The sequence below is a fragment of the Tachyglossus aculeatus genome, chromosome 8, assembly GCF_015852505.1.
Source record: "Tachyglossus aculeatus isolate mTacAcu1 chromosome 8, mTacAcu1.pri, whole genome shotgun sequence".
In the NCBI taxonomy this organism is placed as follows: Eukaryota; Metazoa; Chordata; class Mammalia; order Monotremata; family Tachyglossidae; genus Tachyglossus; species Tachyglossus aculeatus.
Genome location: NC_052073.1, coordinates 31,673,455 through 31,917,247, shown reverse-complemented (window position 1 = coordinate 31,917,247; position 243,793 = coordinate 31,673,455). Strand labels below are relative to the sequence as shown.

General features: G+C 47.6%; 3 protein-coding genes and 1 non-coding gene across 5 annotated transcripts; 3 read left to right on the top strand and 1 right to left on the bottom strand.

Annotated features, from left to right (window-relative positions):
- Positions 1-799: 799 nt before the first annotated feature.
- TMOD2 (tropomodulin 2) lies at positions 800-49,797 on the bottom strand. The gene is made up of 10 exons (XM_038750501.1): positions 49,719-49,797; positions 34,831-35,040; positions 31,920-32,076; positions 26,370-26,492; positions 19,499-19,585; positions 15,994-16,124; positions 13,401-13,508; positions 8,518-8,661; positions 6,436-6,580; positions 800-2,051 (listed from the first exon to the last, which is right to left on the bottom strand). The coding sequence occupies exons 2-10, from the start codon at positions 34,954-34,956 to the stop codon at positions 2,017-2,019; spliced, it is 1,056 nt and encodes a 351-aa protein (XP_038606429.1). The 5' UTR covers positions 34,957-35,040; positions 49,719-49,797; the 3' UTR covers positions 800-2,016.
- Positions 19,512-151,673, top strand: TMOD3 (tropomodulin 3). Of its 2 annotated transcripts, none has more exons than XM_038750500.1 (10): positions 19,512-19,661; positions 98,751-98,926; positions 99,334-99,490; positions 129,709-129,831; positions 131,032-131,121; positions 132,941-133,071; positions 134,637-134,744; positions 135,428-135,571; positions 138,701-138,845; positions 147,852-151,673. In XM_038750500.1, exons 2-10 carry the CDS (start codon positions 98,801-98,803, stop codon positions 147,881-147,883), a joined length of 1,056 nt encoding a protein of 351 aa, XP_038606428.1. In that variant the 5' UTR covers positions 19,512-19,661; positions 98,751-98,800; the 3' UTR covers positions 147,884-151,673. The 2 variants fall into 2 exon arrangements, with proteins under 2 accessions (XP_038606428.1, XP_038606427.1); XM_038750499.1 differs by lacking the exon at positions 19,512-19,661 and adding an exon at positions 76,403-76,455.
- Positions 55,218-55,350, top strand: LOC119931975. The gene has a single exon (XR_005452266.1). It is a non-coding gene; the product is annotated as a small nucleolar RNA SNORA7 (small nucleolar RNA).
- A 6,499-nt stretch (positions 151,674-158,172) lies between the features above and the next one.
- On the top strand, positions 158,173-201,045 carry LEO1 (LEO1 homolog, Paf1/RNA polymerase II complex component). Its single transcript, XM_038750600.1, has 12 exons — positions 158,173-158,247; positions 162,073-162,843; positions 165,352-165,456; positions 169,825-169,919; positions 173,983-174,128; positions 176,328-176,412; positions 176,728-176,822; positions 182,959-183,093; positions 184,360-184,495; positions 187,775-187,961; positions 188,994-189,091; positions 200,854-201,045. The coding sequence occupies exons 1-12, from the start codon at positions 158,190-158,192 to the stop codon at positions 200,956-200,958; spliced, it is 2,016 nt and encodes a 671-aa protein (XP_038606528.1). The 5' UTR covers positions 158,173-158,189; the 3' UTR covers positions 200,959-201,045.
- Positions 201,046-243,793: the final 42,748 nt, after the last annotated feature.

Sequence of the window (243,793 nt, the reverse complement as noted above, 5' to 3'; positions counted from 1 at the left end):
AAGACACGGCTCCAAGTTTCCATCCTCTGGCCCTCAGAGAGGCCCGTCCCCACCCAGGGGAGGGAAGCAATGCAGTCAGAGGGATCCAAGGAGAATCGAGGGCCCGGGGTGTCCCCTGGGGTGCGGCCAGCTGGCTCTGCTCCTACGATGACCTGCCAGAGGTTACGTGGCCACAGTTGCCTCGGAGTCACCAACGGTAATAACAATGAAGAATTACGGCATTTGTTAAGCGCTTCTTTTGTGTCAGGCACTGCACTAAGCGCCGGACTTGATAAGCGTGTACTAGAACGGAGAAAGTTAACGATTTCAGGTGGCCCCACGAGGCACGTCGATTTGAAGTTAACCGGCCCGATTTTCCCCCTTAGCATTGGGAGGGAGCAGACTTTGCCTCTGTTCTCTCCGCAGCCGTCAGCAGCCTCCATCACTCCGACGAGGCCGTGAGCTCGTCGTGGGCAGGCAACCCGTCTACCGACCCTGTTGCGTGGTACTCTCCCAAGCGCTCAGTACGGTGCTCTGCCCCCCAGTTAGCGCTCGGTAGAAACCAGTGACTGATGGATCGACTGAAGCATTCCTCGGCCCAGCCGCCGCCGTGGCGCGACCCTGCCGGGGTCTGGGGAGGGGGTTCCCCCAAGAGACCCAGAGTCCGCAGGGGGCTCCTCCCACATCACCCTCTCACCCTCTCTGAGCACGGAGGCTCCCAGGGTGGGGATGGAGGCCACTGGCTTCTCCCGCCGCAGGGAGAGAGGCAGGCCGAAAGTCACCCTGCGAAAGCACCTCTCTGAGTAACCACCCGGGTTCATTCATTCAGTCATATTTATTGAGCACTCACCGTGTGCAAAACACTAAGCGCTTGGGAAAGTACACTATTACAACAAACAGACACATTCTCTGCCCACAACGAGCTCACAGTCTAGAGACAGGTCCCTCCCCTTAACATCTTTTAATAGTCTGCACCACGTAAAAGAAACTTATGGAACAGCGGGCTAAACGCCATTTACTCTTAACCTACCTCCTCTGTTCCGGCGTGCTTGCTTTCATTTAGAACTGCCCTTCCCGGCGGAAGGTTTCACGATTCTTCAAGCCAAAGATCCCACGGATCGTTCTGACCGTTGGAGACATATAAGTGACTATAAATTACCCAAAAGTGAAGCATGCAGTTCAGAGATCAGCTGGTTTGCCCCAGGAGTTAATTTCAACACGATGCGTTGCTTCAGCAGCTTACGTTCCTTAAGGGCAAAAAAACCCCCCAAAAACTAAAAAACCCAAAACCTAAGCACAGTGCCTGAAAATGTTAAATGAGCCTCATAAGCAGTCCCTCGACCACTCCAAGAGGGGGAGAGATAACTTGTGTCGGGCAAGTAGAAAAAAGGCAGCCGGCCGCACCCGTTTAATCCATTTCTCTCTCCTGACTGCTCAGAATGGTCTATAGAAGGGTAAACGTTTTCTACCGGGTCACCGGGCCGGCTTAAGAAGAAGAGATTTGGCAACATCGTACGGTTCTAACCATCCCGAAGAATGTTATCGAAAAACCAAGCGTCGGCGGGATGGGATTGAAGCCAGCTCCCTACCTCGAAAGCAGGTAGAACCAGAGAGGCTTTGACAACTGTCACGGTTAAAATCGGCGGCGTTTCCCCCGTCGCGGTAAGGACGGACTGCCGCAGCGGGGGAAGACGCAAAGGAACTCAAAACACTAAACGACGAAAGCTCACGAGGCTGCCGCTCCAGGGCGCGAAGGGCCCCCGGCCTCTGGGCTTGGGGGACGTCCCTGGGATCCCAGTGCACTTTTGGGTGGGTGTGGGGGTGCGGGTGGATGTGTCTGTGACGGGCACTGCCCAAGATGAGGTGGTGGCACTGGAAAGAAAACGGAAAGGAGGAGTCGCGGAGGCAGAAAGCGGGAGAGGAGGGCGACGAACGGGCTCGACGCCCTCGGCTCAGGCGGCATCCGACGTCTTCCCTCAGAGGCTTGAGGCGGGCCCCCCAAAACGGCTGCCTGAAACGGGGCTCCGGCGCTCCGGCCTAGCGCCGATCCCCTTCCACTCGCTTCTTGCGCACTAGACCAGAAAGAAACAGAGTTCGACGGGCGTCCCGGCCAGAGGGAAACAGAGTCAGCCGGGAGTCTTGTACCGGGGGCCCCCCAGAAGTCTCCGGAGAGACTCCCAGCCCCCAAAGCGCTCTCGGGCGTGGACTCTGTGGTGGGGATGCTGTCACAGAGGCTCCCAGGCCGCTGAGCCCCTCCAGCCTTCCTACTCAGAGAAGCAGCGTGGCTCAGTGGAAAAAGCCCGGGCTTTGGAGTCAGAGGTCATGGGTTCAAATCCCAGCCCCACCGCTTGTCAACTGTGTGACTTTGGGCAAGTCACCTAACTTCTCTGGGCCTCGGTTCCCTCATCTGTAAAATGGGGATGAAGATTGTGAGCCCCACGTGGGACAACCTGATCACCTTGTAAATTCCCCAGCGCTTAGAACAGTGCTCTGCACATAGTAAGCGCTTAATAAATGCCATTATTATTATTATTATTATTATTATTATTACTCGACTGCATTCTCCCGTGCTCTGCACATAGGAAGCGCTCAATACATCCCAGTTCGCGCTCCCAATTGAGCCCGTGAAAAGAGCGCCATATGAAGTAGTTTCCCCTAGTTCATTAATTCATTCATTCATTCAATCGTATTTACTGAGCACTTACTGCGTGCAGAGCACTGTACTACTACTACTAATAATGATGATGGCATTTATTAAGCGCTTACTATGTGCCAAGCACTGTTCTAAGCGCTGGGGAGGTTGACAAGGTGATCAGGTTGTCCCACGGAGGGCTCACAGTCTTCATCCCCATTTTCCAGATGAGGTAACTGAGGCCCAGAGAAGTTAAGTGACTTGCCCAAAGTCACACAGCTGATAAGTGGTGGAGCTGTGATTTGAACCCATGACCTCTGACTCCAGAGCCCGGGCTCTTTCCAATCAATCAATCAATCAATCAATCGTATTTATTGAGCGCTTACTGTGTGCAGAGCACTGTACTAAGCGCTTGGGAAGTACAAGTTGGCAACATAGAGAGACGGTCCATACCCAACAACGGGCTCACAGTCCAGTTGATAATAGACAGTGCGTTAAATGTGTTCCGGAGAGCCGAGGACAGGGACCAAAATAACGTACGTGAATAATAATAATAATGGTATTTGTTAAGCACTCACTATGTCCCAGCCACTGTACTAAGCGCTGAGGTAGATACAAGCAAATCAGGTTGGACGCAGTCCGTGTCCCACATGGGGTTCGCAGTCTTAATCCCCATTTTACAGATGAAGTAACTGAGGCACAGAGAAGTGAAGTGACTTGCCCGAGGTGACACAACAGACGGGTGATGGGGCCGGGATTGGAACCCAGGTCTTTCGGACTCCCGTGCCCCTGCCCTATCCACTGGGCCGCACTGCTTCTCCGGGGTGAAATGGAAAACCAGTATCAAGCACGTGGATTGAAGTCACGTGAAAAAATAGCAAGGTAAACTTGGACCAATAAGGCAAGATTTTGAATTATAATAATAATAATGGCATTTGTTAAGCGCTTACTATGGGCAAAGCACTGTTCTTGTATTCAACTTGTACTTCCCAAGTGCTTAGTACAGTGCTCTGCACACAGTAAGTGCTCAATAAATACGATTGATTGATTGATTGATTAGTAATAATAATAATGATGGTATTCGTTAAGCGCTTACTAGGTGCCAAGCACTGTTCTAAGCGCCGGGGTAGATTCAAGGTAATCAGGTTGTCCCGGGTGGGGCTCGCAGTCTCCATCCCCATTTTACAGATGAGGTAACTGAGGCCCAGAGAAGTGAAGTGACTTGTCCAAAGTCACATAGCTGACAGGTTCCGGAGCCGGGATTAGAACCCATGACCTCTGACTCCCAAGCCCGGGCTCTTCCATGCTGCTTCTCATACTGAGCTTGGCCCATAGTAACCACGGGCCAAGGATAGTAACCATATTATGGTTACTATCCAACCATAATAACCACGATACTGCAAGTATCATTATTATTATTACTGTTGGTATTATTATTATTATTATTATTATTATTATTATTATTATTATTAAGGATGTTTGGACAAAATACTAAATACACTGCTGTGAAAACAGAGGTGCTCAATAAATACCATTGATACCAGCAGCATGGAAAGCAGCGTGGCCTAGTGGAAAGAACCTGATCCTGGGAATCAGAGGACCTGGGTTTTAATTCCAGCTCTCCCACTTACCTGCTGTGTGACCTTGGGCAAGCCACCTAACTTCTCTGGGCCTCAGTTCCCTCATCGGCAAAATGGGGATTCAGTACCTTGTTCTCCCTCCTACTTAGAATGGAAGCCCCATGCGGGACCTGATGATCTTGTACCTAACGGCTATGAGAAGCAGCGTGGCTCAGTGGAAAGAGCGCGGGCTTTGGAGTCCGAGGTCATGGGTTCAAATTCCGGCTCCGCCAATTGCCAGCTGTGTGACTTTGGGCAAGTCACTTCACTTCTCTGGGCCTCAGTTTCCTCATCCGGAAAATGGGGATTAAGACTGTCAAGCCCCCCCGTGGGACAACCGGATCACTTTGTAACCTCCCCAGCGCTTAGAACAGTGCTTTGCACATAGTAAGTGCTTAATACATGCCATCATTATTATTACAGTGCTTGGCATATAGTAAGTGCTTCACAATTATTATTAATATTCTTGCTGTTATCGTTATTATTACAACCACAGAGAAGCAGCATGGCCTAGTGAAAAGAGCATGGGCATGAGAGTCGGAAGACCTGGGTTCTAGTCCCAGCTCCACCCCTCCTCTACTGTGTGAACTTGGGCAGGTCACTTAACTTCTCTTGCCTCAGTTACCTCATCTGTAAAATGGGGATTAAGATTGTGAGCCTCTTGTGGGACAGGGATGGTGTCCAACCTCATTAGGTGTCCAGCATTCTTCTAGACTGTGATCCCACTGTTGGGTAGGGACCGTCTCTATATGTTGCCAACTTGTACTTCCCAAGCGCTTAGTACAGTGCTCTGCACACAGTAAGCGCTCATTAAATACGATTGAATGAATTAGCTTGTATCTACCTCAGTACTTAGAACAGTGCCTGGCGCCTAGTAAGTGCTTTCTAGACTGTGAGCCCGTTGTTGGGTAGGGACCGTCTCTTTTGCCGATTTGTACTTCCCAAGCACTTAGTACAGTGCTCTGCACCCAATAAGCACTCAATAAATACGATTGAATGAATGAATGAATGAATAAAATATATTGAAAGAGATGAACATTTTCCCAATCCCAGTTGGATGCTGCATTGAGCCTTCAGGATGACAGGGACTGAGACAAACCTGGTACTCCCACAAAGGGCTTCTAAGGAAGCACTTTTAAAAAAATCATATTAAGCACTCACTGTGTGCCTAATAAATACAGCGTGAGAAGCAGCGTGGCTCAACGGAAAGAGCCCGGGCTTTGGAGTCAGAGGTCATGGGTTCAAATCCCGGCTCCGCCAAGTGTCAGCTGTGTGACTATGGGCAAGCCACTTCACTTCTCTGGGCCTCAGTTCCTCATCTGTAAAATGGGGATAATAATAATATTAATAATGATGGTATTTGTTAAACGCTTCCTATGTGCAAAGCACTGTTCTAAGCACTGGGGAGGTTACAAGGTGATCAGGTTGTCCCACGTGGGGCTCACCATCTTCCATTTTCCAGATGAGGGAACTGAGGCCCAGAGAAGTGAAGTGACTTGCCCAAAGTCACACAGCTGACAGTTGGCGGAGCCAGGATTTGAACCCATGACCTCCGACTCCAAAGCCCGGGCTCTTTCCACTGAGCCACGCTGCTTTTGTGAGCCCCCCGTGGGACAACCTGATCACCTTGTAACCTCCCCAGCGCTTAGAACAGTGCTTTGCACATAGTAAGCGCTTAATAAATGCCATCATCATTATTATTATGTGCCAGGCACTGAACTAAGCACTGGGGTGGATACAAGCAGATTGGGTTGGACACAGTCCCTTTCCCAGGTGGGGCTCAATTCCCATTTTACAGATGGGGTAACTGAGGCCCAGAGAAGTAAAGCGACTTTTAGACTGTGAGCCCACTGTTGCCAACTTGTACTTCCCAAGCGCTTAGTCCAGTGCTCTGCACACAGTAAGCGCTCAATAAATGCGACTGATTGATTGATTGATTGATTGACTGGCCGAAGGTCACACAGCAGACAAGCGGTGGAGCCGGAATGAGAACCCATGACCTCCCGGCTCCCGTGCCCGTGCTCTAAACGCCGTTAAGAAATAATAATAATTAAAAAACGCTACGTGTCCATGACGCCCAATGCGGTGATCTGTGTCATCTAGAATATTCCAGGGACATATTTGGGAGCATCCCCGCCAACACCGTGCCCTTCCTCCGCCCCGGGCAGCGAGTGCCGCAATTCCAGGGGGTTGAGAGGGCCTTACCTAGATCGTTGTTCTTCGTGATGGCAGCCGCCACCCTGGTGCGTGGCCCCTGTTTGGTAAACTGGTATCCGAACTTGAGGATCATCGAGTTTTCCTCCAGCATCTGGGCAATTTCCATTTCTACCGCCGTTCCCAACTGCTGCCTCTGGTCGGTCACGCACACAGATACATACGTGAACAGACATACGCGTACGCACGCACGCCCACACAGACATTCACACCGAGAAGGAAGGGGAAACGGTTACTTGGAAGGGAGACGGGACGACGACTGCGATAATAATAATAATGATGGCATTTATTAAGCGCTTACTACGTGCAAAGCACTGTTCTAAGCGCTGGGGAGGTTACAAGGTGATCAGGTTGGCCCACGGGGACAGTCTGAATCCCCATTTTACAGATGAGGGAACTGAGGCCCGGAGAAGTGAAGGGACTTGCCCAAAGTCACACAGCTGACAGGTGGCGGGGCCGGGATTTGAACCCATGACCTCTGACTCCAAAGCCCGGGCTCTTTCCACTGAGCCACGCTGCTTCTCTAGTGACTAGGGCTGAGGCTGGGGAACTGCTCTCATAGGGGAAGCAGCGTGGCTCAGCGGAAAGAGCCCGGGCTTTGGAGTCAGAGGTCATGGGTTCAAATCCCAGCTCCGCCACGTCAGCTGTGTGACTTTGGGCAAGTCACTTCTCTGGGTGACTTCTCTGGGCCTCAGTTCCCTCATCTGTAAAATGGGGATGAAGACTGAGCCCGCTGAGGGACAACCTGATCACCTTGTAAACTCCCCAGCGCTTAGACCAGTGCTTTGCACATAGTCTCTATATGTTGCCAACCTGTACTTCCCAAGCGCTTAGTACAGTGCTCTGCACACAGTAAGCGCTCAATAAATACGATTGATGATGATGATAGTAAGCGCTTAATAAACGCCGTCGTTATTATCCTGCTGCGCCACCTCCGACTCCCCCAATCGCAGATTCCTCGGTTGCTGCCAAGGTGAAGTGCCGTTGAGCAGAGCGGCGCCAGGCAGAGCGGTCCCCTCCGTCCTCCTTGACCGAAAACGAGGCCCGCGATGAAGGAAACAAAACTCCAGGCCGAAGCCCGCTTCCGTCCCTCCTCCAAAGACCCTCTCCTCCCATTTCTCTTTGGAACCGCTCTCGGGCCGGAGGGCCCAGGCCTGAGAGGATGGTTGATGGCGGTTGGGATGAAGAGCAGTTCACGCTCTGATCTTCCTCCGCCGTAAAAGACGGTGAGGCCCGGTGGAAAGATCGAGGAACGGGAGTCAGGAGAACCTGCCGTCACCCACTCTTCGAACTTGAGCCCCGGATCTGATCTGATTATTTGAGAGCAAGCGCTTGGAGGCTCCACAATTCCTCGCTGGATTCTTTCCCCCTTTGGGTCCCAGGAATGGTTGGCCGGGATGGAAAACTTAAGGAGGATGGAAGATCTGAAAACTGCCGCCGGGAATTTTCCCTCTCATTTTGAAAGAGTCAGGAAGATTCAGGGCGTGGGTCAGAGGGCGGCAGATAGTCGATGTCACCTACGTTCCCTGCTCCCGGAGCCGTCCTGCCCTGAATTCATTCAGTCGTATTTACTGAGTGCTTACTGTGTGCAGAGCACTGTACTGAGCGCTTGGGATCCCAAATCCCCGTGCTGCTTCCCAGACAAGGCTTTCGGTGTCCCTCAATCCCTTCTCACGTCCCCCTTTCCCTACTGAGGGGAAGCAGCGTGGCTCAGTGGGAAGAGCCCGGGCTTGAGGCTGTGGGTTCAAATCCCGGCTCTGCCACATGTTAGCTGTGTGACCTTGGGCAAGTCACTTCACTTCTCTAGGCCTCAGTTCCCTCATCTGGAAAATTGGGATGAAGACCGTGAGCCCCACGTGGGGCAACCTGATTATCTCGTATCTACCCCAGTGCTTGGCACATAGTAAGCGCTTAACAAATACCAACATGATTATTATTACCGAATGGAGCCGCCCTGCACACAACGGAGCGACGCTGGGGCCCTTCGGCGGCTCCGCTTCCTCTGGGGTGCCTCCTCATCGTCTGCCTCCGCGGGGGCTACGGGGGAGGGACGGGACCGCTCTCGGCTCTTACCTGGTTATCGATCTTGATCTCAGTCAGCGTCTCGTTCTCTTTCAGGGCATTGATCAGGGCCAGGATCCCGGCTCCGGTGATGAAATTGGATTCCAGGTTCAGACTTTTCAGCGTCTTGTTTACTTTCAGCGTGTCCGCAAAAGCCTAAAGGTGCCAGGACAGCGGTCAAGGAGGGTCTCTGAAGCCTCCTGCGGGGCGGCAGCAGTGGAGCCGCCTGGGAAATGCTACGGATGGTTTCTGTCCCGGAGAACGTCAGGGGTGGAAGCATCGTTTTCCATCCCCACCCCTACCAACCACCCCCAAGGAGGTATGGGGGCGACGGGTGATAGTGGGTGGGGAGGGATGACGGGGCCCACCATTCTCGCCTTTTAAAGATCTCCGAGGATGGGAATAATAATAATAATGGCATTTATTAAGCGCTTACTATGTGCAAAGCACTGTTCTAAGCGCTGGGAACCCTGCAAACTCTTCTGGTAGGTCTTCCTTGCTCCCAGAAAGCTAGGAAACCAGCTGATGGTGGATTGTCCTCCCGCACAAATGACAGTTACATCCCCACAAACACACATACACGGAGAATCCATGCTTATGTTCCACTAAATCCTTTCTTGAACCATAATCGGTCAGTTAATAGTATTTATTGAGCCCTTACTCTGTGCAGAGCATTGGGATAGTATAGTGTAACAGTTGCTAGACACGTTCCCTGACCACAGTGAGCTTACAAATCCTCCTGGGTCTCTGCCCCCACCACAGACCCCCTGGCAGCCTTATATCCCTATGTTTGTACTCAGTTGCCTCTCCTACCTGTCATTTATTTTAGCCCCTATCTCTCCTGCTAGATTGTAAGCTCTTTGAAAGCAGGGCTTGCACCTACTTCCTCCCTTGAACTCTCCTAAGCGCTCGGTACAGTTCTCTGCACAGACCAAGTGCTCCGTAGATACTACTGATTGATGTGCTCTCATCCATCTCTGTTGGCTTGGCACATTTCACGCCTTAAAAGGCTCAGTCCAGGAAAATAACCTTTACTCCGAGACAGGTTAAAGGGGGAAATCAAAGGGGTCCGTGGGGAATCGAATCGCGAAAATGGATGGATACTAAGGGAATGGAGAGAACGGACAGGAACAGGATGTGCTGGTAGGAGAGTGGAAAATTCAACAACCACAGGAAATGGAAAAAGATAACTACCCTTGCTGGGAATTTATGGGGAATAAGCCAAGGGAAAAAACGGGGAAGGAAAGGACTCGTTCGAGAAAGGCATGGAGGAGAGATATTCAGGATTTCATGGAGCGGGGGAAATGTAGAGGGGGAGGAATGAGAGACAGGAGTGCTGGAGAGGAAGAAGGTATGAGGGAGAGAGAGAGAGAATGAGTTGGACTTTTTTTTTGATGGCACGTATTAAGCGCTTACTATGTGCAAAGCACTGTTCTAAGCGCTGGACTTGCAACTTCCCAAGCGCTTAGTATGGTGCTCTGTACACAGTAAGTGTTCAATAAATACGATTGAATGAATATACACATACAATAAGTGTGAGTAAGTTTCTTCAATAAGAAAGACCAACAATGAGACCAACAGAAGAGGATAATAGAAAAAAGCAACAAGGGGCAACTATTCACCCGTAGGCCTCCCAGGGTTAGGCACTTTTCTGCCAGGGGAGAAGACCACACTCCCCTCAGTAGCCCCGAGCAGGAATATACAAGCATCCCTTAATTTCAGGTGCCCCGGCCCCAGGGAGGCTTTAGGTTTCCTTTTGGCATCTGCTGGGGGATCCTATCCCGGGAGCGCACGCTGAGCAGCTGGATTCAAACCCGGGATCCAGCCAGGGTCCGAGAAGCGGAGAGGCCGGCCGCCCGTCCTCCCCCAATTCCGGTGCCTCGGGTCTGCTGGAAGCCCAAATGGTCGGGTGCTGATAAGCAGGAAGGAACGAGAATGGGAACGTCACACCAGCTCACTGGACCCGTCCCGGGGGGGAAAGAGTCCAGCGGGGGCCCCAGGAGACAGCTTAGGAAGGCTTAGGACATAGGAGGGGGAAAACAAGGAAGAGGCGAGGCCCAAGGCGGAACAGGGAGAATGGGAAGAGGTACTCATGAAGCTGAAGGGATCAGAAAGATGTATAGAGGAAGGAGGGGAAGGAACAGGACTGGGAGGAGGAGGAGGATTCCAGGACAGCAGACTCAGCCCCACTCTTATTACTCAACTTTACTTGTACATATTTACTATTTATTTTGTTAATGATGTGCATCTAGCTTTAATTCTATTTGTTCTGACGATTTTGACACCTGTCTCCATGTTTTGTTTCGTTGTCTGTCTCCCCCTTCTAGACTGTGAGCCCGTTGTTGGGTAGGGACCATCCCTATATGTTGCTGACTTGGACTTCCCAAGCGCACAGTACAGTGCTCTGCACCCAGTAAGCGCTCAATAAATACGATTGAATGAATGAACGACCCCACAAAGCCCTACTGAGAGCTCACCCCCTCCAAGGGGCCTTCCCAGACTGAGCCCCCTTTTTCCTCTCCTCCTCCCCATTCCCCCCACCCTACCGCCTTCCCCTCCCCACAGCACTTGTATATTATTTATACAGATTTATTACTCTATTTTACTTGTACATATTTACTATTCTATTTATTTTGTTAATGCTGTGCATCTAGCTTTACTTCTATTTAGTCTGATGACTTGCCACGTGTCCACATGCTTTGTTTTGTTGTCTGTCTCCCGCTTCTAGACTGTGAGCCCATTGTTGGGTAGGGACCGTCTCTATATGTTGCCGACTTGTACTTCCCAAGAGCATAGTACAGTGCTCTGCACCCAGTAAGCGCTCAATAAATATGATTGAATGAATGAACGACCCCACAAAGCCCTGCTGAGAGCTCACCTCCTCCAAGAGGCCTTCCCAGACTGAGCCCCCTTTTTTCTCTCCTCCTCCTCATTCCCCCCACCCTACCACTTTCCCCTCCCACAGCACTTGTATATTATTTGTACAGATTTATTACTCTATTTTACTTGTACATATTTACTATTCTATTTATTTTTTTAATGATGTGCATTTAGCTTTAATTCTATTTGTTCTGATGACTCGACACCTGTCCACATGTTTTGTTTTGTTGTCTGTCTCCCCCGTCTAGACTGTGAGCCCATTGCTGAGTACGGAAGCAGCGTGGCTCAGTGGAAAGAGCCCGGACTTTGGAGTCAGAGGTCATGGGTTCAAATCCCGGCTCCACCAATTGTCAGCTGTGTGACTTTGGGCAAGTCACTTCACTTCTCTGTGCCTCAGTTACCTCATCTGTAAAATGGGGATTAAGATTTTGAGCCCCCCGTGGGACAACCTGATCACCTTGTAAGCACCCCAGTGCTTAGAACAGTGCTTTGCACATAGTAAGCGCTTAACAAATGCCATCATTATTATTATTATTACCTCAACTGTAAAATGGGGATGAAGACTGTGAGCACCCCTGTGGGACAACCTCATTACCTTGTAACCTCCCCAGCACTTAGAACAGTGCTTTCCACATAGTAATCGCTTAATAAATGTCATTATTATTATTATTATTATTATTAGGGACCGTCTCTATATGTTGCCAACTTGTACTTCCCAAGTGCCTAGTACAGTGCTGTGCACACAGTCAGCGCTCAATAAATACGATTGAAGGAACGAATGAATCTGGGTGGTGCGAGGTGTCCAGCTGCCCAGCTGTTTTTCGACAATGGAGAAGAGAGTTGACAGACACGAGGGTTGAGGGAAGTGGGCAGGGGAGATGGGGGGAGAGAGGCTGGGGAAGGGGAAGTAACATTCATTCATTCATTCATTCAATCGTATTTCCTGAGCGCTTACTGTGTGCAGAGCACTGTACTAAGTGCTTGGGAAGTTGGCAACATATAGAGACGGTTCCCACCCAACAGCGGGCTCACAGTCTAGAAGGGGGAGACAGACGACAAGACAAAACGTATTAACAAAATCAAATAAATAGAACAAATATGTACAAATTAAATAAATAAATAAATAGAGTAATAAATACGTACAAACATATATACATACAGGAGGGGAGGAGACATGTTTCACGCTATCAGCACACGCTCCCTCCCCACCAATCCTTGCTTCTATTCCACTACGACCCTCTACCAGCCTACTCACCGCTGTTCTCTCATTCACTCATTCATTCATTGTCGTATTTGTTGAGCGCTTACTGTGTGCAGAGCACTGTACTAAGCGCTTGGGAAGTTGGCAACATACAGAGATGGTCCCTATGGGTCTTGCCTTCAATCTTTTGCCTCCGCCCTGGAACTCTCTCCCTCCTGTCTTGAAAATCCTCTCCTCCTGTTCCCGACAGACCACCGCTCTCCCCACCTTCGGCCCTACTGGAATCCCATCCCTTCCAGGAAGTTTTCCCTCCCTAATTTCTCCTCGCCTCATTTTTTTCCCTCCCTACTGTGTCATCCCCAAACCCCCCCACAGCGCAGCACGTACGTTTCCTCGGTTTCTTCCCTTACCCGTAATTTATTTTAACGTCCGTCTTCCCCTACTAGATTGTCAGCTCCTTGAAGGCGGGGGTCATGTCTAGTCACTCTGTTGTACTCTCCCAAGCACTCAGTCCAGGGCTCAGCCCAGAGGAAGCGCTCAGTAAATAGTATTCATTCATTCAGTCGTAGTTATTGAGCGCTTACTGTGTGCAGAGCACTGTGCTGAGCGCTTGGGAAGTGCAGGTCGGCAACATATAGAGACGGTCCCTTCCCAGCAACGGGCTCACAGTCTAGAAGGGGGAGACGGACGACAAAACGAAACACGGAGACAGATGTCAAGTCGTCGGAATGAAACAGGAGCGATGGATTGCTTGGTGAAGTGTTGGTTTGCTCGGAGGGGGAGGCCCAGGGGTGTTCCCTGGAATTGTACTCACCATGGCTACAGGGTCGTTGCTGCGCGTAGCGGCCAGGCTGAACTTGGTCACGTAGGTGTTCGTCTCCAGGGCCTTGGCAAACTCCTTCAGGGTGGGGATGGGGATGTTCTAAGTGGGCAGAGGCAGAGAGCATTTCCTGGCATTTCCACGGGCCATGGCGACGAGGCCCGCCCCCGTGGCGTAGGAGGAAAGGTTAAAGGAATGGGGGTTATTGAGCCTGGAGAAGAGAAGTCTGAGGGACGACTGAAAAACCGTTTTCCGATCATCCTAAAAAGAGGATGGAGGTGGCAGCCAACTGTTCCTCAACTTTGCTGCGGTCAGAGCGAGAGGAAACGGGCTGTTTGGGTTCCATGGAAGGAGGTATTTCCTGAAGGGATGGGGGCGGGTGGGGATGTTGTTGAGCGTTGGACAGATTATGATGTGAGAAGTAAGGTAGCCTAGAGGATTTTAGACTGTGAGCCCAATGTTGGGTAGGGACTGTCTCTATATGTTGCCAATTTGTACTTCCCAAGCGCTTAGTACAGTGCTCTGCACATAGTAAGCGCTCAATAAATATGATTGATTGAAAGAGCACAGGCCTGGGAATCAGAGGACCCGGCTTCTAATATCAGCTCTGCCACTTTTCTGCTGTGTAGCCTTGGGCAAATCACTTCTCCGTGCCTCAGTTCCCTCATCTGTAAAACAGGGACTAAGACGGTGAGCCCTACATAGGGCTTAGAACAGTGCTTTGCACATAGTAAGCGCTTAACAAATGCCATCATTATTATTATTACATAGGACAGGGACTGTGTCCAGCCTGGTTAATTTGTATCTACCCCAGCGCTTGGTACAGTACATAGCGCTTAAAAAATACCATAAAAAATTTTCAAAAATTTCCAAATCCTTGTGGGATAGAGATTGTGTTCAAGGTGCTTATCTTGTACAATAATAATAATGATGGTATTTGTAAGCGCTTACTATGTGCCAAGCACTGTTCTAAGTGCTGGGGAGGTTACAAAGTGATCAGGTTGTCCCACGGGGGGGCTCACAGTTTTCATCCCCATTTTACAGATGATGGTATTTGTTAAGCATCTGCTGTATCTCAAACACTGTTGTAAGCACTGGGGGAGATACAAGGTAATCAGGTTGTCTCACGTGGGGCTCACAGCCTTAATCCCCATTTTACAGAGAAGGTAACTGAGGCCCAGAGAAGTGAAGTGACTTGCCCAGAGTCACACAGCTGACAGTTGGCGGAGCCGGGATTTGAACCCATGACCTCTGACTCCAAAGCCCAGGCTCTTTCCACTGAGCCACGCTGCTTCTCTACCCTGGTGCTTAGTACAGTGCTTGTCACACGGTAGGCATTTTTACCGAGAGAGGTTGTGGAACCGCTTTTTGGAGGCCTTTAAAATCCAGGCAGCCCGACTATCTTTCCAAGGCCGAGGGTGTTGGGCCAGACCATCCAGACCACAGGCCTGGGAGTTAAAAGGACCTGGGTTCCAATCCCCGCCCTGCCCCTTGTCTCCTGTGAGACCTTGAGCAAGTCGCTTCACTTCTCTGTGCCTCAGTTAGCTCATCTGTAAAATGGGGACTAAGACTGTGAGCCCCAGGTGAGGCAGGGACCGTGTCCAGCCTGATTACCATGTATCTGCCCCAGCACTTAGTACAGTGCCTGGCACATAGTAAGCGCTAAACAAATACTTAGGGGAAGCAGCGTGGCTCAGTGGAAAGAGCCCGGGCTTGGGAGTCAGAGGTCGTGGGTTCTGATCCCGGCGCCGCCGCTTCTCAGCTGTGTGACTTTGGGCAAGTCATTTCACTTCTCTGTGCCTCAGTTCCCTCATCTGCAAAATGGGGATTAAGATTGTGAGCCCCATGTGGGACAACCTTGATTACCTTGTATCCCCCAGCACTTAGAACAGTGCTTGGCACATAGTAAGCGCTTAACAAATACCAACATGAATGAATGAAATACCACAATTATTATTGTTATTATTATTATTATTATCCAGCCCTGCGGCAGGCTGTGTCTGACATGGGCCATGATGGGGGCACGTAGGGGGGCACAGTTCATTCATTCATTTTCATTCAATCGTATTTATTGAGCGCTTACTGTGTGCCGAGCACTGTACTAAGCGCTTGGGAAGTCCAAGCTGGCAACGTATAGAGACGGTGCCACAGTGGGCTCTCTGAAGTGGCCCGAGGTGGAGGCAGGGTGACCCCTACTTCCAGGGGTCCCGGCTTCGGCTAGGGCAAGCCCAGCAGGGCCCCGGGAGCCCGATGGACACTCTGCGCCCACCCCAACGCCGATCTGGAAAACGAGGCGAATCTGGCCACTTCCTCTGCTTAAATTGCTGCCTCGCTCGGGGCCGGTTCTCAGGGGGCTGAGATCACAGGGTGAACAGGGGCCAGAGCGGCAGAGGAGCAAAAAAAAGGAGGAGGGAGAGGAGGAGGAGAAGGAAGAAGAGGGAGGAGGAGAAGGAAGAAGAGGGAGGAGGAGGAGGAAAAGGAGGAGGATCAGAGGCAAAGGCTGTGCAGAAGACCCAGGAGAAAGTGAAGAGAGCCAAGCAGGGGAAGCAGACGGCCCAGTTCCGTGGTCTCCAGCCCCGGTCGCTACCTTGATATTGTTGAGGTTGATTTCCACGAGGCTGGGGTCATTAGCTTTCGTCTGCTGCAAACTGGCCTCCACGTTTGTGGGGTTGGGGGGCTCCTCAAAAACCGGCTTCACCTTCTCCCCCTTGACCACATCTGAAACACAGAGGCCGTTTACAAGCAAGCCGGGTGCCCTCGTCCCCACTGACCAGCCCGCTGACCACCCCCCACCCCAAGGCCCGACTCAGGGCTGAGATCCCCGTCCCCCTGGTCGTCGTTTGTCCCAGCTGTGGGCAGGCCTCCTTCTAGGACAGCTCGGAACCAGAAGAAAAGGCGACCCTCCCACCCCCAGAGCCTTTTGTCCTGCTCTTAATGCGGACAAAAGGGTGGCTTGTGATGCTTTCGGTCGCCCACTCGCTGGAGACGAGCAGAGATCCCACCATTTCCTCGATGGTGGCCTCTTGCGTGGCTTTCCTGCAGAGGAAGACGAGAGCCCTTAAAGGGCAGGGGCCGTCTCCTGGCTGGAAAATCCTCATTAATCTTCCCCAGAGCGAAGCTCTGCATCCACCAGGCTTTCAGTAGTCACTGATGATGATGATGATGATAGTGATGATGATAATGAAGATGGTGATGATGATGGGACTTTTAGGCCCTTGATAACATCCTGTCACCTGGCAGACAGCAGGCGATTTAAGGAGGCGGGTTCAGCGAAAGTCAGGAGGGATTCTTTTTGCAATAAACTGTGCCGCTTTGGTTTCAATTCCTCCCTTCGCGAGCACTAGCTGTAAACAGGCGCGAGAAGCAGTGTGGTCCAATGGATGGCATTTATTAAGTGCTTACTATGTGCAAAGCACTGTTCTAAGTGCTGGGGAGGTTACAAGGTGATCAGGTTGTCCCACAGGGGGGCTCACAGTCTTAATCCCCATTTTACAGATAAAGGAACTGAGGCACAGAGAAGTGAAGTGACTTAACTTTGAACCCACGACCTCTGACTCCTCTTTCCACTGAGCCACACTGCTTCTCTGTCTCTCCCCTTGTCCCTCACTTTCCTCATCTTTAAAATGGGATTTAAAGACCTGTTCTCCCTCCCCCTTAGACACCAAACCGTGCAAGAGCAGGCACTCTATCTGATCTGACTGTAGTATATAATAATAATAATAATAATAATATTTGTGGTATTTGTTAAGCGCTCACTACATGCCAGGCACTGTACTAAGAACTGGGGAGGATACAAGCAAATCGGGTTGGAATCTGTCCCTGTCCGGTGTGGAGCTCACAGTCTCAATCCCCATTTTACAGATAAGGGGAACTGAGGCCCAGAGAAGTGAAGTGACTTGCCCAAAGTCACACAGCTGACAATTGGCGGAGCTGGGATTTGAACCCATGACCTCTGACTCCAAAGCCCGGGCTCTTTCCACTGACCCACACCGCTTCTCTGTCTCTCCCTTTGTCCCTCACTTTCCTCACCTTTAAAATGGGATTTAAAGACCTGTTCTCCCCCTCTCTTAGACACCAAACCCCACAAGAACAGGCACTCTATCGGGTCTGATTGTAGTATATAATAATAATAATATTTGTGGTATTTGTTAAGCGCTTACTACGTGCCAGGCACTGTAGTAAGAACTGGGGAGGATACAAGCAAATTGGGTTGGACTCTGTCCCTGTCCCGTATGGAGCTCACAGTCTCAATCCCCATTTTACTGATAAGGGAACTGAGGCCCAGAGAAGTGAAGTGACTTATCCAAAGTCACACAGCTGACAATTGGCGGAGCCGGGATTTGAACCCATGGCCTCTGACTCCAAAGTCTGGGCTCTTTCCACTGAGCCACACTGCTTCTCTGTCTCTCCCTTTGTCCCTCACTTTCCTCACCTTTAAAATGGGATTTAAAGACCTGTTCTCCCTCCCCCATAGTCACCAAATCCCACAAGAACAGGCACTCTATCTGATCTGATTGTAGTATATAATAATAATAATAATATTTGTGGTATTTGTTAAGCGCTTACTATGTGCCAGGCACTGTACTAAGAACTGGGGAGGATGCAAGCAGTGTGAGAAGCGTGAGAAGCAGCGTGGCTCAGTGGAAAGAGTATGGGCTTTAGAGTCAGAGGTCATGGGTTCAAATCCCGGCTCCACCAATTGTCAGCTGTGTGACTTGGGGCAAGTCACTTCACTTCTCTGGGCCTCAGTTCCCTCATCTGGAAGATGGGGATGAAGAATGTGAGCCCCCCGTGGGACAACCTGATCACCTTGTAACCTCCCCAGCGCTTAGAACAGTGCTTTGCACATAGTAAGCGCTTAACAAATGCCATTATTATTATTATTATTATTATTATTACAAGCAATGTGTGACTTGGGGCAAGTCACTTAACTTCTCTGGGCCTCAGTTACCTCATCTGGGAAATGGGGATTAAGACTGTGAGCCCCCCGTGGGACAACCTGATCACCTTGTAACCTCCCCAGTGCTTAGAACAATGCTTTGCACATAGTAAGCACTTAACAAATGCCATTATTATTATTATTATTACAAGCAATGTGTGACTTGGGGCAAGTCACTTAACTTCTCTGGGCCTCAGTTCCCTCATCTGGAAAATGGGGATGAAGACTGTGAGCCCCCCGTGGGACAACCTGATCACCTTGTAACCTCCCCAGCACTTAGAACAGTGCTTTGCCCATAGTAAGCGCTTAACAAATGCCATTATTATTATTATTATTATTATTACAAGCAATGTGTGACTTGGGGCAAGTCACTTAACTTCTCTGGGCCTCAGTTACCTCATCTGGGAAATGGGGATTAAGACTGTGAGCCCCCCGTGGGACAACCTGATCACCTTGTAACCTCCCTAGTGCTTAGAACAATGCTTTGCACATAGTAAGCGCTTAACAAATGCCATTATTATTATTATTATTACAAGCAATGTGTGACTTGGGGCAAGTCACTTAACTTCTCTGGGCCTCAGTTCCCTCATCTGGAAAATGGGGATGAAGACTGTGAGCCCCCCGTGGGACAACCTGATCACCTTGTAACCTCCCCAGTGCTTAGAACAATGCTTTGCACATAGTAAGCACTTAACAAATGCCATTATTATTATTATTATTATTACAAGCAATGTGTGACTTGGGGAAAGTCACTTAACTTCTCTGGGCCTCAGTTCCCTCATCTGGAAAATGGGGATTAAGACTCTTAATCCCCATCCCCGTGGGACAACCTGATCACCTCGTAACCTCCCCAGCGCTTAGAACAGTGCTTTGCACATAGTAAGCGCTTAACAAATGCCATCATTATTATTATAAGCAAATCGGGTTGGACTCAGTCCCTCTCCTGTGTGGAGCTCACAGTCTCAATCCCCATTTCGCCGATGAGGTAACAGAAGCCCAGAGAAGTGAAGTGACTTGCCCAAGAGCGGACAAGTGGCAGTGCTGAGTTCACCGTAATTACACCTTAAAAAGCCATAATTATCACTATTATTACCATTATTAGTACTGTTAATGAAAGGAATAAGAATATAAAGAATTGACCACAATCACTTACTTCTCACAGTAATCTTGCCCCCCGTCTTGCTGACTTCTTCCTCGTCGAACCGGGGGTTGTTGACTAAATTGTGCACTCCGAGGACAGCTGAGGACGCAGAGGACACAGGACACATCAGTGGGACGAGCGGAAAGGAAACTCAGCGAAGGGAGAAAAGTGGCAGGTCAGTTGCTCCGAGGAAAATCCTCTTTACGCGTATTTCTGCCTCAAGGTCTCTGGCTCCCACCAAAATCTGCCGTCTCTTAAGTGTTCACCGGGAAGGATTTCTGAAAGTTTCATCCCCAGGAGAACGGCGGGAGCAGACATTTGTCTCCCTGGCTCTGCCAGTGGGATTTTCCATGTCCGTGCGGGGTCAGAGGCCCGAACTCGGGCCTGGCTGCTTCCCCGAGAGCCAGTCAGAGCTCTGGGCAGAGGGCCATATCCTTTTCTCAACCGGACACTGGTTTTAAGGCTCTGTGTGACAGGCGTCCAAAAATCCTCCTTCTAATCCAGGCCAACCAGCGATGGATTCCCTTAAAGCCCTTAAAGTTGACCAAACTAGTGAAGGTGGAACACTAAGACGGCCGTTGTGTGACTATTCGATTTATTTCTGAAGTTAATTTTTATAACAGAACAGCACAGGAATCATTACCGTCACCGAGTCCTCTAGCATTAATTGTAGAATCGGTCTTTAGACCTTGTGCTTTGGCTAGAATCCAGCTGGTAAATCGGGGAATATTCTTTGGATAGTGTACATCTATCGGGATAGAACGCGATGCGACGTTGGAAGAAATTGTTGTGCATATTCACATGGCAACCATCAAACGTGGGTTTTCCTTAACGAGGGATTCATCAAGAACACAACCCCTGTGTTTTATAAGAACTAGACATATGACATTACTGTTCATACGTGTAGACCCTTGCGTATGCTATGTAATGTACAGTCATTCATTCAACCGTATTTATTGAGCGCTTACTCCCATTTCCTCCACCTGTAATTTATTTCAAGTCTTGTCCTCCCCTCTAGACTGTAAGCTCATAGTGGGCAGAGATTTTGTCTACCAGCTCTATGATACTGTACTCTCCCAAGTAAACCCTTAGTAAAGTGCTCTGCCCATGGTATTTAATGGGTTCAAATCCCGGCTCTGCCACCTGTCTGCTGTGTGACCTTGGGCAAGTCACTTAACTTCTCAGAGCCTCAGTTCCCTCATCCGTAAAATGGGGATGAAGACCGTGAGCCCCCGGTGGGACAACCTGATCACCTTGTATCCCCCCAGCGCTTAGAACAGTGCTTCCCGCATAGTAAGCGCTTAACAAATACCAACATTATTATTATTATTATTATTATTATTATTTACTGAGCGCCTACTACGTGCAGAGCACTGTCCTAAGTGCTAATAATAATGAGCCCATGGGGGGCTCACAGTCTTAATCCCCATTTTACAGGTGAGGGAACTGAGGTACAGAGAAGTGAAGTGACTTGCCCAGAGTCACCCAGCTGACAACTGGCGGAGTGGGGATTTGAACCCATGACCTCTGACTCCAAAGCCCGGGCTCTTTCCACTGAGCCACGCAAAGTACTGGTACAATAGAGTTGGTAGACACATTCCCTGCCCACAATGAGCTTACAGTCTAGAGGGGGAGACAGAGATTAATATAAATAAATAAACTCATCTACACCCTTGATTGCTTATGGTAACGTGTTACTCTACATACTGCCATCCAACTACTGCCCCATCCCCTTACCCCCGTTTCTATCGAAACACCTCGAACAAGTTGAATAAATCTACCATTTTCACTTCCTCTCCTCCAACTCCCTTTTTGAACCTCTATAATTCAGTTTCTGGGCCTTTTGTCCAACTCCCTTCTCGAACCTCTATAATTCAGTTTCTGGGCCTTTCGTTCCATCAAGACCACACTGGTCACCAGTGAACTTCTTGCAAACCCAAAGGACTCCACCCTGTCCTAATTCTTCCTTGACGGCTTAAATGCCTTTGACACCTCTCTCCCAGCTATCTTTGGTTTTACCGACCTGGTTCTCTCCTAGTTAATAATAATAATGATGGTATTTGTTAAGTGCTTACTATGTGCCAAGCACTGTTCCGAGCCCTGGGAGCGATACAAGGTAATCAGGTTGTCCCACGTGGGGCTCACAGTCTTAACCCCGATTTTACAGAGGAGGTAACCGAGGCACAGAGAAGACAAGCGGCTTGCCCAAGGTCACACAGCGGACAAGTGGAGGAGTGGGGATTAGAACCCACCACCTCTGACTCCCAAGTCCGTGCTCTTTCCACTAAGAACGAAGGGTAATGAATGTAGAATGTTCTTGGGAGGGCAAATAGTAATAATAATGATGATGATGGCATTTGTTAAGCACTTACTATGTGCAAAGCACTGTTCTAAGCGCTGGGGGGGAAACAAGGTGATCAGGTTCTCCCGCGGGGCGCTCACAGTCTTCATCCCCATTTTACAGATGAGGTAACTGAGGCTCAAAGAAGCAAGGTCTCACTCCCCACTAGACTGTAAGCTCCTTGAGGCCATTCATTCATCCATTCAATCATATTTATTGAGCGCTTACTGTGTGCAGAGCACTGTACTAAGCGTGTGGGAAGTACAAATCGGCAACGTATAGAGACAGTCCCCACCCAACAACGGGCTCACAGGGACCATGTCTACCAACTCTAGTGTATTGGACTCTCCCAAGCAGTTAGTACAGTGCTCTGCACACGGTAACTACTCGGTATTGACTGATTAATCTTGTGGTCAAACCTTCTCTGTCTTTTATACCAGTTCTTCCAGTTCTAACCGATTCTATACCAGTTCTAACTGTGGGTGTCCCTCAGAGCTCCGTCCCGGAGCTTGACACTCACTTTACCCCAAAATCTACAGGTTCCGACCTGAGATGTTCCGGGAAGGGGATGAGATGGGATGAGCCCTTCCCCACAGCACCTGTATATATGTACATATGTTTGTACGTATTTATTACTCTATTTATTTATTTATTTAACTTGTACATGTCTATTGTATTTATTTTATTTTGTTAATATGTTTGGTTTTGTTCTCTGTCTCCCCCTTCTAGACTGTGAGCTGTATATATGTATATCACCTGTATATATGTATGTACATATTTATTACTCTATTTATTTATTTTACCTGTACATATCTATTCTATTTATTTTATTTTGTTAATATGTTTGGTTTTGTTCTCTGTCTCCCCCTTCTAGACTGTGAGCTGTATATATGTATATCACCTGTATATATGTATGTACATATTTATTACTCTATTTATTTTACCTGTGCATATCTATTCTATTTATTTTATTTTGTTAATATGTTTGGTTTTGTTCTCTGTCTCCCCCTTCTAGACTGTGAGCTGTATATATGTATATCACCTGTATATATGTATGTACATATTTATTAGTCTATTTATTTATTTTACCTGTACATATCTATTCTATTTATTTTATTGTGTTAGTATGTTTGGTTTTGTTCTCTGTCTCCCCCTTTTAGACTGTGAGCCCACTGTTGGGTAGGGACTGTCTCTAGATGTTGCCAACTTGGACTTCCCAAGCGCTTAGTACAGTGCTCTGCACACAGTAAGTGCTCAATAAATACGATTGATTGATTGATTGATTTACCCTCATTTTCTGGCGGAGATAATCTGCTTTCGGTTTCGACTATCAAATCTACGTGGATGACTCCCAAATCCAACTTCTTACTACTTCCCCAATCTTGCTTTTCCTTTTGCCTCGAGGTCATCTCCACATGGATGCCCTCTTCACTCCTTATGCTCTAAAACCGAACTCATCTTCCCTCTTAAATCCTCTCTTCAGCCTAACTTAACAATAGTAATAATAATAATAATAATAATAATAATAATAATAATAATGGCATTTATTGAGCACTTACTATGTGCAAAGTACTGCTGTAAGCGCTGGGGAGGTTACTCTTCTAGACTGTGAACCCGCTGTTGGGTAGGGACCGTCTCTATATGTTGCCAACTTGGACTTCCCAAGCGCTTAGTACAGTGCTCTGCACACAGTAAGTGCTCAATAAATACGATCGAATGAATATACACATATACATATACAGTGTGAATAAGTATCTTCTAGACTGTGAACCCGCTCTTCTAGACTGGGAACCCGCTGTTGGGTAGGGACCGTCTCTATATGTTGCCAACTTGGACTTCCCAAGTGCTTAGTACGGTGCTCTGCACACAGGAAGCGCTCAATAAATACGATTGAATGAATATACACATATACATATACAATAAGTGTGAATAAGTGTCTTCTAGACTGTGAACCCACTGCTCTAGACTGTGAACCCGCTGTTGGGTTGGGACCGTCTCTATATGTTGCCAACTTGGACTTCCCAAGTGCTTAGTACAGTGCTCTGCACACAGTAAGCGCTCAATAAATACGATTGAATGAATATACACATGTACATATACAATAAGTGTGAATAAGTGTCTTCTAGACTGTGAACCTGCTCTTCTAGACTGTGAACCTGCTGTTGGGTAGGGACCGTCTCTATATGTTGCCAACATGTACTTCCCAAACGCTTAGTCCAGTGCTCTGCACACAGTAAGCGCTCAATAAATATGACTGAATGAATGAATGAATACGAGATGATCAGGTTGTCCCACGGGGGGCTCCCATTCTTAATCCCCATTTTACAGACGAGGTAACTGAGGCCCAGAGAAGTTAAGTGACTTGCCTAAAGTCACACAGCTAATTGGCAGAGCTGGGATTTGAACCCATGACTTCTGACTCCAAAGCCCGGCCTCTTTCCACTGAGCCACGCTGCTTCTCCCATCGGTGTGGATAATAATACCAACCTCCACATCTCTGAAGCCCACAAGTGTGGCGTCATCCCTGTCTCCCCACTCGCCTTCAAATCTCAGGTTCAGTCTGTCGCTACATTTTTCCGGTTTTCCTCCACATTCCCTGGATCTGTCTCTTTCTTTCCATCCAAACAGCCACCAGGCTGGTTCGGGCCCTTTCACATCCGAGCTTATCCATCTCTTCCCCGCTTCAGCCTGGATCACTTGTCTGAAATGCCATTCTGCTCACGTAGAGAAGCCGCGGCGTAGCTTAGCGGATGGAGCCCGGCCCCGGGAGTCAGGAGGTCGTGGGTTCTAAACCCGGCTCCGCCGCTTTTCTGCCGTGTGACCGTGGGCAAGTCACTTCATTCATTCATTCAATCGTATTGAGCGCTTACTGTGTGCAGAGCACTGTACTAAGCCCTTGGAAAATACAATTCGGCAACAGATAGAGACAATCCCTACCCAACAACGGGCTCTTCTTTGTGCCTCAGTTACCTCATCTTCCCAAGTGCTTAGTACAGTGCTCTGCACATAGTAAGCGCTCAATAAATACGATTGATGATGATGATGATCTGTAAAATGGGGACTGAGACAGTGAGCCCCACACGGGACAGGGACTGTGGTCCAACCCCATTTGCTTGAATCCACCCCAGCGCTTAGTACAGTGCCTGGCACACAGTAAGCACTTAACAAATACCTTAATAATACTAATTATCGTCGAAAACCTTTATTGGTTACCCATTCCTCTCTACTTCAAGCCGCAATTCCGACCCATTAGCTTCAAGGCACTCCATCAAGCACTTTCCCTTCTCATCTGCCACTTTCTCACATACCCCTCAACTCATACTCTTCGTTCCTGTCAAAATTAACCCGTTGGCTAGGCCCCATTCTCATCTCTCCTGCCGCCAAACTCCGGCTCACGCCCTTCTCCTCCCTCCCTCTTCGAATCCACCAGGCCTCAGCTCTCTCCATCTTCCAAGTCCCTCTGAAATCACATTTCTTCCAGGAGCCTTCTCCAGTTAATTTTCCTTCCTCCCAAGTTCTATCTCCCTTCCTCCCCCTGAGACTCTGGTATCAGTTGCGCATGTCTGCACCTGAGGCACTTCGGTAGAGAATGACTTCCACACTCTACTATTTAATAATAATAATAACGATGATGGTGTTTGTTAAGCGCTTACTATGTGCGCAGCACTCTTCTATGAGCTGGGGGGGATACAAGGTGGTCAGGTTGTCCCACGTGGGGCTAACAGTCTTCATCCCCATTTTATGAGGATGGCATTTGTTAAGTGCTTACTATGTGCCAAGCACTGTTCTAAGCGCTGGGGGAGATACAAGGTAATTAGGTTGTCCCACGTGGGGCTCACAGTCTTAATCCCCCTTTTACAGATGAGGTAACTGAGGCCCAGATGAGGGAACTGAGGCCCAGAGAAGTGAAGTGACTTGCCCAAAGTCACACAGCTGACAATTGGCGGAGCCGGGATTTGAACCCATGACCTCTGACTCCAAAGCTCGGGCTCTTTCCACTGAGCCCCATTTATCCTTTATCTTCTTCTGCCTGTAATTTATTTGTGTGCATCTCCCCTGCTATACGGGAAGGTCCTTGAGGACCAAGATCGTGCCTTCTCGTCTACTGTACTCTTCCAAGTACTTAGTACAGTCTTCGGTGCTTATTACAGTGCTCAGCGCTCGGTAAGTTCTTAAGAAATATGACTGATTAATAGTGTTAACTCGTTAAAGGACTTCTGAAAGACGTGTGGAAACAAGGTCGATACACGCATCAAGGTGTTTTGGAAACAGTGTAGCCTAAAGGGTAGGACAAGGGAATGGCAAGGCCCTGGGTTCAAATCCCGGCTGTGCCACGTGTCTGCTGGTTGGCCTTGAGCAAATCACTTACCTTCTCTGTGCCACAGTGCCTCATCTGTAAAATGAGGATTAATACTACTGTAGCCCCTGTGAGACATGGACTGTGTCCAACCCGATTAGCTTGTGTCTACCCCAGTGCCTGGCACGTAGTAAGCGCTTTACGAATACCGTGGGCAAAAAAAAAAAAAAGGACAGATTGCCGACCTGCCAGATCGTAGAGTTCGGTATCGGAGGCGCTAGCCAAAGCTTCTTCCAGTTCTGGATCGAGAGTCACTTTCTCCTCCGTGTGAGTTTCTGCGGGCTTCTCTTTGGGGATAAAGACTTTTCCTGTAAAAGAAAAGAAGCCGTAAGGACGGGTACTGCCCTCGAAGGAGAGGGAAGCAGTAGAGGATGCAGTCTGCAACCCAGTCCTCAAGTCACTACGACCGCAGTTGCCAACCCGCCGTGTCCCCAAATGCCGAGCCCCATATCCTCAATCGTATTTATCATCAATCATATTTATTGAGCGCTTACTATGTGCAGAGCACTGTACTAAGCGCTTGGGAAGTACAAATTGGCAACATCCTCAACTGCTAACCCTGTCCACCTGTCAAGCCCCCCGTCCCTAGCTCTGCTGATGGGTGGGCGGTCAGGAGGACACAGTCCCCGACAGCCGCAAGCCCTGGCTAATGACAGCAACACCTAAGAAAGGATCTGTATATATGTCGGGATTCAAACCCATAACCTCTGACTCCCAAGCCCGGGCTCTTTCCACTGAGCCACAGTGGGTTTTTTTTTTTTTCATTTGTTTGCCTGTTTTATTTTGTTGTCTGTCTCCCCCTTCTAGACTGTGAGCCCTCTGTTGGGTAGAGACCGTCTCTGAATGTTGCCGATTTGTACTTCCCAAGCGCTTAGTACAGTGCTCTGCACACAGTAAGCGCTCAATAAATGCGATTGAATGAATGAATGAATATGTATATATGTTTGTACATATTTATTACTCTATTTATTTTACTTGTACATATCTGTTCTATTTATTTTATTTTGTTAGTATGTTTGGTTTTGTTCTCTGTCTCCCCCTTTTAGACTGTGAGCCCACTGTTGGGTAGGGACTGTCTCCATATGCTGCCAACTTGTACTTCCCAAGCACTTAGTACAGTGCTCTGCACACAGTAAGCGCTCAATAAATACGATTGATTGATTGATTGGTTGATCTTCGCCTCAGTATTGCACCCCAGAGCTTCACAGCAACTGCCAAAGCTAGTAACACGGCTTCCACCCCTAAGAGAGAAGCGGCATGGACAAAACACAGGCCTGGTAATGGTAATGATGATGATGATGGCATTTGTTAAGTGCTTACTATGTGCAAAGCACTGTTCTAAGCGCCAGGGAGGATACAAGATGATCAGGTCCCCCCTTCTAGACTGTGAGCCCGCTGTTGGGCAGGGACTGTCTCTATATGTTGCCAACTTGGACTTCCCAAGCACTTAGTACAGTGCTCTGCACACAGTAAGCGCTCAATAAATATGATTGAATGAATGAATGAATCAGGTTGTCCCACGTGCGGCTCACAGTCTTAATGCCCATTTTCCAGATGATGGAACCGAGGCCCAGAGAAGTGAAGTGACTTGCCCAAAGTCACACAGCTGACAAGCGGCGGAGCCGGGATTTGAACCCACGAACTCTGACTCCGAAGCCCGGGCTCCAAATCAATGGTCAGGAGTTTATGCTTGAGGCAGAATAATGCAGCTGGGCCACCCACAAATCTCAGAGAGATTAAAAACAAAGAAAAACATTTTTTAAAGGATGAGTTCCTTCTTTATACTGGGCAGCACAGAGTAAGTTATTATTTTATTTTATTTTATTTATTTTACTTGTACATATTTATTCTATCTATTTTATTCTGTTAATATGTTTTGTTTTGTTCTCTGTCTCCCCCTTCTAGACTGTGAGCCCACTGTTGGGTAGGGACCGTCTCTATATGTTGCCAACTTGTACTTCCCAAGCGCTTAGTACAGTGCTCTGCACACAGTAAGCGCTCAATAAATACGACTGAATGAATGAATGAATAAATACGACAATGAATGACTGAATGAGTCCCACCACTACCCACATTTACAGTCATTCTCCATCACAGGCTTGTCACCCAGCTACAGAGAGTGACATTCTGCCTGTCTGTCCCAGCCACCCCTAATAATAATAATAATAATAATAGTAGTGGTATTTGTTAAGCGCTTACTATGTGCCAATAAATACGATTGAATGAATGACTGAATCCCCGTTTTACGGATAACAGGCACAGAGGAGTGGAGTGATTTGCCCAAGGTCGCACAGCAGACAAGTGGCGGAGGCGGGATTAGAACTCATGACCTTCTGACTCCCTAGGCCCCTGCTCTAACCACTAGGCCATGCTGCTTCTCTGAGGGAGAAACTCAGGCGCACACTCCAGTGCACACACGTGTCCAGTCCAACGTGCACGCACATGTGTACTCACTCACGCATCCGTGCCCCCTCCAAAAGCCCTACCCGCCTTCCCTCCCTGCAGAAGTCATCATCATCATCATCAATCGTATTTATTGAGCGCTTACTATGTGCAGAGCACTGTACTAAGCGCTTGGGAAGTACAAATTGGCAACATATAGAGACAGTCCCTACCCAACAGTGGGCTCACAGTCTAAAAGGGGGAGACAGAGAACAAAACCAAACATACTAACAAAATAAAATAAAATAAATAGAATAGATATGTACAAATAAAATAAGTCCTTCCTGATTCCTGCTCTTCCAGCCCAAACTCCACGGGGATGGAGAGGCTGGGGGTTGTGGGGCTCACGGTCTTAATCCCCATCTTACAGATGAGGGAACTGAGGCGAAGTCAATCAATCAATCAATCAATCGTATTGAGCGCTTACTGTGTGCAGAGCACTGTACTAAGCACTTGGGAAGTACAAGTTGGCAACATATAGAGACAGTCCCTACCCAACAGTGGGCTCACAGTCTAAAAGGGGGAGACAGAGAACAAAACCAAACATACTAACAAAATAAAATAGAATAGATATGTACAAGTAAAATAAATAAATAGAGTAATAAATATGTACAAGCATATATACAGGTGCTGTGGCGAAGGGAAGGAGGTAAGATGGAGGGGATGGAGAGGGGGACGAGGGGGAGAGGAAGGAAGGGGCTCAGTCTGGGGTGACTTGCCCAAAGTCACACAGCTCGACAACTGGCGAAGCCGGGATTCGAACCCATGCCCACTGACTCCAAAGCCCGGGCTCCTTCCACTGAGCCACGCTGCTTCTCCGGATCCAAAGGGCCCTGCTGCCATGGGGCCCTGGAAGCCAGCCCCTGTAAGAGTGATGCTCAATCACTTCACCGGGCGTCGCTGATTTAAGAGTGACGCTCAATCACTTCATCCGGCGTCGCGGACATAATCCACCCGGCGGCTCGCCAGGCCCGCAGGGCCCACAGGGGACGATGCCAGCCTGTGAGCGTGCCAGCCAGCCCGGTGCTTTGGGCTGCGGTAAATGCCATAATGAAAACGCCCCGGGAGACTCATCCCCAGAGGAAGCTGAGCTTCTTCATTACAGTAGAATCTGTCGGGCAGGGACCGTCTCTATGTGTTTCCAACTGGTACTTCCCAAGCGCTTGGTACAGTGCTCGGCACACCGTAAGCGCTCAATAAATACGACTGAATGAATCTGTGAGATCCAAGTGACCCCTCAGGCCTAAGGCAATTCCTCGGTGGCGGCTCAGGGGGAGGCTGATCCCCTGCAGCCCGTGGATGGGGCAAGGTTGAGGCATTCACTGACCCCTGAAGGCAATCTTCTGACCCTCCTGAGGGAGCTGTGTCTGGCAGATGCAGGCCCTAGTCTGGATAATAATAATAATAATAATAATAACATTTATTAATAATAATAATACTAATAATGGTATTTGTTAAGCGCTTACTATGTGCAAAGCACTGTTACAAGGTGATCAGGTGAGCCCCTGGGCGGCTCACAGTTTTAATCCCCATCTTCATTCATTCATTCATTCAATCGTATTTATTGAGCGCTTACTGCGTGCAGGGCACTGGACTAAGCGCCTGGGAAGCACAAGTCGGCAACAGAGAGACGGTCCCTACCCAACAGTTCCAGTTGTTGGAACTGAGGCTCAGAGAAGTGAAGTGACTTTCCCAAAGTCACACAGCTGACAGTTGGTGGAGCCGGGATTTGAACCCATGACCTCTGAATCCAAAGCCCGGGCTCTTTCCACCAAGCCATGCTGCTTCTCCAGCCTGTCTGTCATTCATTCAGTCATATTTATTGAATACTTACTGTGTGCAGAGCACTGCACTAAGCACTTGGGAAGTACAAGTTGGCAATTTATTAAGCACTTACTATGTGCAAAGCACTGTTCTAAGCGCTGAGAAGGTTACAGAGTGATCGGGTTGTCCCACAGGGGGCTCACAGTCTTAATCCCCATTTTACAGATGAGGAAACTGAGGCCCAGAGAAGTGGAGTGACTTGCCCAAGGTCACACAGCTGACAATTGGCAGAGCCGGGATATGAACCCATGACCTCTGACGCCAAAGCCTGTGCTCTTTCCACTGAGCCACACTGCTTCTCTACTATGATTACAAGCCCCTGGCATCTGGTAAGGGCTTCGTAAATCAGCGTGGCTCTGTGAAAAAGAGCCTGGGCTTTGGAGTCAGAGGTCATGGGTTCAAATCCCAGCTCCACCCATTGTCAGCTGTGTGGCTTTGGGCCAGTCACTTCACTTCTCTGGGCCTCAGTTCCCTCATCTGTAAAATGGGGGGTGAAGACTGTGAGCCCCCGTGGGACAACCTGATCACCTTGTAACCTCCCCAGCACTTAGAACAGTGCTTTGCACATAGTAAACGCTTAATAAATGTTATTATTATTATTATTATTATTATTATTAAATCCTGTAGCTAAGTACTGAACCGGGGGGACTCCCCCGGTTCTCAGTACATCCCCAGCGCTTAGAACAGTGCTTTGCACATAGTAAGCACTTAATAAACACCATTATTATTATTATTATTGTCCTGTAGCTAACTACTGAACCATGGGGGACTCCCCCGGTTCCCAGTACATCCCCAGCACTTAGAACAGTGCTTTGCACATAGTAAGCACTTAATAAACACCATTATTAGTATTATTATTATTACATCCTGTAGCTAACTACTGAACCATGGGGGACTCCCCCGGTTCTCAGTACATCCCCAGCGCTTAGAACACTGCTTTGCACATATAGTAAGCGCTTAATAAACACTATTATTATTATTATTAAATCCTGTAGCTAGCTACTGAACCATGGGGAACTCCCCCGGTTCCCAGTACAGCCCCAGCGCTTAGAACAGTGCTTTGCACAAAGTAAGCACTTAATAAACACCATTATTATTATTATTATTATTGTCCTGTAGCTAACTACTGAACCATGGGGGACTCCCCCGGTTCTCAGTACATCCCCAGCATTTAGAAAGGTGCTTTGCACATAGTAAGCGCTTAATAAACACTATTATTATTATTATTATTAAATCCGGTAGCTAACTACTGAACCATGGGGGACTCCCCCGGTTCTCAGTACATCCCCAGCACTTAGAACAGTGCTTTGCACATAGTAAGCGCTTAATAAACACTGTCATTATTATTATTAAGTCCGGTAGCTAACTACTGAACCATGGGGGACTCCCCCAGTTCTCAGTACAGTGCTCTGCGTTCGGGAGGTGCTCAGTAGATACCACGGATTGATCCGGAGGCCCCCTTCCCTTACCTTTCTTCTCCCCGGTGAAGGGGACGACGTCTTCCCTGTCCCGGTGCTCCAGCGCTTCCTTCTCCAGGTACGAGAGGAGATGCTCCCGGTCGAAAGGGCCCGTGGCCGCCTTACAAGTCTGGTCCTTCTGCCGGAAGCCTGCCGGGAGGAGGGCACTCTGCCCACGAGCGGGGCCGGACAGGGTCAGTTGGTGGGGAGGAGGAGGGCATGGGCCTCCCCCTCACCTCGGCCCGGAGGGCCCGGGAGAACGCAAGACTTCATCTGACGCGTCTCTCTGATAAGGAGTTGGGGAAGGGATGTGACTGTGCCTTAGTGGCTTCCGTCCCCTGTCCTCTAGCACCTGGAAGAGGTGGTCCCCATCAACTGGGCCAAAGAGCTGACGGTCAGCTTCAGCTAATAAGAGTCTCTTGAATATGTATAGCCCTTTTCATTTGTCCAAAGCACTTTCCCATCGATTATCTTTTACCCCACAACATCCCTGTGGGGTAAGAGAAACTGGGCCAAAGAACCCTTATTCCTCCTCCTCTTCCTGCTGATGGTCAAGTACAGCTAATAACAGTCTCTTGAATATGTATAGCCCTTTTTATTTGTCCAAAGCACTTTCCCGTCGATTATCTTTTACCCCCCAACATCCCTGTGGGGTAAGAGAAACTGGGCCAAAGAACCCTTATTCCTCCTCCTCTTCCTGCTGACGGTCAGGTACAGCTAATAACAGTCTCTTGAATATGTATAGCCCTTTTCATTTGTCCAAAGCACTATCCCATCGATTATCTTACTTTTACCCCCCAACATCCCTGTGGGGTAAGATAAACTGGGCCAAAGAACCCTTATTCCTCCTCCTCTTTTTGCCGACGGTCAGGTACACTTAATAAAAGTCTCTTGAATATGTCAATAGCCCTTTTTATTTGTCCAAAGCACTTTCCCGTCAATTATCTTACTTTTACCCCCCAAAATCCCTGTGGGGTAAGATAAACTGGGCCAAAGAACCCTTATTCCTCCTCCTCTTCCTGCTGACGGTCAGGTACAGCTAATTACGGTCTCTTGAATATGTATAGCCCTCTTATTTGTCCAAAGCACTTTCCCGTCGATTATCTTACTTTTACCCCACAACATCCCTGTGGGGTAAGAAGTTCCAAGTTCCCCGTTTTACAGATGAGGAAACTGAGGCCCAGGGAGGTTAAGGGACATGCCTGAGATCACTCAGCAGGCCCAGGGTAGAGCTAGGAACTAGAACTCCCTAGCCTCTTCTAGACTGTGAGCCCGTTGTTGGGTAGGGACCGTCTCTATATGTTGCCAACTTGGACTTCCCAAGCGCTTAGTACAGTGCTCTGCACACAGTAAGCGCTCAATAAATATGATTGAATGAATGAATACATAAGAATGAATGAATGAACTCCCAGCCCCCAACTTTGACCTTTTTCCATGAGACCAAACTCTCTCCCATACGGATATTGGCAAGGAGGTATAACAATAATAATAATAATGGCATTTATTAAGCGCTTACTATGTGCAAAGCACTGTTCTAAGCGCTGGGGAGGATACAAGGTGATCAGGTTGTCTCACGGGGGGCTCACAGTCTTCATCCCCATTTTACAGATGAGGGAACTGAGGCCCAGAGAAGTGAAGTGACTTGCCCAAAGTCACACAGCTGACAAGCGGCAGAGCCGGGATTAGAACCTGTGACCTCTGGCCCCCAAGCCTGGGCTCTTTCCACTGAGCCACGCTGCTTCTCTTGTATAGAGGAGATATATATGTATAGCCCTTTTATTTGTCCAAAGCACTTTCCTGTTGATTATCTTACTTTTAATAGTAATAATGATGGCATTTATTAAGCGCTTACTACGTGCAAAGCACTATTCTAAGTGCTGAGGAGGTTACAAGGTGACCCCACAACATCCCTGTGGGATAAGAAGTACCAGTTTCCCCATTTTACAGATGAGGAAACTGAGGCCCAGGGAGGTTAAGTGACATGCCTGAGATCACTCAGCAGGCCAGGGGTAGAGCTAGGACTAAAACTACCAGCCCCCAACTTCGTGCTGTTTCCATGAGACCAAACCCTGTCCCGTACAGATTCTCTCCCATGCCCGTGAGAAGCAGCGTGGCTCAGTGGAAAGAGCCCGGGCTTTGGAGTCAGAGGTCATGGGTTCAAATCCCGGCTCCGCCAATTGTCAGCTGTGTGACTTGGGCAAGTCACTTCACTTCTCTGGGCCTCAGTTCCCTCATCTGGAAAATGAGGATGAAGACTGTGAGCCCCCCGTGGGACAACCTGATCACCTTGTAACCTCCCCAGCGCTTAGAACAGTGCTTTGCCCATAGCAAGCGCTTAATAAATGCCATCATTAGTATTATTATTATACGGATATTGGCAAGGAGGTGAAAGTGGATGGGAATCACTAGTGAGAGAAACTCCCTTTCCCGCCCCGTGTTAAAAACAACAGACCTCCTGTCTCTTCCTCTGAGACGCAACTTGCAGGATGAAGCAGGGACGAGACAGAGGTCAGAATGGGGTTAGGATGGAGGGGGGGCTGGGCCAACTTGTACTTCCCAAGCGCTTAGTACAGTGCTCTGCACACAGTAAGCGCTCAGTAAATACCATTGATTGAATTAATGAATGAATGAATGAACCCCCAGGAGGCCCTCATCTGGCTGCAGAGGGCTCCTGGGAGGGATTGGCTAAAGCGTCCCCCGCTTCACCTCCCCCTTTCACCCCAGAGCTCCCCAGGGTTGCAGAGCAGAGTTGGGAGTCCACCTTGCCCCCCGTGCAAGACCGCGGGGCCAGGCTGAGACTCAACCGACGACAGCACCCTTGCCACCGGGCCCAGAGAGGGCGAACGGCTTTCCCGCCGTCACACAGGCAGCGGAGGAACCGGGAGTCGCGATGCTCGGCCAGCGGGCCCCGACGGCCACCCACCTTAGGGTCCAGGTCGTCGAGCACATTCTCCAGCTGCTTCAGTTCCTCTTCCGAGAGTTTGCCCAGGAGTTCATCTTCATCGAGGTTCTTGTACTTCTCCCGCTCTTTCTGGAAGGGCAAGGCCATGGCTCCTTCAGCGCCGGGCTCCCGCTGGGCTTCCGGGACCCCGGTCGGACATCCCCAGGGGCAGCGCTCTGGGGGATCCCACTCCTGCCGTGAGAAGGAAAAATCAGAGCCCCACCTTGGGTCGATTGGCAGAGTGGCCGGGCCCTTCTCCAGGGGTCGGGGGTGGTGATGTTTTCTTATTTTGTAATGGCATTTATTAAGCGATTCATTCAGTCATTCATTCAATCGTATTTATTGAGCGCTTACTGTGTGCTCTGCACACAGTAAGCGCTCAATAAGTACGATTGATTGATTGACTAAGCACTTGGCAAGTACAAGTTGGCAACCTATAGAGACGGTCCCTACCCAACAGCGGGTTCACAGTCTAGAAGGGGGAGACAGACAACAAAACAAAACATATTAACAAAATAAAGTAAATAGAATAAGTATGTATAGAATAAATATGTACAAGTAAAATAGAGTAATAAATATGTACAAACATATATACAGGTATATATAGACTCACACACACACACACACATATATATATACATATATATTCATTCATTCAATCGTATTTATTGAGCGCTTACTGTGTGCAGACCACTGAACTAAGCTCTTGGGAAGTCCAAGTCGGCAACATATAGAGACGGTCCCTACCCAACAGTGGGCTCACAGTCTAGAAGGGGGAGACAGACAACAAAACATATTAACAAAATAAAATAAATAGAATAAATACGTACAAGTAAAATAGAGTAATAAATATGTCCAAACATATATGCAGGTATATATAGAGGATGGGGCGATGGAGAAGGGGAAGGGGGATAAAAGAGGGGAAGGTGGGAATGGAGGTGGGGGAAGGGGGAAGAAAGGGGTGGGATTGGAGGGGAGGGGGCAGGGGGATGAAAGAAGGGAGGGGGAGGGCAGGGATGCAGGGGGATAATAATAATAATGATGGTATTTGATTCATTCAATCATCTATTGAGCGCTTACTGTGTGCAGAGCACTGTACTAAGCGCTTGAGAAGTACAAGTTGGCAACATATAGAGACGGTCCCTACCCAACAGCGGGCTCACAGTCTAGAAGATGTGCAAAGCACTGTTCTAAGCGCCGGGGAGGTTGCAGGTCGATCATGTTGTCCCACGGGGGGCTCACAGTCTTCGTCCCCATTTCACAGATGAGGTAACTGGGGCCCAGAGAAGTAAAGCGACTTGCCCAAAGTCACACAGCTGACAGTTGGCAGAGCCGGGATTTGAACCCCTGACCTCTGACTCCAAAGCCTGGGCTCTTTCCACTGAGCCACGCTGCTCCTCTAATGTTAAGAGTGTGATACACCGGGATGTCGAGAGTGTGATCAATCAATCAATCGTATTTATTGAGCGCTTACTGTGTGCAGAGCACTGTACTAAGCGCTTGGGAAGTACAAGTTGGCAACATATCGAGATGGTCCCTACCCAACAGTGGGCTCACAGTCTAGAAGATACACGGGGAAAGGGAAAGGAGAGGCCGCCGAGTCTGGGGGACCGCTGGGACTACTAGGATCGGCATTCGACTGGCCCAAGGCGATCCCACAGAGGGAGATGGCCTCCTGGTCCAGAGGGCTCCAATCTGACCATGGGAGGTAAGTGGGCCCGGGTGAGGCCGAGGAAATGAAAAGGCGGCTGGGCTACAAAGTGCCCATCAACCGCGGGATCCCTCACCCTGCCCTTCCCATTCCTTCGGCCGGAGAAAGGGGATCTAGATGAAGTCCCTACTTCTCTCTTTGTTATTCCTTTATCCGCGTGGGTTTGCTCTTCCGATGGCCATACTCTTCATCCGTTCGTCAGTCCTCCTTCCCCATTCCCGTGTAAGAGGGCAGGGGTCTCATTGTACGTATTTCTTTCTCTATTTATTATTTATTTTACTCGTACATATCTATTCTATTTTATTTTGTTAATATGCTTGGTTTTGTTCTCCGTCTCCCCCTTCTAGACTGTGAGCCCACTGTTGGGTAGGGACCGTCTCTATATGTTGCCAACTTGGACGTCCCAAGCGCTTAGTACAGTGCTCCGCACACAGTAAGCGCTCAATAAATCCGATTGATTGATTGATTGAAACATTGCCCTTAAGTGCTCATTCAGGCCTCTGCGTACAATGAGCGCTCAGTTAGTGCTCTGCATCGATACTAGGGATGTGGAAATGGTCTCCCAAAGCCTGTCGCAGAGAAGCAGCATGGCTCAGTGGAAAGAGTCTGGGCTTTGGAGTAAGAGGTCATGGGTTCGAATCCTCGCTCCGCCGATTGTCAGCCGTGTGACTTTGGGCAACTCACTTCACTTCTCTGTGCCTCAGTTCCCTCATCTGTAAAATGGGGATTAAGACTGTGAGCCCCACGTGGGACAACCTGATCACCTTGTAACCTCCCCAGTGCTTAGAACAGTGCTTTGTACATAGTAAGCGCTTAATAAATGCCATTATTATTATTAGGAACATGTTTATCAGTGCTGTATACTGATAGAACAGTTCTTTGCATTCATTCATTCATTCAATCGTATTTATTGAGCGCTTACTGTGTGCAGAGCACTGGACTAAGCGCTTGGGAAGTACAAGTCGGCAACATATAGAGACGGTCCCTCCCCAACAGCGGGCTCACAGTCTAGAAGGGGGAGACAGAGAACAAAACAAAACGTATTAACAGAATAAAATAAATAGAATAAATATGTACAAGTAAAATAAATAGAGTAATAAATACGTACAAACATATATACATATATATATATATGCATATATTTGCACATAGTAAGCGCTTAACAAATACCATCATCATTATTATCATTACTCCCAAGTGCTTTGGGCAAGTCACTTGACTTCTCTGGGCCTCAGTTACCTCATCTGTAGGGTGAGGATTGGGACCGTGAGCCCCATGTGGGAGCCCATTGGTGGGTAGGGACCGTCTCTATATGTTGCCGATTTGTACTTCCCAAGTGCTTAGTACAGTGCTCTGCACACAGTAAGCGCTCAACAAATACGACTGAATGAATGAATGTGCTTGGTATTCATTCAGTCGTATTTATTAAGCGCTTACTGTGTGCAGAGCACTGTACTAAGCGCTTGACTGTACAACACGCTTAACAGTGCTCTGTACCCAGAACAATAACTATGAGTGATTGATTGATTGGAAATTGGATGGTTGGATAGTGAGAGTGAAGTCACCATCAGTCTGGTCCTGTCTCAATCAATCAATCAATAAATCGTACTTATTGAGCGCTTACTGTGTGCAGAGAACTGTACTAAGCGCTTGGGAAGTACAAGTTGGCAACCAATGCAACCATCTTCTACACCTTGTAGTCCAGAATGACACGGCTGAGGGAGAGTCACTAGCCAAAGGAGCCACATCTCCTTTAGGAGCCCTCCCTGATTAGTATCTCATTCATTCATTCAGTGCTATTTATTGAGCGCTTACCATGTGTACCGTCATCTTTCCACCCCTGGTCCCCCACTTCTGCCATTTCAGCATTTCCACTTCACTGAAGCTCTGGGGCATCACTCATTCATCATTCAGTCGTATTTATTGAGCGCTGACTGTGTGCAGAGCGCTGTACTAAGCGCTTGGGAAGTACAAGTCGGCAACATATAGAGACGTTCCCTACCCAACAACGGGCTCACGGTCTAGAAGGGGGGAGACGGTCGACAAAACATGTGGACAGGTGTCAAGTCACCAGAATAAATCAAAATTAAGCTAGACACACATCATTAGCAAAATTAATAGAATAGTAGATATGTACAAGTAAAATAAATAGAGAAATAAATCCGTACAAACATATATACAGGCGCTGTGGGGAGGGGAAGGAGGTAGGGTGGGGGGAATGGGGAGGAGGAGAGGAAATTGTATTTAATTTTTTACCTCATTGCTTTCCCCTACCTACAAATCGTTTTAACGTCTGTCTTCCCCGGTAGAGTGGAAGCTCCTCAAGGGCAGGGAGCCTGTCTACTAATTCTGTTGGACTCTCCCAAGAGCTTTGTACGAAGTAAGCGCTAATCAGTGCTACTGATTGACCCTTGGCTTTACAGAGGCACTTCTTATAATAATAATAATAATAATAATAATAAAGATGGTATTTATTAAGCGCTTACTATGTGCCAAGCACTGTTCTAAGCACTGGGGTAGATACGATTTATTTATTTCTTTTATTTGTACATATTTATTCTATTTATTTTATTTTGTTAATATGTTTTGTCTTGTCTTACCTCCTTCCCTTCCCCACAGCACCTGTATATACGTATATATGTTTATACATATTTATTACTCTATTTATTTATTTTACTTGTACATATCTATTCTATTTATTTTATTTTGTTAATATGTTTGGTTTTGTTCTCTGTCTCCGCCTTCTAGACTGTGAGCCCACTGTTGGGTAGGGACTGTCTCTATATGTTGCCAACTTGTACTTCCCAAGTGCTTAGTACAGTGCTCTGCACACAGTAAGCGCTCAATAAATACAATTGAATGAATGAATGAATGCAAAGCACTGTTCTAAGCGAGTACAGTATACAGCACTGATAAACATGTTCCTAATAATAATAATAATAATGGCATTTATTGCCAACTTATACTTTCCAAGTGCTTAGTACAGTGCTCTGCACACAGTAAGCGCTCAATAAATACGATTGATTGATGGATTGATTGTTGCCTGTCTCTCAATCAATCAATCAATCGTATTTATTGAGCGCATACTATGTGCAGAGCACTGTACTAAGCGCTTGGGAAGTACAAATTGGCAACACATAGAGACAGTCCCTACCCAACAGTGGGCTCACAGTCTAAAAGGGGGAGACAGAGAACAGAACCAAACATACCAACAAAATAAAATAAATAGGATAGAAATGTACAAGTAAAATAAATAAATAAATAAATAAATAGAGTAATAAATATGTACAACCATAATAAATCTATGGTTTATTACAACCATACCATGTCTCTCCCTTCTAGATTGTGAGCCCGCTGTTGGGTAGGGACCGTCTCTATATGTTGCCAACTTGGACTTCCCAAGCGCTTAGTACAGTGCTCTGCACACAGTAAGCGGTCAGTAAATACGATTGAATGAATGAATGAGGTAATCAGGTTGACCCACGTGAGGCTCAGCCTTCATTCCCATTTTACAGATGAGGTAACTGAGGCACAGAGAAGTTACATGGCTTGCCCAAGGTCACACAGCAGACAAGTGGTGGAGCCGGGATTAGAACCCAGCTCCTTTTGAGTCCCAGACTCTATCCAAGCCTGGGCTCTTGCGTGGACCAAGCCACGCTGCTTCAAACTGCCTGAAACGTTTGTTCCAGAAGAACCTTTTTTTTTTTTTAACCTTTAATTTTTGAGAAGCAGCGTGGCTCAGTGGACAGAGCCCGGGCTTTGGAGTCAGAGGTCATGGGTTCGAATCCCGACTCTGCCACATGGCTGCTGGGTGGCCTTGGGCAAGTCACTTAACTTCTCTGCGCCTCAGTTACCTCATCTGTAAAATGGGGATTAAGACTGTGAGCCCCACGTGGGACAATTTGATCACCATGTATCCCCCCCAGCGCTTAGAACAGTGCTCTGCACATAGTAAGCGCTTAACAAATGCCATCAAAAAAAAAAAACCTTCCCATTCCTCATGGCTGAACATTCCCAGGCAGTTGGAGGCTGAGCTTCCCTGTGCCTATAAAGCATTTCTTTTATCCCCACTCCGCTTTGGCTCACCCTTTACCTCCTGATGTCATCTATTCTCTGCTCCCACTCTGTCCCGCGTAGTCATCGATATTTACTGAGCAACTCCTGAGAGTATAGGCTTGTATTAAGCTCTTGGGATAGTGCCACGGAAGCCAGACCACATTCCCTGTCCTCAAGGAGCTTGCGATCGAGTCATGGGCCAACAGCATCACTTCCGTGCTGGAGAAATGGATTGGATCCAAATACGATTGAAATACGATTGAAATCCCAGAGTTGTCTGATGCCCCACAGGACTGGCCATGTGGCAATAATAATAATGATAATAAAAATTAATTATATGTTTTAATATATAATATATTATATAACAATATTATATAATATATGTAGTATAATATGTATTATATATTATATATAATAGTATTATATATTGCTATAGTATATGATATTATAATATAATAATATTATATATCATATGATTATACAGGATATATTATATAAAACATATAATATATCCTGTATAATCATATGATATATAATTATTATATATTATGTATAATATATGTATATGTAATATGTATATATATTATATGTATATAATAATAATAATAAAAATGGCATTTATTAAGCACTTACTATGTGCAAAGCACTGTTCTAAGCGCTGGGGGGATACAAGGTGATCAGGTTGTCCCACGGGGGACTCACAGTCAACCCCCATTTTACAGATGAGGTAACTGAGGCCCAGAGAAGTTAAGTGACTTGCGCAAGGTCACACAGCTGACAATTGGCAGAGCTGGGATTTGAACCCACGACCACTGACTCCAAAGCCTGGGCTCTTTCCACTGAGCCACGCTGCTTCAATATAATAAATGTATATGTATGTAGTATATATAATATATCATATATAATTATATAATATATAATATTATTATATTATGATAATAATTAATAATAGGAGGCCTTCCCAGACTGAGCCCCCTCCTTCCTCTCCCCCTCCCTCCCTCCCCACAGCACCTGTATATATGTATATGTTTGTATGTATTTATTACTCTATTTCTTTATTTTATTTGTACATATTTATTCTATTTATTGTATTTTGTTAATATGTTTTGGTTTGTTGTCTGTCTCCCCCTTCTATTCATCCATTCATTCAATCGCATTTATTGAGCGCTTACTGTGTGCAGAGCACTGTTCTAAGCGCTTGGGAAGTACAAGACTGGACTGTGAGCCCGCTGTTGGGGAGGGACCGTCTCTATATGTTGCCAACTTGTACTTCCCAAGCGCTTAGTACAGTGCTCTGCACACAGTAAGCACTCAATAAATATGATTGAGTGATGATTGATTAGCTTGTATCTACCTCAGCACTTAGTGCCTGGTGCCTAGTAAGTGCTTTCTAGACTGTGAGCCCGTTGTTGGGTAGGGACTGTCTCTGTTGCTGATTTGTACTTCCCAAGCGCTTAGTAATAATAATGATGGCATTTATTACGCACTATGTGCAAAGCACTGTTCTAAGCGCTGGACAGTGCTCTGCACACAGTAAGCGCTCAATAAATACGACTGAATGAATGAATGCGATTGAATGAATGAACGAAAACTTGTAGGTGACACCGGTGAATTCGTACAAGAAGTTGATGATGGATGGGCTGATGGATAAGTGTGGGGCTCCGGTCAACACATGATCTGTTGATATTCAGTTCGATCTGGTTTTAGGGGCCCACAGTCTGTTCGCCAGCCTCCCAGGGGCCGTCCCGGACTTCTTGAGTCAGTTATCTGGCTCTCTGACGATTATGGCCGGATCAGCCACCGCTATTCAGCCACAACCCTCAGCCCAGCCTATGAAGAGCCAGAGTCGCGGATGGGATCTCCCTGGTGTAGGGTGGTACATAACTTGAGAATTCCTCAGCCTTATTATCAGTCCTAAACACTGCACTGTCTGTTCCCAGAGAATTATAATTGTGTGCATGACTGTCTGTGTGTGTGTGTGTGCGCGCCCGCATGCCTCCGAAGTGGGACCACTCTGGATAGGACTTCTTGGATGACTGGCTCCGGGACTTGGGAGCGTCTCCCAAAGGTCTGGAAGCACTTCCCAACACCAGCTCCCATGTCCGTTGTGAGGTCTGCAACTTCGCTGGATTCACCAAGGCTGCCTCTACAGCCCCGTCCTGCCTTTCTCCTTTGGCAGCGAGGAAAGGATCGGACAGAGCATCTCTGACTCGGGCACAATCAGTCAACCCGCGGTGGTTCCGGTTGAACGTTCGTTCATTTAGTTGTATTTATTGAGTGCTTACTGTGGGCAGAGCACTGTGCTAAGCGCTTGGGAAGTACAAGTTGGCAACATACAGAGACGGTCCCTACCCAATATTGAGCACTTACTCAATCAATCAATCAATCGTATTTATTGAGCGCTTACCGTGTGCAGAGCACTGTACTAAGCGCGTGGGAAGTACAAGTTGGCAACATACAGAGACGGTCCCTACCCAACAGTGGGCTCACAGTCTAGAAGGCTTACTGTGTGCAGAGCACTGTACTAAGCACTTAGGAAGTACAAGTTGGCAACATATAGAGACGGTCCCTACCCAACAGTGGGCTCACAGTCTAGAAGGCTTACTGTGTGCAGAGCACTGTACTAAGCGCTTGGAAAGTACAATTCAGCAACAAATAAAGCCAATCTCTACCCACCAACGGGCTCACAGTCTAGAAGGGAGGAGACAGACAGCCAAACAAACCAAACCTCTCAGGGCATCATCGCTTCCAGAATCCGGGCCTTCCAGAGTCCGGAAGCTGTTCCTCTCACTTATCTGATGCTTGACGGGTGGCAAAAAGTAACGCTTCTGGTACCCAGGGGCGGCCTAAAGCCACGGTGGGATTCTGGGACCCAGTGAAAATGGATTTGAAAACTGCCCACCCACCTTACCCAACTGTCTCGTCATCATTCATTCATTCAATTGTATTTATTGAGCGCTTACTGTGTGCAGAGCACTGTACTAAGCGCTTGGGAAGCACAAGTTGGCAACATATAGAGATGGTCGTCATCCTCCCTCTCTACACCCCTACCCCTGGAGGTCTCCCCCAAGCCCCTGGTATCGTGTGCCGCATGCAGTGGAGGCTCAATATCTGATGATGAGGAGGAGGAGGAGGACAATGACAGTGGTTTAGGAAAGGGTCACTCGCTCAGAAGCTGGGGAAACTTTTAATCAATGAAGTCAAACCATCAGTGGCAGCAAGTTATCCCTCTGCTTACGGAATTGGAATCAATCCATTAACCGTGGATTTATTTACTCATTTGTGTCTATTCTTTTGCTTTTTATTCTGGAATAGTCATCGATTCCACTGACGTCTGTCCGCCTTGCCCGTTGGGTTGGAAGCCTCATGATGATTAGGGGGGTCTTGTCTTTTTCGTCTTTTGGGTACTCCCCGAGTCCTTCGTAATAATAATAATAATAATGATAGCATTTATTAAGCGCTTACTATGTGCAAAGCACTGTTCTAAGCACTGGGGTGGTTACAAGGTGATCAGGTTGTCCCAGTCTTAATCCCCATTTTACAGATGAGGTAACTGAGGCGCAGAGAAGTGAAGTGACTTGCCCAAAGTCATACAGCTGACAGTTGGTGGAGCTGGGATTTGAACCCATGACCGCCGACTCCAAAGCCCGGGCTCTTTCCAGTGAGCCACGCTGCTTCTCCACTGTGCTTGGCACTCAAGTCTCCTGGCTGGTCTTGCTGTGGATTTGATCGTTTTGTGCCTGTTATACATTGTACCTTACCTGTTCGCTCCCTCACTCAATCGTATTTATTGAGCTCTTACTGTGTGCAGAGCACTGTACTAAGCGCTTGGGAAGTACAAGTCGGCAACATACAGAGACGGTCCCTACCCAATAATGGGCTCACAGTCTAGAAGGGGGAGACAGACAACAAAACAGTTTGGGGGAGAGGAGACGAGGGATGATTTTACCCCCGGGGTAAAGCCCATTTTGCGGTGGGGGCTATGGGAGGGAGAATCGAGGTCCTTGTTATCCTACTGAGGCGGAATAAAATAGCCTAGAAGCAACAGCAGCCAATGCCCATAGAAGCAGAATGGCCTAGTGGGAGTCAGAAGGTCATGGGTTCTAATCCCGGCTCCACCACTTGTCTGCTGTGTGACCTCGGGCAGGTCACTTCACTTCTACCTCATCCGTAAAATGGGGATCAAAACCGTGAGCCCCACGTGGGACGTGAATCGTGTCCAACCCGATTTGCTTGCATCCACCCCAGTGCTTACTACAGTACCTGGCACGTAGAAAGCGCTTAACAAATACCACTATTATTATTATTACCATTATTATCCCGAGTGCTAAGGCTGCTTACGAAGCACAGCCCTGTCTTTGCTGGGTTGTTCCTGGGGGGGTTAAGGAACGCCGCTTCCGGCAGGGTTGGGTTTCCCTGGGGTCAAGGGATGGAAAAAATGTACCGGCACGAGAGGAGCCAGAATCCTCAAGGCCACAACTCTGCCACACAGCAGGATCGTGCTGTCGCCACCCGACTGGCCCCGTTATTTCCAAATGACTGGATCCAGGCCGGTCCCACACCTCCATAGGGAGTGGGATGGAGAGTAAAAGCCAGCCCCGCACAGAAACCACAACAGCATATTCCCTGACAGACACGCTGCGGCCCGGATCGCGAATCAACCTCCCTGTGTACCGCGCAGGTGGCTGGCCTCGACCTTTCTCCACCCCCTCAATTCCTGTTGAAACAGACCCCATCCCGAACGGAGCGCAGAAACCACTGAACAGAATTCCAGGTTTTGTGCAATGACTCAACCCTGAATCAGAGCATTACAAATCCTGATAAAACCAAATAATCCAATGAAGTCATGATTCTGTGATCCAATACTGGTTTGTTTTTTTTTTTTGTTCACTTTACGGTATTACTGAGAAGCAGCGTGGCTTAGTGGAAAGAGCCCGTCATGGGTTCTGGTCCCTGCTCCGTTACTTATCAGCTGTGTGACTTGGGGCGAGTCACTTCGCTTCTCTGTGCCTCGGTTACCTCATCTGTAAAATGGGGAGTAAGACTGTGAGCCCCACGTGGAACAACCTGATTACCTTGTAATTACCCCAGTGCTTATAACGCTTAACAAATAGACTTCTAGAGTGAGCCCGCTGTTGGGGAGGGACCGTCTCTATATGTTGCCAACCTGTACTTCCCAAGTGCTTAGTAGAGTGCTCTGCACACAGTAAGCGCTCAACAAATGCGATTGAATGAATGAATGAACGAACAAATACCATTATTATTATTTGTTAAGCACCTACTGTGTGCCAAGCACTGTTCTAAGCTCTGATACAAGTTAATCAGCCTCTGTTCCACGTGGGGCAGACTGTAAGCTCGTTGTGGGCAGGGAATGTGCCTGTTTATGGTGGTATTGTACTCTCCCAAGTGCTTATTACAATGCTCTGCACATGATACACACACAATAAATACGATTGAAAGGTGAATTGAATGAATGAATGAATGGGGCTCACAATCTAAGCAATTCTGGACCTTCTAAGGACAAGCTAAGCCGGTAATGGGGATGGACAAGTGCAGAGGGCATTTGGGCATTTGCCCAAAGGTTTTGGGGCAAGCCACAGTTTGGGCACTTTTCTAGAGGGCAGCGAGAAGCTGCCGTAACACACACCACAGAGATGTCGTGTAGGGTCTCAGCGACCCCCCCCAGAAGTCCCACCCATGGAAGCCCGTCCCCTTGGCTGGCAACCTCGGTGGCTCATGGCGGCGGGAGGGAGGAGGAGAGTCCAACCGGACAGGTGATGAACGTCTCCTTGGCCAAGATGTAGGAAAAAGTGAATGTGGGGAATCCTCTAAGAGACTGGCAGACTGGCCCTGGCTTCGGGAGTCGGGTGGGGGGGCCTGGGAGTACGACCAGCAGAGCGGGGTGAGTCCCAGGGTGGGTCCCAGTGGGGGGGGTCAAATCCAGATTGATGCGTGTCCAGGATAGTCCAAAGGGTCCCGGGTCAGCCTAGAAAGGCCAAGGAAACAAGTGACTCGTCTGCTGTGTGGCCTTGGGCAAGTCACTTTACTTCTCTGTGCCTCAGTTACCTCATCTGTAAAAGGGGGATGAAGACTGTGAGCCCTGTGTGGGACAGGGACTGTGCCCGACAGATTTGCTTGTATCCACCCCAGCACTTAGTACGGTGCCTGGCACATAGTAAACGCTTAACAAATACCATTATTATTATTATTATTATCTGGTCCAGGGAAATATCTGCCGGCTTGCGTCCTCTCCAGGAGGGGCTCAGAGGGTCTCCAAGCTCAACAGACACACGCCAGCTACGGGAGAAGAGGAGAAGAATTTCTCCTGCACTTCTATATCTCCTTCCTCCCCCGTCGTACGCCACGCAGAGATAGCAGGCTCTGTCCAGGGCAAGGGGGAGTTGTGTGCACTGTGTCACCTGCAGAAGGAGAAAGTGTTTTGCTCAGCCACTCTGCTTGGCCTTCCTCTCCCCTTTCCTCATGGCCTTGGTGGGGAGTCCTCAGGTCAGTCTTCCCCTCCCTCTTCTTCGGGGTTTTAGAAAGAGCCTCACCCCAGCATCCCTGCTCGGCCCTACTTTCCCCCTTCCACATGGCCAGGGAGGGAGCCTCACCTCAGCCTCATTCTCCTCTTCCTCATCCTCTCCCTATTCAGTTCTACTCTTCTCCTCCATCATGCTCTTAAAGGGGACCTCGTTTCGGGCCTACTCTTCCCCTTTCTCAGGCTCACGGAGGGAGCCTCCGTGCTCACTCCCTGCCCAGCCTCGGTCTCTCCTTTCCTCAAAGCCACGGAGGGAGCCTCACCCTAGTCTCTGCTCAGCCTCTCTCCTTTCCTCCTGGCCCTGGAGGGAGCTTCGCTCCGGCCTTCCCGCTCAGTCTTACTCTCCCCCTCCCTCACACTCACAGAGGGAACCTCCACCCCCAGCTATCCTGTTCAGCCTTACCCTTCTCCTTCCTCGTGGTCTCGGAGGGGACATCATCCCAGCATCCCTGCTCACCCCCTTACTTACAGCCTCGCTCCAGTCTCCCAGCCACTTCCAGGTCTCCCTCATCCTCCTCTCCTTCCCTCTCCCCTGTCTGCACGTTTCTCAGGTGACTATGGGCAGAGGGTAGCAGGAATCGCCACACAGCCCCCACCTCCCATTTCCCGGCTTTCGGGCCTTCTAGTCTTCCATTCCAGTGGTTCTCAAATGTGCTCATCCCACGTATTCCCACCGCAGGGTTCATTCATTCATTCATTCAATCATATTTCTTGAGCGCTTACTGTGTGCAGAGCACTGTACTAAGCGCTTGGGAAGTACAAGTTGGCAACATGTAGAGACGGTCCCTACCCAACAGTGGGCTCACAGTCGGTCACTAAACCAACCAAAGAAACCAGGCGGAGAATTCAGCTGCGGGAGCCAGTACCGCACCAGCAGCTGTGGGCTCCAAGGGGCCCAGAAGGCTATAGCTGCGACCCCCTCCGTCATAATTTACAACGAATGGTCAAACTCACTCCAGTGCTCCATGATCTAGGGAGAAGGCGTCGGTTAGCAGGCCTGGCCCCGGCCCACGAGGAACTCCAAACACAAAGGCATGGGAGAATGGGGAGAGGGAGGATGGAGAAAGGCGGTGGGGAGAGGTGACAGGGAGGAAAAACTCCAACTCTTGGAGATTGGGGGACCCCCATTTTGAAAGACGCCGGTCTGGTGATGCTGCTTTGGAGTGGGAGTCCTCTAGGGCAGCCCCGTCCTTGCCCAATCCCCCTCCATCCTAAAGGGCTTAGTGGCCTGAGAGTCAGAGGATGTGGGTTCTAATCCCGGCCCCACCATTTGTCAGCTGTGTGACCTTGGGCCAGTCTCTTCACTTCTCTGTGCCTCCGTTCCCTCATCTGTCAATTGGGGGTGAAGACTGTGGCCCTGGGCAAGTTGCTTCACTTCTCTGGGCCTCCGTTCCCTCATCTGTCAAGTGGGGGTGAAGACGGTAGCCCTGGGCAAGTCGCTTCACTTCTCTGGGCCTCCGTTCCCTCATCTGTCAAGTGGGGGTGAAGACGGTAGCCCTGGGCAAGTCGCTTCACTTCTCTGGGCCTCCGTTCCCTCATCTGTCAAGTGGGGGTGAAGACGGTAGCCCTGGGCAAGTCGCTTCACTTCTCTGGGCCTCCGTTCCCTCATCTGTCAAATGGGGATGAAGACTGTGGCCCTGGGCCAGTCGCTTCACTTCTCTGGGCCTCATCTGTCAAATGGGGATGAAGACTGTGGCCTTAGGCAAGTCGCTTCACTTCTCTGGGCCTCTGTTCCCTCATCTGTCAAATGGGGGTGAAGACTGTGGCCTTGGGCAAGTCGCTTCACTTCTCTGTGCCTCTGTTCCCTCATCTGTCAAATGGGGATGAAGATGGTGGCCTTGGGCAAGTTGCTTCACTTCTCTGTGCCTCTGTTCCCTCATCTGTCAAATGGGGATGAAGATGGTGGCCCTGGGCCAGTCGCTTCACTTGTCTGTGCCTCTGTTACCTCATCTGTCAAATGGGGATGAAGACCTGTGGCCTTGGGCCAGTCGCTTCACTTCTCTGTGCCTCATCTGTCAAATGGGATGAAGACGGTGGCCTTGGGCAAGTCGCTTCACTTGTCTGTGCCTCCGTTCCCTCATCTGTCAAATGGGGATGAAGACGGTGGCCCTGGGCCGGTCGCTTCACTTCCCTGGGCCTCCTCCGTTCCCTCACCTGTCCAATGGGGCTGAAGAGAGTGGGAGCCCCACGGGGGCCAACCTGATGACCGTGGCCCCTAGTATGCGGTTCAGGAACGCCACCATGATCAGGATTGTCGGGCCGGGGCTGCGGCCTGTCTGCGGGGCGCCTGTTGGGGGTGGGCCCTATGCCCGGGGCTCCCAAACCCCCAACCCCGTGGCTGGGGGCTTGGCCCCGCATCGGGGACCGTCCCCCGCACCCGGCCCGCTCCAGCCAGCCAGCCTCCCGCCCGACCTGGTCCATCGGCCGGGCCCGGAGCATCCCCCCCCACCCCCGCAGACCCGCGCAGACCACCGCCCCACCCGGCCGGACCATCCTCCCCCCCCCTCGCCCAGCCCTGCCGGGGGGTCTGCGGGGGGTCTGCGGGGGGTCTGCGGTCAGCCTTACCCGCAGCTCCGGCCCCCGGCGGGCCGGTCCTCGGCTGGCTGTCAGTCCCTCCGGCCGGCCCGCCCGCCCTCCCTCCGTCCGTCCGTCCGTCCGGCCCGAGAGGGAGGGGATGGGGCGGGGGCGGGGAGAGAGGGAGGGGAGGGACCACACGGGGAGGGGCAGAGAGATGGGGGAGCGCGGAGCGAGGAGGGGGGAGAGAGCTGGGGAGGACGGAGCAGGGAGAGAGGAGGGGGAGAGCAGGGGGAAGGGGAGAGGGGGAGGAGGGAGCAGAGAGGGAGGGGAGAGAGATGGGGGAAGAGGGAGCAGAGAGAGAGAGGGGAGAGATGGGGGAGCAGGGAGGGGGAGGAGGGAGCAGGGAGGGAGGGGGAAAGAAGGGGGAGGAGGGAGCAGGGAGGGAGGGGAGAGAAGGGGGAAGAGGGAGCAGAGAGAGAGGGGAGAGATGGAGCAGGGAGAGGGAGGAGGGAGCAGGGAGGGAGGGGAGAGAAGGGGGAGGAGGGAGCAGGGAGGGAGGGGGAGAGAGGGAGGGGAGAACAGGGGGAAGGGGAGGGGGAGCAGAGAGGGAGGGGAGAGAAGGGGGAAGAGGGAGCAGAGGGAGGGGGAGAGAGATGGGGGAGCAGGGAGAGGAGGGGGAGAGAGGGAGGAGGGAGCACAGAGGGAGGGGGAGAGATGGGGGAGCACAGAGGGAGGAGGGGGCAGAGAGGGAGGGGAGGGGGAAAAAGGGAGGGGGAGGAGGGAGGGAGGGGGGAGAGCAGGGGGGAGGGGGAGAGAGAGGAGAGGAGGGAGCAGAGGGAGAGGGGAGGGGGAGAGAGATGGAGCAGAGGGATGACAGTGGAGGGAGGGGGAGCAGGGAGGAAGGGGGAGAGAGATGGGGAGCAAGGAGGAAGGGGAGAAGCAGTGGGGGGAGAGGATGGGGGAAGAGGGGAGAACAGGGAGGAAGGGGAGGGGGAGAGAAATGGGGGGGGCCGGGGGGGAAGGGGAAGCAGGGAGGGGAAGAGAGGAGAGGGCAGGGGGGCAGGAGGAGGACGGGGAGGAGGAGGCCGCCCAACAGGGAACAGCCCCAGCCCGGGGCAGAGGGAGCAGCCTGGAGGTGCCAGGAGCCTTTTCAGGGGGCAGAGCGGTGGGCACTGCGGCCCTCGGGCTTCCGCCCCGGCTCCAACCTCACCCCAACCGGGCCCAGCTGGCCTGACGCAGTCACCCCTTCGGGGCTCCGCTGGCAGCACAACCACAGGCACCCCAATGCCGCCCCCCCCCACCCCCCGACACACAGGTACCCCAGACCCCGCTTTCCTGCCCGTGTCCACAAACCCCCCCACCCACAGAAATTTCTCACCCCAAGAAGGTGCAGGGCCTAGGATGGTCAGAAGTCCAAAGATGAGCAGAACATTTCTCTTTGGCTCCGTGGCAGCTGGGTGAGAAAGCCCCCTCAGCCCCTTCAGATGCCTCCTGGGTGAAACTGCCCCTTTCCGATGGATAATCAATCAATCAATCAATCGTATTTATTGAGCACTTACCTTGTGCAGAACACTACTGAGTGTTTGAGAGAGTACAATAATAGTGGAGGGTTTTTGTTTGTTTTTTAAATGATATTTGTTAAGCACTTAGTATGTGCCTGGCAATGTATTAAGCGCTGTGGTAGAAATAACAATCAGGCTGGACACAGTCCCTGTCCCATATAGGGCTCCCATTTTATAGATGAGGTCACTGAGGCACAGAGAAGTTAAGTGATTTGCCCAAGGTCACACAGCAGACAAGTGGCAGAGCTGGGATTAGAACCGAGCTCCTTTTCATTCATTCATTCATTCATTCAATCGTATTTATTGAGCGCTTACTGTGTGCAGAGCACTGTACTGAGCGCTTGGGAAGTACAAGTTGGCAACATATAGAGACGGTCCCTACCCAGCAGCGGGCTCACAGTCTAGAAGGGGGAGACAGACAACAAAACAAAATATATTAACAAAATAAAATAAATATTTTTTTTTTTATTTGACTCTCAGACACTATCCACTAGGCCATGCTGCTTCTTGAGTTGGTAGACACATTCTCTGCCCACACTGGGCTTACGGGCCAGTTGGAAGGGCCGACTCAACCAGACGGAGGCTGAGAAACCCAGGTGGCTTTCCTAAAAGGCCATAATCTTTTAGACTGTGAGCCCACTGTTGGGTAGGGACTGTCTCTATATGTTGCCAATTTGTACTTCCCAAGCGCTTAGTACAGTGCTCTGCACATAGTAAGCGCTCAATAAATACGATTGATGATGATGATAATCCTCCCAACGTTTCCCCTCCCCTCTGAACCCCTGGTCTTCTTTTCTTGACCTGAAAGAGATCAATTCCCAGCTCCCTGTGATGAGGGAAGCATCCCAGCTCTGCTACAGGGCCTTGGGAGCACTTTCCTGGGGAAATGTTCTGTCCATCTTCCCAGAGGAAGAGGGGACACAGACTCTGGTCTTCCAACTGTCCAACCTTCCTAGAACTTAAAACAAGAGTCCACTAGCTCTGCCTGGGCTAGAGCTATGGCCAACACCCAACACAGATGTTTTGATATCAAAAATCAAACTCATGTGGTCAACGGTTGAGAAATGAAAGCTCTGATTTCCAGTCAATTTTTGGCCCTAATCCCTAACCTCATGTTCGGATATCAAAAATCAAACTCACGTGGTCAGCGGTTGAGAAATGAAAGCTCTGATTTCCAGTCAATTTTTGGCCCCAATCCCTAACCTTATCCCCAACCCTGACCCCAATCCTAACCTTTAATGCGATATTTCAGTCACTGAAGTTGTTGAAGGGTTAACTCTAACTTTTGGAAATACGGAGGACTGAAACTTAGCAGTTTGGTTTCAGGAGATTTACTATCCCCGTTTTTTAATTTATATATTTATTATGGAGCCATGAAGGGTGGCAGGGAAAGCGAGGAAATTTCCCTCGAAAGAACCATTGCCTCTAGTTTTTAAAATGGCAAGATTTCAAAATTGCACCAAGACTGTGGATGCTGTTAGTTATTTATAATACAAATGAAACGCTTTATTCTTCAGAATTAATACACCTGCTGATTTGATCTCATCAGATTTCTCTCATCTGTAAAATGGAGCAAAACTACTGATTTTTCTTCCCACTGAGATTGTGAGCCCTGGGTGGAATAGTAACCGCACTTGATCTGACTTGTCCTATTTCTGTGCCAATGCTTAGCACATAAATCAATCAATCAATCGTATTTATTGAGCGCTTACTGTGTGCAGAGCACTGTACCAAGCGCTTGAGAAGTACAAGTTGGCAACGTATAAAGACGGTCCATGCTTAATGAATACTATCATTATCATTATTATGATTCATGTGTGCCTCATGTTTTCCTTTAAAGCAGAAATTAATCTGTGTGAAGCAAATGTCTTAGGGTAAAAGTGATGATCCTATTACTTTTCTTCTAAAATGGTTTTAAATTAGTATAGAGGGGAGCGCTTTCAAACATAACATTCTTTTATGCACAGTACTTTTTTCAGCATTTGATAACGCTTCCCCTTTCTCATTTAGCTCTCAAATTCCCTCCATTTTCTGCTCTTCCAATGAACTAAAAACCATTCTGACATTAACACGGTTAAGACCGTGCAGCGAATTAATACCCACCAAAGTGGTTTTTCTTTTGGAAATGCAAAATTATGAGGAATCCTCCTGAGATTACATACTCATTTCACCTGAGCTGCTCTGTTTTTGTGAACGGTGGTCATCTTCCCTCCCTGAAATCTTGAGTTACACTTCAGTTGGCAGTTAAGCTTCCCAAGTACTCAGTACAGTGCTCTGCACACTGTAAGCGCTCAATAAATACGATTGATTGAATGAATGAATGAAGGTCACACCTTCTCCATGAAGCCTTCCCTGATTAGGCCCTGGTTTCCCCGGCTTGCTCGCCTTCCTGAGTTTACGCACTTGGATCTGGGACCTGTGGACATTCGATGCTCACCCCACCTCCACCCCCACAGTATCTGTGTACGTATCTTTAAATAATAAATTACAGATGATTTATTCATATTAATGCCTGTCTTCCCCTCTAGACTGCAAGCGCATTGTGGGCAGGGAACATTTCTGCTAATTCTGTGGTAGTAAGCTCTCCCGAGAGCTTAGTAAAGTGCACCGCACGTAATAAGCACTCAATAAATACCATCGATTGATTGAGAGGTAGCCTGCTGGGGCATGGCTAATGATACTCTTTTTGGGGAAAAAACATCTTGGTGATGAAACTAGAGGGGAAGTCTAGTTAAAAGAATGCAGGGTGGTAAGTCAGGAGGCCTGTGTTCTTGTTCTCACTCTGCCCCTTACCTGCTGGGTGATTTTAACCGGGAGCCTCTTAGTATAGTGCCTGACACATAGTAAGCACTTAACAAATACCACAATTATTATTATTACCATTTTCTCATCTCTAAAATGGGAATAATAATTCCCGTCTCCTCTTCCTCTCTCTCTCCCTCATAAGAATGTTATGGGTATAAAATAACATGTGAAAGTATTTAGGAAAAATAAAAGTTTTATACAGATAGAAAAATTATTAAAGTACTAACCCATAATGATTGGAGACCATCCCATCACTCATAACCTGATGTGCTATATATTTTAGGAGAACCTACTTGAATGGTGAGTAAACTGTATTTCAGTTGTGCAGGTACATATAATGCATTGAGTTCCACCTCTTCTTTCACATCTATGAGATTTTATTTGGTTCACTGATTTTGCTTGTACTGAGTCTTTAGGTGACTCCTAAAGGCGGTGATGAAATGATCGAAATGGTGACTTCATTGTTCATTTCCAATGGGAATATCATACATTTTCCTAGTATTGTGAGCATTTTCTACATGGGTACCCCAGTCATGCCGTTCTGTTCTTACTCTCTAAGGGGAGTAAGCGCATTTATTCTCATCATATATCAATTATTTTCAGACTTTTATATTCATTCATTCATTCAGTGGTATTTATTGAGTGCTTACTGTGTGCAGAGCACTGTACTAAGCACTTGGGAAGTACAAGTTGAAGCCATGGGACAGAATGAGTTCTCCAAGGGAGTTGATGGAGAATAGAAAGTGAAAGGACTGAAGCTTGAGGGACACATATATGGCTAGTGAAAGGCCTAGGTGGCTATTAGATGATGCTTGCCCCAGTCATGCCATTCTGTTCTTACTCTCTAAGGGGAGTAAGTGCATTTATTCTCATCAAACATCAATTATTTTCAGACTTTTATATTCATTCATTCAATCGTATTTATTGAGCGCTTACTGTGTGCAGAGCACTGTACTAAGCACTTGGGAAGTACAAGTTGAAGCCATGGGACAGAATGAGTTCTCCAAGGGAGTTGATGGAGAATAGAAAGTGAAAGGACTGAAGCTCGAGGGACACATATATGGCTAGTAAAAGGCCTAGGTGGCTATTAGATGATGCTTGCTGTTTTTCCTGATTTTACTACACTATAGGCTATTAATCTGCCTTTGCTAAAAAATTAAACCTACCCTAAAATTCAGGTCACCTCTCAGGGTCACACCTGGAGAGTTTCCAGTACTCTACCAGTCTATGGGAGGGAGAGTCAGGCAGAGGCATATCCATTCCATTCCTAGCTTGGCCAGTGGCTAGCGAGTGGAAGGCCATCTGCCACAAAAGTCAAATCTCTCCTGTGCCGGGCAGCAGCGGAATGGGAGAGAGCCAAGGGCGGAGACTCAGGTTTACCGCGCGGAAGGAGGCAGTTGTAAACCAACTTCATATTTTTACGAAGAAAACTCTACGGATGCACTACCAGAACGGTTGCAGATGGAGGTGGGGCGTTTGGGGAGAGAGGTGTCCGTGGCGTCACTATGGGTCGGTCACGTCTCGACAGCATAAGACGACGACGACAACGAAATTCGGGTGCCAGGCTAGGGAGAAGTAGGTTCCTTCTAATTAGCATGCAGGGAGCCTGAATTGAGTTTCCTATATGATTTATTTTTCCCCTTGGAAAAACTTTTGGGGTATGGATTTGACAAGTGGGTCTAATGGCGTGAGTGTGTGTGTGTGTGAGAAGCAGTGTGGCTTAGTGGAAAGAGCCCGGGGTTGGGAGTCAGAGGTCTTGGGTTCTAATGCCGGCTCCGCCACTTATCAGCTGTGTGACTTTGGGCAAGTCGCTTCACTTCTCTGTGCCCCAGTTACCTCATCTGTAAAATGGGGATTAATTCTGTGAGCCCCATGTGGGACAACCTGATTACCTTTTATCTACTCCAGCACTTAGAACAGCGCTTGGCACATAGTAACAAATACCATTATTATTATTATTTGTGTGAGGGAGAGGGAGATGGAAAGGGACATGAGAGAGAGAGAGAGAGAGAGAGAGAGAGAGAGAGAGAGAGAGACTGCAGTTTTCTCTCTTTGGATAATGGCAGTTACCAGGTATTCAACGCCTAGAGTTTACAGGAGCCAAATAAGTTGAGGATATAAATATTATTTCCTATTCCCCCCCACCCCCCTTTTTATTCACTAAGTGTTTTCTGCCTGGATTAAATGAGATAGTAGATGTGATGTTGATTTGGGGCAAACAATTGAAAGGCTTCTTGGAGCTACAAAGTGTTGGTCAAGATGAGCTGGGTCAAATAGCTAATACACAAAGTGAAATTGAAGTGTCAATTTCAACTTCTTAGGTGGAGTTTTTCCTCCCAGTCCACGGGCTAGGGCCCAATTAAAGGGTTGGGGGATGTAGGGGAAACCTTCCTGGCTCCCTTAGTAGGGGGTTCTCACTCTAAGAACACAAGTGGGGTCAGCATGCGGCCAAGCTTTCTAGTCGAGGGGGAGTGGGGCACCTCTGGTACCCCAAATTGAGCCAGCTCTCACTGGGACTGGAGAATGGGGTAAGGAGACAGCCCACAATCAATCAATCAATCAGTCGTATTTATTGAGCGCTTACTGTGTGCAGAGCACTGTACTAAGCGCTTGGGAAGTCCAAGTTGGCAACATATAGAGACAGTCCCTACCCAACAGTGGGCTCACAGTCTAAAAGGGGGAGACAGAGAACAAAACCAACAGGCAGCAGGGGGTTTCCGTAAGTGATCCTGCTAGGACTCCAGTGCTGGGGAACACTTCCACTAGGCTCCGGGGATTTCCCAGGAACATTCCCACCCCCAGCAGCCTCCTCTCAATTCCCCCAGCGGGGTCATTCATTCATTCAATCAATCGTATTTATTGAGCGCTAACTGTGTGCAGAGCACTGTACTAAGCACTTGGAAAGTACAGTTCCGCAACAGATAAAGGCAATCCCTACCCAACAACAGGCTCACAGTCTAGAAGGGGGAGACAGCCAACGAAACAAAACAAGTAGACAGGCATCAATACCATCAAAATGGATAAATAATAATAATAATGATGGTATGTGTTAAGCGCTTCCTATGTGCAAAGCACTGTTCTAAGCGCTGGGGAGGTTACAAGGTGATCAGGTTGTCCCACGGGACGCTCACAGTTTTAATCCCCATTTTACAGAGGAGGGAACTGAGGCACAGAGAAGTGACTTGCCCAGAGTCACACAGCTGACAGGTGGCGGAGCCGTGATTTGAGCCCATGACCTCTGACTCCAAAGCCCGTGCGCTTTCCACTGCGCCACGCTGCTTCTCATAGGATTCTAAATAAAATTATAGAGATAATACACATCATTAATAAAATAAATAGAGTAGTAACTATGTACAAATATACACAAGTGCTGTGGGGAGGGGAAGGGGGTAGAGCAGAGGGAGGGACTAGGGGTGATGGGGAGGAAGAGCAGAGGAAAAGCCGGGGGAGGCCCTGCCTATTCTTCTCCTCTACACGGGGAAACCTGGTTAAATATGAGGTCTCAGCAGTCCGCCAGAACTCCACTCCTCTCCCAGCCCATTTGGCCAGGAACCTGCATCAGAAAGACCCCACATCCTCGATATTCTCCTCCCACTTCACATCCCATAGCCATTTTAAAACCTCTTCCAATAAGGAAAAATCCCACCTCGACTACTACGTCAGACTCCTTGCTAGCCTCTTGTCTCTCCCAACTCCGTTTCATTCTTCACTAGGACAAAAAAAAATGTTCATTCGCCATCTCCCTACCCCTCAAGAACTTCCAGAGGTCGTCCGTCTACCTCCACATCAAAGACAATTTCCTTACCATCCATTTTAAAACATTTAATCGGCTCACCCCCTGATTTACCTCCCTGCTTTCCTTCTTACAACCCAGCCCACACTTCGCTCCTCTCGTACCAATCCACTTTCTTAACCTCAAGTTCATATATCTCACCAACTCTTTGCCCACAGCCTGCCCCTGGCCTGAAACTTCCTCCCCCTTCATATCCAATCAATCAATCAATCGTATTTATTTATCCAACAGAACTTCAAAGCTTTATTAAAATCACATCTCCTCCAAAACGCTTCCTCACCTTTTCCCTCTCCCTTCCGCTGTGCCTGTGCACTTATAGCATTACCCTTTAAGCACTTGATATTCACCCCACGCTCAATCCCACAGCACTTAGGTACACAGCCATGATTTATTTTAATGTCCGTCATCTCTCCGTTTGCAAATCACTTACTGAGCACTTGGAAGAGTAGACCAGAAGTAAGACGCGGCCCTGCCCCTCAAGGGGTTTACAGTCTGGAGGGAGAGCCAGCCATAAAATATTTACAAATTATGGAAGCAAAGCCTTACTGAAGGCCCCCTTCTAGACTGTGAGCCCACTGTTGGGTAGGGACCGTCTCTACATGTTGCCAACTTCCCAAATGCTTAGTACAGTGCTCTGCACACAGTAAGCGCTCAATAAATACGACTGAATGAATGAATCTCCTCCAAGAGGCCTTCCCTGACTCACTCCTCTTTTCCTTTTTTCTGCATCTGCTCCCTTTATTCATCCCCCCTCCCAGCCCCACAGCACTTATGTACATATCTGTAATTTATTTATATTTACGTCGGTCTCCCCCTCTAGGCTGTAAGCTTGGTATGAGCAGACAATGTGCCCGTTACAGTGTTATATGTTACTCTCCCAAGTGCCTAGTAGTAATAATAATAATAATGATAACATTTATTAAGCGCTTACTATATGCAAAACACTGTTCTAAGCGCTGGGGAGGTTACAAGATGATCAGGTTGTCCCACAAGGGGCTCACATTTTTAATCCCCATTTTACAGATCAATCAATCAATCAATCAATCAATTGTATTTATTGAGCGCTTAATGTGTGCAGAGCACTGTACTAAGTGCTTGGGAAGTACAAGTTGGCAACATATAGAGACAGTCCCTACCCAACAGTGGGCTCACAGTCTAAAAGGGGGAGACAGAGAACAAAACCAAACATACTAACAAAATAAAATAAATAGAGTAGATATGTACAAGTAAAATAGAGTAATAAATATGTACAAACATATATACATATATACAGGTGCTGTGGGGAAGGGAAGGAGGTAAGATGAGGGGAATGGAGAGAGCTGTAAGCTTGTTATGAGCAGACAATGTGCCCGTTACAGTGTTATATGTTACTCTCCCACTGCCTAGTAGTAATAATAATAATAATAATGATAGCATTTATTAAGCGCTTACTATATGCAAAACACTGTTCTAAGCGCTGGGGAGGTTACAAGGTGATCAGGTTGTCCTACGGGGGGCTCACAGTCTTCATCCCCATTTTACAGATGAGGTAACTGAGGTCCAGAGAAGTTAAGTACGGTGCTCTGCACACAGTAAGCGCTCAAAAAATACAACTGACTGATGGAGGAGATAGTAGCACAAGTACTGCAAGATGAAATGGCCGAATAAATAATTGAATGTACAAATGAATTTAGGTCAGTGCTGAGGAGGAATATAAATGCATTAAGTGCTAAGGGAGGCTGTTGGCTTGGCACGAGTTGGGATATTGGGAATTAATTGGAGAAGGTTTCTGAGAAGCCGGGACAGGGACTGTGGCCAAATTGATGAGCTTGTATCTACCCCGAGGCTTAGAACAGTGTCTGATACGTAGTAAGCACTTTATCACATGGTGTAGTGGATAGAGCCCAGGGCTGGGAGTCAGAAGGTCATGGGTTCTAATCCCGGCTCCGCCACTTGCCTGCTGTGTGACCTTGGGCAAGTCAATTCTCGGGCAAGTCAACTGAGCACCCCGTGGGACAACCTGATCATCATCATCATCATCATCGATCGTATTTATTGAGCGCTTACTATGTGCAGAGCACTGTACTAAGCGCTTGGGAAGAACAAATTGGTAACAGAGACAGTCCCTACCCGACAGTGGGTTCACAGTCTAAAAGGGGGAGACAGAGAACAAAACCAAACATACTAACAAAATAAAATAGAATAGATATGTACAAATAAAATAAATAAATAAATAAATAGAGCAATGATCACCTTGTAACCTCCCCAGCACTTACAACAGTGCTTTGCACACAGTAGGCGCTTAATAAATGCTATAAAAAGAAATTCTCTGTGCCTCGGTTACCTCATCTGTGAAATGGGGATTGAGACTGTGAACCCAATTTGCTTGGCTCCACCCCAGCGCTTAGTACAGTGCCTGGCACACAGTAAGCGTTTAACAAATACCACAATTATTATTACTACTAAAGAGCAGGTAGCCGTAGGCAACCGCTTGAAAAACTACACACATTTAGGGCTGTGGTGAGGAAATACACAGCCAAACCCAAAGAATTTTATTCGTTAGACTTTATTCTCCGATTAAGGAGTCAAGAGTGTGAATCCCCCTAAATTGTTTATGCTGGGGAGGGGGCTGCCGGACCCCTTGCAGGGGTCAGGTTTGGGGCCAGAAGACTTTCAGTGGGCACCCGCCGATCCCCTCAAGCTGAATTTAGTAGCACCCCAGGTCTGCGGGGGAATTCCCACGGCGAGGCAGATCAGCGCGGACTTCCATGTTGCCAACTTGTACTTCCCAAGCGCTTGGTACAGTGCTCCGCACACAGTAAGCGCTCAATAAATACGATTGATTGATTGCCCTGTTTCTCGGTTTCAGAAATGGGTAGGGGCAGGCCTAGCTCTGTTGCTGTGGGAGCTGGGAGAACGGGAATCCCTCCTTCTGGAGCCTCCTAGGTGCTGGGAAAGGTGGGGAAAGGGGTCCGGTGTGGCCCGGATCCTCATTATCCCCTCCAGGAATTGGATTCCTCGCTGACATGGGTGAGGGATGCACACCCCTGGCCCATCTCACACAGGGAAGCAGTGTGGCCCAGTGGGAAGAGCACAGGTCCGCGAGTCAGGAGACCTGGGTTCATTCATTCAATCGTATTTATTGAGCGCTTACTGTGTGCGGAGCACTGTACTAAGCGCTTGGGAAGTGCAAGTTGGTAACAGTGGGCTCACAGTCTAGAAGGGGGAGCAGAGAACAAAACAAAACATATTAACAAAATAAAATAAATAGAATAAACGTGTACAAGTAAAATAAATAGAGTAATAAATACACACAAACATATATACATATATACAGGTGCTATGGGGAGGGGAAGGAGGTAAGGCAGGGGGGATGGAGACAGGGAGGAGGGGGAGAGGAAGGAGGAGGCTCAGTCTGGGAAGCCCTCCTGGAGGAGGTAGTTCGCACGGTGCTCAACAAATACCATTAGAAGAACATCCCTTTCAGTCTTGGCCCTGCCACTTGCCTGGGGCGACCTTGGGCAAGTCACTTAACTTCTCCGTGTCTCAGTTCCCTCATCAATCAATCCGTTAATGGTATTTAAAGAGCACGTCCCGTATGCCGAGTACTATAATAATAATAATGATGGCATTTATTAAGCGCTTACTATGTGCAAAGCACCGTTCTAAGCGCTAAGTACTTGGGAGGGTATAATAAAACAGTTGGTAGACATGTTCCCTGCCCGGAACTATTTATTACAGCAATAGGTTCAGGCTCCGGAACAGATTAAACACTGTTTTCTGAATGGTATGTTTGCTTTTCATGCAGTGAAGTTCTTTTGTCACCATAGGACATCTGCATGCAAACTACTTTTTCATAATTTCCACACGAATGCATCATAATGTCAGGCTGGCACGTGGGACCAAACTAGGAACACTAGGGTAACCATCACCCAGCTTAAAATCTAGAGCTGATCTCCAAAATAGAGATTAAATACCTGTACTAAGTGCTTAGTACAGTGCCCTGCACACAGTAAGCGCTCAATAAATATGATCGATTGATTGATTGATTGTCCTTCCTCCTCCTTAGACCGTGAGCCCCATGTGAGACGGGGACTGTATCCAACCAGATTAACTTATAGTCATTCATTTAATCGTATTTATTGAGCGCTTACTGTGTGCAGAGCACTGTACTAAGCGCTTGGGAAGTACAAGTCGGCAACATATATATCTACCCCAGCGTGCAGAACGGTGCCTGACCCGCAGTGAACACTTAAAAGCAATAATAATAATGTTAAATACCTTTTCTCCCTCCTGCTTGGACTGAGAACTCCATGCGGGAGAGGGAATCTGTCTAACATTCATTCAGTCATATTTATTGAGCGCTTACTGTGTGCAGAGCACTGTACTAAGCGCTTGGGAAGTACAAGTCGGCAACATATATATCTACCCCAGCGTGCAGAACGGTGCCTGACCCGCAGTGAACACTTAACAAAAGCAATAATAATAATGTTAAATACCTTTCCTCCCTCCTGCTTGGACTGAGAACTCCATGCGGGAGAGGGAATCTAACATTCATTCAGTCGTATTTATTGAGCGCTTACTGTGTGCAGAGCACTGTACTAAGCGCTTAGCTATCCTGTATCTGCCCCAGTGGTTAGCAGTGCTTGATAAACCCTTAAACAAATATAATTATAGTGATTATATACTCGTGATTACTCATATCATTATACCGATCATTGTTATTATCGTCATCATTATTATTGAGAAGCAGCGTGGCTCAGTGGAAAGAGCACGGGCTTGGGAGCCAGAGGTCATGGGTTCTAATGCCGCCTCCACCACTTGTCAACTGTGTGACTTTGGGTAAGGCACTTCACTTCTCTGTGGTCATGGGTTCTAATCCCGCCTCTGCCACTTGTCAGCTGTGTGACTTTGGGCAAGTCACTTCACTTCTCTGAGCCTCAGTTCCCTCCTCTGTAAAATGGGGATTAAGATTGTGAGCCCCTCGTGGGACAACCTGATCACCTCGTAACCTCCCCAGCGCTTAGAACAGTGCTTTGCACATAGTAAGCGCTTAATAAATACCATCATTATTATTATTATTATTATTATTATCCCACCTCTGCCACTTGTCAGCTGTGTGACTTTGGGTAAGGCACTTCACTTCTCTGTGCCTCAGTTCCCTCCTCTGTAAAATGGGGATTAAGATTGTGAGCCTCTCGTGGGACAACCTGATCACCTCCTAACCTCCCCAGCGCTTAGAACAGTGCTTTGCACATAGTAAGAGCTTAATAAATGCCATCATTATTATTATTTTTATTATCCCGCCTCCGCCACTTGTCAGCTGTGTGACTTTGGGCAAGGCACTTCACTTCTCTGAGCCTCAGTTCCCTCCTCTGTGAAATGGGAATTAAGACTATGAGCCCCACAGGGGAAAACCTCATTACCTTGTATCCCCCGCAGCACTTAGAACAGGGCTTGGCACATTGTAAGTGCTTAACAAATACCGTAATTATTATTACTGTTGTTATTATCATTATTATTTGTTAAGCCCTCCTATGTATCAAGCGCCGTTCTAAGAGCTGGGATAGATACAAGCTAATCTGGCGGGACACAGTCCCTGTCGCACATGGGGCTCACAGTCTTAATCCCGTTTTACAGCTGAGGCACCTGAAGCCCAGAGAAGGTATGTGATTTGCCCAAGGTCACACAGCAGACAATAATAATAGCAATAATAATGTTGACATTTGTTAAGCACTTACTTGCTGTGCACTGTTCTAAGCCCTGTGGCGAATACAGGGTGATCAGGTTGTCCCACGTGGGGCTCACAGTCTTCATCCCCATTTTCCAGATGGCACAGAGAAGTTGAGTGACTTGCCCAAAGCCACACAGGCGACGGCGGAGCCAGGATTTGAACCCGTGACCTCTGACTCCGGGCTCTTTCCACTGAGCCACGCTGCTTCCCTCGGCGTCAGAGCCAGGAGTAGAACCCAGATCTCCTGGCTCCCAGCTCTGCGCTCTTTCCTGAGCTACATTGGGCCGAGCTCCTCGAAGAAGCCTTCTCTAGCTAAACGCTCATCGTCCTCATAATAATGGTATTTCTTAAGCGCTTACTATGTGCCAGGCACTGTACTAAGCGCCGGGGTGCATACAGCGCCTGTCCCCCTGCGGCTTGCAGTCTCATTCCCCATTTTACAGTTGAGGGAACTGAGGCACAGAGAAGTGAAGTGCTTTGCCCAAGGTCACAGAGCAGACATGTGGCGGAGGCAGGATTAGAACCCACGACCTAGCCACTGCACCACGCTGCTTCTGCATGGCTCTTTCGTCTCCCCGCCCTATTCTCCCTCCCCTTCTGCATCGCCTTGGTACTTGGGTCTGTACCCCGTAAGCACTTTGATATTCACCCCACTCACATTCCTTCGATCGTATTTATTGAGCGCTTACTGTGTGCAGAGCACTGTACTAAGCACTTGTCACACATGTCCCTCCTCAACCCTCCCCATCCCCCCGCCTTACCTCCTTCCCCTCCCCACAGCACCTGTATATATGTATATAAGTTTATACGCATTTATTACTCTATTTATTTATTTTATTAGTACATATTTATTCTATTTATTTTATTTTGTTAATATGTTCTGTTTTGTTCTCTGTCTCCCCCTTCTAGACTGTGAGCCCACCGTTGGGTAGGGACTGTCTCTATATGTTGCCAATTTGTACTTCCCAAGCGCTTAGTACAGTGCTCTGCACATAGTAAGCGCTCAATAAATACGATTGATGATGATATTCACCCCACTCACATTCCTTCGATAGTATTTATTGAGCGCTTACTGTGTGCAGAGCACTGTACCAAGCACTTGTCATGCCTGTCCTTCCTTCCGCTCCCCCCAACCCCCCCGCCTTACCTCCTTCCCCTCCCCACAGCACCTGTATATCTGTATATAAGTTTATACGCATTTATTACTCTATTTATTTTATTAGTACATATTTATTCTATTTATTTTATTTTGTTAATATGTTTTGTTGTGTTGTCTGTCTCCCCCTTCTAGACTGTAAGCCCACTGTTGGATAGGGACCATCTCTATATGTTGCCAACTTTTGTACTTCCCAAGCGCTTAGTACAGTGCTCTGCACACAGTAAGCGCTCAATAAATACGATTGAATGAATGAATTCCTCCAATCATATTTATTGATTGCTTACTGTGTGCAGAGCACTGTACTAAGCACTTGTCACGCCTGTCCTTCCTTCCGCTCCCCCCAACCCCCCCGCCTTACCTCCTTCCCCTCCCCACAGCACCTGTATATATGTATATATGTTTATGCGCATATATTACTCTATTCATTTATTTTATTAGTACATATTTATTCTATTTATTTTATTTTGTTAATATGTTCTGTTTTGTGCTCTATCTCCCCCTTCTAGACTGTGAGCCCGCTGTTGGGTAGGGACCGTCTCTATATGTTGCCAACTTGGACTTCCCAAGCGCTTAGTACAGTGTTCTGCACACAGTAAGCGCTCAATAAATACGATTGAATGAATGAATGAATGAATGAGTGAATGTCCATATCCTTATACCCTGCTGCAGCCCCTATCTGTAATTTATTTCAATTTCTATCTCCCCCAGTGGATTGCAAACTCCTGGAGGGCAGGGATGTCAACCAACTCTGTTGTACTCTCCCACTCAGTACAGTGCTGTGCATATAGTAAGTACTTAATTCATTCATTCATTCATTCAATCGTATTTATTGAGCGCTTACTGTGTGCAGAGCACTGTACTGAGCGCTTGGGAAGTACAAGTTGGCAACATATAGAGACGGTCCCTACCCAACAGTGGGCTCACGGTCTAGAAGGGGGAGACAGACAACAAAACAAAACATATTAACAAAAAAAAATATGTAGTGACACGGATTGATTACTAGGCTCCTTTTATTGCTCTGCATGGTTGCCTCAGTTACCTCATCTGTAAAATGGGGATTTGATACTGTGAGCCCCACGTAGGGCATGGACTGTGTCCAGCCTGATTAGCAGGTATCTACCCCAGCGCTTCGTACAGGGCCTGGGACGTAATTGGCGCTTAAAAAATGCCATTAAAAGAAACAGAAGAGCTGCCAGGGTCAAAAGAGGCTCCGGGGCATTCATTCAACTGTATTTATTGAGCGCTTACTGGGTGCAGAGCACTGTACTAAGCACTTGGGAAGTACAAGCAACGTATAGAGACAATCCCTACCCGACAATGGGCTCTCAGTCTTGAAGTGGGGGGGAGACAGACAACAAAACACAACGTGTGGACAGGTGGCAAATCATCAGAATAAATAGAAGTAAAGCTCGATGCCCAGCATTAATAAAATAAATAGAATAGTAAATATATCCAAGTAAAATAGAGTAATAAATCTGTCCAAACATATATACAGGTGCCGTGGGGAGGGGAAGGAGGTGGGGAGGGATGGGGAGAGGAAAGAGGGGGCTCAGTCTGGGAAGGCCTCCTGGAGGAGGGGAGCTCTCAAGTAGGGCTTTGAAGGGGGCAGGAAAAGGGAAGGAAAAATTGGCTCCTGCTCTGAACCAGATTTCAATTCAAGGTGTGAAAGGCAACCAACTCACAGGCGTAGCAGCCACAGGCAAAGACCAAAAAATATCCATTCAGTCGTACTTATTGAGCGCTTACTGTGCGCAGAGCACTGTACTAAGCGCTTCATCCACACAAGTACAGAACAGAGAACTAGTAATAACTAGTACACCCCTTCGCAATGGGCGGGGGGAACCTTCCCTGGGTGGGCTGCTTATTGCCCTCTCCCCCCACCCGCCTCGGTGATGGGCCGGGGGGAACCGTGGCTTTTAAGTAGATTCTGGTGGCCCTTACCTTGAAGCCCTGGGCAGTCTTCGTAATGATCATTTTGGTATTTCTGAAGAACCTATGTCCAAAACACTGTGCTAGATACAATATATCTAGATATATTATATCTATAGATATCTATTATATCTATTATATATTATATATTATTATATATTATTATATATTATATATAATCTTTTAATATATTATATCAATCATAATATACAATATATAATTATATAATATGCTAATACATTATGTCATATAGAATATATGATATAATATACAATATATTATTATATTATTATAATATACAATATATAATATGATATAATATATAATATATTATTATATTATTATAATATAATATATAATATAGTAATATATTGTGTCATGTATAATATATTATATAATATATAATATATTATGTTATAATGTATTATTATATTATTATAATGTATTGTAATATGATATATAATATAATAATATATCATGTCATGTATAATATATGATATAATATATTATATATTGTATTATAGTATATTATTATAGTATATATTATATATAGATATATTATATCTATAGATATATATCTACAATGTATCTAGGCTAGATACAATACTGGCAGATCACTCATTCATTCATTCAATCATATTTATTGAGCGCTTACTGTGTGCAGAGCGCTGTACTAAGCGCTTGGGAAGTACAAGTTGGCACCATATAGAGACGGTCCCTACCCAACAGTGGGCTCACAGTCTAGAAGGGACACAGGCCATCACGCAGAGGGCTCACAGTCTAAGGGGGAGGAAGAAGAGGTATTTAATCCCCATTCTATTCATTCATTCAATCGTATTTATTGAGCGCTTACTGTGTGCAGAGCACTGTACTAAGCGCTTGGGAAGTACAAGTTGGCAACATCTAGAGACAGTCCCTACCCAACAGTGGGCTCACAGTCTAGAAGGGACACAGTCCATCACACAGAGGGCTCACAGTCTAAGGGGGAGGAAGAAGATTTATTTAATCCCCATTTTATTCATTCATTCAATCGTACTTATTGAGTGCTTACTGTGTGCACAGCACTGTACTAAGCTCTTGGGAAGTACAAGTTGGCAACACAATAGAGACGGTCCCTACCCAACAGAGGGCTCACAGTCTAGAACGGGGAGACAGACAACAAAACAAAACATATAGACCAAAGAAAATAAATAGAATAAACATGTACAAGTAAAATAAATAAATAAATAGAGTAATAAATAAATAAAAGGCTGGGACGAGCCCTTAGTTAGAAGTGGAATCCCTCCTAGAATCTGTAAACTGCCAGGGTCCCATGGGAGTAACTGAAATTAGGCACCTCAAACAATAATATGACATTAGATAGAGCTTCCCTTCCTTCCCTCCATGCCAAATTTTATTATTATTATTATTATTATTATTATTATTATTAATAATAATAATAATAATAATAATAGTATTTGTTAGGCACTTACTATGCTCCAGATACTGTTTTTTTTTTAAAGGTATTTGTTAAGCGCTTACTATGTGCCGGGCACTGTGCTAAGCGCTGGGTAGATGCAAGGTTGGACACAGTCCATGACCCACATGGGGTTCACATTCTTAAGCCCCATTTTCCAGAGGAGGTAACTGAGGCACAGAGAAGCGAAGTGACTTGCCCAAGGTCACGCAGCAGACGGGCGGTGGAGCTGGGATTAGAACCCGGGTCCTTCCGCCTCCCAGCCCGCGCTCTATCCACTAAGCGCTGGGGTAGATACGAGGTAATCGGGAGATGAGCACAGAGAAATGAAGTGATTTACCAGAGGTCACGCCGCAGGAAAGCGGCAATCGTGGCTCAGTGGAAAGAGCCCGGGCTTTGGAGTCAGAGGTCATGGGTTCGAATCCTGGCTCCGCCACTTGTCAGCTGTGGGACCTTGGGCAAGCCACTTAACTTCTCTGTGCCTCAGTTCCCTCATCTGCAAAATGGGAATTAAGACTGTGAGCCCCACGTGGGACAGCCTGATCCCCTTGTATCCCCCCCAGCGCTTAGAACAGTGCTTTGCACATAGTAAGCGCTTAACAAACACCATAATCATCATCAAGCTGGGATTAGAACCCGGCTTTCCTGATTCCCAGACCACCCGTCCCCCTTCTCCAGCTCGAAAGAGGCTCTGGGTTCAAGCATTCTGGGTTGGTGACGCTCCTGGGGACCTGAGTCATCATCATCATCAATCGGATTTATTGAGCGCTTACTATGTGCAGAGCACTGTACTAAGCGCTTGGGAAGTACAAATTGGCAACATATAGAGACAGTCCCTACCCAACAGCGGGCTAGAATATTAAGGATGGAGACGGGGATGTACGGGGGAGGAAAGCGAAAGAACATCGGGTGCTCCCACCATTGGCTTTTTGTTTAGAAAGACACATTCACGGAGCATTCAGTGGTTTCCTCCACACGCGCAGGATCATCCAGAACTTGACCTGTTCAGTATTCACCTCGCTGAAGTAAATTTAGAAATATACCTCGTGACTCCTCACCGTACCTCGTTCTCGCCTGTCCCGCCATCGACCCCCGGCCCACGTCATTCCCCAGGCCTGGAATGCCCTCCCTCTGCCCATCCGCCAAGCTCGCTCTCTTCCTCCCTTCAAGGCCCTACTGAGAGCTCACCTCCTCCAGGAGGCCTTCCCAGACTGAGCCCCTTCCTTCCTCTCCCCCTCGTCCCCCTCTCCATCCCCCCATCTTACCTCCTTCCCTTCCCCACAGCACCTGTATATATGTTTGTACATATTTATTACTCTATTTATTTTACTTGCACATAGCTATTCTATTTATTTTATTTTGCTAATATGTTTGGTTTGTTCTCCGTCTCCCCCTTTTAGACTGTGAGCCCACTGTTGGGTAGGGACTGTCTCTATGTGTTGCCAACTTGTACTTCCCAAGCGCTTAGTACAGTGCTCTGCACACAGTAAGCGCTCAATAAATACGATTGATGTTGATGATGACTCCGAAACAGGCAGCCACCCAAAGTCCGCACACTGATTCTTCTCTCTCCATGCCTGTGAATCCTTCGTATGGTAGCAAGAAAGTGGAAGATTCATGTGACCCGGTCTTTGCTAGGCCAATGGATCCTATTCTGGTTGTGCCTGTGGCTGGCAAACATGGGGAAGTATTCAATCAGCTAGCCCCCTCCTACCTTATAAGCACTTAAAACACGCAATCACCCTGCCCCTTCCTATAATAATGATGGTATTTGTTAAGCGCTTACTATGTGCCAAGCACTTCGATGTTACCTCCCTGATTTTCTACTACAAATCCAGTCCGCACATTTCGCTCCTCTAACTCTAACTCCATCTCATCCTCTCCTCATCCACGTCCTCCCTCCGGCCTGGCCTCTCGCCTTCACCATGGTCCACTCCTGGTTTGGCTTCTTCTGCGGCTTCTCGGCCCAGGTCCGGGCAGGGGGGTGGGGGGAGGCCCTGCCCCCCGTTGCTTTTTTAAATGGTATTTTTAAATAATTATAATGGCATTTAATAAGCGCTTCCTATGTGCAAAGCACTGCTCTAAGCGCCGGGGAGGTTACAGGGTGATCAGGTTGTCCCACGGGGGGCTCACAGTCTTCACCCCCATTTTCCAGCTGAGGTCACTGAGGCCCAGAGAAGTGAAGTGACTTGCCCAAGGTCACACAGCTAAGTGTGTGATTGAGACTGAGTCCAGACTGAACCCCCTGCTTCCTCTCCCCCCGCCTTACCTCCTTCCCCTCCCCACACCCCCTGTGTATATGTATATATGTTTGTACGGATTTACTGCTCTATTTATGTATTTATTTTACTTGTACATATCTATTCTATTTATTTTATTTTGTTAATTTGCTTGGTTTTGATCTCTGTCTCCCCCTTCTAGACTGTGAGCCCACTGCTGGGTAGGGACCGTCTCTAAGTGTTGCCAACTTGTACTTCCCAAGCGCTTAGTACAGTGCTCTGCACACAGTAAGCGCTCAATAAATACGATTGATTGATTGATTATTTTATTTGTACATATTTATTCTATTTTGTTAATATGTTTTGTTTTGTTCTCCGTCTCCCCCTTCTAGACTGTGAGCCCACTGCTGGGTAGGGACCGTCTCTAAGTGTTGCCAACTCGTACTTCCCAAGCGCTTAGTACAGTGCTCTGCACACAGTAAGTGCTCAATAAACACGATTGAATGAATGAATGAATGGTAATCCCTCCTCCTTCCTGTATGACAGATGATGATGGTATTTGTTAAGCGCTTACTATGTGCAAAGCACTGTTTTAAGTGCTGGGGAGGCTACAAGGTGATCAGGTTGTCTCATGGGGGGGCTCACAGTTTAAATCCCCATTTTACAGATGAGGTAACTGAGGCACAGAGAAGTTAAGTAACTCTCCCCTCCTTTTAAGCCCTAATAAAATTACATCTCCCCCAAGAGACCTTCCCTGACTAAGCCCTCATTTCCCCTATTCCCTCTCCCTTCTGTCAACCATCCGCTTGGATCTGGGGAAAGAGCACGGGCTCTGGAGTTAGACGTTACGGGTTCAAATCCCAGCTCCGCCAGTTGTCGGCTGTGTGACTTTGGGCAAGTCGCTTAACTTCTCTGGGCCTCAGTTCCCTCATCTGTCAAATGGGGATGAAGACTGTGAGCCCCCCGGGGGACAACCTGATCACCTTGTAACCTCCCCAGCGCTTAGAACAGTGCTTTGCACATAGTAAGCACTTAATAAATGCCATTATTATTAGTATTCTTATTATCTGTATGCCCGACAGCGCTTACGTACATATCCGTAATTTCTTCAAATGCCCGTCTCCCCCTCTAGACTGTAGGCGCCTTGTGGGCAGGGAATGTGTCTACCAACTGTTATATTGTAATCAATCATATTTATTGAGCGCTGTGTGCAGCGCACTGTACTAAGCGCTTGGGAAGTGCAAGTTGGCAACACAAACTTTCCCAAGGGCTTAGTACAGTGCTCTGCACACAGTAAACACTCAAGTAATATCACGGATTGATTGAAGACCACACAATGTGCCATTCCCTCGTTTGCCCATTTGATCATTGCACTTCAGGAGAAGCAAGACTGGCAGAGCTGAGAGAAAGCAAAGAACGCTTTCTTAAGACACTAGTATTATAATCATTTCCTCTACGCATTTTCTCAGTCTTCAAAGGAGACTCCCTACTCATTGTGGTTACATTAATAATTCACTTCTCTCCTCCAGAAGTCTGTTGTCCTTCTCTGCTCACTCTCCAAGAAAGGGAGGAATGCATTAGCAAGTGGGAATAATCCCCAGAGCACCCCCGGATTGCCTCTATCTTGATGTCTCCACTGTCAAAGTGATATATTAATCTGCACTTGTGGAAAAATCACCCTAACAATAATAATAATGGCATTTATTAGGCACTTACTATGTGCAAAGCACTGTTCTAAGCACGGGGAGGTTACAAGGTGATCAGATTGTCCCACGAGGGGCTCACAGTCTTAATCCCCATTTTCCAGATGAGGGAACTGAGGCCCAGAGAAGTGAAGTGACTTGCCCAGAGTCACACAGCTGACAGTTGGCGGAGCCGGGATGTGAACCCATGAACTCTGACTCCAAAGCCCGGGCTCTTTCCACTGAGCCACGCTGCTTCTCTGCCATGAGGTATGAAGCCAGCCAGGACACAGAGAGAAGGGGAAAATGAGGATAATCTGACTTGAATTAGAATCATTTGGGTTGACAGTCAGATCACTTCTCCTTTCAACTTAGGCCAGAAATGAAAAAGACAACAACAAAGAAACAGACCCTTATTTCTTCGTCTTCTGAGGCTTATCCACTGCAACGAGCCCGGCCTGTCCCTCCGTTTCCCTCTTCCCTTCTCTCCCTCCGGCCCGACCCGACCCAGGCGAAGGCAGGAGCGGGGGGGGGGGGGTCTCCGCCAATTGTCAGCTGCGTGACTTTGGGCAAGTCACTTAACTTCTCTGTGCCTCAGTTACCTCATCTGTAAAATGGGGATTAAGGCCGTGAGCCCCTCGTGGGACAATCTGATCACCTGATCTCCACCGCAGGTCTCCGGGCTCCAGAAAAACTCGAAAAGCCTACCGCTGCTGAGGGGGGTCACTGGGCCGTGGTTGTGACTGTGAACTCTGAACTGCTAGGAGCTGGAAATTCTGCTCCTCCTGAAATGTATTTTGTCTTCCTGTTGTCTCAGTGTTTTCAAACAGGCTCACATCTCCCCCATCTTAAAAAAAAACCAACAAACCCTCCCTTGACCCCATGGCTCCCGCCAGTTATCACCCCATCTCCCTCCTACCATTCTTCTCCAAACTCCTTGAGGGAGTCATCTACACCTTCTGTCTCAAATTCCTCTCCTTGACCCCTTCCAATCTGGCTTCCGTCCCCTTCACTCCACAGAAACCGTCCTCTCAAAGGTCGCCGGTGACCTCCTTCTTGCCAAATCCAACGGCCTCTACTCCGTCCTAATCCCCCTCCACCTCTCAGTCGCCTTGGACCCCGTCGACCACTCCCTTCTCCCGGAAACGTCATCCAACCTCGGCTTCACTGACAAAGGACGACGTTGGTTTGAAAAGACCTCCAATCATCATCATCATCAATCGTATTTATTGAGCGCTTACTATGTGCAGAGTCCAATCGGATCTTCCTGCACTGTGGGCGCATCAGAGCCTTCTTATCGAGGTTTTGCTTGCTCCCTAGAGCCCTGCCCTCAAAACCAAAAGTGAGTGAAAAGCCCCTGTCCCCAGCACTTTCCTCCTGGGGTCTTGCCCGTCTTGGGCCCTCCCGTCCAGAGCCGCCATGGCCTGGACGCTCTGTGAGGCCGTCCGCTTGGCTCCCTGAGTTACAGGGTACATTTCCCGGGAACGCAGTCCCAAAAATATCCCATCTGAAAGGCCTCATCTCTCCCTAATGTGGGCATCTGGTGAGAGACTGGAGGCGGGGTGAGTCACGCGGTTCCACCTGCCCCCTCCAAATAATAATAATGGTATTTGTTAAGCACATACTATGTGCCAAGCACCGATCTAAGCGCTGGGTTAGATACAAGGTAAGCAGGTTGTCCCACATGGGGCTTACAGTCTTAATCCCCATTTTCCAGATGAGGGAACTGAGGCCCAGAGAAGTGACCCTTTTAGACTGTGAGCCCACTGTTGGGTAGGGACTGTCTCTATATGTTGCCAACTTGTACTTCCCAAGCGCTTAGTACAGTGCTCTTCACGCAGTAAGCGCTCAATAAATACGATTGATTGATTGAAGTGACTTGCCCAAAGTCACACAGCTGACAACCCTCAGCAGCTGCCTCCCTGCCTCCTCGCTCTCTCTGTCTCTGGCTGTCTCTCTCTCTCTCTCTCTCCTTCCTTCTTCCCTCTGCAGCCCCAAACTTGGCGGCTGCTCTCCCTTCCCCCTTCCTCTTCTCTCACCCCTCTCTTCCCACTTTCTTCTCGTCCACTGGGCCCTCCCTCTTCTCCCTCTCTCTTTCCTCCCTCCTCCTGTCCCCTGGTCCCGTCCCCTCTCTCCTCTCCCTCCCTTTCTCTCCCCTCCCTTCCTCCCTCTCCCCCTCCCTTTCTCTCTCCTCCCTTCCTCCCTCTCCCCCTTTTCTCTCTCCCTCCTCCCTTTCTCTCCTCCCTTCCTCCCTCTCCCCCTCCCTTTCTCTCTCCTCCCTTCCTCCCTCTCCCTCCTCCCTTTCTCTCTCCTCCCTTCCTCCCTCTCCCCCTCCCTTTCTCTCTCCTCCCTCTCCCCCTCCCTTTCTCTCTCCTCCCTTCCTCCCTCTCCCCCTCCCTTTCTCTCTCTTCCCTTCCTCCTACTCCCCCTCCCTTTCTCTCTCTTCCCTTCCTCCTACTCCCCCTCCCTTTCTCTCTCTTCCCTTCCTCCTACTCCCCCTCCCTTTCTCTCTCTCCCCCTCCTTCTCCTCTTCCTCCCTCCCCCTCCCTTTCTCTCCTACCTTCCTCCTTCTCCTGTCTCCCTCTTTCTCTCTCCTCCCTTCCTCCTTCTCCCTCCCTTTCTTCCTCTCCTCTCTCCCTCCCTTTCTCTCCTTCCTACCTCCTTCTCCCTCCCTCTCTCCTCCCTTCCTCCTTCTCCCTCCCTTTCTTCCTCTCCTCTCTCCCTCCCTTTCTCTCTCCTCCCTTCCTTCCTTTCTCTCCTCCCTTCCTTCCTTTCTCTCCTCCCTTCCTCCTTCTCCTCTCCCCCTCCCTTCCTCCTTCTCCCTCTCCTCCCTCTTCCCTCCCTCCTTCCCCTTTTCTCCTCCCTTCCTCCTTCTCCTCCCCTTTCTCTCTTTTCCCTCCTTCCCCTTCTCTCCTCCCTTCCTCCTTCTCCTCCCCTTTCTCTCTTTTCCCTCCTTCCCCTTCTCTCCTCCCTTCCTCCTTCTCCTCCCCTTTCTCTCTTTTCCCTCCTTCCCCTTCTCTCCTCCCTTCCTCCTTCTCCTCTCCCCCTCCTTCTCCCTCTCCTCCCTCCTTCCCTTTCTCTCCTCCCTTCCTCCTTCTCCTCCCCTTTCTCTCTTTTCCCTCCTTCCCTCTCTCCTCCCTTCCTCCTTGTCCCTCCCCCCTCTCTCTCCTCCCTCCTCTAGTCCCCTGGGCCCGGTCTCCCTCTGCCCCGCCCCGTCCCCCGGGACCGCCCCCTCTCCTCTTTCCCTCCCTTCCTCATTCATTCATTCAATCGTATTTATTGAGCGCTTACTGGGTGCACTCTACTGAGCGCTTGGAGAATACAAGTCGGCAACCTATAGAGACGGTCCCTACCCAGCAACGGGCTCCCAGTCTAGAAGGGGGAGACAGACAACAGAACAAAACAAGTCTCCCCTCCTGCCTCTCTCCCCTTCCTGTGAGCCCCCCATGGGACAACCTGGTCACCTTGTATGCACAGTCTTCAAGACTGTGTGAGCCCGCTGTTGGGTAGGGACCGTCTCTGTATGTTGCCAACTTGTACTTGCCAAGCGCTTAGTACAGTGCTCTGCACACAGTGAGCACTCAATAAAACCGATTGAATGAATGTAGACCGTTTCTATATGTTGCCAACTTGTCCTTCCCAAGCGCTTAGTACAGTGCTCTGCACACAGTAAGCGCTCAATAAATACGATTGAGTGAATGTAGAACAGTGGTTTGCACATAGTATGCGCTTAACAAATGCCATCATTATTATTATTCTCTATGCCTCAGTGACCTCGTCTGGAAAATGGGGATTAAGGCTGTGAGCCCCACATGGGACAAACCTGATCACCTTGTATTCCCCCCCCCCCCCCCCCCCCAGCGCTTAGAACAGTGCTTGGCACATAGTAAGCGCTTAACAGATGCCATCATTATTATTCCTCCTTCTGTGGTCCCGTAGGCCCGCCCTCGGCACTACAAGTCCCAGGCTGCCCCGCGCGGCGTCGCGCCTGCGCAGAGCGCGTGAGGGAGGCCGGGTGGCGCATGCGCAGAACGCGTGGGGGAAGCCGGGTGGCGCCTGCGCAGAGCGCGTGGGGGAGGCCGGGTGGCGCCTGCGCAGAGCGCGTGGGGGAGGCCGGGTGGCGCCTGCGCAGAGCGCGTGGGGGAGGCCGGGTGGCGCCTGCGCAGAGCGCGTGGGGGAGGCCGGGTGGCGCCTGCGCAGAGAGCGTAGGGGAGGCCGGGTGGCGCCTGCGCAGGGAACGTCGGGGAGGCCGGGTGGCGCCTGCGCAGAGAGCGTGGAGGAGACCGGGTGGCGCCTGCGCAGGGAGCGTCGGGGAGGCCGGGTGGCGCCTGCGCGGGGAACGTCGGGGCGTCCGGGGCGCTCCGAAGTGGCGGTTGGGCCGCCTCAGCGAGGCTGGGCAGGACCGGACCAGATTGGACCGGATCGGACCGGATCGGACCGACACCAACCCGGCGGCAAAGGCGGCGGGTAAGCGGGGGCCTCCCCCCTTCTCCCCCCATTCTCCTCCCCGCAGCACTCGTGTATAGTTCTACATATTTTTTACTCTATTTTATTTATACAGACTTACTCTATTTAGATATTAATGATGCGTATGTAGCCCTAATTCTATTTCTTCTGATAGTCTCGACGCCCGTCCGTCTCCCCCTTCTAGGCTGTGAGCCCCTTGTTGGGTCATAACGATGGCATTTGTTAAGAATAATGGTGGCGTTTAGTAAGCGCTTACTATGTGCAAAGCACCGCTCTAAGCACCAGGGAGGTCACAAGGTGATCAGGTGGTCTCCCCCTTTTAGACTGTGAGCCCACTGTTGGGTAGGGACCGTCTCTGTATGTTGCCAACTTGGACTTCCCCAGCGCTTAGTACAGTGCTCTGCACACAGTAAGCGCTCAATGAGTACAATTGATGATGATGATGATGATGATCAGGTTGTCCCACGTGAGGCTCACAGTCTTCATCCCCATTTTACAGATGAGGTAACTGAAGTCCAGAGAAGTGAAGTGACTTGCCCAAAGTCACACAGCCGACAATTGGCGGAGCCGGGATTTGAACCCATGACCTCAGACTCCAAAGCCCGGGCTCTTTCCACTGAGCCACGCTGTTAAGCGCTTACTCTGTGCAAAGCCCTGTTCTAAGTGCTGGGGAGGTCACAAGGTGATCAGGTTGTCCCACGGAGGGGCTCACAGTCTTCATCCCCATTTTACAGATGAGGGAACTGAGGCCCAGGGAAGTGAAGTGACTTGCCCAAAGTCACACAGCCGACAATTGGCTGGGCCGGGATTTGAACCCATGACCTCTGACCCCAAAGCCCTTGCTTTTTCCACTGAGCCACACTGCTTCTCTGCAGCACTCGTGTATAGTTCTACATATTTATTACTCTATTTTACTTATACAGACTTGCTCCATTTACTTATTAATGATATGTGTGTGTAGCCCTAATTCTATTTATTCTTATAGTCTCGACGCCCGTCTACTTGTTTCGTTATATCGTCTGTCTCCCGTTCTAGACTGTTGAGCCCCTTGTTGGGTCATAACGATGGCATTTGTTAAGAATAATGATGGCGTTTAGTAAGGGTGTACTATGTGCTTGCATCCCCCCCAGCGCTTAGAACAGTGCTTCGCATATGGTAAGTGCTTAACAAATGCCATCATTATTATTATTACAAGGTGATCAGGTTGTCCCTCGGGTGGGGGTGGGGGGGGGGGGGCTCACAGTCTTCATCCCCATTTTCCAGATGAGGGAACTGAGGCCCAGAGAAGTGAAGTGACTTGCCCAAAGTCACACAGCCGACAATTGGCGGAGTCGGGATTTGAACCCACGACCTCAGACTCCAAAGCCCGGGCTCTTTCCACTGAGCCACGCTGTTAAGCGCTTACTATGTGCAAAGCACTGTTCTAAGCACCAGGGAGGTCAAAAGGTGATCAGGTTGTCCCACGGGGGGCTCACAGTCTTAATCTCCATTTTCCAGGTGAGGGAACTGAGGCCCAGAGAAGTGAAGTGACTTGCCCAAAGTCACACAGCCGACAATTGGCGGAGCCGGGATTTGAACCCATGACCTCAGACCCCAAAGCCCGGGCTCTTTCCACTGAGCCACGCTGTTAAGCGCTTACTATGTGCCAAGCACTGTTCTAAGCACCAGGGAGGTCACAAGGTGATCAGATTGTCCCGGGGGGGGTGGGGGGGGGCTCACAGTCTTCATCCCCGTTTTACAGATGAGGCAACTGAGGTCCAGAGAAGTGAAGTGACTTACCCAAAGTCACACAGCTGACAATTGGCGGAGCCAGGATTTGAACCCATGACCTCAGACTCCAAAGCCCGGGCTCTTTCCACTGAGCCACGCTGTTAAGCGCTTACTATGTGCAAAGCACTGTTCTAAGCACCAGAGAGGTCACAAGGTGATCAGGTTGTCCCACAGGGGGGCTCACAGTCTTCATCCCCATTTTCCAGATGAGCTAACTGAGGTCCAGAGAAGTGAAGTGACTTGCCCAAAGTCACACAGCCGACAATTGGCGGGGCCGGGATTTGAACCCCTGACCTCTGACCCCAAAGCCCTTGCTTTTTCCACTGAGCCACACTGCTACTCTGCAGCACTCGTGTATAGTTCTACATATTTATTACTCTATTTTATTTATACGGACTTACTCCATTTACTTATTAATGATGCGTATGTAGCCCTAATTCTATTTCTTCTGATAGTCTCGACGCCCGTCCGTCTCCCCCTTCTAGACTGTGAGCCCCTTGTTGGGTCATAACGATGGCATTTGTTAAGAATAATGATGGCGTTTAGTAAGCGCTTACTATGTGCAAAGCACTGCTCTAAGCGTTACCTTGCATCCTCCCAGCACTTAGAACAGTGCTTCGCACATAGTAAGCGCTTACTAAATGCCATCATTATTATTATTACAAGGTGACCAGGTTGTCCCACGGGGGGCTCACAGTCTTCATCCCCATTTTTCAGATGAGGGAACTGAGGCCCAGAGAAGTGAAGTGACTTGTCCAAAGTCACACAGCCGACAATTGGTGGAGCCGGGATTTGAACCCATGATCTCTGACTCCAAAGCCCAGGCTTTTTCCACTGAACCACACTGTTAAGCACTTCCTATGTACAAAGCACTGTTCTAAGCGCTGGGGAGGATGCAGGGTGATCAGGTTGTCCCACGGGGGGCTCTCAGTCTTCATCCCCATTTTACAGGTGAGGGAACTGAGGCACAGAGAAGTCAAGTGACTTGCACAAATATGTTTTATTTTGTTGTCTGTCTCCCCTTTCTAGACTGAGCCCGTTGTTGGGTAGGGACCGTCTCTAGATGTTGCCAACTTGTACTGCCCAAGCGTTTAGTACAGTGCTCTGCACACAGTAAGCGCTCAATAAATACGATTGAATTAATGAATGAATGAATGACAGTTGGCAGAGTGGAATTTGAACCCATGACCTCAGACTCCAGAGCCCGGGCTCTTTCCACTGAGTCACGCTGTTAAGCGCTTACTATGTGCAAAGCATTGTTCTAAGTGCGAGGGTTGTTACAAGGTGATCAGGTTGTCCCACGGGGGGCTCACAGTCTTCATCCCCATTTGACAGATGAGGGAACTGAGGCTCCGAGAAGTGAAGTGATTTGCCCAAGGTCACACAGCAGGCATGTGGCGGAGTCTGGATTCGAACCCATGACCTCTGACTCCAAAGCCCAGGCTCTTTCCAGGGGCCATCTCTATATAGTGCCGATTTGTAAATAATAATAATAATCAATCAATCAATCGTATTTATTGAGCACTTACTGTGTGCAGAGCACTGTACTAAGCGCTTGGGAAGTACAAGTTGGCAACATATAATAATAATAATGATGGTATTTGTTAAGCGCTTACTATGTGCAAAGCACTGTTCTAAGCACTGGGGAGATACAAGGCGATCAGGTTGTCCCACGTGGGGCTCCAATCTTAATCCCCATTTTCCAGATGAGGGAACTGAGGCCCAGTGAAGTGATGTGCCCAAAGTCACACAGCTGACAATTGGCGGAGCTGGGATTTGAACCCCTGACCTCTGACTCCAAAGCCCGGGCTCTTTCCACTGAGCCACGCTGCTTCTGTACTCTCCCAAGCGCTTACTATAGTGTTCTGCACACAGTAAGCGCTCAATAAGTATGATTGAATGAAGGAATGAAAGAGTCGGGCCCAGGCCCAGCGTTGTTTCCCGGCACGCCAGGAAACAGGGCAGGCCAGGCCCGGGGGCATTCATTCATTCAATCGTATTTATTGAGCGCTTACTGTGTGCAGAGCACTGTACTAAGCGCTTGGGACGTACAGGTTGGCAACATAGAGACGGTCCCTGCCCACCAATGGGGGCACCGGCCGGGGCCCACCAGCGCAAGGAAAAATGCAGACTTTTCCACCCGCGACGCCCTTTTCCCACCGTTTTTCGAGTCCCCTTCCAGAAGGCCCTCCCAAGCGCTTAGTACAGTGCTCCGCACACAGGTAGCGCTCAATAAATACAATTGAATGAATGAATGAATAAGGGTCCCGGCAGGTCCAGCATTGCACCCTGAAATGTGGCAGGTCGTTGGGCTGGCTAGAAGCAAGCCTGGCATATCATCATCATCATCATCAATCGTATTTATTGAGCGCTTACTGTGTGCAGAGCACTGTACTAAGCGCTTGGGAAGTACAAGTTGGCAACATATAGAGACAGTCCCTACCCAGCAGTGGGCATATGGCCCGGCTCCCCGCTAATAATAGTAATAATAATAATAATAATGGTGGTATTTTTTAAGAGCTTGCTATGTGAGAAGCACCGTGGCTCAGTGGAAAGTGCCCGGGCTTTGGAGTCAGAGGTCATGGGTTCTAATCCCGGCTCCACCAGTTGTCAGCTGTGTGACTTTGGGCAAGTCACTTCACTCTCTGGGCCGCAGTGACCTCATCCGTAAAATGGGGATGAAGACTGTGAGCCCCCTGAGGGACAACCTGATCACCTTGTGACCTCCCCAGCGCTTAGAACAGTGCTTGGCACATAGTAAGCGCTTAATAAATGCCATCGTTATTATTATTACGTGCCAAGCACTGTTCTAAGCGCTGGCGTAGATACAAGGGAATCGGGTTGGACACAGTCCCCGCCCCACACGGGGCTCACATTTTAAAATCCCCATTTTACAGATTCATTCATTCGAACGTATTTGGTGAGCGTCTACTGTGTGCGGAGCACTGTGCTGAGCGCTTGGGAAGTACAAGTCGGCAACATTTAGAGACGGTCCCTACCCAACAGTGGGCTCACGGTCTACAGATGAGGTAACAGAGGCACAGAGAAGTTAAGTGACTCACCCAAGGTCATACAGCAGACAAGTAGTACTAGTGGAGCCGGGATTAGAACCCACGACCCCTGATTCCCAAGCCCATGCTGTTGACATTAAGCCATAATAATTATGGCATTAAGCGCTTACTATGTGCCAAGCACTGTTCTAAGCCATGGGGTAGATACAGGGTAATCAGGTTGTCTCACGTGGGGCTCACACTTTTAATCCCCATTTTACGGATGAGGGAACTGAGGCCCAGAGAAGTGAAGTGACTTGCCCAAAGTCACACAGCAGACAAGTGGCGGGGCCAGGATTAGAACCCGCAACCTCTGATTCCCAAGTCTGTGCTCTTTGGAGAAGCAGCGTGGCTCAGTGGAAAGAGCAGGGGCTTTGGAACCAGAGGTCTTGGGTTCAGATCCCGGCTCCGCCAATTGTCAGCTGTGTGACTTTGGGCAAATCACTTCACTTCTCTGGGCCTCAGTTCCCTCATCTGTAAAATGGGGATTAAGACTGTGAGCCCCCCGTGAGACAACCTGATCACCTTGTAACCTTCCCAGTGCTTAGAACAGTGCTTTGCACGTAGTAAGCACTTAACAAATGCCATCATTATTATTATTATTATTAAATCCCGGCTCCGCCAATTGTCAGCTGTGTGACTTTGGGCAAATCACTTCACTTCTCTGGGCCTCAGTTCCCTCATCTGTAAAATGGGGATTAAGACTGTGAGCCCCCCGTGAGACAACCTGATCACCTTGTATCCTCCCCAGCGCTTAGAATAGCGCTTTGCATATAGTAAGCGCGTAATAAATGCCGCCATCATCATCATCACTAAGCCACGTTGCTGCCCCTAGACTGTAAACTCGCTATGGACAGGAAATATGTTCATTAATAATAACAATAACGATAGCATTTATTAATTATTAATTATTAATTAATTAATTATTGATTGATTGGTTTATTAATTATTTATTGTTATATTGTACTCTCCCAAGCACTTAATACAGTGCTCTGCACACAGTAAGCACTCAGTAAATACGATTGAGTGATTTCACACTCGCTTTCAGCGTAAATTCCCCGCTCTCAGTTGGGAAGATCAGTGTGACTCGAGAGGGCCGTCTATTTGTAGTGAGGATTGTGGGTTTTTTTCCCCTCCCAAAAGTCAGCATGTTTTCTTCTTTTCTGTCACTATCTTACTGGCATTATCTTCTACAAGCGCTTAGTACAGTGCTCTGCACACAGTAAGCGCTCAGTAAATACGATTGATTGATAAAGTCTTCATAGGTTAGCATCGCCAAGGCATTCAAACTGGAAGGTGAGGCAGAATGCATTACAATTCTTAGGCCTGTAGATGGAACGGCTGCCATTTCATTTCACCCACCGCCTCAATTAATAATAATAATATTTGTTAAACACTGTCAGGCACTGCACTAAGCTCTGGGGTGGATGCAAGCAGATTGGGTTGGACAAAGCCCCTGTCCCACATGGGGCTTACAGACTCAATCCCCATTTTACAGATGAGGCAATGGAGGTCCAATTAATAATAATAATAAGATATTTGTTAAGCACTGTCAGGCACTGTACTAAGCTCTGGGGTGGATGCAAGCAAACTGGGTTGGACAAAGCCCCTGTTCCACATGGGGCTTACAGTCTCAATCCCCATTTTGCAGATGAGGCAACAGAGGTCCAATCAATAATAATAATAATAAGATATATGTTAAGCACTGTCAGGCACTGTACTAAGTTCTGGGGTGGATGCAAGCAAATTGGGTTGGACAAAGCCCCTGTCCCACATGGGGCTTACAGTCTCAATCCCCATTTTACAGATGAGGCAACGGAGGTCCAGTTAATAATAATAATAAGATATTTGTTAAGCACTGTCACGCACTGCACTAAGCTCTGGGGTGGATGCAAGCAAATTGAGTTGGACAAAGCCCCTGTCCCACATGGGGTTTACAGTCTCAATCCCCATTTTACAGATGAGGCAATGGAGGTCCAATTAATAATAATAATAATAAGATATATGTTAAGCACTGTCAGGCACTGTACTAAGTTCTGGGGTGGATGCAAGCAGATTGGGTTGGACAAGCCCCTGTCCCACATGGGGCTTACAGTCACAATCCCCATTTTACAGATGAGGCAACGGAGGTCCAGAGAAGTGAAGTGACTTGGCCAAGGTCACACAGCAGACGAGTGGCAGTGTCAGGATTAGAACCCAGGTCCTTAGGACTCCAGACCCGTGCCCTATGTTGCCTCCCCTGATTTCTCTGAGTCTGAAGCTACAGCTGATTCCTGGGAAGGGAAATCACTTCTCTCTAAACAAGATACTGTTTGTGAAGATCAGCCGAAGAGTGAATGAAACTTATTTCCTGCTGCAGAACTTGTCGGGCCGAAAATTTTGTGCGGTCACTGCCGGCTCCCGGGAATGTGGAGGCCTGTTCTGGTTCCCCCCCCCTTCTTCCTCTCCTGGAAGAGGGACCGGCGGGAGGATGCGTATGCATTCTCCATTTATGCATGTATGGTGGCATTCGTTGTTAGCAGTTTGTGGATTTCACTGCTGCTCAGGTGTCGGCGCGGTCCCCTGGGCTGTCTTGCACCAAAATGCACAACGATAGACAGATCCAGACTAAGCTCATAGGACCCACGGGGTAAACCGAGTACATGCGTGACTCCGATGCATCTTAATCGTAGTGGTGTTTGCTTAGGATGCGCTAAGCAGAGAAGCAGCGTGGCTCAGTGGAAAGAGCCCGGGCTTTGGAGTCAGAGGCCGTGGGTTCAAATCCCGGCTCCGCCAATTGTCAGCTGTGTGACTCTGGGTGTTTGCTTAGGATGCGCTAAGCAGAGAAGCAGCGTGGCTCAGTGGAAGGAGCCCGGGCTTTGGAGTCAGAGGTCATGGGTTCAAGTCCCGATTGTCGGCTGTGTGACTTTGGGCAAGTCGTTTGACTTCTCTGTGCCCCAGTTACCTCATCTGCAAAATGGGGGTTAAGACTGTGAGCCCTCCGTGGGACAACCTGATCACCTTGTAACCTCCCCACGCTTAGAACAGTGCTTTGCACATAGTAAGCGCTTAATAAATGCCATTATTGTTATTATTATTAAGCACTGGGGTAGATCCAACATCATCAGGTCAGACCCACTCTATTCCACACGGATCTAAGCAAAGTTTTCATCTCCAGTCACAACAATCCAAGCTTCTTTCAGACTGCAAGCACTTTGGCCCCCAAGCGCTACCGGTCCCTCCACGCCGTCCTTCTCGCCTCTACCGCTTGCCATCTAGGATCTTTCCCCTCCCTCTCTCCTGTTTTCTTCCCAGCCACGCCATTGTTTTTAATGTACAGCTTTTGATCCCAGCCCCAATCGGGTGCTACCCGGCTCCCGTCCAAAGCATTCACAAAGAAAACCTTCAGAATTATGCTGACGGTAATAGCGAACCATTGTCTCTGACAGTCAGTGGGTTAGTAGCGTCAGAAGGATCGGCACCTGGGTGTTTTTCTTGGCAAAAGATCCACTGGGGTGGTCGGTAGCGACTTTAAACGGTAGCATTTCGATCCCGCGGACCCCAGGGATATGGTTTACAAATCCAGATTTGGGCAAGGGAGTCACAGATGAATTCTAGCACTGCCTGCCACCGAGGAGGACGCTGCCGGCGTGGTCAGTCGTATTTCTTGAGCACCTACTGTTGTCAGAGCACCGTACTTAGTGCTTGGGAGAGTACAGTTTAGCAGTTAACAGGCGCTGTTTTTCTAGCCCCGCACACCTGCTCCTGGCTTTTATTTTGCGGACGTAATATTCACAGACCACATGCGCTGACTCGTGAGTACCAATGAGCAGGAAAATACGGTCCAGGCAATTATCCTGGACTGGAATGTACAGTTAGAACAGAGTTCAAGCCATCTTCCACACTGGGTTTGAGCAAAAAGTAGGATTCTGTGCGAGTCGAGGCTAATGAGGAGGTGTCAGCCGGGTTGCTTCACTCAGCCCTTCAGCGACACGCCCTGGGATTGGACCGAACCAATAATTGCAACCCCTAATGAGTAAGGTTCTTTTTCTGGCCTAGCCGTCTCCTTTGCACTTAGATAAATCCAGCCATCCACTTCCTCATAGATGCCTCCACCCTTACATCACACTTCTGCACCCTCCTACATGTGCAGACCTGCAGAGATCCATCCATTTTTGCCCTCTTCCCTCTGCAAACGCTACCACATTCCCCCCCCGGATCCCTATGTGTATTAACCTGATTAAGAATGTGCTGTGGAGATAAACCTTTGCAAGGGATTCTTAGTCTCCTTTATTTGGGAGGGCCGGTGGCTCATGATAGCAATCATTTTGGTATTTGTTAAGCACTTGGTGTGTGCTAAATACTACACTAAGCTCTGGAGTAGAGACCACCAGACCAGGCACAGTCTCTGTCCCATTCTGGGCTCTCAGGCTAGAGGGAGGGAGACCAGGAATTCATTTAAATTCTGTTTCCTCCTCTGTATAAGGGGGATTAAATGCCCGTTCAATCCCCATTCTACAGAGGAGGAAACAGAAGTGAAATGACTCACCCAGGGTCACCCAGCAGACAAGTGGGTGAGGCTGGGTTTGGAACCCAAGTCTGCTGACACCCAGGCCTGTGCTTTTTCCAGTAGGCCTAACCTGCTTTTCTGGAGCTGAGCTTTAGCGAGGGGCACACGGTGCTGGGTTTGATAACCGGGATCATTTCTAAGGGGGGAATCCACCCTGCTTGGAGCCCCACAAAATGTCGAAAGATTGTTGCGTACAGGAAGAGATTCAGCTGAGTGGATTTGGTGGAGATTTATGCTTCCCTTACCCCCAACCTAGTCCTCCAGAGTCCGGGGCTGGCTCATTCTACTAAAACGTTAACATGTGCCGGCCTCTCTTCCATACATTACTCACTTTGTATGTGTAAATATGTAGGCTTGTCGTTAAAACAGCTGCAGGCAGTTTCCTTAGGGAACCTATCGAGTGCACAGTGCACGTCATATCCCGTGAGCAGGATGTAAATGGAAAAGGAGAGGGGGGGAGAAGTGAGTGGTTCCAGCTGTAAAATTACAATGAAAAAACTCTTGTTTTTTCTTCTCTGGTTTTGTTATTAGAGCTCTGATAAAGAATCCCTGAGGGATAGCCTATTCTTAGTGTGCATGCAATGTGACAGCAAAGGAGTTCTTTAAATATATGGAATAGAATTGCAGCAGATTTCACACAGTCACCTTTGACCCCAGCGAAGTATGCCTGCCAAATAAACTTTCTTCTCCGTGTAGCAATAAACCAGCATATATTAGCTAATGTGAATGATCGTCTGGGACTTCCCTTTTTCCCCTCCTCCTCTCTTTCCCCACTCCTTGTTTCCTTCCCGATTTTGTCATGCTAATTTTCCCATCTCTTCCTCTCCTCTCCATCCATTGCTGTGATCACAAATCTTGCCTTGTATCGCCAAAGGAAGGATGTTTGTGGGGTTGTGAGTCCCAAAGAATTTTTGCCACATTCCCTTCAAAAGGCTGAATGCCAGTTTAAGAAATGAAGCGGCTGGAGATTGTGTTGAGCGGGTCGTGATATAGGCTGGTGCCCCGAAACTTGCAAACTCCCGTGTCATGGACTTACTCTGGTCTCATCAATGGCTCCAGTTAGGCCTTGTAACTTCTAGAACTGCCCGCCCCTCCATATACACCAGACCACCTCTCTCCCCATCTTCAAGGCCTTGTTAAAATCACATCTCCTCCAAGAGGCTTTCCCCTTGTTAAGCCCTCTTTTCCCTAACTCCCTATCCCTTCTGCCTCACCTTTGCCCCTTGGATCTGTCTCCTTTAAGCACTTGATATCCACCCCACCCTCAACCCCACAGAACTTACTAACATATCCGTAATTCGTGTATATTAATGTCTGTCTGCCCCTCCAGACGGGTGGGTAAGGAACGTGTCTCCCAACTCTGTTGTGTTGTACTCCCTCAAGCGCTTAGTACAGTGCCCTGCACACAGTAATCGCTAAATCAGTACCACTGGTTGATTCTAGACCAGTTCTTTCAACATGTTCCGTCCTGACCCGCGTACCGTTGCTTCAGCTGGATGCCAGCGTCATTCCAGGATGTGGATAGACCGTAAGCTCTTTGGAGCAGGGATGGTGTCTAGTAACCCTCTTGTATTCTCCCAGGTGCATTCGGTAAGCACTCATTTATTCATTCATTCATTCATTCATTCAATTGTATTTATTGAGCGCTTTCTGTGTGCAGAGCACTGCACTAAGCTCTTGGGAAGTACAAGTCGGCAGCATATAGAGACGGGCCCTACCCAACAGCGGGCTCACAGTCTAGAAGGGGGAGACAGACAGCAAAATAAAACATGTAGACAGGTGTCAAAACTGTCAGAATAAATATAATTATAGCTATATACACATCATTAATAAAATAAATAGGGTAGTACATATGTACAAATAAAATGGAGTAATAAATATGTACAAATATATACAAGTCCTGGGGAAGGGCGGGGGGGCGATATCTTTGTTTCCCTTTTTTGTATTTTAATATCTGTCTCTCCCTCTAGACTGTAAGTTTCTTGCAGTCCACTCATTCAATTCATTCATTCAATCGTATTGAGCACTTACTGTGTGCAGAGCACTGTACTAAGCGCTTGGGAAGTACAAGTCGGCAACATATAGAGACTGTCCCTACCCGACAACGGGCTCACCGTCTCGAAGGGGGAGACAGACAACATAACAAAACATATTAGCAGGGATCATGTCTACCAGTTCTATTCTATTTATTGTATACAGAGCACTGTACTGAGTGCTTAGGAGAGTACAGTACATCCTGGGCAGCAAGCCGTGGACTTAATTCTCTCCTCCGAGAATACTGGGAATAGTTAGAGGATTGAGTGCGCAGTGCTTGGCAAGGGAGCTGTCTAGAGCTTGATAGGTGAGGGACGGGTGCGGCCATGGGAGCGGAGGAATATTCTGCAAAATGAATAATCCGCTCCGAGATAGATCCCAGATGTTTACCGATGTTTATGAGAAGCAGCGTGACTCAGTGGAAAGAGCCCGGGCTTTGGAGCCAGAGGTCATGGGTTCAAATCGCGGCTCCGCCACTTGTCAGCTGTGTGACTTGGGGCCAGTCACTGCACTTCACGGGGCCTCGGTTCCCTCATTTGTAAAGTGGGGATCAAGACTGAGCCCCCCCCCCCCCCCCCCCCCCCCCGTGGGACAACCTTGTAACCTCCCCAGTGCTTAGAACAGTGCTTTGCACATAGTAAGCGCTCAGTAAATACAATTGAATGAGTGAATGAATGAATTTGGAGGTGCAGGGATTGGTGCCAACTCTGGGGATGAGGAGGCAGGAGGAAACGGTGAATTGAGGGCCGTTGCACTCCTGAACTTGGGGGCACAACTCAAGCTGTGCACACAGTAAGCGCTCAATAAATACGATTGATGATGAAGCCCCCACATCCTTTAGAGCAGGAAGGGCGGTGCTCTGGAGAGCTGCTGTTTGGCCCCTGCCCAGCAGGTCCTAGATTTCCCCACCAGTCCTTGTGACCAGATAAAGTCCCTAGATTGAAAAAGCTTTGTGGGCAGGGATTATCTCATATTGTTCTTTCCAAAGAGTTTAGTACAGTGCTTTGCATATAGTAAGCACTCAATAAGTACCATCGATTAACTGATTCATTGGATCTGTTGCAGTTGGAGAAGGGCTTGGGTAGGGTTTTTTGGTTTGTTTTTTTCTTTGCCTCTGCTTTGGTGTCAACTCACATTTGGTGGATTCAGTGGTAAACTTCGGGCAGTTAGTGATATTTAGTGAGTGCTTATGTGCAGAGTGTTATACTAAGCGCTTGGGAAAGTACAGTATCAAATCGGTGATATTTAATCAACACTTACTGGGCGCTTAGTGCTGTGTACTAAGCAGTTGGGGGAGTACAGTGCATTAGAATTGGTGGACAAGATCCCTGCCCACAAGGGGCTTACAGTCTAGAGGGAGAGGCAGATATTAAATTACAGATAGGAGAAATGGGAGAGTATAATATGTGCATAAATGATACGGGGATGAAGGTGGAGTGAATATCAAGTGATTCAAGAGGTACCGATCCACCTGCCCAGGTAAAGCAGAGGGGAGCCGAACAGGGGGAATGAGGGAAGGGAAGGTCACTTGGAGGAGGGCCAAGGGGTTGGCGATGAGCTCGGTTTGCGGTGAGTAGGTTGGCGTTAGGAGAGCGAAATGTGCCGGCTGCGTTATAGTAGATCGGTGAGGTAAAGTGTGGGAGGAAAGATGATGGAGTACTATAAAACTGATGGTAAGGAGTTTTGGTGTGATGAGGTCCAAAGATTTGATAGACATGACTCCTGCCCTTAAGGACCTTTCGATCTAATAGGGGAGAAAGACATTGAAATTCATTTAATCGTATTTATTGAGTGTTTACTGTGTGCAGAGCACTGTAAAGTAGAATTCGGCAACAGTTAGAGACAATCCCTACACAACAAGGGCTCACAGTCTAGATAAATTACAGATAGGAGAGGCTATGTTCATAAGTGCTGTGGGGAAAGAGACAGGCAAAGTTTTGAGCTCAAATTCTCATAGCTTTTCTCTCAAATGCAAATAATAATTTAAACAGGCAGAGATTCGGGGCCAAAGTGCAGACAAAATGGGGAAGGATCTCCACCCCCACAGGGCTGTGGCTCAGCAGAAGACTTTTGGGTATCGCCCACTGCAGATGAGGCAGATTTGGGTGTGGCCGTCCCGCCGGAAAGAATTGATAGCAAGAGGCACAGCCGAAACCACCCCATCACTTTTTTTAGTTTTAGGCAGTTTTAGACTGTGAGCCCACTGTTGGGTAGGGACTGTCTCTTTATGTTGCCAACTTGTACTTCCCAAGCGCTTAGTACTCTGCACACAGTAAGCGCTCAATAAATACGATTGATGATGATGATCACTGCAGATAGCAATGCCCAACATCTGTTTTTGGTTTGCAGAATGCGTTAGGGTCGCCAGACACATGTAAATCTTTTTATTCTCTCTTGCTGCCGTAGATAAAAAAAAAAAACTCACCATCAGAGACACAGGTCAAGCTTGGGACTTGAGAACTCACTTCTTAACATTCAAAACTCACTTTCGTCTGGAACCGAAATCTGCAGTGAGCCATTGTGTAATTAAATTCCCTCGATGGACGTTTTTTCCACCTCCTTTTCCATTCCGTGATTGCAGATTTGCCCCAGCCTCATGGCAGCCTCACCCCACTAAGTGAGCTTTGCCCATTGTTCACACGCTCTCACAACAGTCCGGGTGGCCTTGTTTTAATGTTAATGTTTTATGCCTGTCCTTTAAATTTTTAAGTACATGTTTGCTTCCCCACAGCGTGATTTCTCTTAGACCTAGTTCAGTTATTTTAGGCCCTGCGCTCCAAGAACAGTGCTTATTTCTTGGCTGATGAGGAGAATTCTTGCGAGAGGTGGAGTAAGAACCATTGTAGTACTTCATTATGGAAAAAGTCTCCGATTAGACCCCTGGAGGGATTTGGAATGGTTTCGGAGTTTTGATTGATGGTGGAAGATTGAAAAAGTCTCCATATAAACCACCCTTCTCCCATTTAAATTTGTCTGGAGTGTGATTGGTGGAAAACTCTTAAAAGCTGTGGCAAGAGTTTTGTGAATCTACAAGCCTCAAAGTTGTTTATTTGTATAATATCACTTATTTTAAAGTCTTTGTGTGTTCCACAAGCTTTAGAAAAACTTTAATCAATCAAACATTCAGTGGTATTTATTGAGCACTTACTATAATAATAATAATAATGATGATATTTGTTAAGCACTTACTATGTGCAAAGCACTGTTCTAAGCACTGGGGAGGTTACAAGGTGATCAGGTTGTCCCACAGGGGGCTCACAGTTTTAATCCCCATTTTACAGATGAGGGAACTGAGACCCAGAGAAGTTGTGACTTGCCCAAAGTCAGACAGCTGACGGTGGAGCCGGGATTTGAACCCATGACCTCTGACTCCAAAGCCCGGGCTCTTTCCACTGAGCCACGCTGCTTCTGTACTAAGCATTTGAGACAATACAAAACAGAGTCGGCAGACACATTCCCTGACCACAACGAACTTTACAACTTCCCTTTCCTCCCTTGTTCCTAAGAAAAATCAAGGCCAGGAAAGAACATTGACGAATAAATAAAGGACCGTTTCCGTAAAGTGCAAGAGAGGCCTTGTACATTTTCACTGATAAGAGCAGCCGTGATAAAAATGTATCTCTCTCTCAGTCAGCCAGTGCATGTTATCTTAGACTGTGCAGTCTCTACTCTGCAGATTTTAAAGTTAAGATGCTCTTTTGCATTTCTGATTTATTGACTTTTCACATTTCACCTACCCACCCTTGTTGCCCTGGTTTCTGGATGTTAGAACACGTACACCAGAGGGTTGCCAGATTAGATTAGGTCATCGGATGTTAACTCTCACAACTCAGTGAAGAAAGGCTGTCAGCTCCCTCGCCACATCCCATATAATTCCGTCTGCCTTGACCCTATTTTGTAGTTATAATGTACATCAGTCGGTGGGATTTGAGCACTTACTGTGTGCAGAGCACTGTACTAAGTTCTTGGGTGCGTAAAACAGAGTTCGTAGAAGCAATCCCTGCCTTTAGGGAATTTGTTTTCTCACCAAAATTCAGTCAGCCCAGTTCACGTGATCTAGGTACTTCTCACCTCCCTGTCAAATCTTCTAAGCCCCATTTCTGGACCTTTCCTTCCCCCTGGACTTTTTTGAGATGGATTAATCTTATTTTACAGCCAGTCAGTTACCACTGAATGCAGAGCACTGTACTGAAACGCCGAGGCAGTGACTAAGAAACTGCGGGCCCTATCTTTGAGGGATGTAGAGTGTAATGTTTGGGCTGATTACCTGCATCAGTTCTTTAGCAGCAACTGAGGCCTTATCCTTATGTAAGAGGAGGTCGATGTACAGAGCCAGGAAACAGGTGAGGAGGGGTGGTGGAAACCACCTGAAATTAGTAGTTGACTATTTGCTGGATTTTTTTTTGTGCCCATCAGATCCATGGTGCCTGAAGAGATTGTGAAGATGATAGAGCAGAAAAGAGAAACTGGCTTGGAAAATGGAGACTCTCAGATACAAGAGCGAGTCCGGAGAGAGGGATGAAGCTGGGATGTAATGGCTAGAGAGAGGCCAAGCTGCTAGCTTTTGTTAAAACTTTGGCAAAACTAACTATCTTCTAGAACCTAGCTCCCACATCCTGTGGGTGTGACTCTAGCAGGAAGCAGCGTTTTAAAAAAAAAGTAAATGAGAGTGTTCTCAGAAGCTTTTTTTTTCCCCCTCTGAAAGTACATTCTCTGGCACTTGAGTAATTCTGACTCAATACACCAGTCTCTCTCTCTCTAATACCCACGGAGAGGGCTTTAATACCTTATGAAAGCTCATTTTTTAGAGAATTTGGCATCTGTCAGGTGTGGTTTCCATGGGTTTAAAGGGATACATCATCCGTTTCCTAGGCAATAGATAGCTGTCAGTCATACTTATTGAGTGCTTACTGTGTGATTAGTAGCACTGTACTAATCGCTGGGAGAGTGCAGCATAGTAGTGTTGGTACGCACGTTCCCAAGGCGCTTACAGTCCCAGATGAGAAAATCTGGCAGCATGAGAAACCACACATACAGGAGCCCCACTCTTTTGTATCCAAATACAGAGGCCCCCAGCCACAACCGCACACTTCTTTGCTATGTTAAAAACGTTTTTCCCTCCCCAAACGTTTCCTCAGGTTTTGCCAACTTTTCTTTGTGTGTGTACACACAAAGTGGTTCAGGGGTGAAATCAGCAATTTGGAGATTTTTCCCTGAAGGGCTACTGTTCAGAAATAGTCAACAACCAAGTGCAACTCTCCCACCGAACGATCATTCGGTCCCATCACTGAAAACTTCCAAAAGAAGCCTTTTGAAGTGTCATTGAAATATAAGCAGAATAATGAATAATCAGGATCAACCCAGCTCTTACAAGCAGGAAGCCGTTTGACCGCTGTTTCATTAGCCGCAAAAATGTTTTCCTTTAAGACGCTGGACTTCATGAACTATTTAACAACTTGAAATTAAATAGGGCTGGAAAGTCAGGTTTTTCTTCTGACCTTCCCCCTCGCCTAGGATATGTGAAGGTTGGTTTATGTCCCTTTTTTAGTCAGTTTATAAATGCATTCTCAGTTACCCCTGTTGGGAATTACCCATGCGCTCCCTGCCCACTCCCCGGGCAGCGGGGGCATTTGCGCCTGGTTTTCTGAAGCGGGCTCCCAGATTTCTGTAAAGACTTTCCAGCGAAGGATGAAAAGATACAAAAATGGTGGCTTTCTGACCAGTTCGCTCTCTGAAACACGTCCTGTCCCAATCCTGATGCCCTTTAAAGCCTCTGCCCCTTTTTGTCTCCCTACTCAAAATCCAAAATTGGGAACTCAGGCTTCAAGGAAGTTTTCCCCCTTCCCGCCACCCTCCCCCACCCAGACTGGCACCCTCCCAGCCCAGCCAAACTCGGAAGCCCTTTTTTTTCCTGACCAGAGCCGTTCTGGGAGGGACTTCAGTCCCTGCCTCTGGGCCAACAACCTTCTCCTTTCCAACAACCTTTCCTTCTCCCAACAACCCAGTTTACCGGATTTTGGAGAGCTGGCTGCTGCCTCGGGTCAGCTGGATTCTGGGCCATTGCTCTTAACCGCTTTCCATGTTCTAGGAGCTCAGTAAGTGGTGGTGGAAGGGGATGGTGACGTCCCTGGACGTCCTCTGGGTTGCAGACTGGGGGGCTCCTAGCCGGTGGGCTCCCAGGGAGCCTGGAGGGCAACTGAGGCAGTCCTGAAACTGGGCTGGCATGCCGAGGAGTTGGTCGGAGGAGCTGCCGTTTTTTATTATTCATGCCAATTCTCCCCTCCCTTGGCACCAGAGTGAGGAGTTTAGTGTACGTTAGTGTACTCGAAACTTTAGGAGCGGTAAGGTTAGGTGCCAGAATGAAACTTGGAGTTCAGACCTTATTTACCCTGCAGGGGAAAATGGCTTAAAGTGGTTTTAAGGGCGGAACGCTTTATTATCGGGAAATTAGTGAACAATAATAATAGTTTTTAGTAGGGGCTTACTATATAATAATAATACGAAGTAATGATGGTGGCTGTTAAGCGCTTACTATGTGCCAAGCCCTGTTCTAAGTGCTGCGGGGGGGATACAAGGTCATCAGGTTGTCCCACGTGGGGCTCACAGTCTTAATCCCCATTTTCCGGATGAGGGAACTGAGGCACACAGAAGTTAAGTGGCTTGCCCGAAGTCACACGGCTGACAGATGGCAGAGTCGGGATTAGAACCCATCACCTCCGACTCCCAAGCCCGTGATCTTTCCACTGAGCCACGCTGCTTCTCTATATGCCAAGCTCCGTGCTTTGTAAGCGCGGGGTAGATATAAAATAATCAGATTAGAAACAGTCCCTGTCCCACAGCGTGGCTCAGTGGATAGCTGGCTTCTAACGCCAGCTCCGTCGCATGTCTGCTATGTGACCTTGGGCCAGTCACTTCTCTTCCCTGTGCCTCAGTTACCTCATCTATAAAATGGGGATAAGAGTGTGAGCCCCATGTAGGAGAGGGACTGTTTCCAACCTGATTAACTTGTAACTGCTGCAGTGCTTAGAACAGTGCTTGGCACATAGTAAGCCCCTAGCAAGTACCTTCGTTATTATCAAGAGGGAGAACTTGCACAAACATCACATTTCCCTTGTAGGTCCTCTGGAAAGCCTCTTTAGGGAAACTTCAGAGATGGAGGTGACAGGACAGTTGAGTTCCAGGAGGGGACTTCAGGAGAAAAAAGGAAAAAGCAAATGAGGGAGGAAGAAAACACCCTGTTTCTATCCAACTAGCCGCTAGTTTTCTTCCTCCTCCCAAATTCCCACCTCTAGCTGTGTCTCTCTCCAGTCAGTCGTCAGGGATGATGATGGCATTTATTAAGTGCTTACTATGTGCAAAGCACTGTTCTAAGCGCTGGGGAGGTTTGCAAGGTTGTGTCACGGAGGGCTCACAGTCTTAATCCCCATTTTCCAGATGAGGTAACGGAGGCCCAGAGAAGTGAAGTGACTTGCCCAAAGTCACACGGCTGACAGTCGGCGGAGCCGGGATTTGAACCCCTGACCTCTGACTCCAAAGCCCGGGCTCTTTCCACGGAGCCACGCTGCTTCCGGTATCTTCTCCGTCACTTTGGCCGTGCCACAACTCCCGTAGTGCTTCTCAGTGGCTGTAGTTGCACTGAAGATTGGGACTGAAACCATCTTACTCCTCTTGTTTCTCCCTCTTCCCCTGCCCATTCTCTCCACTCTTCTCAGGGAACTTTACTCAACAACGAATGCTATTTATTGAGTGCTTACCCTGTGCAGAGCACTGTACTCCACATGCCCTTCTTCCAATCAGTAATGGGACTGGGGCCTGCAGGGCTCCAGCTTATTCCCTGTTGATCGCTCCTCCCTCCTATTCCTCCTTGGATCTCTTGACGGAGAAAGGGACCAGAAAACGGGCCGGCTCCCACCCCTTGATGCTACAGGTCTTACCTTCGTTTTCTGATATTAACTGCTGCCACTGGTGACCGCTTCTGGCCTCTGTGCTGTTGCTGGGTGGTGATTTTCAATTCAGAGTTGAGTGTTTGGAAGAATCAGTGGGTATTGTAGGATATGGGGCCTATGAGGAAGAAATCCTGTCGATCCCACCTTCACAGCGTCGCTAAAATCCGCCCTTTTCTCTCCATCCAAACTGCTACCACGTTAATACAGTCACTCATCTTATCCCGCCTGGATAACTGCATCAGCTTGCTTGCTGATCTCTCAGCCTCCTGTGTCTTCCCCACTCCAGGCCATACTTCATTCTGCTGTCCGGATCATTCTTGTACAAAAAACATTCAGGACATATCACCCTGCTCCTCAAAAAAATGGGGAGAAGGGGAACATGAAATTGCAGTAGGACAGATCAGCCTGATTCCTGGATTCCTCCACCCCCGGCTCTCTCCATCCTAATCCTCGTCGACTTCTCAGCTGCCTTCGAAAGTCGACCGTTCCCTTATCTTGGAAACATTATCCAGCCTCGACTTTACTGACCCTGTCCTCTCCTGGTCCTCCTCCTGTCTCTCTGACCGCTCATTCTCAGTCTCTTTCACAGACTCCTCCTCTACCTTCCACTGCCTAACTTTGTGTCCCCCTCAAGGTTCAGTTCTAGGTCCCCCCCCCCCCCTTTTTTTTAATGGTATTTATTAAGAGCTTACTATGTGCAAAGCACTGTTCTACTCTTTTCTCCATCTTAACCCACTCCTTTGGAGAATTCATTCATTTGCGTGGTTTCAGCTATCACCTCTATGTGGATGATTCCCAAATCCCTGTTATCTCCCCTTCTCTGCAGTCTCCCATTTTCTCCTGCCATGAAGGCCTCTCTACTTGGCTGTCCCGTCGACACCTCAAACTTAACATGTCTAAAAAACAACTCCTTACCTTCCCACCGATACCTTATCCTTCCCCTGACTTTGCCATCACTGTAGACGGCACCACCATCCTTCCTGTCTCATAAGCCTGTAACTTTGGTGTTACCCTTGACTCTTCTCTCACGATCAATCCTCATGTTCAATCTGTCACTAAATCCTGTCGATTTAACCTTCACAACATGATTCAAATCCACCCTTCACTCTCCATCCAAACTCCTACCACCGAGCGCTTACCTTATCCTGCCTTGATTGCCGTATCGGCCTCGTCGCCGACCTCCCTGCCTCTTGTCTCTCTCCACTCCAGTCCATAATTCACTCTGTCGTCCCGATCATTTTTCCACAGAAACGTTCAGTCCATGCAGTGGTTGCCCGACCGCCTTCGTCTCAAACAGAAATCTTATTTCATTCATTCAATCGTATTTATTGAGTGCTTACTGTGTGCAGAGCACTGTACTAAAGCGCTTGATTTGAAAGCACATCTCCTCCAAGAGACCTTCCCTGACTGAACCCAATTTTCGTTTTCTTCCACTCCCTTCTGTGTTGCCCTGACTTCTTTATTCATCCCCCCTCTCTCCCAGGGACGGGGTGAGCATTTTGATAAAATGTGAGGGGGTGGAAAGTTGATAATGAAAACAAAAAGCCAAATTAATTTTTTTTCCCCGTACTTAGTATTTACACAGAAGTTGAAAACTGCAAGTACATGTTGGAATTGCAAGGGAATCCTCCCAGTATATTCAGCAATAGAACAAATATGCTTATCTGTAATTTTATTTATTTCCATTCATGTCCGTCTTTCCCCCTAGACTGTAAGCTCGGCATGGGCAGGGAATGTGTCTGTTATAGTGTACTCTCCAAAGGGTTTAGTACAGTGCGCTGTGCCCAGTAAGCGCTCAGTAAATACGATCGACTGACTTCAATTTCTGAATGCGTTTTGTGAGGTCAACCGATGGCTAATGCAGGAGGAAAGCTGTTTTTAGCCCACACACGCCACTGCAAGCCTCCAAGCATTCCCCGTAGCTAACGTTGGAACTCTCTGTGGGCCTTAGCAGACAGTCAGTGGTATTTGCTGTGTACAGATCACTAACCAAGCGCTTGGGAGGATACAGTACAACAGAGCTGGCAGATAAGATCCTACCCACAAGGAGCTTACGGTCTTGAAGGGGAGACGGATGTTAATATAAATAAATAAATGACCGATACGCACGGAAGGGTTGTGGGGCTGAGGATGGGGTGTTATTTAAGTAAAGAGTACAGATCCAAGTACAGCACCAGGGGGGAAGGTTACCCACAAACCGTGATCTTCATCACAACCTTTGCTGTCCGTAGCCACCAACAGCGTGCCTCAGAAAACTTGCCTCAGTTGAGAAGCAGCGTGGTTTAGTGGCTGGGAGTCAGAGGACGTGGGTTTTAATCCCGGCTCCGTCACTTGTCTGCTGTGTGACCTTGAGCAAGCCACTTACCTTCTCTGTGCCTCAGTTACATCATCTGGAAAATGGGGATGAAGACCGTGAACCTCATGTGGGGCAGGGTGATTATATCTACCCCGGCATTGAGAGTGCTTGGCACATAGTAAGTGCCTAACAAATACCATAATTATTATTACTATTATTATTATTATTAAAACTTCTCTCATCATCATCATCATCAATCGTATTTATTGAGTGCTTACTGTGTGCAGAGCACTGTACTAAGCGCTTGGTAAGTACAAGTTGGCAACACATAGCGACAGTCCCTCCCCAACAGTGGGCTCACAGTCTAAAAGGGGGAGACAGAGAACAAAACCAAACATACTAACAAAATAAAATTGCCTGCTGCCCCTGCCAGAATTCAGTGACAGTTAATTTTCCAGTCTGCATGGTTTTGAACTCCAAGTAAGTTAATCAGACTCTGATGGAGAGTCGCCACTCTGTGCTACGTCTCCCTGGGGAATAAGTAGGTATTTATGTGGTGAATGAAAACATACACGGTCATTTTCGAGGTTCTGAAGGAATGGTGTATTGAGTAGTGACAGGGAAGTGAAAGTCCACTATTTTCTTCACAGCTCTTCTTGAGAGATCATTTTGGGCAGTTAAAAAGTGACAGACCCAAGCCATGGCACTCCCTTTCCGGAAGGATTTGGAAAAATACAAGGAACTCGATGAAGATGAACTCCTTGGTAATCTTTCAGAAAATGAGCTGAAACAACTGGGAACTGTTCTGGATGACCTTGACCCAGATGTAAGTATTACTTTGTAGCATATCTCCTAAGTTCATATCTGCTGACAACAAAATTCCCTACCCTCAGCTCCAGAGCCCCTCTAAGGGGCACCAGATTATCCCGTCTTTCTTTATCTTTCCCTTCTTTCCCGCTTCGGGAGCTTTTATCCCTGTTTCTGATTCCTGACGTGTCCTTGTTCATGCCACTATCCATTCCTGGCAGTCCATCCTTCCCATTACTCTCTTCAAAGGTTTCCTGAAACCTCAACCCTTCTAAGAGACTTCGCTTCACCCAGATAGCTGATTCTCTACATTTGTTGTGAAATGGCTATAGTCAGTGCTCTTTACAATAACCGGTGTTTTCTAAATGGATGGTGTGGAATTAACAGATGACCCATTTTTTATTTTATTTATTTATTCTTTTGTAGAATGCGCTTCTGCCCGCAGGCTTCAGGCAGAAAAATCAAACGGCTAAGAACGCCACGGGGCCCTTCGACCGGGATCACCTTCTTTCATATTTGGAAAAAGAAGCATTGGAGCACAAAGACAGGGAAGACTTTGTACCCTTCACTGGAGAGAAAAAAGGTAAACCTGTCTTTCACTCAGCCTCAAGGCACTAATGCTTCAAAGGTAATACTTTGGAGGCACACGGTAGAATTTTTGAGTTACCAGAATAAAACATCATGTAACACTGAATTCACGATCTGAAACCCAATATAGTGTGGAGTTCAAAATAATGTGGTATCTAGAGATTGACATTAAAAGTCCACCATCAAATTCATTCTCAGAGGTGGCATGCTTACGATTTATTTCTATGAGAACTAATTTGCCTAAATATTCTTATTGGCAAAAAGGTATTGGAAAGAAAAGAAATGGAATTAACTTTGTGTATTTACAAACTTTGATTTAAGCCTTTGAGTCTAGAAGTGATCATTCCTAAATTGTGGTTTTATGGCATAATCTGAATGACGCGTTTTAATTGTGAAATTTATGAACATATTTATATTGTTGGAATTATGTTACTCAACACCTATGGTCTTAGTAACAAAATTATTTTCCTCCTGACCTTATAGAAATGGGACTTTGGGGAAATATTTTCAACCTCAGCTATTCAACCTCAACCTCATGGGCTTGGGAGTCAGAAGGCCTGGGTTCTAATCCCAGATCCGCCACTTGTCTGCTGTGTGACCTTGGACAAGTCACTTCACTTCTCTGTGCCTTATTTACCTCATCTGTTAAATGGGGATTAAGATTGTTAGCCCCATGTGGGACGTGGATTGTGTCCAACCTGATTAGCTTGTATGTATCCCAGCTTTTAGTACAGTACATGGTAAGCACTTAACAAGTACCATTAAAAAAACAACCAACACCCCCCCCCATTCCAAAATTCATATGTCACCAGGTTGAATTTGTACTTGTTATTCAGAGATCCTAACAACTTGACAGAAATGGGGTGGTATTTGGTTAGATTCCGTGTTTCTGTTCAGTTATGTAATCCTGGGAATGGTAGTCGGAATCAACTGTTCGACTGTTTACCGTTTTGTCAACAAGACAGTCAGCTTTTTAACTACTTGTTTCTCCTGACCTAACATAGGGACTAAAAATGAATGGACTAGTCATCTACTAGTATGAGGCTAAGCCCAGTCAAAACTAAGGAAAGGTGCTTGCTTTGGAGTCCACTTTTGAGCATAATGTGCCGTCAGCTACGTAGGATAGCTTTCCCTGCCCAGCCTTGTCCTGGGGACCGGATTGTGGGGCTGCCCAAGTTGGGCAGGGAAAGCCTGAGCTTTTCCCTCTACTCAAGACTTCCCTTAACTCACCTTTCCTGCTGTCCGTTTCACCACCTGGCGCCCAACGCTTCCCCCAATATATCAGTCAGTCCTGCTTATCGAACGCTTTTTGTGTGCCGAGCACCGTACTAAATGCTTGGGAGAGTACAGTAAAACAGAGTTAGTAGACATGTTCCCCGCCCACAGTGAGCTTGTAGTTTAGAAAGAGAGACGGACATTGATGTAAATAAATACAATTACGGATATGTACGTAAGCGCTATGGGGCTGAGGGGTGAATAAAGGGTGCAAATCCTAGTGGAAGGGTGAGGCAGAAGGGAATGAGTGAACTGTGGATTGGTGTGGGGAGATAGAGGAGGCCGGGAGGTCAGCAAGGAGGCTGATGCAGTAATCGAGGCGGGATAAGTGCTTGGATTAACATGGTAACAGTTTGGATGGAGAGGAATGGACCAATTGTAGTGAAAGTTGATCCTGCAGGATTTGGCGACAGCTCTTTCCTTCAACTTATGCAGTCGAAGTTGAGGATAATGCCAAGGCTACGGGCTTGTGAGAGAGGGAGCGTGGTGGTGCTTTGTAGAGTGATGGGAAAGTTGGGGAGGACAGGGTTTGGATGGGACTCTGAGAAGTTCTGTTTTGGACATGTTAAATTTGAGGTGTCGGTGGGACAGTCCAAATAGAGATTTCTAAAAGGTGGGAGGAAATATGAGACTGCAGAGAAGAAGAGAGACCAGGACTGGAGATGTAGATTTGAGAAACATCCGCATAGAAATGGTAGTTGACGATATGGGAGTGAAAGCATTCTCAGAGGGAATGGACAGAGATGCAGAATAGGGACCCAGAACTCAGCCTCACACTCAGGGAGTGGGTGGCAGAGGAGGAGCCCACAAAAGAGACTGAGAATGAGCAGCCAGAGAGACAGGAAGAGAACCAGGAGAGGACAGGGTCAGTAAAGCCAAGTCTAGATAATGTTTTCAAGAGAACGGAGTGGTTGACAGTGTCAAAGGCTGCCGAGAGGTCAAGGAGGGTTAGTAGGATGGAGTAAAGGCCATGCAGTTTGGCAAGAAGATCTCGGGTGACCTTTGAGAGAGCAGTTTTGGTGGAGAGAAAGGGGCAGAAGCCAAATTGAAGCGAGTCAAGGACAGAATGGTAAGTGAAATGGAAGCAGCGGGTGTAGACAACTCACTTAAGGAGTTTGGAGAAGAATGTTAGGCAGGAGAGGGCACGATAATTGGAGGAAGCCGTGGGGTCAGGGCAGGGTTGTTTTAGGATCGGGTAGACGTGAGCATGTTTGAGAGCAGTGGGGAAGAACCAGTGGAGGGTGAACTGAGCCCCAGACTGAGCCCCTTCCTTCCTCTCCGCCTCGTCCCCCTCTCCATCCCCCCATCTTACCTCCCTCCCTTCCCCACAGCACCTGTATATATGTATATATGTTTGTACATATTTTTTTTTACTCTATTTAATTTATTTGTACATATCTATTCTATTTATTTTATTTTGTTAGTATGTTTGGTTTTGTTCTCTGTCTCCCCCTTTTAGACTGTGAGCCCACTGTTGGGTAGGGACTGTCTCTATATGTTGCCAATTTGTACTTCCCAAGCGCTTAGTACAGTGCTCTGCACATAGTAAGCGCTCAATAAATACGATTGATGATGATGATGAACTGGAGGGTAGAAGGGAGGAGGCGAGCATTTTGATAAAATGTGAGGGGACCGGGGCAGCGATGCAGGTGGAGGGGGGCGGATTTTGAGAGGAGGCAGGAGATCTCTTGGTACGCTGCGAGAAAAGAGGACAAATACCAGAGAAGCCAGCCTGTGTGACTCTCACACCGAGGCCAAAGCTAGGGTCCAATCCTGAATGTTGGGAAAGAGACCTCAAGGGATTGTCTTGGTCGAGCTCCCGCTTCCAGGAAGGTGAACGACTAAACCATTCAAGAGAAATGAATGACTCTTCTTTCCTTAAAGTTGCCCACAGCTTCCCTCGGTAACTCATTCCTCTGTGTTATCATTCCTAGTGGAAAGAGCACGGGCCCAGGAGTCAGAGGACCTGGGTTCTAATCCTGGTTTCACCACTTGCCCGCTCTGTGGCCTGGGCCCTTTCTGGGCCTCAGTTTCCTCATCTGTAAAATGGGGATTCAAAACCTGTTCTCCTTCCAACTTGGACTGTAAACCCCTTGAGGGACAGGGATTGGGTCCAGCCTGATTCATTCAATCGTACTTATTGAGCGCTTACTGTGTGCAGAGCACTGTACTAAGCATTTGGGGAGTACAAGTTGGCAACATACAGAGACGGTCCCTACCCAACAACGGGCTCACGGTCTAGATGCTCTTGTATCTACCCCAGTCCTTAGAATAGAGTTTGACATATATGTAGTAAGCACTTAATACCACAATGATTATTGTGCTGTGCACATAGAGTAAATATTACTAATACTACTGTTACTACTCTCCATATATGTTTTTAGGTTGCGGGAACCAAAAATGTACACACTGCTCTTAAAAGAGATTGCTCATAGTGGAAAGCTCTTGTCGAAGGGTAGAAAGAAGCTGGGAGAGATGAAGAAGGGAAGGAAGGGGAGGTTACGTGGAGGAGTAAAGAAAGAGACCTCTTTGTCATGGAACCCTAAGACTGGTAAAGACTGTAGGCAATCACTGGTAATTATTGAACACTTATTATGTGCAGAGCACCGTACTAAATGCTTGGGAGAGTACAACAGAACCAGCAGGCCCGTTCCCTGCCCGTAATGAGCTTACAGTTTAGAGGCTGTAATCGAGAAATACTCTGGCAAAATTCCAAAGGCTCCCCCCAAACTCCCCCCGCGTGCTCAGGTGCGTCAGTCTCCCTGCCTTCAGAAACGAATGCCCCAAACCATCCCGGACAGATGCTCTCCTGCTTTATAAACTTCCACCGAAGGAAATTCCACAACTCCCCAAGGCTCCACCACCTTGGCTGTGAGGAGATCCCATTGAAGCATATTTACACTCCTCCTTAACTAAGATCCTGAGTGGAGATAGAGCACAGCTGCTTACCACCCGGAGTATAATAACCTTTCGTAGATCTGAAGTCAGCTATTAAATTTCCTCTGAGCCTTGGGGCTAAATAATCCCAGTTCCTGTATTCTCGTAGGTCTATTTTCCAACCTTTCAATCATCTTTCAGGCTCTGCTCTAAAACTTCTTCGTTCTATTGCTGAGTATACTGGGAGGGTTACCTTGCAATTCCAACATGTACTTGCAGTTTTCAACTTCTGTGTAAATACTAAGTATGGGAAAAAATAAATAAATTTGGGCTTTTTGTTTTCATTATCAACTTTCCACCCCCTCCACCTGCATCGCCGACCCCATCCCCTCGTATTTTATCAAAATGCTCACCCCGTCCCTTCTCCTCTCCAGGACCGCCATCTTCAACGGTTCACTTTCCATTGGGTTCTTCCCCACTGCTCTCAAACATGCTCATTTCTACCCGATCCTAAAACAACCCTTCCCCGATTTCACGGCCCCCTCCAGTCATCGCGCCCTCCCCTGCCTACCATTTTCAGCAGCATTTTCTTTATCCTCTTTTTGTTCCTAATAAATGCTTGAAATTGTTTATATGTACATATGAATATATACATATTTGTATATACCAAAACATATAAAGTACAAAATGTTTACACGAGTCCCCGTGCAGTGGGAAAGCAATAATTAGTTTGGCGACTGCCTTTAACTGTGCTGAGTGGAAAAATATTTCTCACTGCCTCTTCAATTATTACATCACCGTGAAGTAGTGCAACAGCCAGAAGCTTTTCCTTGCTGCCTCTCTCCCCTGTGAGCCTGCAGAAGAGGGGAAAGAGAAGGCGAATGGGAGGAAAAAATGGCCCAAAAGAAGAATGCACCGTGCGAAATAAAGAAGGCTGCTTTGCAGGAAGCTGAAGGAACAAAGGCAGTCCTGTAAAGCAAGAGATGTGTTCCTCTGCTGCTATAATGATCTCAGATGGTGGGAGGGCAAGGTCCAAAAGGAAATAGATGAAGTGGAGAGAGGATGGCAGTTGAAAGAAAAGTAGGTGGCAAGAAGAGGGAAGCAGAGGCAGGAAAATAGCCAAAGTAGAGCCTGAAGAGAAAAAGTAAATATAAGAGAAAGAAATGAGTAGTGAAGAGGAGGCGAGACGTTACGTATGCGGTCAGATGCCTCTGGTTTTAAGCAAGTTATTTCCCTTAACGTTTGTTGCAAGTTGCATATCAGTTCCTGCTTTTTAATGTGGAAGAAAAAGTAGTTTGATTTCTTAAGCTAAAGCTATTTTACATTCACCGTGAACTTCTGAAGTATTCAGTGTTTACCACCTTCTTGGGTCTCATTATTTTGGTTTCTTTTAGAATAGTAATAAACAAGTAGGGATTTGGGGGAGAAAAGTACTTGAGGTTCTGACTTAAAACAGGAGAGTGATGCTTTGAAGTTGGTTTCTTTTAACAACGTGTCCCTCGTTAGGATGGAGTTTGTGAAGAGTGTATGACTATGTACTAAAATATGGATTAAGGCTTCAGGCCAACTATTATTGCATTCTTAAATATAAGAAGAAATCAACTCTTGGTATTCAGGGCTACTTTCTGCCAAAATGGTGCAAAAGGGAGATTTGCAAATAGGCTGTTTTTCTCTCCATTAGTAACATGGTGTTTGGATTGAATTGCAGGTGGAGATAGTGTTATTTTAACTAATCGGGTGGGCGGGGTTACTGGTTTTAAGCCACATTTGTGCACCAAGGAATGATTTGTCCACATAGGCAATATTGTTTTGCACAGTTTTATGTGTGGGGAAGTCCTGGAAGACTGTTGCTACAAAAAAAAAAAATGAGAAACTAGTATTTCAACAGTTCACAACCTCCAAAACTCAAAGGACTGTGTCCTGCGTAACTGATATCCCGGAGAGTGTGAAGCATGTATCTGGATCTAGCTTAGTGGAAAGCAGAATCCTGAGGGAAACATGAAAACATTCTTTAATTTTTGTAAGGTAAAAGAGGATCCCGAGGAATAACTTCTTCTCTTTGGTAGGGGAAAGAAATGGTAACAGTGTTGAATTTTCCCCAACATTTACATCTGTTCGAAAGGGTTTAACTGTGATCATTGAACCAGGGCAGGGCCATCTGTGAGGCATGATCAGCAAGCCCAAGAAAAGAAAGAAATGGCTGGAGAGTATTTAAAAAGCTGTCTGCTTTCAAATCAGCAGGGCCTGTTGAAAGAGCATTGGCTGTGCCCCTCGTTTTTAAAAAGGGAAAAAAGATGAGCCTGATAACTGTCTTATTTACTCTCAAAATTGCCAAAAGTTTCTGGAACCCAAAAAGGGTATGAAGTCTAGCAGTGTCGGGGGACAGGAGAAAAAATGAAGAGAAAAAGATGAGGGCCCTTACTTCAATTGTACTCTCTCCTGCTTGCATATAATAGGCACACAGTGAATTATGGCAAATCCCCTCCCTTCTCCTTACACCCCAGTGTACACCTCAAAAACATGGTGCTTACAAAAATAATATTTTATTTCGTCTCTGAAATTTTTGGGGGGTAAGGTGGTTATGCAGTGCAGGCAACTATGCAGATAAATCCAGTATAAACCAAATGTGGGGATAAATTGTTGGGCTCATGGGGTTAAAAAAAAACTAGTAAGGAATCAATGAATGGTATTTATTGAGCACTTATTGTGTGCTTGGCTGCGTGCACTACAACAGAATTGGTGGACACGTTCCTTGTCCACAAGTTGCTTAGAGTGTAGAGGTGGGGGGACAGACGTTAAATTATCGATGTGCACGTAAGTACTATGAGGCGGACAAAGAGGTGACTATCAAATGCTTTAAGGAATTAAAGATTAAAAACCTCAGTGTTTTGGTGGGGGGGGGGGGTACGTGACTAACAATTCTGTTAAAAAATGGGGACAAAGGCAAGAAAGGGACAGTAATATACCAAATCAATTAGTTGTATTTGAGTGCTCAGTATTCATTCAATCGTATTAATTGAGCGCTTACTATGTGCAGAGCACTGTACTAAGCGCTCAGTATGTTCAGGGCACAGTACCAAATACTTGGGAGAGTTCAATAAAACAGATTTGATAGACATGTTCCCTCCCACAAGGAGCTTACAGTCTAGAGCGGGAGATAGACATTGAAATAAATTATGTGTTGCTACATAAGTGTCGGAGTTGGGTGAATGAAGGGTACAAATCCAATTACAAGGGTGATGCGGAGTGAGGGGGAATAGGGGAAATGAGGGATTAATGGGGGAAGGCCTCTTGGAAACGTGATTTTAGTAAGGCTTTGAAGGTGGGGAGAGGGGTCGTTTGCCAGATATGAAGGGGAATTCCAGGCCAGAGGCAAGATATGAGTGAGGAGGCAGCGGAGAGAGAGATGAGATGGAGATGTGGTGAGTAGGTTGACGTTAGAGTGATGTGCGCGTGCTGGACTGTAGAAGGAGATCAGCGAGGTAAGATGGGGAACAAGGTGATTGAGTGCTTTAAAGCCCATCGTAAAGAGTTTCTGTTTGATGGACAACCACTGCAGGTTTCTGAGGCATGGGAAAGCATGGACTGAATGGCTTTGCAGAAAAATGAGCAGGCAGCAGAGTGAAGTATGGACTAGAGCGGGGAGAGACAGGAGGCAGGGAGGTCAGCAAGGAGGCTGAAGCAGTAGTCAAGGTGGGTTACAGTAACTACTTTGGTCAATTTGGTAGTTGGAAGGAGACGAAAGGAAGGATTTTAGCAATGTCGTGAAAGTAAAACCGACAGGATTTAGTGACAGACTGGATATGCGGGTTGAATGAAAGATGAGTTGACGATAACGTCAAGGCTCGTGAGACAGGATGGTGGTGCTGTCTCCAGTGATGGGAAAGTCACGGGGAGTCCAAGGTTTGGATGGGAATACGAGGAGTTCCGTTTTGGACGTTTTCCGTGTGAAATGCCGGCGGGATGCCCAAGCAGAGGTGTCCCGAAGGTAGAAGGAAATATGAAACTGCAGATTCAAGGAGAGAGATCAGGGCTGGAGGCGTAGATTTGGGAAACACCCGCCCAGAGGTGATGGCGAAGCTTTGGGAGTCAGAGTTCTCCAAGGGAGTAGGTGCAGATGGAGAATAGAAGGGGAACCAGCACAGATCCCTGAGGAACTTCCACAGTTAGTGGGTGGGAGAAAGAGGAGGAGCCCACGAAAGAGATGGAGAAAAAGTGGCTAGAGAGATAGGAGAACCAGTAGGACCAGTCAGCTCTTTTGAGGAGAGCCAGCAGATTCGAATTTAGATGAGCGTATTTGGGACACATAATCAGGAGAACTAAGTCTCTGGAAAAGACACTAATGCTTGGAAAAGTTCAGGGAAAATGTGAGAGAGGCAGACCAGCAGCTGGATTGATAGAGACCATAACAACGATAACAAGAACCGTTGGGTTACGGATTATGGCAGGAGACGGGACGTTCTGGAGAAAATATATCCACAGAGTCGCTATGAATCAGAAATGACTCGACAGCATTTGATAATAATAATAATCAGCAGGCTGCCTTTAGCCAGCCAGCTTTTCCCCTCAGGACCAGTCAAAGCTGCCTAGATGGTGGATCATGGCAGGCATGGGCTCTCTGCCTCCTTCCCTGCCTTGGCCTGGGGAAAGTCCTGTGTCTTTTAGGAAGTACGCCCAGAGCACAGACTGGGAAGGAATTAGGACTTCCAGACTCAGGTAAGGAAGGCACCATAGTTGAGTAAGGACCCATGCAAGTTTGTTTCTGTCTCCGACTTGTCACTGGCGCTGCCTTAGTCCGAGTCCTCTCTCTGTCATGTTTTGGTTTCTGGGGCTCCACCTTTGACTCTGGGTACAGCCTTCTGCCATGCAAAATCCAGCCCAAACTCACTCTGGTCCAAAAAAAAAAAAATATATATATATATATATATATATCAGAAGTTGGCACCTGTCCAGAATACAGACTGTATTTCCTGTAGGAGTAAAGTGATTAGGACCTGCCTTTGGTAACCAAGAGCAACTTCCAAAATAACTTGCTAAGGAGAAGGGTGCTAAATTAATTACACATCTTTCAGCTGAAAGCAATTTCTTAATAGGAAGATCCATCTTATGGGATTCAGGGTGAAGGCTGCAACACGCACCATCTCAGTGGTGGCAAGTTTCCCTGAAAAGCCCTGCCTTAGCTGAAAATTCCTGGGCCCGACCCGTCCCAAGCAAAGCCCAAGTTTGGGAACCCTGACCCAACCCAACACCTGATGGTTTTTAGGGCTACCAAACGTGACTTGATTTCCCATTGACTCACTTTGTAGTGGTAGCTTCGCCTGAGCACAGTTGTCTTTTCCGTCGAGGGGGGTGCCGTGGGAATTGTAGATTACATTTAAAGTTTCCTCTCTGATTGCTTGAATTGGAGGCCAGGGACGTCCAGGATGCGGACCCAGGAAGACCCAAGAATGTGGGCTATATTTAGGCCAGGCCGGGCCCCAGAGGGACTCTAGTTCGCATGAAGTTGCATCGCTTTATGATGCTCCACTTTCAGGAGCCACCCTAGTAGAGGTCCAGAGTGCAGGAATTGTGAACTTCGTAGAGAGGCCTTTTCTTATATAGTAATTTCACTCTCCCTTCCTCCGTCCCTCTCCTTCCTGGTATAGAACAATGAGACAGTGAGCTCAGCTGGACATTCAGAATTTCTGGATCCCTTTGGCTGCTTGTTGGAGACCCTGGAAAGTGGAGTCACCTGTGTGAAACCCAAATTACGTTGGTCAGGGAACCGGTGACCATTCAGGGTGTAATAGATGCTTCAGGGTGTGAAACCCACTGTTACCAGACACGGGATTACAGATAATAATATAATAATGGCATTTATTAAGCGCTTACTATGTGCAAAGCACTGTTCTTAGTGCTGGAGCACCGTTCTAAGCATTGGGTACTTCAAAACAACCCAGTTTGAACCAAATGAAAATCAATTGTCAAAAAAATGACTTTTGGTGGGGAGGGGGGGGTTAGCAAATGGTCTCCAGATGCAATTTATTTTTTCAATATAAAAAACAGCAGGTACTTTGCATTGTTTAGCCGGAGGAGGTGGTAGTTTCTGTAAAGCTGGGCCTCGACAAAGCTACTCTCACTCTTGGCTGGGAGAGAAAGAAACTGCCATTTAGAACAAGGAGGGCCCAGAGCCCCCGTAAATCTCTTAAATAAACTTCTTCCAACAATGGCTTCAATTGGCCGCAAGAGCCAGCCCGGGGAGAACTTGGAGGTTTATTGGCATATGTTCCCTGGGCCTTTGCTAAAGCTGACTGGGTGCTGATCTGCATTCCTAACGCAGAGGCGAGATCTGTTAATAGGTAAAAAAACGAAAAGTACTTAAGCCTCCTCCCATCCCGAAACTGCGAGGCCCTTCTGAAATTCCTCTCACGTCTAGGCCGGTTGGCTTTGGAATATGATTTCCTTATGAAGGCAAAATCCGGTGTGCCCCGTCTCCCACCGTAGAGCTGTGGAATTCGCACACCCCCTCAGCATCCTCAGAAGCGGTTACCTTTGGCAACCCGGCCTTCCCTGGCTCCCCAGTCGAGGCAGAGCTGGCTGTGGGCATCACCAAGCATCAATCTGATTTTAGGAGTGGCACGTCCACTGTGGCTCTGAACGGTCACAAAAGCAAACTCCTTTGGTCCACTCTCTGCAGGTGATGACCAAGTCCTGGACCATGAACAGACGTCACTGCAAATCTCACACTGCTCATCTAGTGATGCCTAATCAGAACTGGTACTATCAAGCCATCAGCGGTGTTTATCAAGTACTTACTACGTGCAGAGCACTGTACTAAGCGGCTTGGCAGTCCCAGAATTAGCAGTCATGTTCCTTGCCCCCGACGAGCTAACGGTCCACAGTTTTAGTCCCAGAAGAGGGGCACTCTCACACATAGCATCAAGTAGGCATGTACACACACACACAAACACACACAACCATTCAGACAGCTACACACTTGGCCATACAGATCCACAAGGCAGTCACAGGCGTGGCTCAGTGGAAAGAGCCCGGGCTTTGGAGTCAGAGGTCAGGGGTTCAAATCCTCGCTCCGCCAATTGTCAGCTGTGTGACTTTGGGCAAGTTACTTAACTTCTCTGTTACTAGTTACCTCATCTGTAAAATGAGGATTAAGATTCTGAGGTCCCCGTGGGACAACCTGACAACCTTGTGACCTCCCCAGCGCTTAGAACAGTGATTTGCACATAGTAAGTGCTTAATAAATGCCATTATTATTATTATTCCATACACACATGTCTAAAGAAAACACGTTCCTGCCTATTGATTGGGTTGAGGACAAGTTAGACTTGGCTGGGACAGGTGCGATCATTTGCCAGGGTGCATTCATTCATTATGCAGCTATCCGATTAAAATCTCCTCAGTGATGATTCATTCTATTGTATTTATTGAGCACTTACTGTGTGCAGAGCACTATACTAAGCGCTTGGGAAGTACAAGTTGGCAACATATAGACACGGTCCCTACTCAACAGCGGGCTCACAGTCTATTATTATAATAATTATGTTATTATTATAATAATAATGATGGTATTTGTTAAGCGCTTACTATGTGCAAAGCACTGTTCTAAGTGCCAGGGGGATACAAGGTGATCAGGTTGTCCCACGTGGGGCTCACAGTCTTAATCCCCATTTTACAGATGAGGTAACTGAGGCCCAGAGAAGTTAAGTGACCAAAGTCACACAGCTGACAATTGGCGGAGCCGGGATTTGAACCCCTGACCTCTGACTCCAAAGACCGGGCTATTTCCTCTGAGCCTGCTAAGCCCTTACTCCGTACCAACCACTGAACCAAGCACTGGGCCAGATACAAGATATAAGCGAAACAATTGCTAGTGCATAAACAGGTTTTGTCAGAATTACTCAGGTTGACTGCGGATGGTTCTGAATTCACTGGCCTTCTGTGCTAATGGAATTCTGAATGCAGACCCTGGGGAGTCCAATTGTTGGAATCTTCCCCAAATCTCACCAAGTGACCTTCCTTATCAACTGTGGTGCATGAATTAAAAGAAAGTGTTCTTTAACTCTTTTCTAAATACTGGGCTAAACAAAGACAAAACCATTTAGTCCGTGTCTCCCCACTCCTCAGTAACGTCCAGTGGTTGCCCATCCATCCAGCAGAAATTCCTCACTGTCGGTCATTTTAGCCTCTTCCTAACTCATCTTGCCGATCTCCCACTAAAACTTAACCCACACATGTCACTCTTTCAACGCCAACCTACTTTATCTTGATCTCACCTATCTCACTGCCAATGCTTTGCCCGTGTCCTCCCTTTGGCCTCCACTCTCACATGACAGATCACCTCTCTCTCCATCTTCAAAGCCTCACTAAAATCACATTTCCTTCAAGAGACCTTCCCTGCCCCTTAGGATCTGTCCCCCTTATAAACTTAATATTCACCCCAACTCACAGTGCTTAAGTACACCTTCCTACAGTCTCCCATTTCCCCGTCGGTAGTTTATTTTGACTGTCTCATCCTGTAGACTCTGAACTCCTTGTGGGCAGAGTACACATCTGTTGTTCTCTCCCAAGCACTTAGTATGGTGCTCAGTACATAGTAAGCACTCATAAATTCCATTGATTGGTAAGTTGTTTATTTGGAATCATTCTGTGGTCTGGTGAGGTATGGCCAACAGTGGAAAAGAAAGGAAAAAAAGCAAGTAAAAATGTGCTTAATTAGTTATGCCCTGTAGTTCTCCAATTCTTTTGGTATTTTTTGCCCCATGGGTTCATCACTTTTAATGTGTGGATTGAGTATACCTGTAGCAGATGTTCCCATAAGGAAATAATAATAATAATAATAATAATCACATTTATTAAGCGCTTACTATTTGCAAAGCACTGTTCTAAGCACTGGGGAGGTTACAAGGTGAACAGGTTGTCCCACGTGGGGCTCACAGTCTTAACCCCCATTTTTCAGATGAGGTAACTGAGGCACAGAGAAGTGAAGTGACTTGCCCAAAGTCACACAGCTGACAAGTGGTGGAGCCAGGATTTGAACCCATGACCTCTGACTCCAAAGCCCGGGCTCTTTTCATTGAGCCATGCTGCTTCTCTGTTGAGCCATGCTGACATATCTAGGAGTGTCACAGGTCCAATTATTCATTTTTTGCAGGTGACTTGATAATGCTTTCATAAGACTACGTAGTCTAGTCTTAAAGTTGTATTATTTTCAGATATTGCTGTTTTCTTTAAAGTTCATCACATTTTTTTTTCATTATCATTGGTGTAGGGCAGTCATAATTTCTACTGAGCACCTTCCATGTTCAGATCACGGTATTAAGCACTTGGGAGAACACAGTGGTATTAGTTGACATGATCCCGGCCATCAAGGAGCTTATAATTTAGCAGTAGAGACAGACAAATAGGTGGAAAGGAGGAGGGGTGGATATATATGTTAGTGCTTAAATAGTAGGGTGTGTAAGTTAGTATATACAGAAGTGCCCCGGGAGGTTGTGAGTATGTAATAGTACAGTTAGCTCAAAAGTGGTGATGTAGTTGGGGAGAGAACCTTGGAGCCACCCAGGGGAAGAGAAATAAATCAGGGAAGCTGCCTAAGAGATGTGATTTCCAAAAGGACTTTGAAGATGGGAAGAGCTTTGGTCTGACTAATTTGAAGTAGGCGGGAATTCCAGGCCAGGAAAAGGAGGTAAGCAAAAAGTCGGAGGAGGGAGAGGCAACAGTGAGGCCCAGTGAGATGAGGGTGAGATGGCCAAAGCCCTACTAAAATCACGTCTCCAAGAAGCCTTCCCCTACTAGTCAATCCGTTGTATTTATTGAGCGCTTACTATGTGCAGAGCACAGTACTGAGGGCTGGAGAGAACAATATGTCAGAGTTGGATATGTACTTAAGAGCTGTGGGGCTGAAGCTGGGTGAATATTGAGCTTAAAAGCAGTAGATCCAAGTGCCTAGGCAAGCTCTTGATATTTGCCCTACCTTCAGCCCCACGGCTCTCATTGTACATTTCCATAATTTATTTTAATATCTGTCTCCCTCTCTAGACTGTAAGCTCCTTGTGTCTATGTATATATGTTTGTACATATTTATTACTCTACTTATTTATTTTACTTGTACATATCTATTCTATTTATTTTATTTTGTTAGTATGTTTGGCTTTGTTCTCTGTCTCCCCCTTTTAGACTGTGAGCCCACCGTTGGGTAGGGACTGTCTCTATATGTTGCCAACTTGTACTTCCCAAGCGCTTAGTACAGTGCTCTGCACACAGTAAGCGCTCAATAAATACGATTGATTGTGGGCAGGGAAAGTTTGCCAACTCTATTATATTGTACTCTCCCAGTATTCCGTACACAGTAAGTGTTCAGTAGATACCCTTTGATGGGAATCGTGAGAAACTTGAAATCATACTTCTCCTGTCCTATTTATCATTCTCACTTCATATTTTTGTTTCACCTTTCCTTACGTGTCTGGCGCCATCCCCATCCCCACTGTATTCTTAGATTGGGAGCTCCTTGAAGGCCAGGGACCATGGTTTTGGATCTCATCTGTGTATTTCTCTTCCAGTGCTTAATGTAGTGTTTTGTATATAATAAATGCTTAATAAATATCTTATTAGTACCATTTGCACCGCTGCTATAGAGTGAAGTACGGCCTGGAGGAGGGAGAGACCGGAGACTGAGAGACCAGTCAGGAAGCAGATGTAGGAGTCAAGCTAGGGTATAATATGTCCCCTGGACCAGGGTGTTAGCTGCTTAGTTGGAGAGGAAGGGATGGATCATGGAAATGTGAATTCTCTCCCAAACTGAAGGGTAGCCTCATTTCTTATTGGAGGGGACACACCCATTACTGCATAACGACTTCTGGAGTTTGTTTCCAGGGTCAAAACAGAATGTCTGAAAATAACTAAAGACACGGTTTTCTTTCAGCCACAAGCAGGCTTCCCCAAACGTGTTTGCTAATAAAGATTCGTAATGAGGCGTACGCTTGGCTTTGTTACGTTTTCACAGTACTAACAGATTATCCCCTCGTTAAAGATTTCTTTTCAAATCTCTAGTAGTAGGACACAGGCGAAAGACGCCTCCTTTGGGTTTTGAGCAGACAGTAGAACAAGACGGAACTTTATTTCCTACCGAAGTACCGAGCTTAGCATGTTTACTCTTGAGTTTCCTAAACCTTTCTAGGCCAGAGTGAGGAGTTTCATTCAGCTTGAGAATTTTTCTTTTGAGTGTCACTCCTCTTCTCTGCTGTCCTATACAGGTTCTGGGATTTTTAGTAGAAAGTCGTAGGAGGCTCTTTAGACTGTAAATCAGTGTTAAATGAGCTCTGATGTTATTTTCTTAATGCAACCAAATATTTGTAAAGGCTGTTCTGATAAGGCAAAAGAAAATGCCTGCATTAATGCTTTTAATCAATCAATCAATCGTATTTATTGAGCGCATACTGTGTGCAGAGCACTGTACTAAGTGCTTGGGAAGTACAAGTTGGCAACATATAGAGACAGTCCCTACCCAACAGTGGGCTCACAGTCTAAAAGGGGGAGACAGAGAACAAAACCAAACATACTAACAAAATAAAATAAATAGAATAGATATGTACAGGTAAAATAAATAAATAAATAAATGGAGTAATAAACATGTACAAACATATATACATATATACAGGTGCTGTGGGGAAGGGAAGGAGGTAAAGTTAGTTAGATGCTTAGGAGACCAGAACTTCCTTAGTCTTTTTGTTACTGGCAAACTCGAATCCGGGAAAGGATTCTGTCTTCAAAGGAGGCTTTCTTTCAACAGCACGTCGAGAGGCTGAGAAATGGCTTTCCCTTGAAAGCCAGAGCCGATAATGGCAATTTCTTGGTGCTGTCTTCGACCTCTGCCCCTCCTGAGCTCTGTTGCTTCTCCAAAATCGACTGTGCAGGGTCTTCTGTCGAGGGTGCATGTATATTCGCGCATCACCGGGCAGTACGTGAAGTATCTTAGAACATTAAGCAATTCCTTAATGGGTCAGACTAATGGCCCATGTAGACCAATATTCCTCCCCTGACAGTGGCAGCAGAAGTTGCTTAGAGTAGCAGTCTGATGACCGCGTTCCTTGATTTACTCGTAGTTATGAGTGTATTCGCTGGCATCCTGATTTTTCCCTCTAGTAGTAATAGTTCTGGCAGTCGGGGTCGTAGTAGTAAAAATCATATTTATTAGGCGCATACTTTGTGCAAAGCACTATACTAAATAGTCGGAAAGAAATACCCAGATGAGCGGTAGGTACTAACCCTGGCCTCCAAGGGCTCTCATAGTAATTATAATAATAGTGATGGCATCTGTTAAGCGCTCACTGTGTGCCAAGCACTGTTCTAAGCGCTGGGGGGGATGCAAGGTGATCAGGTTGTCCCACGTGGGGCTCACAGTCTTGATCCCCATTTTACAGATGAGGTAACTGAGGCTCAGAGAATCAATCAATCAATCATTTATTGAGCGCTTACTGTGTGCAGAGCACTGTACTAAACGCTTGGGAGGTACAAGTTGGCAACATATAGAGACAGTCCCTACCCAACAGTGGGCTCACAGTTTAAAAGGGGGAGAAGTCAAGTGACTTGCCCAAAGTCACACAGCTGACAAGTGGCGGAGCCGGGATTAGAACCTCCGACTCCTAAGCCCGGGCGCTTTCCCCTGAGCCACGCCGCTTCTCCTGCGGAATGAGAAATGCATAATGAGAAAAGTAATGAATAAATAAATATTTATATTAATGTCTGTCTCCTCCTCTAGACTCTAAGCTCATTATGGGTAGGGAATGCCTGTTTATTATTATATTGTACTCTCCCAAGCGCTTCGTACAGTGTTTTGCACACAATAAGCACTCAATAAGAGTGCTTTTAAGTGCAATTATAAGCACTCAGTAGGAGAAGCAGCATGGCTCCGTGGAAAGAGCACGGGCTTTGGAGTCAGAGGTCATGGGTTCAAATCCCGGCTCCACCAATTGTCAGCTGTGTGACTTTGGGCAAGTCACTTCACTTCTCTGTGCCTGTCACCTCATCTGTAAAAACGGGGATTAAGACTGTGAGCCCCCCGTGGGACAACCTGATCACCTTGTAACCTCCCCAGCGCTTAGAACGGTACTTTGCACATAGTAAGTGCTTAATAAATGCCATTATTCTTATTATCAATAAATACGATCGAATGAATGAACGTGGTTGGTAACAGACCACATTCTGGTAACAGACAAAAATATAAAGACAAGGAAGGGCAGCAACACCAAAAGAACAGCTAGGTTTCAGCCTTCTTACTGCTCAGGTGAAGGGGCAAAATTCACAGCTGCGGTTGCGGTGGTGACTGAGACGCCTTCCTGGTGCTATTGTTTGAGTCCTTCTCTAGCTGGAGCAGGAGTCGATGAGGGTTCCAGTGAAATGGGGATGGGGCATTTCTCCTTTTTTGAACCTTCAATCCTCCTAACTTCCACCTGTAATAACCCATTAGGTCCTCTCGTCTATTAATTTATCCATTCAGGCCTCACCATTTCAATGTGTTTCTGCGTTTACCCCAACTAAGCCCTTCGTGCATTTGTAAACCTCAGTTAATTTCCCCTCCCGCCAACCATTTCCTATCCTGATTTCCCAAGCGCTTAGTACAGTGCTGTGCACGCAGTAAGCGCTCAATAAATGCGATTGAATCGTAGAGAAGCAGCGTGGCTCAGTGGAAAGAGCCCGGGCTTTGGAGTCAGACGTCATGGGTTCAAATCCCAGCTCTGCCGGTTGTCAGCTGTGTGACTTGGGCAAGTCACTTAACTTCTCTGTGCCTCAGTTCCCTCATCTGTAAAATGGGGATTAAGACTGTGAGCCCCCCATGGGACAACCTGATCACCTTGTAACCACCCCAGCGCTTAGTACAGTGCATAGAAAGCGCTTAATAAATGCCATCGTTATTATTGTTATTATTATTCATTCTGCCCTTCTACAGCAGCAGCGCTGCACCCCCGGATCATTTTGGTTGCTCTTCTTAGTTGTACTTTCTCCGCCTCTCTTTTGTCTTTTCCTAAAGTTTTCGCAATCCAAAAGGATGTTGTTGAGTACACCCCGTACTATTTGATATTTTCGGCCGTGAAATGAAATGTAAAGCCAAAATCTGAAATATTTTTCAGCTGACAGTTAGCTATCGGTAAGAATGATTGCCAATGGAAAAGCTTCATAATTGCTAATGTGATGAACCCCAGTGTTAAAGATTATAGCCAAGTCCTATTCAGATTTCAACACTCACGTCTGCTGTTTAAAAACCAGGCAGTCATGTTTATACGGGGCCCAGGGTGCAGAGAAACCTGTGCCGGTAGCAGGGTAGATCAAAGGACGCTTTGCTAATTGTGCAGTCTTGTCTGTCAGGTGTGCTTTTTGGATATATGAAATCATCAAGAACAACAACAACAACAAGTATTTGTTGAGTGCCCTCAGGTTGCATGAAAACAGAACAACTCGTGTTGGCTGAGTTAAACAGATCGGAGATAAACAGGAGGACCAAGATAATCTTATATTTCTAATAATAATAGTATTTGTTAAGGGCTTACTGTGTACCAGACACTGTACTAAGCACTGGGCGGGTGGGGATACAAGCAAATTGGGTTGGACACAGCCCCCTGGCCTACATGGGGCCCACAATCTGAATCCCCATTTTACATATGAGGTAACCGAGGCACAGAGGAAGTGAAGTGACTTACCCAAGGTCACACAGCAGACAGGTGGCGGAGCCAGAATTAGAGCTCATGACCTTCAGATTCCCAGGCTCATGCTCTATCCACTATGCCGTGCTGAGAAGCAGCGTGGCTCAGTGGAAAGAGCACGGGCTTTGAAGTCAGAGGTCATGGGTTCGAGTGCCGACTCTGCCACATATCTGCTGTGTGACCTTGGGCAAGTCACTTAACTTCTCTGAGCCTCAGTTCCCTCATCTTTAAAATGGGGCTTAAGACTGTGAGCCCCACGTGGGACAACTTGATCACCTTGTATCCCCCCGGCGCTTAGAACGGTGCTTTGCACATAGTAAGTGCTTAACAAATGCCATCATTATTATTATTATTATTCTCCAAAGGTATCAGGGAATGAAGTGCTAAATAGCATGCAACATCATTAACTTTGTGCCCACTGTTCCTTAATTATTATGGTATTAAGAACTTACTGAATTCCAAGCCCTGTGCTGAACCCCACACTAGAGAAGCAGTGTGGCTCAGTGGAAAGAGCCCAGGCTTTGGAGTCAGAGGTCATGGGTTCGAATCCCGGTTCCTCCAGTTGTCAGCTGCATGACTTTGGGCGAGTCACTTCACTTCTCTGGGCCTCAGTTCCCTCATCTGGAAAATGGGGATGAAGACTGTGAGCCCCCTGTGGGACAAACCTGATCAGCTTGTAACCTCCCCAGCGCTTAGAACAGTGCTCTGCACATAGTAAGCACTTAACAAATGCCATCATTATTATTATTATTATTACAGTGCTCTGCACACAGTAAGCGCTCATTAAATCCGATTGAATGAATGAATGAATGAGCTTGTATCTACCCCAGCGCTTAGAACAGTTCTTGGCGTATGGTAAGTGCTCAACAAGTGCCATTATTTTTACTAACAGCCTACGGTAAGGAGTTTCTGTTTGATTAGAAGGTGGATGGGCAACCACCGGAGATTCTGGAGGAGGGGAGAATTTGGCCTGAAGAATTTTGTAGAAAAATGATCAAGGAGTGGAGCTTGGACTAGAGCGGGGAGAGATAGGAGGCAGGGAGGTCAGCAAAGAGGCTGATATAGTAATCAAAGTAGGATAGGATAAGTGTTGGGTTAACGTGATAGCAATTTGGATGGAGAGGAAAAGATGAATTTTAGCCATGAGGTGGAGGTTGACAGGTAGGAATTGGTGACAAACTGAGTATGTGGGTTGAGTGAGAGAGATAAGTAAAGGATAACCCAAGGTTACAGACTTGTGAGACAGGGTGGATAGTGCTGTTGTCTACAGTGATGGGAAAATTAGGTGGAGGCCAGGGTTTGGGTGGAAAGACAAAGAGTTCTGTTTTGTAAATGAATCCAGGAGGAAACGTGAGACTGCAGAGAATGAGGGAGATCAGAGCTGGAGATGTAAATTTGGGACTGATCCGCAGGATGGTAGTTGAAAGCATGGGAGTGAATGAGTTCTCTGAGGGAGTGGGTGTAGATGGAGAACAGATGGGGACCCAGAACTGAACCTTGAGTGACTCCCAAATTTAGGGGTTGGGAGGCAGAGGAGGAGCCTTTGAAAGAGACTGAGCAGCCAGAGAGATAGGAGGAGAACCAGGAGAGAACAGTGCAAGTGAAGCCAAGTTCGAATAATGTTTCCAGGAGAAGGGGGTGGTCAGCGGCATCGGAGGCAGCCGGGCGGCTGAGGAGGATTAGGACGGAGTAGAGGCCGTTGGATTCGGCAAGAAGGACGTCATTGGTGACCTTTGAGGGGGCAGTTTCTGTGGAGTGAAGGGGGCAGACGGGAGGGGGTCGAGGAGAGGAATTTGAGATGGCGGGTGTCGACGAGTCGCGCAAGGAGTTTGGAGAGGAATGGTAGGAGGGAGATGGGGCGGCAACTGGAGGGAGCCGTGGGGTCAAGGGAAGGGTTTTGGCGGGGGGGATAGGGAAGACATGAGCATGTTTGAAAGCAGTGGGGAAGAATCTGTTGGAGAGTGAACACTTGAAGATGATGGTCAAGGAGGGAAAACGGGAGGAAGCGGGTGGTTTGATAAGGTGTGCCAGGGTGGGGTCAGAGGCTCAGGTGGATTGGGGTAGGTTTTGAGAGAGGCAGAGAGAGAGAGAGAGAGAGAGATGGCCTCTTGAGATACTGCTGGGGAAGTGGCAGAGTTGAAAAAGGGGCAGGAGGAGGGAGGAACTGGAGGCGAGCGTTTCAGTTTTCGCAAAGTAGGCTGCCAGGTCATTGGGGCAAGAGATTGTCATCTAATGTACCTTGATCTTATCTCTCTCGCCGCCAACCTCTCACCCGTGGCCTGCTTCTGGCCTGGAATGCCCTCCCTCGTCAATATCTGACAGATGATTATTCTCTCCACCTTCACGGCTTTATTGAAGGCACGTTTCCGAGAGACCTTCCCCCACTAAGCCCTCCTTACCTTTTCTCCCCACCCACTTCTGCATCTCCCTGATTTGCTCCCTTCCGTCATCCCACTTGCAGCCCCACAGCACTTATGTTCATATCTGTAATTTATTTATGTTGATGCCTTTCTCCCCCTCTAGACTGTAAGCTTGTTGTGGACAGGGAATGTGTCTGTTTTTATATTGTACTCTCCCAGGTGATTAGGGCAGTGCTCTGCACACGGTAACCACTCATACATTTGAATGAACAAATGGGGGCTTGAGGAGGGGTTAAATGTCTGAAACAATGGTTAGGATAGTGGGCATGGGATTCAGTAAGGGCAGAGAAATGATATTTCCAGTAGAGGAGAGGGCAGAGCTAAAGCAGGTATGGTTGAATTTGAAGTGGATGAGGTTGGCCTGATATCTGGATTTCCACCAGCAGCAATCTACAAAGAAAGCAGGCTGTGGAGGTGATTCAGGGCTGCGGGTTAGTGGTGTGAGATTGACGAAGGCGTAGGGGAGCGAGTGAGTTGAGTTCAGGAGAAGAGGGTGGCGTTGAGAGCTTCGATTTGGTCATCAAGGGAAGGTAGGTGGGTGTGGAGGCTAAATGGGACGTGATGACTGGAGAAAATTGGGGTCAGAAGATCGGAGGTCTTGGGGTAAGAGGACAAATTTGCTGGGAAGAGGTGTGTGGGAAAAGAAGACAGGTGAGGAGCTTGTGGTCGGATAGAGGGATTTCAGAGTTGTTGAGGGTAGAGATTGTAGTGACTAGAGATGATGAGATGGAGTGTGGGTGTTGTTGCCAACTTGTACTTAAGCGCTTAGTACAGTGCTCTGCACACAGTAAGCGCTCAATAAATATGATTGAATGAATGAGCGGGTCAGTGGAGTTGGAGAAGTTAGGAAAGCAAACAGCGGAGCTCATTATGGGCAGGAAATGTGTCTGTCTTATGCTGTACTCTCTCAAGCACTTAGTACAGTGCTTTGCACACTGTAAGCGCTCATTAACTGCAGTTGACTGAATGAGTGAAACGTCAGAAACATCCACAAGGATATCAAAGTCCCTGACGTTCAGTATAGGGATGGAGAGAGAGAATGAGAGAGGGATCAAAATGGTTCCAAAAGGTGGAGGTGGGGCCTGGGGGGGAATGGTAGATGACCGTGATTAGCATCTGATGCGGTAGTTAGTTCATAACAACTACTGTTACCACATACTATGTGGAAATGCTTGTAATTAATCTGCATCATTAATAATAATTACATACTTAACTCATTACCTGGGTATTGGTCATTTCCACATTCAAATTGCCTGTAAAATGTCACTATTGATATTAGGTTAAAAATTAAATCGTATTTATTGAGGGCTTACTGTGTGCAAAGCACTGTACTAAGCACTTGGGAAAGTAAAATCTAACAACAAACAGGCACATTCCTGCACACAATGAGCTCACAGTCTAGAGGGGCAGGCAGACATTAATATACGTAGATAGATTGATAAATAACAGATATATTCAGATAAATTTATGCCAATTGCCCACCATGCCCCCTCTCCCATTTTTTTGGTTTGCTAAACATGAAAGAATTCCCAAGTGGAAAATCTGAGAAACATTAACCTCGTTATTGTTGTTAGAGGGAACGAGTCCTCACGGTTTCCTACTTGGAATTGTGACTCCCTTCCACGGGCCTGGAACGGGGAAGGAAATCTGGCATTTTGCTTAGAGGAAAGAGCCCACTGTAGGAGTTTACAGGCCACAGCCAAGAGGCAAGATAGTTATGGGGATAGATAGGAGAGGGCCTCCAAGGCGAGGTCAGTAGCCACCCGGAGCTGACTTGGTTCATCCTTGGGCACCGTGGATGGATCGTCGCTCGGCAAGATTTGTTTTTATAGAGCAGGTGAGTGGGCATTCTTTCCCCACGTATTCCCCCCTCGGTTGGTACCCAGGAATGAATCTGGAAGCATGAGAAGCCCTGTTTACCCTGGGCTCTCAGATGTCACCTCTGGAACTAAGTAAAAAACCTTAGTCTGTGTAAAAATTCTTGAAAGTTCCACTAAAAAAATTGTAGTGGAGAAAAAGCAGAAAATGTAGTCCAGCTTTTCTTTCTGGAAGGCAGCACCAGATGCCAGAATTTCATGTTGTGTTCGGAAAATGGTAATTTGATTGTGAGCAGTAAGCTCCCAATAGAGTGTCAGATTGTTTTTCGTGAGGTATCAGTTCATCTTAAATATTTGAACCACTTCCACAATTCCTTCATTTTAAATAGGGAGCTATCTCACCAGTAAACTGCTTTTTCGGCTCATTCTTCAGGAAAAAAATGCTCCATGTAAATTGCCTCATGTTTCCTCATAACAACACACTGAAATGAATCCAGGACTGGGAATTGGGAATTCTAATTCTGTCTGGGTTTTCTGATCTGAAAAACAGCCTTACCCTGAGGAAAACTGAGGCACTAATTTCTCTGCCATTTGATAAATCTGTACAGTATTAGGTTTAGGACCCAAATCCATGGTCAGAACGTTAGACTAAGGGTCTTCTTCAGTATTTTCCTTTCTTTCATTTTTTCATCTTATTCATTCATTCATTCAATCGTATTTATTGAGCACTTACTGTGTGCAGAGCACTGTACTAAGCGCTTGGGAAGTACAAGTTGGCAACATACAGAGACAGTCCCTACCCAACAGTGGGCTCACAGTCTTAGTAGTCAGATGCTGTCTGTGGAGTCAGTTGAATTCAAGGTTTTTATCAGCAGCGCATCTCACGTAATGTGTTCAAGCTGTTAGACTATGAAGGGAGGTTTGGTTAAAAAAAAAAAAAGAAAACCAGTTTGGAGAGGAGATCATTTCTTGTTCAAAGATCTGAATTTATCTAGCTGACTTATGAGAAGAACACTGAAACTGATTTGTACACAGGGTGAAAAGGCGTTATTTACTACTCTACCTTACTGAAGAAAAAACGTGATTCATAATGTCTTATTTTGCAAAAACCACTTGGGGTATTTTTTTGAAACCAACGTATGTAACAGGTTTTTAAGGACTTCCTGCCACCAGCGTCAATCCCCAGAATTCAGTCAGTCAGTGGTATTTATTGAGTGCCTATTTTATACTAAGTGCTCTGGAGAGTAGAGTACAACAGAGTTGGTAGCACATTCTCTGACCACCAGAAGCTTAGGGTCCAGAGAGGCAGACAGTAAAAGAAATTACGGATTTGAATGTAAGTTTTGTGGGGCTGAAGGTAGGGTGAATATCAAGGATTAACGGGTACAGTTTGAAGCGCATAGATGACAAAGGGAGAGGGAGTAGGGGTAGAGAGGGCTAAATCAGGGAAGGCCTTTCAGAGGAGATGTCCTTTTAGTAAGGCTCTGAAGGCAGGGAGAGTGGTGTTTGAGAGGGAAGAGAGTTCCAGGCCAAAGGGAGGACGTGGGCAAGGGATCTTCGGCAACATAGAGGAGATTGAGATACATTAATTGGGCATTAAAGGCGCAAACTGTGTGGACTTGGTTGTAGTAAGAAATCAGAAAGGCCAGATTTGTGTGTATGTGTGGTGAATTGGTAGAGGGGGAAGGTGAGCTGATTGAATGCTTTAAAGCCAAGAGTAAGAAGTTTTTGTTTGGTGCACAGGTGAATGGGCAACCATTGGAGATTCTTGAGGAATGGGAAGACATGGACTGAACACCTCGTAGAAGAGTTATCTGGGCAGCCAAGTGAAGTGTGGACTGGAATGCAAAGAAGCAGGAAGGTCAGCAAGGAGTAGTCAAGGCAGAATAGCATAAGGGCTCTTGGATCAGCAGAGCAGCAGCTTGGATGGAGAGGAAAGGGTGGATTTTGGCCCAGTTGCGAAGGTAGAACTGACAGGATTTGGCGACAGGTTGGATATGTATGTAGAGTTGAAGAGATGAGTCCAGGAAAATGCCAAGGTTACAGACTTGTGAAATGGTGTAGTGGTGATGTCTACAGTGACGGGAAAGACAGGTTTTGGGTGGGAAGATGAGGAGTTCTGTTGGGACCACGGTAAGTTTGAGTTGGTAGTGTGGCATCCAAGCAGAAAAGTCTTGAAGGCAGGAGGAAACGGGAGGTTTCAAAGAAAGAGAGATCAGGGCTCCGAGAGGTAGATTTAGAAATCATCCCCCGTGAAGATGAGAGTTGAAGCTGAGGAAGCAGATGAGTTCTCCAAGGAATTGGGTGTAAATGGAGACTAGAACACAAGGACCCAATAGGCAGTTGGTCACAGATGGATTAAAGTAAAGTTTATTTGAGCCTGGTGTTACATGAGAGAAGCAGACTTATTGTGTGAAAAAGATGGCTATATGTGGACAAATGGCCATATCATCATAAAATCTTGAAGAAGTATAAGGTAGTGGAAAGAACCGGGATTGGGAGTCGGGAGACGTGGGTTCTAATCCTGGCTCCACCACTTTGCTACTATGTGACCTTGCTAAGTCACTTGATTTCTCTGTGCCTCAGGTTCCTCATCTGTAAAATAGGGATAAAATACCTGTTCGCCTTCCCCTTTAGACTTGAGTCCCAGGATGTGGGACAGGGACCGTGTCCAAACTGCTTATATTGTGTCTACCCCAGTGTTAGAACAGAGTAAGCGCTTAACAAATTATTATTATGTATGTGCTAAGCACTTATTATATGTCAAACACTTGTAAGTGCTGGGGTAGATACAAGTTAATTATCTGTCCCGCATGGGACTCAGAGTCTAAGTACTAGTATCATTATTATATAATCATGTAATATAGTATAGTGTGTACTATTAATATTCCCTCTCTAGACTGTTGGCTCGTTATGGACAGGGAACGTGTCTGCAAATTCTGTTGGATCGTACTTTCCCAAGCGGTTAGTACAGTACTCTGAACATAGTAAGCGCTCACTAAATGCCACTGATTGATTGATTGGACTGCCTCTCTCCCCCCCACCCTCGAAACGGTCCGCAGATAGGAGACAGCAGAGGACCACAACGAGAAAATGCGGCTAGTTTAGCTTCCCACCTTTGTGTGCCCGTTACACGTACCCATCACATTCACACCTTGTAAGTCTGCCCAGCTCTGGTTTCAGGTCTTCAGGCAGGGTCTCGATGGAACGCCTCAGTGTTTCCCCGCCGACTCCTTACGGACTCTTGACACCAGTCTTTTATAGCCTGTACCTCCGCTCCTGAAGATGAATAGTCCTGGGCCTTCCCTCTGCTAGATTTCATGGGGAGGGGCCTTAAGTCCTCAGAAGAGTTGATTGACTGACCCGTGAGGGCTTTCTGGGTGCTTGGGTCCAATTTGCAAGTCTTCAGGGACCCTCTTTTTAGTCCATCCTCTCCTTTCCTGGCAAGACCAAGATGGGCAGTACATACACAAAGCCACTCCCACACCCACCCTCAGTGGGGACAATCCGCAAACATCTTTTAATCTGTTGTTTTTAGACTGTGAGCCCACTGTTGGGTAGGGACTGTCTCTATGTGATGCCAATTTGTACTTCCCAAGCGCTTAGTACAGTGCTCTGCACATAGTAAGCGCTCAATAAATACGATTGATTGATTGATTGGTGTCTAATTAAACGTCTAGTCAGACATTTACAAACTGAAATGATGAGCCCACGTAATGCCACTTTCCGAATGACTTTTAGGGCTGCAAAAACTAAATAGCTCAGTTTTGTAATGCTGTGGATGCCAGGCCCAGGTAACTTAGTTATCTGTGGAACGAAACTCGATAACAATCTGATAGCATGTGGAAATTGTGCATCTTAGGTTAGTAAGTGGAGAAGAATAGAATATCCACTTGAAGATGCAAGTGAAACTGAGATGGCAGAGTGGAATTTGGGCATGTAACTTGAACTGATATGTCACCTGAACTAGTACATCCACCTTTGTGAGGTGTCATGGGATTGGCATTGTTCTAAGGGTTGGTTTGCCTTTACCTCCTTACAGCCGTAGAAGACCTCCAACTCTGAAGTCTGCAAATTCTACCCTGAGCCGGGGCATTATAGATCTCACCAGCCTTCTCCCCCGCTTTGGTCCATTCCCTCTTTCTTTCCCCCCTTTTTCCCTCCTCCTTCTTCCTTTCTTCTCTTCTTCTCATTTCCTTCTTCTTTCTCTCCCCTTCATTCCGTTTCTTTCCCTTCCCTATCGCTTCTGTCTACCTTCATCTCCCAGGTTTCTTTCTGTTTTCTGACCTTTTCTTTCCTTGCCTTTCTCCTTCTCCTCTGCCCTTCTTCCCATGATGAAGAGGAGAGCCAGTTCTGGTTTCCCGCAGAGGCAGTGTGGCCATCCTGTAGGGGCCTGGGGATTTGCTCTGCCATGGTGGAGGGGGGAAGAGAGAGAGAAGTTGAGAATGCTGTTACAGTTTAGATCCCCAGGGCATGAAGGGGGTGGGAGCCCTGACCGTCATGGTGGGGAAGCGGCGCGGATTCCCAGTGGATTTATTTGCCCGCCTGTTAAGGGGAGAGGCCCACTTCTGGTTAGGAAAAGTCGAGGCAGCCTGGAGAACCTGGGGCCAGGAAGGAAGTTTCAGCACAGCTCCGGGAGCTCCTCCAGCATTGTTGCTCCTTTGTTCCTTGTCCTTGTTCATATTATTCTTTAAAGTTTATCCTATTGGGCAGAATGTTTTTTTAACTTTCGGGTCTTTCCCTTAGATTTTTGAACTCCAGTGAGCAATAATAATATTCACATTTATTACGGCCTTACTGTGTGCCAGGCACCTTACTAAGTGTTGGAGCAAATCAGTTCTTGTACCACATTTCACAGATGAGCTAACTGAGGCACAGAGAAGTGAAGTGACTTACCCCAGACCACACAGCATTCACTCATTCATTCAATTGTATTGAGCGCTTACTGTGTGCAGAGCACTGTACTAAGTGCTTGGGAAGTACAAGTTGGCAACATATAGAGATGGTTCCTACCCAACAGCGGGCTCACAGTCTAGAAGGGGGAGATAAATATTTTTCACAGAATGGATTCGTTGTCAATTTTTACTCATAGTATTTTTCCCCACATCAGCAAGATTCGAACCTGCGCGGGGAAACCCCAGTGGATTTTAAGCCCATCGCCTTAACCACTCAGCCACGAGTGCAGTGAGGACCCGGGATTAAAACCATCTTACTCCCAGCCCCGTGGTCTATCCATGAAACCATGCTGCAGTAAGCACTTAACCAATACCATTATTATAATTACTATTATTATTATTATTATTACTCGAAGCTGCCCCACTATTCATCAGTTGCTGAATGGTTCAAATACTCAGCCTACTGATGTTTATTATGATGTTGATCTGCTAGTAAATCCCCAATGATAACAAACTATCAGGTGTTATCAGTGCCAGTCACATTCTCTTTGACATGTCAGTTCTCGGCCTGTTCAGATTTCTTCTCTGACAGATTAGTCGATAACTATTTATTGAGTTTGGTCAAGGTGCATAAGATTTTTTTTAATGGTATTTGGTAAGCACTTTCTATGTGTCAAGCACTGGGGTAGATACAAGTGAATCAGGTTGGACACAGTTCCCTGGCCCTTATGGGGTTCACTGTCTGAATTGGAAGATTTAATCCCCACTTTGCGGATAACTGGTAACCGAGGCACCGAGAAATTAAGCAACTTGCCCAAGGCCAAGCATAGAGCCCAAGTTCTCTGACTGTTCCCAGCCTTCTGGCCGACTCCCAAGCTTGTGGTCTTCCATTAGGCTGTGCTGCTTCTTGATTAATAGTAATAATAATAATGGCATTTATTAAGCACTTAGTATATGCAAAGCACTGCTCTGAGCGCTCGAGAAGTTACAGGGTGATCAGGCTGTCCCACAGGGAGCTCACAGTCTTAATCCTCATTTTACAAATGAGGAAACTGAGGCACAGAGAAGTTAAGTGACCTGCCCAAAGTCACACAGAGCCAGGATTTGAACCCATGACCTCTGACTCCAAAGCCCGGGCTCTTTCCACTGAGCCACGCTGCTTTATGTCCACGGTATTTGGATGCTAGCCCGAAGCAGCTCTGTTATCTGACAGCAGGCGACACTCGTTTGGTGACTAGAGCCTGAGTTTATTGCTTGAACTGGCCCCCTTCTGCCAAAAACCATGATGCTCTGACTGTATTAAGCGCTTACTGTATGCAGAGCACTGTACTAAACACTTGGGAGAGTGCAGTATAACCATAAGCAGACATTCCCTGCCCACAACGAGCTTAAAGGCTAGAAGGGGAGACAGACATTAATAGAAATAAATAAATTAGAGATAAGTACATAAGTGCTGTAGGGTTGGGGGGAAAATGAATAAAGGGAGCCAGTCAGGGCGACAGAAACACCTGATAGTTTATTATCATTGGGGATTACTTGCAAATCAACATGATGATAAACATCAGTATGCTGAATATTTGAACCATTCAGCAATTTTTTTTTATTGGCATTTATTAAGCACTTACCATGTGCAAAGCACTGTTCTAAGCCCCGGGTTTTGGTGCAGCTTCTAATAATAACAACACAGAATGTGCATTCTTCTAATAATAATAATGCACCGAAATGCGCCCAGTTCCCTGTCAGGCATAGGAGCCCACATCTATCCCCAGTGAGCACTGCCCTGGGGTGGAACGAGGTTGGTCATGCTCTTCTCCATCCACTGCATAGGCTTTTAGCAGGTGCTTGGCTTGACCACTCTCCCAGAGAATCATCATCTCTGCCACCGCGCATATCTGGTTGCTTCGGCCAAGGCCTCAGGTCAGTTCCCAAGTGGTCGACTCTACCTCCATCCCAGCAGGAAGCAGAGTTAATTGCCAGGAAGTCTATTTTCAGTATTGTCCTGGGCACTCTCCACTTTTTACTCACATCCTTATCATTATTTTGGGGGGAGTTGACTCCCCTAGAAATCGGCTTCCCTCACCATCTCAACTTAGATTGGGTTAGCGGTGCCTTTCTTTCTTCCTTTTCAGATACACGTGTTCTCTTGGTGAACTTCATTCAGGTGTGAATGCAGCTACCGAGAGGTCAGAATTCAGTGGAATCTAACAACCTCTTCCATTTTATTTTTTTTCAGGAAAAATATTCATCCCCAAACAGAAACCAGTACAGTCTTTCGCAGAAGAAAAAGTGTCCCTTGATCCAGAGCTAGAAGAGGCCCTGACAAGTGCCTCCGACACAGAATTGTGCGATCTTGCAGGTGAACGCCTCATTTAAAAGCCAAATAAATGTGTTTGTCCCCACTGAATTCAGAAACATCGCTTGGGGTTTTGTGACGCCGGGCATTTGTACTTGACCTGCCCTGAGGTGATGGAATCTCCTGTCGAGTGATGGACAGGCATTAAACCTGAGACTCGAGGCCTAAGAACCTGCCAGAAGGACCTGATGATAGCGTTGCTAGTTGAAGCAGTAGCAGTTGCACTCTTTTTTGCTAGTCGTAACCTAGTGGGGCAAGAAGTGCAGCGAACAAGGAAGCATCCAGGGCTGCAAAAAGCCCGCCAAGGTTTTTTACCCACTCGACCCATGTGTGATGGCAGGGACCAACAGCAGATTGCCCGGACTGCTGCGTAGCACCGCATAAGATGGACTCAATATGTACTCTGCATTAGGCTTTATATTTATTATATAAGTTGAAGAACCAAGAGGTCTTTTCCATTCCACTTGCCATTACAATACAGTGTTTGCTCGTGGCTGGTTTTATCTCTCCACCCTAAACCCAAAATACGTCTTTTACTTGGCCTCAAAAGGTCACCTGGCGGGTTTCTGCATACCTAGCACAATGCCAGGTCCTAAGGAAGCCAACCGTGAAGGAAGTCTCTGTCTTTGAGGAACATACCTGGGGGATGACAGCACAAACATAAGTTTATAAACACACAAGTAAACTAAAACGAAAATAGCAATGCACATTAAGAACATAAGACCACAAACAACTAAGCAAAATTTCCCTACGAAGTAATTATTACAGCGAGGTGAATGCGGCTTAATCCCCATGTAATTGCGTATGCTGACCTTTCCTCTGAACCCTCTCCGAAGAGCTGAACCAAGTTCATTGAGAGTTCAGGAGATGTCAGCTGTTAATAATACAGGCAAGTGCTCAATAAATATGATTGAGTGAATGAAAAATGCATGAAAAATGGTGAGGCCCAAATGCTAATTTGGATGAATCATCAACAGTGGTATTTACTGAGCGCTTTACTTTGTATAAAGCGCTCAGGAGTGTACTGTTCAGCAGAGTTGGTAGATATGTTCCCGGCCCACAGTGAGCTGACAGTTTAGAGTGTGTGGCACTATAGGAGAATTCAGAAGAAATGGTTTAAGGTTGTTAGAGTAATTTTTTTGTGTTTGAAAAAAATTTCTTTTTGGCTTGTGAGTGAAATAATTTCCCTCTTTATATTTACAGCTATTCTTGGGATGCACAATTTGATCACTAGCAGTCAGTTCTGCGATATAGTAGGAAACAGTAATGGTGTGGGCCAAGATAATTTTTCAAGTGAGTATTTAACAGTATTTAAACTTATTTTATATCCGCGGCTAAGTCATCCTGTCTGTGCTTTACCACAGTGGGAGCTCAATTTTCCTTTCTGTCCTTGAGAAGGTGCAGGAATTGAACTGTGACGAAGGCAGAGGAGAGAAAACCTACTTTCTCACCCTTCGGATTCCCCTCCGGGCCCGACAGCCACCTGTCAATTTGCAGCAGCGCAGGTTTCCTAGATGATTTCCTCAACTTGTACTTCCCAAGCGCTTAGTACAGTGTTCTGCACACAGTAAGCGCTCAGTAAATACGATTGAATGAATGAATAAATGTTGGAATGAGATACTGTGCAGCTGAGAGTCCATCTTCCAACTAGCTGCCAGCCCCAAACCCTGGCAGGCCATGGTGGGGCATTCACTACAGTCCTAAAACCACCCTGTCCCTCCCTTCCTACCTTCAATCGGTGGGATTTATTGAGTGCTCACTGTGTGCAGTAAGTGCTTAATAAATATGCCTTGTCATTGTGGTGCTTAGGTTGCCCCCCAAAATTGAAGGCGCTAATCAAGTGGTTCTAATCCCGGCTCCACCACGTGTCTGCTGCATGGCCTTGGGCAAGTCACTTCTCTGTGCCTCAGTTCCCTCATCTGTCAAATGGGGATTAAGACTGTGAGCCCTATGCGGTGCAGAGACTGTGTCCAACAGGATTTGCCTGTATCCACCCTGGCGCTTACTACAATGCCTGGCGCTTAGTAAGTTCTGAATAAGTGATACAATGATTATTATTATTATTGTTATTATTATTATTTTAGAGGACGAAGACTGAGCTCAGTTTCAGCCTTTGAACAATCGTGTACTAAGCAGTGAGGCGAGTAAGGGCAGGTAAAGCTATCTTAAAACAATTTTAGGTACATAGTCATCCCCTTCTCTCCTTTCACTCATCAATATTTGGTTAAGAAATACCTGTGCTGTGTGCCTGCCTGCAGTTCATTCTCTCTCGGTGTGTATGTGTGTGATGATGATGATAATAATGGTATTTAAGTGCTTACTATTTGCCAAGCACTGTTCTAAGAGCTGGGTGTGTGTTTGTATGTCTCTCTCTTTCTTCCTTCCCCCACCCCATTCCCTCTCCCCTCTCAACCTCTTTCTCTCCATTCCTTACTGTGACACTGAAAAGTTTAGAACTGGCCGGCAAATTTTCAGGCTGGGAGGATTTCTTCAGGCTGATAGATTCCAAATAATTAGTACCGTCTAAGAAGTAGGGCGAATAGGAATCCCATCCCTATTTTACAGCTCTGGAAATTGAGGGCCAGAGAAATGACTTGCCGTAGGTCACACATCAACCTGCCGGCTGCGATAGAGCCAGAACCTAGGTCTTCCGATTCCCAGTCCCGTGCTTTTTCCACCAAGCCATACTGCCTCAATCACTAACAAGGTAATTGGCTTTGGAAGCTCCCCGGGGCCAACTCACCAGAGGAAGTTTGTCAGACACGTGAATGGCTGAGAACAATCGCCTACTCTTGCCCCGGATTTAACTAGAGCAGATGGTAAGACAGATCTTATTTTTAGCCAGTCTCTAAATTCAGTTATATGTAGGTAGAAGTGATTTAAATCAATATGAAATTTTTCAGAGGTGCTCGAAAATGGGATAATCCCAAGGTATTTAAGGAATTGCAGAGCTAAAATCCTGGAGCATATTTTGGAGGAAGTATGGGAGCAGTGTTAGAGTAATGAAAGTAATTCTTCCCTGTATTAAAGAGCATGAACGTTTAGCTGTCATGGGTTGGGATGGGATTAATCATAAAGTGGAAGTATCAACTGGTTACTTTATTTTTCACAGACGTGGTGAAAGGTGAAAAGATTCTACCGGTGTTTGATGAACCACCGAATCCCACAAACGTCGAAGAGAGTCTGAAGAAAATTAAAGACAATAACTCTCGTCTCAGTGAAGTTAATTTGAACAACATTAAGGTGATTTTAAAGAGAACTGAGTAATTTAAATAGCGTTCTGATTTGCCATAATGTTTCTCATTTGTCCTCTCCACATTCCAGTGAGGGTAAGGAGGCGTAGGGATAATTATTTCAATTTTACATATGGAGAAACTGAGGTTAAATGACGTGTCCATGGTCTCACAGTAGATGGGTGGCCAAACTGAAGCTAGATCCCAGTTATCCTGACTCCGAGTCCTGCACTCTTTGGACGATGTCCAACCACTCCTTTTCATCGATAGAATAATATCACGATTCTAGAGCCAGCTTCGTGTAAGATGGACTAGTTATTTTTGTATATTGTTTTGAGAGAGAAATGCTGAGCTTTCAGTCATACACTGATCTGGGACACCGGTTTCAAAATATGTAAAATGGGAGTGATATACTGTAATTTTCCGACTTCCTGTAAAGGGGAGAGAAAAACTCTAAAAAGATGCCCAGTCTGGTCCTACTTATAGGTGTGTTTTCCCTGCTGTTGGGAGGATTATTCAGACTTTCTAGTCTGCAAGGCATAGATTCCTGTGCACTCTTTGTGTTCATTTCTAGGAGACAGATAATTCTGCTATGCGTATGGACTGGCAATTATTACAAGTGTGGGCTTTATAGAACCTTCTCCCCCTCCACGAACATTTTGAGTAACTCCCGTTACTTCCATGGCTCGACAAGGAACAGCAGCAGCAACTCAGAGAAATGGCTTTCTCGCTGGGGTTGTTCCTTGAGAGCGGGCTCCCCAGGACATAGAGGAATTTCGGCACAGGCCGAAATTCTGGGGTTTGGGCCAGTTTGAGCCCAGGTCCCTCTCTTTCCAGCAACTGCCCTACCTGGGAGTTGATTCAGAGCAGCAGGAAGTAACATAAAACTTAATGACCCCTGCTTAGCTCGAGTTGTAGCCTAGAAACAGCATAGCGTAATGGATAGAGCAAGGGCCACAGAGTCAGAAGGTTGTGGGTTCTAATTCTCTCTGCGCCACTTGGCTTCTGGGTGACCTTGGGCAAGTCACTTCAGTCCCCTCATCTGGAAAATGGGGATTAAGTCTGTGAGCCCCACGTGGGACAACTTGATTACTTTGTATCTACCCCAGCGCTTAGAACAGTGCATTGTAAGCGCTTAATAAATGCCATCATTATTATTATTATTAGTCACCTCATCTGTAAAATGAGGATTCAGAGTGTGAGCCCCAGGTGGGATAGGGACTGTGTCTAGCCCGATTCGCTTGTATCCACCCCAGCGCTTAGTGCGGTGGCTGACACACAGTAAGCACTTAACAAATACCACAATTATTATTATTATTGCTAGCTGTGACTTCTCCTCCCTGTTGGGAAGTAGCAGCACAGAGTAGGCTTGGTTCTTACTGACGGTGTAAGAGATTGGCGTTGGAGTCCTAGAAGGCCTGAGAGGATGGCAGCCACATGGGTGTTCCTGGGGCCATCTTTTTCCACTTCCAGTGAAGGTGGTGTGGTGTCACTGTGGGATTTTCCAGGTAAAGTGCCAAAGGGCTGATGCTGTTTTCAAACTAAAGCCATCGGTGTTTTTTTTTTTATTTAAAGAACATCCCGATTCCAGTCCTAAAGGAGTTTGCAAAAGCTCTGGAAGCCAACACCCACGTGACGTGTTTCAGCCTCGCAGCCACCCGCAGCAATGATCCCGTTGCAGTTGTAAGTCAGCCTCTCGTTATCGCTGAGTGTCCGGGCCATGTTCGACGTATGGAAGGACAAGGAGGGCGATGGCTGGCGATGCTGTAGATGATCTGAGACACCGGAGCTGATAATTGAGGGGTACCGGAGGGAAGCCGGAATTAGGGGAAAGCCGCTGAGCCATTTTTCTTGCTGAGAAAAGTCGAGTAAAGTGATATTATTTAGAGCCAATGCCACAGGAAAACATGCGGCTAGGAAATAGAGGTTCAAGAGACGTTTGGATCAGTTGGTGGATGAGAGGTTGGTCTCCGGTGATGTCTAATTGCCTGCGGTTTCAATATAGGAACCCCAGCCTCTGTATGTTAATCCTGGACCTATAGATAAAAATGCACTATATGCTAAGGTGCAGAAGGTTGTGAACAAAGATGAGTCCTCTAGACTGTGAGCCCGTTGTTGGGTAGGGACCGTCTCTATATGTTGACAACTTGTAGTTCCCAAGCGCTTAGTCCAGTGCTCTGCACACAGTAAGCGCTCAATAAATGCGATTGAATGAATGAAGGAAAAAAATACATTCATGATTCTCCCATTTCCAAGTTTTTGTCAAATTAAAAACTTAAAAAAATCTTCCATCTCCGTTTTTCTGAGCTCCCGTGGCTTTCGTTCCGAACGTTTTGTAGTTTTAAAATATTTTCTTTCAATTGTAGGCTTTCGCAGACATGCTGAAAGTAAACAAAACCCTGAAGAGTTTAAATGTGGAGTCCAATTTTATCACGGGAGTTGGCATCCAAGCCCTGGTTGATGCTTTGAAAGAGAATGAAACCCTGTCAGAGATCAAGATCGACAACCAGGTCAGTTAGATACAACTGAAGAAGTTAAAGCCGGATTTCTCATGTTCAAACCGAGTGTCCCCACCACTGCTCTCAAAAAAAAAAAAATCGTGCCTGAGTTTTCACTTGTCTGTGCTGTTTGGGAAGGAGGGAGCACTAGAAACATCCCCGTTATGTCCTACAGAGTTATAATGATGGTAGTAATAGCAGCCATGATTTTTATTAAGTGTTTACTGTGGGAGTTTACTTTGGGAATTAGATGTGGTTCCTGTCCTGCGGGGGGGAACAAGATTGATAGTTGAGGGATGAACAGATGGTAGTCAATAATATTCCAGAGTCAGAGCAGAGTCATTGTCCTCTGAAGGAAAAATGCAAAACCTCTTCAAACCCACATATTTTCTAACTTTGCAAGCCGAAGTAGCTAGTGTGTGAGGGCAAGAGGATTCGCAACTGGTTCTCGTATTGTGATTTTGCACAATTGGTCGAAGCCATTGGTCTGAGCCCCAGCCAATATAGATTTTGGGCCATTGTGTTGTGTGCTTGTTTGAGCTTCTTGATTCACCGAGGAGGACACCTCCCAAGAACTGGGGTCCCCGTCCCGCCCGCGTCACCTCTCTGGTAGGTAAATGGACCGTGGGGATGTCTGTGAGATGGCAGTGGAAGGGGTGGGAAGAAAGGAAAACCCAAAACACTTATCGTCGCTTAGGTTGGTGGTTATACTGCCAGTTCCTCCGGGGTAGGCTGGACTAGTAGCCCAGGACTTCAGCAGAGCTCCTCAGCGCCAGAGTTGGCCTGGCAGAGATTCGGAGCAGAATGATTGTCTCCAATAAAACCCATCTGCCCTTATACACTCAGGCACGGATGCTCAGTTCATGTCTCTGATCAGTCGGCCAGAGAACAAGCAGGAGGCAGGATGTCTCTGGGCAGGGTTTTTACCTCCCCTCTGCCCCCCAAAAGCAGGATTGCTTGGCCACCAATCCCCAGGACTCCTGTGGAATTTCTTCACAACCCCCAGTTTGCAACGTATAAGAAGCAGAAGTTCTCCATATAATTGGATCTTGAAACTGTCCTCTCATTAGTCAACTGTTTTTGTAACTGAGCAGTCCCTGACAGGCTGGAGAAAACAGAAGCTTATCAGTGTGAATGGATAAATCGACTACTTTGTCCAGAAGAGCAGATCTCTGGTCCCGCCAAGCTAAAGCACACGGACTCCTGGTCCTCAGAGTTCTGGGCAGCCAGCCGGCTAGTTCTTGGTGTCGGCAGAGACGGAGACCACCTCCTCCTTCCCAATGAGGACAGGCAGAGGGGCTTTTGTTGCTTGACACCTGCATTGCTTATTTGACGCCCAAGGCGCAGCCCAAATCCGCCCCATCGCCCGGCAGCCCCTACCCGAGGCTGGGGCCGAAGGCCTGAAGGGAATGGGAAAGCCGCCAGCTTGTCATGGCTGCCAAAAGCAGGCAATGTCCCACCTCCTCACTGCTGCTCCGGAAATCCCATATTCAGATACCACTGGGTGTAGTTTCCTGTTTCCCAGTTTTGTTTGCCTTCGGTTCTCTGGCTCTACTGATTGTCCCGGGCAGAAATGTTAAATTATCTGTTGAATTCTAATCTGGGCTCAAATATTCCACAAGGCAGTGTGAAATTAAAACCTGATTCCACCCCAACAGGGCAAGGCCCACAATAAAGTAGATGCTAACCCAGCAGGCCGTAACTGAATTCTCTTTTCAAGTCAGTCTTGACATTTGGGTTTTCGTTCATTTGTTGCTCCTCCCCACAATGCCTCCTAGGATTTTCCAGAGGCACGTAGATTTGCCTCAGTAAACCCAAGGATGAGCATCTTGGGATTTGGGTTTTTGGGGAGGACCCGAATTATTTTCCTTTAACGTCTAAGATCTGACTCCAGCCAAGCAGTCCATCAGTAATACTTATTGAGTGCTTGCTTACTCCATGAGAGCACTATACATTAGGGTTACTAAACACGACCCCTTCCCTCAAGGAGCTTATGATCTAGCGGGGGAGACAGACACAAAAGAAATTACAGGTAGGGAGAAGCAACAGAGTTGAAAAATAGGTACATAACTGCTGTGTGGGGGTTACAGAGGTGAGGGATCAAGTGATTAGGTGCCTCTGGTCATTAAAGGATATTGGTAGGAATAACTCGACTGAAATATTTTTACTAAAACTAGGGCCAGGGTGCTTTCATCTCAATTTGTTGGCTGAGTGTCAAGGTAAGTTTACCTCAGTTATGTTTTGGAATAATTTTCCAAATTCGACAAGGGACTCGAAATGAATCGAGAGCACGTAGCTTGTGGGAATAAAAGAGGTCAGTTTATCTTCAGGAAGTGGCTCTCAGAAGTAGACAGAGTTAGAGCCGGGATCAACAGCTAACTGGAATTTCTTCCCTGCCTCCGATGCGGGCACTCTTTGGCAAACTCCTGGCTGCTCACGAAAACCAACCATTCACTAGCCGCTGCTCACTGTAGGGTACCGAGAGCCCCAGTTTGGAAGCAGGGAGTTGGGGGCCAGGAAAGTGGAGATGAAACCAAAACCGGGAGGTGGGAGCCAAGTTAGAGCATCAGGACCCAAGCTTTATTGTTACCAACTGCTCTGGATGAAAATTGTTTCCTTTTGGCGTTGCTGAGTAAAAGTGAAACCTCTCTAGAAGGACTCCAAAATTGCCTGAATGGAATGAAAAACATCTTGCCTATTTTTTTTTTTTAATTTGTTCTCGTTACTCCACCTTTTACACCACCTTTTACAGAGTCCCTGGACGTCTAGTGGTCTGTGCTGATCACTACTACATTTTTCAACTTGATAGCATTCGGGGACTCTTCCTTGTTCGATCAGAGGTGAATTCTGGGCATCATGATGCAGAGTGGAACACAGCAAACTCAGAGCGATCCCTGTAGCTAATCAATCTTAGGTGATATTCATACCGTCAGATAAAAAAGTGACATTCTGCCTTTGAACGGGGCGAAATTGAACCATCTCCCCTTGTGGGTTTTTCTAAGAATTTTTTTAAAGGCAAAAGAAGTAATGAAGCAGGCTAAATCGTCCCCTCTCCTGCTTTTCCTTCGGAAGTAAAAATACTGAAGACTGTAATTTAGCAAGTCGATAAGACCGTAATCTGTATTTCAAATTGCATTTCAGAGGCATCAACTGGGGACAGCTGTAGAATTGGAAATTGCCAAGATGCTTGAGGAAAATACAAAGATCCTTAAATTTGGGTATCAGTTTACGCAACAGGGACCACGAACCAGGGCAGCGAATGCCATAACGAAAAACAATGATTTAGGTAAGAGAACAAGTTGATGTTTTAAATGGTGATTCCTCATTTAGAAGTTGTTTATTTTTTGTTTCCCGTCCTCCCCATCCCCCTCCTTTCAGAAGCTTTCTGGGACACATTGCAATTATAAACTCCATTGCCTAAGTTTTGTCCGTTTATCAGTTTGCAGTTGTTGGGTTTCAGAATAAAAGAATAAGTATGAATTGCTTTAATCCAGGACATTGTCCAGAGCTTCACATCAAAACTAGAATGCAGTCTTTCCTTCAATCTCACACGGGCAGTTTTCCACCCAGTTTTTTCAAAGGTAATTGTGTTGTTGGTAATTGGTTGTGAGTTAACATTAACTCCCAAGCCAGTATTCTTGATAATTTCCTTCGTGGTAGCGGAACCATTTGTGGTTAGACCGACAGGATAATGTCATTTGGAAAAAAAAAGTTCCTTGTTAAAAGTTGAAATATGACATTGGTCCTTTTTAATAATGGTTGAAAGGGAGCTCAGTTTGGAGTTCTAGAAAATGGGACTTCTGTGTTGGGACCAAGTACAGCCCATAATTTGGTGATGTGTCGTACACGGTGGAATTCGAGGGGATCTAAACATTTGTCAGATGTCCTGGAAGAACAAAATAGCTGTTGTTGAACATGGCTCTCAATCAGGTTTTGTTGCACTATTTCTATGCTAGACTTCACTTTTTATTTCTGGTATCACAGTCCCAGAACCGTCACATGGGTTGTTTCCTCTCCTCTACTTCCCCTCTCTGCTTCCCTCCTCCTCCAGGGAATTAAATGTTTTTACCTACAGAAGAGTCGAGATCTCTCACCTTGGAGAATCAATCAGTATATTTGCTTCATTGAGGTGCTTTATTATTAGGACAGCTTAAGAACGTGCAGGATTATTAATAAATACCCACAATTGTCCCATAACCTATGCTTTCACTATGTTTTAGATAGAACACTGTTAGGGAAATGAAGGGGATTTTTCCAACAGTCCTTGTGGATCTGATTAAAACAGGGTGTGATTTGGGAAGAAATGCTTCAGTCAATCAGTGGTGCTGAGCGCGTATTGTGTGCAGATCACTGTACTAAGCGCTTGGGAGAGTACAATATAACAGAGTTGGTAGATATGTTCCCTGCCCACAAGGAGCTTCCAGCCTACAGGGGGGAGGCAGTCATGAAAATAAATTAAGGATAAGCTGATAAATTCTATGGAGCTGGGCGTGGGATGAACAAAGGGTACAAATCCAAGTAAACGGGCAATGCAGAAGGGAGAGGGAGTAGGGGAAATGAGGATTTAATTGAGGAAGTATTCTTGGAGAAGATATACTTTTAATAAGGCTTTGAAGGTGGAGAGAGCGATCATCTGTCGGTTACAAAGAGGGAGGGAATACACTTATGCATAGCACCAGTCCAAGCCTGACCTTTCCTTCACAAGGCCCGCCACAGGAAAGTAACTCCTCTGTTGTGGAAGAACTGAGTTTGGAAAGTTGGGTTTTCTATTGATAGCTGACGCCGAGAACAACTGCTCTTTCAGTGTGTCGATGTGGCCGAAAAGACCAATAGTTGGCCAGAACACTCTTTCCTGTTGGGCGTACCGTAAGATTGTCCATTAGTTTGTGTCTGCAGTGACCGCTGGCGGTGAATTCAGCTCTGCGTGAGGTGCGCTTGATCTTCCTGAAGATTATGCTGCAAGAGAGCATTCCTGATTGCCATCTCATTCCTGGTTGCTGCTCTCCTGGTTGAAACTGTCCATTCCTCTTGTTTTCCAGCCATCTTCAGCTATGCCTTTTTTTTTAAGGTTTGGCTTCGTTGTGCCTTCGGATGTACTTCTGCCCATCCTGCATGTGGTTTTCTCTTTTAAAACCTTTAGCCCTTCCACTCTCGCTCAGTGCTAGTTTTGAAACGAAGTCAAGCCCTGGAGTGCACAGTGACAGGGTCTTGTGTGGTTAGAGACTTGTTCATCGCTACCGTGCAAGTCAGCGGCTCACACCATAATCATCGCAGGTAAAATAGCCATGCAAGAGAGAAGTTGGGTGGGAGTTTTAGGGGGTTGGGGAATCCATGGAAGCATTTCCAGGCGGGAAACTCAGGGAAGCCATTCACCAAGCCCTTTTAACACAGCACCCAACTTTCCATGGAACTCCACAATTGCAAATCGAATTGAGAAGCAGCGTGGCCTAATGAGTAGAGTATCTAATGGGTACCTAATGGGTAAGAAGGACCGGGGTTCCAGTTCTGGTTCTGCCACTTGTCTGCTATGTGACCTCGGACAGATCACTTCCCTGTGCCTTAGTTACCGCATCGGTAAAACGAGAAATAAGACTGACAGGCTCTGTCCAACCTGATAAGCTTGTATCTACCCCAGTGCTTAAATACCGTACCTGGCACATAGGAAGCGATTAACACACACCATTAAAAAAAAAAAATTGTCTTGTCCATGGTTAGGGAGGCAAGATCCAGTCGTCTTTAGCAGAGTCCTGCTAGTGGGAGGGGGGAATAAATGGGCCCACTCATATCTGGACACCGTGAGACTTTCTGAAACCCCAGTACATTCATTCAGGCTTTGGAACCTCAGTTACCTGGTTTGTGTTCATTAGCATCGTCATCCAAAGCTTCAGGACCTACAACGTGCGGTATGCTTTATTAAGCATTTGGGACTACACAAAAGAAAATGGAATGAAACGCAGGGACTGCCCAGAAGGAATTTACAGTCTGAGGGAGCTGTGGGGAGGAGGAGAGGAGGCAGACATTGAAACTAACAATTTAAGAGGAAGCATTTAACAAGGGCTGTTGCTTGGAAAGGAAAGGTGAACTCCACTCCCCCCAAAGCCCTCACTCTTGCCAAGGCAGTTAAACAGAAAAATTTCCAATATTCTAGAATTTGTGCAGAAACCCGGGAAATCAGAGAGTTTCGGTTTTTGCGCCTAACCAAAGTTGACTTATTTCTTTCAGAAGCTTGCATTTTTCTCCTATTACTTTCTTAGTCTGGACATCTTGAAGAAATATCGCCTCTGACCAATAGCTTCAGCACTTCAACGCAGAGAGGTTTTGGGGTCTAGCTAATTAGGTATCAAGTTCTCATTTGAGTGTGATACTGTCTCACAGCACTGTCTATATGCTTTCTCATCACCCTTGGCATCTTCGGTTTCCTCTGTGTGGTTTTGATTGCTGCCCCTTATTCTTGGTCTTCACGAATGCCTGTTTCCTCTAATGTTTGTTCCTTCACGCATGGTTGGCCAGAATGCTGATCCAATAACCCCAAAACTCCTTGTCACCGAGTGCTGCAACCAGAAATGATTTCTTAGGAATGCAGAGACAGAGCAGATTGAGTAACTCAAGTTTTAAGTGTTTGCTTAATTTCCAATGGTCAAATAATCAATCAATCGTATTTATTGAGCACTTACTGTGTGCAGAGCACTGTACTAAGCGCTTGGGAAGTACAAGTTGGCAAACATATAGAGACAGTCCCTACCCAGCAGTGGGCTCACAGTCTAAAAGGGGGAGACAGAGAACAAAACCAAACATACTAACAGAATAAAATAAATAGAATAGATATGTACAAGTAAAATAAATAAATAGAGTAATAAATATGTACAAACATATATACATATATACAGGTGCTGTGGGGAAGGGAAGGAGGTAAGATGGGGGGGATGGAGAGGGGGAGAGGAAGGAAGGGGCTCAGTCTGGGAAGGCCTTCTGGAGGAGGTGAGCTCTCAGTAGGGCCTTGAAGGGAGGAAGAGAGCTAGCTTGGCGGATGGGCAGAGGGAGGGCATTCCAGGCCCGGGGGATGACGTGGGCCAGGGGTCGATGGCGGGACAGGCGAGAACGAGGTACGGTGAGGAGATTAGCGGCGGAGGAGCGGAGGGTGCGGGCTGGGCTGTAGAAGGAGAGAAGAGAGGTGAGGTAGGAGAGGGCGAGGTGATGGACAGCCTTGAAGCCCAGGGTGAGGAGTTTCTGCCTGATGTGCAGATTGATTGGTAGCCACTGGAGATTTTTGAGGAGGGGAGTAGCATGCCCAGAGCGTTTCTGGACAAAGACAATCCGGGCAGCAGCATGAAGTATGGATTGAAGTGGGGAGAGACACGAGGATGGGAGATCAGAGAGAAGGCTGATACAGTAGTCCAGACGGGATAGGATGAGAGCTTGAACGAGCAGGGTAGCGGTATGGATGGAGAGGAAAGGGTGGATCTTGGCAATGTTGCGGAGCTGAGACCGGCAGGTTTTGGTGACGGCTTGGATGTGAGGAGTGAATGAGAGAGCGGAGTCGAGGATGACACCAAGGTTGCGGGCTTGTGAGAAGGGAAGGATGGTAGTGCCGTCAACAGAGATGGGAAAGTCAGGGAGAGGGCGGGGTTTGGGAGGGAAGACAAGGAGTTCAGTCTTGGACATGTTGAGTTTGAGGTGGCGGGCAGACATCCAGATGGAGATGTCTTGAAGGCAGGAGGAGAGAGTCTGTGAAGCCAAGGTCAGATAGCGTGTTGAGGAGAAGGGGGTGGTCCTTAGTGTCGAAGGCAGCCGAGAGGTCGAGGAGGATTAGGATAGAGTAGGAGCCGTTGGATTTGGCAAGCAGGAGGTCATTGGTGACCTTTGAGAGGGCCGTTTCCGTGGAATGCAGGGGACGGAAGCCAGACTGGAGAGGGTCGAGGAGAGAGTTGATGTTGAAGAATTCGAGGCAGCATGTGTAGACAACTCGTTCAAGGAGTTTGGAAAGGAATGGTAGGAGGGAGATGGGGCGATAACTAGAAGGTGCAGTGGGGTCAAGAGAGGGTTTTTTTCGGATGGGAGAGACATGGGCATGTGTGAAGGCAGAGGCGAAGGAACCAGTGGAGAGTGAGCGGTTGAAGATGGAAGTTAAGGAGGGGAGAAGGGATGGAGCGAGAGATTTCATGAGACGAGAGGGAATGGGGTCAGAAGCACAGGTAGCCGGAGTAGCACTTGAGAGGAGGGAGGAGAGCTCCTCTGAGGATACTGCTGGGAAGGATGGGAGAGTAGCAGAGAGTGTTGAGAGCCAGGAGGTTGGAGAAGTGGGGGAAGTGACTTTGGGGAGTTCGGACCTGATGGATTTAATTTTGTTAATGAAGTAGGAGGCCAGATCGTTGGGGGTGAGGGAAGGAGGAGGGGGAGGAACCGGGGGCCTGAGAAGGGAGTTGAATGTATGGAAGAGCTGGCGGGGGTGATGGGCGTGGGTGTCAGTAAGGGAGGAGAAATAGGAGAAAGGGCTGAGTTAAGGCAGGAAAGGATAAACTTGAAGTGAACGAGGTTGGCATGGTGACTTTCGCCAGCAGCGTTAGGCAGCTTGAGCATAAGAGCGAAGGAGGCGGACAGTGGAAGTGATCCAGGGCTGTGGGTTAGTGGTATGAGAGCGGCGAAGGGAAAGGGGAGCGAGTGAGTCTAGCTGAGTAGGAAGGGTAGAGTTGATCTGATCATCAAGATTGGGTAGAGAGGAGAGGGAGGCGAGGTGGGGTGTGAGGCACTCAGAAAGATGGATGGGGTCAATGGAGCGGAGATCTCGGTGAGGGAGTAATATGGATTTACAGGGGAAAGGAGTGTGAGTGAGGAGGCAGGTGAGAAGATTATGATCAGAGAGAGGGATTTCAGAGTTGGAGAGGGTGGACACAGTGCAGCGATAGGAGATGATGAGGTTGAGGGTATGACCAAGTTGGTGAGTGGGTGAGGTGGGGTGGAGCAAGAGGTTGGCAGCGTCGAGGAGAGATAGAAGGCGGGCGGCAGAGGAGTCATCAGGGATATCCATGTGGATATGGATGTTGAAGTCTCCGAGGATCAGAGTGGTCATGGAGAAGGAGAGAAGGAAGGTGAGGAAGGGGTCAAAGTCGTTGAAGTTGGAAGTGGGGCCGGGAGGGCGGTAGATGACGGCTACAAGAATCTGGAGGGGGTGGTAGAGGCGAATAATGTGGGCTTCTAAGGAAGGGAAGGAAGGGGGAGGAGGGATAGTGCGAAAGCGACATTGGGGGGCGAGAAGGAAACCGACACCTCCTCCTTTTCCGGTGAGTCTGGGGGAGTGGGAGAAGAAGAGGCCTCCACTGGAGAGAGCCGCAGAAGGGACCGTGTCGTCTGGAGACAGCCATGTTTCAGTGGAAAATGGGAAGAGGGGTGGGAAGAGTGGGAAGAGGGGTGGAGATGGGAAAGGAGAACTGGGATGGGGTGGGGGCGGGGAGAAGGGGAGGGAGGGGGCCGGGAGGGAGGAGTGGAGGGCTGGCGCTGGTACAGAGGGATCCTTGGTAGGGGGTGAGGGGGAGGGGAAAAGCTGAGTGGGGAAGGGGAAGGGGAGGAATGGTAATGGCAGTTGGGAGCAAGGGAATTGAAAGTTCATGGTGAGGTCAGCAGGGCGAGTGACAGTACAGCGGGAGGTTCACAACTGAGATGCAGAAGCAATAAAACAGTAGCAATGATATAAGTAGGCGATGGCATCACAGGGGGTAGTTAAACAATCAATATGCTATGGCGATAATAAAATTGGCAGATAATGATGTCACAGAGAGCAGATACAAACTATTATGTGCTGGAGTAGGGTGGGCCAGTTAAGGGGGTTCAGGGAGCAGTGATACCTGGGGAGGGGAGCGAACAGCCAACTAACATGGGAGGGCCGAGGAGGTGCCAATGAGGCTGTCGTTAATGTAACATGGTGATAACAAGGGCCTTTTTCCCCGGGGTGGGATCGGCTGGGAGAGTCAGTCAGGACCGGACCGGGAAGTGGGGGGGATGGGGGGCACTTTAAGGAAGGTCGCTTAAATGGGGGGGTGGGGAGCAGGGAGGGGGCATCTATTGGGGCGCTCTGAGGAGGGGAGCCTTCCGGGAGCAGCAGGGGCCACGCGGTGTGATTGCGGGCGGGCAGGCCTCTCGGGAACGGAGTCCCGAGCATCTATGGCGGCGCTATGATGTTGAACCTTAGTACTAAAATTTCCATTTGACGTTTTCTTAAGTTATGGTTTTAGATCCTCTGATAAAGTACTGTTAAAAAGCTAAAGAAGCTGTTACAGAAATTCAGTCGATTAAATCATCCTCATTATTAAATCGTCCTCATAGAGAAGCAGCGTGGCTCAGTGGAAAAAGAGCATGGGGTTTGGAGTCTGAGGTCATGGGTTCAAATCCCAGCTCTGCCAATTGTGTGACTGTGGGCAAGTCACTTCACTTCTCTGAGCCTCAGTTACCTCATCTGTAAAATGGGGATTAAAACTGTGAGACCCCCGTGGGACAACCTGATCGCCTTGTAACCTCCCCAGCGCTTAGAATGGTGCTTTGCACATAGTGAGTGCTTAATAAATGCTATTATTATTATTATTATCAAAAAAATTCAAATATGGCATTGTACTTGGCTTTGTTAGCTTTCATTGCTTGACAGCCAGAAAAAAAAAACTAGGGATTTTTTGTGTTTTTTTGTTTGTTGCTTTGTCTTGTTTGCTTTTGAATTTTATGGCCATATCCCTGAAGTTAAAAGCAAAGTATGATATCCAGGCTCGATCAGTGGTATTTATTGAATGCTTACTTTGCGCAGCACACTGTACCAAACACTGCGTACAGCACTGCATGCAGTGCTGGGTATCCGTTCTGCATATTCTGTACTGCTATCAGTCGTGAAATCCCCAGATGCTTTCTTTATTTGTGAATAACAGCAAGTTTGGGATTCATTTTAGGTTGGAATGCCCAGTTTATACAGAACTTCTGCCACATTTAAGCAACCCCTCTGGGTGACTGATTACTTCATCTGCCAGATGCAGGTGAATCAGGGAGGACAAGCGATTTATCCCCTTTGAAAAACCCGCTGTCGATAGTTAATGACAAGCAAAATGAATTCCTTCCTCTCCCCCACCCTCTAATCTTCAAATAGGGACTAATCTGTGTATTCTTTCCAAGTGCTTAGTACAGTGGTCTGCACATAGTAAGTGCTTAATAAATATTATTGCTGATTTCAGGTTTCCAATTGCGGTAGTAATTTTTTTGTCAGCACTTTAATCTTTCAGCTGCCATTTTATCACTAAAAAGTCTCTCAAAATCGAGGTAGAGTAGGGTGCTGGCCTTAGGTTTAATCAGTCGAGGCTACTTACTGAGCGCCTGAAACGGCAGAAGTAAAACATGCATTCTAGGAGCTGGATTCTTCAGCTGGGACGGCCACGGCACTCAGGGGCAAACTGCAGCGTTTGCAGGAGCGGCGAGGGTTGTTGGGTCCTGGATCTGTTTGGTTTGGGATGATGATGATGACGAGGATTCATCGTCAGGCCCCGGTAAAATGTTCTAAAAAGATTGCACCGGCAATTTTACAGTTTCTGTCCAGTTCCTTGATAGGAGAAAGTGGGGGGAAGGACAGCAGATGTACGTATTCACCTCTAGAGATGGCATATGCATATTGGTGTGGTCTTGTCCTAGAATGAGTAAATTCAGCAGAGACTCCAATCAGACCAGCATGTGAGCATTATTCGTGTTTAATACTCACTAATTCTGTGCACCCGAGTGTCACTTTGTAATGTATTAAGATGTCTGAAAATGCATTCACATTTCTCTAATGAACATGTTTTTCTGCCACCCTACAGGTGTAACTCTTAGTATTTGAAGTCACGTCCCCTTTCACCCCCCAAATTGGGTGTGCGTAAACTTCATTGGCAAAATCAGGAGAGAAGACAGAACTGTTGGGAAAATGGTGCATGAAGTTAGAGGCACAAATCCGTAGTGACTATTATTGTGGTACTGACTAATTTATTTTTATATTGCTAAAATACACCTGTGTAAGATGCTTCAGAGCTCAGGCTCCCTCAGATGTAGCGATCATTCTGTAAAATGTAACTGAGGCACCTTGATTCCTCTTTATAGGTATATTAGAATGAGGAGAAGACTAAACTTTCTTCAGCACCTTTAACGTATTCCGTATGGCGTGAAAATGTTAAAGGCTGATTTTTTGGATTGAATCTAACGGAAACTGTTGGTACCTCAATGGAAACTCATTTTTGCAGGAGACTCATATGATCAAAATATAGAATCGTAACACATTCTTAAATCTTTCACACAGTTCGCAAGAGACGAGTTGAAGGAGACCAATAAGTGCCAGATTTCGTGTCAACAAGGAACACTTCATCGCGTCACCGAGGATAGTTCTTCAGTGATTTCAGACAAGTTGCCTGGGTAGAAGGGAAAAGACTGGAAGCGCATTCCTTTTTTTATTATTGTTATTATAATTATTATTATTCAATGAGCAACACTTTTTCGAGTTAAGGTGTTACAAGCACCGAACTGTAAAAAACTGTTCAGAACCTTATGTTTCAATATTTTATTACTGCTTAAAAATCAATTGTAGTGTAGGTTCAGAGAATGTGAAGGATGAATACAGAGAAAGTATTGTTAGAAGGAAAAGTTGGAGGGGTCATTTGAATGGAAAGCATTGTGTATTTTGAGAACAATAACTTTTTGTTGCAAAGGGATTTTTCCACACAGAAGTAATCGGCTTTGATCTGGTGGTTATGACCTCAGCCTTCTTTCCGTTCATGAGCATTGAGAGTTAAATCATCTACAGATGTGTCACGGTAGCTGTTGCTCCCTTATAAAGTTGTTTTGCTCTCCTGGTATTATGATCAAGCTTCAATCTTAGCTTTTCTTTAGAAAACATGGTCCTAAAGAGGCCTAGTTGTGCTTTCTCGCAAGAAAAGTAAAGACCGTAAATAACTTCTAAGGTTTTTTAAAAATGTAGAATGTATAGCATCCTGTCAGAACCAAATCAAGCTGCCATGAAAATTTTTTAAAGCATCAGTGATTTTTTTTTGTCTTCTGCTGATCTCAGCTGGGTATACGTTGACTTATTTTACAAGTTCAACAGCCATAAGGCAAATTTTGTACCTTGTATAAAGGCACGTGTGCAAATATTTCTAAATGCATGAGAGTTCCTTCAAGCAGTACACTGTAGTGGAAAACACATTTCTACGATTCGAAGAGCCCGTAAAGCTAATTCTCAATTATTCAGAGTAATGGCGGGGGCGGAAAGTCTTGTCATCACAACCGAACTCTTAAGATTGTGATGAGACTATGAACATCTGCTAACATTTATCTGAAAATGAATGTTGAGTTGTCTACATTTTTGAATTAGAAACTAACCCTTGTATAGGTTGATTTCTACCATCGTCCAACACTGAAGACCAACCAAACCTGTACGTAAATAACTTTAACAGTATTTCAGCATCACTGCAACAACAAAAAAAGACCCCCAAATGAATGGGTTTTTTGTGTAAATGGCCTGGGTTTGGAACCTAGTGCTGACTTTTCCTCTACTGTAATATTCACATTCTGTCAATATGATTTACCAGGTGATCAAGAATCTTCTTGTTGCCCTGGACCCTTTAAGCAGTGCTGGGATCTTTCCCTTTATGCTGTGAAATGGCCAGAAGGAAAGTAAAGAGGCTGGGTAACGCTCACCTGAAGAATTGAGAATTGGCTGTTAAGTCAGTGGAAAAAAAGCTAAAAACCTTTAATCTAAATTTAAAAACTTGCACCTTGGATATTCGCTTGATTTATTGGACTCTGAAGCGGGCAGCAACTCATGTGCCACTAACAAAATCAGATGGACCAATTTTCAGGGACTTTGTTGTAAAAGAATACCATAAAAATAATGCCAGAAATTTCATAAAAAACTTATTTTATAGATACCTTTAAAAGTTTTGGGTCCAATGGATTGGATGCCGGTTTTTTGTTGTGAAAAGCTTTTTTTTTTTTGAACCGGACCTTCCTTATTACCAACCGAAGCATCCCTCTTCCAAGCAGTGAAATTTCCCAAGGTTCAGGACCTGTAATGGTTCAAAATATTTTGTGCTCCTAATTCAGTATGTAGACCACTAAATTTATTTCTGTGTGTGTTCACCAAGGCTTTATTTTAACTATGCATTCAACTTTCAAATTGCACTTTGTGATTTTGAGACTGCACGAAGGAATTAATGATATTTATTGAGCGCTTGTGTGTGAAGTGCACCGTACTAAGGGTTTGGGCAAGTACAATACAGTGGAGTTGGTACACGTGATCCTTGCCTTCTAGGGGCTTCCAGTCTAGTGAATAAATGTCCAAGTACAGTGAAAGATAGTGTGTAGTGGCGTCCATCAAGCTGGCCTTGCTTACATTGTATTGAACGGATCACGATCATGAGGAAGTTTCCTCCCTCACCACTGTTTTAAAATATAGATCAGGGAAGTTGGCCTACCGGGGATATTGTCATGTTAAACTTTTCCACATTATTTTTGTTTTAAAGGAGCATTCTGTTGGATAGTTTGCTAATACTGTTCCATTCTTGGCCCTATAACTCTTAACAGTGTAATTCCCTTTCCAAAATCTGAATTCCTATGCGAGTGTTGGTTAAATTGGGAATACCTTCTATGGAAGAGTAAAAACAACTGTTTTAAAATAGCAGTTACTGAAGATCTTTGATAAGCTGGCACCTTTTGAAGAGGGCTTTGAATGCATTTCAGTGGTCCCATTATGCTTAAATATATGTTACTTGGACAGATGAAAGTAAATTGGAGGGCACATCATTGTTCAGATAAAGACTCTACACCATAAAATCCTGTTTAGAAGAATATGGGTCTCTTAAAATCTTCATTTCTTGTGTTGGGAATTTGTAATAGCCAATTTCAAGAGAACATTCTAAAAGAAATTGACCCAAAATTTGAATTCTTCTAAAATGTCTGCATGTTACTATATTAAAATTTCAACAGAAACGACTAATATTGTGATATCGTTTAATAATGGGTGTTGGTGCTATAGAGATGTGGCCAAAGTCCGGTCTACTGTACCGACAAGGTTGTCTAATTCTTTCTAAGGTGCCTATTTTGTAAGACAATCTAAGCGGTTAGTGTCAAATAGAATGCAATAATTTTCAGGGAAAGTCATATTTTTTGACACAGGGACTACAAATTTCAGTAATTCTGACGATGTGGTTTCCTTTATTGATGCGTATGTGGTCTGGGTTAGCCGTTGTATATTCTGTCCAGTGAGTTGGGTACCAATAAACCCTTCTCTGTGAGAGCTGGGTGGCTTGGGGGATTTAAAGTGAAGTGAAAAAGCCCCTCTGAATCTGATTCAGACCAACAGTGGCCCCAATGCGATGCATCCTAATTGACTTTTCATGGTGTAGAGGTCAGGGATTCAAGGGTATAGAAATGTAGCTTCTTTCTTAATGAAAGAAACCCTCTCTAGTCAGTGATTGTTTTTGGGGGGAGTTTGTACCACTGTTGCTCCCTCCACTGTACCTTTTTAGTGGATAAGTGTCAGTCTCTCCAGCAACATTCCTAAGCACCAATTTCACTTTGTCTTAAAAAGGAAAAGAAATCTGAGTTTTAGGTTTTAGAATTTGGGATAATACACACGGACTTCAGCCAAACTAGTGGATTTCATTTTCAGGAGCCTTTCAATAGCTGATACTTTTCAGGCTGCAGTTTTTTCGTTTTGGGATATTTTGGGGTGGGGGCAGTTGAATTACAGTGGTTTATTAAAATAACGCTCTGAAGCTTATGGAAATATATTTTTTGTAACAGTGCATAGTCTATATCACATCGAGTTCAGATGCTGAAAAGCACAAAGGAAATCATTGCTATATGCCCAAAACGTATTGTAAATGTTCTACTTTAAAGATTATGCCGTAATGGGGAGAGGCTGAAAGCCGTGAACTCCCTAACAATGATATTTGAATAATACTAAGTGTTGTAAATTACAAACTCGAGTCAGGTCAGTTAAGTTTCTTTTATGGAAACATGGATTAAGTACTGTACTTCAAGTATTTAGAGAATATTAGCGCTATATACTGTAAAATAAAGTAATTCAATAATTGTGGTATCTTAATAAAGTTTATAAAATATTTCCTTGTCTTGTTTTTAAAAAAACACATTTCATTCTCTGCGGTAGGCGCGCTTGGAATTTGAACCCTTTCACTCGCCTTTTCCACCGCTCTCTCCCTCCTGTCCCCATCTGTCCTCCCCCCACTATTCACTATACCTAGTCTAGTCTCAAATTCCAAGTTTTCTTCTTCGTTGACGTCTCACAGATCTGCCCCTTCTCTCCCCACAGCACCGCTGCCCAACCCCAGGATGTATGGAAAGCGGAGAATACAGACGTGGAGAACAAGTCCGAGGTTTAGGTAAGGAGCTACGGATTTGGGAAATCATCCACTTAGGTTCCTTAACTGAAGGTGCCGGGGCTACCGAATTCCTTCTAGAGAACAAGAATAGAGCGGTTTTCCAAATGCAGCCAGCCGACCTTGCCGGAGGCCACCGGAAACCGCAGCAGTTAGAGGGAGAGTAAGCGCTTAGTACAGTGCTCTGCACACAGTAAGCGCTCAATAAATACGATTGAATGAATGAATGAATGAATGAGAGATCCAGAAACCAACCCTTATGGCATCCAGCAGCAGCGGCATCTTGTGAGACGCCTACAGTAGCAGGGAACCAGCCCCCGGGTGACTCGTGAGCGAGGGTTGGAAATGGATTCACAGACTCCGAGGTTATGGGTAGTAGAGGCAAGTTTATTGAGATTTCAGTGGAAAGGTGTAAGTAATCAGCGTGATACCCAACTTCTGGCGGCTGGTAAAACCGAAGTTTTCTCCAGGGGCTACCTTTCAAAGCCTCCAGGAACCGAGTTCCCAAGGGGGAAAGCTCACTTCTCCTAGCTCCGGCGAGAAGGTTTGGGAGGTCACTTAGCCCCATACGGGGACCGACAAAGTGGGCATCCCTGATGCTGGGTGGAGGCGACTCGCCACAACGGTGTGACGGAGTGAAGGGTTCGTGGAGACCCCTCCGCGGGATATACCTTGCTACTTCCTGATTCTCCTCCCACCTGTTGGCCATATTTTGGGGGGAATCATGACCAACTCATTCCCATCTAATGGATAGGGGCCTAGTCCGATGGATAGGCCTTATCGCTCTCGGGTCGGGAATTGTATGTATGTATATGTACATTGTATATATGTTTGTACATATTTATTACTCTATTTTACTTGTACATATCTATTCTATTTATTTTATTTTGTTAGTATGTTTGGTTTTGTTCTCTGTCTCCCCCTTTTAGACGGTGAGCCCACTGTCGGGTAGGGACTGTCTCTATATGTTGCCAACTTGGACTTCCCAAGCGCTTAGTACAGTGCTCTGCACATAGTAAGCGCTCAATAAATATGATTGATGATGATGATGATGATGATATACCTTGCTACTTCCTGATTCTCCTCCCTCCCGTTGGCCATATTTGGGGGGGAATCATGACCAACTCATTCCCATCTAATGGATAGGGGCCCAGTCCCTAGTCCGATGGATAGGCCTTATCGCTCTCGGATCGGGAATTGTATATATGTATATATACATATGTACATTGTATATATGTATATATGTTTGTACATATTTATTACTCTATTTTACTTGTACATATCTATTCTATTTATTTTATTTTGTTAGTATGCTTGGTTTTGTTCTCCGTCTCCCCCTTTTAGACGGTGAGCCCACTGTTGGGTAGGGACTGTCTCTATATGTTGCCAATTTGTACTTCCCAAGCGCTTGGTACAGTGCTGTGCACATAGTAAGCGCTCAATAAATATGATTGATGATGATGATGATGATGATATACCTTGCTACTTCCTGATTCTCCTCCCTCCCGTTGGCCATATTTGGGGGGGAATCATGACCAACTCATTCCCATCTAATGGATAGGGGCCCAGTCCCTAGTCCGATGGATAGGCCTTATCGCTCTCGGATCGGGAATTGTATATATGTATATATACATATGTACATTGTATATATGTGTATATGTTTGTACATATTTATTACTCTTTTACTTGTACATATCTATTCTATTTATTTTATTTTGTTAGTATGTTTGGTTTTGTTCTCCGTCTCCCCCTTTTAGACGGTGAGCCCACTGTTGGGTAGGGACTGTCTCTATATGTTGCCAACTTGGACTTCCCAAGCGCTTAGTACAGTGCTCTGCACATAGTAAGCGCTCAATAAATACGATTGATGATGATGATGATCGGGAAGTATGGGAAGTATTAATGCTTCCTATCACTCACTGCCAGCCCCCCTGGGGCTAGTGAGCTAAGCTTCTTAGCCAAGCTGGCAGGGGACACGTCACTTTCTACCCCCTTGGGTCTCGTCCACCGATTGCGCTCTCCCGCCGCCACTCCCCGTCACGCCAGCCTTCTAACGGGCGGGGAGCCATGCCGCAGTGACTCATCCTAACCCTCGTGCGTAATTGTGGGCGAGGGGGTTAGTCAGAGCAGTAACGGAGGGGAGAGGATGAGGGTGGTGGGTGACGACCGTGGACCAGGATGTTGGCACATCACTCTCCGTTTTCTGGGGACCTCGCATTTGCTATCGGCAATTTTCCACCCCTACCCTTTTTTTCTAGGGACTTCCACTCCCCAGAGGGCCTGCACTGTTTCAGCTTGCGGGCAATGTGTATAAGTCCCAGCTCGCAGAAGAGTGTAACCGTGGGTAAGCAACCAGATATGGTGGCAACTATAGTAACATAACAGTAATACGGCCAGAAGCGGGAGGACCTGCAGGGCAACCAAAAGCTCCACAGGATTTTCCTTGGTTCAGATTTATCGAGAAAGGGTCATCCCGACAATTATATAGGGGAATCCGAGGTCATGGATTCAGATCCTGGCTCCGCCACTTGTCAGCTGTGTGCCTTTGGGCAAATCACTTAACTTCTCTGTGCCTCAGTTCCCTCATCTGCAAAATGGGGGTTAAGATTGCTAGCCCCACGTGGGACGACCTGATGACCGTGTAGCTACCCCAGTGCTTAGAACAGTGCTTGGCACATCATAAGCGTTTAACAAATACCGTAATTATTATTATAAGCAAATCCTCCAAACCAAGAGAGATGGTCTTACGGTCTTGGAGTCCCCATCTTTATCCAGATGATGCTGTTGCCCCAAATCTCTGGACCAGGTGCAAGGGCTGGAGAGTCAGAGGACGTGGATTCTAATCCTGGCGCTGCCTCATCTGCTGTGTGACCTTGGGTGAGTCACTTGACTTCTCTGGGCCCCAGTTCCCTCATCTGGAAAATGAGGATTGAGACGGTGAGCCCCACGCGGGACAGGGACTGTGTCCGACCCGATTGGCTTGGATCCACCCCAGCGCTTAGTACAGTGCCTGGCACATAGCAGTGGGCAAATACTATTATCATCAATCGTATTTATTGAGCACCTGCTGCGTGCAAAGTGCTGTACTGAGCGCTTGGGAGAGTGCAATGTAACAAACAGACACAGTCCAGCTGATTACCTTGTGTAATTATGGTATTTGTTAAGCGCTTACTATGTGTCAAGCACCGTTCTAGGCACTAGGATAGATACAAGGGCATCAGGTTGTCCCACGTGGGGCTCCCAGTCTTCATCCCCATTTTCCAGATGAGGCCCAGAGAAGTGAAGTGGCTTGCCCAAGTTCACACAGCAGGCAAGTGGCGGCGCTTAGAACAGTGCTTGGCACATGGTAAGCGCTTAACAGGTCCCATCATTATGATGATGGTGATGATTCCCTGCCCACAAGGAGCTGACAGTCTAGCGGGAGAAGCAGCGTGGCTCAGTGGAAAGAGCCCGGGCTTTGGAGTCAGAGGTGATGGGTTCAAATCCTGCTCTGCCAACTGTCAGCTGTGTGACCTTTGGGCAAGTCACTTTACTTCTCTGGGCCTCAGTTCCCTCATCTGTAAAATGGGGATTAAAACTTTGAGCCCCCCGTGAGACAACCAGATCACCTTGTAACCTCCCCAGCACTTAGGACAGTGCTTTGCACATAGTAAGCATTTAACAAATACCATCATTATTATTATTAGCAGGGGCAGGACGCGGGGACCCAGGCAGCCGGGCCACCCCACGGCCTAGCCCCCTTTTTCCTCTCCTCCTCCCCACCCCCCCCACCCTACCTCCTTCCCTTCCCCACGGCACTTGTATATATATATTTGTACAGATTTATTACTCAGTTTTACTTGTACATATTTACTATTCTACTTATTTTGTTAATGATGTGCATCTAGCTTTGTTTCTATTTTTTCTGGTGACTTTCCACCTGTCCCCATGTTCTGTTTTGTTGTCCGTCGCCCCCTTCTAGACCGTGAGCCTGCTGTTGGGTAGGGACCGTCTCTCGATGTTGCCAACTTTTAAGAACATCTCGATTCCAGTCCTAAAGGAGTTTGCAAAAGCTCTGGAAGCCAAAACCCTCGTGACGTGTTTCAGCCGGCAGCCACCCGCAGCAATGATCCCGTTGCAGTTGTAAGTCAGCCTCTCGTCATTGCCGAGTGTCCGGGCCATGTCCGACGTATTGAAGGACAAGGAGGGCGATGGCCGGCGACGCTGTAGATGGTCTGAGATTCCGGAGCCGATAATTGAGGGGTACCGGGGGGAAGCCGGAATTAGGGGAAAGCCACTGAGCCGTTTTTCTTGCTGAGAAAAGTCTAGTAAAATGATATTATTTAGAGCCAATACCACAGGAAAACGTGCGGCTAGGAAATAGAGGTTCAAGAGGGGTTTGGATCAGTTGGTTGGTCTCCGGTAATGTCGAATTGCCTGCGGTTTCAATATAGGAACCCCAGCCTCTGTACGTTAATCCTGGACCTATAGATAAAAATGCACTATACGCTAAGGTGCAGAAGGTTGTGAACATAGATGAGTCCTCTAGACTGTGAGCCCGTTGCTGGGTAGGGACCGTCTCTGTATGTTGCCAACTTGTACTTCCCAAGCGCTTAGTCCAGTGCTCTGCGCACAGTAAGCGCTCAATAAATATGATTGAATGAGTGAATGAACTTGGACTTCCCAAGCGCTTAGTACAGTGCTCCGCACACAGTAAGTGCTCAATGAATATGAATGAATGAATGATGGGGTAAAGAAGGAGGTTGTGATGGCATGGGGGCAGCAGTGTGGCTCAGTGGAAAGAGCCCGGGCTTTGGAGTCAGAGGTCATGGGTTCAAATCCCAGCTCTGCCAATTGTCAGCTGGGTGACTTTGGGCAAGTCACTTCACTTCTCTGGGCCTCAGTTCTCTCATCTGTAAAATGGGGATTAAGACTGTGAGCCCCCCGTGGGACAACCTGATTGCCTTGTAACCTTCCCAGCGCTTAGAACAGTGCTTTGCACATAGTAAGCGTTTAACAAATACCATCATTGCTATTATTATTAGCAGGGGAGCCAGGGAGCGGCTGGCGTTGAGGGGCAGGATGTGGGGGATCCAGGCAGCCCCTGTGGCCTGGCCCCCTTTTTCCTCTCCTCCTCCCCATCCCCCCCGCCCTACCTCCTTCCCCTGTCACCTGTATATATATTCGTACAGATCTATTACTCAATTTTACTTGTACATATTTAGTATTCTATTTATTTTGTTAATGATGTGCATCTAGCTTTATTTCTATTTGTTCTGGTGACTTGCCACCTGTCCCCATGTTCTGTTTTGTTGTCCGTCTCCCCCTTCTAGACTGTGAGCCCACTGTTGGGTAGGGACTGTCTCTCTATGTTGCCAACTTGTACTTCCCCAGCGCTTAGTACAGTGTCTGCACGCAGTAAGCGCTCAATAAATACGATTGAATGAATGAACCTTCTAGACTGTGAGCCCGTTGTTGGGTAGGGACCGTCTCTATGTGTTGCCAACTTGGACTTCCCAAGCGCTTAGTACAGTGCTCTGCACACAGTAAGTGCTCAATAAATATGATTGAATGAATGAATGAACCTTATATGTATATATGTTTGTATGTATTTATTACTCTATTTTACTTGTACATATCTATTCTATTTATTTTAATTTGTTAGTATGTTTGGTTTTGTTCTCTGTCTCCCCCTCCTAGACTGTGAGCCCACTGTTGGGTAGGGGCTGTCTCTATATGTTGCCAACTTGTACTTCCCAAGCGCTTAGTACAGTGCTCTGCACACAGTAAGCGCTCAATAAATACGATTGATGATGATGATGATTTATTTAATTTTGTTAGTATGTTTGGTTTTGTTCTCTGTCTCCCCCTTCTAGACTGTGAGCCCACTGTTGGGTAGGGACCGTCTCTATATGTTGCCAACTTGTACTTCCCAAGCGCTTAGTACAGTGCTCTGCACACAGTAAGCGCTCAATAAATACGATTGATGACGATGATGCACGCAGTAAGCGCTCAATAAATCTGAATGAATGAATGACGGGGTAAAGCGGGAGGTCGTGACGGCAAGGGCGCCCGGCTTTACGGCAGAGGGGGTGCGTGCTGCTTTACGGCAGGGAGGGTGCGCGCGGCTTTACGGCGGAGGGGCTACGCGCGGCTTCACGGCAGAGGGGCGGTTGGCTTTACGGCCGGGCGGGTGCGCGCTGCTTTACGGCAGAGAGGCGGGCGACTTCCGGCTGGAGGAGCTGAGGGGACGGGCGGGCGCCATGGCGGACATGGAGGAGCTGTTCGGCAGCGACGCCGACAGCGAGGCGGAGCGCAGAGGTAAGGGAGGGCCCGGGACAGACAGACAAATCCTCCTCAGAATGCTCTCCGTGGGCCGGGGAGAGCCAGGGCCGTCAGGTCGTCGTCGTCGTCGTCGTCGTCCCGTGGGGCTCCCGGGCCCCAGCCCCGTTTTAAAGATGAGGGAAGTGAAGTGTGACTTGCCCAAAGCCACACAGCTGACAACGACAGTAGTAATAATGGTGGTGTTTGTGGAGCGCTTACTACGTCCCAAGCCCTGTTCTTAACGCTGGGGGAGATCCCGGGTCGTCAGGTGGACCCCCCGTGGGGCTCACAGGCCCCATCCCCGTTTTGCAGGTGAGGGAAGTGAAGTGTGACTTGCCCAGAGCCACACAGCTGACAACGACAATAGTAATAATGGTGGTGTCTGTGAAGCGCTTACCGCATGCCAAGCCCTGTTCCTAACGCTGGGGGAGAACCAGGGTCATCAGGTTCGTCCCCCCACCCCCCGTGGGCCTCAGTCTCCATCCCCATTTTACAGATGAGGGAAGTGAAGTGACTTGCCCAAAGTCACACAGCTGACGACAGTAGTAATAATGGTGGTGTCTGTGAAGCGCTTACTACGTGCCAAGCCCTGTTCTTAACGCTGCGGGAGATCCAGGGTCGTCAGGTTAACCCCCCCCCCCCCCCCCAACGAGGGGCTCACAGGCTCCAACCCCATTTTACAGATGAGGGAAGTGAAGTGTGACTTGCCCAGAGTCACACAGCTGACAGGGACTGTCTCTATATGTCACCAACTTGCACTTCCCAAGCGCTTAGTACAGTGCTCTGCACACAGTAAGCGCTCAATAAATACGATTGATTGAGCAACTGTAGTAATAATGGTGGTGTTTGTGAAGCGCTTACCACGTGCCAAGCCCTGTTTTAAGCGCTGGGGGGGGGGGGGGGGGGGGGGGGATCCAGGGTCGTCAAGTTACCCCCCCGAGGGGCTCACAGGCCCCATCCCCGTTTTACAGATGAGGGAAGTGAAGTGTGACTTGCCCAAAGTCACACAGCTGATGACAGTAGTAATAATGGTGGTGTCTGTGAAGCGCTTACTACGTGCCAAGCCCTGTTCTTAACGCTGGGGGAGAACCAGGGTCGTCAGGTTGCCCCCCCCCGTGGGGCTCACAGGCTCCATCCCCATTTTACAGATGAGGAAAGTGAAATGTGATTTGCCCAAAGCCACACAGCTGACAACGACAATAGTAATAATGGTGGTGTCTGTGAAGCGCTTGCTAAGTGCTAAGCCCCGTTCTTAACGCTGGGGGAGATCCAGGGTCATCAGGTTGTCCCCCCGTGGGGCTCACAGTCTCCATCCCCATTTTACAGATGAGGGAATTAAGGTCCAGGGAAGTCAAGTGACTTGCCCAAAGTCACAGCTGACAACAACAATATTCACTCATTCATTCAATCGTATTTATTGAGCGCTTACTGTGTGCAGAGCACTGTACTAAGCGCTTGGAAGTACAAGTTGGCAACATAGAGAGACGGTCCCTACCCAACAACGGGCTTACAGTCTAGAAGGGGGAGACAGACAACAAAACAAAACATATTAACAAAATAAAATAAATAGAATAAATATGTACAAATAAAATAAATAGAGTAATAGTAATAATGTATAGTAATAGTAATAATGGTGGTGTTTGTTAAGCGCTTACTATGTGCCAAGCCCTGTTCTTAACACTGGGGGAGATCCAGGGTCATCAGGTTGTCCCCCCGGGGCTCACAGTCTCCATCCCCATTTTACAGGTGAGGGAACTAAGGTCCAGGGAAGTGAAGTGACTTGCCCAAAGTCACACAGCTGACAACAACAATAGTAGTAATGGTGGTGTTTGTGAAGCGCTTACTAAGTGCCAAGCCCTGTTCTAAGTGCTGGGGGAGATCCAGGGTCATCAGGTTGTCCCACGTGGGGCTCAGTCTCCATCCCCATTTTACAGAATGCCATCATTATTATTATTATTATTATCATTGCTACAGGTGAGGGAACAGGCCCAGAGAAGCAAAGTGACTTGCCCAAAGTCACGCAGCAGACAATAATGTATCCGTGAAGCGCTTACTATGTGCCAAGCCCTGTTCTGAGCCCTGGGGTAGATAAAAGGTCATCAGGTTGTCCCACATGGGGCTCAGTCTCCATCCCCATTTTACAGAATGCCATTATTATTATTACAGGTGAGGGAACAGGCCCAGAGAAGCAAAGTGACTTGACCAAAGTCACACAGCAGACAATAATAATGGTATTTATAATAATAATAATGGCATTTGTTAAGCTCTTACTGTGTGCAAAGCAGTTATTTGTGAAGCACTTACTATGTGCCAAGCCCTGTTCTAAGCCCTGGGGTAGATACAAGGTCATCAGGTTGTCCCACGTGGGGCTCAGTCTCCATCCCCATTTTACAGAATGCCATCATTATTATTATTATTATTATTATTATTATTATTATTACAGGTGAGGGAACAGGCCCAGAGAAGCAAAGTGACTTGCCCAAAGTCACGCAGCAGGCAATAATAATGGTATTTGTGAAGTGCTTACTATGTGCCAAGCCCTGTTCTGAGCCTGAGGTAAATACAAGGTCATCAGGTTGTCCCCTATGCAGCTCCCAGTCTCAATCCCCATTTTATTGATGAGGTAACTGAGGCCAGGATCCAGGATGAGAACTCAGGTCCTCTGACTCCCAGGCCGTGCTCTATCCACTAGGCCACACTGCTTCTCGTCCAGGGGGCCGAGACCAGGATGCCGAATGACCGTTGGCTGTTATTCCTTCTCTGCAGACACAGCGAAGGCTCTGTTTTCCCTGAGATGTTGGGATTTAGGCTTCCCTGTGTGGGAAAGGGGAAGAAGGTTTTCTTCTTGTTTGCCTTCTTCCATCCTTGACCCTACCCCTTCTTGCTTTCTCTGCCCCTTTGGTAGGGTGGAAATTGGCATCACCTTCGGAATGGGGCTGTTTTTTTTTTTTTTTACTCTCCCTTCCCCCTCTGCCCTCTTCCTCCAAAGACTTCGCGTGAGGCCCTGCCTCAGTGATGGGGCTACATGGGGCAAAGCAAAATCCAAACATAAGGGAGTTGTCAGCGGTGGATTTTGTCAACAGCGAAATGCGATGTCATCTAGTGAATAGAGCACTGCCTGGGAGTCAGAGGAACTGGGTTCTAATCCTGGCTCCACCACCTGTCTTCTGTGTGACCTTGGGCAAGTCACATCACTTCTCTGGGCCTCAGTTACCTCATCTGGAAAATGGAGATTACGGCTGTGAGCCCCCTGGGGGGCAGGAAATGGGTCCGACCTGATTAGCTTGTATGTACCCCAGTGCTTAGTACAGTACCTGGCATGTAGTAAGTGCTTAACAAATACCATTAGCAAATACCATTACCATTAACAAATAAATAAGTGCTTAACAAATACCATTACCGTTACCTCCCCCCACGCCCCCCAAAAAACCCCACAAAAGCATGTCATACATTTCCTTTATTTTAATAATAATAATAATAATGCCACTTATTAGGCGCTTACTATGTGCAAAGCACTGTTCTAAGCGCTGGGGAGGTTACAAGGTGATCAGGTTGGCCCACGGGGGGGCTCACAGTCTTAATCCACATTTTACAGATGAGGTACCTGAGGCCCCGAGAAGTGAAGTGACTCGCCCAAAGTCACACACCTGACAATTGGCAGAGCCGGGATTTGAACACACGACCTCTGACTCCAAAGCCCATGCTGTTTCCACTGAGCCATGTTTCGGGCGGGGGACGGCTCTTGAGAAGGAGGGATACCTGTTGAAGATTTGATCTAGCCAAAATATTTGAGTAATCGGATTCTAATTTGGGTTTTCGCAGATTCCGATTCCGGATCTGATTCCGATTCCGATCAGGAGAACGCCGGCTCCGGCAGCAATCCTTCCGGGAGCGAGAGCGAGAGAGAGGACGACGGGGGAGACGCGGTCAAGCCGAGCAACAAGGAACTGTTTGGAGACGACAGTGAGGACGAGGGACTCTCCCGTCACAGCGGGAGCGACAATCCCTCCGAGCGGTCGGACAACCGGTCCGAAGCCTCGGGGCATTCCGAGCGGGAAGACAACGACCAGTCGGACGTCGACCAGCACAGCGGGTCGGACACTCACCACGAGGACGAGGACGAAGGCCAGAGGTCAGACGGAGGGAGCCGCCACTCTGAGGCGGAAGGGTCCGAGAAAGGCCACTCGGATGACGAGAAGTGGAGCCGAGGTGAGAAGAGCGATCAGTCGGATGACGACGACAAGCTCCCGAACTCCGATGAGGAGGAGAGGCCCCAGGTCTCCGACGAAGAGAAGCCGCAGAACTCCGACGACGACGAGAAGGCGCAGAACTCGGACGACGACGAGAGGCCGCGGGTTTCAGATGATGAGCGGCTCCAGCTGTCCGAAGACGAGAAGACGGCGAACTCTGGGGACGAGAGGCCGGCCGCCTCTGACAACGAGGACGACAAGGTGCAGAATTCCGATGACGAGGACAGGGCCCAGATCTCCGACGAGGAGAAGTTGCAGAATTCCGACGACGAAGATCGGCCACAGATCTCTGACGAAGAGCCCAGGCATTCCGACGACGAAGAGGAGCGTGACCGTAAATCGGGTACGTCGTGGGGGTGGGGAGGGGGAGGGCTTGGGTAGTTTAAGATAGTAAACCGCGTATATGTGCCTTCGGATAGCTTTCCTGGGTATAAATATCTTGTCAGGCTGCTTTTCAAGATGTTGAACGATTTGTGTCTTTTTGTTTCCAAGCAGGTTGAAAATTGCCTGCAAATAAATCTTGTCCCGCTTCTGGTTAGAGCAGAATTCGGATACTAGTTTTGAAAGTGTTAGATCCGAACGCATACTTTACGTAACTATTTCAGTGTCCCGTAGGGTTCTCTTGACGCTTCCCTAATCCCAAATACATGAATGGAAACTTTTAACCATCACTCTGTTGAGGCACGGGCACTTCTAGTTACCCGAATTCTGCAACACTGAAGGAAATGTGCCTGCCGAGGACGGCTGAAGCAGCAGGACATTGGGTTGGTTTTGCAGTCCGGGCCCTTTTAAAAATAATAATAATGTTAATGGTATCTAAGTGCTTACTCTGTGCCAGGCACTGTACTAAGCGAGGAGCTAATCATTCATTCATTGTGGTATTTATTGAGCGCTTACTGTGTGCAGAGCACTGTACTAAGCGCTTGGAAAGTACAATTCGGCAACAGGTAGTTACAATCCCTACCCAACAACGGACTCGCAGTCTGGAAGGGGGAGACAGACAACAAAACCAAACAAGTAGATAGACATCGGTAGCATCAATATAGATGAATAGAATTATAGATATTTACAAGCCATTAATAAAATAAGTAGAGTAATAAATCTGTACAAATTTACCATGGTGCTGTGGGGTGGGGAAGGGGGTAGAGCAGAGGGAGGGAGGAGGGGCAGAGGAAGAGGGGGGCTCAGGTTGGATACAGTCCCACCTAGGGCTCGCGGTTTTAATCCCCATTTTACAGGAGGGGCAGCTGAGGCCCAGAGAAGTGAAGTGACTTGCCCAGGGCCACACAGCAGACCAGTGGTGGAGCCGGGATTAGAACCCAGGTCCTTCCGACTCCCAGGCCTGTGCTCTAACCACTAGGTCACGCTACTTCTCGCCAGTGTGGTGTTTAGAGGCTGTAGGGTGTTGGCGTGACACACAGAGAAGCAGCCTGGCATGATGGATAGAGCACGGCCTAAGGTCACGGGTCCGAATGCGGGCTCTGTCACTTGTCTGCCGTGTGACCTTGGGCAAGTCGCTTCACTTCTGTGCCTCGGTTCCCTCACCTGTAAAATGGGGATTGAGACTGTGAGCCCCACATGGGGTAGGGACCGTGTCCAACCCCATTTGCTCGTATCCACCCCAGCGCTTAGTTTAGTGCCTGGCCCGTAGTAAGCGCTTAACAAATACAACAATTATTGTTAGTATTATTATTATGTTGCATGATCCATGCTGTGCCGTGGGCGACTGCAGCTCACCTGACCTCCACTACCATAGCCGTTACCAGTAGACGCGTCGCAAGGCAGTTCCTGGGTGTGTTAGGAAAGAAGCGAGGCCTAGTGGAAAGAGCTCCGGCTTGGAAGTCAGAGGACCTGGGTTCTAATCCCGATTCCATGCCTCTGTTCTCTCATCTGCAAAAGGAGGGATTCAATACCTGTACTCCCTCCTACGTAGAATGTGAGCTGAATACGGGACAGAATTATTGCATGATTCCCCCCTTGCTTAGGATAGTACTTGGCGCATAGTAAGCACTTCAAATGTGCCACAGTTATTATTTATTCTGTATAAAGTACTTCATCAGGGCTAACGTAGCATTCCAGACGTTTTGCAAGCATGTTTCAGCCCACCCTCCCCATAAGGAGTAAAGATAGTAAATAGTAATGGTAATAGTAATTACAACATTGGTTCTTCCCTATTTTGAGGGGAATTGAGGGACGTGGTGTTTTGTGGAGGGAAATCTGCGGTCATCTGGGACCCCCCCCCCGGATCTTTTTCTGCTGTCCTTGTCCCTTGCTGCTGTTTGTTCATTCAATCAATCATATTTATTGAGCGCTTACTGTGTGCAGAGCACTGTACTAAGCGCTTGGGAAGTCACCATTTGGTGTACACCCAAAATAACACGTTGCTTACTCTATATAATTTGACACCTGGTCAGATATGGTGATAAGTAGCATTTTGGATTTTTCCAGTAAATGTAAATTTTTGTGGTATGGCAATTAAAATTGCCAAAATTGGAAGGCATTCGAATCTCAGCTCTGCCACTTGTCTGCTGTGTGACCGGGGGAAGTCACTTAACTTCTCTGTGCCTCAGTTACGTCCTCTGTAAAATGGGGATTTAATGCCTATTCCCCCTCTACCTTAGACTGTGAGCCCCATGGGGGACAGGGACTGTGTCCCACCTGATTATCTAGCACCTAGACCAGTGTTCAGTACAGTCCTTGGCACATAGTAAGCGGTTAACAAATACCATTATTCTCATTGCTAGTATTAGATTTATCTGGCTATAAAAAACTAGACATTCATTGAATCTTTTGGGGTTTTTTTGTTTGTTAAATCACTTTGCAGTCCTAATTGTATTTTTTTTTTTAACAGAATCTGGACGAGGCAGTGATAGCGAGGATGAAATTTTACGAATGAAGCGCAAAAAGGCGGTTGCGTCAGACTCGGAAATGGACAGTGACAACGAAGGACAAAAAGGTGTTGTTTTCTCTTTGCCCCCGAGTGTAAAGCTGTAGCGTGCTCCAAATTGGGGGTGAGCCAGAGGGTCGCCTGTCCAATCCTGCAGAACCGTTGAGGGCCCCTACAACTTCCCTCTGGCTGGTAAGGGGAAGATGGGTAGCCTGGCATCGCTCTCTGGACATAACTGTACACCCCCGATGCTGCTCAGAGCTTCTTTGAGGGAGGCCTCCAGGCCAACATTAACGCGTAACGACGTACGCCGGGTAGAGAAGCGCACGCAGATTCAGCTAGTTCCTCCTTTTCAGGATTGTCAGTAGCAGTGACCAAAACAATTTTGGTTTCGGCGAGTATTTGTTAAGCGCTTACTGTGTGCCAGGCACCGTTCTAAACGCTGGGGCGCATACAAGGAAACCGGGTTGGAGTTGCCACTGACGTTTTTACAACATTGGTTCTCCCCTATTTTGAGGGGAATTGAGGGACGTGGTGTTTTGTGGAGGGAAATCTGCGGTCGTCTGGGACCCCCCGGGACCTTTTTCTGCTGTTGTTGTCCCTTGCTGCTGTTCATTCAGTCATTCATTCAATCATATTTATTGAGCGCTTACTGTGTGCAGAGCACTGTACTAAGCGCTTGGGAAGTACAAGTTGGCAGCATATAGAGACGGTCCCTACCCAACAACGGGCTCACAGTCTAGAAGGGGGAGACAGACAACAAAACATGTCAGCAGGTGTCAAGTCAGAACAAATAGAATTAAAGCCAAATGCACCTCATTAGCAAAATAAATAGAATAGTAAATATGTACAAGTCAAATAAATAGAGTAATAAATCTGTACAAACATATATACGGGTGCTGGGGGGCGGGGAAGGAGGTAGGGCTTGAATCGTTTGTTTTTCATTCCTACTTGCCCTTCCTGAGTCTCTTCCCATTTTCTTCCGGCCATTTTTCCCATCAAGGTCATTTGCATTTTCATTCTTGACTGCCAGAGTTTTACCAGCCTCGTCCAGGGCAATGACCACTCTAAACTTGATGAGCATCCTCTAGGTGCTTTCATCCAAGTCGTTTGATAAAGATTCGGACTGGAACCGGCCCTGGGGTTCAACCAATTACGGCATCACCTGCAGGGCCCCCCCCAAGCCACTGATAATTATGCTTTGGCCTTGCACTGACCTAATAGTTACAGGACTGGCTTCGTCCTTGTGCGGAGGAGCTTCCCCTGCCCTGCAGCTCACAAAAGTTGCTGCTCTTCCACTGTGCCACTGTTCTCTCAGAGAAGCAGCATGACAGAGCACGAGCCCAGGAGTCAGTCCCGGCTCCACCACTTGTACACGGGGCCACCCCTTCTTCAACTCTTCCGTCTTTCCCAGCAGTATCTCTGGAGGAAATCTCCTGCCTTCTCGCAGAGTTCACCCACTCCATCTGCACATCTGACCCCATTCCTCTGCCCCTCATCGAAACACTTGCCCCCTTCCTTGTTCGCTCCCTAACTGCCGTCTTCAACTGTTCACTGTCCAGTGGCTTCTTCCCCACTGCTTTTAAACATGTCCACATCTCCCCATCCTAAAAGAACCATCCCATGACCCACGCGACTCCCTCTGGTAATCACCCCGTCTCTCTCCTACTGTTCTTCTCCAAACACCTTGAGCGAGCTGTCTACAACCGCTATCTCAAGTTCCTCTCCTCCGGTTCTCTCCTCGACCCCCTCCAATCTGGCTTCCGTCCCTTTCACGCCACAGAAACCTCCCTCTCAAACGTCATCAATGATCTCCCTGCCAAATCCAACGACCTCAACTCCAGCCTCATCTCCCTCGACCTCTCAGCTGCCTCTGACACTGTCGACCACCTTCTCCTGGAAACGTTATCCAACTTCAGCTTCACTGACACTGTCCTCTCCCGATTCTCCTCCTATCTTTCTGTCCGTTCATCCTCAGTCTCTTTTGCGGGCTCCTCCTCTGCCTCCCACCCTCTAACCATGGGTGTCCCTTAAGGTTCAGATCTGGGTCCCCTTCTATTCTCCATCTACACCCATTCCCTTAGAAATCTCCTTCACTCTCACGGCCTCAACTCCCATCTTTGTGCTGCTGACAGCCAAATCTTCTTCTCCGGCCCTGATCTCTCACCCACTCTGTAATCTTGTGGCTCAATGGAAAGAGCCCGGGCTTGGGAGTCAGAGGTCATGGATTCTAATCCCCACTCCGCCACTTAGCTGTGTGACTGAGCAAGTCACTTCACTTCTCTGTGCCTCAGTAACCTCATCTGTAAAATGGGGATTAAGATTGTGAACCCCACATGGGACAACCTGATTACCTTGTATCCTCCTTAGTGCTTAGAACAGTGCTTTGCACATGGTAGTGCTTAACAAATGCCGCCATTATTATTATTATTATTATTCTCTGGGCCTCAGTTCCCTCGTCTGGAAAATGGGGATTAAGACTGTGAGCCCCACGCGGGACAACCTGATCACCTCGTATCCCCTCTGGCGCTTAGAACAGTGCTTTGCACATAGTAGGCGCTTAACAAATACCATTATTATTATTTCTTCCTGCCTTCAAGACATTTGTACTTGGATGCCATCCCATCACCTTAAACCTAATATGGCTAAAACTGAACTTATTTCCTATCCAAACCCTGTCCTTCCGCTCACTTTCCCATCACTGTTGACGGCACCACTATCCGTCCTGTCTCACAAGTCTGTAACTTTGGCATTTCCCTTGACTCCTCGCCCTCATGTAACCTACACATACAAGCTATTACTAAAATCCTGTCCGTTCTACCTTCCGAACATCGCTAAAATCCACCCCTTCCTCTCCATCCAAACTGCTACCACATTGATACAAGCGCTTAGCCTATCTCGCCTTGATTACTGTATCAGCCTCCTTGCTGACCTCCCTGCCTCCTGTCTCTCCCCACTCCAGTCCATACACTGCTGCCCAAATCGTTTTCCTTCAGAAACATTCAGACTATGTTTCCCCACTCCTCAAGAAACTCCATTGGTTGCCAATCCACCTCCGCATCAACAAAAACTCCTTTAAAGCATTCATTCACCTTGCCCCCTCACAGCTCTCCTATTGCAACCCAGACCACGCACTTCGTTCCTCTAATACTAACCTTCTTAATGTACCTCAATCTCGTCTTTCTCGCCGCCGGCCTCTTGCCCACATCTTACCGCTGGCCTGCATTACCCTCCCTGCTCATATTAGACAAGATAATTGCTCTCCCTGACTTCAAAACCTTATTGAAGGCACATCTCCTCCAAGAAGCCTTCCCTGACCGAGCCCTCCTCTCCTCTTCTCCAACTCCCTTCTGCATCAGTCTGACTTGTTCCCTTCATTCATCTTCCCTCCAATTCCCTCAGCACGTGTGTATATATCTGTAATTTTAAAGTCTGTCTCACCCTTTAGACGGTGAGTTCATTGTGGGCCAGGAATGTCTTTTTTGTTTGTTGTATCGTACTCTCCCAAGTGCTTAGTACAGTGCTTTGCACATTGTAAGCGTTCAGTAAATATGAATGAGTGAAGTTGTCCTCTGTGTGACATTGGGCAAGTCACTTAACTTATCTGTGCCTCAGTTACCTCATTGATAAAATGGGGGTTAAGACGGTGAGCCCCGTGTGGGACCTGGACTGTGTCCAACCTGATTATCTTGTATCGACCCCAGTGCTTAGAACAGTGCCTGGTGCATAGTAAGTGCTTAACAAGCACCATTGGAAAAAAAAAAAAAGAGAGCGATAGCTTTGCCTTGGAAGCAGGAAGGAGACTGAAGCAACATGGCAGAAATGTAAAAACTTCAGCTCTGAATGCGCACTCTGTCTTCCTCTCTCTCCTCCTCTCCCTCTCTCTCCCTCTTCACCCTCACCCAGTCTCCACTCCAGCTCTTAAAAAGTGCCCCCTCAACTCCAGCCCTGGTCCAGGCCCTTAACCCACCCAGTCAGTAGTGTTTGTCTACACCACCATTTCCAACTTTCTGAAGAAAACCGAAAGCCTTTCTGAAGTCTCGATAGAATATATCTGCCTCCCCTAATGTGCATGGTCTCTTTAGCATAGATGGCAGTTAATTAGTATCCTGTGCTCTTCCAAGTATACCGGAATAGATTTATTTTAGTTCCTTAGATTTTTAAGTTAAAGCTTTGCCCTGTTTAACAAAAAAAAATGAGCCCACAATCCCCTTGTCCATACCCGAGGCTTCTGTCCCCTGTTAAGCCCCCAAGATGAAGGTCCTAGCTCTGAATCTCCTGTCCTGTGGCCCTGTGACAGTGCCTGCCGGTTCTTTCAGTACCTGGTGACGCAGGTGATCGGGACCCTGCCGATTCAAGCATCCACCCATCTTAGGCGAGCTGAATCCCCGGGGTGTCAGAATGTAAACTGTGGTTTTTCTTTCCCCCCACTCTTAGACCCCAGCGGAGCCATGGATCTCTTCGGAGGTGCGGATGACATCTCCTCAGGGAGCGATGGTGAAGATAAGCCACCCACTCCAGGGCAGCCCATTGTAAGTATGACTCGGAGGCAGAACTGGGCAGGGGGGCCTCGTGGATAGAGCCTGGGCCAAGGAGTTAGAAGGTCCTGGCTCCGCCGCTTGTCTGCTTATGACCTTGGGCATGTCATTTAACTTCTCTATGTGCCTCAGTCACCTCGTCTGTAAAATGAGGATTAAAACTTTGAGCCCCCGGTGGGACGTGGTCTGGGTCCGAACTGATGAGCTTGAATCTACCCCGGCTCTCAGACTAGGGGACAGAGACCCTTTCAGAGAGCACTGTTTCCAGCGTAGCGTTTGAACTGGCGACGGATAACTGGGGCTCTGTAGGAAGAGCGGCATCTCGACAAGCCGTCTCCGACTTCGAGTCCTCATCGTATGGGCAAAGGGGGTCACCTGGTGGGAACAGTGGAAGGATAGGGCTGCCCCTCCCAGGGTGGGATGGATCAGATGGTCCTGTGGCCAGTTTCAAGTAGTTTTCACCAAGAGTCCACCCTATGTCAGTGGAGCTTGGCTGGCAGAGAAAGGGAGGAATCATGGCTGAATTGTGGCCAGAGGGCACCCATCTCTCCCTTGAATCCAGGAAAGGTCCCTCTAGACTGTCAGCATGTCGTGGGCAGGGATTGTTCCTGTTTATTGTATCATACTCTCCCAAATGCTTAGTACAGTGGCTCCTCGTGGGCAGGGATTGTTCCTGTTATTGTGTTATACACGCCCAAATGCTTAGTACAGTGCTCTGAGCACAGTAAGCGCTCAACCAATGTGATTGACTGGGGACTCACTCTTAAAATAGTAGTCCAAGCAGTAGTAAGAGCATTTATTGATTGTCCATTGGGTAAAGTGCGCTGTACTGAGCGCTTGGGAAGAAGCAAACAAGCAAGACATTCCTTGCACTCTAATGGAGGATACAGGCATATAAACGTTTTCAGATAGCATCATCCAAGTACATAAGTGAATGCACAGTTGAAAAAGCCATAATGTAAGTGCCAAGAGTGGGCGTAAGTAAGTGCTAGAGATGGCTGATGGGTTGGTTTGGCTTGGGACGCTAGGAATTGGAGAGGGCAGCGCTTAGTACAATGCCTTTAAATACCATTAAATAAAGGGCCTGTGGGCTTTCAGGAGGGCTTTGGATGTGGGGAGGGCTGTGGTCCATCAGATTTAGGAATGGAGGGAGTTCCAAAATGGGGGAAAAGTGTGAGTGAAGGGATAGAGGCGGGAGAGGTGAGAGCGAGATATGGCTACAAGATTGGCTTAGGAGTGAGGAAGAGATTGGGTTGGGAAGTAACAGGTGAAGAGAGTGGCTAAGGAGCCTATGTAAGTGTAGGATAGGGCCATTAGAGACCCTTGAAACTTTCATTCATTCCATTCAATTGTTCTTATTGAGCGCTTACTTTGTGCAAAGCACTGTACTAAGCACTTGGGAGAGTAGAGCAGAACAGTGAACAGACACACTCCCTGCCTACAATGAGCTTACAGATTAGAGGGGGAAGTTTAGAATCTAGAGGGGGAAACCAAATGTGAAATGTTTTTGCTTGATGGTGGGGAGTCACAGGAGCTGGTAGAGAGCTTGGAGGATCAGAGAGATGGGTGTGGAGCGAGGCTTCAGGAGGATAACTAGCACAGCATTACGTCTTAGAGATTGGAGAGGGCTGAGAGGCAGGGAGACCAGCAAGAAAATTGGTAAAATAATCTGGTTGTGATTTGACTCTAAAGTGATAATTGTTTGGGTGGGAAGAGAAACCCGTAGCCTAGATGAAAGAGCACAAGCCTGGACATCAGAGGACCTGGGTTCCGATCCCAGCTCCTCCGCATATCTGCTTTGTAACGTTGGGCAAGTCGCTTAACTTCTGTGCTACAGTTTCCTCAACTATGAAATGGGGATTCACTCATTTTCTGTGAAATGAGAGTTCTCAGTGATTGATTGATTGATTGATTGATTGATTCTCCCTGTTCTCCCTTTTACTTAGACTGGGAGTGTGTCCAACCTGATTAACTCGTATCTACCCCAATGTGTAGAACAGTGCTTGCTGCATAATAAGCACTTAAGTATCATTTTTTAATTTTTTTTAAAAAAAGGAGGAGGAGGAAGGGGCGGATTTGGGAAATGTCCTCTAGGAAGAACCAGCAGGTTTTAGCAGTAGATTGAATGTGAAAGTCGAAGGACATCAAAGAGTCAAGGATGATGCCAAGGTTGTTGGGCTTTGGGGATAGGGATGATGGTGATGGTATTGACTGAGAGAGGAGCAATAGATAAGGAAGGAAGATGAGTTTTAGACCTAATAAGTTTTAGTGCTGAGTGGACATCCAAGTAGAGATTCCTGGAGGCAAGAGGAGCTATGGAATTGAGGGTTAGAAGAGAGGTCAGTGATACGGAGGTAGATTTAGGAACCATCCATGTAGAGGTTGTAGCTGAACCCTTGTTAGCAAAGGAGCTCCCCAACAGACACAGGGAGAATAAGAAGAGTAGAGGACTCTGATCAGAGCCTTTCCCAACTCCAGCAGTTAAGGGATACATTCATTCGTTCAGTCATAATTATTGAGCGCTTACTGTGTGCAGAGCACCGTACTAAGCGCTTGGGAAGTACAGTTCAGCAACAAATAGAGACAATCGCTGTCCACAGCGGGCTCACAGTCTAGAAGGGATGAGAGGCAAAAAACCGAAACTGAGCATAGGAAGAAAACCTGGTGAGTGCCAAGTCACCCGGACTGAGGCCTGAAAGAGTTTCAGGGAGGAGGGAGTAGTTCACAGTGCCAAAGGTAGTCAAGATGTCATGGTGGATTAGGACAATGTAGAACTCAAATGATTTGGCTGGAGGAGATCATAGGAGGCCGTTGAGGGTGCGGTTTTAATGGGGCAAAGAGGTAGAAAGCTTAATTGTGCTTGTTTAAGAAGAGAGCTGCGGGAGGGAAAGTGAAGGCAGTAGGGGTAAACACTCTGTTCCAGGAGTTTGGAAAGGAGTTGAAGCAGGGGTAGGGGGGAAGTAGCTGGAGGAATGAAGGGACGACTTTTTAAGGATGGGGGAGCTTTGGGCGGAAGGGAAGGAGCCAGCAGAGGGAGGGGTTGAAGATAACAGTGAAGGAGGGGAGAAGAATGGGAGCGAGTGCTTTGAGGGAGTGAAAAGAGATCGGGTCAGTGAAGCGAGTAGAGTAGGTGGAAGACCTTCTCTTGGGAAACAGCAGAGGAGCAGGAGAAAGATCCATTTCAGTTTTGCCAGAAGTTAGGAAGGGAGAGAATAGGAGAGCTAGGCATTTCAGGAGGAAGTTCAAAGTTTGGAAGAGTGCATGGAGGTTGGTGGTGATGGGGGAATAGAAATATCTTGGAGCTCTAGCAAGACAGAGGGAACTTGTAATGGCAGCAGTCAGGTTGATGCGTGGAGGAGAAGAGGGTTGGTTAGCAAACACCTGCTTGCCTGGCGGACCAGTCTCACCAAATGTAGGCCTTTGCCCTTCGGCCAAGGGTTTGCAAGAGGAAGCTCGCAGTCCTGGTAAGTTTGGTTTCTAGAAAAGCGAATCCTTGCTGACCACTATCAATAGTGAATTGGTTCTCTTTAAAGAGAACGTTATTATGGCCCCAGCCAAGGGAATCTGCAGGTTTGGGTTTTTTTAATGGTATTTAAATGCTTACTCTGTGCCGGTCACTATACAAAGCAATGGAGTAGATATAAGCTAATCAGGTTGGACGCACAGTGTGTGTCCCACATGGGGCTCATAGTCTTAATTCCCTTTTACAAATGAAGGAGCAGGCACAGAGAAGTGAAGTGACTTGCCCAAGGTCACACAGTAGAAAAGTGGCAGACTTGAGATTAGAGCCCAAGATCCCCCACGGACTCCCAGGCCTGTGCACGGAGGTTGATAGACTCCCCCGTCAATCGTAGGAGTCAGAATTACTCTGTCAAAGGAATGATTGCGCCATTCTTTGAATATATGTTTTCTACAAAATAAATATCAGAGTAGATTTTTGTTGCGGGTGTTGCGCTCCCTGACTGGAAGACTGGAGGCCACTAAAGAGCCTTGGAGAGTCTTTGTTTTGCTTCATCATTCAAGCTAAATCCAGATTTGCCCCTTCCTCCCACTCTAGGATGAAAATGGATTGTCCCAGGAGCAGCAGGAAGAAGAGCCCATTCCTGAGACCAGAATCGAGGTGGAAATACCCAAAGTAAACACTGATTTAGGGAATGACCTCTATTTTGTCAAGCTGCCCAACTTTCTCAGCGTGGAACCCAGGTAATGTAGATTCTTCCGGCCGGGGCGGGTAAACGAGCACAGCAAAAGTGCTGTCACCTTGCACACAGTTTCCATTTGGGGGATTTATTATAATAATAATTGTGGTATTGTGATCATCAGCCTCCTCCCTGACCTCCCCCCACCCTCCCCTCTCCAGTCCATCCTTAACTCTGCTACCCAGATCATTTTTCTGAAAAAACATTCAACCCATCTTTCCTCACTCCTCAGAAAACTCTAATGGTTGCTTTTCCATTTCTGCAACAAACAGAAACTTCTTATCCTTGCCTTTCAAGCATTAAATCAGCTCTCCTCCTCTTCCTTTACTGCATCTAAAGGATGCACTCTTGACAGTAAGCTCATTATGGGCAGGGAGCATTTCCAGTAATTCTGTTGCATTGTACGCTCCCTGACGCTTAGTATAGTGCTCTGCACATAGTGAGCGCTCAGCATTGATTGATTCCTTGTTCCTGCTTTGCTTCAGGGCATTGAAACATTACCCGGTGGCCTGAAAGAGTAGATCTGCTCTCCCAAAAGTGCTGTCTTGGTCCAGTATAAAGATGCCAACTGCCCTGGGACAGTTGGCCTCATTGCATGTAAATATTTCTTTCACTTTCCTTTTCTCCCAGTAAAATAAAAGCAGTTACAATTCTTTCTGAAGTGAGGGTATGTGGGTTTTTATGTCTGTTATTGAGGTACCAGTGTATACTTTTAATACACTTATTTCGACTGGCTAAAGCCATATTTTATTACCGATCAAAAACTAAATCCATCAATCGGTTGTATCAAGTGTTTACTATGTGCAGAGCACTCTGCTAACTGCTTGGGAGAATACAGTACGGCAGAGTTGGCGGACGTGTTCCCTGTCCACAAGGAGCACACGGTCTTTACAGGATTATAAGGACATTAAAATAGATTATGGATATGTGCATAAGTGCCGTGGGGCTGAGCGTGAGGTGAATTTCAAGTGCTCAAAGGATACAGATCCCTGTGCGTAGGCAGCGCAGAGGGGAAAGGGAATAGGAGAAATGAGAGCTTAGAGGAGATGTGATTTTAATAAGGCTGGGCAGGTGAAGAGAGTGGTGGTCTGTCGGATATTAAGAAGGAGGGAGTGCCAGGCTGGAGGGAGGAAACGGGCCAGGGGTCAGTGGTGAGGTAGATGAGATGGAGGTACAGTGAGTCGGTTGGTATTAGAGTAGCAGAGTGCTTGGACTGGCTTGCCTGGACAGCAGAGTGAAGTTGTGGACTGGAGTGGGGAGAGACAAGAGGCAGTAAGGTCGGCCAAGACGCCGATACAGTAATAATAATAATAATAATAATAATGGCATTTATTAAGCGCTTACTATGTGCAAAGCACTGTTTTAAGCGCTGGGGAGGTTACAAGGTGATCAGTTTGCCCCACGTGGGGCTCACAGTCTTAATCCCCATTTTCCAGATGAGGGAACTGAGGCCCGGAGAAGTGAAGTGACTTGCCCAAAGTCACACAGCTGACGAGCGGCTGAGCAGGGATTAGAACCCATGACCTCCGACTCCCAAGCCCGGGCTCTTTCCACTGAGCCACGCTGCTTCTTCCCCCTCCATCCCACAGGCTGAAGGATCCCGGCCTGAGGAGATCAATGAGTTGTCAGTTCCACTGGAGTCTGGGCCTTTCTCTAGTTCAACTCACTGGACTCCGTCCTCTGGGGCCGGGTCAGAACTCAAAGCAGAAGCCCCCCCTCCCACCCAAACACCGGCACGGGGGGAGGGAACGGGATTAAAATATACAATAAAACATCTTCCCAGCTGGTCTCGTCTTCCCCCGGGTCCCAGAGAAGACTGGCAGTAGTCAGAGCAGGTTAGGATAAATGCTTGGATTAATAGGGTAGCAGTTTGGATGGAGAGGAAAGGGAAGGTTTTAGCCAAGTTGGGAAGATAGAGTTGACAGGATGTGGTGACGTTAAATGTGAGGGTTGAATGGGAGAGTTGAGTTGAGGATATGGCGACGCTTATAAGAGAGGGCGGATAGTGGTTTGGTCCACAGCGATGGGAAAGATGGGAATAGTAATAATAATGATGATGGCATTTGTTAAGCGCTTACTATGTTGAAAGCACTGTTCTAAGGGCTGAGGGGGTTACAAGGGAAGGGAATACTGTTAATTGTTAAAATGACAAGTAGCGGTAAGTATTAAGAAAGGCTGAGAGGTTCTATTTTCCACTTTGCAGACCCTTTGATCCTCAGTACTATGAGGATGAATTTGAAGATGAAGAGATGCTGGACGAAGAAGGCAGGACCAGGTTAAAATTAAAGGTATCACCACTGTTCACTTCTGTCGTGTTGTCTTTCTCTCTGATCTTTTCTTTTTCGTGAAACCTCAGTTACCGATCACCTTGGAAGGCTCATTTTGTCCAATGCAGTGGCGGTTCTGGGCTTATAATGCTGGGAACGCGGGGCAGAGCTGGCCCCATGGTCTCTCGCGTCAGTCCGCCACAGAAGAGCCCGGTCCCTGCCGCCTGATCCACGGCCCCTGGCAGTGGGCAGGGGCCCCCAGGGTCACCCCACTTCGGGGGGCAGAGACGCCTAGAACCCGGTTTTGTAATACGCCGTCGTATTGCCTCGGCCCAGGTGGAGAACACCATCCGGTGGCGCACGCGACGGGACGAACAGGGAAATGACGTTCGGGAAAGCAACGCTCGGATAGTCAAGTGGTCCGACGGAAGGTCAGTCGCTCTTGGTGGAGGCCTGCGGGTAGCAGACGATGATAACTGCGGTATTTAGCTTTTACTATGTTTTAAGAACTCTTCTAAGCTCCGGGGTAGATACAACGTTATGAGGTTGGACACGGTCCCTGTCCTGTGTGGTGCTCACGATCTAAGTAGAAGGGAGAGCAGGTATCGAATCCCCATTTTACAGATGAGGAAATTGAGGCCTTCCCCAAGTCTTCAGGTGGTTGAAATTTACCAAGATCCAAGGGTCAGGCGGGGCTTGGGACCCACGTGCCCCCACCGTTCATTCATTGTCGTATTTATTGAGCGCTTACTGTGTGCAGAGCACTGTACTTGAGACAGTGCAATACAGCAATAAGGAGAGACAATCCCTGCCCACAATGAGCTCACAGTCTTGGGGCGGGGAGACAGACATCAATACAAACAGACGTTAATATAAATAAATAAAATTCCGGATATATACATAAGTGCTGCGGGGCGGGGAGAGGGGGGAAGAGCAAGTCGGGGCGACGCAGAAGGGGGTGGGAGATGAGGATAAGGGGGGCTTTGTCTGAGAAGGCGTCTCGGAGGAGATTTGCCTTCAGTAAGGCTTGGAGGAGGGGGAGAGTAATTGTCTGGTGGATTTGAGGACGGAGGGCGTTCCAGGCCAGAGGTAGGACGTGGGCCAGACTGAGGAAGCAGGGGTAGAAATCTGAACCTGGTGTACCCCCCTCCTTCTTAGAACTGGGGAGACCATTAGAGGGGGCCAAAATGTAGCTAGCCTCTCTGATGATAATGATGATAATAATATGACTAATAATAATAATGGTATTTGTTAAGCACTTACTCTGGGCCAGGCACTGGGGTAGATACAAGTTAATCAGTCCCTGTCCTACATGGGGCTCACGTTCTTAATCCCCATTTTGCAAAGGAGGTGACTGAGGCCCAGAGAAGTTAAGTGACCGGGGCAAAGTCACACAGAAGACGAGCGGCCGAGCTGGGATTAGAACCCAGGTACTTCTGACTTCCAAGCCCGTGCTCTATCCATTAAGCCACACTGCTTCTCTTTCTAGATCTCCAGCGATCTATCCTTTCGTGCCAAATCCAGTGGCCTCTTCCCCTTCCTGATCCCCAGCCAAATGGCTGCTTTCGACACCGTCGACCACCACCCTCTCCCGGGAATGTCATCCAACTTAGGCTTCACTGACGCTGTCCTCTCCTTGTTGTCCTATCTTTCTGGCTGCTCATTCTCAGTCTCTTTCGCCGACTACTCTTCCGCCTCCCACCCTCTAACTGTGGGGGTCCCTTAAGGCTTAGTTTTGGGTCCCCATCTATTTTCCACCTGTACCCACTCCCTTGGAGAACTCACTCATTCCCATGATTTCAGCTACCATCTCTATGCAGAAGGTACCCAAATCTACGTCTTCAGCCCTGATCTCTCTCCTCTGCCATCTCATATCGCCTCCCACTTTCATGACATCTCTACTTGGGTGTCCCCTGGGCACCTCAAACTTAACATGTCCAAAACAACTCCTCCCAAACACTGTCCTCCCCCTGGCTTTCCCATCACTGTAGACAGTACCACCACCCTCCCTGTCACACAAGCACATATCTTCGACCCATCTCTCTCACTGAGCCCACTTATTCGACCTGTCACCAAATTCTGTCGGTTCTACATTTACAGTATTGCTAATGTTTGCCCTTTCCTCTTCATCCAGATGTTAATCTAAGCACTTACTCTATTACTCCTCGACTACTGCCTCAGTCTCCTTGCTGACCTCCCTGCCTCCTGTCTTTCTCCGCTCAAGAACCTCCAGTGGTTTCCCATCCACCTCGGCATCAAACGGCAACTTCTTACTCTTGGCTTTAAAGCACTCAGTCACCTGGCCCCCTCCTATCTTACCTCGCTGACTTTTCTACTACAGTCCAGCATGTTTGCTTTACTCCTCCAACACCCACCTACTCAATGAACCTCGAGCCCCTGTATCTTACCGCCTGCCCCTTGCCCATTTGGTTCAGATCCTTTGGTCTGGAATTCTTTCCCACTTAACGTCAGGTAGACCGTCACTCGCCCCACCTTCAAAGCCTTATTAGAATCACATCTCTTCCAAGAGGCCTTCCCCTACTAAGCCTTCATTCCCTCTGTCCCTCTCCCTCCACCATCACCTTTGAGCTTGGACCTGTACCCTTTGGGCACTCGGTATTCACCCCATCCTCAGCGCCACAGCACTTAGGAGCATATCTGCAATTTATTTTAATGCCTGTCTCCCCTTCTAGACTGTAAGCTCCGTGCGGGCAGGGAACATGCCTACCAACTCTGTTATATTGTACTAAGCCCAACCGCTTAGTACAGTGCTCTGCACACAGTGAGCACTCCATAAATACAATTGATTGATCCAGCAGGTCTCCAGGTCTGTGGTACATCCTTAGCTGAAATTTAACATTGTTGGAAATACTTTCCGCTCTGCGCTCTTGACAGTATCTTAGACTAGGAACAAAGCAGTACAATTTCTTCATCATTTTAATTGTAGGGCACTCGGTTTATTGAAGTTTTTCTTAAGTTTGTTTATATCTTTAAAGACACTTCCTCTTTCATCTCAACCATGGGAATGAATTGTCGTTAGACAGACATCTTACCCTTGAGTGAGTTTCAAAGATTAGTGAAGCATTTCATCACTGGGTTGGCTAATTGTGATTTTGGACCACCAGAGGGGCAATTTTTGTACGTAAAGGACGCCCGTCTGCCGTCTCAGACTCGGGCCTTGGGCCCTGCCCGTCTGTGCTAAGTGTGTTGCCTCAGTTGGGTCTGTGTTACGCACCACACCGCTGTGGACTGCTGCCATGCCGATGTGGCCAGGAGAAGCTCTTCTGATCCTCCGTCCTTGTGAGGTGACTAATGTTTTTTTTATCGACAACTCCCGTAGGTGACTGTGTTTTTCTTCCAGTTCCTCATCGCCAAAGATTATTAAAAGCCCTTTTTGGCCAGAACATTGTTCTTGGCCCTGAGGGGAATAACAAAAGATGAATAGGGTGACTTAGCTTTGCTCACAGAAAGCTTCCACCCTACTGAAGGAGACAGACAAATACAAAAAAACAAAGCAAACACTTAGATCAGAAGTGGTTATAACGTCATCTCTCGGTATGTTGACCTGGTTATAGCATCAGGCATACACACAGAATGCAATCTATGTAGCATTCTCACCCCACGCCCCCAACCATAACACTTTCAGGTAAAACCCCCATTAATTTCATTATGACCATGTTCTGCTACACAAAACAACAAGGGAACCGGGCATAAGACACATGGGAACACACAATAGAATGTGCATATTTTCCAGGGATTGACATAAATGCTAAGATAGCAACATCCAGCCCTCCATCAGGAGCTGAGGTAAAACAGACAAGCTTTGAACGAGGGGACGAAATGAAGATTGGCAGAGTGGCAAGAAGAGGGCGGGGAGAGTCGCGGGCAAAGCCCAGCGAGATGTGCCCGGGCATAGGGGGAAGCGTGAGCTGTGATGTTGAGAGCAAGACAGGTAGTTGGAGAGGACTCGAAGCCAATTTTATTCTTTTGGCATCAGGAAGGGAGGCGAGGTGGTGGGAATGATACTCGAGAAAGATGTTTCTCGCTGGAGGCAGGGAGACCAGCAAGGAGGCTGTTGCTGGAATCCACTTGTGAGGAGATGAGGTTTTGTGTAAGGGTTGAGAGTAGGAATGGGGAGGGAGGGGTGAGGAAGAATTGGGCCTGATTAACTCCCTCCCCCCCATGTGGGAGGGTATATCTGTAATCTTATTTATTTATATTGATGTCTGTTTACCTGTATTGATGTCTGCCTCCCCCGCTTTAGACTGTGAGTTTGTTGTGGGCAGGGACTGTCTCTCTTTATTGCTGAATTAGACTTTCCCAAGCGCTTAGCACAATGCTCTGCACACAGTAAGCGCTCAATAAATACGATTGAACGAGCGGATGAATGGATGAACCTGATTTGCTTGTATCCACCCCACCCCTTAGCACAGTGCCTGGCCCACAGTAAGCGCTTAACGAATACCACAATTATTATTTGTATTATGCCGCACCTGTGAGCGCTCGGTCAGTTTGGTTCGGAGGGATTCCGCTCCCGCTCCTCCGTTCTGTCGCGGTCCCGTTTCTGATTTTCTGATCCGTGATGGTCGCGCACCACCGCTGCGAGGGCTTTGTCCCGACAGAGCTGCCTCGTCCTCAAAATAGACCCGTCTTTTGGCAGTCAATCTTTTCATTCATTCATTCAATCGTATTTATCGAGCGCTTACTGTGTGCAGAGCACTGTACTAAGCGCTTGGGAAGTACACGGCAACATATAGAGACGGTCCCTACCCACCAGCGGGTGTTTGAGAACAGGCTGGGGAGCTTGGAAGAGCAGAAGTTCATCTTCTTCCTCTCTACTTTCACCCAATTTCATACTGGCTCTCAGCTCCATCGCCCTACGGCCCTGCTTGCGGTCAGTACCGACCTACCCGTTTCCCCATGTAGTCACTCCTGACACTTATGCACAAGTCTTCAGGGTATTACATACCTATAATACTCCATTATTTTTTTCCTCTCTGTAATTTTTTTTTCTATTCTCCCTAATAGACTGTAGATTCCTTGCAGCAGGGATCTTGTTTACTCATTTTATTGTACTCCCCAAGCACGTAACACAGTGCTCTGTGCCCAATAAGTACTGATTGTCAGACTGATGTCCCAGAGCCCAGCCCAGGACTAAACTCTGGCACACATTGAAACTGATCGGCCCAGAGATTGTGCAGTGTCAGCCGGCGTGCTCCTCGCCCATTTCATTTTCTGGTTCAGGAAGGCCTATTGCTTTTTCTCCTCCCTTTAATTACACAGAAATCACTTTTAACTCCTTTTGCGTGACGACTTTTAAAGATCCCCTAGAACTCCTTAATTTCTCCACCATTAGCTTTTTGTCTTCGACTGAAGATTTGGGTGATCTTCAAAGAACGGCTCTTCTGTCTCCGGAGAGGGAGGACCACGAAACTCGTAGGAGAGATTTTGCAACCTCCTAATTGCGTTCCCACCACTTTCTTAATAATGAATCCAATGCTCCGAGCTCCATTTCTGAAATTTTGAAAAGAAATATCACTCCCCTTCTTTGCCACCTCGTTCTCAGTCGATTCCTTCAAGCATTGAGGCCGCATCAGTCTTTAACAGCAGCACAAGCGTTTGCTCGGTGGCTTGCTGTCGATGGTTTGGTCGTTCTCTTGTCTGGCTCCCGATTTCTCTTCTGGGTCGTCACGAAGGCGGGTGGTGATTCCTGCTCCCCTGGGTGACCGACCCAACCAACCTTAGCAAGGCGACCTCTGGTCCCGCGACTCTTACGGGCTTTGCTGTTTAGGCCAAAGGTTGGGGCTTTCACAGCTACGTTGGGCTGGCCGGAGGATAGGCTGTTCTAGGAAAGGCAGGGATCGTGGCTCATGCTTCTGCTCATGCATTTTCCAGGAGCACAGGCTTTGGAGTCAGAGATCTTGGGTTCAAATCCCGACTCCAACCGTCAGCTGTGTGGCTTTGGGCAAGTCACTTAACGTCTCTGGGCCTCAGTTACCTCATCTGTAAAATGGGGATTAAGACTGTGAGCCCCCCGTGGGACGACCCGATCACCTTGTAACCTCCCCAGCGCTTAGAGCAGTTCTTTGCACATAGTAAACGCTTAATAAATGCCATTATTAGTATTACCTAGGACAGTAAATTTCATTTGAAAGGCACTCAGTTCTATGATTGTTACTACCGCCTTACCCTCCAGACTATAAGCTCCTTGTGGGCAGGGAACACGTCTACCAATTTTTTTTTAATTTTTTTTAATCGTATTTATTGAGCGCTTACTGTGTGCAGAGCACTGTACCAACCAATTTGTAGTGTATTCCTCCAAGCGCTTAGTACGGAGGTCTGCACACGGTAAGCGTTCAGTAAATCCCGTTGATTCCCCTCGGGGCCCATAGTCTCACCATTCCTGATGCTGAAGGAATGGAGGCAGGATTGCCAGAACTTCAGCTGTTTATTCTCAGTTCCAGAAGGGAATAAAAACGGAGAGTCGAGCGGCTGCAAAGAGTGGAATGGGGCTCATGGACTACTCGAATGCTGACTAGGCTTGCTTTTTCTTCTTTTTGTTGCTAGCATGTCTCTGCACCTGGGCAATGAAGTGTTTGACGTCTACAAGGCCCCTCTGCAAGGAGATCACAACCATCTGTTCATTCGACAAGGCACGGGTCTTCAGGGACAGGCAGTCTTCAAGACTAAGCTGACTTTCAGGTAAACATTCCTATCCTAGCGAACGACCAGCATAAAAGCATCCCTGGAGGCAGAAGTGGGCCAAATTAGGAGCCAGGGAAGCCAAAACAATGCGCTGATTCCCTTCTGCACTGATTCTCGGGGGCCGGGGCCGCCGGCTGAGGGGGGTCAGAACAATCTAGTCTTGGCTCGAGCCCCACGCGGGGGTTGCGCCGACCAGGCCAAGCTGGCGCCCCGTCTCTAAAGGATTTTCAGAGCTTTAAGGTCAGCCGGGATTCCGACCAAGGTGGACTGGGTTCCCCGATCTACCTACCGGGTGGAAAGAGTTTCATATGTGGACAGCAGCCCGGTGGGAGGGGAATCTAGAAGAGAGTTGGAGCAGGGACAGCCAAAGAGCCCAGCCGTGAGTAAGTAGGAAGAAGAGAGAGCATCTCAGTTGTGCCTAGTTCTAAGGGAAAGCGTGGGGTGATCCGCGATTAGCCATTAGTCTTTGGTCCGTATTAGGGGCTTTGCAGTCTGAGGGAAAACCCGGGTTCACCATCACAGATCTCCTAACTTGCTCCGGAGTGGGGAGGAGGGGGCGGTGCATCGGCGCGTTAAGGAGGGAGGCAGCCGAGGTGGTTTCCTCCGGAGAAAAGCAATTAGAAGCGTGGGGAGAGGCAGTGGAGTGAAGAGGACACAGAGGGGTTGTGAATAAGAAGAGGGACATGAAGAACCAACCAACCGCTGATGGCCGGCTTGGTGAAGAGGTTTTGGCTTCTGCTTGTCCAGAAGCCCTGCCACTCTTGCCAACTTTGGGAAAGAAGGCATGCAGGAGGATAGGGGATTTTACTCCTTTTCCTGCTCTGGCCGGCAGGCACCCCACGGCAGAGGGGAACCTGATATTCTCCCCCGACTCCACGGGCCGCCTTAATGCTTTGGTCCAACTTTCCTCAGAGAAGTCCAAGAACAAAAACTCCGTTCTCTTCCATAGCCCCGAGACTGTGTGTGATCATCCCAGCTGCCCCAAAACTCTGCCTTGCGACAGCCGAACTCTCCCGACACCATTTTATACCGCAGTTTTAGGGCGAGGCGGAAGGGCAACCACAGGGCAGAGCGGTGCAGCGTTCCCCGGGGTCCTTTGCTCTTTGGAGTCCGAAACTGACTCTCGAGGTGGACTGAAGGTTTAAGTGAGGATCAGTAACAGGGCAGAGATGTTTGCCGTGGCTTCTTTGTCTTCATTCACGTGTGGATGTCTGAGCCGGACGTATTTGGAAAGCCAATAACGCATTCTTCATTTTGTGGCAGACCTCATTCGACAGACAGTGCCACGCACAGAAAGATGACCTTGTCGCTCGCTGATCGCTGTTCAAAGACCCAGAAAATTCGAATCCTACCAATGGCCGGTAGGGATCCGGAATGCCAGCGCACAGAAATGATCAAGGTAACGTTCCACCGCTTTTCCTGTAGTGTTTTAAGAGGGAGGAAAAAATGTAATGGGATTTAGCCACCATTACCGTGACTGTCATTCTTTTCCCCTCACTCCCCGATCGTGTGATCAGGGTAACACAGGGCAACAGCCAACGAGCTGAATTCCTTTGACAGGGTTCAGTTTGTAACCTCCCCAGTGCTTTGCACACAGTAAGCGCTTAATAAATGCCATCGTTATTCACGGCCCCCGCTTCCTTCACTTTGGCCGCCCCAAATTCCTCGTTGCGCACCTTAGGATATTTCGGAAATAGTTAGCCGCCTGGCTCCGGTACAGTGCAGATCCAGGGCAGGGACAAGTGATCCAAGCTAGACTTGGGAGAAGCTTTGGGCTGGAAAAATTTTTATGGCATCTGCCCTTTCCGGCCAGTGTCACTCCTATCCACCCCCAACTTCGTACACTGTCCCCTTATGGCATCCGAGGGCCCAGAGACGCCCAGCACAATAAACCCAATAATAGGGGAAGAGAAAGGAAGGTCAGAAAGAAACTTTTCGGCCCTCTGCAGAATTTTCCTGAGACCCGGGATTTGTGGCCAGGGTTTATTTTCACGACCGGGTTAGTCACCGGGTGACTGACATGATTCTCAGTCTCGATTTCTTGCACCCTGCATCAGGGAAGGCACGTCGATGCCAGGGTTTCCCAAGAATTGGGCTCGCAGAAAATTATTTTTGATGTACTAGTTTGTATTGGTTCCTCCCGTATTGGCAAATTCCACCCGCTCTTTCGGCTTTCTTGCATTCTTTTCTAGACGCCTTCCCTCCCCCACCTAGATTGTGAGCTCTAGTGGGCTAAATCCACCTATCTTGTGCTTCCCCCCAGTGCTTATTATAATAATGATGGCATTTATTAAGCATTTACTATGTGCAAGGCACTGTTGTAAGCGATGGGGAGGTTACAAGGTGATCAGGTTGTCCCACACGGGGCTCACAGTCTTAGTCCCCATTTTACAGATGAGGTAACTGAGGCACAGAGAGTTAAGTGACTTGCCCAAGTCACGCAGCTGACAATTGGCGGAGCTGGGACTTGCTTATCCCAGAGCTTAGCCCAAAGTAGGCATTCTATAAATACTTTTGGAGGGACTGCTCCCCATTGCTGACTGAGAGCTCGCAAGCACAAATACACAGTTCTTCCACAGGGGCTGACTCCAGTGAAAATCCAACGGAGGGAATGAGCTCACCGTCCGTATTCGTCCAGTGCATTTATTAGCCACTTTTGTGTTTTCTGTCGGGCATTCAATCATTCAGTCCTATTTATTGAGCGCTTACTGTGTGCAGAGCACCGTGCTTAGCGCTTGGGAAGTACAATTCAGCAATAGAGACAATCCCTGCCCACAACGGGCTTACAATCTAGAAGGGGAGAGACAGACATCAAAACAAGTAAAGAAGGTCAGTCGCGTCAATAGAAATAAACAATTATAGATATATACACATCAAAACAAGTTAACAGGCATTAATGTACATAAATAGAAATTTAGATATGTGCATCTATACATGAGTGCTGTGGGGCGGGGAGGGGGGTAGAGGAAAGGGAGCGAATCGGCGATGGGGAGGAGAGGGGGAGCCGAGGAAAACTGGAAGTACTAGGTTTCCATTAGTGCCTTGCTCCCACCCAAGCCAATATCCAGGCAAATATCATTGTCTCCCCTTCTCCCTCGGAGGACAGTTTGGTTGAGTTTCGACTCAGCTCTGGAAAATAGGCAGGGAGATACTGGAGCGGGAGGGGGAACCGGCTCTGGACTGCAGTAGCCCTGCTCTGATAGCCCTCAGAGGCCTGGTGTATTTGGAGGGCAACCCAGAGGCTTAGAGTCCCCAGGCTAACTGGATCCCTGAGCGGATCCGAACCCGCAGTCATCCCAGCTTCGTGAGGCGGGGTGGGCCTTCGAACCCAGGAGGGCCTGGGATTGCTTGGGAAAGGTTTGGGGCTAGTTTACCGAAGCATCACTCCCGTGCTTTGGTCTGACCGCCCTCAGGAAGGGGCCAAGCCAAGAAATGGCCAGCCGTTTCACCTCCCGCTTTTGATCCTGACGCGACGAGGCCCGGCTTGGGATCTTGGAAAGCAAAATGTTCTGTAAATCCAAGGCACTGTTTGTTTAGTGGTTGGAGCGCTTACTGTGCACAGAGTACCGAGCCTAAGCCTTCGGGAGAGTGCACTAGAACAGAGTTAACAAAATGTTCCCTGCCCATAACGAGCTTACAGTCTAGAGGGCATTGTCCTGAGAGTCCTCAGAGCAGCTTCTAGCTTGCCCCCAATTCTTGGCCTGTAACTCTGTTCAGCACAAATATGCTGTGATTGAGAAGTGGCCCTAATAATAATAATGGTATTAAGCACTTACTATGTGCCAAGCACCGTTCTAAGCGCTGGGGTAGATACAGGGTTATCAGGGTGTCCCACGTGGGGCTCACAGTTGTCATCCCCATTTTCCAGATGAGGGAACTGAGGCCCAGAGAAGTGAAGTGACTTGCCCAAAGTCACACAGCTAAGTGGCGGAGCCGGGATTAGAACCCACAACCTCTGACCCCCCAAGCCCATGCTCTTTCCACTAAGCCACGCTGCTTCGCCCCTCATGATGGGTGAAGTATAATTCCATTAAATGGAGTATGAATTATGTATCCATTGTTGCTTCTATAAATAAAGTCTAAGTACAGAAGGACCCTCCAATTACAGTTTCGTAGTAACTGCTCCATTTCCAATTCTGGCCCTGCCACTAGCTGCTGTGTGACCTTGGACATGTCACTTCTCAGTGCCTCGGTGTTCTCATCTCTAAAATGAGGGTTCAGTACCTGTCCTCCCTTCCACTTAGACTGGGAATCCCATGTGGGACAGGGACTCGGTCTGACCTGATTAATTTGTGTCTACCCCAGTGCTTAATACAGTGCTTGGCTCATAGTAAGCGCTCAGCAAGTTCCACCATGCATCGTCACCATTCCAAAAATGCATCCCTGGACGTGCTGTCAATATAAAGGAATAGGAGTAAAGCAATTGAGTATTTCTGTAGTTTGCCTCTTTACCCTTAAATTGCCTCATGATTAAAAAATTCTGTATGGGTTTGTCAGCCTTAAAAAAAAACACGAACGACCTCGATTCCTGAATGGAGACCAAAGCTTTGATAGGCTAGCGCTTCATAGAATAAATGCCAACTGGGTCAGTGGGGGAAGATTCAAATAAAGAAAAGAATTCCCCAACTACTCTTAGTGGGACTGATCTGATCAGGTGATTGTATTTTTTTTCTGGCAGAAAGAGGAAGAGCGATTACGGGCTTCTATTCGCCGAGAGTCTCAGCAGCGCCGAATGCGAGAGAAACAGCACCAGCGGGGACTCAGCGCCAACTATTTGGAGCCAGATCGCTACGATGACGAGGACGAAGGCGAGGAGTCCATTAGCTTGGCTGCCATTAAAAACAGATACAAAGGGGGCATAAGAGGTGAGTGCCTGGACTGCTTTTCGAGGCCTGGGGAAGGAAAATGAAGTTTGTTTTGGTCGGAAATGCACTGTTGCGTGGTATCTATTCGGAATCCAGGTGTTTCGGTAGGAAATGCGTTGTTGCGTGGTATCTGTTCGGAACGGGAGTCTTCCCAGGACTACTGTTTGGAGGGAAAAATGAGCATACAGTGACCAGTCTTGTTCCTCGGTGGTCGCCTTACCAAGGGTGCCAGTCTCCTTTCGCCTGCGTCCCGACGGAGACCGATGGGGAGAGGTCTCCAGACTTGGGACCTTCCACACGGACTTCTTTTTGCCTGTTCCTCTTGATTTGCAGTCGGACGATAAGAAGCTGGCTTATGAATTCACTATTTTGGGAGCAGAAACCTTAAGCCTCTCTGCCCGCTTCCATCCGGTACTGTCCTCACTTAGCTCCTTCCTGCTCCAGCCGTAATTTTCTTCTGGTTTCCCCCAGTTTTCTTCTGGTTTCCCCCAGTTTTCTTCTGGTTTCCCCCCACCACCCTTCCGTGGACTGTCTAGATGGGGGTGGCTTGTGTGTGGAATAGGCTGGGTGCTTTCCCCTTTAGGGGAGATAGAACAGAAAAGCATCCGGTTAGTGAGGGCTGGAAAAGCAGGAATACAGTCGGGGGGGTGGAGAGAGTAATAGCCTGGGGCTCCGTCCCTGGCCACCTGAGAGAGGGAGGAAATAAAGTACCGAGTGAACCAGCCCCGGAGGAGGGAGGTGGTCGGGATTGATTTCCTTTCCTGACTGGGATGCTGTTGTTGAACGCCCTTGGCCTGGGCGCTCCCGAGTTGGTTCCTCCCGGTTCCTGCCTCTCCGGATTGAAAGCGTCTCTAGGTACCCTCCAACTTGCCCCCGCCCGGTGTGTCCGATGGCACGGCCGGGAGCCGGGGAGGTGTGGCTGGGAGGAACAGCGTCCGCTGTTGATGGCCTTTTTCACAAAATACGCTGAAGCTGGCCCTTGGGGTTGAGAGGAGTCCAGGTTTCAACTGACCGCTTCTCTCCGCCTCGTAGAGGAACGTGCGAGGATCTACTCTTCGGACAGCGATGAGGGGTCCGATGAAGATAAAGCCCAGAGATTACTCAAAGCGAAGAAACTCACCAGCGATGAGGTGAGAAACAACGCTTTTTGTCGAGTCTGGTTACTTTCTCCTTTCATAAATTTCAGAGTTTAATGGTCAGTTGGCTGATTCTACGCTTCCCGCTGGGGAAGTGAAGCATGGCGGTCTGTGAAGTAAACTTAAAAAAGTTAACTCTTAAAATCGCACCTCGGTACGCAGGTTTTTAAAATTGAATTTATTTATCCCTCTCTTTCCGTACCCGTATGTTCAGGTGGACCGCATAAGGAACAGGGATTGTGTCTGATGCGAATATCTTTTTTTTTTTTTAATGGTATTTGTTAAATGGTTACGCTGTGCTAGGCACTGTACTGGGGTAGATACAGGATAATCAGATGGGATGCAGTCCATTTTCCAAGTGGTGCTCACGGTCTTAATCCCCATTTTACAGGTGAAGCATAGAAAAGTTAAGAGACTTGCCCGGTGTCACAGAGCAGACAGGTGGAGGAGTCTGGATTAGAACTCAGGTCCTCTGAATCCCAGGCTCTTTTCACTAGGCCACACTGCTTATCTTGTATCAGTGGTTGGTATGTAGTAAGGGTGTAGTAATTACCCCAATTATGATTATATACACGACGCTATTTTGCCAGTTTTTCTTTCATTTTGCGGGGACTCTCCACTGAGAATTTCAAATTTGAGGTTTAAAGGCTTAAGGGGATTTCTCCCAGTCAACATTTGAGTCGTGTGCGGAGACCCCCTTGCCCCTGGGGTGCCCCCCGCTCCCGTCACCGTGATGCTCCTGCTGGAAACCCACGTAGGCACGGTGGTCGTTGCGGGCTGCTGGCCCTGGGGCTCAGGGGGGACTGGCTGGAAATCTTCAGCCCCCTTGGCCTCCATTTTCAAGAAACAATTTGAACACTTCGGGCTGCATTTTGCCACACGGTGGTGCTGAAATATCGCCGAATGATGAGGCACGCCGGCCATGGCGGCGCAGCGCAGGCGTGGGAAGGTTTTTTTCGGCGATTCCGTCGTCCAGTAATCCCCGAGTGCTCTAGTGGACTCCCGGCCTCTTCGACCCTGAAGCTTAATCCCGCTGCCCGATTCCCATCTCCCGTGAGCTTCCAAAACGCCTCAACGGCGCGATCCTTGGCGGGAGGGGGAATTTGATTCCGGAGACCTCGTCATGGGGCCGGAGGCATTAACGGCGAGGAATGCAGCCTGCGCCCGGGCCTTGGGAGGCCTCCCCTCCGCCTGACCGGTTCTGGAGAGCGAGGGAGCGGTGGGAATTCCTGGCCCCCGTGCCGAGTCAAGTAACAACCTCTCCGGCCTGGCCGGAGTCTCCTGCCCTATGCAGAGTAAGGGATCACCACCACTCGGCCTCTCCAGCGGGGCGAGAGACCAGCTGGATGCCCGTGGAGAGGTGGGGTTTAACTGTCCCTTCCCCTCATCCACCAAAAGACCCCGAGACTCTCCCGTTTCATTCATTCAGTCGTATTGATTGAACACTTACTGTGTGCAGAGCACTGTGCTAAGCGCTGGGTTCTAATCCCGGCTCCTCCACTTAGCTGTGTGACTGGGGCAAGTCACTTAAGTTCTCTATGCCTCAGTTTCCTCATCTGTAAAATGGGGATTAAGACTGGGAGCCCCACGTGGGACAACCCAGCACTTAGAACAGTGCTTGGAACATAGTAAGCGCTTAACAAATACCAACATTATTATTATTATTATTATTATTACAGAGCCACAATAGATACATTCCCTACCCACAACAAGCATACAGTCTAGAAGTCTAGAATGAATGTCTACAGACAGACATTAATATAAATAAATAAATTACAGATATGCACATAAGGAAAGCCTCTTGGAGAAGGTGTGCCTTCAATAAGGCTTTGAAGGGAGGGAGAGTAATTGTCAAATTTAAGGGGAGGAGGGCATTTCAATCAATCGTATTGAGCGCTTACTGTGTGCAGAGCACTGTACTAAGCGCTTGGGAAGTACAATTTGGCAACATATAGAGACGGTCCCTACCCAACAGTGGGCTCAGAGGCAGGACGTGGGCAAGGGCTGGGTGGTGGGATAGATCAATCAATCATATTTATTGAGCACTTACTGTGTGCAGAGCACTGTACTAAGCGCTTGGGAAGTACAAGTTGGCAACATATAGAGACGGTCCCTATCCAACAGTGGGCTCACAGTCTAAAATGAGATGGAGGGCCAGGTGGGAAGGTTAGCGTTGGAGGAGAGGAGCGAGGTGAGGCAGGAGGGGGAAACCCTGCTTCAACCCTGCTCCCAGGGCCGGGGATCGAGGTGGAGACGCTTGAGGTCAGTTATCCAGGAAATCCAAACAAACCCGCCCATTCGTCCTCAGGTGGCCTCGAACTCGGATGCCTCTTGGAGGGGTGGATGGTTTTTGCCCTCCAGGTCATCGTTGGCCCCAGAATGTTTTGATCGTTGGGGTTCTCGTAATTGTGCTTCCAAACCGTCCTCTTGTAGGGTCAATGCCACCACCCAGTTGCAAAATTGAATGTTTCCAAAGAGCACTTGGAAGCGGACTGCTCCGAAAGGAGGACTAGCAGAGCCCTTGAACAGATTTGTTTTTGGCTTGACGGGGGAAACAGCGTACTGACACATTTACAGGCTATTAAACTGTTGGCAAACAGGGCGGCAGTCGTTCAAGCAGATGCTGTTTTCTTTGCCTGGCAAATAGGGGCTGGGCACGGAAATGGAAAAGCGGTTTGGGACGTGATTTATTCCCAGAAATCGGAGGCCGCTAATTTTATTGCAGTTGTGTTTGTGAAATGAATTAGTCGATCCAGAGGAGAGGCTTCAAGCCAGTCGGGAGTCAGCGCTCCCGACCGCAGCCTCGTTTCCTCTTTCCAAATCCGGTTTTTTCCCCCGTCTGCCCTGCCGCCTCCGAACATCGAGCGCTGAATCTGTGCCCCTGCTGGGAGGCAGCGGCCCGGGTGGCACTTAGTGAGCGCTCACTTGCGCCGAGCCCTGGGCTGAGCGCTTGGGAAAGTCTTAACACGGTAGGGTCGGTGGACAGGGACGCTGCCCACAAGGAGCTTAGAGATTAGAGCGGGGAGCCAGATGCTGGAATAAATTACAGGGAGGGGAAATGGCAGGGTCTAAGGATATAGATGTAAGTGCGGTGGGGTGACTATCAAGCGCTTAAGGGGTGCCTGGGCAGCACAGAGGGGAGGGTGGAAAGGGGAAGCGGAGGTTTAGTTAGAGAAGGCTTCTTGGAAGCCTAGAGGAAAGGGTTAAGTCTAGCCAACAGGAGAATCGGCTGGTTGGGGGTTGAAAGGGGCAGGCATGTGGATCAGACTCCTCTCCTGGAGCAAATGGGCGCGTCGGATTTTTAGTCTGTAGGACGACTAACGATAATGGTAGTTGTGGTATTTGTGAAGCGCTTACTACGTGCCGGACACTCTCTGGTGTCCTGGACGGAGCCCGGGCTTGGAAGTCAGAAGGTCACGGGCTCTAATCCCGGCTCCGTCGCTTGTCTGCTGTGTGACCTTGGACATTTCGCTTCTCGGTGCCTCAGTTACTCCATCTGTAAAACAATAATAAGAATAATAATGATGATGGCATTTGTTAAGCGCTTACTATGTGCCAAGCACTGTTCTAAGCGCTGGGGGGATACAAGGTGATCAGGTTGTCCCACGTGGGGCTCACAGTCTTAATCCCCATTTTACAGATGAGGTAACTGAGGCTCAGAGAAGTGAAGTGACTTCCCCAAGGTCACACAGCAGACATGTGGCGGAGCCGGGATACGAACCCATGACCTTTGACTCCAAAGCCCATGCTCTTTCCACTGAGCCACACTGATTGAGACCGTGAGCCCCACATGGGACAGGGACTGTGTCCAACCTGATTTGCTTGTATCCACCCCAGCCCTTAGTACAGTGCCCTGGCACATAGTAAGTACTTAACAAATATTATTATTATTATTATTACTACTACTAAGCGCCGGGGAGGGTACAGGCACATGGGGTTCGACAAGGTTCCTGCCCTTTCATGGGGCTTACAGTCTTAATCCTCATTTTACAGACAGGATAAGAGAGGCCCAGTGAAGTGAAGTGACTTGCCTATGGTCACACAGCAGAACCCACGTCCTTCTAGTGCTTAAAACAGTGCTTGGCACATAGTAAGCGCTTAACAAATACCATAATTATTAATGGTATCGCTTTAGAGCTTACAGTGCTAAGCACTGGGAAAGAGTATGCAGGCAGGAATATAGGCCCTGTCCCTGGAAGGGGAGGGTGTCATCATTTAGGAAGCTTCTTCAAAGGGTGGAGCAAAGCCTGGGAACTCGGGGATTCTCCAGAAGGTCGATTTAGTTCTTTTTTCCTGGGGGTTCCTTTGGAAAGTTGTGATTTTAATCCTGATATTTGTATATGTCTGTTTTTGAAGGAGTGATGGGGGGTGGCAGTGCCCGTAGTATAATAAGCAGTCGGTAAATACCATCTACCATGATCTGAGGTTTGCCAGAAGCTGGTTTGATCAGAGACTTTCCCACCTTTCTTGAACAAAGTTGAGACTAAAAACCCACATGATGTAGGGAGGACATTTTTTCGTATTGACACCTTTTATCCAAACCTTCACCTACAGCTGTATTGACAGATATCCTGACTTTGTCCAACCACGACCCCAGGCTGGAGATGAAATGATAGTGATGACTGTATTTTTAGCTGCGGGCATTACAGTTCAGAAAAGCAAACATTCAGACATTAATTTTTCCCCCCAAAGAACAGATATTTACAGCTGAGGCCGGGCGGAAAATCTCAAATATTTCCATCCCACCTGCCAAACCTGTGCAGGACAAAGCCATAGAAATACAGCCTGTCGGTTACATCACCCTGAAGAGCCCCACTGTTGGGCAGGGACCATCTCTATATATTGCCAACTTGTACTTCCCAAGCGCTTAGTACAGTGCTCTGCACACAGTAAGCACTCAGTAAATACGACTGAATGAATGAATGAATACTTTAGGATTAAAAACAACCCGGCCTCCTTGTTGAAGGACATTTTTGGTCCCACAGCAGCTAATTTTATTTTGAACCAGTCGTGGCAAATTCAGGGTCAGGTTTCCTCTTCAGTGGCTTTGTTGTGGCGACAACTTGCAAGTTACATTGTGTCAGTCTTCTGGAGATTCGTTTTCATAATTTAGTAGGGGTAGTTGATGATTTTTTCTTTAACTGATGGTGCATTTGGGGGACAGGCGGTGAAAAACGAATCCACGTAGAAGACACATTTTTACATAACTACAGGGTTCCAAGCTGAGAAGCACCAATTCATTCGTAAGCCAGAAGCTAAAACCCGGGGTCCTACAGTTTGCAAAGCGATCTTAATAAAGAGTCAAAAGCTGAACTTCAGGTCTCTCAAAAGCTTCTCCCCTTTTCCTTTGAGACTTTGGAGATGGAAGTTCCGAAGTTTCCCCTTTAGCTCGGAAATCACAGATAGTCTGAAGTGAGGCTGATTTTATGCTGGAAGGGGAACTGAGGCAAGTGAAAAGCTCAGCAAAAGCGGCCAGTTAGTTGTGCTTACTGTGTGTAGAGCACTGCGCTAAGTGCTTTGGAGAGGACAATACAGCAGATACATTCCTTGCCCACAACGAGCTTACAGCGCGAAGCAGGATGCCTGCTCCCGGGCCCCATTCCCATCCCACGTTCCATCCCATCCTGGCTCTCTCCATCACCTCCCGCCCGCCGATCCCAACTCTCTGGGGGGCAAAGATAGTCCTCCCAGGGCAGGTTTAGCTTGGTGCCTGTCCCTCTTCCCTGGTCCTTCCCCTGGCACTGGCTGCCCGCTCTTTTCTGTCTCAGGGTCTTGGCAGTGTGGCTGGGTGAGGTTGGGAGGCGGTGGAGAAGCAGCTTAATCATTTGACAGTTCCTGCCATGCCTGATCCAACCTTCCTGCAATCGGAGCCCGTTTCCTTTTGTTCTGTGGCTCTCTGCGGAGCTGGAGACCAGCTGCCCAGCACCCTCTCATATCCTGAAGACGGTTATTAAACCACTCTCCGCCTTAGAGGCTAAATAGCTCAGTTTCTCCCTCATTTCCTCATAGGCCCTTTGGTGTTGTTCTTCCCTTTCTTCTTTGTTGTTGCTCTTCCCTGGATCTTCACCAGTTTCTCTCCCGCCCACCCCCGAAGGCGAGGAGCTGGCTTGCCTGATGCCGTGGAGGGTAGGAGTGTCCTTTTGTAGCTTTTCCCTGTTCATCTCGTGGCCAAGAAGCCCGCGGGGTCCTAGTGTCTTTTTTGTGAAAGCAGCAGTGCCTTGCCTGAGGGGAGGCCCTGCTCAGCGAGCGCTCTCCCAGTGCTCAGGGCCGGGGCAGGTTTGGGATGGAGGATTCCGGCGGAGGAATTGGGATATACTGTGCCCGCAGGGCAAAGAACTCGGATGTGGCTCTTGATGGGAAAGAAGCAGCAGGAGTCGTGTGCTACCCCGGCCCTAGTCCCCATATTATCTCCGTTTGTGGACTTCGGGATGTCCTCAATGAATCAGTCGTATTTATTGAGCGCTTACTGTGTGCAGAGCACTGTACTAAGCGCTTGGGAAGTACAAGTTGGCAACACATAGAGACGGTCCCTACCCAACAGTGGGCTCACATTTGGTCCCTGGCAGTTCTTACTCCTTGGCTAACCCATCGGTCTTGGTCCCTTTTGGATTCTCTCCCACGCTCATCAAAGGACTTAAGCAGGGAAGCGGCGTGGCTCAGGGGAAAGAGCCCGGGCTTGGGAGTCAGAGGTCATGGGTTCAGATCCCGGCTCCGCCAGTTGCCAGCTGTGTGACTTTGGGCAAGTCACTTCACTTCTCTGGGCCTCAGTAAAATGGGGATTGACTGTGAGCCCCCTGTGGGACCACCTGATCACCTTGTAACCTCCCCAGCACTTAGAACAGTGCTTTGCACATAGTAAGCGCTTAGTAAATGTTATTATTATTATTATCCCCATCCAGTAGGGTGGCCCCTGCATCACCCTATCCCTGGAGGACAGCATTTGGCTCTTAGCCCAGGGGTTTTGGTTCACAATCGGGCAAGACCGAGAGGCCTGTGGGTAAGAGAAAAGACTGTCTACACTGGAGAAGCCTCTGAGGGGGCAATTCGAATTTAGCTTTATTACCACAAATATCCTGGTTGATAAAGCTGCAGATTGCCTTTTAGGTGGCTTTAGTAGATGTGTACATTAATTAAGCACTAAGAGCACTTCATTGTCATAATAATAATAATGATGGCATTTGTTAAGCGCTTACTATGTGCAAAGCACTGTTCTAAGCGCTGGGGGGGATACAAGGTGATCAGACTGAGCCCCTTCCTTCCTCTCCCCCTCGTCATCCCCCCATCTTACCTCCTTCCCTTCCCCACAGCACCTGTATATATGTATATATGTTTTTACATATTACTCTATTTTACTTGTACATATCTATTCTATTTATTTTATTTTGTTAGTATGTTTGGTTTTGTTCTCTGTCTCCCCCTTTTAGACTGTGAGCCCACTGTTGGGTAGGGAACTGTCTCTATATGTAGCCAACTTGTACTTCCCAAGCACTTAGTACAGTGCTCTGCACACAGTAAGCACTCAATAAATACGATTGATTGATTGATCAGGTTGTCCCACCTGGGGCTCACAGTCGTAATCCCCATTTTACAGATCAGGTAACTGAGGCTCAGAGAAGTGAAGTAACTTGCCCAAGGTCACACAGCAGACATGTGGCGGAGCTGGGATTCGAACCCATGACCTCTGACTCCAAAGCCCGGGCTCATTCCACTGAGCCACGCTGCTGCTTCTCTAGCCCCACTGATGTGTCACTGAGTAGTTGTTTTTTTCTCCATTGTTTTTCCCAAGGCCCTTTTAGATACTTCCTGATGCCCCTTCTTTGCACTCAGTGTCTGTTTCCCTTGCTAATGTGGAAGCTCCTTGAAGGCAGGGATTGTGGGTGTTTACTCGGTTGCACTTTCCCACGCACGCAGTATGCCGCTGTGCGCTTAGTACGGTGCTTTGCACACAGTAAGCACTCAATAAATACGATTGATTGATTGCTGTGAACACGAAAAGTGCTCAGCGAACTCTGCGATAGAATTAGGAGACATGATTCGTGTTCTCCGGGGGCTTACCACCTAGTCGGGGAGAGGCATTACCTATATCGGAGGAAGAGTGGAGTATATAAATTCCCAAGCTGGTGATTGCTTCCATTCTTAGGTTTCGTAAAAGTGGGAATTGGGGGATATAAAGTGCGGAGAAGAGGGATTCACTGGGGAAGGCCTCTGGAAGGGATATGACTTCAAAAGGGCTTTGAAGGTTGGGAGGAGCGGTCAATTGAGCGCTTACTGTGTGCCGACCACTGTACTAAGCACTTGGGAGAAAACACTCCAACAAACACATTCCCTGCCCACAACAAGCTTACAGTCTAGCGGTCTGTTGCATATGAAGGGGGAGAGAGCTCCGTGAATGGGGAAAGGCATGAGCCAGAATGTGGAGGTAAGCTGGAGAGGAATAAAAAGCGCAAGCTGATATAAAGTAGGAGAAGAATGGTTAGGAGGAGGAATGAAGAGGACTGAGGGCCCTAAAGCCAGTGGGCAGGAATTTCTGCCCGAAGTGGAGAGGATGGAGTGACCATTGGAGGCTTTTGAGGAGCGGGGAGATCCGTTTGCGAAACATCGTCTTGAGAAAGACGATCCAGGCAGCAGGGTGAAGTAATGGAGTAGAGAGGGGAGAGGCTGGAGGCAGGGAGGCCAGCCAAGAGGCTGAGGCAGATTGGGTCATTGGACCGGTGTTGTGGGCTTTGGGATGGAGAGGAAGAGGTGGAGTCTGGAAATGTTGAGAAAGCCCCCGAGAGGATCCGGCAACCGACTGAAATGTGGTGGGGGTGAAAGAGAGGGACGAATCGCGGATAATGCCAGGGTTACCAACGGGAGACATTGAGAGGATGATGATGTTTTCATCCACGTGGTAATATTAGGGGGAGGAGGGAATTAGGGGAGGAAAGGTGAGTTCCCTGTGGTACGTATTCATTCAATCGTATTGATTATTAATAATAATAATGGCATTTATTAAGCACTTACTACGTTCAAAGCACTGTTCTAAGCGCTGGGGAGGTTACAAGGTGATCCGGTTGTCCCACGGGGGGCTCACAATCTTAATCCCCATTTTACAGATGAGGTACCTGAGGCACAGAGAAGTTAAGCGACTTGCCCAAAGTCACACAGCTGACAATTGGCAGGGCTGGGACTCGAACCCATGAACTCTGAGTCCAAAGGCCGTGCTGTTTCCACCGAGCCATGTTGCTTCCCCCCAATTGAGCGCTTACTGTGTGCAGGGCACTGTACTAAGCGCTTGGGAAGTACAGATCGGCAACATAGCGAGACGGTCCCTACCCACCCGCAGGCTCACATATTGAACTTAAGGTGTCAGCAGCACATAATAATAATAATGGCATTTGTTAAGCGCTTACTATGTGCAAGGCACTGTTCTAAGCGCTGGAGAGGCTACAAAGTGATCAGGCTGTCCCACGGGGGGCTCACAGTCAATCCCCATTTTCCAGATGAGGTAACTGAGGCCCAGAGAAGTGAAGTGACTTGCCCAAAGTCACGCGGCTGACAAGTGTAGGGACCGTCTCTATATGTTGCCAACCTGTACTTCCCAAGCGCTTAGTACAGTGCTCTGCACACAGTAAGCGCTCAATAAATACGATTGAATGAATGAATGAAAGTGGCAGAGCTGGGATTTGAACCCGCGACCTCTGACTGCCAAGCCCGGGCTCTTTCCACCAAGCCACGCTGCTTGAGCTTTCCAGAGGCAGGAGGAAAGGTGGCTGCAAAGGAAAGGACAGAGCTCAGAAGGAAGGTTTAGGAGTCATCCTAAACAGAGAAGCAGCGTGGCTCAGTGGAGAGAGCCCGGGCTTTGGAGTCAGAGGTCATGGGTTCAAATCCCGGCTCCGCCAACTGTCAGCTGTGTGACTTTGGGCAAGTCACTTCACTTCTCTGGGCCTCAGTTACCTCATCTGGAAGATGGGGATGAAGACTGTGAGCCCCCCGTGGGACAACCTGATCACCTTGCATCCTCCCCAGCGCTTAGAGCAGTGCTTTGCACATAGTAAGCGCTTAGAGCAGTGCTTTGCACATAGTAAGCGCTTAATAAATGCCATTATCATCATCATCATCAATCGTATTTATTGAGCGCTTACTGTGTGCAGAGCACTGTACTAAGCACTTGGGAAGTACAAATTGGCAACATACAGAGACGGTCCCTACCCAACAGTGGGCTCACAGTCTAAAAGGGGGAGACAGAGAACAAAACCAAACATACTAACAAAATAAAATAGAATAGATATGTACTAGTAAAATAGAGTAATAAATATGTACAAACATATATATATATATATACAAACATATATACATTATTAATTAATCCTCAGGGGGAGCAGGGGGGGAGCTCCTCAAGGGAGTAAACTGAGACCCAGAGAGCGCTTTGAAGAGCCCTACCATGTAGATGTGAGAGGCAGAGGAAGAACCAGCAAAAAAAAAAAAGACCTTGAAGCATCAGCCAGAGAGCTAAAAAACGGACCAGGAGGGGACCGTCAATAAAACCAAGATTAGGGAGTGTTTTCAGGAGAGACCAGAGGTGATCCAGCGCATCAGAGGGGAGGATTAGGTCTGTTAGACTCGGGAAGAAGGAGGACATTTGTGACATTTGTATATATCTATTCTATTTATTTTATTTTGTTAGTATGTTTGGTTTTGTTCTCTGTCTCCCCCTTTTAGACTGTGAGCCCACTGTTGGGTAGGGACTGTCTCTATATGTTGCCAACTTGTACTTCCTAAGCGCTTAGTACAGTGCTCTGCACACAGTAAGCGCTCAATAAATACGATTGATGATGATGCCAAGGAAGCCAAGGGTCTCAGTGGAGACGGGATTTTTAGAGGGTCAAGAAAGGTGCCGGCTTTTAGGAGAGGGGAAGTTTGTGGGAGCGCTCGAAGCCTTTGGGGAGGGAAGAAGAGTGGATCCAAGGAATTAGAGAAGGTGAGAAGGAATGGGTCTGCCTCTATTTTGGAAAATGCCTGCCTCCAGACTTCAGGACATTCACTGAAAGTTTTACTCTTTTTCCTTGAGTCCTACCGCATCGCCTTCAACCCCAGTGTGTGATGGTTTTCCGGGAGCTTTATTTCTCGTTCCTGTTGGTTAGCGAAATCCTGAACTGTTCCCAGAGACATTTTTCTGGTGTTCATCATCTGCAGGTTTCCTATTATATAATTTCCCTCTTAGCCACTTCCTAAATGGTGTTTATCTGTTTTTAGAGGGTTTCTTTCCCCTCTCTTACTTCATTGTTTGGCATAATGGAAGGCTGTACAGTCAAATTAGTCACTGAATGAGCAAAAGAAAATAATCTCAAAATTCACGCACAAAAGGAAAATTTCTAAATTAGGTCCGGTTGTCAGGTTGCGTTTTTGTTTGTTTGTGTTTTGTTTTTTAATGGTAGGTTTGGAAGTCTCCAGTCCTGTTTACAAAAGGGAAGTTTGGGCCGAGCCTCTTTTTAGCCTCAGGCTCACCTCTGACAGTTTGGATTCTCAGCTGCTTCTTCGTTACGCAAGTTTGAAAAATCAAAAATTGAGTTGTGAAGTTTTAGAGTAGAAAAATTCCTAATGGGTAACTCTGACCCATCCTTTTTAGTAGCAGTTTATAAAAATGATAAACAGAATTATTTGGGATTGGAAGGCATCTTTGAATGTTTGAGATGATGTGGTCTTTGATAGGTTTCACCCAAAAATAAATCCAAATTTTAATTATTTGAAATATTTTTCTCCCTCACTACCTGAAGGAAGGAGAGCCTTCTGGAAAAAGGAAAGCGGAGGATGATGATAAAGCAAGTAAAAAGCACAAGAAGTATGTGATCAGTGATGAAGAGGAGGAGGAAGATGATTAAATATGAGAAAGAACTTTGTATACATTTCTGTACAGTTATTTTACAATAAAGGTGTAAACATAAAGATGTGATTTTGATTTAAAAGAATTGGTACGCTCTGTGTAATTCTAGTGCAAATGCACCATCCTGAAAGGCGGGGCGGCGGGTGTTTCATCGATCAGAAGTTTTTCCCACCTAGGAAAACCTTGCACTGGATCTCCGAAAAGAGACTGGCGTTATTAGGGTTGGGTCGAAATGGGTTTAATTTGAAAATTGGGGACTGATTACGTGGAGGTGGCTACCGGCTTCCGAGGCCCTGTCGCGTGGTGTCTGATCTCTTTCCCAGTGACCCGAAGTGAGGAATTGAGGATGCGTTCACTTATATCCACACCACCCCCGGACAGGATGGTGAAAGACTGACTAGGCAACAGAACAACGGTCCAACAACCCCAAGCTGAACCGAGATAGCAGAGGAGGGCCATTAATGGAAAGTGCCAACCTTCCCCTAGGATGATGGACAGGAAGACTCTTCAGGTAGGAGCTAAGAAATAATCCTTCTGAACTCTGCTTTAGCCTAACCCTTATTAGAGCGCTTTTCTCCGCTTTTAGGTCATTGCATTTTTAAAGGATGTGGAGCAACCAGGGTGGAGAGTAAGAAGGTAGGATCCTTTAATAATAATAATGGCATTTATGAAGCGCTTACTATGTGCAAAGCACTGTTCTAAGCGCTGGGGAAGATACAAGGTGATCAGGTTGTCCCACGTGGGGCTCACAGACTTAATCCCTATTAAGTAAAAGTAATCTGTAAAAGATAACTGAGGCACAGAGAAGTTAAGTGATATGCCCAAAGTCACACAGCTGACAGTTGGCAGAGCGGGGATTTGAACCCATGACCTCTGACTCCAAAGCCCGTGGGTTCAAGGAATTAGTCTGTGAAAAATGACCAACCAACAGTCTTTGGAGAGTTGATTCCTTCACCTGTGTGGAAGTAATTTACTAAGTGCCAAGTGGTGAGGTAAAGACAACATACTCATTTAAGACACAGTCCCTGTCCCTTATAGAGCTCACAGTAAAGAGGAGGGGGGACAGGTAGTGAATCCCCACTTAACAGATGAGGAAACTGAGACACAGTTAAGTCCCACTGAAGGGAAGGGGTAGAGCTGGGATCAGAACCCAGGTCTTTTGACTCTCGGGCCTGAGCTGGGAGAGGGTTGGTCTGTGTATCCTCAAGAAGTCCCTCCCAAGTCTCTGAATCTCCAATCACATTTATAAATTTTAGGGCATCCAGAAAGGGGAGTTTTGGATTTGGATTTTTCCATTCTTTTACATAATCCACAATTCAGTGATGAATTTTTTAGAGCAAAATAGCTCCTTAGCACTCTCCAGTGCTATACAGACAACACCATTTGAAGGATGGAGCAAGTGATGCATGATAAATGGAAATCGCTACAAAGTCTTCACGCATGCTGAGATTTGTTTGTTACTTGCACAGTTTGGTAACATGAAACATTTATCCTTTCATAATAATAATGATGATGGTATTTAAGCGCTTACTATGTGCAAAGCACTGTTCTAAGCAGTGGGGAGGTTACAAGGTGATCAGGTTGTCCCCTGGGGGGCTCACAGTTTTAATCCCCATTTTACAGCTGAGGTAACTGAGGCATAGAGAAGTTAAACCCAAAGTCACACAGCTGACAGTTGGCAGAGCTGGGATTTGAACCCATGACCTCTGACTCCAAAGCCCGGGCTCTTTCTATAGCTAGAGATGGGTGGTTAGGTTGGAATATTCAGTAGGGAATTGACCCTTCTACTCTTCCAATTTACCCTCTCAAATGTAAGGCAAGAAACTGAAATAGCAGTTTCTCTTCCTCTTTCATCCAACTTGAAAGACTAAGTGGCTATGTTGGTCCTAAAATTGATCTAACTTGACTTTTTTGAGGGCTAAACTCTAAACTTTCTAATGTCATCTGTAAGGAGCTGAAAGATGCTTGTTACCAACTGAGGTGAGAACAGAAAAGTAGTAACATTAGAGAAACAGATGTAAGAGATTGGCTCCATTTCCCCCTCTCACTAACACCACTCATATGGGCCCTTCCTCTCACATTTACTCAGACTCAGCCCTCTCTCACACCCATTCATAAAAGACTCAAATTCTTGGGCATGTTGGGAATAACAGGTGATAATTATAGTACGCGTTAAGCGCTATTGTCAAGCACTGTTCTACACACCAGGGGAGATACGGGCTTATCAGGTTGAACACAGTCCTTATCCCACATGAGGCTCACAATCTAAGTAGGTGGGAGAACGGGTAGTGGATTCCTATTTTACAGATGATGAGGAAATTGAGGCCCGGTGAAGTGACTTGCCCAAGGTCACACAGCGCTTAAGTGGTGGAGGCAGGATTAGAACCCAGATCTTCTGATTCTCAGGCCTTTCCACTCGGCCGTGCTGCTTCTCATGAGCAAATCATCATCATCATCATCAATCGTATTTATCGAGCGCTTACTGTGTGCAGAGCACTGTACTAAGCACTTGGGAAGTACAAATTGGCAACATATAGAGACAGTCCCTACCCAACAGTGGGCTCACAGTCTAAAAGGGGGAGACAAAACCAAACATACTAACAAAAAATAAATAGAATAGATATGTACAATAAACAATAAATAAATAAAAAATCCTGCCCGAAAGTCCCCGGGAAGACTCCAGAGGAGGCAGCAGACGTGGGAAATCGAGGTGTGGCTCTGATTTCACGTACTTTTTCTTGCTATTACTAATCTTGCCTTCTCACTCTCTTCCCCTCCCCTGGGATTAAGCCCAGAGATTCTTGCTGAAGAGAAATCCGGCAACTGGACGATGAGGTAGCCAAGAGCGAGGCCCAGTGAGGAGGTTGGCGTTACAGGAGGCAAGTGTACAGGGTGGACTGTAGGAGCTCAGTGATCATCATCATCAATCGTATTTACTGAGAGCTTACTGTGTGCAGAGCACTGTACTAAGCGCTTGGGAAGTACAAGTTGGCAACATATAGAGACAGTCCCTACCCAGCAGTGGGGTGATGGGGAGAGATGACTGGATGCTTTAAAGCCGACCACAAGGAGTTTCCCTTTGATGGGGAGTTGGATGGGCAACCCCTGGAGGGTTTTTGAGGAGCGGGGAGACGTCGACTGAGCGGTTATTTAGCAAATAACTGCAGAGCGAAGTGTGGACTGAAGAGGGGAGAGACGGGAGGCCAGGGAAGAGGCTGTCGCAGTTGTAATAATAATGTTGGTATTTGTTAAGCGCTTACTAAGTACCAAGCACCGTTCTAAGCACTGGGGTAGATACAAGGTAATCAAATTGTCCCACATGGGGCTTACAGTCTTCATCCCCATTTTCCAGATGAGGGAACTGAGGCCCAGAGAAGTGAAGTGACTTGCCCACAGCAGACATGTGGTGGAACTGGGATTCGAACCCATGACCTCTGACTCCAAAGCCCGGGCTCTTTCCACTGAGCCATGGTAAGTCGGGACACGATAAACACACGGGTGGAGAAGAAGGAATGATTCCGGAGATGCTGTGAAAGAACCGACAGGATAAGGTGACAGACTGAAGGAGAGAGATGAATTGGGAGAAAGCCTACCGGTTACAGGCTTGTGAGACAGGGAGGGTAATAATAATAATAATAGTAATGGCATTCGTTAAGCACTTACTATGTGCCAAGCATTGCCCTAAGCACTGGGGCGGATACAAGGTAATCAGGTTGTCCCAGGTGGGGCTCGCAGTCTTAATCCCCATTTTACCGACGAGGGAACAGAGGCACAGAGAAGTCAAATGACTTGCCCGAAGTCACACAGCTCATCAGTGGCGGAGTGGGGATTAGAACCCATGACCCCTGACTCCCAAGCCTGGGCTCTTTCCACTATGCCACGCTGCTTTTCTATATGTTGCCAACTTGTGCTTCCCAAGCGCTTAGTACAGTGCTCTTCACACAGTAAGCGCTCAATAAATACAATTGATCGATTGAGTGTACTGTGGGAAACGTGGGGGAAGATGAGTTCTGTTTTGGAACTCTTCGAAATCCTCCAGTGGATGCCCGTCCTTTTTTTTTGCATCAAAGAGATACTCCTTCCCCTTGAGTTTGAGGCACTCTTTGCTACCTAACTTCTCTCCTCTCCCACTATAACACAGCTCATTCACTTCACTTCGGTGCCAACTTCCTGCATCTCAAACTCATCTCACTCTCGGCCCCGTTACTCATATCCTCCCGCCTGTCCGGAATTCCCTGCCCCTTTCTAACCACACTCCTCACCTTCAACGCCTTGCTAAAATCACATCTTCAAGTAGGCCTCCCCGAATAACCTCATTTTCCCACCCTTTCCTCCCTGCTGCATTGCTGATGTGCTCAAGTGTGCATGTCTTAAGCACTTTCTTAAGTCAAAGCCCTCGAGTATACTTATATTCTGCTGTAACCTCTCTCTGTAGTTGATATTGTTGTCTGACTCCCCAGTTAGACTGTAATCAATCAATCAATCAATCAATCGTATTTATTGAGCGCTTACTGTGTGCAGAGCACTGTACTAAGCGCTTAGTAAATTGTAAACTGTAAATTCCTGGAGGGTGGGGATCTTGTCTACTACCTCAATTGTATCCTCCCAAGCAGATAGTAAGCGCTTAGCAGATACCACTATTATTACAGTGATGACGATGATGATGGCGATGGCATTTGTTAAGTGCTTACTAGGTGCCCAGCACTGTTCAAAGAGCAGTACAAGATTATCAGGCTGACGCAGGTGGGGCTCACAGTCTTAATCCCCGTTTTCCAGCTGAGGTAACTGAGGCACGGAGAAGTGAAGTGACTTGCCCAAAGTCACCCAGCCTGACAAGTGGCGGAGTCGGGATTAGAACCCACAACCTCACTGACTCCCGTGATCTTTCCACTAAGCCACAGCACCTGCATATATGTTTGTACAGATTTATTACTCTATTTATTTTACTTGCACATATTTACTACTCTAATGATGTGCATTTAGCTTTATTTCTATTTATTCTGATGACTTGACGCCAGTCCACATGTTTTATTTTGTTGTCTGTCCCCCCTTCTAGACTGTGAGCCCGTTGTTGGGTAGGGACCGTCTCTAGATGTTGCCAACTTGTACTTCCCAAGCGCTTAGTACAGTGCTGTGCACACAGTAAGCGCTCAATAAATATGATTGAATGAATGAATGAATGAACAGTGCTCTAGCTCTTAGTAGACAAGATCCCCACCCTCCAGGAATTTACAACCTAACTGGGGAGTCAGGCAACAAAATCAACTACAAATAGAGATTACAGCAGAATATAAGTATGCCCAAGTGCTTTGAGTAAGAAAGTGCTAAAGGCGTACACCCCTGAGCACATCAAGTGCTTAATAAATACCACAGATTCACGCAGTCAATTTTATAGCACCCCGTTTGGAAGAGAGTGACCTTTGTCCAACATTGTCTATAGCGTATCTTCGATGGGTTGGGCCAGAACAATTTCGGTTTGATGAACTGGAATTTGCTCCCATCTCACAAGCCCACAACCTTGGTGTCAAGCTTGACTCCGCTCCCTCCGTCACCCCACACATCCAGTCCGTCACCAAAACCAGCCGGTCTCAGCTCCGCAACATCGCCAAGATCCACCCTTTCCTCTCCCTCCAAACCTCTTCCTTGCCAGTTCAATCTCTCCTCCTTTCCCGACCGGATGACCGCGTCAGCCTCCTTTCTGATCTCCTGACCCCCTGGCTCTCCCCGCTTCAGTCTATACGTCACTCTGCTGCCCGGATTATCTTTCTACAGAAACGCTCTGGGCATGTCACCCCCCACTTCAAAACTCTCCAGTGGTTGCCTATCAACCTTCGTAAAACTCCTCACTCTCGGCTTTAAAGCCCGCCATCACCTTGCCCCCTCCTACCTCACCTCCCTTCTCTCATTCATTCAGTCGTATTTATTGAGCACTTACTGTGTGCAGAGCACTGTACTAAGCGCTTGGAGAGTACAATCCGCCAACAGATAGAGGCAATCCCTACCCAACAGCAAGCTCACAGTCCTTCTCCAGCCCAGCCCGCACCCTCCGCTCCTCTGCCACCACTAATCTCCTCACCGTTAGGCCTCGTTCTCGCCTGTCCCGCCATCGACCCCCGGCCCACGTCCTCCCCCTGTCCTGGAATGCCCACCGTCCTCACATCCGCCAAACTAACTCTTTTCCCCCCTTCAAAGACCTACTGAAAGCCCACCTCCTCCAGGAGGCCTTCCCAAACTAAGCCCCCCTTTTCCTCTGCTCCTCCTCCCCTCCCCATCGCCCCGACTCCCTCCCTCTGCTCTTCCCCCTTCCCCACCCCACAGCACTTGTGTATATTTGTACATATTATTCTATTTATTAATGCTGTGTGTATATCTATAATTCTATTTATCTATTTTGACGCTATTGATGTCTGTTTTGTCTTGTTGTCTGTCTTCCCCCACCTTCAAGGCCGCGAGCCCATTGTCGGGTAGGGATTGCCTCTATCTGTTGCTGAATTGTGCTTTCCAAGTGCTTAGTACAGTGCTCTGCACACAGTAAGCGCTCAATAAATATGAATGAATGAGTGAATGTCGACCGGGGGCCCAATCCTTAAAGCCAGAAAACTACCTTCTATCCGTCATGCCCATTCCTGACCCAATCAAGCTTCACTTCACGCATGGTTTCAATAACGGCCTTCACATCTGCTCAATATAATTATCATCATTACTGTTGTCGATGATGATGATGATGATAATTGTTGTATTTGTTAAGTGCTTACTGTGTGCCAAGCGCTGTACCATGTCCTGGGATGGATATAAAATAATCAGGCCCCACATGGGGCTCCCAGTCTAAGTAGAAGGGAGAAAGCCTTGAATTCCCATTTTTCCGATAAAGGAACTGACACATGATCAATCAATCAACCGATGGTATTTACTGAGCACCTGCTATGTGCAGAGCACTGTTCTAAGCACTTGGGAGAGTACACAACAACAGAATTAGCAAGTCACGTTCCCTGCCCGTAATGAGTTTACAGTCTAGAGGGGAGAGAGACAAGAAGCACAGAAAAGATATTGCCCAAAGACACACAACAGGCATGTGGCAGAACTAGGATTATTATTAGTAGTAATGATAATCGTAATAATGATGATTATGATGGCATTTATTAAGCGCTTACTATGTGCAAAGCACTGTTCTAAGCGCTGGGCGGATACAAGGTGATCAGGTTGTCCCATGGGGGGCTCACAGTCAATCCCCATTTTACAGATGAGGGAACTGAGGCACAGAGAAGCAAAGTGACTTGCCCAAAGTCACCCAGCTGACAGTTGGCAGAGCCGGGATTTGAACCCATGACCACTGACTCCAAAGCCCGGGCTCTTTTCCACTGAGCCAGTAATAGAGTGGTTACTGTGTGCCAAGCACCGTTCTAAGCGCAGGGGTAGATACAAGGTAATCAGCTTCATTCATTCATTCAATCGTATTTATTGAGCGCTTACAGTGTGCAGAGCACTGTACTAAGCGCTTGGGAAGTACAAGTTGGCAACATATAGAGACGGCCCCTATCCAACAACGGGCTCACAGTCTAGAAGGTTGTCCCACATGGGGCTCAGTCTTAATCCCCATTTTACAGATGAGGGAACTGAGGCACAGAGAAGAAGTCAAGTGACTTGCCTAAGGTCACACACAGCAGACAAGTGGTAGAGCCACTTTTAGACTGTGAGCCCACTTTTTAGACTGTGAGCCCACTGTTGGGTAGGGACTGTCTCTATGTGTTGCCAATTTGTACTTCCCAAGCGCTTAGTACAGTGCTCTGCACATAGTAAGCGCTCAATAAATACGATTGATGATGATGATGATGATGATCTGGCCGACTGCTCCTCAACTATGGGCAGTGGAGATGTGATCACAGCGGGAAATGCTGCAAATCTGTCACTCTGCTGCTGTCGGAATAGCAGCAGATTATTTTTTTCCCTTGCTGCTATTAATTAATCAGCGGTATTTATTGAGAGCTTACCATGTGCATCATCATCATCAATCGTATTTATTGAGCGCTTACTGTGTGCAGAGCACTGTACTAAGCGCTTGGGAAGTACAAATTGACAACATATAGAGACAGTCCCTACCCAACAGTGGGCTCACAGTCTAAAAGGGGGGAGACAGAGACCAAACATACCAACCAAACATACCAAAAAAACCAAACATACCAACAAAATAAAATAAATAGAATAGATATGTACAAGTAAAATAAATAGAGTAATAAATATGTACAAACATATACATATATACAGGTGCTGTGGGGAAGGGAAGGAGGTGAGAGTACAACGCAACAGAATTAGCAGATACGTTCCCTCCCCGGAGAAGGCGACCGGCATAGTATCCCTCACATTTTCTGAGCATCCACTTGGTGCAATGCACCGTAAAAAAGAGAAGTGATGATGATCGTGATACTTTTTAGGCACTTACTATGTGCTGAGCGCTTTACTGAGGGCTGGGGTTGATACGATACGCCCAATGCCTTAGCCCTGCTGATCACGGGAAACCCACAGGCGGAAGGGCTCTCGATCTTTTTCACGCTGCCTTGAATTTTGCTGGTTTGACAAAGCTACCTTCTTCCAACTACAGCACGGCAAATGCGTTGGATTTAGTCATTCGTGTCTACCGACTCTGTTGTACTTTCCCAAGCACTTAACACAGTGCTCTGCACATAGTGAGTGCCCAGTAAATACCACTGATTGATTGATTTGCTGCCCACTTCCTCCCTGGCTGGCATTGACAGGGCCTTCCAAGTCGTATCTCTTAATTGCGTTCAATTTGGCAAGAATTGGGGTCTCGTCTGACTGGACGACTGCTGCCGCCGTTGCGTTTTCCCGTCACGATCTACTGTATTGGGGGGCAAATAAACTGCAGTTAGGGGTGAAGAGAAGAAGCGTCAGTCGCTTGCTGTCTCTTTCCGTGCCAGATTTCCAGCTGAGTCTCCTAAATAGTGATTTCAGAGTTGTGGTGAGTAGTGGTAGAGACGGGACAAGGTCTCCTTCGAGGATGAGCAAACTGTAGCCCATCGGGGTAATTATTAATAGTATCGCTTTAGAGCTTACTGTGCTAAGCACTGGGAAAGAGTATACAGGCAGCGATACAGGCCCTGTCCCTGGAAGGTGTCATCATTTACCTTAGGAAGCTTCTTCAAAGGGTGGAGCAAAGCCTGGGAGCTCGGGGATTCTCCAGAAGGTGGATTTGGTTCTTTCTTCCTGGGTGTTCATTTGGAAAGTTGTGATGTTAATCCTGATATTTGTATATGTCTGGTTTTGAAGGAGCGATAGCGGGGTGGCAGTGCCCGTAGTATAATAAGCAGTCGGTAAATACCATCGATTGAACTGAGGTTTGCCAGAAGCTGGTCTGCTCAGAGCCTTTCCCCCCTTTCTTGAACGTACAGTTGAGACTAAAAACCCGCGTGATGTAGGGAGGACATTTTTTCCTATTGACACCTTTGATCCAATCCTTCACCTACAGCTTTATTGAAAGATATCCTGACTTTGTCCAACCACGACCCCAGGCTGGAGATGAAACGATAGCGGTGACTGTATTTAGCTGCGGGCATTACAGTTCAGAAAAGCAAACATTCAGACATTAATTTTTTCCCCGCAAAGAACAGATATTTACAGCCGAGACCGGGCGGAAAATCTCAAATATTTCCATCCCACCTGCCAAACCTGGGCAGGACAAAGCCATAGAAATACAGCCTGTCGGTTACATCCCCCTGAAGAGCCCCACTGTTGGGTAGGGACCGTCTCTATAAGTTGCCAACTTGTACTTCCCAAGCGCTTAGTACAGTGCTCTGCACACAGTAAGAGCTCAATAAATACGATTGAATGAAGGAATGAATGCAGAAATAACCCCACCTCCATCCCGTCAGTGAGCAGCGGGCCTGACTGGCCTTATCAGCTCTTGGAACCGTGAGCCCGCTGTTGGGTAGGGACCGTCTCTAGATGTTGCCAACTTGGACTTCCCAAGCGCTCAGTACAGTGCTCCGCACACAGTAAGCGCTCAATAAATACGATTGAATGAGTGAAGGGATGAATGTCTCCAGGGGCTGGCTCCAAGAGTGGGGAAGCCATATGCTGCGGTAGCGAATAGATCTGCTTTTCAAATTCCCCTCTCTCCTCCCTGAACGTGCAGGCTAATTCATCCCGGGTTTTCCCCCTGACCCCTGGGAGAAGCCACTTTGCCTGCCGTGTGACCATGGATAAGTCATTTCACTTCTCTGGGCCTCAGTTGCCTCATCTGTAAAACGGGGATTAAGACTGTGAGCCCCATGCGGGACAGGGACTATGTCCAACCCGATTAATTTAGTGGAAAGAGCAAGCTCTTAGTGCAGTGCTCTGCACACAGTAAGCGCTCAATAAATACGATTAATGAATGAATGAATGAGTCAGAGGTTCTAATCCCAGCTCCACCACTTGGCAGCTGTGTGACTTTGGGCAAGTCACTTCACTTCTCTGGGCCTCAGTTCCCTCATCTGTAAAATGGGGATTAAGACTGTGAGCCCCATGTGGGACAAGCTGATCACCTTGTATCTACCCAGCGTGGCTCAGTGGAAAGAGCCCGGACTTTGGAGTCAGAGGTCATGGGTTCAAATCCCGGCTCTGCCAATTGTCAGCTCTGTGACTTTGGGCAAGTCACTTCACTTCTCTGGGCCTCAGTTCCCTCATCTGTAAAATGGGGATTAAGACAGTGAGCCCCACGTGGGACAAACTGATCACCTTGTATCTACCCAGCGTGGCTCAGTGGAAAGAGCCCGGGCTTTGGAGTCAGAGGTCGTGGGTTCAAATCCCGGCTCTGCCAATTGTCAGCTCTGTGACTTTGGGCAAGTCACTTCACTTCTCTGGGCCTCAGTTCCCTCATCTGCAAAATAGGGATTAAGACTGTGAGCCCCACGTGGGACAATCTGATTACCTTGTATCCCCCCAGTGCTTAGAACAGTGCTTTGCACATAGTAAGCGCTTAACAAACACCAAAATTATTATTATTACCCCAGCGCACATAGTAAGCAAACAAATATCATCATTATTATTCTTATTTATTATTACTATCATTATTTATTACCTACCCCAGCGCTTAGAATAGTTCTTGGCACATAGTATGTGCTTAACACGTGCCATAATTATTATTATTAACCTGTTACTGCAAGTTAGTTTCTTCGTCTGGCCCTCAAAGAAATGAAAAGTGTGCACTCCCCCAGCCTAGCTCTTTGGAGGGTTTTGAGGCAACCCTTTATGCAATAAACGAGCTGACCTTCCTGTCTGAAGACGCCCTTGCAGTGAGATTGCTTCCACATGCGTAGGGGCCACCGAGACAATCACAGTCAAGACAATCGAGACAATTTTTCACCGTGGCCGTGAAAAATGGGTGCGGTGTCTCTCCTTGCCCCCGGCCATCCACGGGGAGAGCACTGCAACCCGAGTGGGGCTGCTCAGCTATCGGGCGCCCCGTTGAATGGCGATGTCCTTCCCCTGGCACGAAACCAAAGTGACACTGCCTCCATTTCACAGAGCCCACTGTTGGGTAGGGACTGTCTCTTTATGTTGCCAATCTGTACTTCCCAAGCGCTTAGTACAGTGCTCTGCACACAGTAAGCGCTCCATAAATACGATTGACGACAACGACGACTTTATCTCGGCACTGGGAAGAGAAGAAAGGCCCGCGCTTGAATTTCTTTTGTGGTGGGGCTGGGTTACACCGAACCATCCCCTCTCCCGCTCCCCCGCTCCCCCTGTGACCAGTGGTACCCGCGGCTGGACGACAGGGTGCCATCGGCGCTTAGAACGGTGCTTTGCACGTAGTAAGCGCTTAATAAATGCCATCATTATTATTATTATTATCCGGGGCGACGGGACGGAATATTTCTGCGAGACACCTCGGTGACCGCGGGCACTTCTGAGCCCTCCTCCCTTTCGTAACCTGCTGTTGAGTGAGAAGCTACTTGAGAAACGATTTTATGGTTCTTGGGCAGTTGCTGTTAATTTTACTCGGTAAATCAGTGGGGAAGCCGGCTGATGAGTTTAGACTGTTTAGGACTGTAAATATATGCACTGAAAGGTACACGGTATACCAGTATTTGACGTTCGTCTACAGTGTAGATATGTCGTCTTAGATTTGAACCCTTAAGCCACTTGGTATTCACCCCCACAGAAGCAGCGGGGCTCAGTGGGAATTTGGAGTCGGAGGTCAGGGGTTCAAATCCCGGCTCCGCCAATTGTCGGCTCTGTGACTTTGGGCAAGTCACTTCACTTCGCTCTGCCTCAGTTCCCCCATTCGTAAAATGGGGATGAAGACTGTGAGCCCCCCGTGGGACAACCTGATCACTTTGTAACCTCCCCAGCGCTTAGAGCAGTGCTTTGCACATAGGAAGCTCTTAATAAATGCCATCATTATTATTTTTATTACGTACATATCCGTGATTTATTTCAATGGCTGTCTACCCCTCTAGGCTGTAAACTCCTTGTGCTCATTATGGGCAGGAATGTGTCTATCTGTTATTATATTGTGATCTCCCAAGCGCTTAGTACAGTGCTTTGCACACAATAAGCGCTCAATAAATAAGATTGAATGAATGAATGGTGGGCAGGGAATATGTCTACTGGTTCTGTTACTCTCCCAAGTTCTTAAGTGCAGTGCCCACAACTCTGGATCGCCTCCATAGTGTGCTTCCTCCGCTCCTGTGCTCGGGATGCAGAGTGTTGTGGGCGGAAATCCGGACATCCTGAAACCTGAAATTCACTCTTACCTGCTTTAATTCGGCCCTCTCGTCTGTCCAACAATACTCCTCCTTCCTAATTCACTCCCAAACCCACTGCCTCCACCAGCTGTTCCGGACATCTGATCTCCCTTCCTCAAACCTCCTGTCCTCCCATCCCTACCCCCGCTGCCTCTTTCCCCTAATCACCCGGCCACATGTTTCATCAACCAAATCTAAACCATCAGACGTGATCTCCCTAAAATTTCCCTTACTCCTCCCTAATTTCCCCCTCCTCCTCCACCACCCTCTTTGACTCACTCTATAGTCATTGCAGTATCGCACGAAGAAATTTCTCACCTCCTCTCAAAATCTACCCCCCTCTTCCTGTGCTTCTGACTTTATTCATTCACTCAATCATATTTATTGAGCACTTACGGTGCATAGAGCACTGTACTAAGCGCTTGGGAAGTACAAGTTGGCGACTTTATCCCTTCTTCCCTCCTTGACTGCCATCTTCAACCTTTCACTTTCCAACGGCTTTGTTCCCACTGCTTTCAAACGCACTCCTAGACCCCATGGCTCCCTCCAGTTATCACCCCATCTCCCACCTACCATTCCTCTCCAAACTCCTTGAGAGAGTTGGTTACATCCCCTGCCTCCATTGCCTCTTCTCCAATTCTCCTTGATCTTCTCTAGTCTGGTTTCTGCCCCCTTAACTCGACAGAAACAGCTCTCTTTAAGGTAACCGATGGTCTTCTTCTTACCAATCCAACAGCCTCTACTCTATCCTAATCTTCCTTACACCACTGTGCTGCCTTCGGCAAGGGAGACCACCAACTTCTTGAAATTTCATTCAACCTTTGCTTCGCTGACACTGTCCTCTCCTCTTATCTCTCTGACCGCTCCTTCTCAGGCTCCTCTTCTGCTGCCCAACATCTGACGGGTCCCTCATGGCTCAGTTCTGCATCCCCTTCTATTCTCTTCTATTCCCTTCTATTCTCCATCTATACTCACTCCCTTGCTCCCAGGGCTTTGACGACCATCTCTATGCAGAGGATTCCCAAATCTCCATCTCCAGCCCTGACCTCTCTCCTCCTCTGCAGTCTCGTAATTCCTTCCGCCTCAGGACATCTAGACGAGGGTGTCCCGCCGACACCTCCAACTGAACATGTCCAAAAGAGAACTCCTTACCTTCTCACCCAAATCCCGTCCTCCCCCTGTTTTTCCAATCACTATCTTCCCTGTCTCACAAGTCTGTAACCTTGGCATGGTCCTCAACTCATGTGGGCAGGGAATGTCTCTATTTGTTGCTGAACTGTACCTTCCAAGCGCTTAGTACGGTGCTCTACACACAGTAAGCGCTCAATAAATACGACTGAATTAATGAATGAATCTCTCATTCAATCCATATATTCCGTCCGTCACCAAGTTCTGCCTTCACAACACCGCTGAAATCCGCCCTTTCCTCTTCCTCCAAACTACTACGCGCTGATCCCAGTACTTAGTCTATCCCGTCTTGACTGTTGCATCTACTTTCTCGCTGACCTCCCTGCCTCCCGTCTCTCCTCACTCCAATCCATACTTCACTCTGCTGCCGGATCATTTTTCTAATAAAAGTGCCGTCCGTGTTTCCCCACTCCTCAAGAGCCTCCAATGGTTGCCCATCCACTTCAGCAGCAAACAGAGACTCCTCACCATCGGCTTTAACACACTCAATCAGCTCACCCCATCCTAGCTCATCTCACTGGCCTGTAAACGCTGCTCCTCTAGCATCAGTTTACTCCCTGAGCCCCGATCTCATCTATCTCACTGCCAACCCCTTTCCCATGTCTTCCCCTTAATCTGGAACTCCTTGCCCCTCCTTAAGTGCCAGATCAGCCCTCTCCCCATCTTCAAAGCCTTATCAAGGTCACCTCTCCTCCAAGAGGCCTTCCCCTACTAAGCCCTCTTTTTCCTGACTCCCTTCTGCGCCATCTACACACTTGGATCTTCCCCACAGCACCTGTATTTCCCCACAGCACCTGTATATATGTATATATGTTTGTACATATTTATTACTCTATTTATTTTATTTGTACATATCTATTCTATTTATTTTATGTTGTTAGTATGTTTGGTTTTGTTCTCTGTCTCCCCCTTTTAGACTGTGAGCCCACTGTTGGGTAGGGACTGTCTCTATATGTTGCCAACTTGTACTTCCCAAGCGCTTAGTACAGTGCTCTGCACACAGGAAGCGCTCAATAAATATGATTGATTGATTGATTGGATCTGTGGGTATTTGATATTTGCCCCACTGTCAAACCCACATCACTTATGCACATATCTATAAATTATATGTTATAAATTATTTATTTATATTCATATCCTTCTCGTCCCTCTAGACTGTGGGCACGGCATAATAATAATAATAATGATGACATTTATTAAGCGCTTACTGTGTGCAAAGCGCTGTTCTAAGCGCTGGGGAGGCTACAAGGTGTTCAAGTTGTCCCACAGGGGACTCACAGTCTTCATCCCCATTTTACAGATGAGGTCACTGAGGCTCAGAGAAGTTAAGTGACCTGCCCAAGGTCACACAGCAGACGTGGCGGGGCTGGAATTCGAACCCATGACCTCTGACTCCAAAGCCTGAGCTCTTTCCACTGAGCCACGCTGCTTCTCTATGTCTGCCAACTCTGTTGTACTGAACACGCCCAAGCATTTACATAGTACTAAGTTCTAAACACATAGCTTCATAAACACACAAACTTCATAAACACGTAAACACATACTATTCTATTTATTTCATTTTGTTAATATGTTTTGTTTTTTTGTCCATCTCCCCCTTCTAGACTGTGAGCCCGCTGTTGGGTAGGGACCGTCTGTACGTGTTGCCAACTTGTACTTCCCAAGTGCTTAGTACAGTGCTCTGCGCACAGTAAGTGCTCAATAAATACGAATGAACGAATACTACTAAACACATGGCTTCAATTACCAACCCTATGCAGATGATACCCAAATCTACATCTCCTCCTCTGACCTCTCTCCCTCTCTCCAGGCTCACGTCTCCTCCTGCCTTCAAGACATCTCTTGGATGTCCTCCCATCACCTCAAACTTACCGTGTCCGACACGGAGCTCCTGATCTTCCCACCCAAACCCCTGACTTTCCCCATCACCGTAGACGGCACCACCATCCTTCCCATCTCAAAGGCCCGTAATGTTGGTGTTTTCCTTCACTCCCCTCTCTCGTTCATCCCACGCAGTCAGTCCGTCACCCAGTCCTGTCGATCCCACCTTTCCAACATCGCTAAAATCTGCCCCTTCCTCCTCATCCAAACTGCTGTCGTATTACTACGATCACTCATCCTATCCCGCCTGGATTACCGCATCAGCCTCCTTGCTGACCTCCCGCTCTCCTGTCTCTCCCCAGCTTCGGTCCATACTTCACTCCGCTGCCCGGATCATCTTTCTACGGAAACGTTCAGGACGTGCCATCCCCCGCCTCAAAAGTCTCCAGTGGTTGCCCATCCACCTCCATGTCAAACAAAAACTCCTCCCCACTGGCTTCAGCGCAGTCCATCACCTTGCCCCCTCCTACCTCACCTCACTTCTCTCCTTCTACAACCCAGCCCGCACACTTCACTCCTAATAATGGCATTTATTAAGCGCTTACTATGTGCAAAGCACTGTTCTAAGCTAACGCTAACCTTCTCACTGGTCCTCCATCTCACATCCTGCCTCTGGAACGCCCTCCCTCTTCAAACCTGACAGACAATGACTCTCTTCCCCTTCAAAGCCTTATGGAAGGCCCGTCTCCTGCAAGAGGCCTTCCCAGACTAAATTTTTCCCACTTTTCCTCATCTCCCACTCCCTTCTGCATCACTCTGACTTGCTCCCTTTGCTCTTCCCCCTGCCCACATCACTTAGGTGTATATCTGTAATTTTATGTATTTGTATTGCTGTCCCTACCCCCCTAGCCTATGAGCTCACTGTGGGCAGCGAATGGCAGCATTTATTGTTGCATTGTACTTTCCCAAGTGCTTAGTACAGTGCCCTATACACAGTAAGCGCTGAATAAATGCGATTGAATGAATGCATAGTAAACAGCCAATAAATACCATTGAGATGACGATGCTCTGCATACAGTAAATGTTCAATAAATACCAGCGATTGATTGACTGACCTCTTATTGTAGGCAGAGCAAGATTGTCTCCCCCTTCTAGACTGTGAGCCCACTGTTGGGTAGGGACTGTCTCTATATGTTGCCAACTTGTACTTCCCAAGCGCTTAGTACAGTGCTCTGCACACAGTAAGCGCTCAATAAATATGATTGATTGATTAATTGATACTCCCTGCTTGGGGGATGTTCACTTCTCTATGCCTCAGTTATCTCATCTGTAAAATGGGGGTTCATTCATTCATTCATTCAATCGCATTTATTGAGCACTGGACTAAGCGCTTGGGAAGTCCAAGTTGGCAACATATAGAGACGGCCCCTACCCAACAGTGGGCTCACAGTCTAGAAGGGGGTTGAGACTGTGAGCCCCACATGGGCCAGCGACAGCGTCCAATTCGATTTGCTCGCATCCACCCCATTGCTCAGTACAGTGCCTGGCACATAGTAAGCGCTCAACAAATACCATCATTATTACTACCGTTATTATTATTAAGTAAAAGACACAGGGTAATCGCCCCAGTTAACCACAGAATGGCACGAATCGGATCCAACTATTTTTTCCCCCTGGGTCACCCCAGCTCCCAACTCACCTTTGAAAGGACTTCCTTCAACAATGAGGGTCACCTCTCCTTCCCGGCTCAGGTGGCCGTGCCATTCCCCACGCTCCGGCTCCCGGAACTAAGACAGACTAATCAGGTGCATCTCCAAACACACCCGCACATGCTCCACTGGACTGGCATCTGGCTGGAGACTTGGTGGTCCCAGGTTGGGGAGGACTTGCTGGAAGTGGAGGCGTGGGGAGGTCAGCACCGTGGCTTAGTGGAAAGGCTTGAGAGCTGGAGAACCTGGGCTCTAGTCCCAGATCCGCCACTTGTCTGCTGTGGGACCTTGGGCAAGCTGCTTAACTTCTCTGTGCGTCTGTAAAATGGGGATTAAAAGTGTGAGCCCCTCGGGGACAACCTGATTACCTTGAATCTACCCCAGTGCTTAGAACATAGTAAGTGCTTAACAAATACCATAATCCCCCCCCTTCCCTTTAGACTACTATTATAGTAAGAATAATGATGGTATTTGTGAAGCACTTGCTATGTGCCAGGCATTTTACTAAGCGCTGGGTTGGATACCAGCTAATAATAATAATAATGATGGCATTTGTTAAGCGCTTACCATGTGCAAAGCACTGTTCTAAGCGCTGGGGAGGATACAAGGTGATCAGGTTGTCCCACGGGGGGCTCCCAGTCTTAATCCCCGTTTTCCAGACGAGGTAACCACCGAGGCTCAGAGAAGTGACTTGCCTAAGGTCACACAGCAGACAAGTGGCAGAGCCGGGATTCGAACCCACGACTCCCACGCCCGTGCTCTATCCACTCTGCCATGCTGCTTCTTGGCAGTCTATCTACTGACAATATCAGGGTCTGGCAAAAAGTGCATTTTCTTCTAGTGGACTGGTTTTCCTTTGGAATGTAGATTGCCAAATCTACATCTCCTGCCTTGATCTTTCTCCCTCTCCGTAGCCTGGCATTTCCTCCTGCCTTCAAGACATCACTACTGGTTGTCCCTAGGCTGCTTCAAACTTAACATGTCTAAAACAGAACTCCTTATCATCCACCCAAACCCGGTCCTTCGTGGCTCAAGTCTCTTAGCGAAGCAGCATGGCCTAGTGGACAGAGCCCTGTCCTGGGACGCAGAAGGACCTGGGTTCTAATCCCGGCTTCGCTGCCCGCCTGCTGTGTGATCTGGGCAAGTTACTTTACTTCTCTGGGCCTCAGTTCCCTCACCTGTAAAATAGGAATGAATACTGTGAGCCCCATGTGGGTCAGGGACTGTATCCAACCTGATTAGCTTGTATCTACCCCAGTAGGTAGAATAATGCCTGGCACATAGTAAGCGCTTAACAAATACCGTTTTTTTAAAAAAATACTCACCTGGCCCAAGTTGGATCTCACCCCTGCATGTCTTCAGCGTGGCTCAGTGGAAAGAGCCCGGGCTTTGGAGTCAGAGGTCGTGGGTTCAGATCCCGGCTCTGCCGATTGTCAGCTGTGTGACTTTGGGCAAGTCACTTCACTTCTCTGGGCCTCGGTTCCCTCATCTGGAAAATGAGGATTAAGACTGTGAGCCCCCCGTGGGACAACCTGATCACCTTGTAACCTCCCCAGCGCTTAAAACAGTGCTTTGCACATAGTAAGCGCTTAATAAATGCCATTATTATTATTATTATTATTATCACCGTAGACGGCATCTTCCTGTCTCCCAGGCCCGTAGCCTTGGTGTTATCCTTTACTGCTCTCTCTCATCAACCCTCATCTTCGATCCATATTCGTTCCACCTTCACGACATTGTTAAATCCGCCCTTTCCTCTCCATCCAAACTGCTACCACATTAGTCCAAGCACTTATCCTAGCCCGCCTTGATTACTGTATCAGCCTCCTTCCTGACCTCCCCGCGCCTCCTTTCTCTCTCCACTCCAGTCTATACTTCACTCTGCTGCCTGAATCACTTTTTCATAAAAACGTTCAGGACGTGTTTCTCCATTCCTCAAGAACCTCCAATGGTTGCCCGGCCACCTCCGCGTCAAACAGAAACTCTTTCCTCTTGACTTTAAAGCTCCCAATCACCTTGCCCCCTTCTTCCTCACCTCACTATTCTCCTTCTACAACCCAGCCCACACACCTCACTCCTCGAACGCTGACCTTCTCACTGTACCTTGATCTCGTCTATCTCGCCGCCGACCTCTGGCCCACATCCTGCCTCTGGAACGCCCTCCCTCTTCATATTCTACAGAAAAAATTCTACTCTTCCCCACCTTCAAAACCTTATTGAAGACACATCTCTTCCAAGGCCTTCCCTAAGCCCTCCTTTTCTCCCACTTCCTTCTGCGTTGCCCTGACTTGCTCCCTTTATTCATCCCCCCCACCCCGCCCACAGCATTAATGTACATATCTGTAATTTTATTTGTTTATATGGAGGTCTGTCTTCTCCTCTAGCCTGTTAGCTTGTCGTAGGCAGGGAATGTGTGTGTTATTATATTGTGCTCCCCCAATAATAATTATTATTATGGCATTTATTAAGCACTTACTATGTGTAAATAATAATAATAATAATGGCATTTATTGAGCACTTACTATGTGCAAAGCACTGTTCTAAGTGCTAGGGAGGTTACAAAGTGATCAGGTTGTCCCACTGGGGGCTCACAGTCTTAATCCCCGTTTTATAGATGAGGTAACAGGCCCAGAGAATAATAATAATAATAATGATGGCATTTGTTAAGTGCTTACTATGTGCAAAGCACTGTCATCATCATCATCATCAATCATCATCAATCGCATTTATTGAGCACTTACTATGTGCAGAGCACTGTACTAAGCACTTGGGAAGTACAAATTGGCAACAAATTGGCACTGTCCTAAGCACTGGGGGGATACAAGGAAATCAGGTTGTCCCACAGAGGGCTCACAGTCTTCATCCCCATTTTACAGATGAGGGAACTGAGGCACAGATGTGAAGTGCCTTGCCCAAAGTCACACAGCTGACAACTGGCAGAGCTGGGATTTGAACCCATGACCTCCGACTCCAAAGCCGGGGCTCTTTCCACTGAGCCACGCCGCTTCAAATATGACTGACTGACTTGCTAATGCTGCTCTCATCCATTTCAATTTCTTAATTTTTTTGCATCTTGGGCTCAGGGGTGACTTTGTACTGAAAGGCACAGTTTTGAAAAAGAAAACTAAAGCTCTGTGCTCAAAGCCGCAGCTCTGACTAAATCTACGTGACTCACACTTGGTGGGATAGACGAGGCACGGCAGTCACGTACGACTGGATCTTCTTATGCCCATATATGCTGATAGTACACAGCTCTAATAATAATAATAATGGCATTTATTAAGCACTTACTATGCGCAAAGCACTGTTACAAGGTGATCAGGTCATCCCACCGAGGGCTCACAGTCTTAATCCCCATTTTCCAGATGAGGTCACTGGGGCGGAAAGAAGTGACTCACCCAAAGTCACACAGCTGATAATTGGCGGAGCCGGGATTTGAACCCCGGCCTCTGACTCTAAAGCCCGTCCTCTTTCCATTGAGCCATGCTTCTCGTAGGCATCTTGCGGGCAGGGGCTTGCTTGAGAATATTCCGGGTTTAGTGCCGGGCTTCTCACGGGGTGGGGTGGGGGGGCAGGGAGGAGAACACTTCCCTTCCCTTGTTGACTGCCTGGCTGCCTCAGTTGGAAGCTGTTTAGGGAGGAAGGGAGGAGATAGCAACGGGCTAACCCACTTGGCTGGGTAAATGTCAGTGAACACTTGGCTTTTTGGAAACCACCAAACGATAGCATCCGACTAGAGCATCTAAACCTCAGGAAAGAGCAAATAAGTTCCATAATGAACCATCTAATAACTGCAAGAATGATCTGTGGGCTGGGCCAACCCAGATTCCCCCTCAAAATGGGTGATCGGCGACCAATACTGCCGCGTTCCCGTGTTCTCCCGCTCAAAGCTTCCCGAGTCTCATTTCCTGCTGGTCTTGTTCTCGGACCTCGAGGGAGTTGGAAGTCGGACCATTTCTGGCTCGGAGCGCTTTTCAATCAATCAGCGGTGTTTGCTGAGCGCTCACTGTGAGCAGAACGCTGTGCTAAGTGCTTGGAAGAATCCCAAACAACAGAGCTGGTAGACACATTCCCTGTGCACGACGAGCTTACAGTCTAGAGGGGTGATTTTTTTTTAATGTTATTTAAGCGCTTACTATGTGCCAGGCGTACTAAGCGCTGGGGTAGAGACAAGCTAATCAGGTTGGACAGAGTCCACGTCCCACAAGGGGCTCACGGTCTCAATCCCCCATTTTACAGGTGAGGTAACCGAGCCGCAGAGACGTGAAGTGACTTGCCTAAGGTCACACAGCAGACAAGTGGCGGAGCGGGGAGTGCTCAAAGGCTGTTTGTTTGCCATTCAGCGGCTCTGGTATGAATCTGCTAGACGTCCATGCCTTTCCTCATAAACGGAGAGGGAATTGAGGGGAGAGGGTTGGCATGCCCCAGCAAACTCTCAGATCCAAGAGCCCTGAGTGAAGGAAAGTCCCAACTGGTCCCATCTAGTCCTGGCTAGTTATCCCTGCTCCATCATGGGCGACACCCACCCCTGCGGACTCTCACCTTCCTCCCACCCACAGGGAGTCTCCTGACATTCTGCGCAAGCAGGGGCTGAGTTCGGGAAAAGCGTCCTGTTTCTTTGAACCCTCAAAGAGGGAGATCAGTGCCGAGCTGGATTCCTGACTCCTGGCTGGGCCTAGGGATTCCCTGGAGTTCCCAGGCCAACCCGGCTCCTCGGGGCTACGCATCCCTCAGAGATCCCGGGGCTGAGGAGAAGAGTCCATGCTGAATTGGTCCGGCTTCAAGCTCCCAGGCAGGACCAGCCTCGGTGGTGCAGGGAGGGACCCAGGCAGCCAGATGTCCAGCCCCTCTCCCTGCGCCCCACCTATCATGCTCATCCCAAATTCCAGCTCCATGGCTGCAGGGATTTTTCCCAAAAGGCCTCTCTTTAATAATAACGATGGTATTTGTTAAGCACTTACTATGTGCCGGGCATTTTACGAAGCTCTGAGTTGGAGACAAGCAAATCAGTGTGGGCACAGTGCCCGCCCCACGTGGGGCTCACCGACAAAATCCCCATTTTACAGACGAGGTTACTGAGGCCCAGAGAGGTGAAGTGACTTGCCCAGCATCACACAGCAGACGTGGAATCAGAATACAGGCTCTTCCAACTCCCAGGCCCACGCTCTAGCCACTAAGCCAAGCTGCTTCCTCTTTATTAGGCAGCACCGAGGTACAAATAGAGCCCAGTGGTTGTTTTTTTATCCTTTACGCCCTTTCTCCTCTCCAGCCCTGATCCATCAGTGGTACTTACTGAGCTCCTACTGTTCTAAGTGCTTGGATTAGTACACCAGAAACAAAACACAGGTTCTCTGCTCTCAAGAAGCTTAGAATCTAATGGAGGATAAGGACGTAAATGATTTACACTCAGAGGGAGCAGGCAGAAGCCCAGCGCTATAGAAGGCAGTTGAATGAATCTGTCAGGATGAGGCAGCTGAATAAGTAATTGACGATATAGATAAATATAGGACTAGCCATACATAGAAACTATCCCCACAGCCTCCATGGGCTGACGTCATTTCTGTTTCCTCGGTTAATTGTTTGGTTCCCGGTTCTTTTTGGGAACTGAATGGCAGCTTGGTTCATTGGGGGCATCTCTGAAGGAGGCCTGATGCTGTGAATGCTGTTTATTCTCTGCTTCTCTTGTTTATTTTGCCGTTAGATAAATTAGTAGCCCGGGCAGGCTTTTCAGAACAGTGATTAACGATCATCATTTGGATGGTGGTGAGAAAAGGGCGGCCTGTTCGCCTCCCTGATGCTACAGAGAGCACTTATATAACCAAGCCCTTAATTAATAGACCTTGGCCTAAGGAGGAGCCAGAGGTGTGAGGGCTGTATCAGGCCAAACCTTGGGGTTAATGATTTCGGGGTTTACCTTTCCTCCTGGGTCCCACCACCAACTCTCTTTCTCTAGTCTCCTCTGAGCCTGCCCTCCTGTTTAACCGCCCCTTCCTGAGTCTTCCCTGCAGCCTTCAAGCTGCTTTAGGGCCCTCCTCCGACCGTCCCATTACCCCCTGAAACTACTTTTCCGTCTCTGACTCCTCTCCACACCCTCCCCGTTCATTTCTAACCCTTTTTCTCTGCTGAATGATTCTTCTCTGGCTTCTTCCACTCGGCCCTCCACTCTCCTAGTGGAAAGAGCTCGGGCCCTGGCTCCTCCACTCGCCTGTTGTGAGACCTTAGGCCAGTCATTTAACTTCTCTGGGCCTCAGTTCTCCCACCGGTAAAATGGGGATTTAATACCTGTCCTCCCTCCTATTTAGGCGGTAAGCCCCAAGCAGGACCTGATTATCCTCCATCTGGCCCACTGATTAGTACGGCTTGTCTCTCATTCAGGGCTTAACAACAATTATCACCTCCATCTCTCCACTGAAATTGCCCCCGAGAAGGCCTCCATTAATCTCCTCCCACAACAATTATCACCTCCATCTCTCCACTGAAATTGCCCCCAAGAAAGCCTCCATTAATCTCCTCCAGGCCAATTTCAAGGCCTTCCCCTAAATCCTTGGAGGACAGGGATAGTGTCTACTAACTCTATTGAACTCTTCCAAGTAAGAATAAGACTAATTATGGTATTTGCCAATAATAATGATGGTATCTGTTGCCAACTTGTACTTCCCAAACGCTTAGTACAGTGCTCTGCACACAGTAAGCGCTCAATAAATACGATTGAATGAATGAATTTGTTAAGCGCTTACTATGTGCCAAGCACTGTTCTAAGCACTGGGGTAGATACAAGGTAATCAGGTTGGCCCACGTGGGGCTCACCGCCTTAATCCCCATTTTACAGATGAGGGAACTGAGGCACAGAGAAGTTAAATGATTTGCCTAAGGTCACACAGCAGACAAGTGGCAGAGCCGGGATTGGAACCCACATCCTCTGACTCCCAAGCCTGGGCTCTTTCCACTAAGCCACACTGCTTTCCATGCTTAATGCAGTACTTGATAAATACTAAGTGTCCAATAAATATTACTGATAGACTGAGTGACCTCACTTCTGCATTTGATACCCTTCTCCTGTCTGGCTTTTATTTTGCTGCTGTTAAGCGCTTACTATGTGCCAAGCACTGTTCTAAGCACTGGGGTAGATAAAAAGTAATCAGGTTGGCCAAAGTCCCTGTCCCACATGAGGCTTACCCTCTCAATCCCCATTTTACAGATGAGGTAACTGAGGCCTCAGAGAAGTTAAATAATAATACTAATAATGGCATTTATTAAGCGCTTACTATGTGCAAAGCACTGTTCTAAGCACTGGGGAGGTTACAAGGTGATCAGGTTGTCCCAAGGGGGGCTCACAGTCTTCATCCCCATTTTACAGGTGAGGGAACTGAGGCCCAGAGAAGTTAAGTGACTTGCCCAAAGTCACACAGCTGACAGTTGGCGGAGCCAAGATTTGAACCCATGACCTCTGACTCCAAAGCCCGGACTCTTTCCACTGAGCCACGCTGCTTCTCCCAAGCAGCGCCACTTAGCTGTGTGACTTTGGGCAAGTCACTTAACTTCCCTTGGCCTCAGTTCCCCCATCTATAAAATGGGGATTAAGACTGTGAGCCCCCCCGGGGGACAACCTGATCACCTTGTAACCTCCCCCACGCTTAGAACGGTGCTTTGCACATAGTAAGCGCTTAATAAATGCCATCGTGATTATTAAGTGGAGGAGCCGGGATTAGAACCCATGATCTCTGACTCCCAAATCCACGCTCTCCCGTGCTTAACGCAATACTTGGTAAATACGAAGTGCTCAGTAAATATTACTGAGCCTGGCCTTGCTTTGTACATATTTATTACTCTATTTATTTATTTATTTATTTATTTTACTTGTACATTTCTATCCTACTTATTTTATTTTGTTGGTATGTTTGGTTCTGTTCTCTGTCTCCCCCTTTTAGACTGTGAGCCCACTGTTGGGTAGGGACTGTCTCTATGTGATGCCAATTTGTACTTCCCAAGCGCTTAGTACAGTGCTCTGCACATAGTAAGCGCTCAATAAATACGATTGATTGATTGATTGATTGATTCTGCGTTTGATACTCGGCTCCTGTTTGGCCTTTATTTCATTCATTCAGTCGTATTTATTGAGCGCTTACTGTATGCAGAGCACTGGACTAAGTGCTTGGGAAGTACAAGTCGGTAACGTACAGAGACGGTCCCCACCCAACGGCGGGCTCACGGTCTAGAAGGGGGAGACAGACAATAAAATAACACATATTAACAAAATAAAATAAATAGAATAGTAAATATGTACAAGTAAAATCAATCAGTCAATTGTATTTATTGCTCCGCTGCTCCTCCAGCATCTCCCCCAGCTCCTCCATTGGCCGCACGGGAGAAGTCCCCCAGCAGCAATCATAACAACATAATACAATATTTATTGAATGCCAAGCTCGGTGTGCCAGGGTGAATAGGCTATCGAGGCAATGAGATGAGCTTAGCCCTTGCCCTGCGATACCAACACTGACTCAAACACCGCACAGCGCGGAAAATAAGTTAATCGCCCATCAGCGTTGTGGGCGGCAAAGGGGTATGTGCGTGGTGGGTAATAATAATAATAATAATAACGATGGCATTTATTAAGCGCTTACTATGTGCAAAGCACTGTTCGAAGCGCTGGGGAGGTTACAAGGTGATCAGGTTGTCCCCCGGGGACATGTTGCCAACTTGTACTTCCCGAGCGCTTAGCACAGTGCTCTGCACACAGTAAGCGCTCAATAAATACGATTGATTGATACAGACAAGGTAACTGAGGCCCAGAGAAGTGAAGTGACTTGCCCAAAGTCACACAGCTGACAATTGGCGGAGCTGGGATTTGAACCCGTGACCTCGGGCTCTTTCCACTGAGCCACGCTGCTTCTCTGCTAGTTGAAGCCATGGGAGCGAATGATTTCTCCAATAATAATAATGATGGCACTTATTAAGCGCTTACTATGTGCAAGGCACTGTTCTAAGCGCTGGGGAGGTTACAAGGCGATCAGGTTGTCCCACAGTGGGCTCACAGTCTTCATACCCGTTTTTCAGATGAGGTAACTGAGGCACCAAGAAGTGAAGTGACTTGCCCAAAGTCACACAGCTGACAATTGGCGGAGCTGGGATTTGAACCCATGACCTCTGACTCCAAAGCCCGGGCTCTTTCCACTGAGCCACGCTGCTTCTCTGCTAGTTAAAGCCATGAGAGCGAATGAGTTCTCCAATAATAATAATAATAATGATGGCATTTATTAAGCGCTTACTATATGCAAGGCACTGTTCTAAGTGCTGGGGAGGTTACAAGGTGATCAGGCTGCCCCACAGTGGGCTCACAGTCTTTATCCCCATTTTTCAGATGAGGTAACTGAGGCCCGAGAAGTGACTTGCCCAAAGTCACACAGCTGACAATTGGCGGAGCTGAGATTTGAACCCTTCTAGACTGTGAGCCCGCTGTCGGGTGGGGACCGTCTCTATATGTTGCCAACTTGGACTTCCCAAGCGCTTAGTACAGTGCTCTGCACACAGTAAGCGCTCAATAAAGACGATTGATTGATTTTCGACCACCAGCCGGGCATATGACCTCGGGCTAGTCCAGACTGTGAGCCCGTTGTTGGGTAGGGATTGTCTCTATTTGTTGCTGAATTGTACTTTCCAAGCGCTCAGTACAGTGTTCGGCACACAGTAAGCGCTCAATAAATACGATTGAATGAATTTTATCTCTCTGAGGGATAAAATACCTGCTGTTCTCCCTCCCTCTCAGATTATGAGCCTTTTGCAGGTCAAGGATTGGCCTGGTCTCATTTATCTGTGTCTATCCCGCTGCTTGGATAATAATAAATGCTAAATAAATATGATCACTATTAGGAGAGAAGGCTGCATTTCCACTGCGTTACAGCCTAATAATAATAATAATAATGATGGTATTTGTTAAGCGCTTACTATGTGCAAAGCACTGTTCTAAGCCTTGGGGTATACAAGGTGATCAGGTTGTCCCACGGGGGGCTCACAGTCTTCATCCCCATTTTCCAGATGAGGGAACTGAGGCCCAGAGAAGTCAATGAGAAGCAGCGTGGCTCAGTGGAAAGAGCCCGGGCTTTGGAGTCAGAGGTCACGGGTTCAAATCCCAGCTCCACCAACTGTCAGCTGTGTGACTTTGGGCAAGTCACTTCACTTCTCTGGACCTCAGTTCCCTCATCTGTAAAATGGGGATGAAGACTGTGAGCCCCCCATGGGACAACCTGATCATCTTGTAACCTCCCCAGCACTTAGAACAATCAATCAATCAATCAATCGTATTTATTGAACACTTACTGTGTGCAGAGCACTGTACTAAGCGCTTGGGAAGTACAAGTTGGCAACATATGTGCCAACAGAACAGTGCTTTGCACATGGTAAGCGCTTAATAAATGCTATTATTATTATTATTGACTTGCCCAAAGTCACACGGATGACAGTCGGCGGAGCCGGGATTTGAACCCATGACCTCTGACTCCAAAGCCCGGGCTCTTTCCACTGAGCCAAGCTGCTTCTCCTACGGTGTGCAGAACACAATACAAAGCGCTCAGGAGAGTACAACAGAATCAGTAGACATGAGAAGTTGATCATCTAGCCAGGGAGACTACCACTAAAGTATATTATACAGATAGGAGGAAGTACTAGAGTCTATAACATACATAATAATAATAATAATAATGGCATTTATTAAGCGCTTACTATGTGCAAAGCACCGTTCTAAGCGCTGGGGTAGATACAAGGTAATCAAGTTGTCCCACGTGGGGCTCACAGACTTAATCCCCATTTATTTATGAATCCCCATTTATTTACCTACATGCGTACATAAATGCTACTAAAGATTGTGGGTATTTATGAGCTGATGGGGAGTTAGGGAATAAAAGGAGAGGAGAAGAGAAGTTAAATGGGGGAAGCCTCCTGGAGGAGAAGTGATTTCAGAAGTGATTTCAGAAGATGGGGAGAGCAGTCGTTTGCTGGATGGGAAAGGGGAGGGAGTTTCAGGGAGGAGGGAAGGTGTGAAATCAATCAATCAATCGTATTTATTGAGCGCTTACTATGTGCAGAGCACTGTACTAAGCTCTTGGGAAGTACAAATTGGCAACATATAGAGACAGTCCCTACCCAACAGTGGGCTCACAGTCTAAAAGGGGGAGACAGAGAACAAAACCAAACATACTAACAAAATAAAATAAATAGAATAGATATGTACAAGTAAAATAAATAGAGTAATAAATATGTACAAACATATATACATATATACAGGTGCTGTGGGGAAGGGAAGGAGGTGAAAAAGAGGTCGGCGGCAGGACAGGTAGAGAATGAGGTGCTATAAGTGGGTTAGCGAGAACGCTTTCCTCCAGGAGCTTACATTATGACGGGGCGGACAGACACAAAAGAATTTGCAGATGGGAGGGAAAAAATAGAATGGGAAGACGGAGAGGACAACGAACATGTGCTCAAACAGTAGTTTGCAAATGTACAAGAGGGCTACGGGTGGCTATGAAAGGGTAACGGCTGAAGCTGTAGCTGAGAGAAGCCAAGGCGGTGACTTGGGGAGAAGAACAATTAATCAGGGAAGGCCTCCGGGGGGAGGTGGGATTTCAGAAGGGTTTTGAAGGTAGGGAGAACTGTGGGCTGCTGGATTTGAAGCGGAAAATGGAGTTTCAGGTAGGAGGAGGAGCGTGGGCAAAGACCGAATCGTTGAGAATGAGGCACGGTGAGAAGTTTAGCTTTCATTTTATTGAGTGCTGACTGTGTGCAGAGCACTGTACTAAGCGTTTGGGAGAGTATAATACAACAATAAGCAGACATATTCCCTGCCCACGAGTTTAGAGGGGGAGACAGACATTAATATAAATAAATAAATGACAGCCCACGTCCTACCTCTGGCCTGGAATGCCCTCCCTCCTCACATCCACCAAACTAGCTCTTTTTCCCCTTTCCAAGCTCTCCTCAAAGCTCACCTCCTCCAGGAGGTCTTCCCAGACTGAGCCCCCCTTTTCCCCTGCTCCTCCTCCCCTCCCCATCGCCCCTAATCCCTCCCTCTGCTCCACCCTCCCCACCCCACAGCATATTCTATTTATTTTATTAATGATGTGTATACCTCTATAATTCCATTTATCTATTTGGATGCTATTGATGCCTGTCTACTTGGTTTGTTTTGTTGTCTGTCTGCCCCTTCTAGACTGTGAGCCTGTAGTTGGGTAGGGATTGTCTCTATTGCCCAATTTTACTTTCCAAGCGCTTAGTACAGCACACGGTAAGCGCTCAATAAATACTATTGAATGAAGATATGTACAGAAGTGCTGTGGGGCTGGGAGCAGGGATAAATACAGGGAGCAAGTCAGGGTGATGCAGAAGGGAGAGAGAGAAGAGGAAAGGAGGGCTTAGTCAGGAAGAGCCTGTTGTTGGGTAGGGACCGTCTCCATATGTTGCCAACTGGTACTTCCCAAGCGCTTAGTACAGTGCTCTGCACACAGTAAGCGCTCCATAAATATGATTGAATGAATGAATGAAAGGCCTCTTGGAGATGTGCCTCCAAAAGGGTGTGAAATAAACCACACATTCACTCCTTTGGACTCGAATCATGTCTACCAACTCTACTGTACTGTATTGTACTTTCCTAAGCCCTTAGTCCAGGGCTCTGCATGCGGTAAGTGCTCAATAAATAGCACCGATTGACTGATTGATTGATTGATAGTGCATAACCACTTTCTAGCCAGGTGTGATTTCCTTTGGCTTCGCCGTGGCCGGTTTTTGGAAGGGCCCTGAGTGTACCAATCTGACAAATGGCAAGTTTAGGGCTCTCTGCACAGAGCTCGTTGAAATGCAAACCCCATGAGAATAATATCTCTGTCTGGCAACATCACCTCAGGAATAATGGAGAAACAACCGTCTTCAGAAACAACATTTGTCCGTAATTGTTAGCAAAGGACAAAACAATAATACGGAGCTCTCAGCTCTACTGGGAATACTTTTATAATACGGTCATAAAGCATGCTGACCGTGAATTACAGTCAGGAATGTCCTGTGCCTGGTGTTATCATTGGAACATACACTCCATTTCCTTAATTTCATTTGGAATAAAAAAAAAAAAGGAAAGGCCTTCCAGTCCTCACTCAGATTTACCTTTCTTTCACCCCTTTCTCCCTCTTATTCATTCTACAAACTCACTCCTTCCTCTTATTCATTCTTCATTCTACAAACTTGCTCCTTCCTAAACAATAGCAAGTCTTTCCCTTTTGTTCTTCGGGAGGAAAGCTGAGATGAAAGGAGGATGTGAACTCTGGGTTCACACAACTGTGAGCCTCACTGGGACACCATGAAGCCATCCAGTTCTTTCCCTAACTCCAAGCTGGGCTCACATATATCTCGATTTTGGGGGGTGGGGGGTAGGGATGGGATGCCCCTTAGGCAACTGACAGTATTTATTGAGTACCTACTGTGTGCAGAGCACTATAATAAGCACTTGGGAGAGTACGATAGATTTAAAAGACCTGATCCCTGCCTTCAAGGAATCTGCAGTCTGGAGGGAAAGACACAGTCCAATTTACAGGTAGGAGGGAGAAGACAAAGTGTTATTACCAGAGAATGAGAAGTTGGAGAGGTGTTTAAAATAACAGTCCTCTTATTACCTTGACCCCCAATCGTACTTTGAACTAAATCTTTGAATTCTGGCAAAGCTATGGTAAGAGTGGGATGTACTGGGAGATTTGGGGAGAACAGGGGGCTCTAATGGGAGGTTGTAAAATGAAAAATGGCAACCAACAGACATGGAACAGGGAAGCTCCCGAAGATGGTTGGTAGAGGGGTTCTTTGGTGGAGAGAGACCTGAGGTTGAAAATGAGATACGAAACGAAGATATTCCACTAGAAAGCTAAATATTTCAGAAGATTATAAGGATTGTAAAAGCTTGTTGTTCCAAGAGACAATCCCTCTCCCCACCTTTAAAGCCTTATCAAAGACACATCCAAGAGGTCTTCCCTAAATCCTCATTTCCTCTTCTCCCACTCCCCTCTGTATCATCTGCTCGCTCTTGCGCTTGGATTTCTTCCCTTTGTTCACCTCTCCTTCAGTTCGACAACACTTACGTTCATATCCGTAATTTATTTATGTTAACACCTGCCTCCCCCTCTAGACCGTAAGCTCACTGTGGGCAGGGAATGTGTCAACCAACTCTGCTACATTGGACTCTCTCAAGTGCTTAGTACAGTGCTCTGCACTTAGTAAGCGCTCAATAAATACGATCGATCGACTGATTGGAAACTCTGGGAACGCGGGGGATCTTGCCTACCAACTCTATTCCACCGTACTCTCCCAAGCACTTAGTATAGTGCTCCCGCCACAGTAAGCACTCAATGCCTATCACTGATTAGTTGATTAATTAATAATAGTAATAATGATGATGATATTTGTTAAGTGCTTACTATATGCAAAGCGCTGTCCTAAGCACTGGGGGGATACAAGGTGATCAGGTTGTCCCACGGGGGGCTCACAGTCTTCATCCCCATTTTACAGATGAGGGAACTGAGGCTCAGAGAAGTGAAGTGACTTGCCCAAGGTCACACAGCAGCCATGTGGCAGAGCCGGGATTCGAACCCAGGACATCTGACTCCAAAGCCCGTGCTCTTTCCACTGAGCCATGCTGCTTCTCTGTTGATTGATGAATCCAAAGCAGATCAAAATACCAACCGAGCAAAATGTAGAAATGTAGAAAGGAAACCTAAATTCAAATGTGAGTTAATCCAGGGAGCACCCCTTCACAATTAACAGCATAAAGGCATAATTTAGCCTACAAGAAGAGATAAGAACTCAGAAAGGTTAATTGTTTTCAATAAAGCTGAAAGTGAAGGATCAGTCTGCAAAGGTCACTGAGAAGGAACTGAGTGATTTGGGGAAAATATATGGAGGAACTCAAAAGATGATTCTTTGACAATGGTTTGCGGGCACCAGAGGTGGTTTTTTGTTCCGAAAGGGAATTTACCTTTTCTTTTCTTTTTTTTTATGATATTTGTTAAGTGCTTTCTATGCGCCAGGCACTGTACTAAGGGCTGGGATAAATACAAGCTAAACAGATTGGACACAGTCCACATCCCACATGAGGCTCACGGTCTTAATCCCCATTTTACAGATGAGGTAACCGAGGCACAGGGACGTGGAGTGACTTGTCCGAGGTCACGCAGCAGACAAGTGGCAGAGTCGGGATTAGAACCCAGGTCCAGCCGACTCCCAGGCTTCGCCCGATCCACTAGGCCCCGCTGCTGGGCCGTCGCCCTGGCTACTGCCCTGGAGAGGCCCGGGTATGTTGCAAAAACAGGCAAATTCATTCATTCAATCGTATTTATTGAGTGCCTACTGTGTGCAGCGCACTGTACTAAACTGGAGGCTTAAAAACGTCAAACTTCTCCGGGTGTCTGTGCTCATCCAGAGCAGTCATAATGGCGTTTATTGATCCCCTTTTCATTCAATCGTATTTATTAATGGCTTTCGGTGTGCAAAGCACTGTACTAAGCGTTCAGGAAAGTACAACCAAAGCAGGAGACTCATTCCTTGCTCCCAAGAAGCCTCCAGTCTATCAGAGCTGGATATCGCCGAGTTGTAGGTCTGTAATATAATTAGGGTATTTGTTAAGCGCTTGCTGTGTGCCAAGCACTGTTCTAAGCACTGGGGTAGATACAAGGTAATCAGGTTGTCCCACACGTGGGGCCACAGTCTTAATCCCCATTTTACAAATGAGGGAACTGAGGCACAGAGAAGTTGGGTGGGTTGCCCAAGGTCACACAGCAGACATGTGGCGGAGCCAGGATTCGAACCCATGACCACCGACTCCAAAGCCCGGGCTCTTTCCACTAAGCCACACTGCTTGTCTGTATGTAGACACATTACAATGGTGTGTGTAGCTCTAACCTTTCCTGCAGGGCTCAGCATAATCAATCAAGCAATCAATCAGTGGTATTTACGGAGCACATGCTGTGTGCAGAACACTATACTAAGATCTTGGGAGAGTACTGTACATATTCCCAGACCTCTAGGAGCATAAAATAATACTAATAATATTAATGGTATTAGTTAATAATAATAATAATAATAATAATAATGATGATGATGGCATTTGTTAAGCGCTTACTATGTGCAAAGCACTGTTCTAAGCGCTGGGGGATACAAGGTGATCAGGTTGTCCCACGTGGGGTTCACAGTCTTAATCCCCATTTTACAGATGAGGGAACTGAGGCTCAGAGAAGTTAAAGTGACTTGCCCAGGGTCACACAGCAGCCGTGTGGTGGAACTGGGATTCGAACCCATGACCACCGACTCCAAAGCCCGGGCTCTTTCCACTAAGCCACACTGTTTCTCTGTATGTAGACACATCACAATGGTGTGTGTCGCTCTAACCTTTGCTGCAGGGCTCAGCATAATCAATCAAGCAATCAATCAGTGGTATTTATGGAGCACATATTGAATGAATGAATATTTATATTTATTTGTACATATTTATTCTATTTATTTTATTTTGTTAAGATGTCTTGTCTTGTTGTCTGTCTCCCCTTTCTAGACTGTGAGCCTGCTGTTGGGTAGGAACCGTCTCTAGATGTTGCCAACTTGTACTTCCCAAGCGCTTAGTACAGTGCTCTGCACACAGTAAGCGCTCAATAAATACAATTGAATAAATGAATGAATGCAGAACACTGTACTAAGATCTTGGGAGAGTGCTGTACATATTCCCAGACCTCTCGGAGCATAAAATAATACTAATAATATTAATGGTATTTGTTATGCACTTACTGTGTGCCAAGCACTGTACTAAGCACTGGGATAGATACAAGATAATCAGTTACCACACAGGGCTCGCGGCTGAGAAGCAGTATAATAATAATAATAATAATGGCATTTATTAAGCGCTTACTATGTGCAAAGCACTGTTCTAAGCGCTGGGGAGTTTACAAGGTGGTCAGGTTGTCCCACGGGGGGCTCACAGTCCTAATCCCCATTTTACAGATGAGGGAACTGAGGCCCAGGGAAGTGAAGTGACTTGCCCAAAGTCACACAGTGGACAAGTGGCGGAGCCGGCATTTGAACCCATAACCTCTGACTCCAAAGCCCGGGTTCTTTCCACTGAGCCACGCTGCTTCCCTGGGAGTCAGAAGGTCATGGGTTCTAATCCCGGCTCTGCCCTTTGTCCGCTGTGTGACCTTGGGCAAGTCATTTCACTGCTCTGGACCTCAGTTACCTCAACTGTAAAATGGGGATTGAGACTGTGAGCTCCACGAGAGGCGTGGACTGTGTCCGACTCGATTGGCTTGTATCCACCCCAGCGCTCAGTACAATGCCTGACACATAGTAAGCGCTAAACAGATGCCATCATCGTCATCATTCATTCATTGATTCAATCGTATTTATTGAGCGCTTCCTATGTGCAGAGCACTGTACTAAGCGCTTGGGAAGTACAAGTTGGCAACATATAGAGACGGTCCCTCCCCAACAATGGGCTCACAGTCTAGAAGGGGAAGACAGAGAACAAAACAAAACATATTAACAAAATAAAATAAATAGAATAAATATGCACAAATAAAATAGAGTAGAGGGGGAATGGCTATTGAATCCCCATTTTGCAGATGAGGGGACTGAGGCACAGAGGAGTTCCGTGGCTTGCCCAAGGTCACACAGCAGGTACGTGGCAGAGCCAGGATTAGAACCCAGGTCCACCGGCTTATTCATTCATTCATTCAATCGTATTTATTGAGTGCTTACTGTGTGCAGAGCACTGTACTAAGCGCTTGGGAAGTACAAGTTGGCAACATATAGAGACGGTCCCTACCCGACAGCGGGCTCACAGTTTAGAAGGGCCAGGCCCGTGCTCTTTCCACTAGGCTAAGTAGCTTCTCTAGCTTACAGCAGTGCTCTACACACAGTAAGCGCTCAATAAATACGACTGATTGATTGATTTGCACATAGTAAGCGCTTAACAAATACCATCATCATTATTCTTATTATTATCTAAGCTGGGTGACAGACATTAACATAAACAAACTACAGCTATGTTTCTAGACTGTGAGCCCGTTGTTGGGTAGGGAGCGTCTTTCTAGGTTGCCAACTTGTACGTCCCAAGCGCTCAGTACAGTGCTGTGCACACAGAAAGTGCTCAATAAATGCGATTGAATGAATATGTTCTAAAGTGTTACGGGGCTGAGGGTGGGGTGAATATCAAGGGCTTAAAGAGCACAGATCCAACTGTATAGGTGCCACAGAAAGGAGAGGGGGTAGGGAAAAGAGGACCCTTGGAGGGGATAATAATAATAATAATGTTGGTATTTGTTAAGCGCTTACTATGTGCAAAGCCCTGATGTGATCTGAATAAGATGGGCACACTCGACAGACACCAGATAAAGGAAGCGTCCGAGAAAAATCAATGCAGTCAGGAGCACTTTCCAGTTCTTGAAGTTTTGTTTGTCGTCTTACGTGATAAAATAACCGTAACTGTATTGCAATTCAGTCATTCATTCATTCAGTCGTATTTATTGAGCGCTTACTGTGTGCAGAGCACTGTACTAAGCGCTTGGGAAGTACAAGTGGGCAACGTATAGAGACGGTCCCTACCCAACAGCGGGCTCACAGTCTAGAAGCGGGAGAAAGACAACAAAACAAAACATATTAACAAAATAAAAGAAATAGAATAAATATGTACAAGTAAAATAAATAGAGTAATAAATACAGAGAAGCAGCGTGGCTCAGTGGAAAGAGCCTGGGCTTGGGAGTCAGAGGTCAGGGGTTCGAATCCCGGCTCTGCCAACTGTCAGCTGTGGGACTTTGGGCAAGTCATGTCACTTCTCAGTTCCCTCATCTGGAAAATGGGGATTAAGATTGTGAGCCCCATGTGGGACAACCTGATCACTTTGTAACCTCCCCAGCACTTGGAACAGTGCTTTGCACATAGTAAGCCATTACTAATAAATAAATGCCATTATTATTATTATTATTAATAATAAACTCAAATGTTCAGAGAGTGTGCGTATTCAGCCTGGCCTTAGCCTGAGGATCCCAGATGCCTTGGAATGTATGTGTTTTGGCACTTCATATTAACTCTGTAGTACGGGGCTTCCAACACTCACTCAATCGTATTTATTGAGCACTTACTGTGTGCATAGCACTGTACTAAGCGCTTGGAGAGTACAATTCGGCAACAGATGGAGACAATCCCTACCCAACAATGGGCTCACGGTCTTCTCAACTCATGAAATCCAAGGGGGCAGCTTCCAACCCGAACAGACTCCCGGCTCCAGGGACTGACCATTTTCTACGCAGGTCAGTTCCCACGGCAGTACAGGACAGAAATAGACACTTTAAAAAAAAAAAACAACCAACAAAGGTCATTGAGTCTGAAAGACCACTAGCTCTGGAGCTTAATGATCGCCTTGTTACCTGCAACAAGAACGGAATACCGGAGAGGAGCCAAAGTGGCCGGCCTCTCCGGCGATTTGGGTCGGTTTCCCAGGTTTTGCGGGACTCACTGAGAGGAAGTTCCGAGAGGGTCCTGGAGGCCGGAATAGCGAACCCTCAAGATTTAGAGTTTACTAAAGGCAGTGGGGCTGGAGAAAACATCTCTACCTCCAATCAATCAATCAATCAATCAATCGTATTTATTGAGCGCTTACTATGTGCAGAGCACTGTACTAAGCGCTTGGGAAGTACAGATTGGCATCACATAGAGACAGTCCCTACCCCACAGTGGGCTCACAGTCTAAAAGGGGGAGACAGAGAACAGAACCAAACATACCAACAAAATAAAATAAGTAGGATAGAAATGTACAAGTAAAATAAATAAATAAATAAATAGAGTAATAAATATGTACAACCATATATACATATATACAGGTGCTGTGGGGAAGGGAAGGAGGTAAGACGGGGGGATGGAGAGGGGGACGAGGGGGAGAGGAAAGAAGGGGCTCAGTCTGGGAAGGCCTCCTGGAGGAGGTGAGCTCTCAGCAGGGCCTTGAAGGGAGGAAGAGAGCTAGCTTGGCGGATGGGCAGAGGGAGGGCATTCCAGGCCCGGGGGATGACGTGGGCCGGGGGTCGACAGCGGGACAGGCGAGAGCGAGGTACAGTGAGGAGATTAGCGGTGGAGGAGCGGAGGGTGCGGGCTGGGCTGGAGAAGGAGAGAAGGGAGGTGAGGTAGGAGGGGGCGAGGTGATGGACAGCCTTGAAGCCCAGGGTGAGGAGTTTCTGCCTGATGCGCAGATTGATTGGTAGCCACTGGAGATTTTTGAGGAGGGGAGTAATATGCCCAGAGCGTTTCTGGACAAAGATAATCCGGGCAGCAGCATGAAGTATGGATTGAAGTGGAGAGAGACACGAGGATGGGAGATCAGAGAGAAGGCTGGTGCAGTAGTCCAGACGGGATAGGATGAGAGCTTGAATTAGCAGGGTAGCGGTTTGGATGGAGAGGAAAGGGCGGATCTTGGCAATGTTGCGGAGCTGAGACCGGCAGGTTTTGGTGACGGCTTGGATGTGAGGGGTGAATGAGAGAGCGGAGTCGAGGATGACACCACGGTTGCGGGCTTGTGAGACGGGAAGGATGGTAGTGCCGTCAACAGAGATGGGAAAGTCAGGGAGAGGACAAGGTTTGGGAGGGAAGACAAGGAGCTCAGTCTTCGACATGTTGAGCTTTAGGTGGCGGGCGGACATCCAGATGGAGATGTCCTGAAGGCAGGAGGAGATGCGAGCCTGGAGGGAGGGGGAGAGAGCAGGGGCAGAGATGTAGATCTGGGTGTCATCAGCGTAGAGATGATAGTTGAAGCCGTGGGAGCGAATGAGGTCACCAAGGGAGTGAGTGTATATTGAGAACAGAAGGGGACCAAGCACTGAACCTTGGGGAACCCCCACAGTAAGAGGATGGGAGGGGGAGGAGGAGCCTGCAAAAGAGACTGAGAAAGAACGACTGGAGAGATAAGAGGAGAACCAGGAGAGGACGGAGTCTGTGAAGCCAAGGTCAGATAACGTGTTGAGGAGAAGGGGGTGGTCCACAGTGTCAAAGGCAGCTGAGAGGTCGAGGAGGATTAGGACAGAGTATGAGCCGTTGGATTTGGCAAGCAGGAGGTCATTGGTGACCTTTGAGAGCGCAGTTTCCGTGGAATGAAGGGGACGGAAGCCAGACTGGAGGGGGTCGAGGAGAGAGTTGTTGAGGAATTCTAGGCAGCGCGTGTAGACAACTCGTTCAAGGAGTTTGGAAAGGAATGGTAGGAGGGATATGGGACGATAACTAGAAGGTGAGGTGGGGTCAAGAGAGGGTTTTTTTAGGATAGGAGAGACATGGGCATGTTTGAAGGCAGAGGGGAAGGAACCAGTGGAGAGTGAGCGGTTGAAGATGGAAGTTAAGGAGGGGAGAAGGGATGGAGCGAGAGATTTCATAAGATGAGAGGGAATGGGGTCAGAAGCACAGGTGGCTGGAGTAGCACTTGAGAGGAGGGAGGAGAGTTCCTCTGAGGATACCGCTGGGAAGGATGGGAGAGTAGCAGAGAGTGTTGAGAGCCGGGGGGTTGGAGAAAGGGGGGAAGAGACTTTGGGGAGGTCGGACCTGATGGATTTAATTTTGTTAATGAAGTAGGAGGCCAGATCGTTGGGGGTGAGGGAAGGAGGAGGGGGAGGAACCGGGGGCCTGAGAAGGGAGTTGAATGTACGGAAGAGCTGGCGGGGGTGATGGGCATGGGTGTCAATAAGGGAGGAGAAATAGTTTTGTCTGGCAGAAGAGAGGGCTGAGTTAAGGCAGGAAAGGATAAACTTGAAGTGAACGAGGTTGGCATGGTGTTTAGACTTTCGCCAGCAGCGTTCGGCAGCTCGAGCATAAGAGCGAAGGAGGCGGACAGTGGCAGTGATCCAGGGCTGTGGGTTAGTGGTGCGAGAGCGGCGAAGGGAAAGGGGAGTGAGCGAGTCTAGCTGAGTAGAAAGGGTAGAGTTGAGAGCAGTAATCTGATCATCAAGACTGGGTAGAGAGGAGAGGGCGGCGAGGTGGGGTGTGAGGCGCTCTGAAAGATGGGTGGGGTCCAGAGAGCGGAGATCTCTGTGAGGGAGTAATACGGATTTACAGGGGAAAGGAGTGTGAGTGAGGAGGCAGGTGAGAAGATTATGATCAGAGAGAGGGATCACAGAGTTGGTGAGGGTGGACACAGTGCAGCGGTAGGAGATGATGAGGTCGAGGGTATGACCAAGTTGGTGAGTGGGTGAGGTGGGGTGGAGGAAGAGGTTGGCAGCGTCAAGGAGAGATAGAAGGCGGGCTTGCCTAGCCAACCAACAACGCTCCTTGATCATCATCATCAATCGTATTTATTGAGCGCTGACTATGTGCAGAGCACTGTACTAAGCGCTTGGGAAGTACAAATTGGCAACATATAGAGACAGTCCCTACCCAACAGTGGGCTCACAGTCTAAAAGGGGGAGACAGAGAACAGAACCAAACATACTAACAAAATAAAATAGAATAGATATGTACAAATAAAATAAATATTTTATTGAGTCCTTACTGAGACTCAATAAAATATTATCATTAAATAATAATATACAATTATTAATAATTAATAATTATAATATAATGTGATAATTAATAATGTTGTTAATTATTATTAAATAAAAGGACTTATTGAGTCCTTGAGTCCTTATTATGAGCTGAGCCCTTATTCCGAGCTGAGCTAAGTGGAGACGTCTCCAGTAATTGCAGGCTGGTTTGGCCCCCAGGAGTCACGATCAGACTGCTAGGTGCTACTAGCTTCTGCCCCTAGAAGCTAGATTGGGGTGAGATCAGAGGGCTGCCGGTACTAGGGAAGCTCCTAGTTGGGGAAGCGGCATGGTCTGGGTTCTAATTCCGGCTCCGCCGCTTGTCTCCCGTGCAGAAGTCATTTCACTTCTCTGCTGCTCTGTTACCTCATCTATAAAAGTGGGGATTGAGACGGGGATCCGTGTGGGGCGGGGACTGTGTCCAACCTGATTAGCTTCTATCAACGCCAGCTCTTCAAACAGTGTGTGGCACATAGGAAGTGCGTAATAAATACCATTTTTTTAAAATTCCTGAAGTCCAAAGAACCCTGGGTGTCTGGAAGATTCAGCCCCGCATTTCAGGGCTCCCAGCCTCCAAAGTAGCGCTGTATCTCTCCATCCCCCTCCGCACCCAACAGACAACCACTCTCTCACCTTCAAACCCTCACCAAATCACATCTCTTCCAAGAGGCTTTCCCCAACCAGTCCCCTACTTTCTCAACTCCCTTTTCCTTCCACATCCCCGACGCACTTGGATTTGTACCATTTAAGCACCTGATAGTCCCTCTACCCCACAGCATCTACGTAGAGAAGCACGTGGCTCAGTGGAAAGAGCACAGGCTTGAGAGTCAGAGGCCACGGGTTCTAATCCCGGCTCCGCCACTTGTCAGCTGGGTGACTTTGGGCAAGTCACTTCATTTCTCTGTGCCTCAGTTACCTCATCTGGAAAATGGGGATTGAGACTGTGAGCCCCACGTGGGACAACCTGATCACCTTGTATCCCCCCTCAACGCTTAGGACAGTGCTTGGCACATAGTAAGAGCTCACCTCCTCCAGAAGGCTTTCCCAGACTGAGCCCCCTTTTTCCTCTCCTCCTTCCCCTCCCCACAGCACTTGTATATATTTGTACAGATTTATTACTCTATTTATTTTGCTTGTACATATTTACTATTCTATTTATTTTGTTAATGATGTGCACATAGCTTTGACACCTGTCTACATGTTTTGTCTGTCTCCCCCTTCTAGACTGTGAGCCCGTTGTTGGGTAGGGACCGTCTCTATCCGTTGCCGACTTGTACTTCCCAACTGCTTAGTACAGTGCTCTGCACACAGTAAGTGCTCAATCAATACGACTGAATGAATAAATAGTAAGCGCTTAACAAATACCATCATTATTATTATTTCCAAAATTTATTTTAATTCCTGTCTCCCACTCCAGACAGCAAGCTCACAGCGAGCAGGGAACATGTCTTGAGTGTGAGCTCACTATGGGCAGGGAATGTGTCTGATGTCGTATTGTACTCTCCCAAGAGCTTAGTCCAGTGCTTTGCACACAGTAAGCACTCAATAAATACTACTGAATGAATGAATGTCTACCAACTCTACTGCACTGCATTCCCCCACTCTTCTTCATTTACTTTGCTGTTCTTTCACTGTCCCCTTCTCCCATCTGTCCTTGCCTCTTAACCACTCTCCACATTCCTGGGATGAAACCAATCCGAGGATGAAAAAAGAAAAAGGAAAAACATTTCTGGGCCCCTTTTCCCCCTACAGCATAGAAATGCTACCACCCCCTTTTCTGATGGGGAGGCTATAGAAGCATGGAAGGACTTAAGAGGCTAGGAAATTACATACCAGGTGCGATGACCACTGTGTGGGGGACAGTGGTCATCACACTTAGGAAGAAGAGAAGGAAGCCGAGAGAGTCACTCGGTGTAGACCGAAACAATCAGAGAGAGGGATTGGGAAGGAAGTAGAGGGTCAGATGGGGAAGAAAGGGAAAAAAGTCTTGGCCATGTTGAGGCAAGGAGAAGTGAGCCTGTGTTCTTGGAACAATAGGACACAGGGAGTATTTGTGCTGTGGACCCTGGACAGGCCGGGGTACACGGAGGGGGATCAGAGAGGATCCAGAGTCTAGCGGCCGGGACTCCAGAGGAGTGAGGTTCCCGTCCCCGAGAGGAAGAAGAATGTAAGCCCCAGGATGTCTACGGGAAAGTACAGAGATTTCTGGTGGGTCCGGTATTAGATTCAGGGAAAGATCGTTTTAACCTCCGGGACTGGCTTTGGTTGTTCGCCTTATTAAGAATTAAATATTGTCAAGGATCCCAGGTCTTAAAAGCTGCCTGTGGTGGGACCGGGGGAGAATTCCTAGAGGGCAGGGAGACCGTGACCTGGAGAGTCACTGGCAGGAGGGCTTTGTCCCTGGAAGAGGGTGGTAGGCTAATCCCCAGTGACATCTGTGCCTTGGGGAGACGCCTTCAGCCGTAGAGGGGTGGCAGCACGAAGGGTGCCGGGACTTGGGGAACAGTGAGTAGGACACCTCAAAAACCTGCAGTAAAAGAACAAAAAAAATATGGAGGGTTTTAGAGCCCAGGGGAAGCTGACTGTGGTCCGGACACTCCTAAAAAGATTCCAGGGGGGCTCTTCTGGCCAGGATTTATGGCTGCAAACCTCCGGTAATGTCACACAAGGTCTGTACTTTGAGGGCAAAAAATGCTTGCCTTGGCTACGATCTACCCAAGTGGCCAGTTGGGCTTCTCCTCATATTCTATATTGTTCAACGGAGCCCACAGAGCAGGGTCAAAGTTCTGCTATGGACCATTTGGTCAATAAG

What these genes read in the sequence shown, in the direction of transcription:
- TMOD2 (XM_038750501.1), bottom strand. Translation starts at nt 34,956, where the DNA reads ATGGCCTTGCCCTTCCAGAAAGAGCGGGAGAAGTACAAGAACCTCGAT. An exon ending in GCAACGACCCTGTAGCCATG is followed by an intron (nt 8,662 to 13,400) that starts GTGAGTACAATT and finishes TGGCACCTTTAG; the next exon opens with GCTTTTGCGGACACGCTGAA. An exon ending in AGATCAAGATCGATAACCAG is followed by an intron (nt 6,581 to 8,517) that starts GTAAGAGCCGAG and finishes GTGACCGACCAG; the next exon opens with AGGCAGCAGTTGGGAACGGC.
- TMOD3 (XM_038750500.1), top strand. Translation starts at nt 98,801, where the DNA reads ATGGCACTCCCTTTCCGGAAGGATTTGGAAAAATACAAGGAACTCGAT. An exon ending in AGAATTGTGCGATCTTGCAG is followed by an intron (nt 129,832 to 131,031) that starts GTGAACGCCTCA and finishes TTATATTTACAG; the next exon opens with CTATTCTTGGGATGCACAAT. An exon ending in TTAATTTGAACAACATTAAG is followed by an intron (nt 133,072 to 134,636) that starts GTGATTTTAAAG and finishes TTTTATTTAAAG; the next exon opens with AACATCCCGATTCCAGTCCT.
- LEO1 (XM_038750600.1), top strand. Translation starts at nt 158,190, where the DNA reads ATGGCGGACATGGAGGAGCTGTTCGGCAGCGACGCCGACAGCGAGGCG. An exon ending in TTTCTCAGCGTGGAACCCAG is followed by an intron (nt 174,129 to 176,327) that starts GTAATGTAGATT and finishes TCCACTTTGCAG; the next exon opens with ACCCTTTGATCCTCAGTACT. An exon ending in AAGACTAAGCTGACTTTCAG is followed by an intron (nt 183,094 to 184,359) that starts GTAAACATTCCT and finishes ATTTTGTGGCAG; the next exon opens with ACCTCATTCGACAGACAGTG.